Source organism: Macrotis lagotis, chromosome 4 (assembly GCF_037893015.1).
Source record: "Macrotis lagotis isolate mMagLag1 chromosome 4, bilby.v1.9.chrom.fasta, whole genome shotgun sequence".
Lineage (NCBI taxonomy): Eukaryota > Metazoa > Chordata > Mammalia > Peramelemorphia > Peramelidae > Macrotis > Macrotis lagotis.
The window spans coordinates 256,002,484-256,290,841 of NC_133661.1; the positions used below are offsets into that span (position 1 = coordinate 256,002,484).

At 37.4% G+C, this 288,358-nt stretch overlaps 1 protein-coding gene and 2 long non-coding RNA genes across 8 annotated transcripts; 2 read left to right on the forward strand and 1 right to left on the reverse strand.

Moving 5' to 3' along the window:
* Positions 1-15,997: 15,997 nt before the first annotated feature.
* Positions 15,998-235,295, reverse strand: SLC8A3 (solute carrier family 8 member A3). Of its 5 annotated transcripts, none has more exons than XM_074235838.1 (8): positions 235,171-235,295; positions 187,575-189,420; positions 41,417-41,523; positions 27,733-27,750; positions 21,698-21,822; positions 20,851-20,950; positions 18,380-18,652; positions 15,998-17,038 (listed from the first exon to the last, which is right to left on the reverse strand). In XM_074235838.1, exons 2-8 carry the CDS (start codon positions 189,356-189,358, stop codon positions 16,662-16,664), a joined length of 2,784 nt encoding a protein of 927 aa, XP_074091939.1. In that variant the 5' UTR covers positions 189,359-189,420; positions 235,171-235,295; the 3' UTR covers positions 15,998-16,661. The 5 variants fall into 5 exon arrangements, with proteins under 5 accessions (XP_074091939.1, XP_074091937.1, XP_074091940.1 ...); XM_074235836.1 differs by having other exon boundaries at positions 18,380-18,655; XM_074235839.1 differs by lacking the exon at positions 41,417-41,523 and adding an exon at positions 39,070-39,173 and having other exon boundaries at positions 235,171-235,294.
* LOC141522408 (uncharacterized) lies at positions 16,708-34,642 on the forward strand. 2 transcript variants are annotated; one of them, XR_012478209.1, is made up of 3 exons: positions 16,708-16,787; positions 19,882-19,947; positions 34,582-34,642. It is a non-coding gene; the product is annotated as an uncharacterized LOC141522408 (long non-coding RNA). The 2 variants fall into 2 exon arrangements; XR_012478208.1 differs by lacking the exons at positions 19,882-19,947; positions 34,582-34,642 and adding exons at positions 16,902-18,680; positions 19,111-19,684 and having other exon boundaries at positions 16,715-16,787.
* Positions 234,297-238,866, forward strand: LOC141522406 (uncharacterized). Its single transcript, XR_012478207.1, has 3 exons — positions 234,297-234,486; positions 237,108-237,244; positions 237,324-238,866. It is a non-coding gene; the product is annotated as an uncharacterized LOC141522406 (long non-coding RNA).
* Positions 238,867-288,358: the final 49,492 nt, after the last annotated feature.

Here is a 288,358-nt window from a genome sequence, read left to right on the forward strand (position 1 = left end):
GATGATTATAGAGCTGGCTAACTGTGGGGGTCTGAGTCACATAAGAACTGATAGACCCTAAGTAATCAAGTAAAATACCTGAGACTGTCCCCTACACAAGACAAGTAACACAGAAGTTCCAATTCAGTGAATAATCAGTAAAGAACTCAGCAAAGTTACCAGTAGATGTCACAATAGCAAAAAGAATAGTCCAACTGAGAAGGCCATCTGTAGAGGCAGTGGAGAAAGCAATTCATTCCTTGATGACTGTAGGAGAAGCAAGCTGCACCAATGGACCAGAGTGCAGTTCCAAGAAAGGTGCAGCCTGAAGGCATGAACTGCTCTAGCCCAGATGTTCTTCTACGAACCATGGGAGAACATATCTTTTGTTTAGGAGTGGTATATTGTCTACATAACTTATTTTCTATGTTGTTTAATGTCTTTGCTTTAAACAACATAGTCTGTCCTCTGGTTGGAGTGGTTAAATGAAACACTATGGGGGGGGGGGGCTTGTGAGGTTTTTGTTTTTGTTAGAGATGGATGCTTACCCAAAATTGATTTTGAACCTAGGCATAGATTTCAGGGTACTCATATGTGAGGGTCAGACACCCACACATGCACGCTTGCACACACACACACACACACACACACGTGCCAAATGGAAGTACACCATTCAACCTGAATTTATTCAAGCTCCCTAATGTATATTACCAAAACTTTATATCTCTCTTGGATTTTTGTCACCTCATCTGCAAGATGAGATTGTTGAATATCTATAACATGAGGAGATAATCATTAAGGTCCCTTTAGACTCTAAATTTCTATGACACTGTGCTCTGAGGAAAGAGATGGATGATTCAGTGACATCACCAATTGCCTACAGACATAGAAAGTTATAGTGAAATAGGAAATGGAATAATGACATGAAATGACTTAAAGGACCAATTTAGGAAACTGTAATGATGGTCTCCTGTTTAACCAGAGTGATAGATGCAAAGTGAGAACTGGTTTTAAATTCTGACCTTGCTATTTATTATATTTGTGTTTTTTTATTTAGTCAATTGAGCAGGTTGGTGGTACAGTGGATAGTATCTTAATTGCAGGCAGGATGATCCAAGTTCAAATCTAACACCCGCCACTTCCTACCTGTGTGACCCTGGGCAAGTCATTTAACTCTGCTTCTGTTTCCTCATCTGTAAAATGAATGGGAGAAGAAAATGGCAAACCACTCCAGTGTCTTTGCCAAGAAAACTCCAAATAGGGTCATGAAGAATCAAACACGACTGATAAATGACTAAACAACTAAGTCAAGTCAATTAATTTCTCTGCACCTCAGTGTCCTCTTCCATAAAATGAGGCAACTAGGCAAGATGACTTCTGATGTCCCTACCTACTCTTGATCCTGTGGTCCTATGAGAATATCTAGTCTAGCCCCTTCACTTTAAAAATGAGAATATTTTCAGTGAAAGAGTTTACACCTTGGAAATTAGCAAATGCTACAAACCAGGTCTTGATTTATTGTTCTGTTGATTGCCTAGATTTGAGAAAATAATGGATAAAATGCTAATAATGCTGATTAAACTTAAAGTGTATCTTAGATACATTTTGAAGAACTGGTTGCTAAACATTTATCAGCACACCAGATTCTAAAGAATGCTAGATTTAAATCAGAGGACCTTAGTTTGAATCACAGTTTTGCCACTAAAATAATTTGGGACCTTAGGCAGGTCATCCTTGGGTCATTGATTAAATGAGAGGGTTAAATTAGGTTACATCTACAATGATCTATGAACTGAATGGTATGTCCAGGTAACCAGTGTTAATGCTAGAATTGGGTCTTGAGGCCAAGTTTTTTGAATTCTAGTACAGAAAATGGTTAGGAACATTTACAGAAAAGTGCATCTGGAAAGAATGATGCTTGAAAATGGGATAATGAGACAAATGTGTAAGTGAACTGATATAGTAAGACATCTAGAGAAAATTATATCAACAGCTAGTCAGGAGAATCTACTGAGATATTAGGGATATTAAAATCCTATATAAATGATAGCTATTTGATATAACCAAAAAAAAAAGCTAGATGAGTAAAATATGTGTCTAGAATGTGGGAGGTGTATTCCTGCTGTATTCTACTTTAGTCAGACCACTTTTAGAATATTGGGTTTAGTTCTGGGTAGCATATTTTAAAAGGGAAATGGACATGTAGAATCCATGGGTGGGGGGGGCAACTAAAATAATGTGAGACAGCAAACCACTTCATACATACAAGGAAGAACTGAAGGAACTGAGAATATTTAATCCTAAAAAAAGAGAGAGCTTGGGGCAAACATAATAGTTCAAATATTTCAAGGACTGACATGTGGAAGGAAATTTAGTTTTTCTGGTGTGGTTGCCGAGAGCAGAACTGAGAGTCATGAATGAGGGAGAAAGAATTCATCTGAGGGAAAAGTATTTTAATTAGTTATCCCACAATGGGCCAGAATGTCTCTACAAGGAGTTCCCAGGTTGGGGACTGTATAAGCAGAAGCTGGATAACCCTCTATTAGGGATGCTCATATAAAACCCCAGGCTATGCTTCACATTCATCTACTTGTATATTTTTCCTTTTAACATCTTTCCACTATTTTTCTCAGCAATAGTAATCAAAACAAAGCTACCATTGCTTCTGGAAAAACTTTGACTTAATTACCCAATGGTTCCACTCAATATTCCTGTGATTCCCCAAACCAAATTCCTTTCTCTAAGCCATCACATTCCTATATATGTTATCTCTCTCTCTCCATTTGAATACAAGTTCCTTGAGAGCAGGAATTGTTTTATTTTTTTCTAGCCCTATGCCTAACTTATAGTAGGAACTTAATAAGTACTTTTCTATTTATTCATGATACAGGAGAAATTCTTGCATTGGTTTTGATTCATTTTGCACCACCCATCTCTCCTTTCCTAAACTCCCAAGTTGTTGATAGCCCTCCATATTAACTCTATATATCTTTTGTATTTCCTTTTGTGTCTATATTTTTTACACTCAATAGGATTTAAGAAGAGCATCAACTATTTTATATTTCATTTTTAACTTTGTATTCCAGTGGGTAGCCTAGAAGACAATAGGTTATTAGTAAATATTTTTATATACTAGTGCACTTTGGTGGAGCTGGGAATTAATCAAAACACTCTGGAAAGCAGGGAAACAATTTGGAAATAGACACCATTACTAACTAAATTCAGAGAAGTCAAAGAAAGAGAGAAAGGACCAATTTGGACAAAATTATTTACAGTAGCCCTTTGAGTTGTTGGTTGGTTGGTTCTTGTCCTTTGTTATCAAAGAAGACCAAAATGACATCATTATGTTTGAGACCAATTACAATGTGAATGGCCATGGCCATTGCAAAAGGAAGAGGTATCAATCAGTTTGAGATTGGCTGAACTAATTATGGTTGATATCATGTTGTACAATAGCACCATATGGAATACTGAAAAGAATGAATTCCGAGAAAGCTAAGATTTTTATAAACTGATACGAAGTTGAAGTGAGTGGAACCAGGAAAACAATTTTTATAAATACTGCAATAATGTAAAGGAAAATAATCTTAAAAGACTTAAGAATCAATATAATCAAAAGCTATTATCAATGCAATAACCAATCAATCAATTATGAATTCAGAACATTCATTATGAAGCATGCTTTCTGCCTCTTAAAGGTGATGGATCATAGGTATAGAATGATACATACATCTTCAGTCACAGACAATATACTTTTTTATACCTTTTTGTTAAAAGGGAGGTCATTTATTGCTCAGGGGCACGAATAGTGATGGAGGTAGGGAAGTTGATAGGTATGACTAGTGGTGTGTGTGTGTGGTGGGGTGGAGGTTGAGAGGGAGAGAAATGAGCAAACATCAATGGAAATGTCTAAAAATACATGAAGAGCCAAAGGAAATTCAGAAGGGGACACAGAGAAACAGGGCAATTTTGTTACTACTGTGTTAAATTTAATTTATATTTTAAAAATTTTATGCATAATAGATATTCAGTTTCAAATGCAATCTTTTTTCTTTACTTCTATATTGAATGTTCATGTTTAAAAAGAGAATTGTTAAAAGGGGGGAATTGCTTGCTAAATGAAAATATGAATAAATTGGAAAGGAATTTGGACTGAATGACCTATGATTCCCAGTGCATACTTTGGGGGGGGGATAATGGAGGGGCATAAGAAGTGCACCTGAAAGAAGAACAAAATTTAAAATGATATAATGTTTGGAGAAGAATGTGAAAGGGTATAATGAAAGGCATAAATGAAAGACACAATGGGGTATTCCAATATGTCAAGTAATGAAATATATTTATGGATTGTGAGTTTTAGTGGGATAAACATATTCAAAGAGTTTAATATGGAGCTGCCAAGATGACTGAACTACAAATTTAGATCTTGGCCATGCCTATGACTTGAGTGGGAATCTTGTTGGTGGTGGTTGTCTCATTTTAGAAGACAGCATAGTCCAGTTGGAAAAAAATTCCAAATTTAGAGTCAGATGGAGCCTCTCTCTGTCACATGGTAATTGGGTGCCCCTTCCCCTCTCTGGGCCTCAGTTTCTCGTGTAAAATAAAGAGGGTGAATTAGATGACTTGATAAATTTCCTTCGAACTCTTTATCTATGTTCCTACAATTCTATGATTCCTTCCAGCTAAGGGAGGGCTTTAGATGCCATCATGTTTCAAAGGGTGTTTATATAATAATGTAGAGAGATACTTGGATTATTTGAATTGAGAAAATAAAGGAGAGGAAAGATGTTAAAGCACTAATGACTGCCAATTTCTGGGCAATCCAACTTTAGCAGGCAGAAGAGGTCTAGGCTATTAGGGTCTTTCAGAAAACAAGATGCCAAAAGATTGAAGAATATCATGCATTCATTCATTCATTCATTTAGGGTTTTTTTTTCAAGGCAATGGGGTTAAGTGGCTTGCCCAAGGCCACACAGCTAGGTAATTATTAAGTGTCTGAGGCCATATTTGAACTCAGGTACACCTGACTCCAGGGCCGGTGCGCTATCCACTGTGACACCTAGTTGCCCTGAAGAATATTATTTATGAGATAAGACCAATGAATTAAAATAATCTGGTCAAAAGAATTGAAATCTTAAAGGTAAAAATTAAGGACAATAAGAAAGAGGATACAAGATAGTTTGAAAACAACTCTACCTGGGGAGGCTAGGTGGTACAGTGGATAGAGCACCGGCCCTGGAGTCAGGAGTACCTGAGTTCAAATCCGGTCTCAGACATTTAATAATTACCTAGCTGTGTGGCCTTGGGCAAGCCAATTAACCCCCTTTGCCTTGCAAAAAACAAAAAACAAAAAAATCCCCAACTCTACCTAAGGGGTTAAATGAATATCCACCTAAGACCCAATTAAATCTTAGGGCCTGAGCTCAGTTCTTCTTAAATTCAACTGCAACTCTGTCTCTACTTCACCACAATGACAGCCACAGATCTAGAATTGATTTTAAATAAAAGGAGATTTATGACAGATTGGGTGTTGGCAAGCTTTCCAAAGTGGCCATGTGTCTGACTCCCACAGCTCTATAATTGATTATAAATATAAGAAGGATATGAAAGAGTAGGCGTTGGCAGTCTTTCTCCAGTGACCATTTGTCTGTTTCCTCATATAGAGATTAGAATGGCAAGGTTGTGTGCTATCTTATTAAAAGACTGGGTTGGAAATATTCTGAGGATATTTGAGATATTTAAATGTCCTGAGCAACAATGTCCTCTCCTGATCCCAGAAATTCCACCATTACTAAGAGGAATTAGGAGGAGGAGGAATAATAAACTGCCATTTCCCACAATCTTCCAGCCTCCTATTGGTGATAACATGGGAACCCTGGTAACCAGGAACCTTTTGTACCCACCTAGCCAAGCTGCCATTAAAAGTCAGTAGCCAGGGCAGCTAGGTGGTGCAATGGATAGAGTACTAGCCCTGGTGTCAGGAGGACCTGAGTTCAAATCCAATCTCAGACACTTAATAATTATCTAGCTGTGTGACCTTAGGCAAGTCACTTAACCCTACTGCCTTGTAAAAATAAAGTCAGTAGCCTTGAGGTTTTGGGGAGTGTGGCACAGGGGAAGTGGGTAGGCATATTCCATTGAGAAAAAAATGAGAATAGATGAAAAGGATGGAAAGAGACACCTCTGAACTGATTTTTTTTTTGTCTCTATGGTTCTTTCCAGGGCAGACTAAGAAATCAGCTATTTTGTGGTCAGTTTAAACAACAGACTTGGTTCATTCATCTCACAGACACTTTCCAATAGAAGAGATTCCAGGTCCCCAGCAGAAAGCATGAGAGATGCCATGAGTTGAAGAGAAAGAAGCTATTTGAAGGAAAAGATTAGGAAAAAATACAAACAATTGAATGTTCAAACTTCAAAAAAAAAATGAATAATTGTTGAATGAGATATCAGAAGCAGCACCTTCCCCACAACTAAAAGAGAATCAACTATTATTCCAAAAGATCAAAATAAGTTCAGGAAGGGATGATAATGATAAGGGGAAGGGAAAGTATATGTTAATCTTAATTAAACATGTAGCAAAAAAAATAGTCTCTTCCTGAGGAAACTGAAAAAAGAACTTGAAGTTTAGTAGGAGCTAGAAAAAAGACTAGTTTTGTTTTTTTTTGTTTTTTACCCTGAGATCAAGCCTAAATGTGTTACTTTGCAGCTTCCACACATTAACCCTAATTCTGCCCAATGGAGCCATTAAAAAGTCTAATCCCTTCTACATTTTGCTGTTTTTCAAATACTTAAAGAGAGTTACTATGTCCCTCTTTAATTCTTTTCTTCTCCAGGCTAAAAATCTTCAGTTCATTCCATTAATTCTTATTCTCAACTGATTTTCCAAAACCCATGCTACCTTGGTTGTCTTCCTTGGGACATATATTTCATTGTGTCTTGTTCCTTAAAAAAACGTGGCAAAGAGAACTGAACACAAGGCTCCAATGGTCAGGAAAGTTTTTCCTTGATTTGGACTCTAATTTCTCTATTAATACAATCTAAAATCACATAGCTTTTGTGGCTCTCATGTAACCATCAGGTTGACTCCCATTATGTTTGCAGTAAGCTAAAGTCCCGCACTATCTTTCATACAAACCATTGTCTGGCGGACTATACCTCCCCCTTCTGTGCAAATTAATTTTCTTAAATACTAAGTATAAGACTCTACATTTATCTCTATTCAATTTCATCTTATACATGAATTGTCTATTATATGAGTTTTGAAATTATTTTTTTGACTCCTGACTTGGTCATCCAATATGTTATCTAGCTTTCCCAATTTAGTGCCCTATGCAAATATGATGAGCATACTATCTACATCTTCATCCAAGTCATTGATAAAAATATTGGAAAGCTTAGGACCAAGGTCATATCCCTGGGACACTTTCACCCCACTCAAGACTTTCCTCCAGATTGAGATCAATTTATTAATCAGGACTCAAGTTTGGTCATTATACTAGTTCTGAATGCAACTATCTGTACTTTAATCTAGCCCAACTGTACTTTAATCTGTCTTCTTCACAAATTTTTTTGCACATAACCAGTTAGACCAGGCTTTCCTAGTTCAAGCACCCTTGAGAAAACTCTTTTTGAAATTGCATGCTTCTGATGATCAGCTTGGGTCCTCAATTACAACCACTTCATTCCATTGAAAGCTCTCTTTTAGAAATGTACTTTTGGCTACTGGAATGACCTGCTCAGTCTGCTTCCTCTTCAAATTTGTCCCACAGAAAATAGACCTCAGTGAAAATGAAGAGAGGGATATATGGGGTGGCCTATTGATTTATTCTCTGCAGGCAAAGATAGCATAAAATAGAAAGCATCAAGATGGGTTGGCAACAATGGCTTAAAAAAGTCAAAGATGTAGGCTTCATTCTTGACCCTTTTGAATTTTCAGTGGGTCAATTAGTTTTGCTCTATTCCTGCTCTTGAATATGCCGCCAATCATTTAGAGAGCCATTGGTCTCTAAAATGCCTGTCCTTAGTCATAAATTCTATTTTATAGTCATTTCTTGATGCTCTAGTGTAGGACATTTTATCTCTGCCTCTTGGAAATTCCTAGCTCCAATGAAAGTTCAATTTAAGTACCAGCTTCTAAAAGAGGTCTTTCCTGACCACCCCCACACCACCCATTGCTAGTACTTCCTCATACATCCTCCACCCCTGAAATTCAGGTTGCATTTCCTATCTAAATAATTCCTTATGGCATAGAATTATTTCATTTTGATTATCATATCCTCAGCATCTTAGCATAATATTATTTGATTTTGGTCATTTGATCAAGGCATGAACTGAAGTGCTGGATGAAGTGGAACCAAGGTAAGAATTGGGAATGGATCACTGATATTTTGCCCAAAGCTTTTGCTCTGCAACATGACATCCTCTTTGCACAGGAAACTGGATAAATCTTGGCCCATAGAGGACAGGGGATTGGCTTCTATTGCAAACCACATTAACCTCAGCTGTCTGACTTTGGGTTAATCACAGCACCTCTTTGCCTCAGTTATCTCATCTTTTACATGTAACTCCATGCTCTTGTCTCTTTCACCAAAAGTCCATATTTAAATGATGTGAATTTATCAAATACTTTGATTTCCTCTTATCAAAAAATTAAACAATACAATCACAAATGAGCCCAATTAAGTCAACAAGCATTTATTTATTAAGCACCTTCTATATGCCAGGAACTGGGAATCCAATAAAAAGCAAAAACAAACTGCCCCTCCACTCCTCAGTCCCTGCTCTCAAAGAGCTCACAGTCTAATGGGAAGAAAAGTGTCTAAGAGCCTTCTGTATTTAACTCAGTTCTTATAAAAATGGAGATAGGATACATGAGCATGAGTACAAAAATACTTGTACAGTCACAGACCTCTAATAGTACCAGGAAAAATAAAGTACAGAATGACCTGAGACTCAGGAAAATAATATGGATGATAAAAGGAAACAAGAATAAGGCAAGGTTGCATCTACTTTTTTGGCAGGGTAAGGGATGGGATAGTGTTAATAGATTACAGAAAGAACCCAGCTCTACACAGCTCTTCATTTTGCTTCTATCTTCTCTAACAGAGTTAATCATTAACCTGGAAAGGATGGAACAGCACTGGTAAGAGAGAATTGAAAACCAAGATAGGCAGGTTTAGAAGAGAAAATTTAGAATCTTTCAATGATTTCAAAACTCTAGTGTCAGATAAATTGAATCTCAAAATATACAAAAATTTGCAGATGTGTTTTTGAGAAATCATGAATAAAGAAGTCCAAAAAGCTCAAGACAAGCAAATGATTTTCTGTTTTTTGAAAATAGAAAAAAGGTGGAGGGGAGGTGAAATAAGGGGAAGAAGTATAGAAGTTATGTTACTAAAAAATTTTAGAATATATTTTTAAAGGTTTGTGAGCAGTTAGATAAGGAAGTAATTATCTATGGAAGACAACATAGATTCGTTAAGAAACTATATCAAAGTAAGCTGATTTCCTTTTTTTGATAAGGTAACAAGACTTGTAAATCCCAGGGATTTGCGACAGTGTCAGGGATGTCCTGGAACCAACTCATACTGGCTTGAGAACCCATTGAATTTTCAGCATGAACCTTTATACCTTGAAAATTAACCAATGCTATAAATCAGGGCTTGATTTTTAGGCTGTCTAAATTTAAGAAAGGGCAGCTAAGTGACATAGTAGATAGACTGCCTGGCCTACTAGCTGTGAACCTGGGGGCAAGTCACTTAACCCTGTTTGCCTCAGTTTCCTTATTCCTATAAAATGAACTGGAGAAGGAAATGGTGAATCACTTTGCCAAGAAAAATTCAAAGGGGGTTATAGAGTCAGACACAAACTGAAAAATGACTGAACAGCAACTAGACTTTAAAAAGCCAAAGAGAAAATATGAATAATGCAGATTAAACTTTTTCAGAAAGCAGCTTATTAAACATCAATATGTATCTCTACATTGAATGCCTATATTTTAGTGATATGTTTGATAAAGACTCTTAATAACTCTCTTTACAAAATACAGAAATATAACTAGTTAAAAGAACTTATCCAAAGTATGCTGATAAATGACTCTGTTAAAGATAGCAGAGGTCCAAACTGATTATTGGCCATAAAGGGAGGTCTCTCTGCACCTTTCTCTCCACTATTCAATAATTTTGTCAGTGAAGACACAGACTATTTATTAAATTTGCAGATGACACAAAACCAAAAGAGATCACTGATATGATAGAAGCAAGATGCAAAAAAAGTTCTTTAAGATTATGAGTCCAACCCCAATAAGATGAAAGTTAACAGGGTAATGAAAAAGTCTGATACTTAGATTTTTTTTTTAAACTACTTAAGTACTAAATGAATGAAGTACGTAGTTAGTTGCTATTCTAGAACAGAAGTATACATTAAGCTTTGGTTAAAAACACAACCAAATCTAGAGAGACTAGAAAAATTGATTCTTTGCCACTAAGTCTATTGACAGAGCATGAATTTGGCTTGCCCAATTTGCACCCCTCTTTATCACCCAGTTTGTTCATGGAATTGCAGTCTTTAGAGAAACTAACAGTCTGCTTATAATTCCTGCTTATCTACTAAATTAAATTCTCAAGGCTACATTATTCCTAAAGGTTTGTGATTGGATAGACCCGGATTAACAGTAAATAAAACCTGGAGACTTTAGTGGTCTGCCAGCTCAGTATGAACCAACATTATGTGGCAGAAGAGCCAAAGAATCTAATGTGGCTTTAGGATCCATTAATAAAAATAAGAGTGTCCAGATCAAGTGAGTTAATATTCCCATTGTAATCTATACTGATCAGATCACATTGTGTTTGGCTCTGGGAAGCAAGTTTTAAGGAGAAAATTGACAAATTGCAAAATGTTTACAGGAGGATAACTGAATAGGGCAGTGAAGGGACTGAAAACCCTTTGAGTAATGGTTGACATATTGAGGATGCTTAGCCTAGAGAAAATATAATTTGGGAAGGGCAAAGTAACTGTCTTCAAATATATGAAGGACTGACCTATGGAATGGAGATGACATTTATTCTATGGCCTGTCAAAGCAAAGGGCCAATACCAATAGGTGGGAGAATAGATTTGTATCAGGCACAAGGAAGAATATTTTAACATTAGAATAAACTGCTTGACCCCTCAAAATTGTACTAAAACTATCTTTGTCTTTCCTGGCCCCCTCAGATGAACTTCCCCTCTCATTGCCTTCTCGCTGTCTATAGATTTAATATTTATACTTAGTACTTTACTCATCTTCTTCCATTAAAATGTTGTTCCTTGAAACACTGGAACTGGTTTTCTCTTTAGAGCTTATCAGTGTCTGGAACGGAGTAGGCGCTTAATAAATGCTTGTTGACTGACAGGAGATAATAGGAATAATAAACTTACATGGACATAAGGATTTTCTAATTTACAAAGATCTTTCACAAATACATTACCCCAGTTTATCCTCCCAGCAACCTTGCGCGATAAGCTGACCAGGTAAAAGCCTATTTTACAGAAGATGAAGGGGGTGGGGGGGATTCCTTGTCAGTCCGCTGCTTTACTTGGCTTTGACTCCGCGGGACACCTTGCCCTTCCTCAGGTTACACTATTCACCTGAAAGCTCCCAGCAGCGGATTGGCTGAGGCTGTGTTAAGCCACACCTCGACCCAGACTCAGGTGCCTCTCCCCTCTCACTGGGGCTGGTGGGCGGAGCACCAAGCGTCTCCCAGCCCCTTCCAGCAGGCTGCATCGTCCTTCGGCAACTCTGGGTGGCTTCGGCTTCCCTGGGCCGGGGCACTACCTGGAGCCCGCGGCCCTTTCCTCCTTCCCTCCCATCCCCTCCCCTTTCAGCTTCCTTTGGCATCTTGTCTTCCTCTGTACGACTGAAAGCTCTCTGAGAGCAGGAATCGTCTCAGTTTCTTATCTCCAGGGCTTCCCAGATTGCCCGACTTAGTAAGTGCTTAATAAATGGTTATTGACTTGAATTAGAGAAGTCCAAACCCTGAGGTAGTGATGGTCAGAGGATTTTAGGGCCCGGTGGAAAAGTGAGGTGCATCCTCGGAGAATCAAACTGTTAATGGACTATTGTGGGTCCTGGGGATTTTGTGAGCCCCGTGCCACAAAACCCAATTTAACCAAAACCAGATGAAAATGAAGTTCTTATCTGATTGTAATGCGTTAATGCATCGATTAAAAAAATGCCAACATGGAGGTGTCTACGTCAATATGCAGCCTTCAGGGATCCTTACTGCGATTAGGCAGCTTCTGTTTCTTCTTGCTTTAGCGGGTTTTCTGTATTTTAGGGAGGGTCCCTGTGAATGCTTTGCATTATGTGCATGTGGATATATATTGTCCTATACCCAATAAATGCATTTGTTATCCCAAGTATTAGGATAGGCCCTTTTTACCTATGTCTGTAAATACCTAGACATAAACTATTGTCTTGTGATTTCCAGGGGAAACTCTGGGGAGGGGCAATTTAAGATAAAGAGAGAATAATTCTGGGGGGAAAGTCCAGGAGATGCAATTCAATCCATATAAAGCCAGAGCTTGGAGTGCTGAGACATAGCTTACTTTGGTATCTCTATCTCTTTACAGTGTCTTGCACACAATTGGTGATTAATAAAAGCTTATTGCATTAAATCTAAGGGCCTTGGAGATCATTTAGTTCAATCACATCATTATGCAGATAAGAAAACTTGGACCCAGGGAAGGAAAATGACTCACCCAGAACCACAGAGTCAGAGAATGGTACAATCAGAACTAGAACTCTATTACTCTTTTTTTTTTCCAAAGTGATGAATGGGGTTAAGTGACTTGCCCAAGGTCACACAGCTAGGTAATTATAAGTGTCTGAGGCTGGATTTAAATTCCTCCAGGGTTGGTGCTCTATCCTAGCTACCCCTCAATTTACTCTTAATTAGTAAAGTGGCTTGTCCATTATATCATACTGCTTCTCTCTGAGATATAAAATGACTAACTTGGATAAAATCTAAACGGTTGCCCTTAGATTTATCCTTTGTATTAATGATTCTTCATCTAACAGTCATTTTACCCTTTGTCATCCTGGATTAGGAGAAGATAAGGATGGGAGACTGACAATACAAGTAGAACTGAGGCCAGATTTCTCAAATGGAAGGAGCAGGAATTCCCAGGCCTACCCTACTAACTGATTCTCCCTGTCCTTCCTTCCCTCTTGGACCCCACAGAAACTTAATTGTAAAGGCTTCTCTGATGAAATGCTTATTGATTGAATCCTGGTTTCATTCTCTCTCTCTTTTTTTTTTGCTTGCTGTTTTTTGTTTTTTGCAAGGCAATGAGATTAAGTGATTTGCCCAAGGTCATACAGCTAAGTAATTAAGTGTCTGAGGCTGGATTTGAACTCAGGGCCCCAGACTCCAGGGTTGGTGCTCTAACCACCAAGTAAGCAGCAGCCCTTTATGGTGTCATTCTCATCACAACTTTTTCCTTTTCCCAGAGGTCACTCCACTAGGGAACCTTTCGCATGTTTACCTCTCTGCTTACACATCCAGTATATAGAACTAGATGAAGCTTTACTAGATTATTCCCTCTAGGACACACTGTGTCTTAACATGTTTGTATTTTCATTAGCCTAAGAGTTGGCCTTCCTCTCTGAATTATCCCCCCACTACAATCTATATTTCATTCAGGTCTATGTTTTTCTTTCCCCCCATCCTCACTTCAATAAACTCCAATGACTCCTATATTATCTCCAGGAACAAATATAAAAATCTTCTAAAATCCTTTAAAGGCTTTCATAAATTGATCCCATCCTACATATCATCTTATAATTCTTTCCTTCCAGTTAGTCATCTCCAGTTTGTTTTGTGTATATATATATATATATGTGTGTATATATATATATATACATATATATATATATATAATACACACACTCATAATGCATATGATAAATTTGAACATAATTGTTTGTATATTGTCTCCTCCATTAGACTATAAGATACTTGAGGGCAACATCTTTGTTTATTTTGGATTTTTCGGGGGGGGTGCTTTCTTTGTATCCCCAGTGTTAGCACAGTATCTGGCACATGGTAGGCATTTAGTAAATACTTGTTGACTTTACTTTTTGACATTCCATGGTACTCTACACATAGGAAACACAAACAATATGCTGAGGTGAACATCCAAATAACCTGATAATTATCCAAACAAAGGATAGAGTTAATTCAGGTCCCATATGGATTTCATAATTCCTCTTTTTTGTTGTTCAGTGGGCTAAATAGTGTTACTGGTTTGCATCTTGCAAATGAAAATTAAGAAATATTTATGCCTACCATATTGATGTTTTTTCCCCCTACTGGCTTGATCCCATCTCCTTTTCAAATCCCAAATGTTTACCTAAATTCTGTCTTACTGAACAGTATACCAAGGTTATTTTTGTGATTTTTCTGATATTGATAATTAACAATCCCATCATAGGCATGGTCTATAAGACATACCAATTTGGAACTAAACAGAATATTTGAATTTTTGTTTGTGAAGGAGTGAGAATATGTGTCCTCGGGTAATGAAAAAGATTTACTTTCTTCCAATTGAGATTAGTCCTTACACCCTTCTACATTCCTTCCCATTATAAAAGACTCCTTGCTACCTTCCTTTTCTTTCTGCAACAATTGTAACTCCAAACCCTGCTATCCTTTGGTGTCTTCAGTTCTAGTCTGGCCCTTCTAGAGCTTCCTCTGCAGTGCTAGTCTGTCTTTTTTTTTTCTAAATCAAATCTGACATCATTGGAAGCATACTTCACCATAGATGACATTTTCATCTCAATTACATTGGCTGAGAAGAGGATCCAAAATGGCATTCTAACCTTTTTCAGGTTAAAAAAAAAAAAACAAGGATAAGTGGCATGTATTTTTTAAGAGATAGAATACAGCTTTAATTTTTTTAACCACCCCAAAATTTCCAAAGATAACTGTCAATAGACCTTAAAACATGAGCACTTTTTCCCCATTTTTCCTTAAAAATGGTTTTAAAATTAAATGGGTGCTTTTTGCTCCTTTAATTTTTTAATTTAAAAATAATGTACTTATGTCAACAAAGAATCCTGAAGAATTGTGGCCATTTTATGGTGATTGTGTATGTGTGTATGTGTGTGTGTGTGTATGTTTCTAAAGACAAGACCTCTCAAACCTTGTCAAGATCTTAATAACATAACAACTTGTCACTCCCCATACAAGAACCTCAGAAGATTGTGATCACACAAAGATAATTCAGGTACAGATGGAAAAATATCTACATGAAATTTTAAAACAGAGCCCATTAGGAGATACATGTCCAACATATCCCATACTGGTGATTTACAAGAACTATGCAGGACTCAGTGTAGAGGAGAGGAAGGAAGGGGTCTCTCTTACTCCCAACTTCTCACAAACTCATGTAACTTAAAGAAATTTGGGGAACTCTAGCACAATGACACTCAGAGTGTCAGGACCATGGAGAAGTTAACATTTCTCAAAAGCACCAAATGGTGAGAACACCAAATAACTACTAAGTTTTTGTTTTGCTTTAAAAAAAAATCTCGATATATGCACATGACTCATCCTACCTCAAAAAGCAAATCAGAGAAGATCAAGAAGTCACACATCACACCTTCCTCTGTCAGGTCTTATCCATCTTGTGCCTTACCTTCCTATTACTTTCCCCGAATAAATTCATATTTAGATAGTTCTTCAAAAAATACCATGGTCATGAAGGGAACTGACATATATACAAAAGACATGTCATATTCAAAATGCAGCAACAGGGGCAGGAAACAAAGATTTTTGTTTTGTCTTATGAGTTTTTCTCTTTTTTGAAGCTCTAATGTTCAGATTCCCCCCCCCCAAACAAATGTTAGTGTAGCTATATGTTTGTATGTTTGTGGACGCACACGCGCATGCGTCTTTTCACATTAAGTATATGTCCTATAAAAGACTCAGGGAAGGGGAGAAAAGGAAACAGGGATAGACTCATGATGGATATTTCTTAGGGAAAGTGAAATTGTTTATGGCTGAAAAAGTCATACTTTTCTTTTTCTCTACAAGAGCCCAGTGTTACTCCATTTCACCTTTGTCATGGATGTCAGGAGGAAAAGAGAATAAACAATGAGGTAAACCTGACACCAAATAACGACAACAACAATAATAACACAAATTAGAAAAAGAGGCCAAGTCAAATGGTTGAGATCTGATTTGCCTCCAAACCTGTCAACTGGATGTGAAAACATTGTGTGTGTATGTTTGATATCCAGTTGAGACCCCCAAGAAAAATCCCAATCTTGAGAACATGAAGCAACCAAATATAGTGGAGCTGAAATAGCAGTAATAGATGGGTGTGATCCTCTGATGTGAAGGCTGAGACTGAGGGGAGGAAGGAGGTGGAAGTTGATTTTGTTGCTATTGTTGGCTTGTATTTAATACTTAATACTTTGTGGCTTCTTTTGTCTTTCTGGTTGATTGGTTACAACTTTACCCTTCATGTTGTCCATTAGTCCCAGGGCTTAGACTGGGGGGAGATTCAAGAAGAAGATGGTGCTCCAGGGACATGGATGTCTGGTGCTTTGTCTCCTCAGCCAAACATCCTGGTGGTCACTGGAGGGCGGTAGTGAGGCCAAGAGCTTCCTTGGTTCTATCAGCTCTCAGCTGCTCAGAACCCTTTGATATAACAATAGGCTTCCAGTGTGGCAAAGAGAATGTACAGGAGCCACAAGGTCACGAAGAGCAAAGTTGTGGCCAGCCTGCAGCCCCGGGGGCCACCCAACTCCCCACCAAGGTGAGGCCGTCTCCGGTATAGGAGGACACTGATGCAGACAAAAGCAAAGATGGTGAAGAGGGTGACAGAGAAGGCCAGGGTGCCTGCTGAGACGTGGAATTCCTGTCCTTTCAGGGCCCAGTAGATGGCAGCCACTGACCAGGCCAGGCCAATGCCCAGGAAGACATTAACTGCATTGCTACCTGTGACATTGCCTATGGAGGCATCAGCATATACATCCTGGATGGCAGCTGCTTTGCTGGCAAAGGTGTCTGAAATAGGGAAAAGATGAGTTGGAATAAGTGGGATGGAAAACCTAGTCTTATTCATAGGAATGGTCTACCCCTAAGAGCTAAACTTCAACAGGTGATGTGTTATAGTGAAAATAACAGTGTGTTGGGAATTAGGAGGCTTGGGTTCAAGTCCAGGCTCATGGCCATTAGCAATGTGATTTTGGACAAGTCACTTAACATCTCTAGCCCTCAATTTTCTCACTGGAAAATTAGAGGGTTGGATTAAAAGACCTCTAAGGTCATTTATTTCTCCAAATCTGTGATACTATGACAGTGTTTGAAGTCTGGGGCCATTTTTAAAATTCATTTTTACATTTCAACATTTTAAGGTCTACTTTCGCCCCATTCTTGTTTTTGACACAAACCAGCTGCATGACCTTGGACAAGTCAGCTCACTTCCCTGGGACTCTGTTCATCTGTAAAATAGGGGTGAGGAACATTTCTCTTTGATTCTGTGACTGGCCAGGTGATCTAAACTTTGGATGTTTATCTAGCATAGGGTATTCTAGGCCTGCAGTGATTGGGCAAGATGATCTCTTAGGTCTTCTAGCTCTAAAATCCCATCCTGTTCTGGAAGTGCTCTATGGTGATCCTTGCACTCTGGTTGTCAGTGGGTTAGCAAATGTAGATGATTAGAGACAGAGTCTCAAAGTGCTCTAGGCTCCATGGGATGAACTAAGATAAGTCAAGGTAAGTTATTTAAGATCACTGAGAGACATAAAGGAGTCTAAGACCTTGACTGCATATGCTCTTTGAAAACAAGCATTATTGGCAGCTAGGAGGCTCTAGACTTGGAATCAAGAAGACCCAAGTTCAAAACTAACCTTTGAAACATCCTAGCTCTGTGATCCTGGACGACAAGTGTCTTATATTCCTTGTGCTTCTGTAATTGTAAAATTAGGATAATGGCATTATCTACATCCCAGAGTAGTTGTGAGGATCAAATGAGATATTTGTAAAGTGCTTGGCACCATATTTGTCATACTGTGGGTGCCTAATAAAATGCCAGTACCCTGTAATTAATTTTTATAATGCTCACTTATGTGACCTCAGTAAAGGAATGAAGCTGATGACAATATTGCATGCATTCTTTTGTTGGATCCTCACATAATTGCTGGGAATTCCCATTTCCTTACCATGAAGCATGTAAAATTGCTGACCAATAATACTAAGGGAAACTGTGGAGAAGTAATGGTCTGAGCCCTAAAATGACTGCTGTTTTTCTAAGGAACAGGGATAAATATAGCATGGTATATGAGTCACATAGCATTTTCTCCCCACCAACTCCACCTTCTCTGAGTCCCCTTACCGCACTCTCACCTGGGACGGAGGTACCAAAGGCCACAAAAACAACAGCTGTAACGGAGTCCTTGAGGCCAATGGTGCAGCCAAAGTGAGAAGCCAGGTCACCAATGATGGCGGTGAGCATACCAATGATGAGAATGGAAACCACAAAGCAGGCCCAGCCATGGCAGTACTCTGTGGGGGGCACACAGGCAAATAGCACCTTCCAGAAGACTGTGAGGAAGTGCATGACATAGTCGAAGCAGGAAGGAAGTCTTTCCTCACCTGATTCATCCTCATCTTCATCCCCTGCTGGAAGCAAGAAAAATTGGAACAGGTAAAGGATACAGAAGATCATATTTTCACTTATTATTCCTTTTAAATCTAACCAACTAGCAAAGACTATATTTCTGTGTGTGTGTGTGTGTGTGTTGGTATTTAGACCTTTTCCCGGAGGGAGCAGGAGAGAGTCCTGCAGACCTAAGAAAATGCCCCTTTAATTACTTCTGTACGACAACAGACTGAGATTGCTCTCTCGAGCAATCATAAACAGAATCTAGGTCAGAGGCCGAGATGAATTGGTGTGGGAGGGAACTGCATTTTCTTCTCTACCATGGTGAAACAAATGACACCACACTGATCATGAAACTCAGCAATTGGTCATTGTATGTATGAGATATTAACAGATACCCAGAAAGGACAGTTTTAGACATTTGGAAACTACATCTTATCAGTAATTCCTTCTCTCCTTTGTTTTCTTCTTTTAGGGGATATCACAGTAGTATCAATAAAACACAGAAATGATGGGGAGGCTTTGGCAGCTTTCATTGCACCAGAATGAATCCTCCAGGAGGGAGAAAGGAAGAAATAAGTTGATCATAGACTGTGATAAAGGGACAATCACTAAGCAGAAAAGCTACCAGCACTACTGACTTCAGAGAAAATAGAAGTATGAAGCTTCAAGGGAAGAAACAGTCATTGTTGTTTTAAAAGTCCATAGGATTGTAGATTTAGGGTAGGAAAGGATGTCATCTAGTTCAGTTGCCTCATTTTACTAATGGAATCATACTGGATTTGGAATAGGAGGTCTAGATTCTTCTACTGACTACATTTAACCTCTCTTGCCAAGGTATCCCCAAGAAATAAAGACAAGATAGGTTAATCCTATTTTGAACATGTCAAGATATTTGATTATGAAAAGATGCTCTCTACCTATATACATTTGGCACATTCTCCCAGTGATAACAAGGCATGGTTGGAGTAGTCTGGGCTTCATAATGGGCAATGTCTTATGGCAAAAAAAAAAAAAAAAAAAATGATCAAGCTCAGTGTCAGAAAGCATGGATTCTAATTTTTATGTACTCTCTGTTACTCTTAGCTTAGCCTGAATTTCCAAAGGATTGGAATAGTCTTTCAAGGTTCCTCTCAGGTCTAATAGTCCGTAATTCAATGCTGATTTTTTTCCCAAGAGTTCCTTTAAACATAAAGAAATGCATTACTCATCTATTTTCCTTCCTCTTTGGCCTCTTTTTATCAAGGGATCAAAATGGAGATCAGAGGGTAGCAGAAGGAGAGGATGGATCCTTATCCATTGATACTGGAAAGTAAGCAGTAAGTCTTCTCTCCAGGGTTATAACTTTACTCTGACACTGGGACCTGTGGGATATGACCTTGTGAGTTGCTATGGCAATGAAGAATTCTTAAGCAACCATGGCTAGTCAGCAACTCTCTATTTACCATTTGCTGAGAGGCAAACACTTTTGTGCTTTGCTGATATAGATAGGGAGAAGGAAATAGAGGGAGAGAGAGAGAGAAGGAGAGGTTTTCTACCTCAGGATAGTATTTATGAGTTGTTTTCTACAGTGGTGCCATGGGACATCATTAAAGGTAGTCCTTTGGACCCAGGCCAATAGAAAAAAAGTGAAGCATCCAGTTCCAGGTTTGACAGGAGAATGTCTTCTTAAGGAGCTAAAAGCATCTTATAACCAAACTTGACCTTAGAGAAGAGTTGAAGAAATACACAAGTAGAGAATTATAACCCTGTTGTATATGCTGTCAAAATTGGTTGCTATATTAGTTTGTTTTGCTGAATTGCTTTTCTTCTCTTTTATTATTTATTATAAGGGATGGCTTGCTGGGTAAGAGAGAGAAAAGGGATATAGTCAGATAAAAAGGTAATATGAAAACAAAAAAATGAAATTTTTTTTAAAAGTACTTCTACAATTTTATTCTCAAAGTTTAGAATCAAATAGGCAAAGAAATATTGCCTCCTCTTTTTACAGAAGGAGGAGACCAATGTACAAAGAGAAGTATGACCTCACCAAGTTTACCAATCACCTAGAGATCTGGGATTAGGATCATGAATCCTGGAATACAGATATCCTCAGAAATAGGAATTTCTATCTATCAATTAAGCCCTAGCCCAATGCTTCTTTCCTGCACCCCACCCCCCACCGCAGCTTCTCACTAGTACTGCCCAAACTCCTCAGGCTCCATAACTTTCTCACCTGCACTGACAGTGATGGCCTCCATGAACTGATCACGCCAGGAATGTGTCCCCACCACCAGGGCCAGGTTTGTCTTCTTGATTAATTTGTCCACTGTACTCTGTCAAAGAAACAGAAACCTGAAGCCATGAGGTCAGAACTCTCAGGGCCCACTGAGGAATTCCATGTTTTTTTGGAATGGGACTGGGTTGGGGGGGAGTAGAGTGGGGGTAGGAAGAACAAGATGAAAAAAATGCCTCATTGCTGAAAGCTGGGGAAATTACAAATGGATTTGCATAGGCCGAAGACTGAAAAGTGTCAAAGGAATATTTTCTCTTTTTTTCCCCCCTCTCCTCACATTTTTCTAGAAATAACAATAGTCACAATAATCATGTCTAATAAGCCTGTGATATACAAGGAATTTATACCATCTGAGCTTTAAAAATGAAATTAAAATAATTATGATGAAATAGAATTTAGAACTTAAAGGCACTTTAGAGATCATCTGGTCATAGGATTTTAGTATCACAGAATTTAGCTATGAAAGGGATACAAAGATCACCTTCATCAGGGTGAAGAAAAGTAAACTGAGGCCTTGGGAATTTAGGAAATTTGCCAGTAGATACAAATGTTAAATAAGAAACATTTTTTATAACTCCTTTCTTCCTACTTCTTTAATTTGTCCTCATAACTTCCCCTTGTGGCAGAGTTATATTCATTTTCCAGACCAGAAAATTGAGACATAGCATAATTTAAATTATTTTCACCTATAACACAGCCATTTAATATGCTGGAAATGGCCCTAAACCCTAAATATCTTGCCTTTCAGCCCAGTACTCTTTCAATTTGATCATACTGATGTTCTGACCTTGAATTCATAGGACTCTTCAATGATTACTTCTAATTTGGGGTGTTCACCCAACACTGGCTTTCCCATCTCTGCTATCCTCTTGGCTTCCTCCTCTTCCATGGATAGCTTCCGGTCAGTCACATCTGCAACAAAACAAAATAAGATCAAGCTTTAGGATACTTTCCCCTGAAGTCTACAATTTAGTGAGAGGAATGGTTAAAGAACATGAGAGAACATACATTTCTTATGCATATTAATAACTTTAATTACTTAGCACCTTTACCAAAAAGATCCAGTGATATCTCATAAATTTCGGAGTACTTTATGTATTTTGCATTTGGGAAATTCTTGAAGGAATTGAATCACATCCTCAAATCATTCAGAGAGTTACTGACAGAAGCAGATATAAATTCCAAATCCTTGTCCAACCTCTTCCCAAATCATTCTGGCTCCCATTTTTTAGATCTCTAGCCTCCCCTCCAATGACATATATATTCTATCATCTTTCATGTGGAAACATGCAACTGTTGAATGGCTGAATAATAACTTCATGACAGTGTCTTGAATGGAAAGTAAAAAACATCGGACCCAATAGAAATGCCTGCCATGTTGCATAAACAGCTGTTTAGAGCACTTCAGAATTGGGATGGTGCCAATAAAGAGAAGAAGTTTGCTTCCAGTAATATCAGCATTTAAAGAGCATGCCATTCTCACAATAAGGAATCTGGAAAATTTCCCCAAAACTTCATGGGTTTTCAACTAGTGATGTCTAAAACAAACTCCATGGAAGCTAGGCAAAATTTTCTAAAAACAATTCTTGATTGTTCAACTCCAATCAGTCCCTTTGCTTCCTTCCAGAGCTCCCTCTGGGAATTCTAGGATCCTGACTTTGTGGACAATAAAAGCTTTCATGGGTTGAAACAGTCAGAAACTCTTCCCAATTATGTTGGTAAGTCCTTTTTAAGGCAGCTTCAATATGCAGATGGATATATTTTCTGTCTTAAAGAATAAGAAGTGTTTGGCAGCTTATTCCTTCCAGAGCTTATTTTAACTTAGACATATCCAGTTCCACATGTGCTCATACAATTAATTCTTTCATTTGGCACCTTAATTACTTCCACACCATATTCTGAGCTTCCTTGGGGATTCCTGTGCTTTGGATAGTCTCAGGAGAGAGATGTCATAAGGCCTTTCCTTCCTCTGTAGCTTGATGAATTGGTGTGAGAGGGAAGAAAACTAACTTCAACTCATGTTGGTGTGGGGATCCATAAAAAAATAAAAAATTAATGATCCACTGAGGGATTTGCCCAACATCGGGAGTGGTAAATAGCCAATGGGAGATTTGAAGAATTGAATTTAAAAAAACTTCAATAGAGAAACTGGAAGATTAATACCAAGCAGTCTCAGAACTGTCCATGGTGCTATCTTTCCCTGCTAGGTTGAAAAAACAAAACAAAACATACTATCAGACTTAGATTATTTCTTTTTTTTTCATTTTTAACCATTTTTTATTGTTTTTTGAATTTTACAATTTTCCCCCCATCTTGCTTCCCTCCTCACTCCCCACAGAAGGCAATCTGATAGTCTTTATATTGTTTCCATGCTGTACATTGATCAAAATTGAATGTGTTGAGAAAGAAATCATATCCTTAAGGGAAAAAAAAAAAAAAAAAAAAAATATATATATATATATATATATATATATATATATATATATATGGGATAGTAAAATTACATAATAAGATACCTTTTTAAAAAAATTTAAATTAAAGGTAATAGTCTGGTCTTTGTTTAAACTCCACAACTCTTTCTTTGGATATAGATGGTATTCTCTATTGCAGATACCCTAAAATTGTTCCTGATCATTGCATTGACGAAATGAGCAAGTCATCCCCATGATCATCCCCCCCCCCCCATGTAACTGTTAGAGTGTACAATATTCTTCTGGTTCTGCTCATCTCGATCAGCATTAGTTCATGCAAATCCTTCCAGGCTTCTCTGAATTCCCATCCCTTCTGGTTTCTAATAGAACAATAGTGTTCCATAACATACATATACCACAATTGGTTCAGCCATTCCATGATTGATGGACATTCACTCAATTTCCAATTTTTTGCCACCACAAACAGGGCTGCTATGAATATTTTTGTACAAGTAATGTCTTTACCCTTTTTCATGCTCTCTTTAGGATATAGATCCAGTAGTGGTATTGCTGGATCAAAGGGTATGCACATTTTTATTGCCTTTTGAGTGTAATTCCAAATTGCTCTCCAGAAAGGTTGGATGAGTTCACAGCTCCACCAGCAATGCATTAATGTCCCAGATTTCCCATATCCCTTCCAACATTGATCATTGTCCTTTCTGGTCATATTGGCCAGTCTGAGAGGTGTGAGGTTGTACCCCAGAGATGCTTTAATATGAATTTCTCTAATCAGTAATGATTTACAGCAATTTTTCATATGATTTTGGATCACTTTGATTTCCTCATCTGTAATTTGTCTCTTCATATCCTTTGACCATTTGTCAATTGGGGAATGGATTTTTTTTTATAAATTTGACTCAGTTCTCTATTATTTTAGAAATGAGTACTTTGTCAGAAATACTAGTTATAAAAATTGTTTCCCAATTTACTATTTCTTTTGATCTTGGTTACAATGATTTTGCTTGTTCAAAAGCTTTTTAATTTAACATAATCAAAATTATCTAGTTTGTTTTTTGTTTTTTTCCTTTGTTTTGCAAGACAATGGGGTTAAGTGGCTTGCCCAAGGCCATACAGCTAAGTAATTATTAAGTGTCTGAGGCCCAATTTGAATGCAGATACTCCTGACTCCAGGGCCAGAGCTCTATTCACTGCACCACCTAGCAGCTCCTATCTAGTTTGTTTTTAATGATGTTCTCCATCTCTTCCTTGGTCATAAACTTCGATTATTTCAAAAAAGTGCAGGGACTCTCTTGTGGGACTCCCTTGTTGGGACTCCTTGAATTTCCAAATGAGTTGACAATATCCAAATACTTTTTCCCCAGCTCTGGTTTCTATTATCTGAGTGTCTCAATATCTAATTCCTTTAGACAATAAAAGTCTATACCTAGAGTGAAAATAAACCTGGAAAACAGTCATCTTACAATAGTAACCTACTTTCCCCTTAGGGAGTGCTTAAAGAGTCCCCTTTGGCTCTTAAGACCCTCCAACTGATTCTGCAAAAAATCTGAGCATCAGGGCATGAATTCTGTGTGTGTGTGTGTGTGTGTGTGTGTGTGTGTGTTAATATATGTCACAAAAGAAGGATTTTACTGTCTTTATGCTGTCTAGAGACTGTACTGTTTCCTGTTCATATCTGAACAAGGACCACATAGTTCCTTAGTCAACACAATGAGTCCCCTCATGACATATTATTGTACCTGTCTTTGTCTTTCTGCCAATCTAGTATTGAATCTATTAGGCAGAATATTGATTTGACTATTGACCTATCCTCTTCTCAAGTTTGTTATCCAGCTTTCTATATAAATTTTTGCTTCTGAATCTCTGTTTAGAAACTTATACTTTATATATACCACAGCACATAGAAATAAGCATTATAATATTAAATCCTCCATAAATATTTGCTGATGTACATATCTCCAAAGCATTATAGATGCTGAGTCCCAGTTTCATCTACAATATCTATTTTTTGTTCTTTCCATTGAATTCATACCCCAACTAGGATTTCTTAAGAGAAAGCTGAACCAGGAAATAATTATTCTGGTCACTATCATGCACTATTATGTGATCAGATTCCTCCATGATTCAAGAAAAAGTAAGGATTTCTTATGAACTGAACAATGTGCTTAGTATCTGAGCAATATTTATCAAATTTTGAAGACTAGGAAGGAGAATTTCAAATGAGGAAGAGAAGATAAAATGGAAGCTTGAAAAACATATGAAGAGAGAATAATTTGTCAAGCTTAAAGCAGATGTTATGGGTGATTATTCAAAAGCTCCTTCACATGGGAAAAGTAGACATAGAGATCTTAGAATGTATCCCTGGTCTTGATTAGATAGTATAGGCATGGAAAGGTTTAATTGGCAGAGGTTGCCCACTCTATTAAATACTTTAAAAAAAAAATGTTGAGGCTACCCAATGAACTTAAGTCATGCTCTCAAATGATAGATTCCCAAATTCAGAAGCCTATGAAAATGCATTCTTGCATCTAATTTGAGCTTATAGGCAGATCAAAGTTGAAATCCATAGAGGGTAGGGTGATAATAGAAGTTAATAAATTTTGGGAAAAAAGCCTTTAATCTGAAACTCTCATAAAAAAATTTAATTAGTGAAAATGGTCGAAGATTTTGGTAGGACTCCATGTGACAGAATTAAACCAGGAAAATTCTCAGAGAGAAGGGAAAAGTGGGACAAGTGAAGATAAAGGTTCTGGAACCAGATATATTTCCTCTCTTTTCTTGTCATCTTGCCTTTTCTCTTCTTTTCCTTTCCTACCTCTTTTTCTCCCTTTCTTTCTAAGAAATACAGATGGATTTATCCACACCATTAAAAAAGAAACTCACTAAAATAAATGTGTGATTTACATTGACAAGCCCGCATTAAGTCTGACGGATGGCTGCAGCTATTGAAAAATAATGTAGCATGTGGTAGGAAGAACACCTTTGTCCTCTACACAACTTAAAACAGTTCTTCACCAAAATGTCTAGAGAAATATATATATATATATATATATATATATATATATATGTATATATATATACATATATATATATATATATATATATGACTTTTTCTTAAGAGGCAATAAAACATCTTCTTATAAAAACCACATTTCCTCTTGCCTTTACCCTTTCTGCACTAAGCTATTAGCTGCAGCTCCTCTCTAATACCCAGAGGAAAGGCATTGCTAACTTTTTGCCTTGAATCTTACCGATACCTCATAGTTGGATACTACTCACAGAAGCATACCCCAGACTCAGAAATGAATTGTACATTCTAAACCTAAAATTTGTTTCAGAATCTCTTTGAAATTAATTTGACTCCTTTTATTACAGCATTCTAACACCTCTACTCCCAGCCAGAAGAAAAATTTCAAATATCTGTGTGTTCACTTACACATTTTTTGATATGTCTGGATATGAAGGTCAATGATATTTCCATATATTCTAGTAGCTTGGGTCTCAGCACCAAGCAAAGAGTCTTGTACTTAGTAAGTTCTTAAAAACTGTCAAATTGGATGAATTAATGAGATAGGTTCTTGCATCAATAAAGTTCCCAAATTATTTTATAACTGACTTTTGGAATTCAGGTTGACAATTTGAGAGTTCTCCCCTAGGTCCCTAGAATTTTTTAAAACAAAAAACTTCAAAATTCATCTTCAAGAGTTTGTTTTCAGGGGCTATATAGCTTAATCTCTCATTGCATAATTGAAATATCAGATGAATCAAGACTAGGGAGGAGTCTTGTTCATCTTTTTCATTTCCCATTCAAGAGTAGAAGGGACCAGCTACATAACAAGCCCAAGGAATTTTGCATATGGAAGGGATCTTAGAAGTCCACAAATCCAACCCTTTTATTCATGAATCCTTTCTACAACATCCTGGACAAAAATGGTTATCCAATACTTAAATACTTTCAATGAAGGGGAATCTTCTTCCCTCATTAGCAGATCATTTCACTTTTAGATATTTGTCAGTAAATTCTTGTGGTAAATCTGCCTCCTTCTAGCCTCCAACCACTGGTCCCACTTTTCTCATTTGAAAGCATACAGAATATAGCTTCCATCTTTCATATGAAAAGCCCTTCAGAAATTTAGAAGCAGTGGTGATTTTCCTGCCCCCCTTGCCTTAAATTCCATATAAAAATGGTGCTAAGGATACCACCTCTGATCCAAGACTGCAAAATTAGTGAAATGAGGCTCCAAGCCTTTGAAGAAATTGCCAGAGTTAAATATCCTTAACAGCCCCAAACTTTAGTCCCATTGATCCAATGAATGTCCCTTAAAAAGGGGCAAAAAGCTGAAGGGTTCTAAGAATTGAAAGGAAGAAAGATGAGGAAAAATAAGCCTCTTACCTGGAGACAACAGGAGTGCTGTTTGTAAATGGAAAAAGAGAAAATGGAAGAGAGTTAATGCCCCATATGGAAATACTTCCTAGAGGTTTTTTTTTTAAGTGCCAGAATAAGGAGAGCAGTGCTGTTAGTGAGAACCCTGCAGCCAAAAGCCAGCCTTTGTAGAAGCAGTAGGATGCAAATAGAGCCAGTAAGGGTTGTCCATTGGGGAGGCATAGAATTTTATTCCTATTACCAGGGCTGAATCAGGACTAAAGGAAGGCTTAGGCTAGTGGAAGAGAGGGTTGCTCATTTGAAACATAAGTACCTAAGTTCAACAGAACTAAAAAGAAGTAAGGACAAAGCCAGCATCAAAAACCAAAGGGAACAGTGCTGGGCTTACCATCAGTGGTAGATATGATCAGAGTCATGAACCCTATTGGTGACTATACATTCTAGCTTGGGAAATGAAATAATCATTGATTCTATGCTTAACCTCATGGGGCAAACTTCCTACTCCAAGACAGAATGGTCTCTCAAGCTTTCCAAAAGATCTAAACAGATACAAACAGCCTCCTAGTAGTTATGTCAAACAGACTTCTGTCCAGAGATGAGAAAGAGGGGGTGCCAGGTACTTCATATGCTACCTTTTATTCATATTTTTTTTTAGGTTTTTGCAAGGCAAATGGGGTTAAGTGGCTTGCCCAAGGCCACACAGCTAGGTAATTATTAAGTGTCTGAGACCAGATTTGAGCCCAGGTACTCCTGACTCCAAGGTGGGTGCTTTATCCACTATGCCACCTAGCCACCCCATTCGTATTTTTAATGTACATATGACAGTAGTCTCAGGCAACAGAATGCCAGGCTAGAGTCAGGAAGATTCATCTTTCTGAGTTCAAATTTTACCTCAGACACTCACTAGCTTAGTACATCACTTAACCCTGTTTGCCTCAGTTTCCTTATCTGTAAAATGAGCTGGAGAAGAAAATAGCAAACCACTCCAATATCTTTGCCAAGAAAATCCCAATGGTATCATGAAGAATCAGAACTGAAAAATAACAACTGAAACAATTAGCCCTATATTTAGACTCTAAATTCTTTTTGGACAAAGTCTTCTATGTGTTTCAAAATCCAGAACCAACCAATTTTTTTTTTTGGTGATAGAACACTTTGTAGTTTGATGTTTTACTTCTATAGCATTTCACTTTAAGGAATTCAAAGCACTTTCTAAAGGGCCTCTGGGATAGAAGTAATCTATACTATTTTGTTAATGTAAGTTTTTGGAAAACAGACTGGAAAAGAGATTTGAACTGTTAGAATGACAGTCCTTAGGAATGGAACTCAAGCCTTCTGACTCAAGTTTATTGGTCAATGCAGCCAAAGTCAGGTTAATTTTGTTTCTGGGGAAAAAATCTTATGAGGAGGAAAAATAGAAGCTGCCTCTTTCAGCTCAGTGATTGAGTCCAAACTCTCAGCTACATAATCCTTTAAGTATGGTCAGATTTGACAGGTATGGTCCTTCTAGAAAACACCCAGGGTCCCAGGGCCAGTGACCCAAACCTTTCATCTATAACATTACTCTTAGAAGGAGGAAGAACCCAAGAACAGTAATCAACATCAAGATCATTGCTGACTAGAATTTCATTCAGCTCTGACAGATGTTTCAATAAATCTTAGTCACCCTGTTCAGCAGCTGCTAAATAGGTCAAAGACATCCAGGTAGAACTGACCCTTAGCTGATGCTAGGGAACTCTGGGACATCTGTGAGGAACACCAAACCAACAAAATACATACATATATAAAAACTATACACTATATACTATATACATATATACATTCACATAATTATAAATATATATTTAATATGTATTTTGTGAATGCATGAAAATATATGATCCTGTTATGCACAAAGAAGAATCCTTTGCCTATTCTGAGAGTGCTCCAGGAAAAAAAGAGGAAAAACTGATTTCTTCTATAAACAATTAGGAACAACAGTTAACTGCCTCTACAGATCCCAAACTTGATGCCTCATCATGGAACAGAGGTGACTTTGTGTTGTCAAAGGCTATGCAAGCAAATTAAGTTCTGGCAGATTCTTCCCTACTGCAAAGACTTTTTGTATGGTTTTGACAACAGAATGGATCTGCTATCTGAAGACCAGAAACTAATCTGTTGGTCATGGAAAATCCATGAAATATGGTTCACAGTACTAAGCATCCCTCTTCTTACCTCTGCAGTGACAGTGGTAGGGGCAGTGGAAAAAGGAATAAGGCGTGCCAAGAATTATTCAGATTTTAGACTGCACTAAATGTTAGATCCTTGTCCAACAGTTGACAAGTAACATTCTACCCAATAAAGGAAATATTTTCAATCTTGTCATTCTTTTTCCAAGTGAAATAAGATAGAAGGAAGTTTCAGCAGAAAGTTAGGATACCTCACAGGTTCTCTTTGAAAAAACAAAGGCATTGGAGGAAATGATTTTATCAAGTGTCCAAATGTAAAAAGAAATAAAATTTCATAGGCTAGCTCATATTACAGTGCTCGTGGTAATTATTTGCAAAAAGGTCAATATGAAATAAATGTATAAGCATCAATGTTGTTGCACAAAATTAAGAAGTGGGGAAATTCTTGGAACAACTTGATTAGACCTGCCGAATTAAATGAAAATACACAGTTAAACTTTGTGACTTCAATTTATAAGTGAGAATAAGTAAAGGTAAGAAGGGGGAGAAGGGGGAAAGACTTTTAGATGACATAGTAACCTTATTTCTCTATATCATTCATACTTGGGAAAATATTAAGTGGGTGCCGGACATAATATAACCCATGCCAAAAAAAAAGATATTTTAATACACAGAAAATGACCCATTACTGAAGTGGGAATCATTCTTGATTCAACAGTTTGAATATAGTCAGACCACCAACTTATAAGGACAAAGATCAAAACTGGTTTAAAAATAAATAAAAATTAGAAAAATATGTGGTAATTGAAATATTTTAATCTTAAATTTTTCAAACATTGTAATATTAACTTATTCAAAGTTGTTTATAATGCAAAATGGATTAGGATGGAAGAAAGCATATAGATACAATCTATAAAAATTTCACAGTTGCCAAAATGAGATCAAAAGAATCTTTAAAACCTTATTCAAAGAGATAGCTAGGTGGTGCAGTGAATAGAGCATCAGCCCTGGAATCAGGAGGAGGTCCTGAGTTCAAATTTGATTTCAGACACTTAATACTCAGCTGTGTGACCTTGGGCAAGTCACTTAACCCCATTGCCTTGCAAAAAAGAAAAACAAAAAAAACCTTATTCAGAAAACACTCATTTCTAAGCAGTGAAATGTCAACCAAAGACAATATGGGTTTAGAATATAAGTAGAGAAGGCTAATAAAAGATTATAAGCAGTACTACATAAGATGATGGAAAATATCAGAGGGTAAAACAAGTTTAAAGAAAGCTTAGAGACCTAACTAAACAAAGTCATCCTAAAGGCATTCAAGGCTGTAATTGGAAGGACCATGAACAAGGAAAAAAATGGAGAAAATCTGCAAAGATTTTCTTTTTAACAAATTCTTCTCAACACTGAGGACAGGAGAACTATCATACTTGGACATTAACATCACAATCCCAGATGTACTTATAGAAGTAGAAATGGTATTAAAGAGAAGACAGGAAAATCAGCTGGATTAGAAAAGGTATCTAGAAACCTATGCTGGATCCAATGGGAGAGTTTTAAGCAATCAATTCACAAAGTTACTGAAGGCAAAAACAACTCCAAAGGCATAGAAAATATCTTAGATATTAATACAAAAAAATTTTAAGGTAACTGAGATACTATCAATATCTATTGACTTACATGTCTACTTTCCCATCCATATTATTTTATGAGATCATTTACAATTGCTTCAGGAGAATTGAGTTAATGAGGGTATTGGCAGGAAAGTCACTTTTTTACAAGCAAAATTCCATGGTAGACAATATATTTGCCATCATATAGTTTTTCAGAAGTAAAAATCCTCTCTCTCTCTCTCTCTCTCTCTCTCTCTCTCTCTCTCTCTCTCTCTCTCTCTCTCTCTCATCACTTATATGACCCTGGACACATCACTTAACTTCTCTATGCCTCAGTTTCTTTATCTTTGAAGAAAAGTTGAAGAGGCCCTCAGAAGTGTCTTTTAGCCTCAAAATCTGTGATTCTATGACCTCTGAATGTCTCTCAGAAGCAAAGGCCCATCTTTTAAAAACAAATATTCTAGTGGTGTGATTATAGGGAAGCAAGAAACAAAATATAAACTCGAAAGTATTAACTAGAGGGAAAGTTATGGTAGGGGCAGCTAGGTGGCACAGTGGATAGAGCACTGCACTGACCCTGGAGTCAGGAGTACTTGAGTTCAAATGTGACCTCAGACACTTAATAATTAGCTGTGTGACCTTGGGCAAGCCACTTAACCCCATTTGCCTTGCAAAAACTTTAAAAAAAAGTTATGGTGGATGTAAGCAGACTGCAACACTGAACAAATTAGGAACTTTAAAGAAAACTGACAGCAGGGAAACATGATAGATAGAAAATTGTGTTGTCCTCATAAAAATGATGGGAGGATAAAAGGTAAATAGTCCTAATGATCCAGGGTTATGCTTGTAGCATCAGGAGAAAGTGAGGAATCCTATCCCCTTGACAGGTTTCCAGGAAGCAGATTATGAAAGTACATGAATAAGAGTCACACAGGATGAGTGAGCATAGATAGGTCAAGATCTTCATTAGGGAAATCATTTAACTTTATGAGATCATGACTCCCATTTAAGTATTGAAATAACAAAGACATAGAGTGCTAGGATATATCAGACAGACAAATGGAGGATGCTTAGTTTCTGCTGACTTGGGGACATAATCAGGTGTAGTGGCACATACCTGTGGTCCCTGCTGCTGGGGAGGTTGAGGCTGGTAGATCACTTGAGTTCAGTAGTGACCAGAAACTAATCATTAGCTGGTCATGGAAAACCCATAAAACAATTCACAGTACTGGGACCTTTTCTTGTTTCCTGTAGTGACAGTAGTAGGGTAGTGGGAAAAGTAACAAGGGTTGCTAAGAATTATTTAGATTTTAGGTTGTCTATAATTAAAACTAGGCTGCTGATGCAACCAATGGGGCTAAAGTTGATGTTGTGCCTGTACTAAGTCTAGAACCAATATGGTGAACCCATTAGTAGAGGGTTATCAGATCGTCCAAGGAGAGACAAATTCATCCATATCAGAAAAATAGAGGAAATTAAAGCTTCTGTGCTGATCAGTATTGAGTCTGGGCCCATGAGGGGCCCTTATCTTTTCAGATTGGGTGAGATACAGAGATCCATGTTTTTAAAAAAGATGTACTCATTGAAATGAGGACCTTGGCTGAAGTTTCTGCAAGCATAGTTCTGCATCATAAACTTGGCCCCACCTCAACACTCAAGGAAAGCTCTAGAGGGAATTCCCAGTGAGGCTCAATCCAGGGCCTCAAGAATAAGGTATCTCTAGTTTCATGGCATCCTCAAATGCCATACAAAGATCCAAGGAGGTATCTTGTAAGAAACTATCTTGTCTAAAATGAATTTCTATATCCCTTCATCCTCTACAATAAATAGTTGCTAGTAAATAAAGTTGAAATTATCTTAATAATCTCATTAAGGTTCATTATAAGTACTACAAAATGACAAGATATTGCAACTAATGATGCTTCTTTTGTTTTTGTGACACACTTAAACCAGTTCCTTTATTTGCCTCTCTGAGAATTCATGAACCATCCTCCAGTCATTACATAATTGTCAAATTAATATCCCCGATATCCCCAAGTCACAGGACTAATCATGTTGCTTCCCTGATCAAGAACTTTCAACAGCTTCCTGGTCCCCCTTCACCAAAACAGAAACTCCTTGAACAAACATTTAAAACTTTCCACAATCTGTTGCCAATCTATATTTATTTCACTCTTCTTCCCTTTCATGCAGTCTTTTGTTTCAGCCAAAGTGGATCATTTGCTTTTGCACACACTTTATACCTCCCATCTTCCTTTGTTTGCATAAATCATCCCCTTCTCCCTGAAATGCACTCCCTCCTCATTTCCACATTTTACAATCCTTGTTTTCCTTCAAGACTCAGCTCAGGAGTTGCCATTTCCATGAAGCTTTTCCTTTTATGTATATCTCCCTAGAGTTTTTTAATACTCTGTTCTTAGCTCTCCCTAGAGCTTTTTGTCAGATTTCTGGCCCCCATTACCCTATATAATAGATATCTTTTGTCCCCTTCTGATAGAATGGAAGTCCTTTGAGGTCTGGGCTTTCTCACTTTGTCTTTTTATTTCCATTACAAAGCATAATATTTATCCGTAAGATCATAAATATTAGTCTGGAACAGGATAGGTATTCAAACAGTATTTGAATTAAAATTTAGAACACAGACATGAGAATGGAGATTGTTAGCATTGGGTCAGATATAGCTTAGAGAAAGATTCTGTAAGGCTCCTTCAATGGTCTCAACTCAAGTCACTTCCCAGTTTCATGTGGTGGGTCATGCCAAAAAAGTAAAACCTTTGCCCCTGTTACACCTAAGAACCTTTGTACAGAAGCTTCTGTTGTTCTAGGAGGTAATTTTCCAGTTTCCTGTTTAGGGTCATCTTGAGCATCTCTTCAGCTTCTTCTCTAGGGCTATCAGTCAGAGCTGAAGGTAAACATAGGAGGAGGGGAGACCAATGAATTTTTCTATTTATTTTTCATGGGAGGTATTCAGATGATACTCCCCACAAACTTGGGGGTCAGTATTTCAGCCACTATTGTCTCCTTCATTCCTTGTCCTTACTTGAAAGTCCTGCTAAGACATCTGAACCTTGGTTTTCCAGGAATAAGATGAGATTGAGGACAATGTGAAAAGTTGGGAAAGACTACCAGAAGTCCATGTGAGTAGTCCAAAAATAAAATCTCTGGATTTCTTATTCTTGTCTTTCTTGTAGCATATTTTCAACTCTCAAAAGAGAGTGTGAGAGAAGCTGACCCTCCTATTGCCTGGTACCTTTGGCCTGTCTCTTTCTAGAATCCTCATATTTGAAGTTCTTGGTATCTTTTTACCTGTGATATCAGAAATAGAAAAGCAGGAGTCTGAATGAGATGCCTTCCCTCTCTGTAAAAACTCTGGCTCTCATCTGTATCTTAGAGCAGCTCTATTGTATGGGACAAGACAGGTCTTTCCATATAGCCATATAAAAAAGAAGTGCAAAGACCCTGACAAAACCTGGGCACCAGGCCAGGAAGGCAGCTTCCTACCAGATCACTGATGTCCTTCCTCCATGAAGATACCTGGACTGAGACTCAAATACCACTTCTTTGAAGGCTGAAGCACAGACATGTTCTACTCCTCTCCAGTTAGCTGTATCTTCATCTCTGTGATAATGGTGCTTTATACCATCTGCCTTATGCCTCCAAGAAATAGTCTTAATAATACCTCTAATTTACGTAGCACTTGTAAAGTTTGAAAAATGCTTTGCATATGTTACCTGAGTTGATCTTAATAACAACCCCGAGATACAAACTGATAATATCTTCCATTTACAGATGAAGAACTGAGACTGAGCATCAAGTATCTTGTTCAGAATCACATAATCTAGTATCTGAGAAAAGATTCAAGTCTTCCCGACTAAGTCCAACACTATCTGCTATGTTCCACCTGGTCTTCCCTTTTGTGAATTAAAGGTCAAATAAAAGCTTAGTATTCTTAACATCATTGGTCAGTCTGCTTCTCCCTATGGAAATCTCTAAACCCTCATAAAAATGTGATGAAGTACACGGATAGCATAACTATCAGTGGTGTCCACTTCATGGAATATCTCAAGGATAAACAATAAGCACCTGTCCCCTGAAATACCACACTTTCACCACCATTGTTCTTTGAGTTTATATGAAAATAGATACTGGTGGCAACATAAAGAGACAAGTATGGTTTAGTAAAGGTCTATGCAAGACTCATTCTGTCAGTTCTCATCTCTCAAAGGATTCTAACAGGAATTGGTCCTTTAAAGATGACTTGGTCTACTCCCTTCATTTTGCAGTGAGATGTTCAGTGACTGACCCAAGGTCACACATTAATGAGTAAGAAAAACAAGATTTTTTTTAAACTCAAGTCCAAATCCAATGATCTTTCTACTGGGTTACATTATCTCCCTCCCTGAACACACACCTATCTTAAGTGCATCCCTATTTTCCCATCAATTCTAATGATGAATATTGGGCATATCTTGCAGAATTCAAACTCTTGTCTCTTAGGGATCCAATTGCTCCTGATAGTCCTTTCTTCCTTCAAGTCAGTTGTGTTCCTTGTGCCTTGTTCCTCCCTCATTCTAGCAACTCATCCAAAGATTTTAATCCTACTTTTGAAATCTACAGTTTTCTCTCAGCCTAGGGTCTTCTCTATCTAATCCAGTTTCTTCCCATAAATGTAACTGTAATTTTGATTACATGGGAAGAAAAAGGGGATGTCTAAGGCTCATTCAACTGCATCATTTTAAATACTTTATGATCTTCACTTCAAACACACATACCTAAGCTATTTAGATAATGAAAAAATAGCTCTTGTATTTTTGCCACAAACTTTTAAAATAGCAAAGAACTCTGGAGATTATTAGGATTTGCTAGTTAGTGTGCTATTGAGGCTTGAAAAGGGAGGCTTGTCTCCCTTTTTTTCTGATTTTATATACAAGTAGTAGAAGCAATCTAAGAAACAAGAAACCAGGTCCTCAGACAACAAAATAGAAAGTAAAGAAACTGCCTTGAACATTTATTTTCAGAAAAATGAGTTTTCCAAATTCCTCTGCCATTATTGTATTGTGGTCACTCCCCCACAAGATTCAGATCTATTCTTGCATCAAAATTCTGCTGACACTTTTCCATGCTCAATTCTCTAATCAAATTAGCCATGCCGCCAAGCCTTCTGAGATTAAAGTTCTTAACCAAGAGGAAAGGTGCTAACAAGAGATCTGTAATGCTTTCAATAACTGTTTACCTTCTTACTGGATGGTCTGATGGTAAATTTGACTCAGATTACTTACCCCCTTGCTGTTATTAAGAAGGAGAGGGAAGGTAGAAAAGAAGAAAAGTACTGCTGATCTGAGGAAGGGTAAGAATGGCAAAATACATCCTTGCTTCTTTCCACTTTAAGTTGTTGCCAAAACCCATCACCATCTTCCTGCCAACTGTCTGACAAGAATTATTGAGACATTTTCATTTTTACCTATGCAGTTTTTTGACTGTTAAAATAAAGGGAAGCAGCTTCCAAAGGCCTTAGGGCTGAAGATGTACCAAATCTTAACATAAACTTCCATTCTGGAGATTGGAGGAGGGGAATGGCGGTCCTTCTGACAACCATGGTGTTTTCATGACAATGCTGGGGAAAAGTGTCCAACAGAACAGCCAGCTAGGGCAGTATACTCAGACTATTGCTGAGAAATTTTTTCAGAAGAAAGCTAAGATGCTATACAATCTTGAATGGGAAGCAATGAAAATAAGAATTTCTCCATATTCCATACTCTCCATACTCTCCATACTCTCCATACTCTACACATTCTTCTTTCTGGTGGGATTGCTAGGTCAAGTTAAGAATTATAGCTCAAGTGACAGGAATAGGGAAGGGAAGAATTGAAAATGGATGTTGGCTAGAAAGGCTTACAAGTTATATAAAATCTACAGGTACAAAGTGAAGCTAAGGTCACCTTTGAAAAAGCAGCACATTAAGACCATGAAGTAAGGCAAGAGCACTGATAGTCCTAAGATAGGGGTTTGTAGGGGGATTTCTTGCATTCTTTCTGAGTCTCTTGGAAAGAGAAAGGTACCATTCAATATTGACTCACTCCTTTATTCCAGGGGAATAGAATCCTTCTACAATGACTCTTGATTACAAATATATTTTCTGTGGCTCCTCTGTTAAACGGGGCTCCTCAAACCTTATCATTCTTGAAGAGATGCCTGGACCCACCTGGACTATTCCAAAAATGAAACCATACCCACTGTCCTGGAGTTTGTACATTCTGTTATCACTTTAATTTCTCCCCAGACTTCCAAAACAGTGGCCTCCCATAGTCCCCCTGCCTTTTACAAAAGCCATCCTTCTTTCCATTCAGCATGTAGTTTCATTTTCTTGATGCCAGTGGGTCAGCAGTATACTCTACATTGTCTCACTGCTTATCAGCAAAAATCCTATTTCTAAGCTGACCAGACTTAGAAGAAGAAATCACTTTACCTGTGTTAGAAGGAGGAGTACAGAAACTATAAATGCCTGAAAGTGTCTTCATATGCCTGCTCCTCAGGCAAAGACAATTAAAAGTTATGATGCCCATATCTTCCTCTCCATCTAGAAAACTCACCCTCCGGAAAATAAGCCAATCCTAAAAGAAGCTAGGCCTTCCATTAGACTTTGCTAAGAGATCCAATAAATATGAAATTTTCATGCTTTGGTCACATCTGGATCTTGGAAAATGATGGGAGGATGGTGAGAAAGGAGGACAAAGCTTTATCACTAAGGGGACACTTTTATTACCAAAATAACCAATAAGTATTGATACCATCTGGTAGGTAGAAACATAGCTGGGGCTTCCAGATTCCTAGCTACCTCCTTTGCCTGGCATTCAGCAGGTAGCATCTCTATTCTTTGCCTTGTTTCACCATCTATGAAACATAGGCAAGCAGGCACACTTACCTCAATCCAAGGAAAAGGGAACATGTGGTTAGCCTGCTGAGCACTCATTTGAGGGGGTGGAATGCAGCAAAAAAAAAAAAAAACCCATCAAAGCATCCTCATAACAAACCCTGAGAGCTGGGCTACTCCTTCCCTCACCCACCCAAACCCCCAGCCCAGCCCAGACCTACTTCCAAAGAACTCATGAGCAGCATTCAATCCAGGCTAGTGGGTGAGGGTGGGGAGGGAGGGAGGACAGACATGCAGAGCATCCCTTTCTTTTCCTTCTCTTCCCCACCCACCAAGGAGTTTGCAAAAGAGATTGAGGAGTGGGGGAAGGGAAGGAAGAATGCAACATCAGAAACACAAAGGAAAGAAAACTAAAGGAGGAGGGGGATTAATCATAAATTGGGGCTGCTGCAGCTGCACAGAAGGTGGAAAAGGAGGACTGGAAATAAGCTAAGGCTAAAAAGGCAGAGATGATACCGAAACAGGGTGAGAGCGAGAATACAGGACAAGTAAAGAATAAAAAAAGTCCATTGGTCTAAAAGAGGAAGGAGAAGGGAGGAAAAAGGGGAGAAGAATAAAGCTATTTCATTTGCTTTTTTTTGTTTTTTAAGATTTTCATTTTTAAAAATTTCTTTCTTTCTTTTTATGAATCTCACACCTGATATTCCACGTTCCATCCATTTCGGTTCACCAAGGGCAATGAAGAAATTCTCTTGCCTTTCGTATTCCTCCTCATCTACTATTTTAACCCTTACGGTTTTCCTGTAGGGACAACAAGAGAGACAGTATATATAGTGGGTTGGTTGGCTGGTCTCCTCGAGTGCATTCTGCAATATAGTACCCATTGCTTTCATCACATGCAGCCCCATCCCGCCACGGCCATTGGCAGGATTATGGTGGTTTTTGTTGCTGTTGTTGGTTTTGGCTTTTTTTGTAGGTTTGGGGTTTTTTTAGTTGTCATTCTAAAAATAATCATCATAATAATTGGTCTCTGTTTTTCTTAGCATCTCAGTTGTAATTCTTACAGGTGAGTGGGGAAGGGAGTTGGAGGAGGCAGGAATGACAGGTAGGAGGGCAGAGGGAGGAAAGGGGTAGGAGAAGAACAGGAGAAGATTTAGTCCCTGCTGATGGTTAGTGGGAGGTATTTTCTGCCACACACATTCCATCTGGCATCACATGGTATTGATGGCACCCTGTCAGTTGACTGTCAGCCAAGATTGGGCAATATAGCCAAGGCAATAATTTACCTCCCATGAGCCTAATTCCCATCTTTCATAAAGATCTAAACATAAGGGAGATGGAGAAAGAGAGAGGGAAAGAGAGAAGCAAGTCTTCCTATACTGTCTCAGACTCTAAGATGACTGTATGCCATATCTTTTTTTCCTATTTCAGAACTCTGTGATAGAAAAGATATGTCCTTCAACATTTTGCCCTTTGACAATTGCAATGGGCATACCATTTAAAAGTTGCCTGTATAGCAGAATTATGTAAATTGAATCCTAAATACCTATTAAGTATATGATTATATATATAATATCTATTAAATAATTATATGAATATAAGTGGTGCTGTGTCCCAAAACTAACTCTACTATATTAGTCACCATGGAAAAAAAAAATAACCCCAGTGCCTACACAATACCTAACATATAACAAATGACTAATAACTGCTTGTTGACCTGATTTATCTTGATACAGGGGAGGATAGTTTTCTGTCTCTGGTGAGCTCTACAAAGTATAGTTTCTTTAAAAAAAAAAAGAAAGAAAAAAGAAAAGAAAAGCCAGAGGTAGGAATTTTCAGTGACAATAACTGCTGTAAACCTACTGGCACATAGCTAGGTGGCTTCCATTGCAGCATTGTTCCTTTAAAATACATGCACATAATACACACACACACACACATACACACACACACACAAACATATATACACACACAGAGTGACAGACACATGCACATATAGATACACATATATACACAAGCAGCCACATATCCTCATAGTTATTTTTAGCTGCTCACATTGAGGTTGAAATGGCCCAAGTGTTTGAGAGGACTTGAGCATTTCATAAATCTGAATCTTTAGGTAATATCTGCCGAACTGGTTTCCCACCTCTTTTCAGAAAAATTGTATAGGTTTGCTTTTTTGTTGCTGTTGTAAGGAGCACTTGACCCCGATGAATGTCAACAATCTAGACATCATCACCTAGATAGATGATTCTGTATATCTGTGCTCAACTATCTACGATGCTTGCTTGTTTATGAGTTTTTATTGCACGTATTCCTATGTATTTTCCCTATCTTGTCACCTTTTAGATCAAGGGTTTTTAACCTGGTGTCTATGACCTTGCTTATTTTTTTTAAATCTAATTTCTTTTTAAATCTAATTTTCTCTATTTTCTTCATTTAAAAACATTATTTCATGGGTGTCACTTGCTTCCAATGAACTCATGAGTAGCATTTATTGAGTTCAAGCTAGTGAGTAAGGGAGTGGAGGGGGGGAGTAAGGAAGGAGAGGGAGGAGGGAGGATAGTCCTGCATAGCATCCCTTTCTTTTCCTTTTCTTCCCCAACTATCAAGTATATTGTTTGAAAAAAAGGTTGAGGAATGGAAGAGGCATCATCAGATTGCCAAATGAGTCAACATCACACATACATACACATACACACAAAAAAGTAAGAAACATTCCTTTTAGATTGTGATATTGATCAGAATATTTCCTTTCCTCCTGTCTTCTCTGTCTCCTTTTCTCTCTCTTTTTACCCATTCCCTTGGTCCCACCCTAATTTCACAAAGAAAGCAAGCACCACTGAAAAGATTCCTTATGGGTTCCATGTGACAGGCTGACCTGTGTATGGCAGTGTTAAGGACTGAGCAGAGAAAGAAACAGATAGAATAGGAAGAGAGAATAGGGGAAAGTGGATAATAAGAGTGAGAAGAAAAGAGGAGGAAAAAAAAGAGGTGAAAGAAGAAAGAAGGTTAATGTTAGTGTGGAGGACAGGGTACTACACCTTTCTGTAAACTCATATCCACCATGCGGGGCCCCATCAGTTCAATGAAGTAATTCTTGTTTTTCTCATACTCCTCATCATCAATTACCTTGATGTGAACTGTTTTGCTGTGGATGGAAAAAAAGTATCATAAACAGGCAGTAGTGGGGCAGGCTAACCAGGGAAGGAGAGGTCAAGAGTGTTTTTTTAAAAGAAAGGAAAGAAAGAAAAATAAATGAGACCAGAAGGTCAAAGTTAACTCAACCACTGTATAATTCAAGTGGCAAAGAGGATATGCTGAGGGTTTTCCTACACCTGAATTTGAAAAGAAACCAGTTACAGTTTTTATAAATCTCAAAGGGATCTGCAAGGAATACACAGTCTTTAAGTCCAGAGAAACTATAAACAGCTCTTTAATTCCATGTAGATAACTAAAATAAAAACATGGTTGGTTAAAGCTCTATCTGAAATCTCTTTCTTAGGAAAGAAGGTAGGATGGGAGTAGAAGATCAAGAGTTTATAGGTCAGACTTGTTTTGGGACCATTTAATTTCTTCATTTGTCTTTTTAAAAAACCTAGAAAATTATTTAAAATACTAATAAAATATAAATTCCTTTCAGGCAAGAACTACTTGGGGGGGGGCGGGGGGGAGAGGTCTCTGTACCTCTCTCTACTGCTTACCATAATCCCTTGTACACAGTAGGTGTTTTATAAATATTTATTTGAATTGTGAACTATCTGAAAGAGATCCAGGACTCTCCTATAGCGGTAACAACGTTAGTTTGGTTGGGTGGGTTAATGTCCTCTCTTTGCAGAGGTTTGAGACAATAGCCATGAAGCACAAATTTAAGAGCTCTATTATGCCTCTTAGTGAAATGTGTTCTCCCAATCCTGATGTAATTCTATTCACCCATCATGGTACCAATGTCCTTTCTATTCTATTTCTCTGACATTTTTAACATCATTATATTTAATGACTGATGTGATTCAACAGTTATGTTCAACCAAGATGTTCCAAGTCAGTATAAGACCCTTAGTTGTCTATTTCCTGAACACTCATTGCTTATGATGTTTACCTTAAGTCAAATTCCCAAAAGGAAAAGTCAATGTTCACTTTTCAAAAAAACCAAACTCTAATCAACAAAGATTTACACATATTGACTAGTCAGTTTTTGAGCAACTTCAACCTGGGAAGAAGTCACAAAAGGAGGCTTATGAACCCTTAAAGACCATCATTTTGAGGATATGTGACCTTTGACCTTCCTTCCCACAGAGAAGAAAGTTGGTCTCTCAACCACTAATTGGGATTTGGTCATCCTAGAGAAAATTTCCCTATTTTTTAAGTCATGAAAGGTAAAGGATAGTAAATTTGTAAAGCTGAAGAGAATCAACCACTTCAGTAATAGGTATGTGATTCTGGTAGTAAATATTCTCTCCATAGATGCAGATTGCAGCCTCTTTACAGATATGTTGATAGATGAGCTTTAAACTCACTGTAATTGAAATGTTCACCAACTTATGGCCACTTACTTACCTCACCTAGTTCCAAGGCAGATAGCTAGTACATCCCTGACCTTTACTCAAAGTCTTTCAAGTTTGATAAGACCAATCAACCCTTGTTCTCCATTGACATAGTCTTCAAGGACTCAACTTTAGCTTCAAGGCTTAATGAGCCTTAAGCAAGACTTTAGAAAGAAGAAACTGAAATAGTTTCAAGACAGTCTTTTTTTTTTTAGATTTTTGCAAGGCAAATAGGGTTAAGTGGCTTGCCCAAGGCCACACAGCTAGGTAATTATTAAGTGTCTAAGAACAGATTGGAACCCAGGTACTCCTGACTCCAGGGCTGGTGCTTTATCCACTGCGTCACCTAGCGGCCCCTCAAGACAGTCTTAAGAGAAGTCCATAGGGACATCTAGGTGGCACAGTGGATAGAGAACCAGCAGAGAGAGAGAGAGAGAGAGAGAGAGAGAGAGAGAGAGAGAGAGAGAGAGATCCATAGAAGGAAAAAAAAAACCCAAGTCATTGAGAATTAGGAAAAGGCATTAATTGCTGAAGATGACAGGCAGTCATGATATTCTCCTAAAAATATCCCCCTACTGTTTTTTATAAGTCAAAATACTAGATTAAATAAAATCTGTGCCTAAAATGGTATGACCTTTATTGTACATTCTTCTGTTATGAGAAAAATTAGGAAATCTAGCTTCCATTGCTTTAGAAAACAGAGATGAGAGACTGGAGATTAAATTGCATTCAAAGATTTAAGTTAGACTTCAGATCTAACTTTCAGGGGAAAGGGGATAAGCATTTATGTAGTATCCACTATGTACCAGGCTAAATGCTTTTGTTTTACAATTATTTCATTTGATTCTCATAAAACTGCAAAGTAAATGCTCTTATCCCTATTTTATAGTTGAAGAAACTGAAGCAAATAGAGTTTAAGCAACTTGACCAGGGTCATACGGTTAGGAAATGTCTGAGACCAATTCGAACCCAATCTTCTTGACCACAGACCCAGTGCCACTCTGCTATCAGCTGCCTCAAACTACCTGGTAAGGTTGTAAAATACCCCTTCCCCACCTATAGATGGAGTAGATAGTCATGTTGCTCTATTAGTTGAGATACTATCTTTCTCAGAAGCTTGCTAAGTCACTGCCCCACTGAATTCTTTAACTAGCCCCCATTTCTGCTCAGAATCCCAAGTAAAGTCCTATAGTACAAGTGGAATTCAATAAGAAACATGTTCTAGCTTCTATGACTTTCCATGAGTTTTTAACCTACAATTAATTATAAATATCTTTGTATATAGCATACACTGTATCTATAATTTAGGCAAAAATAAATCTCAACCTGGACAGGAAATCTATCGACACAAATTAAACGTGATGGTTTCTTTGGTCTTAGACACCATCAGCTGAGGGACAAGTCAGTATTCCCTGCCAAATACTATATTTCTCAGAGAAGCAGTTACTATGTGGTCTTCTAAATCACATACACACATGAATATCATTGAATTCTTCATGTCATTTCTAACCTATAAACCCTCCTTTAATCTCAAAGTTGAACTGAAATAAGGAAGTTTGAAATTTGATCCTATTTTTAGGACCTTGATACCCAATTCAGCCACCATTGCCTCTTTCTCTTCCCATCTCTGGCTATTTACGCAATGTGCCTGGAGCCAAAGTATTCTAAGCAGTTGGTCCTAAATTTATTTCTGGCACCTTAAGAGCCAAGAGTGCTTTCAGAGGTTTCCAGTGCCTGCTCACACCTCCACTACAATCCTTTCTGTTGAAACTAGTGCCAGACTATGCAAGGTTTTGATCCCAAGATTTGGCTGTGGTCATGGGAAAAAGAGAAGCACCTATGACATAATGACATGAGTAGCCAAGATGGGATTAATTCAGTGCTTACCCATGTTTGCTAGATCATAACTCAGCAGATTCCCTTGTGCTGGGGACATACTACCTTTCAGATCAGACCATGTCTGTAAAAAGTACTCTCATCACTGGGAGGTCACAGCCTTCAGTGAGGAAAACATACTCCTGCTGAGGTTCTGAAATTTATTCTCAAAAGTGCATGAGTTAATTTCTACAGATAATTGTGAATGCTCACAGAACCACTTTATTCTGCAATTGTTCCAAAGAGCAAAAAAAGAACAGGGAAGTGGTTTTCAGCACATCATAAAAAAAAGAAAAATTAAGAAAACAATCTTAGAATTGGAAAGGATTTCCATTCTAATTTGTACCAGAAGACTTTTCTCTATGACAATGGGTATGACTCTTTCCTGAAAGATCTCCCTGTTTTTCGATATCAGTAATTGCTAAAATGTTTTTTCTTAAATCAAGTCAAAATCTCCTTTACAATTTCCACCAATAAGGGAAATGTTAGAAATACCTAAGTCTCATCTCTGGAATCAAGCAGAAAAAAATGATAGCTATCATGTCCCCTCCAATTCTTTTCTTCAAGCTGAAATCCCCTATTTCCCTCAAGTGGCATAGTTTTCAGTCCCTTCACTATCCCAGTCATAACCCAATTTGTCAAAAACTTTCCCAAAAATTGAGCCCAGAATTAAGCAGATGGGATTTAAACCAGAACCAAAGGACAATATAATAATATTCTCATATCTAGTTGAGGAATTCAGTTTCTTAGTTGGAATGTGATAAATTGTTGGAGTTGTAAACCATAATAATGGCAAAATCAAGACTCAGAACTGTTTTATTATTTAAGGTTAAAAAATTAATACATGTAAAGTGCTTTATAAACCTTAAAGTCTTATAGAAATGTCAGCTATTGTTACTAGTAGCAAGTCTTTATATTTTTGAGGTATTGAAATTGAGGTACAGTGGAGAGGGACAAGGTGGGAGCAGGCTGCAACACTGCAAATGGGGAATTATGAAAGAGAATCCAGGTAAAGAAAGCTATCAAAGGAATACATGAGCAATAATGAGGATGAACTGGTCCTGTTGTAAAATGGAAGGCTAGTAAGTAGATCATTAACTAGGACATCAGTTGCTAGAAGGCCTATTGTACTCCACTGGTATCCTTATCATTAAGAATGCTAAAAACCTGGGTGGATACTCTGTGACAAGAGTATAGAAGGGCATGGACAAGAGCCACACAAAATGCACAGCAACCACCTCCTGACAGAACTGTGATGGGCACAAGATACAGAATGAGCTACTAATTTCTGGACACGACTGATATGGAAATTTGTTTCGCTTTTCTGTTCAATGAAGAAGAGTAAATAGAGATAAGAAGGAGAAAGAAGGAAGAGTAGAATCCCTCCAAAAATGAGAAGAACAAAACGACTGCCAGAAGGAATCACAGACAAGCAGGACAGCTTTGAAAGTTACATGTTGAATTTGTTTTGTCTTTGAAAAGAAATTCTAATTCTACATTGTAAAGAATGACAGTTTCTCCCTCTTCCTATTCTACAGTATATATTGAAATTATATAGTGTTAAGTTCTAATTTTTATTTAATTTTTATTTTTTTAAGGTTTTTTTTTGAAAGGCAATGGGGTTAAGTGGTTTACCCAAGGCCACACAGCTAGATAATTATTAAGTGTCTGAGACGGATTTGAACTCAGGTACTCCTGACTCCAGGGCTGGTGCTCTATCCACTGTGCACCTAGCCACCCCACATTTTAAATTCTTAAAACAAGTTCTACTTTATCTTGGTATTACCACTGATCATGTAAAAACAACTTTCTCAAAACACATTGTTTTCAAATTACAACCTCAGGCTGATATTATTTCTTACTGTCTAAAAGCTAAGGTATCCAAAAATAGCATAAGCTATGTCATGAAATAGTGAGTTTTTCCATCACTGGAGGCAATCCCTTGTCAGAGATGATGTAGATGAAAAGTATGTTTCCCATGGAAATTGGACAAGATAAACTCTGAGATACTTTCCAACTCAGAATTTTTAATGTTAGGAATCTCTAGATATTGAATCTTGATAACCAAACCTCCACATCAAAAAAGGAACATACTAACCCCTATGACTCCTGTTTTTCAAACCTCCAAGGCCAAGCCTTAGGTCAAGCTTAATGACTTCTTCCCCTCTTCTAATTTCTACTGTATAACTTTTTTGTTTTGTTTTTTGTTTTAGGTTTTTGCAAGGCAAATGGGGTTAAGTGGCTTGCCCAAGGCCACACAGCTAGGTAATTGTTAAGTGTCTGAGACCGGATTTGAACCCAGGTACTCCTGACTCCAGGACCGGTGCTTTATCCACTGTGCCACCTAGCCACCCCATGTATAACTTTTTTATATTGACAAGAAGGGTTCACTAGTCCTAAAATTTTCATTCTTTTCAGGTCAGAGTTCATAAATCTTCTTTATTCTGCATTCAGTGATAAAGTATGGATAATGAATCCTTGAGCTTCCCCCCTGGTGCTTTCTGAAACCTCAAACCCTAATCTACTATTTCTTCTTCTAGACTTCACATTCTTGATGTTTAAGACCAACAACCCTCAAAAAACAAGGAAAGGGAGCTTTATTATACTCATGTCATATGTTGGTAAAGCAATCTGAATGGTTTCAGGTTCTTACACTGGGTCTACTTAGCTATGATTTGGGAATCTCTGAAACAGGCACCAATAGTTTTTTTCTCTTGAGAATAGAGACATAAGGACCCCTGGAATTCTCCCAGAGGTATTACTGACTTTATATTAATGTGAAACAGCTACTTTGTATTTACAATTTCATCACAATTAACTTTGTAGTATGTGAGACAGCTACTAAAAATGTTAATGCAAACTTAAATTGAATTAATAATAATAATTCTACATTTATATAGCACCAAGTATGGACCAGTACCATACATGATTTGCTATTATCTTGATCCTCCCAACAAGCCTAAGCAGTGGGGACTATTATTATTATCTCTGTCTTACAAATAAGGAAACGGATGTTAATTGACTTTCCTGGGATCACACAGCAAATAAATACCTGAGGTCAAATTTGAACTCAAAACTTCTTGAGGGACAGCTAGGTGGCATAGTGGATAAAGCACCGGCCCTGGAGTCAGGAGTACTTGGGTTCAAATCCGGTCTCAGACACTTAACAATTACCTAGCTGTGTGGCCTTGGGCAAGCCACTTAACCCCGTTTGCCTTGCAAAAAAAAAAAACAAAAAAAACAACTTCTTGACTCCAGGCCTAGTACTCAACAATGCATCTTAGCTTCCTAGACATAATAGCTATTAGGGATTTCCCATACCCCACTGTGCTCTGGATCTAGAGTATGAGTTCAATTCCATAAATATATTTTTTAAAACTTTAAAGAATTTAAAGCTTAAAATTTAACTAAATTAAAAATAAAATTTAAATTATAAAATAAATTAAATTTTCCATTTAAAAATTTCCCTTTGATTATTATAAACATGACAAAAATCCTTATTTCCTTATATAAAGAAGGAAAATAGCACTGCATATAGAACTATGACTCCACTATTTTGAGGTTTTTTTAATGTTTCAAATTTAACTGGGAAATTTAAATACTGTCTTGCTTATCTATGTACCATTCTAAATTTCTCTCATTTATAAATGATTAATGTTATTCTTTATTTTCTTCTTTTTGTAATATCATTATCACTCCCTCTATTACCTCTCTACCCCTGCTCCCTCAAAGTGTTTATATCCTTAACTAATCACTTGGGGAAATGTTCTTGTTCTTATGCATTTGTTCAATTTCTTTTTCTGATATTAGGTTATTTAAATAATATATGTTTATTATTATTCTGTGGGTAGTTTTTTAAATAAAAATCTATCTATTTCATTTTAGTTATAAACTGTCTTGGCATATAATTAAAAAAAAGTTTCTAATAACTTCCTTCATGTCTTCATTTGCTATATAGTCTCTAATTTTCATTTCTAATACTGGAAGTTTACTTTTTCTTCCTTTTATTTTTAACCAGATTAAGTAAATTTGTCTACTTTATTCATTTACTATCCCCAGAAAAGTTTCTAAATTCAATTTTTATCATTTTTAATTTTTCTCTGTTTTTTATTTTCAGAATATCTATTATTGTTTGGTTAGAAGCTTTTTTTGATGCTTTTCTAGTTTTTCTTTTTTGTGTTGCATGTTCAATTTATTAATTTCTTTCTTTCTTATTGCTGAAAGTGTTTAGAGATAAAAACATTCCCCGAAGGACTGCTTTGGCAGTATCCCAAAAATTTTGGTATGTGACTTCATTGTTGTCATTTTGTTTGCTGAAATTATCTATTGTTTCCATGGCTTGTTCTTTGACCCACCAGTTTTTAGGATTAAATTATTTCGTTTCCATTTAAGTTTGACTTTGCTTCCAAGTTCCTTTTTTTTTTTTGACGGAATGAGCAATCTTTATTTAGGGTGCCCACCGCCCCTTCTCTTGGGGCTGGGGGCCGCTCCCCTAGTCAGGCTCAGCCTCTAGAACAATTACGGTCCCAGGCACGCGGCGCAGGGTGGTCGGGGAGTCGCCCAGGTGTTTGAGCAGTTTCACCTCTTCGCCCAGGTGGTAGCTCTCCAGGAAGTCGCAGAGCCGCGGATCCCCTTGGCCGGAGCCCAGGGCGGCTTCCGTGGCATCCAGGCTGCGGCCCCACTCATCGCCGGGAGACTTCTGCACAACCTGCAGAGAGGACAGGGGAACTAGGAGACCCCGATCTGTTCCGTCCAAAGGCTGACAATAGTTTGTATTATGCGGTGGTCAGTAAATGATGTGTATTTTTTTTATTTCTCTGAATTTGTTTTTGATTTTTTTGTGACTGTCAAATGGTCGTTTTTTTTAGTAGAGATGGGCACCTCATTTCAAGAAGGAAATGGGTATATTGGAGGATATCCAAAAGGCAACCAGCATGGTGAGGAGCCTGAAAATCATAGCCTACTAGGGATGGAGCTTCTGAAAGAAGAATACGAAGACTGGGTTTGATTGTTATATTCAACTATTTTAAGCTGTTATGCAGAAAAAGGAGTGAATTTTTCTGGTTTTTTGAAGGTGGAATCAATAGATGGAAATTATAAGCTGTCAGATTTTAGCTTAATAAAGACTTTTCTAAGCTCTAGAGTTCTCTACCAAAAGTGGTAAGCTCCTAATATGCTAGCAGATTGTGGATGACCATCCATAATATCCAAATGGAAAGCATTCCTTCCTAAGATGGAAAGTAGAATAGATCGCTTCTAAGATTCTTCAGTTCAGTTTGGGAATTTTACTCTTAGCAAGAGTCATAAATTAACTTTCTCTTATGAAACACTAATGATTATGTAAATGAATAAATACTTCAGAGGATCATGGCTGTAGAGCCGGAAAGAACCTTAAAGATCATCCAATCCAACCCCTGTTCAAGATTACTCAGTTCATAAGTAGCAGCTGAAGCAGCAGTTGATCACATCTCCTCTGACTGAAGCTCCATCTAATTTTCCTATGTATCTTTTTCTCTAAAACATTAAAAAATGAAAATATAATGAAAATAAAGAAACATGCTATCCACCTCCAGAGAAATAATTGATAATGTCTGAATACAGACTGAAGCAATACTATTTTTCATTGTCCTTTTTTTAGTCTTATATAAAATGACTAATATGGAAATGTCTTACATGATTGCACATATAATAACATATCTGATTTTTACCATCTCAGGGTAGGAAGAGTGGAGGGAGGGAGAAGGATAGAATTTGGAGATCAAATTTTTTTTAGATGTTAAAAATTATTTTAACATATAATTAATAGAAAATAAAATATATGTTTGCTTGATTGAGCAGAAGTAATATACTGTTGAAGATACAACATTCTTTAGGTGGGATTGCTGTTTAATATAATCTGATCAAGAACCTATTGTTTCCATTGACAATTCAGTCAAAACTGTAGAATATGTTTAAAGGAAGCACACCTACAGAGATTTCATGTTTAGGTAACACTCTATTCATCCCCTTTCACACCAGAATATCCACAATTACTCACAGGCACTACTGTTCACTACTGCACATATTTAATGACTGGTAGTCCCAAGGGACTCAAGGACATAGCATCTTTAGGACCACATATTTAGAGATGGAATTTTCAGAAGCAGTCCATGAAGTCCAATCCCTGTATTTTACAAATGAGGAAACTGAGATGCAGAAAGTGTCTTGCCCAGGGTCACACAGCTAGTACAGGTCTGAGGTAGGATGTGAATGAAGTTCTTTATAAGTCCAATTCCAACATCCAATCCACTGAACCACCTAGTTATCATACCAGATCTTGCTTGAGTAGCTTTTTATCTCTATGACTTAAATCACAAGAGGAAAATTTGGAGAAGAATTTCTGATAAAAGTCTGTATTGTTCTGCTCTGGGATACAAAAGCTAGGTAACAAAGTCATGGACCATGAGAAGTATCAGAATAACTATTCTCAGAATTTGTATCTGCAGGAGTGGTCATTCTCTTGAGAGCAGTAATGATTAAGTGATGCAAGTCATGCCCCTGTTTGAAAATATTGAATGGATTGATTATGCAAAGATCATACAAGGATAGAGGGACTAGACTTGTAATCTCATTTGGTGCAGAAAGCCTCTCTCCTAACACAGGTGAGCACCTCCTCAACAACTTAGTTTTAGAGCTCCAAAATTCCTCAGGTGTTTCTAAATTCTGCATCCAACATTACCTCTTACTACTAAGTATATAAGTCAACTAGGTGGCACCATAGTGAATAGGGTTTCAGCCCTCGAGTAAGGAGGATCTGACTTCAAATGTCCCCAGACACTTAATATCTATTTTGATTCTTGATACATCATCCTATTTACCTCTGTTTCTTCAGCTGTGAAATGAGTTGGAAGAGGAAATGGCAAACCATTTCAGTATCTTTGCCACAAACATATATACACATGCCCACCAAAAAAACCAACTGGGGTCACCAAGAGCCAGTCACAACTAAACCACTAAACAACAATGTCTTTTATAAATTCTCCACTCTAGTCAGTCTAGTGACTAGTCTCCTCACTGTACTTCAAAGAAGTCATAGTCATTACTTGTTCTTTGCCTTTGGCCTTGATATTCCAAGTTTCTTCCATTTGCCCAAAACATATCCATCCTTTAGGGTCAAGTTCAGGAACTATTTCCAGCTTAATCCACAATAATGTCTCCTTTTTTTCTGAATTTTTAAGATAGTGATGTCTTTACTATTCATTTTTGCACATGGTATCTGTCCAATATATGTTTGTTGGATTGAATCAATCATATTCTGTACTGCCTTGCAGTATCACTTGATGTTCTAATAATTTGACCTCCCAAATTGATTCTAAATTCCTTAAGGCAAGGAGTTAATTCGTAAAGACACATTCTTCCCTTTAGCTTAATATTAATAATGGCTAACATTTATATAGTGCTTACTACTTGCCAGGGACTATGTGTAATGACTCTCCTGTGTAGAAGACATTCCATTTATTGCCCCCTTCCAGCTTGTAGGGACACTTGTACCACAAAGACTACTCTAGTCTCTAGGAAAGTTTCTGCAGACAAAAATCACTCTTGGGATTTATCCATCAAACACAATGAAACACAAAGCTATTCCTGGTTTTTGTTCTCCATCATTGTCATAATGTATTTTTTAATTGAGGGTCAGAGAAAAGGAAGGGGAGAGTTTTCCCATACTAACCAATGTGGCAAAAAAAAACCCTACTGAGAAAAATTGGGGACTATGGGAAATAAAGATCCTGGTTCTTGTGTTGCTGTGTGGTCAGAACTGCTCTCACTAAGGAAACCAGGGTTAAAATTAGTAGCTACACATTGAAACTAGTTTGAGAATGTTTCTAAGACAATCATGGAAGAACTTCACTGGGACTCTTGGCTACTTATTCTCAAAACAGTGATAGTTTGGGGTTTCCAGATCATCAGATGGAGAATGGATTCCCCAGTAGTTGGGGCATAATTTTCCTATTCTATATAATCTATTCATTTCCCAGTCTTTTCAGAGAAGGAGAATCCCAGCTTCCAATTCTATCTCTCTCAATTTGTACCTGAAACACTAGGCCAAGAAGAAAAAAAATTGGAGTCATTGGTCTGGGAAAAAATGATTCCCAAGTCCTAAAGTTGATAAATCTCCCTTATGAAAAGGCAGTGAGAATAATCTATAAAAATCATTTTATTTAACAATGTGTCTACTATCAGCCCAGCAGGGAACAACTGACTGGTTATCTGATTAATTGCTTTGACAATGTTAGATCTGTCTGTTTTACTTTTCTCTTTCTGCTAGGGGACACTTTTTTTTTTTTTAAAGTGATTTGAATCCCAGTAGAGAGGAGAAATCTGTATTGCTTTTCTGTTCAAATTGTCAGTTCTGAAGCTCTAACTCCATTGTGCCTGGAGTAAGGAGAGAAGAAGCCAGATCCTGATGACTTAAGTAACATACCATTGAGGGAAGGTCTTTGGGTTCTGCAGGTGATATTCCTACTATTTCAGACTCAGAAGTTTAAATAGGGAAAAGGATAATTTAGACTACCCCCCTCTCCACATTTTACAGTAAAGAAAACTGAGGATCAGGGCGGCTAGGTGGCACAGTGGATAAAGCACCGGCCCTGGAGTCAGGAGTACCTGGGTTCAAATTCGACCTCAGACACTTAATAATTACCTAGCTGTGTGGCCTTGGGCAAGCCACTTAACCCCATTTGCCTTGCAAAAACAAACAAACAAAAAAGAAAGAAAACTGAGGATCTAGGAAGTTATGTGACTTATCCAAGACTTCACAAATAGTAAATGACAGAATAAGGATTTAAACCTGAGTCCTTTTACAAACTGGGATCTCTTTCTATTGTACCAAACCAGTCTTCATGTCCAGATACATGGGAGGGAGTTGGCAAAATCCTGTAATATACTTTAAGTTCTATAATTCTTCAATTAGGGCCTTGGCTTTCCTCAGGTACACAGTGAATATTCAAATAGGAAGACTTTCCCCTTCACTTTTCCCAAGCTTCCAAAGTGATCACATTCTTCTTCATTCTGCAATCTTTACTAGAAGGCAGGCTAGATCTGGGAACCAGGGGAACTTGGATTCTAGTCCCAGTCAAGCCATAGATTGACTAAATAACCTCTGTTGTGTTATTTAACTTTAGTTTCTATTTTCTCTAGTCCAGACATAATTCTCACTACAATGTTATGAAGAGGTATTATATCTCAACTATATAAGTATATATGTAACATGTGTGTATATATTCAAAAATTATACATATATAAACATACGAACATACATATATATTTATGTGTAATTTCCCATAGAGAATATAAATTCAAAGCAAAAAAAAAATAAAACAATCTCTGTCTTTACAGCTTACCTTCAGTGATATGTTGGTAAATATTTAACAACCAGCTCTATGGGAAAATAAAGTAAGCAGAACACATTTAAATTTAATCTTCATTATTAATGGTTACTCCATCTTCTTAAGTCAAGACAATCAACAAAGTAATAAATCAAACCCTGATTTGTAGCACTTGCCAATTTCTAAAGTATGAGTGCTCATTGAAAATTTAACAATCAGAGCCATTAGACTGCAACTATCCCTCTACTTTGAAGTATTTAAGTTTCTCAAAGAAAGGGTTTTGAAAATAAAAGCTGTTAATCAAAAGCAAGTCTAAGTATCTTCCAGGGAAAGCTGTTGAAATTCCTCAGTGCAGAATAAATGAATTTGTGAATGAATGAATGAAAAAGCGTTTATTTTTAAACACCATATCCAATTCTGAGTATATAAATTCAAACAAACAAGATAGTCCCTGCCTGCGGGGAACTTACATTGGAACAAGGGAGTCGTGGTCAGTGAGGAGTGTCAATTGATTGAAGACTTGGTTTTCCAGGATGTTGCAATGTTGATATGAGCTAAAGTTGGAAAGGGAAGGAGAAGGGAGATATATAGCATAGCCTGGCATGGAATGCCTGAAAATGGCCAGATAATATAAGGTGAAATTGCATCTTCTCAGAGCCCAGGAGAGCTTTATGAGCCCTTACATCACATTGGTCTCTGGTGTACTTTGCTTCAGATATATAAACTTGCCTTTTGATTAGTCAGAACCTTTAGAAATTTTAGGACCAAGCTGTGAGTTTCTGCATCTTTTAAAAACTAATTTATGCTCCTCCATGCTCTCCTACCTTCCCCAATAAGTGTTAGATCCTCACCAGAAAGTACAGCAGATGTTTTCAATCCATTGATTTCCTCTCTGGTCATCCCCTATTGCCTCTTAGCAATCCCTATTCTGACACTTGGTTACATTGTCTTAGAGGTCTGATGCATCAAGGACAACAATCAACAAGCATCTATTAAGCATGAGTTTTAAGTTCAAGTATTCTAATAGGTACCAGGGAATTCAAGTCCATAGATGCTAGCTAGGTCTTAAGGAAGTTACATTCTAAGGGGATTCACATTAGGACAGATCACATGGGTTCTGAATTGGATTCTCATTTTGTATGTGTGATGGGAAGCAGAAGGAGCAGCTCCTTGGGAGTCATTTGACTTGGATAGTCCTCCAGACGAATGGGATGCCAAGTCACTGAATTCCTATGCAAGTTAATACTTACATCCCTTACATCCAATGCCAGACATCTCTGGTGGCCCAGATTTTTGCAGGGCTACTCATATGATCAGAGAAATAGCTTGGGTTCCTCTCACTAGGGATTACCAGCATCCTATGATCACCTTGTATGGTTTCTAACATACCTGAAGACCTGAATGCATTCTAGAAACTAAGCATCCTAGCCCTAGCTACCTTAACAGAGTCACTTAATAAATGCTTGTTGCCTTGACTCTCTGAAAATCTATCAATGTGCCTGACACTTGGTTCTATAAAACTGAACTATATGATCGACATTAGACCTACACACAGGCATATACATCCAAATATATAAATGTGTATATGGCTCTATCTATACACATACATACAAACACATATATAAGAATATCACACATAAATATATGTGTGTATGTATATTTATGTTAGGAATTGTGACCACTTTGGAATATACATATGGAGGGGGGTGCTGGGAATAGTGGAAGGAATATTGGACTTCAGAGGAGAACTGAGCTCAAGACAAGGATTATGTTTACTCTAAGTACTCTTATCTGAACTTCTAACCCTTTTGACTTTTCATAAGATAGGGTTTAGGTCCCCTCACCATAACAACTGACATTTATGTAGCACCTTAAAGTTTGCAAAGAACTTTTTATACATTATCTCATTTGAGCCTCAGCAATCATTTTTATTTTTACAGATGAGGAAACTGAGACTGAGAGAGATTAAGTGTCTTGTCCAAGGAGCATAGAGGTAGTAAATGTTTGAGACAATATTCCACCCAAAGTCTTCTTGGCTCAAAGCCTAGGATTCAATTCACTACACCACGCTGCCCATAATCCTAGTTATCCTTGTCAAGACACACTCCAGCTTGTCTTCACCTATCTGTGGTTCTAATTCCCTCGTAATTATATTGGTTCTTCCCTTCTCAGTCTGAAAATCACTCTCCTTGTCAGAGAAGATAAAAGCAAAATAGCAGATGAATAATTCTGCTTTCTCCCTGCCATCTGTTTAACATTATAACATCTGCCCTAGGCAGTGGACCTCTCTCTACCTTGTTCTTCTTGCCCCAAATATAGCTTTAAAAGTCTTTTTATTGTCTTTACTATTATTCACCAGTTTTAGCTCATTCTGTGATTTAACCTACCAGACACAATTCAGACAAGGAAGTCTTTTTCATGCTACCTTTGTTATATTTCTCTGCTTCTATTTGGGGGGGGGTCCTTAGAATCTAAGCTTATTAGAGTCAAGAAGTCATGTTTATTTCTTTAGATACCTCCCCCTTAGCTTTCTCATTAGGATCATTCTAATTATATCATCTGAATATTGTTAATAAGAACCTTTCATTCTTTTGGATCCATTTCTTTTAAACCTTCTCTTTTCTGTGAGTAGTCCAAGCATGGAATTGATGATATTACTGAAAAAGCCTTCTACCCAGCTTCCTTGTTTCCATTCTCTCCCCATTCCAAATTGCATCATTCTTGCTGTTGTTGTTCAGGGTTTTAATTGTGTCTGACTGTTCATGAACACATTTGGAATTTTCTTGGCAATGATGCTGGCCAGTTCTCTAAGACATTTTATAGTTGAGGAAACTGAGGCAAACACATTTAGCTACTAATATCTGAAGCCAAATTTGAACTAAGGAAAATGGATCTTCCTGACTCCAGGTCCAGTAATCTATCCATCAAAATTGCCCTAAAATCTCATTAAGCATCTTCTTTAAACATTAAATATTATCTTTCCCTTTTCAGAAACCTACAATATTTCCTTTCTTCTAAGTCCAATAAGGTGTCAGAGCTGCCCTTCCTGATTCCAGGCAACCATGTGGGAGCTTTTGGGTTAGCTTCCTGCTATATATGACTTCATTGATGAGGGGTTTACAAAAGGAGATGATAAAGAATAACTTGCTGCTGAACCAGAAAATCGATGATTCGGTGAATATAAAAAAGGGATAAGCCTGCCTCTCCACTGCTGTGAATCCTGAAAGACTAGTTTTGAATTCTATCCTAAGAGACAGGTGGTAGAGGGGAGGCTGGCCCATTCCCCAACCCTGACCTACAGACATCTGCTATGTGAATTTGAGAAAATATCTTTTGTATTTCCCCTCCTCAGGACATGATCAAGCAGCAACCTCAAGACAGATATGTACAGGAGGTATATAAGGCTTATAAGTCTGAAGGGAGTAGAAGTCTGTGAATGTGACCATGGTGGTATCTATGCTTTTCCTACATTCAACTGAGTCATCAGCTTTTCTACCTTAACAGCCAATTAGGGGATTTATTCATTATTCCATTGCAAGCACTTTGATGATGAGTTATACATGGTCACATGACAACTTCTAAGCACCCATATGGGTCAGCTAGGTAGTATGGTGGATAGAGTGTAAGATCTAGAGTCAGGAATATGCATCTTCCTGAGCTCAAATCTGGCCCAGCTATGTGTCTCTGGGAAAGTCACTTAACCCTGTTGGCCTCAGTTTCCTCATTTGTAAAATGAGCTGGAGAATCTGTGCCCATAAAACCCCAAATGACATCAGACATGACTGAAACAACTGAACAACAAATGAGAAGTACCCATATGGTTGACCAGAGTTAGGAAGAGCAGCTGTAAGGCTTTGTTACATTATTAAATCAAGTCTGATTCCCCTATCTGAATTCCAAAGTTCTCCATAATCTGGTTTCATGCTACCTGTCCAAACTGATTTCCCACTATGCCCCAGTATGGACCTTCTACTTTAGTTAAATCAGTTTGCTAACTGTCCTGCTCATATGTCACAGCTACTTAGACCTCCATGCCTGTGATGAAGGTGTTCTCTTCCTATGGAACACTTCCCTTTCTCTTCTATCCTATTCAAATCCTACCCTTTCTGGGGCAGGGATTATATCTTAAACTTTTTCTCTCCAGCACTTAGTAAGATAGGTACCTAGCCAAATGTCTGTCAATTATAATGATAAGGAAGTTCAAGTGATATTTTCTTTATGTAATTTCCTCCAGCTTTTCTAGTTCTCATTGACCTTATCCATCTCTGAGTTCCTGTAACACTTATTAGTCTGTGCCATCCACTTTAGCACTAAATGATATATAGTCTTCTCTATTGTTTTCTAATTGTTTCCTGTCTCTATGCCCTGTCTTTCCTTTAGGTGAACTCCTTGAAGGCCAATAAAATCTATTACTTCTGATGTCCTGCCTACATTACCCAGCATAGTGTTGGGCTTAAAATAAGCACCTCAAGAATACTGATAGGAAAAAAATAGGAGAAAAATTAGATTGATGGAATAGAGCTTGGCCATGCAATTCCAAAACTCAGAAGATTTGGCTGGCATCAACAACTTCCAGTATCATTGATGGATACTACTGAATGTAATCTGTCATAAAGAGCTGAACAAATGGAAGCTAGAGAAAAAATAGGGAAACAGTATTTAACATAGCTGAAGTCATTTCCAAGAACCATTGAATCTCAGAGGGAGGAGGAACTTCCAAGGTTTGAAAATGATCTTTGATAAATGGCTAGCTTCTACTTGAAGATAACTAGTGGATGGCAACCATTTACCCCTCCTTTTACTTTTGAATAGGTCTCACTATTCCAAAACTGTTTCCCCCCCCCCCTTATATTACACTGAAATCCAAATCTTTGCATCTTCCTACCATAATTGGAAGCCATTGTATGTTTGTTATCCTCTTCTTCTACTGTAATTCCTTTGTTTGTTAGCCTTCAGAATTTCTAATGAGCCAGATGCAAAGAGGGATTGGATGACAGCAAAACAATTTTAAAAGAAGAAAGGATATTTTGATGTATGGAACACTGCAATCAAGGTGAAAAGAAAGAAAAATACAGTTATCCCTTCCACATCATAGGAGTTATGGGTTTAGTGCTCCTGCAAGCTGGAAAATTCACCTAAATTTTTTTGGCCCTCCTTTTGTACCAGAGAAGAAGTCTTAATTTTTTCTTTTTCTCTTATGGAGGGGTTGTTGACAGTACCATATTGTAAAATTTGGATTATGTTTTTGGTCATACATAGGCTATGTTGTCTGTTGACCTTCAATCATCATCTTCAGCTGCTGTAAAACTCTCCCCAAATTCCAATTCAATTTCTTAGCTAAAATCTGCTATATGAAAATCACAATGGGGGAAGCCTTAAAGTGGAAGGGATAGGTGTATAATGATATGCAGGAGTGCCTCTTCTGTAGCAAGGTAGGCCTATTGATGAGCATATGAGTGGTAAAGTAGATAAAGCATGGGACCTAGAATCAGGACAATTTGAGTTCAATTCCAGTCTAGGGCATTTGCTAATTGTATGACACTGTTACTTCACCCTGTTTGCCTCAGCTCCTTCATCTGTAAAATAAGCTGAAGACGTAAATGGCAAACTAGTAACTTTGATAAGAAAATTATGAATGGGATTGCAAAGAGTTGGACACAGCTGAAACAACTCAACAATAATAAACACTGATTGCCCTGCAAATACAACCCTCAATAATTGGAGTTGGGCCACTTCTCAAGAAAAAGCATATTACCAGAAGACAGATTTGATTGCATATGTTCAATGCAACATGGAAAATACTAAAGGCTAGTACTTGACTTTTCATTGATGCATACAAAACAGAAATGTAAAAATTGGTATATTCACATGTAAAGGGTACTGATTGGTCATTTGATCCAAACACTTTCAAACACTTGAACAAACCATGTTTGATCCAATCACTTTTTCCTTTTTTTTAAATGATAATGATACTTTATTTATTTTTTTAGGGTTTTTTGCAAGGATAATGGGGTTAAGTGGCTTGCCCAAGGCCACACAGCTAGGTAATTATTAAGTGTCTGAGACTGGATTTGAACCCAGGTACTCCTGACTCCAGGGCCAGTGCTTTATCCACTGCGCCACCTAGCACCCCCAAACACCTTCTTTCAAACCTTTTTTTTTCCTGTCCAAATGAAGAACTTCATAGAGTTCTAGGGATGAATTCTTCCACTCTATTGATTCAAAAGTGGGTTTTACAATTAAAATATAGTGAAGCATGAGAAATTACATGACCCACCAAAGTTATTCTGACTACAGCTACCTTGATGACTTCAACTAAGACTCTTCTCAAAAAGGATCAGTTCAGATGAATAGAAAATAAATAAGTCAAATACTTGACTTAGAAAGACAAAACAAGTGTCAAATTCTATCACATTCTAGCTATGTGGTCTTAGACAACTCATTTAATTTCTCTGAACTTCAGTGTCCCCATCTGTAAAATGTGTATAATTTTAATTTCACTACCTGCCTCACTAGATCTGATGTAAGAAATCAAGCAAGATAAATGACAGGAAGTAACCTGCAAAAACTATGTAAAATGTGAACTAGTCTTTTTCTCCAGGGAGGGAAGTTCCATAGAGCTGTCAATCTCATTAGATTTTTATTTTAATTAAATTTCTTTATTCTGAATTTAACAAACAAAACAAAATAGGTATTTCCATGTATAAGGTTATACAGGAGATTGTATATGAAACTACTAATCTCTGATATGCATAGCTTGCTTTTCCTTTAAGAAATAATAAATAAATAGAATAATAAATAATTTATAATAGTTGATAATAAAATAATAAAGAAAAAAGAAGTAAAAGAAAATAACAAGAAATAAACAACTTTCAAAGCTTTCTTGTGTTTTCTTCTGGTCTTCTTTATGTTCACTTCTGCTCATTTAAAAAATGCCTCAATGACCCTCTCTCTTGCTTTTCTTTTTCTATTTTGACAAATCTTCTCTAAATTTTTCTTCCCCCCATACCTTCCCAATTGAAAAAAAAAAAAACCCTTAAAATAAATATGCATGTTTAAGGAAATGAATTGGATTAAAGTGAAGCAGCACAGCACAAGGGTATTAGCCTCCCTCCTAAAGTCATTGATCCTCTTTGAGGACCAGTATGGAACCCAGACAAGGCATTTTATGACTTGTAAAACATGGTTTAAGAACTACAGAATGAAGTACTGCAGAGAAAGTCATATTTCTTGATTTTTTTCCATTATAATTTCCTACTTTTCAGTAATTGGATCTATTATACCTTTAGGCTAAATTAGAACTTTTGTTCAAAGTGAGTAGGGTCTTTCCCCTGCACCTCTGATGGTGCTATAATATTCTCATTGATTTGAGTATTTTTCCATCTACATAGAATGTGACCTATTCTTGATTTTCCTATGCATCTCTCTTCCACACATTTCCATTAATATGCCAAAGGAGTCCATCCAACATGTCAATAGATTTCCTAGAGTTTTTATGAGTGAGGAAGGGTTGACATCTTAAAAAATTCCTGCATTAGCCTAGCTTGAAATTCAGTCCAGAGTATGGCAGCCCACCTACAGAAGAATTCCATTGCTTTTTGGTGTCTCCAATGCAAAGAAATCTTATTAAAATTATAGTTCAGAAATCCTGATTCTGCTTCATATCCTGTTTTCTTTAATTCATTTCCCTTCTCTTTCCTGTCTTGTTTCCCTAGATACTCTGACCACTTCTAATTGATGAGCTCTGGTTTTACCTAAGGTGCACCTCTTCCCAATTCCCTTCCCCACTTTTTCTTTCAGACTCCCTTACCTGCCCTTTCTCTGACCTATTCACTTTATTCAAAGCAGGAGATTCACCTCAGAGTATGTGGAGATAACCAAAAACATAGCCTTTAGTCCCAGATCCAACATTAATAGTATCGCCTAGGAAAGTTATTTCCTCTCTCTGAGATTCGGTTTCCTCATCTAGAAAATGAGAGAGGGGTCCCTTACTTCCAGATGTAAAATCTATGATACTGTGAAGGTAGTGACCAATCTTAGCTAATTCCTTTGGAATAGAAACATGCAGTAGTATGTTGTCTCCATTTTACAAATAAAGAAATTGGTCCAGAGAGTTTCAATCACTTACTCATGTTCACACAGCTAATGTGTTGTCTGACGACAAGTCTGGTGTTCTTAATCCTAGGATTCTATGACTCTGTATACTATGGTACTCTTATGATATAATTAATCCTTCTCTGCAGGATATTTGCATTCTGCTAGTAGGCTGAAATTTTATGTGCTTGTAAAAAATCTAGGGTGATTGTCAAATTCTTTGGCTCACTTAAAGGCAGGAGTTTTGGCTGTGGATAGCTTGGCTTCTTTCTGGCTTCCCAATGACACTCCAGGCTTGAAAACAAGACAGAGCCATTCACCAGAAATTCAAAGATGTGCCACTCAGAAGTAATGAAAGAGATCCTTATGGGAATTACAATACTGTAATGCATTTGGTTTAGATGCCTGAATGGTCTTTAATCAAGGATTTCAAAGCAGTTTACCTAGGCAATTCTCATTCATCCTTCTTTCCTCATCCCCATCCCCACCCCCAGTTTAGCGAAGTAGCTGTCTGGTAGTGTGGGTGTATAAACAAAATGCTGTGTCATTAGCATTGAATACTCACACCTAGTATTTAGATAATATTTTTCTGTGGAGTGCCAAAGGACTATATACACATTTACTAATCCATTTGTGCAGCATCCTCAAATCCACAACCTTGGAAAGAGCTTTGGACCCAAAGAAATTTTACAAGCCTACCAATTGCCCGTGTATGGGCACCTACTGATTCACACCTGTCCTGATGCACATATTTAAAATAAAACCAGATTGCAAACCAGACAAGGAATATACAAATATCTTTTCAAACAGCTGTCTGATTTCATTCTGGTTTAGGATGATATTTTTCAGACTTTAGGTATTTGGGATAACCTCTAGGGATGTCTGAAAGATGGAAATGGGGCATTGGAATCACCATCTCCATTTCATCAATGAGGAAATAAAGTACAAGGATGAACTCTGATATGGAACAGCCACACAATACAAATAATGATGCCCTGACAAAGGAATACACTTCAAGAAACTGATGCAGCCTTCTCAGCCACTCTGAATAGGGTATGAGATTTAGAATGACCAAATGACTTCCATTTGTAACATTACCAAAATTTTCTCTCCACAAAAATCATCTATGACAAATAGTTGGCAATTTTATTCTGTCCAGGGCTTTACTTCCTTTCATTGACTTAATTTTATATTCTGGGGACAAGGACCAGACTTTGTAATAAGATGCCTACTGCCCCACCATTGCCAGACAAAAAAATTTTTGTCATGTACTTCATGGGCTCCCTTAACCCGTAACCAGTCTAGGGTGCTTCAGTGGAAAGAAAAATGGATTTTGAGGTGGATAATCAGATTGGAATCCCAGTTCTGCTCTTTGTAGTCTGTATGACCTTGGGCAAATGGCCATCTCTCTGGACCTCAGTTTCCTCTTTTATAAAAGAGAAGATTAAACTATATGACCTTTAAAATCATTTTGAGCTCTAAATCTATGGTCTTTTGCCACTTCTTTCTAAGTCCAGGACCAGAACCATAGCCAGCTATAGTAGCAAAGTGAGAATTCAGCATTTCAATAAGGGAACACCAAGCTGGTTGCACCTGAGAGACACTGTACTGAAATTTGGGGGTATTCAAAGGCAAAATTCAATGGGAAGACTTAAAGAGCAGAAAGACTCTGTGAGCTAATAAACAGGCAGCTGCAGTGGAGCCCTATGACATATTTGTTTACTTATGGAGATCAACTTAGGGAGTATATGGGTTCAGGAAAATCATGACCATGTTTGGGAACCAAAAGAGTCTTCTACAGATGAATTTCCCAGGACGCCAGCTCTTAGGAAAGTGATCTGAGAGAAGTCACATTTCCTCTCCGTCTGCCTCCACCTCTAAGCATCTTATGTTCTGTGGGGGGAATGGGAACAAATTTATATTAACTATCTACTATGCACTAAGAACTGTGTTGAGTTCTCTTGCTTAAATTTCTCTTCCTTGATCCTCATAAAAAATCTGGGCAGTATATGCAATTATTTCCCCCATATTACAGTTGGAGAAACTGAAGTAAACAGAGGTTAAGTAACTTACCCAAGGTCACTCTGCTAAGGAGTGTCTGAGTCTGGATTTGAGCTCACAACTTCTGGATTCCAGTTCAGTGCTCTATTCATTTTGCTACCCAGTTGCCCTTAGTGGTTGTATTTAGTACTTACATGTTGGCTGGTGGGGATCAGCCTTTGTAGGTAAGCAAGTCTCTGTTGATAGTCCTTCCTGGGACTGTATTTCTGTTGTATTTCTAATTACTATTTGAGAATCTGCCCTGTCAATCATGGGGGGGGTGATTTAAAACACTGGGAACACCCAGATGGGAGGTTAAAAGAGATATTCCTAGTCTTAACCAAAGGCACAATCACAAGCACATTCCATTGCCACTATAGTACGACTATGTCCTTAGTTTATACATATATGGGTAAATGCATGTGTGCAAGTGACTCTATGGGTGTGTCTATGTATGTGTGTCTGTGTATATATGATGCTCAAGTATGAGCAAAGCTCTGAGTCCCATTGAGCATCAATCTCTGTCCCATCAGTCTGTTGACTTTTTTTTTTATCAACCTTACAAGATGGGGGAGGCATGTCTGACAAACTCAGCATGAGTCAATAGTGTGATATAGCAGCCCAAAATAGCTAACATAGTACTGGACTAGTTAAGTAGAGGCAGGATCCAGCATTACAGAGTTGAGAGGTTGGCTGCCCGCTGCCCTTATCCAACTACACCAGAAAAACTATGTTCAATTCTGGATACCACACTTTACAACAATTTATAAGCTGGTCAAAGAAAGTGTTCAGAGCAGGGCAATCACAATGGTTAAGGAATTCAAGTTCATGCTATATGAAGGTCAGTTGAAGGAACTGGCAAAGTTTAATTTAGAGAAGAGAAAACTTAGTGGTGACATGACAGCTGTCTTCAGGTATTTTAAGGGTTGTCATGTGAAAGATGGATTAATTGGTTCTCCTCAGCCCCAGAGAACAGAATGAGAAGCAATGGGCAGAAGTTGCAAAGGGGCAAATTTAGAACTGAAGTAAGAAGTCATTTCATTTCCTAACAATTAGAGTTATCTAAAGGTATAAAAGTCTGCTTTGGAGGTTACTCTTTATTGGGGATCTTCAAGCAAAGGGTAGATGATCATTTACTTGTCTGCTGAGTTAGAGAAGTTATTCTCATTAAGGGATGGATTTGGATTACATTCCCTTTCAATTCTGGGATTCTGGGTTTCTGAGATTCTGGGATTAATTCATCCTTGCCTCTCCTTGTTACTCATCCTCCTCTCTGGCTCTGAATATTTCTAGCTGCCACCCTCTGGGTTTTAGGCTCCACTGGAGGTGCTTGGGCTCAGAGGCTATATTTAGATGCCTTGGCTGGTTTTTTTTTTCTGGAAACACTATGTTACTATGGTGATGCCAGGTGGGGGAAAGGCAGCTTGGAAGGCGGGATGGAGCTAAACCATGAAGTTAAGTCTACTCTGGTTGCTGACATCAGACTATTCTAATATTGTTTCTCTTTGAGAATCCTTCTCTCAAGGTTTCATCAGGAGGGCCAGATGGAGTATGGAAAAATGTACCTGATGAGGAAAGGTCTCTAAAGATGCAAAGATGTGAAGTCTGACAGATGAAGAGCTTCCAGAGAAGCTGCTATATCATCAGCCCAAACATAACCTTTCTCTTGTGTGTTGGGTAAGCAAGATGGTGCAGTGTTCCCTAACTCCAAAGTGTTAGATCTGGAGTTGGGAAGAACCAAATTCAAATCCTGCCTCAGACACTTACTGTGTGACCCTGAGCAAGTCACCTCACTGCTCCCAGACTCAGTTTCCTCATCTGAAAAACAAGAAGAATAATAATAAATCCTAACTCTCAGGATTGTTTTGAGAACTAAATGTCTCATAAATGAGACAATATTTGTGAAGCATTTTGCAAGACTTAAAGTACTCTAAAGTACTCTATAAATGCTAGCTATTAGTATAATTATATTTCCTTCAAATAATTGATATTGAGTTAGTGAAGGAGCAGTTAGGTTAGGGAAAGGACACATGGATATTCATAAATGGAATATTAGAGATCATTGAGACTAATCATCTCATTTTACAGATGAGAGAACTTAGAGGTGAAGAGATTTGCCAAAGGTCACATAGCTGATTAGCTGAAGATTCAGAACTGGAACACTGGTACTTTGGGTCATTGGAGGAGTTCCAAACTTGATTCCTGGCTAGGATTTCTTCATGCTGAGCCTAAAGAAATGCCCAAGTCAATCAAAGCTAGGAAGCTAGGGCAATATGAGGCTATATCCATGGCAGCAGTGTCAAGGTCCAGAGCTCAATGTGACTGCCCATAGAGATATCTAATGATACATATGGGAATAGGGCTGGAGAGAGAAGGGGAAGGGAGGAAAGGGACTCTTCTTGTTAAAATGTTGAATCTATCTTTATTGAAGATTTGAAAATGGGTCACAGACTTGGAGCTGATAATCTTTTTTTTTTTAGGTGTTTTTTTTTTTGCAAGGCAAATGGGGTTAAGTGGCTTGCCCAAGGCCATACAACTAGGTAATTATTAAGTGTCTGAGACCAGATTTGAACCCAGGTACTCCTGACTCCAAGGCTGGTGCTTTATCCACTATGCCACCTAGCCTCCCCTTAGAGCTGATATTCAGTAGTAAATATTTAAGTGCTTTGTTTTTTCAGTTGTGTCTGACTCTTCATGACCTCAATTGGGGTTTTCTTGGTAAATATACTGGAATGGTTTGATAGTTCCTTCTCCAACTCATTTGAAAGATGAGAACTGAGGCAGACAAGGTTAAGTGTTTTTCGCAGGGTTACACAGCTAGTAAGTGTCTGAGGCTAGATTTGAAGTCTTCTTGACTCCAAGTCCCATGCTCTATTCACTGCAGCACAGTGAATAAAGCAGTGGTCTTGGAATCAGCAGGATGGGAATTTGAATCCCACCTCAGCACTTGACACTTATTGGCTAGTCACTTAACCTTGATTGCCTCACTTTTAGGATCATCTCCAGTCATCATGATTCATATCTGACCACTGGACCCGGATGACTCTGAAGAAAGTGAGGCTGGTGATATGGCACAGCATCCCCCCTCACTCAAATCCAATCCATGTACTTGTCATGGCATCACCTTGCAGTCTTCTTCAAGAATGAAGGACAAAACATATACATATAGTGCCCACATAAATGCATCACTGATGGTATGTATGGATGGATATAATTGGGAAGCATGGGGCATAGCCTAAAGATGACTAGAAATATGAAAGAAAGGGATAACTTTTATAGCATACGCAATTTGTTTTCTCTCTTCCCTCCAATTAGCATATATTGAATGTTTACTCTGTGCTAGGGACAGTGATAAATACTAAATATTGAGAATGCAAATACAAGCAAGGGAGTGAGTAGTGGCCAAGAAGGAAGGTCCACTGATTGATATATCTTTTTTTTCCAGAAATGCTGGAGATATTTTAAGTACTGTTTTCAGAACTGGAGTTGGAAAGTAAGATAGGAAGGATGTACGGGCAGCTAGATGGCATAGTAGTAGAGTGCTGTATTTGGAGTCAGGAAGACCTGACTTCAAATCTAGCCTCAGACATTTACTATGTGACCTGAGGCAAGTCACTTAACCTCAACTTGCTTCGGTTTATAGCACTTACTTCCTAGAGTTGTAGTGAAAATCAAATGAGGTAATAATTGTAAAGTACTTAACACAGGATTGGCACATAGTAATCTGTTACTGATGATGATGTTGACGTGGCATGCATGGAAATGAATAGGTGTGCATGAGCAAGGTAAAATGAAAGTTAACCAATCAGAGTCCACAGTCCCAGGAATGAGAGTCTGAATTCTGAGCAGAGGAGATTATTATCTGAGTTCAAACTAGACTGTGATTATGTTCCTGAGTAGTGTGACCATAGATGCCTGAGTTTTAGGTGTAATATTTAGGGCTATTAATTAATTATTAAGGACTATTAATTAATATTAGAAATATTAAGACATAGGATTATTATAAGTAAAATGCTTTACCAAAGTGCCACATAAATATGCATTTTTATCAAGTAACCATCAAAGCAGAGTCTCCAGCTTTCATGCTTAGGAATCTGCTCCAATATGGATTGTATTCCAAACTACTAACAAAAATTTTATGTCCTTCATTTTGAAGTTTCAGTCCCTGATCTGACCCTTCTTAGTTCTTAAAACCTCAAAATATCTGCAAGAACTTATCTCATTTCCTCCTATTAGTCATCATTCAGTCAAGCTACATATATTTCTGCCTTTTCATTTTTCTCTGTACTCTATCCATCCAGAGCTTTCAAAAAGAAAAAAAAGAAATCTCTTCATGGAAGAGATCACAGAGAATATTTATCATTTCTCTCATGCTTGTATACATTTTCATAGTACTTTTCCACCTGCAATTCAACTCTGTGGCCCTGAGATGAGTTGGTATTCCCATCTCTTTTTGAGAATGTGGACCAAAGAGAACTCCTTCAATAGTACCACATACCCAGTGAGAATTCAATGAATAATTATTGGGGAAGATGTCTTCTAAAACCATTTCCAATTTATGGGTTCTAAGAGTAGCAGCAAGAGTACAGAGGGTAAGATTAGAGATAGGCTGGGGAGGTAAAATGACAAAATGGGCTTGTGGCATAACTAAGGTCAGACAACAAATTGAAAAGCAGGACATGAAGAAGTCACACCTAGGGAGTCTAACATTTTAAAATATACTTTCTAACTAGGGCAATGGAATACTTGGACATGCTATGAAATTGTCTTTGGATTTTTCAATGCATCCTTTGTTTCCTCATAACTTTTGCCAATACTGGTGCAACATGGAGAAGAGTATGGCAGTGCTGGTGATCATGGTAGGTGGCCAGTTTATGTATGTGTATGTATAATAGTTTATATACAATATAGTATATGCATACATACATACATATATATATACTATATAGGGTTAACATATTTCCATATGTTCATATATATTTTTCAGAGATCTACTGGATGTCTAACAACTTTAGAGTTATATCAGGGCCTAAAAAAACTTCTGGAAAGTACTCCTCTGGAACTTCACCCACCTCCATCTTTAAACTCACACCTTAACAAGATCATTCCTTTAATTTATTGCATACAGGAGATTTCTTTTTCTTTAATTTTTATTTTTATTGAAATTTTTCCCCTAATCTCACTTCCCTCCCCCACTCCCCACAGAAGGCAGTCTGATAGTCTTTACATTGTTTCCATGCTATACATTGATCTAAATTGAATGTATTGAAAGAAAATTCATATCCTAAAAGAAAAAAATAAAATATAAGAGATAGCAAAATGACATAATAAGATAACTTTTTTAAAAATTAAAAATAAGGGGTGGCTAGGTGGCACAGTGGATAGAGTACCAGCCCTGGAGTCAGGAGTACCTGAGTTCAAATCCAGCCTCAGACAGTAATAATTACCTAGCTGTGTGGCCTTGGGTAAGCCACTTAACCCCATTGCCTTGCAAAACAAACCAAAAAAAGTAATTAATTAAAAATTAAAAATAATAGTCTTTGGTCTTTCATACAGGAGATTTCCAAGGGAATGCTGGTAAATGTTTGATGACCAGCTGTCTGGGGGGAAAATGTAAACACCACACACTTTAAAAGTTTAATCTGCATTATTAAAAGCTTCTTCATCACTTTTTAAAATCTAGTCAATCAACAAAATAATTGATTAAATCTTAATTTGTGACATTTGCCAATTAATGAGATGTAAATGCTCAGGTGGCTAGGTGGCTAGGTGGATAGAGTGTAAAGTCAAGAGTTAGGAACACTCAGATTCCTGAGTCGAAATCTGGCTCCAGATATTTACTGGTTGTGTGACTCTGAGCAAGTCCCTTCACCCTATTTGCCTCAGTTTTCTCATCTGTTAAATATGCTTGAAACAGAAATGGCTAACTTCTCCAGTGTCTTTGCCAAGAAAATAAGAGTCATGAAGAGTCAGACACTTAAACAACTGAAAAACAGCCCTGAAAAATTAACAATCATCTCTTGAGCCAATATGTGCTCTCTCTAACATAACACTGATTCCTGTGAGCCCCAAAATTGTTTTGTCTTCTCCTCTTTTCTGGGAAGGGTAATCTTTCTTCTACACTGGCTTTCTGTTAAATCTAGTAGCATTTTGCACAGATCCTTCCTTAGAACTCATCTTATTCTCCTCTGACTCATTATTTGCTTTTCCCTCCATTCAGTTGTAAGCATCTTTAGAGAGAGAGGACAAGTTTGTATGTATATTTGGATCTTTAATGTCTATCACAGTGCCTTGCATGGAATAGGTGCTAAATCTTCTGACTGATCCAGTGTTGTCTCCTGTCTGGCAACACTGTCATTCAGGGATGACATAAAGAGATACTAGCTCTACCCACCTCACAGGAATGTGAGCTATCATCCTCTTTATCCTCCTCCTCATGAAACAGTCAGTATTCTGGTGGTTCACCAAGGAAAATGACTAAATGATAGATCAGGATTGATAGAAACATAAGATCTTAATAGTTAAAGTCAGAAGGAGCCTTATACATCATTTAGTCCAATCCTGTCACTTTACATATGGGGAAACTAGGCCAAAAAAATAATGTCACAGGTCCAAAGTCAAAAAAGAAGCTTAGTAGCAAAACCAGAATCCACACCTAGGCTCTCTGATCCCCAATTCAGTAGTTTTTTGTACCATATTATGACATTTATCGGAGGAGATATATGGTTCCATGGAAAGAGGTCTGATGATGAAGTCAGAACTGGAGAACAAATATTGCCTTTCTCATCACTACCCATGTGAACTTGACCAAAGCTTCTTTTCCTTTCAAGACCTCAGTTTCTTCTTCTATAAAATGGTTTAGATGAACTAGATAGTTCCTTTCAGCTCTAAATCTATGATCCTAAGGCTCAAGAGACATTCCCTCTAAAAAAACCAAGAGGTTTAGTTGGAGTGAATGACTCTCGAGTACTAATACTGTCACCATTCAGGAGAAATACAAAACTGAAGTGCTTTTCGTGTTTGTGTGTGTGTGTGTGTGTGTGTGTGTGTGTGTGTGTGTGTATTTTCTGATGATTTATTTCAGGAGTATATAATGCTATAATAATGCCCATTCTGCTTCCAAAAATCATACCAAATTCCAGAATTACCGGCATAACTGATTTTAAAAAGTGAAAATGGGGACAAGATTGCATGTTAAACCAACATCCACATTAACACAGAAAAGCTGACAGCTCTAAAAAAACAGCCTTTCAGAAAGGAGCTCTTGGATCATTCTATAAACTACATCCAACTCCCGAATCTACTTGGAATACTGGTTATGGACTGTAGTTACCAACTGGAGACCCAGAAATCACAAAAACAGGCTTTAGACTGAACAGTCATCTGGCTCAGATCCTTAGCATCCAGTCTCATTCTTCCTCATGTGTTTTATTACCACATAAACATCAAGTAAAATAAAAGCTCTCTGAAGACAAGAACTCTTTTTTTTTTGTTTTTGTGTTCCCCAAAATATATCAAAGTAACTGTCACATAATAGACATGCATCAATAACTGATTGTTTAATGAAAATAGTGCATGCCCTATAAAAAATAAATGCTTCCTTCCTCTTAGTTCAATCACAGTGTCATCTCTGGATGCATAGAGGATTACTTGACCTACTACTTATAATGTAGATTCTAGGCAGATCAAAACATTCAAAACAATGGTAATGATTGCTGGAATAGCATGATAATAATAATAATTCACAGTCTTTATTTCTTTGTATTTATTTTTTCTATTTGGAATTTCAATTGGTTTTCTTTGACACCTCATTAGAGTGAGTATATGGCAGAGCAAACATTGAACTGGAAATTAGAAGACCTGGATCCAGGTGCTGGATCTGTCATTTGTTATGTATGTATTCATAGATAATTCTTTCAAGATTGATATTATATATATATATATATGTATATGCATGTATGTATGAAATGTATATATATAGTCATATATACATACAAATATACATCTATTTGATATTTGCTAGGCACCATATTACTGATCACTTATTTAGAAAAACTAGAAATTTGGAACTTGTTTGACAAAAGAAAAATGCAAGATATCTTTCAGTTCAATATCCAGTGATATAACCAGATATGTCCAGAAATAACCAGTGAACTTCTATGGGAAGAAAATATTGGCATATTATGATCTTTTGGGGTAAAAGTTTGAAGAAATATTTAATAAACACATCCTATCCTACATTCTACCACATTATCATCAATTATCATTCCTGGAAATAAAATTTAGAATATCTTAGAGTGGCAAAGGTATAGTAACTGGGCTAAAATAAAAACAACCCTTTGGGGTAAAGAGCATTAAAAATTAACATTACTTTAGTAGAAGAATGGATAAAGGGTAGAACAGGGAGAATTTGGTGATACATACTAATTTTGAGCAGGGATAGGAAGGGAAAAAGGGAGAATCACAAAAGTAAATGAGGTACTTAACATTGGATAAGGGAAGGGAAAGAAAGAAGGGAAAAGATCAGGTTCAGATAAATAATAAACAAAGCAAAACTTCAGAGCTAAAATGCTGACATTTTTAAAAGGCCAAGATAATAATTAAGCTTTTTTTTTTTTGAATCCTCCTTCATGGCAGAGAAGTGGCAGACTACCAGGAAAGAATGTCATATACATTATCAAACAAAGTCTCTGCAGAAATGTTTTTGCTGCATCTTTTTTCCTTCTCATAAGGGAGGACTCTGTACTGGGTAAGTAATGTTATAGCAACAAAAGGTATCAAAATTATATTTTTAAACATAAAACTAGGATCATGTCCATTCTATGATATGGAATGACCCCAGTCCCCTGACATTAGTGTAGGAATCTATCCTTATCATTCAAACTGGTTCTTCAAACCTTTAAAAAGCTAGGGCATTTGTTGTTTCCAAAACAATATAAGTTGTTTTTCTTAAATGTTTGATGAATTTTCCCTCAGTCACAATAATGTCTTTGACCAAGACATTTGTCAGCTATCCCTTAATTTTAAGTCATCTACTCGTCTATCAATAAGCAGTATACATTCACAAAACATTTCTGATTTTTATTGATCTCTCATTAAAAAAAACACAGAGGCATGGGCCTCTTTCATCTCTAATTTTGAGCTTTTATTATATCTTTCCCATGTAGAATTTTCCATGGAGAATGTGTATGCATTTCTTATATAGAAAACAAAATTCTTTCAGACTTCTCTCATTTACTACAAACTCCACTATCACAGAGAGAAAAATTAGCTTTTAAGACCATTTTTTCTCTTACTTTCTTTCATCTTAATAGTCTCTCTAATATATGCATAATCTACTCAATGTAATGTTTTTGATATCTGATATTTAATAAGTTGAAGTAAAGACTTCAGTTGTTAATCACAGTTCTAACTAGAAGTTGCTGAGGAATCAACTATACCAATCCCTTCATTTGACAAGAGGAGAATGGTAAGAAAATTATTTCCATGAATCTTTTCAACAGCTTAAAACACTTGAAATTTTAAGTAAAACAATAGTCACCTTCAGAATAACTATCAACATATAGCCTTTTATGTCATCATATTAATAACTAACATTCACAGAATGAAAAGCACTTTTAAAATATTGCCTCATTCTATTCTCACAAACATGGAAGAGAGCATTGAAGTAATAGTAAATGTTTACCAACCAACTTTCCAAAAAAAAAAAGAAAGAAAAGAAAATATGAGTAGGACAGATTTTTGAGTTTATTTTACAACATTAATTTTATCTTCAGCCCATTCTAAAGTCTAGAAATCAATAACACAATCAACCCCAAATTTGTGATGTTTGATGTTTTCTGAGGCATAAATGCTTATATTGAGAATTTAAAAATCAACATTCAGGAACCATTTTGAACTGGATGCAACACCATATCCCTGAAAATAACTCCTACTATTATATTGATTCATTTATGCTTACATATCTATATACCCACATGTATATACATAAACACCCACATATAGGATTATGTACAATATATATATATATATATGTGTGTGTGTGTAAAATGGACATAATCCTATATATATACACACATACAAACACCCATATATATGGAGGCAATTGGGATTAACTGACCTACCTAGATTCAAATAGGTAGTTATATCTGAGGCTGGACTTAAACTCAGATTCTCCTGCTTCCAGGACTGGTGCTCTATCTACTGTCCAACCTTATTGTCCCCAATTTTACATTTAAGGAAACTGAGGAAAAGGTTAAACTCCCTGAAAATAGTGACAGGAATTGAGGAAAGAGAAGAAAAGACTTCAACACAGACTTCGCTGAATCCACTTAGCAAACAAAAGGAAAGAGCAGAAGGGACATCTCTCCTCAATGAAGGTTCTCAAACCAGAGGCTCCTAAATTGAATCTAATATGCAGTGCCTGTGGATCCCAGGGACACATTAAGACAAACAAGATGTGTCCGAAGTATTGCTCATCCAAGGATGAAGTTCCCAGATTGCAAGTCATGACCCAGGGGGAAGAGGAGAGGGAATTGGCTAAACGACTCCCTCAGGAATCCCTTATCAAAATCCAAGAAACAAAGCTTTTCCTGAAGAGAAAACTATTTGACATCATGGAGGTCCAGAGGGAAACCCTGAAGGTGAGAGTTGAGAAACGGCGCCAGTTCAGTCCTCCTCAAAAGAGACCACATGAGCATGTGCACTCTGAAAATCTAAGCTGCTTACAGCATCCATGCCAACCTGTTATTCCTTGCCCTCCACCCAAGAGACACTCAAAACCTTTGGATTCAATGCTGATTCTTCAGGTTCCTTCAGAAAAGACTCAGAAGATTCTGCCACCTACAGTCCAGTTAGCTCAGAGTGAACCTGAAGCACCCTTGTATTCCAAACCTAAAGACTGGAGTCTCCAAAATTGGCTCCAGAAGAAAAATAGAAGTTTAACCCTGCCCTACAAGAAAGGATTAGATTTTATGACCAAGACTGAAAAACCAGTGATCCCTCCACCAAAGGCAGGCCCAAAATTGCATGATTCATCTGGCCTTTGGTACAAGAAACCCAGAAACTTTCTGTGCCAATCTGATCAGGAATCAACCCAGGAAACCTGGCGCTATTTCCAAACAAGTTCTGGACAGATCACTTCAGAGATCTCCATTAGTCAAAGAAACACAGCCAGTCCTCCCACAGAAATCAGTTGGAAAGGTACTCCAGGCTCCTTCTGAGGACAGTACTCCAAAGGACCTGACCCAGAAGCATCAATTTAATATTCTGTATGAGGATCTCCAAGTTTCTGACTCAGAAGAAGAAGAAGTGGAAGTGGAAATATAGAAAAATGAAAAAATATGAAAAGTATAAAGTTTTGCTACTTATGATATAGAGATGTAAGGATGTTGGCAGATGTAGGGGAGATTATATAATCTGGAAGAGACTTTGTATACCTAATGTTGTCCTTGAAAAAGCATTTTATTTGGGACCATAAGACTTGACTTTAAGATCTTAGACTTTTTATTAACTGGTCTACTCTTCAATTTCCCTGTCCATCTTTAAGAGAAGGGCATTGGGTAACATGAACTTTAAACATCTTCTAGTTCTCAACCAAAGGAATGGGGGAAGGGGGATGCAGACAAGTCAGAGTCAACCCTTGAGTCCTTCCTGTAGGAGGGATGACCTAGAATTATTTTCAGTCCTTATTGAATTTTCTCAGAGTAGTTTGAAGTCAATCATTCTTCCCCCTAATTATAATTTATTTCCCCTTATTATAAGTCAGCATTGTCATCAGAGAGACTGGGGACTGGGATACTGGGATGAAGATGACCAAGGTCAATACTACATCCCAGGAAGACCATGAAGAGAACTGCCTGCTTCCTTTGTGCTACCTAATCTCTAAAACCCATTCTCAGGGTTGTGGTTGTGGGTAGGGCTGAATAGGTCTTGTGAGCAGGAAAAGGAAAATGGGAAGAGATATGACTAGATGTAAAGCTAAGATTACAGATGGATTTTTCTGATTCTGTCACCCATTCTGGGAATGATTTTATTCTATTTCATTAAATTGTATACACATGCTCATTGAACTGTCACTCTGTCCTTGGGACTTAGGGGAAATGAAGGTAGAAGTGATTGTTCCAGGCAAGATGAACCTGCACCAGGAACAGTGCCTAGTCTTATATAGTCTCCTGGAAGAATCCATAGGACAGGGAGGGTGAATCACCTTGTTACATCATAGCTCTGATTATTTTTCCTTAAAATTCAGCAATTAATTCTTTTGTCTCATATAGTTCTCATTCATGATTTCTTGAAATTTAGCTCTGACAGACCAGACTTTAATAAAGTCCTTTGGGATTCAAAAAATAGTTATTTACTAATAATTCTATCTTTTATTCTTCTGATAAAAGTATATAAAGAGTACCCTCAAAACAGGGGTTGGTACAATTGATTCCTCTGTGACGTCTAGTGTTATTTCTAACTTTTCATTCTCTTTCTCTGTCACTGAGCAGAGAGCAAGTGAGTTGGCCTAAAGAAATGAATAAACTCATTGTTTAGTCTTCTTTCTACACTTTTCAAAAAATAAAGTAATGACTTGCCTTTAACTGTCCTCTTTGAAAAATAAGAAGTCTGTGTTGATTAATAAATCAAGATATTTTCAAGGAACTATATTTCTTTCCAGATAAAGCAAAGTTTGGTCAATATTTGTTGTGTGACCCCAGAAAGCAGAACTAAAATTAGAAGAGGTTAGAAAGGGTAGATTTAGGTTTGGAATAAAGACAAATATCCTTATGTTTAGAGCTATCTAAAAGTGGAATGGGTAGTCCAAGCAGATAGTGTTGACAATGTGCCTCTGCTTCATTTAAATCCAACTTACATGAAATTCAAGACATTATCCCATGATGTCATTGGTCCTCTTTGAAAAACAGATGAATAATAACAACAACAGCACCTAATAAAAGTCTTCAAAAACATCTTAGGAGGGATTCTTATTCAAGCAGAGGTTAGACTAGATGGCGTCTGGATTCCCTCTCAACCCTGAGATTCTATAATTTTCATGTAATGACATATTGACAACATGTGATCAAAGCCTAAGGATTTACTCAACCTACTAATTATCTTTTGGAGTTAAAATAGAAGCAGTATACCCAAGAATCTGATTATTATGCTTTCTTGCCATTTTAAACATACTCTCTACACAGAATTTCTAGTAAATTCAGTACTAATTCATGAAATAATCTGAATTCTTCACCATAAGGAATTTTTGTTATTTTTTGTTGGGGTGTGATACTGCAGTATATCTTCCTCAACCACTAATAATATCCATCTAAAAATAAAAAGAAGGAAAAAAGATGGGAATGAAATTTGGGGAGTTGCTGCTGGGGATATTGGGAAAAACCCCCAAACAAGAGAGAAATTTCTAAGAAGTTTAGAGCAGGGTCAATGTCCAAATGAAGATCCAAGAGTTGGAAAATGGTTTCAAATGGGATATGAAAAGCTTCAAGGAAATATGCAATGTAATATATACCACAATAGCAGGTGGGTGGCACAATGGATAGAACACTGGGTCTGAAAGCAGGAACACTCACCTTCTGGAGTTCAGATCCAATCTTAGACACTAACTAGCAAGTTATTTGCTGAGTAAGTCATTTAACTATTTGCTTTAGTTTCCTCATCTATAAAATGAGCTGGAGAAGGAAATGTCAAACCACTCCTTTACCTTTGCCAAGAAAGCCCCAAATTGGGTCACAAAGAATTGAACATGACTAAAACAACTGACAACAATGACATTATGCAATGATAAATGACCGTAAATGAAATACTAGAAAAGTTTGGAAATACAGATGTAGTTGGGGGCAGTAGAAGTAAGGAAAATTTATTTCCTTGAGGAGTTTAAGGTTGTTGTATCTACTGAGATAATATCTCTAAATCTTGTAGCCCATTCCCAAATCATGCATGACTAGAAGGCAGGAGGTCAATTCAAAGTTCAGGTAAATGCTATTAAGGAAAAGTAAATAGTTCACCATTAGCATATATAACATTGCTATTCTACCATAAATGTCTTTCAGCTAGCCTTCATCTTTTTCTGTATCAAACTTTATCAAGAGCTGCTGGGGACTTTTATTCCATGGGAATACAGTTCTGGATTTATAATGAAAATTAATGTAAAAATAGGATTCATTTGATAGAGAGTTGCTTCATAGTCTTTTTTATAGTCAACTGATAAATATTTATTCAGAGAATCATAGATTTAAAGATTGAAGAGGGGCAGCTATGTAGTGCAGTGGATAGAGCATTGGCCCTGGAGTCAGGAGTACCTGAGTTCAAACCCAGCCTCAGACACTTAATAATTACCTAGCTGTGTGGCCTTGGACAAGCCACTTAACCCCATTGCCTTGCAAAAACCCAAGAAAGAAAGAAAGAAAGAAAGAAAGAAAGAAAGAAAGAAAGAAAGAAAGAAAGAAAGAAAGAAAGAAAGAAAGAAAGAAAGAAAGAAAGAAAGAAAGAAAGAAAGAAAGAAAGAAAGAAAGAAAGAAAGAGAGAAAGAGAGAAAGAGAGAAAGAGAGAAAGAGAGAAAGAAAGAAAGAAAGAAAGTTAGTTTGAAGGACATATACTTTACATATGTGAAACTATGGTTCAAAGAAAGTGAAGGGACTAGTGAAAGATTATAGCGGTAGAAAGCATCAGAAGTAGAACTTGGCCCCAAGGTCATCTGACTCCAAAGGGTATACTCTGGAAAGAGCTGCTGGGCCTGGGGTCAGAAAGACCTGAATTAAAATCTCACCTCAGATATTTATTAGGAGTGTGACCTTGGGCAAGTCACCTGATTCTGTTTCCCAGACAATAAAATGTAGATCATAATAGCCCCTATCCCACAGAATTGTTGTGAGAATCAAATAAGATAATATTTGTAAAGTGCTTAGTAGAGCTTAGGACACATTTTAGGTGGTATATAAATTATTCCTTTCCCTATCTATCCTTGCCCCCCTTGCTAAGGGATCGGTACACAGTTGCTCTCTGTGTGCCCTTATGTCAAAGAAGATTGAATTCAAAAATCAGAAAAAGCCACATATTCTATAGGCTACAAGAGGAATTATAGAGAAATCATTTTTTTCTTTGTTCTTTCTTTTGGGGGTGATTCTTTGTTGAGACATAGCCCTGCCATTTCTCTCCTGGACTTGTAGCAAGGGGAAAAGGTGAATTCTCTATGCCCATACTTTGGCAAAAAAAGAAATGGCACATATATGGCAATGAGTTCGTGTATTGCTCTAGGTAAAAGGGAGTCTGAACCTCAAGTTCTTGGCTGCCACTTCAGTTTTTCATTTCCTAAGAACAGGCAACCAAACAGTGATCTTGAGATGGATATGTCTAGTTTTGGCAACTATCTTGTGACTTTAGGAAGTCAGAGGGTGCTGGTTACTCAGTAGGAGGTGATTTCTACAATAACTTCTCAGAAATCTAGAACAACCCTGGGAGACCTATTATGGTCAGCATCATCCACATCCAGAGGTGGGGAAAGCAAAACTACAGAATATGAATAAAAACTATGTTCACTTTTTAAAAGTTTTTCCTATCTCATGGTTTTTTTTCTTTCTCCTTAGTCCTAATTCATCGTACATAAAATGACTAATATGTAAACATGTTAAACACAAATGGTACATATACAATTTACCACTGAGGGGAGTGGGATGGGAAGGAAAAATGGTAGAAAAATGTGTAACTTAAAAAATGCAAGTGGATGAATGTTGAAAAACTTTTATAATATGTAATTGGAAAAATAAAATTTAATAAAATCTCAAAAAAATATTAACTTCTCAGAGAAAAAAGATTGCTACCACCCAAAGGATGTACATCTGAAAGGACCAAGGTATGCCATGGTTTGAGGGAAATATGAACTTGTGAGCTACAAATAGAGAAGAAGTTATAGATAAAAGTGAAATATCAGTGCATCATTTCTTTCAATGAGGTCTTTTCCTCCCTGGAAAGTGTAATAGAGGTTACAGATTATTGTTTAGCATCTTAAATATTTGTTAACACACATTTACAAGTCCTTTGTGCTTAAAGCATTTTTTTTTGTGGTGTCCTATGTTTGATATCTTCTTTTCAGATTAAGTATTTAAGTATTTTTTCAAGTATGGAACCTGTTAAATTCCTTTTAGGGAAAAATCTTTATATGATTCATATCTAAACTTTGTTGCAGAGATTTTCCCCAGAAATCCAGGGAAGGGTGGATACAATGAGCCATAAAATTCAAGGAAAAATTTGTGATTCCTCAGAACTGACTTACATCTAGAGTTAAATTCCCTTTGAGGACCCCCACCCCAACCACCACAAATTTTAGATTACAGGTAACAAGTATAAAAATCTATCATTGTTATTAAAGGTAGGTTTATTTTCCATGACTGTTGCTATTTTTGCTTTTCTTTTGTTTCTAATGGAACTTGAGTTTGTTCCACTTAGAATTCCTTAAGCAATATTCAATTATCTTACTCCTCTGCCTGATGGCCAATCCACTTTTGGAAGCAATCAACTTGCAAACATAAATCAGTTCCGATCTTCCAGCTGTCTGGCATTTAACTTATTCTATATTGCTTTGCACATTTCTGATTTCAAATCCTTTTACCATTTCTCTGTATCCTAATAGGTGGCACTGCTCTTTTGATCATCTGAGTCACCAATGATCTCAATCCTTAAATCCCCTTCCCCAGTTAAGTGACCTTTAATCATTCAAAGCTATTTTTAAAAAGAATAACTTGAAAATCCAGTCAATTTACTAGCCACTACTTACAGACTTTATGGAAAAGACATTTTTCCTGACCTTCTTATCAGGCACAAGACTTTGAAATTATTAGTGGAATCCTATAAGATGTTAATCTTTCTGAAGGAAGGATATGTTTTAACCCAACCTTCTTCATATAATCATGAGCTCCATCAAATGAGTTATTAAAAGTTCTGAAAGCTATAGAAGCGCTATTATAATAGTACTAGGTCTTCCTGACTCCAGGCTCTGTGCTCTGTTGTTCATTGTCATCTAGCTTCCCTTTATATTGACTTAGAAAAACACATATTAACATGTCTATGTTCTATTCTACTTTTAGTTACCTTGTTAAATATTTCCCATTTGTTCTTTATTCTGGTTTAGCTGGCACTCAGGAGTGTTGTCCAGCAGCTGCAGGTAGACTTCTCTAATCTAGTCCAAATCACTTGATTTTGCAGATGAGAGTCCTGAGGTACCTTGAAATAAAATCACTTGGGCGGCTAGGTGGTACAGTGGATAGAACACCGGCCTTGGAGTCAGGAGTACCTGGGTTCAAATCTGGTCTCAGACACTTACTAATTACCTAGCAGTGTGGCCTTGGGCAAGCCATTTAACCCCATTGCCTTGCAAAAACTAAAAAAAAAGAAAAAAAAAGAAATAAAATCACTTGCCCATCCTGCCACACTAAGACTGAACCTCAGATCTTTTGACTCTCCATTAAGGGTCCTTCTATCTACCACATTACCTATTTGAATAACTATCCCAGTTTCACAATTGTTTAGTTAATTCTCTGAAAACAGCAGTGATGTGGGTCAATCATGCAGGATAAAGTACTTTAAGATAACTAAATATGTTAGAGTCAACCTTTCAAAGAAGCCACTTAGCTTCTAGTTGACTTCCTTTTGCATTCTTTAAAAGTAAAATTCCCTAGAGGACAAAGTGTTGGACCTGGAGTCAGAAAAATCTATAATAAAATCTTGCATCTTATTTATAATAGCTATGTGACCCAAGTCACAGTATCTAACTTCTCAGCCTCAAGGTTCTCATCTGTAAAATGGGGATAATAATAGAGGTGTTTTGAGGAAATAATGGAATGATAGATGTAAAACATCTTGTAATCATCATAATATTATCATTCCCTTCAGCAGATTCAGAGGTCACAAAAGAATTGACACAGAAGTTTCTAAAAGCCGATGTTCAGAATTGACCTGACAATCAAACTGTTGTCTTGCTAGGCTCAAATTATACACACACACACACACACACACACACACACACACACACACACATATATATATATACATATACATATATTTAGTGACCCTATATCTTATATGCTACATATTATTTCTATCATGATATATATTGACCCCACATCCCATTTATTATGTAATATGATGCAGGATTTAGCAAGGCATCAACTTAACAGAAAGGAAACTCAGAGTTCTGAACATCTGCTTGGGAAACACATTTGTCAAAACATCTGTGTCATCTGTTGTGGCCTCTGCATTTGCTAAAGGATATGATGACATAATTATTTTTTTTATATTTACTATTGCTTTTGTGTGTGTAGATTGGGGAGGGGGGCAGGTAGATGGCACAGCAAACAGAGTGCTAGTCTAGAGTCAAGAAGTTTCAACTTCATGAATTCAAATCTAGTCTCAGACACTGACTAGCTGTGCAACCCTGAGCAAGCTACTTGATCACTCAATTCCTCATCTGTAAAATGAGCTGAAGAAGGAAAAGGCAAAACACTTCAGTATCTTTGCCAAGAAAACCCCATATGAGGTCACAAAGAGGCAGACTGGCTGAAAAGAACTGAACAACAACAAAATGTATGTATATATGTGCATATGTGTGTGTGTGTGTAGGGTATATGAATGCTAGTATACATTGTATATATATATATATATATATATATATATATATATATGCAATCTATATTGTATGTGCACATTATATGTGGATATACTATATATTATATATTTACATTATATGCCTGGGCATCATATAAATATATATATATACATATATATATGTATATATATATATATATATATAGTGTGTGATTACATTGTATATCTCATATACATATATAGTGTACATATTTATGAGTAAATATACATTGTTATATAATTCATCGTATATATAATCTATTTTATATTAATATAAAATTGACATATAATGGATATATAATGTATATTTATAAATCATGTTAAATTCATATATCTATATATGGTAGTGATATAGTTTATATTGACATATAATTGATATATTTATATATCAATTTATCTACCTATGTATATATCTATTCGTCCATCTATCTATCTAACTACTTATCCATCTATCCACTTACAATTTCTTTTCACTTCCTATGTCCTCCTGAGAAAAGATCATAGGATCTACAGATTTAGAACTGTAAAGGACATTGGAGACCATTTAATCCAATCCTCTTTTTTAATAGGTGAGGAAATTAAGGTCAAAGGAGATGAAATGACTTGCCCAATATCACCCAGGTGATTTCAGAAGAGGGTATCTAAATCCAGGTCATTTGATTGCAGAACAGTGATTTTTCCATTGAACCATACTACCCCACCACAAAATGGTTGATTTTCCTCTCTCTGTTGCTTAGGAAACCTTAGCCCTGGGCATATTATATATTTTATATATGTGTTTGTGTGTGTGTGTGTGTGTGTGTGTGTGTGTGTATTTAAATGTGTTTATGAAAATATCTACATTTATATATACATTGATAATGTGTATGTCTATATTCTTATTTTGGACCGTCCTGATCCTTGCCATATAAAAGCTACGCACTTCCCTAAATCCATTTAAGTTATTTAGAAAATTCTGCACTGAGTCAGTGAGTATGTTGGTTAAAACCTGCTGAACTATTACTGTGAAGGCTGTAGTTGATTTACCTCACAGTAAGTTTACTACAGCACCAGGAACTATTGTTGCAAACTATAGCATATTGGAGAAGAGAATGGCACAGATTAAAAGGTACTGAAAGAATTGTGAACCTAGGAATCAAGTTCAATCTGATCTCTGGTCTGGGTAGTTTCATGGTATTCTAGAATTTATAGACAGAAGGGACCAGAAACTCTTCATCTAACTAATCCCCTCATTTTACAGATGAAGAAAGTAAAGGATACATTAGTAGTAGAAAGCTGGAGCAGGGTTCTAAATCAGCCATTCAAATGTCAAATCTAAAGCTCTTTCCAAGCTGCTGCAATGGGGCCTTGGTTTCCCATCAGTTGTGAAATACTTGAACTGTGAAATAATTGAACATCCAGGAATGCCTGGATTACTCATTTCAGGATGAGCAAGATGGCACAACCTCCTTCAATTTAAAAACAAAACCAACGCCTTCATCTCCTCACATCTCTCAAGGAACATACACACCAACTTGAAATGATAAATAAATACATTTCAGAATGAAATTCTGGAAATCTTCTCCTCCTCTCTTCAACTTGCTGAGACCCAAATTTGGGGTTCTATGTTCCCTGGGCAACAAGCAATGGCACAGTCAGAGTTATATGCCTTCCACTGCCTGAGCGAGGGGGGGGTGTAATGGCTAAGAGAGTTCAGAGGTTCAGTTAAGCTTAATTTGAGAGACATATTGTCTGTGGAACACCCCCCCCCTTATTCACTGCTTCTCAGGAAGAGGGTACACTTAACTAAACAGTAAGGGTAAACAGACTGGAAAAATAGAGGTGTCTTCAGGTTGTTATAATAAAATGCTTCAAATCCTTAGGGGATGTTTAACCCTTTCACATTTTAACTCTGAAAAAAAAGAAAGAGGAAAGCAAAAACTGCCCACCTATATTTGCCAGGAAAAAGGATAGAAGTGGAAAGAACCAATGAAATCCTTAGGAAGCAATAGCTTCCCTAAATGCAGATCCAGTAACACAACCCAAGATCTGAGAGGTCTATACAAGTACATGAAATATGAGAAATAAATAAGGTAAACTAGCCTTTCAAACCAAAGGGGTCAAAGTTTACTATATAGTATCAGCTGAGAGTTGGGCTGTACCTCTTGAGTCTCCATCTTCCTTCTCTGTAAAAAGGTATAAGATCTAAAGTATCTGCCTCTGAAGTTCAAATATATATGAAATGTTTTACTAACATTTAAATACATGTAAATGTTATTTATTATTACAAATCAACATCTTATAACAATAGTTAAAATTTATATATTGCCTTAAGATTTGTGCATATATTAACATATTTGATCCTTAAAATTGTATGAGGTAGATGCTATTATTGTTTCCATTTTCAGATGAAGAAACTGAGCCTAAGAGAGTACAAGTGACTTGCAGGGTCAAACAACTGGTTTGTGTCAGAATTTGAGTCTTCCTGATACTGTGTCACTGGGTGGCATAATGGATTTGGGAGGATGGAAATTTGAATCCAGCCTCAGACACTTGCCACTTACTAGCTATGTGAACTTGGGCAAGTCAAATAACCCTGATTGCCTCACATCCAGGACCATCTCCAATTGTCCTGTTTCATATCTGACCACTGGATCCATATGGCTCTGGAGAAGAAAGTGAGGCTGGTAGCTTAGCATATAGCATGATTCATGTACTTGTCATGGCCTCATCTCCCTAATATCATGGTCTTCTTCTAGAGTGAAGGACAAATGTCAGCATCAGCCACCTAGCTGCTATATTATCATCATCATCATCACATCATCATTAACAATTAGAGCTATCCAAAGTATAATGCCTGCCTTGAGAGATGATGCTTTCTCTTTCACTGGAGGGTTTCAAGCTGAGGTTAGATGAACACAGTGCCTGGCTCACAGTTACATATTTAGTAAAGGTTAACTGATTGATTTATTAATTGGTTGGTGCTAGAGAGGGATTCATGCTACTGACACAAGTTGGATTAGGTGACTTTTGTGGTTCTCTGAGAGCTTTATGGTTCCTTAAATCAGGTTTTTTTCTCCTCATAGCATTACTGTTAAGTTGTGTATCATTATACTTATTGTCCCTTATAACCTAAAATTCCATAAGCCTTTGTTCCTAGGTATGTAAGATGAAAAATGATCATGGAGCTCTTATCACATGAATTATTGGGAGATCTGAACCTTGAACAGAAGCCTATTGCTCTTCTTGTTGTTCTACTCTCACTACATCATGATGTAACAACAATTCAATTTAATTCACAAACATTTATTAAATGCCTCCTATGAGGCGTTCAGTATAAAGATTAAAAGAAAAGGTCCCTGCTCACAAGGAGTTTACATTCTACTTGAGCCTTAATAGAGTTCAAAGGAATCTCTCCCCCTAATACAAAGGGACTAATAAAGAGAGGTCTGTAAGAAGTCATATGCTCCAAAGTCAATGCTTGCCAGGGCCCAGGACTCAAAGAAACAGAAAGAGGCAGAGAAACTCTGGGATGTGGTACATATTGGCTGTTCAACCATGAGATGTAGCTCATAGCAAATATGGTCTGACATCAAAGCTCTGCCAAAAGCTGAGGCTAGAGACATGGATTCCTGATTGATTGGTTCAATCTAAATCATGTTGCTCTTAAATCTATTCATCAGTTAAAATAGGACAGGGAATTATTTATGACCTGTCCATTCTACCTTCTGCCCCTAAACTCAGACTTTAGGGGAGACTTACAGGTTAAAATCAAAATGGCTATTCCATGTATGACAGAGAAGATAAGTTTTTAAATTTGTTAAAAATGCAGAGCCCCCCCAATGACTCTCAAGCTATCTTACCAATCTATGTGGGTGTGTGAGAAAGAGAGAGAGAGATAGAGACAGAGAGAGGCAGAGACAGAGAGACAAAGACAGAGAGAGAGAGAGAGAGAGAGACAGACAGATAGACAGAGACTTAGAGACATGGAGGGGAGGGGACAGAGACAGAAAGAACTAGTGCAGAGTGGGGAAGGGAGTATAGGCTGGTTAGGAAAGGAAAGAGAAGGGAAACAGATAGATTCTGCCTTCTGAATAGAGCCAGATTCTGGTGGTCAGGATTTTGCTATGATCCTCCCTGCCCTACTTCCATATAATCATGGGCACGATTGATGAAATCCTCTCAAGGAATAAAAATAAACTCTCTGAGGATAGCATGGGAAAAGATGACCAAAGTCCTGTTATGTGGGAAGAGGGCAATGACATCACAGAATCAGAGATCTCAAGGAGCTTTGAGTGTGATTCCTGAAACATGGGGTTGATAAGAAGGCACTTGATCACCAGCCTATTTGGATGTCAATAAAATTATACATCCTATCAGGTCAATAAGGGTCCTTCTGCCTCACTTATATTAGGGCATCTCTTAAAGCCCATGTTCTTCTTGGCAGATCTAAGCCACCCAAAGATCCCTAACAAGATATAAGGGTCTGTTTCCCTTTCTCTAAGGTTTTCTGGTCATTCTTTTCTGGTTACTCTAGGACCAAATGCCCTAGTCAGAGTGGCTTGGAAAGGGAATAGGTGCCAACTATACAAGGTGTTACTAGATACCTATAACCATGATAATATAATTTCAAGTTCAGGGGGTTTATAGGGTCACCTCTGTTTCCATCAAGAGTTTAGGGAGGGTCAAACCACCAAAGGGAAATGTTAGTTCGGTTACAAGAGAGAAAAGACCCTTTCTCTGGATCACAGCTGGATGACTAATCAGAGTGTGTGCACTATGGATGTGGATGTTATGAATTCTTGGGAGTTAATAATTATATAGGCCCTTTTAGTAACCTCTATATTAGATATTAAGGGTAAGGACAAATAGAAATCATTGGAGTTTCCTGAGTCATCCAGTGTAGTTAATACCAAATCCATTTGCTAAAGCTACTTTGAAAGATACTCACCCAATACTGAACCCTATTTGTTATTGAATGAATGATGCAACTTCACAGCATAACCTTTCTCCAGAGTGACCCATTATGAGATGGTTGATGCAAAATGTTCCTTCAAACAAAAATCACAGGGCACAAGAGGCCTTTCTCATTAAAAGCAAAATAATACATTCAAGATCTAGTTCACCAAGCTCTTCTGGCATTTCAGTCATTTACTAACAGTTTGCAAATCTAACAGAGCTACAGTTTCCATTCTAGGCCCAGACACTGCTGCCTCTGCTAGCTCAATGGCTATGACCACCTGGTTTGCCAACTGCTTCTAAAGCTAGAAGATAAACATGTGCAACTCAACTTTGGCAACTATTAATATGGTAACAGAGAATACCCTGGGGATGGAGATTCTAGGATATTCTCCTAATTGACTGAACTATGGGCTTCATGGTTATTATGTGAATGAACTTTGAGGAATGTTATGGATCTTCAACTATGTTGATTCCTGGGAAATGGCCATGGGTCTTGTCAATCAGTCTGAGATCTGGAGAATACAAGATTAGACAATCAAAGACTCATTCTTTTGGGGTCAGAAACAGTAAAGTAATTGTGTAATGTCTTCCCCCATGTATAGTTGTTGGTACGGTTGAGTCCATCAGAGACCTCATATGCTCTCTGCTGAGCTAAAGAATAGCCTTACAAGAATAGCAGAAGTTGGGTACTTAATTCATGGCCAATCTGTATATTGGGGAGAGGAGAATGGTTAAGATGCTAAATTGTATGAGGCCAAGACAATTACTTCTGTCCAGTGGTAAACCTATACCCATTAGAGTATCTACCTCTGAAAGACCAATATAGCATAATCATACATGATTGCCAATCTGGTTCCAACTGGAAAACTGGTTATTTTGTCTTCCTTTCCTCATCTCAGAGCAATAGATTAATCTTTTCTATAGTTGATACCTATTTGAGATATAGCACTGCTTCCCCAGTGCAAAGCAGCAACATGATTGGAGAGTTGAATTGGAAAGTTGGGGAGGAACTTGTAAGGGTTGGAAGGGAAGAGGTTGAGATGCCTTCAAAGACTGGACCCTCCAGCTGGATGACAGTCATTCTCACTTCCTCATATTATACCATGGCTGAACCATTCCTATGAAAAATCAGAGGTACACAAGAAGAACTATAATTGATGTGCTAAGATTTAAGAGATCTACATCACTATTGGTACTCATCAAATTAGGTACTAAAAATTGTTTGCCACTAATTCAAAAAGATTCCATCAATTTCATCACATATATTGCAAAGTTGAGTTCATCTTAAGGATTTGAATGTTTGTAAAACAAATGCTCTGAATCAAAAAGTAATGGTGAACAACTTCATTTAATCTATTGATCACCTTAGTCAAACACTGAGATACTGGTATGTTTTTTGGTGAATTCTGTTTTGTGAATAGGGTGATTTAAAAGCCATGAATTAGGTTATTTAGTAATTTGATCTTTCTGGTAATGTATCTGCACTCAGAGAAGTAATTTGGTGATACACTGAGCCTGGAGTCAGGAAGACCTGAGTTCAAATACAGACTCAGACATCTACTGTGTAACCTTCGGCAAGTCAATCTGTTTGCCTCAGATTCCCTAACTGTAAAACTGGGATGATAATAGCCTCTATCTCAGTATTGTTGCCAGTGTCAAATGAGATATTTGAAAATTGCTTAGTATAATATCTAATAAACAGTAGATATTATATAAATGTTTATTTTCCTGTGCTCCTTTATATATTAGGCTTTGAGAGATGGCCTAGTTTAAAGGTTTGAGTGCCAGATCAGAAAGACTTGGATCAAATCTCACCTCTGATATTCATTAGCTGTGTGACTCTGTGAGCTTCAGTTAACTCACCTGCAAAGTCAGGATATTAGCTGTAGTATCTATCACACAGGATTGTCCTGAGAGATAATATAGTCAGACTGTATTACAAACATTAATATGCCACATAAATGGGCAGCTAGGTGATGCAATGGATAAACTGCCAGGCCTAGAGTCAAATCTGGCCTTAGACATTTACTAGTTATATAATGCTGGGCAAATCACTTAACCCTATTTGCCTTAGTTTCCTTATCTGTAAAATGATCCAAAGAAGGATATGACAAACCACTACAACATCTTTGCCAAGATGGGGTCACCAAGAATCAGATATGACTGAAAACAACTGAACAACACTAACAAATAAGTATCAGACTGAATTATTTGCAGGGAGACCAGACTCACCAGCACAACTGGACTCAATCACAAATCATATAAAAGAAATTCTTCTGGGACCCCTCCTTTTTTTTCTTTTTCTCTTGTTCTTTGGTTGTTTTCTGCAGCTGGTGAGAAAAGAGGCAACCAAACTAGAAGAATTATGTGACCATTAGTGGTGGTTGGGTTCCATTCAAATAAGTCTCCATAGCACAGAGTTAGAGGCGGGAAGGGTTAGGTTTGGAAAATACAAGAATCTCTGAGTAACTTTATGCTCACACATCCCAAGGTCAGCCGACTGACCTATCCTTTCCCTTCACACTCTCTTCCTTTAGCCCTAGGAAAATCTGTGATCCTGCCTGCTTTCATCAGTAACACTCCCTAGCTTAGGTGACACCCAGCATTGGGGCCAGATGAGCTCATGGAAAAGGAGAGCATAGACTCCTCAGGGCATGTGACAGGAACAGCTGTCATTGCTGGAGAGCCACAGGTTTTCCTGTGGAAAACCCTTAGCTAAGGAGCATCCACAGAGGTTCAGGCCAAAGACACAGTTCCTCCCAGACTTTTATCTCTTGTCTATACTCTCTTCCTTCTCATTTCCCCCACCCTGTGTCCACAGTCTCCCCCCTTTCCCATCCCCTTCTCCATTGCCACAGGCTAAAAATAAACAAGCAACAATAATAAAGCCCAGACTGAGGAAGATGCAGATTTTAATGAGGCTTCCATGGTAACAGAAATCGTGTGTGTGTGTGTGTGTGTGTGTGTGTTTCTCTGTGTGTCTGTGTGTCATGGTAGGGAGGAAAGAGAGGGGATTGGGGCTATCGAAGAGGGAGGAGTTGTTTTTTGGGAGGAGAGATGGGAGACATCAAAAAAAAGCTCCTGGCCCAGACAACCATTGCAGGAAGCTGCTACAGCCCAAGCCGATGATTGAATTAACTATGAACATTCAGAGATTCTCCTTGGATGAAGCCAAGCAGCCTGGTTGTGTGGGCTCACCAAAGGAAAATCTTAGCCTTTTCCAAAATCAGGATAAATATTTACAATACACTTCCCTTAAATAGTCAAAAACATGGCAGGTGTAGGGTTGGGGGCTGGGTGGGAGAAGGGCTGCAGAGTCTCCGGCTTGCTGCAGTCTTTCTCATGCTCATCCTCTCCAGTGACAATGACACGCCTGGCACAGAAGGACCTTGGTCAGCACAGAAGCCCTGGACCTTAAAGCGTAGGGACACTTCTGTGAATCTTCCAAGCACAGGGAGATAAGGCTTCCACTGCCTGCGGGGGATGCACTCTCTCCAGGAAAATATTTCTTCTCTCTCTAAATCGCTATGTGATGCCAGGCACAAGGTGGTAGGATGAGTTGTACATCTGTATGTAGCCAAAGCTTCCATAAAGTGACGATTCCTCTCTTTTTTTTTTTTTTTGGAGTAGGCTAGATGGTGCAGTGGATAAAACCCAGGATCTCAAGGCAGAAAAATCTAGTTCAAATTTAGCTTCAGACTCTTCCTAGCTGATAACCCTGAGCAAGTCACTTAACTTCTGCCTGCTTCAGTTTCCTCATCTGTAAAATGGGGATAATAATAGCCCCTACCTCCCAGGGTTGTTGTGAGCATTGAATGAGATAATGTTTGTAAAATTCTTAGCACATAATAGCTGCTTAATAAATGTTTGCTCCTTTTTTTTTTTAAACCAAATCACAGTTACCTAATAGCCTCAATGATTCTAATAGCTTGTCACTCTCTAGGAAGATTACAATAAGAAAATTCAATCTACTTTTTCACTTTCTTTTGAGGCAGCTAGATGATACAGTGGATATAATACTGCACCTGGAGTCAGGAAATCCTGAATTCAAATCTAGCCTCAGATACTTATCAGTTGTGTGATATTGGGAAAGTCACTACCTCAGTTTCCTCATCTGTAGAATGGGGATAACAATTGCTTCTAATTCCCAATATTGTAGTGAGGATGAAATGAGATAATATTTAAGAAGAACTTTGAAAATCACAAAGTTCTACAAAAATGCTAGTTATTTTTATTTTGGGAAGAGCCACTGAGCTCTAAAGCCTCTCTTCACTGATGATTACAGATTCTGAGCCTCAAAAAAAAAAAAAAAAAAACCCTAATGTGGTGAACCAAGAGTTTGGCTGTCAAAACACACTTTCAAAACTCTAAAGAGGTAAGTAACTTTTTTATCTGCTGGCAACATAATGGTTTACTTGGAAAATACCAAGACACAATCAAAGAACTTAATTGAAACAATTAATAGTTTCATAGGCTCAGCTCAAAAAGCTAGGAGGGATCTCACAGGCTGTCTAGTCAAAGTCTTTCATTTTACAAATAAATAAACTGAGCCCCTTGTGCTAAAATATCATATGGTATTAACTATCAGAGACAGATTTTGAAATCATCTAGGTGGTAAGGAGTTTGGAAGACTCATCATCTTAAGTTCAAATCTAGTCTCAGATACTTTGTGTTATACTGGGCAAGTCTCTTAATCCTATTTGACTCAGTTTCCTCATCTATAAAATGAAATGGAAAAGGAAAAGTCAAACCACTCCACTAACTTTGCCAAGAAAACTTCAAATGGGATCATAAAGAGTCAGCCAGAACTGAACAAAGAAGTTCTGAGGCTAGAGTTAATGTCCTCCTTCCATTGTTTATCCTCTCTGCTGCTCAGCCTTAAGATACAAATTAAATCCACCAAAAATCAAGTCTTTCTATGTAGACATATCAAAATCATGGAGGAAATAATAGAAAGGGAAATTCTATACAATAAGACTTGAGTTTCCAAGGCTAGTCCTAGCATGTACTGCATTTTTCTTGGTCAAAATACATCATGCTTAAAATCCTCACAACCAGATTTACAGTAGTCTGATCTGCTTAGCTCAATAGTTGCTAATGAGGTCAGTCACAAACTCAAACCCCCTTGAGGTCAGTTTGCTAGAGGAAAAATCAGACTGTAATCTGAGCTCTCTTCTCTGGGAAATTTATGTGTTGGTCACAAAGGGGATGTAGATTAAAGATTGCAGATAGCTCTGCACAATCAATCCTCCTAGACATCAGTAGATAGACCATATTCATGAATTCTTTAACATTTCAAAGGCATTCTGAGAGATAATGGTAGAAGGCACTTACTGGGACACAAAGATAAGTAAGACAGTTCCTATCCTCAAGATACTTACAATCTAATAGGGGATGAGTGGGTTAGATAAGGATTCATACAAGATTTTGCTAGAGCTCCCTGAGTGTTAGAGTTGCCTAAAATTTTGAGTTTGAGCAATTACTTCTCATAAATCTGTAATCACTACAAAACAGTGATTGATTTATTGTTTTTGAGGATTATCTAGACATTTAAAAAGGGTTAATAATGCAAATCAACTCAAAAATTGTGTGTGCATACTTTCTTTTTAAATCAGGGAACGTTTTCCAGCATACCCCCATATTGTTCTATAACCACTGCTTGAATTCAGCTGAATTGTAATAAATGGAAAGAAGTCATCATCATACCACACTGGAGACCTGGAGACTTCAGGCTGATGATGATGATGATGATGATGATATTACATAGCACTTTAAGGTTTACCAAATACTTCACATCCATTATCTCATTTGAGTCTCATAACAATTCTTGGATTCACATGATCTTTTACATTGGAAGACAGTATCATTTTGGAATTGCAGATTTGTTTTGAGCACCTCTAATACTATCTAGAAAAAATGTAAATCATATTGAGATATATGAAATACATTTGTATCTATGATTTGCCACACATTGTACCAGAAACTAGTACATTGTGGGTTGAAGGTAAAGAGTGTTTCAAAGTACAAAAATGATCTGAAAGTATCTCTTTTCTGGGTGCTAGACTGTGAGGCAGAATATTGTACCCACTAGGATAATAGGTGACTTCAGAGTTCACACAGAGAAATAAACTAGTAAAATCACACAGATGTGTGAAAACATGAGAACCTAGATTATCTGATCTCTAGTCCCAGTCTCCTATGTGATACTGCCTCTCCTATAATAATAATCTTATTGAAATGCAAATTAAAATAACTATGAGGTGCTATTTCATACCTATCTGATCGGGGAAATGATCAATGTTGGAGAGGTTGTGTGAGGATTGGGACATTAATGCACTGATTAATCTAACCATTCTGGAGAACAATATGGAACTATGCCAAAGAGCTATAAAACTGATCATAGCCTTTGAACCACTAATATCATTACTAGGCCTATATCTAGAAGAAATCATAAAAATTGAGAAAAGTCCCACATGTTCCAAAATATCCATAGCAGCTCTTTTTGTAGTGGCAAAGAATTGGAAATTGAGGAGATGCCCATCAATTGGGGAATGGCTTAACAAGTTATGGTATATAAATATTATGGAGTACTATAAGAAACCATTAATTGGGTTCAGATCCTGGGCTCAGGAGTAACAGTTATATGGATCTACTACCCTTTTGATCTACCTATGTGCCCAGTAGTCCTCTAAACCAAAATATCCATCCCCTACCATCACTTCCCTACATATCACAGTTTTATAGCTGTGGAGCTAGAAGGAACTTTGGTAACCAATAAGTATAATTTCCTCATAAAATGAATAACACCATCTGATGCTGAGCAAAGGGGGCAGAACCAAGGGAACATCATACACATTACAACAACATTGTGAGTTGATCAACTATGATGGATACAACTCCTCTCAGCAGTTTAGAGAGCTAGGACAACACTGGGAGACCTGTTATAGACAATGCCAGCCACATCCAGATTTTAAAAAAACATACAAAATCTGAATGAATACTATGTTCACTTTTTAAAAAATTTCTCTTATTTTTTTTCCTTCCTATCTCATGGTTTTCTTTCTTTTCCCTTAATCAAAAAAATGACTACTCTGTAAACAAGTTAAACACAAATGTGTATGTACACTATTCACTATACTGTTCAACACTGAGGGCAAGGGGAAGGGAGGGTAGAAGAAAATTGGGTATCAAATATGCAAGTGGATGAATGTTGAATAACATTCATAACATGTAACTGGAAAAATAAAATATCAATAAAAAATAATAATCTCATTACATTTATATCTGGCATCATACTGTTTTTTCAAAATACTTTACCATTCATTATCTGGTTTGAAACATATGGCAACCCTATGAGGTAGGCAGATATGGCACTGTTATTTCCATTTTATAGATGAGAACATTGATGCTTTGAGTCATTTAATAAATCATCTGAGTTTTTAATAAATGACTTACTCAGGATCATACAGGTAATAAGCACTTGGGCCAGAATGAGAACTCAGGGATTTAGATTCTTAATTCAGAGCAGCCATTCTGTCACAGGGAAGATTGAGGGATTACTTAATCACATTAAAATACTGAAATGGGGTGGCTAGGTGGCATAGTGGATAAAGTACTGGCCCTGGAGTCAGGAGTACCTGGGTTCAAATCCGGTCTCAGACACTTAATAATTACCTAGCTGTGTGACCTTGGGCAAGCCACTTAACCCCGTTTGCCTTGCAAAAACCTAAAATAAAATCATTTAAAATACTGAAATGAAAGGACCAGAAAAGATGGAGAAGGAGAAAGCAGTGAGGCACAGCTCTCTATAACCTCTTCATTAAAGACCTAAGAAAAGCACTAGACTAAGTAGTGATTGTGAAATCTAAGAAGGGAAAAAAAGGATTATTTTTTTTTCCTAGCTCCAAATCACAAAGTCAGTCCACAGGCAAGTGACCAGGGCTAGAACTTTGGAACAGGGGTACTAACCCTAAGAATGTTTTAAAACCATTGAGAGACCTTGGGTTCAGATCCTGGGCTCAGGAGTAACAGTTATATGGATCTACTACCCTTTTGATCTACCTATGTGCCCAGTAGTCCTCTAAACCAAAATATCCATCCCCTACCATCACTTCCCTACATATCACAGTTTTATAGCTGTGGAGCTAGAAGGAACTTTGGTAACCAATAAGTATAATTTCCTCATGTTATGAATAAGAAACTGATGACATTGTCTCCATCTAGGGACAGTAGTTTTGTATTTGTGTCCCCAGTGCTTAGCAACCAATCAATAAACATTTATTAATGTGCCTGTTAAGTGCCAGATGCTTTGTTAAGCTCTAGGGATAGAAAAAGAGGGAAAAGCAGACCCTGCCCCCAAGGAGCTTACAATCATATGGGGGGGGGGGGGAGAACATAGAAACAAATATATAAAAGGTTAAATAGGAAATAATTAACAGAGGGAAGACATCAGAATTAAAAGGAGTTGGGAAAGTATTCTAGTAGGTGAAATTTTATTCAAGACTTAAAGGAAGTTAGGGAAGTAATAATCAAAGTAATGAGGGCCTGAACTAGAGAGGAGGGAGGGTCAAGAGAGAGAGAGAAGGGAACATGCTTGACCCATACCAAGAGCTCAATAAATGCTTCTTTTATTCGCTTCCTATAATATTGATTTACTAATGAGGAAAGAAGAATATCTCTTCTAAAGTATGAATTCACTTCTTCCAATCATTCATCTTATTTTGTTCATTATAACTTTCACTTATAGCCTTTAGCTCATTTGTGTCTTCTGTTCTCACAATATTTCTCAGCCTATCAGTTTTTAATTGGTTTTACAACACATATTTTCTTTATTGGTAAAGCAGAATTTTTTTTTAAGTTAATTGTTTTTTGTTTTTCATTGCATTCATTCTGAAAATGCGGAGGCAGGGAAGAACAATAGGAAGAACACTGAATTTAGCATTTGAGGATGTGAGGTTCTATGCCATCCCTTTCAGTTACAACCAGGTGTGGTAGCCTTAAGTATTGTTATTGTTCAGTCATTTTTCAGCCATGTCTGACTCTCTATGACCCCATTTGATGTTTTTTTGGTGGAAAGATTGGTGTGGGTTTGTCATTTCCTTCTCCAACTCATTTGACAGATAAGGAAACTGAGGTGAATAGGGTAAAGTGACTTGACCAGAGTCACACAGCTAATAGGTATTTGAGGTAGAATTTGAACTCAAATCTTCCTGACTCTAGGCCCAGTGCTCATCTACTGCGCTACCTAGCTTCACAACCTTAAGTAACCTTGGGCAAAACACTTAATTTCTCTGGGCCTCAGTCTCTTCATATACAAAATAAAAGAGCAGGACCTTCAAGGTCCCTTCCAGATCTAAATCTGTGATCCTATGATCCCATGAATTTATCAATATTACCCCAATGAGGCAGTCCTTTCATCAACATTAAAAAGAAAGAGAAAAAGTAATTTTGGCAAAACAAAGTGATACATCTGTTATTCTATGCAATAGTTCATACCATTATCCCTCTCTTATACAATAATAGCAATAATGATGATAAATAATCAGAGTATTTATATGGTAATTTAAGATTTGCAAAGTACTCCCTCCCTCTCATTTGATTCTCACAACAACCTTGGAAGAGAGGTGCTATTTTTATCATCCTTTTTAAATGATTTGCTTGCATTGGAGACAGGATTTTATTTTCTTTTTTCCCTTTTATTTATTTAAGGCAAAGGGGCTAAGAGTGACTTGCGCAAAGTCACAGAGCTAGGCAATTATTAAGTGTTTGAGGTCACATTTGAACTCAGGTCCTCCTGACTCCAGGGCCAGTGCTCTATCCATTGTACCACAGAGCTGCCCTGCGACAGGATTTTAAATCAAGTTTTGCAGATGAAGAGAAGGGAGAGCATTTGTGATTTTTTTTCAAAAAAGATGCATCAGACAACAAACAGAATATTTCTCCCACCCCACATTAACAGTCTTGTTTAACTTTAGATATAGACCAAAGATTTTGTTTCTTAGTTTTTTTCATCCTTCTCTGAAAGTCTTTAATGTTCTGCTATTTGGAGTCAGATTGTACATTGACCACTCTGGAAATTATGACTCAATTTTCTTTTTTGTTGAAAAGCACTTGCTCATTGAAGTGGTTTTTTAAAAAATTATTATAAAGTTCACAAACATTAATGTTTCTTATTAAGGGGCAGAAGAGGAATATTGTATATGGTACTACAAGTATCTATTACACATTGCTTAGTTGTGTTTTATATTTTTAAGTAAATGTTAAATTGATAGTTTATAATACCTTTAAGCAGGAGATTTTGACTCAGTTTCCTTTGCTGTAAAGCACTTGTCTTTTTTCTCAGAAGGTTTATTACATTCTCGAATTCATTCAGTTTTTATGTCTGCTACCTTTTTGAGGTTTCTTTGCTGGGAGTCCTATGGCTGACTTTTCAAGGGTTCAGAACACCTTCCAGTCACAGGCTCTTTCTTACTGCATCCTTTGCCTTCCGTGGTCCTGGTGCCATTGTGTCCTTCCCTTCCCCACCCCAGTCTTTGTTGCTTGTTTTCTCTTCTCTTGGATCATCATGGCCCTCAAGTTTGGTGAGTGACATATTGGAACACAGCTTCAGGAAGATTCCAAGAAGCCACCTCCTTTCCTGTTCTGGGATGGATTTATTTCAGTCTTAAAGTTGACTACAAGGGCAGTGAAGATTTTGGGAGACAGTCCCTTTGGATACTACTAGCAGGGAGTTTCCAAGAAGCCTATGCACCTGGGTTTCTCCTTTTTCTTCCCTTCCCTCCTTCTGTTAGCTACTTATTTCAACTTGTGCAATACTAAGTAATTGTAACTAGGTACTGGGGACCTCTCCCCATCCCAATTCAGTGCCAAAAGGCTTCAGTTGAAAAGTTAGTACCTATGAACATAGCAACCATCTGAGACCAAAGGATGTCTCAGATCAGTGGGAAATGACAAGAGAATGTCAGTTAAGAGCTGTTGAACTAACCTTCAGTCAATTCCTTTTTTCCTGTAAGAATTACTTTGTATTGAGCTTTTAATTTTTTTTCTTCCTGTCATTGGTAATTTTTTTGCATTTTATTACTTATTTGGTGTGTGAAGAAGGAAGAGGAGAATTCTGTTCTCAGTTACCTCTTAGCCTTTCAGTTTTCCAAGATTCTCTGGGGTTGTTTTGTGGCCATAAGTCATGAAACAATCCACTAATCAGAGGAGGGACTGTTATCTACCTTCATGGAAGCCTAGGTCTTTTAAAGCACTGATGCAAAATAATGACAAAGATTATCAATCTCAGATGAAACTCAAAATATTTTTTAAATATTTAAAAATGGTTTAACATATAATTGGAAATATATATAAATGTAATATATAAATAATAGAAAATAATAGAAATATAAAAATTATATAATAATAAACTATATAAATATAATATAAATATAAAATATATATTTTAAAAATAAATAAATTGCTAAAAGCTAAAAAAAAGAATAGGATCAGAGTTAATATGCCTTGGGAAAAGATAGAAAAATAGAAGTCCAAGCTGTTGAAATTTTCCTTTAAGCTATGGTAAAGGAAGCATGATCTAATGAAAAAAAGACAAGTTTCAGAATCCAAGGGATAGTCTTTCCTTCCTCCTTTCCTTTCCTCCTTTTTTCTCTCTTTACTATCTTCTTTCCATCCTTTGTTTCTTCCTTCCTTCCTTCTTTCCCTCCTTCATTCCCTCCCTGTTCTCCTCTTTTCCTCCCTCTCTCTTTGTCTCCCTCCCTCCTTTCTTCTCTCCCTTCCTCCTTTCTGTCCTTTCCTTCCTTCTTTGCTGTCTTCCTTCCTTTCTTCCCTCCTTCTTTCCTTCTTCCCTTCTTTCCTTCCCTCTCTCTCCTCTACACTTCAGCATCTTCTATAAAATGAAGGAACTGGATGAGATGACCTCTAAAGCTCTTTCTAGTTCAAAATCCCTATGGTATCCTAAGGCAATCAGTTTTGCTCCAACAGTCCTGATGAGGAAGCTGTTATTGTCTGCCTAAAATTCCTGGATTCTCTGTTCCCCAGACAAAAAGTGGCATAGAAATTGAAAATAGGATGACTATAAGTGTTAGTGTCAGTGGTCCCTCTAGCATCACCTATAGAAGATAAACATTATTAAAATTCTTGCATCAAATACCACCAAATTTATTATTCTGATTTTGTGTTAAATTTTGTGGCATTAAATCTCCCATGTGCTTGGAGACCTGCATTCCCATATCTGATATCATTGGCAAGGACATATAAGAAATTTTTGGCATCAATGCACAGACTTTTGGTTTGCTCAGTACATATAGCTTTAGGATCTGTCCAAAGAGAAGCTATCCCTTTGATTCGTGGATATTGTTACCCCAGGGTGATTCACACCAGTATTATTCAGTGGGGTCCTAATATAATCCCAGCCACTGGCAGGTCTATGGCACCCTTACAGAGTAAGCCACAGGAGAGCCAAGCTGTCTGTCTACAATAGAAATGAGAGAGACTCAGAGACAAGTGTCTCCTGGACTCTTCATTAGCTCAGACATTCCATGTCCTCATTCAGCTCAGTTCCAAATGACTCCAGGGATGAGCTCTCTGACCCTGTTTTTCTTAAGGGGAGATGGTTTCTACAGTCTAATTGATTTTTACCACCTGGAAGATTTTCTAAACCTTGTCCTCTATTTTTCTTTTCTGAAATTTCACACCATCTTCCAGGACCATGTCTGAAAATTTGGCAAGAGTTACAAATTTCCCTTTAGATTAACCTCTCTCAAAACTCTTCATAATCAATTTCTCTAATAGTAACTTCAAATAATAATGATAGTGTAGTGCTGGTTAGCATTTATTATACTGTTATGTAGTTATAAAGCTATTTATGTACAGGATCTCATTTGATGCTCAAAACAACACTGTGAACGTTTTGTTTTACAGATCACCATTTTACAGATGAGGAAGCTGAACGTGAATGGGCTGATGCCCTTGTCCAAGGACACACAGCTAATAAATAGCAAGACCAGGATTCAAACCTTTCCATGTTCAGTGTTTTTTCCCATTGTCCCACATCCTTCTACTCTCTACCTTGAACAAATTGAATTATTCCTGGGTTTTTCTTCAATCTCTCTCCAGTGAAAGCAGCAACTTTGTCCACCTTTGTCCTTCCATTTTCAAGAAGACAAAACAAATTTTTAAAAATCCTTAGGCCTTCAATTTCTTGATTCTCCTATTCATAGAAAGTAAAGGTTCTTCTAAATTGTGTTACTTAAAATTAGACTGATGGAATTGAACACAGTGCACCAGGTATGAACTAAGGCAGAGACTAATAAAACTGTTCCTTTTCACCAAGAACTTTCTCCTATATTGCTCTCTTTCATTCTTGTCTTATTTTCAAAATAATTTCTATAGTAAAGAGTGAATTATTTTTCAATTTCACTTTAGATCTCTTTAAAAAATAAAAGGACCATTTTACAGGGAAATTAAAAATAATTAATATTATAAAAATTACAATATTATAAGCATGGCTTACCATATCTATAGAAAGAACAAGGAAAACTTCAAATCACCCCCTGAAACCTATTTAAATCCTAAATTATTAAAACCCAATGCAATTATGTTCTTAACACCAGCTAGTTATCTCATCTATGTGCCAGATACTGTGATAAATGATGAAGATACAAAGAAAATCAAAATTGACCCCTGCCATCAAGAAGATCACAGTCTAATGGGCTTAAAATAACGTGCAACTTTTAATCTAGCTGAATTCAATAGATTGATTTGACCATGGGGAATATGGACCATAGGGATATCTGCTCTATTACCAGACAATATGAAAAGACTTTTCCATTGCTGAAAGAATTGAAATGAGCCTGGTCTTCTCCAATAAGGGCAGTAGCTGGAGTCAAACTTTTCTCAGCTGGCATCTCCATGCCAGCAAGGAATATTCTATCCTTGTTAACAGAGAAATGAAAACAATGCTAAAATCAGAGTCAGGTCACATCTGTGATTCTGACTCTAACCACCTTTGTGATCACAGGCATCTATTTCCTCATCTGCAAAGTGATGGAGTAGGTACTCACACCTCTCAGATTGGTCAATATGACCAGAAAGGAAAATGAACAATGTTGAAGGGCATGTGGTAAATCTGGAACATTAATGAATTGTTGTTGGAATTGCGAATGGATACAATATTTCTGGAGAGCAATTTGGAATTATACCCAAAGGGCAATAAAAATCTATGTATCCTTTGATCCAGCAATACCACTACTGGATCTATACCCTGAAGAGATCATGGAAAAGGGTAAAAATCTCATATGTACAAAAACACTCCCTAATTGTAAGTGGCAAAAAATTGGAAATTGAGGGGATGCCCATCAATTAGGGAATGATTGAACAAATTGGGTATATGTCTGTTATGGAACACTACTGTTCTATAAGAAATCATCAGGGATAGAATTTCAGAAAAGCCTGGAAAGACTTGCATGAATTGAAGCTGAGTGAGATGAACAGAACCAGAAAAATATTGTACACCTGAACAATAACATGGGGAGTGGTGATCAACCTTGAGAGGTTTGCTCATTCCATCAATGCAATAATTGGAGACAATTTTAGGGGATCCATGATGGAGAATACCACCTATATCCAGAGAAAGAACTGTGGGGTTTAAACAAAGACCAACAATTATTATCTTCAATTTTTAAAAAGTTGTCTTATGTATTACATAATTTTGCTATCTCTAATGTCTTCTTTCTTCCTTACGGATCTGTTTTTTTCTCTCAACACATTGAATTTCGATCTATACCTATCATAGAAACAAATGTAAAGACTATACCAGATTGTCTTCTGTTAGGGAGTGGGGAGAGGGAAGAGAGAAAGAGGGAAAAACTGTAAAATTCAAAACCTTGTAAAAAATGATTGGTAGAAACTACCATTGTATGTAATTGGAAAACAAAATATTTATGTAATTAAAAAAATAAAAACCATTTGCATGAAGATAAAAAAAAAGAAGAAAGTGCTGAGAAAAGGCAAAGACCTTGTAACTACTTCACAGAATTGTTTTGAGGAATGGGCATAGGTCTGATCTTATCACTCCCCTACTTAAAAAAAATCTTTCAGTAGCTCCCCATTACTACAAAATAAAATGAAATGATTTGGATGAGGACATAGACAGCATGCACATGAAATCTGTAGAAAGCACCAAGTTTGAAGAGGTAGTGATTTTTTTTAATAAAGCAAAAGTTTCCTCAACTACAAAATGAGAGGGCTGAACTCAATGATCCCTAAGGTCCTTCTATACCTACATCTATGACCTAAGTGATCCCTCTCTTTGGTTCTCTAAAGTTACTGCTCAACGTCTCTCATGCACTTAAAGATATCTCTCTCATGTTAAAACTATTTATGCATGTGTTTCATCATCTCCTGAACCATAAATCACTTTGAGAAAAGACAATGTACCATTTTTCATCATAGCTATGATCATTTTTTATCATCAACTATCATAGTTCCAAGAACACTTAGTAATTGTATTAATTAGATCACAATTAATAGTACCAACATAACAATTTACTTGATGATTATAGCAATATAAAAGAAAAACTTTATTCAACTGAATAATAAACTGAAATGTATTTATAAATGTAGAGTTTCATGGCTATTATTATTTCTTCCCACCAATTCCATCATGGAAGGGTCTCTCCTAACACCAGTTGGTGCTTACTATGTACCAGAAATTTTGATAAGCAAAATTTTTACAGATTTTACCAATATTACCTCATTTTGACTTTGCAAATAATTAAAATAGTATGCATTTGATTCTCTCAATAACAACCCTATGAAAAATAGGTGTTATTATTATACCCATAAAATAAGACAGATAGGGGTGGCTAGGTGGCACAGTGGATAAAGCACCAGCCCTGGAGGCAGGAGTACCTGGGTTCAAATCCGGTCTCAGACACTTAATGATTGCCTAGCTGTGTGGCCTTGGGCAAGCCACTTAACCCCATTTTCCTTGCAAAAACCTTAAAAAATGAGACAGATAGAAGCTTTATTGGGAGGCAGCTAGGTGGCACAATGAATACAGCACCCATGTAGGAGTCAGGAAGATCTGAGTTCAAATCCAACTTCAAAAACTTACTAGCTGTGTGACCCTGGGCAAGTCACTTAAGCCTGTTTGTCTCAACATCTTCATCTAACAAAGAGCTAGAGAAGGAAATGGCAAACCACTCCACAACTTTTCAAAGAAAACCCAAAATAAAATCACAGAGAATCAGATGACAGAAACAACTAAACAATAGCAACAACAAAGAAGTTATATGACTTGCCCAGGATCACACAGGTAACTAACTATCTGAGAACACATTTGAATTCAGGTCTTCCTCATTCTAGGTCTAGGGCTCTTTTTAGTGCATTATTTAGTTGCCTTTTTGATCCATAAATGCTTTGAGAATACTGGGTCCAGTAGGGACTTCAAACAGACTGGAACCATTTTTTAAAAAAATATATTTTATTTATTTGTTTTTCCAACCACAAGCAATGATAGTTTTTAACCAATATTTTTGCAAGGGTTTGAGTTTTATATTTTTCTCCTCCTCTACTCCCTGACAGAAAGCAATCTAATATAGGCTCTACATTTATTACCATGCTAAACATAGGTCCATATTGATCACGTTGCGAGAGAAGAATTGAATCCAAACAGAACAAAGGAAACATTGGGGCGGGGGGGAATAATATAACACATAAGACAACTTTTAAAAATTGAAGATAATAAGTTTTGTCTTCATTTACATCTATAGTTATATTTAAATGTTATTCTCCTAACCTCTTTTCCTCTCCTAATTCAAAATTGTAATAGAAAAATTGGCTCTGTAAGGACAGATGGACATCAAGGCCCTCGAAGTTCTTTTGCCTCTTTTCTGCCATCCTTCTCCATGAAGAATGTTCGGAACAAATCCATCTAGCCCAACCCACACATGACCAGGAATTTCCTCTTCAGTTTTACTGCTAAGTGGCCATCCAGACTCCTTATAACATTGTTCTTGACACCAGAAACAACTTGTTCCACTTTTGCTCAAAAGCCATGTGGTAGGAGCTAAGGGTCTCAGGTGTAATCCAAGTCCAAAGGGTCTGGAGAGCAGAATGGCTTTTAAAATGCATAAATATGCTCCTTTTCCCTAGTTACAGTGAGAGGATGGTGGGGGGCGGGGGATTGTTGTTTCAGTCGTCCCTGACTCTTTGTGAACCCATTTGGGGCTTTTTTGGCAAAAATACTGGAATGGTTTGCCATTTCCTTCTCCTTTTTTATTTACTAAATGAGGAAAACTGGGGGTTTTATCTGTAACTGCTAAAAATTTTGACATTTTCCATATTTCTCACTTTTGTTTCTGTTTCTTTCTTTACACACAATATAAATGCTGGTTCTTAGGTGGCATTGGGGATACTCCGAGATGGGCTTGGAGTCAGAAAGACTCATGTTTCTGAGTTCAAATCTGGCCTCAGACACTTACTAGCTGTGTGAGAAAGTTACTTAACCCTGTTTGTCTCAGTTTCCTTATTTGTAAAATGAGCTGGAGAAGGAAATGGCACTATGTCATCTAGCTGCCTGGTACCCCTCTTTGATTCTCACCCTCCTACATCCTTCCTTCATAGACAATGGTTAGAATGATCTCACTCCCTAACTAATTGCTGAGTTTTCCTTTCAAATGACAGCCTAATGGTTGGGGACTATGACTAGTTCTGCTACCAATTGTTTATCTTCATTAGGAAAAACAAGAAAGGCTCAGTGAGAGGAAACAGCTTGTCCAAGATCACATTACTACTTATTCCTATTTGTCTGTGGTTCTTGTGGTATCATCTTTAAAATACCTTTGGTTTTGGCTGCCTTAACCATCACCCCTTCCTAAAGAGATTCACTGGATAACCATAAACTTCACAGCCTTCTCTAACATTCTTAGATGCAGTTCCCGCTTAGGAACTTAAGCTTAGGCCTAAATTCTTTTATCTGGACAATAAGGGGAAGAATGTCTTAAGAATCACACTATTTGCACCCACTTTCTATTTTTACTGTCAATATTCTAGTGTAAGCTTGGTTCCTATTACTACCCCTTTGGATTAATGCAATAGCTTTGAACTTCCCTTTTCTCCTCCATTCAATTCATCCTTCATACTAATACTAGAAGAATGTTTCTTTACTCAAAGCCCTATTGCCTACTAAATCAATTTCAAACTCCTGTATCTGGTATTAATGTTCTTCCATACTCTAGCACCTAGCTCTTAACTTGGATTATTTCTTTCCACATACTCTATACTCCAGATAAACTGTCACTACTTGCTTTCTCTTTTTCTGCATCTCTTGCTTTGCTCAAAACTGTTTCCAATACTTCTAAGACCTTTATTAATTATTCCAGTCTTTAAAATTGTCACCCATTCTTTAAAGCTGGGGCAGGGAAACTTTTTTCCTGCCAAGGGTCATTTGGATATTTATAACATCATTCTCAGGATATATTTGGTCAAACATTTAATTAATTCACCCCTAAAAACTACTAAATTTATTAAATTTCAAGTACCTCCTGTGGTTGCCTTGCCAATGCCAGATTAATACTATCTGGGGACCAGAGGTTCTTCCACTTTGAAATCTATTTCTTCCAACAAGTCTCTCCTTATTGATAAAGTCCTCTTCCCACTCCCCCAATACCACACGGATTATTGTTTACACCTCTCTTATGTAGTTATTACTATTGTTTACTTATTATTACTATACACACATAAATATTCAAAGAATATATAATTTGTTCAATGTGAAACTCTTATCTATGCAGACTGACTGACTAACAACACATCTGTGACGGTCTTACTCCCAAGGGTGAAATGTACAGGAATAACCCTTGGCATAGTGAGAGAAGAAAGGAATTAAATGAAATTTTCTTATTCTAAATGAAATAGTAGACTAAGGTCAGAGGTTGGCAGGCAATAAATTCAAAAGGCAGAACTTTTCTAGCTAGCTTTCCAGATAAATATAAATGGTTGAAATCATCAACACAAAAAAAAAAAAAAGCTGAAATAGTCCCTGGAGCTAGGATCTTAAAGGGCTGATGAAGCTTCTTCTCTGGACAAGGAGGCACATACCACCAGAAGACCAGGAGATGGCAAATGACATTAGAAGTAGCTTAGCTCCCAGGGGAGAGCATCAGAGAGTGGAGTATCTAAGAGAACAGATCCTTGGTGGTTCCCAGTATATTGGAGCAACCAGACCAACCAATGATATTAGCAAAGGACATCTGCAACTCTTCATAAGTTTCCTGGTCAGAAATGTTACCTGTGTGTACTCCTCTACCATTTATGATATGGTAACTTGCTATATAATAAGCTCCTACATAGGGGGAAAAATCTTTCCTTTCACTTGACAAGTATTATTCAGTTTAATTAAATATGTTTTACTTTGATCTAGTATTACCAACTATGAATGGATGTTGAGTCCAACATGACTTGGACATAGGGAAGCTTTTAGGGAATCTATATGTGGAGTAGAGGGACCCTGAACACTAAACATCAGGTGCCTACTGTCTGCAAATCATTTTGCCAGGCGCCCTGAATGGGAATTCAAAGGCAAAACTATGAAGTCCTTAAGGAGTTTTAACTAATCTTAGGGGATAGATGTACATTAGTAAATAAATACAAGGTAAGTTGAGGGGAGAGAGAGAGAGAGAGAGAGAGAGAGAGAGAGAGAGAGAGAAGAAGAAGAAGAAGGAGGAGGAGGAGGAGGAGGAGGAGGAAGAGGAGGAGGAGGAGGAGGAGGAGGAGGAGGAGGAGGAGGAGGAGGAGGAGGAGGAGGAGGAGGAGGAGGAGGAGGAGGAGACGAAGAACTACCTATATAACCTATATCAGATAGTTTGCTGCTATGGCAAGGGGGGAAGGAGGGTAGTAGAAAAATATGAAACTCAAAAGTTTACAAAAGGACGAATGTTGACAACTATCTTTACATGTAATTGACAAATAAATGTTTCAACAAAAAAGAAGAAGAAAAAAGAAGAGGTAGAAGAAGAAAAGCAGAAGAAAAAGAAGAGGAAGAGGAAAAGGAGAACAAGAGCAAGAAGAAAAAAAAGAACAAGAACAAGAGGGGAAGGGAAAAGGGAAAAAGGAGAAAGGGAATAGTTATTGGGAAGGAGATGGTAAGAAAATCTTCACAGAGGAGGTAACACCAAGGTGAAGGAAGATTTTGGAAGTAAGAACTAAAGAGATTGTATGTTCCAGGCATGGAGAACAATCTTCATAAATTAACTGAATGGAGAGAAACAGCTAGGTGATATGATGGGTAGAGTGCTAGATCAGGAGTCAGGAAATACTGAGTTCAAATCCAACCTCAGATATTTCCTAATATGCAACCCTGTGATATAGGTAAACATCACTTCACCCATATCTACCCTTCTTTTCCTCATCTATAAAAATGGAGGTAATGATAACATTGACCTCCTGCAGTTGTTGTGAAGATAATAATAGCTAATATTCATGTAGCAGTGTAAGGTGTGCAAAGTACTTGAAAATTATTACCTCATTTTATCCTCAAATCACTTCTAGGATTCCAAGTAGGATAAGCTCCATTTTACAGATGAGGAAAACCAAGTAGATATAGGTTAAATGACTTGCTTAGGCTACACATCAGAAAGTACCTTGGTTAAGATTTGAACATAGGTCTTCCTAGCTCCAGGCCCAGAGCTATACCACCTAGCTGCCAAAGATAAGATAATGTTCATATATACCACCTTGCAAAACTAAATATAATAATAATAGCTAATATTTGTTTAGTACTTACCGTGTGTTAGGTACTTTCTTAAGCACTTTACAATTATAATCTTATTTGATCCTCACAATAACCTTGGGAGGTAGGTGCTATCATAATCATCATTATTGTTGTTGTTATTTTATTATTCCTTTTACAGATAAGGAAACTGAGACAACAGAGTTAAATGACTTGCCCATGGTCACACAGTAAGTTTCTGAGGCCAAATTTGAACTCAGGATGCTCCAGAGGAGAAAGTGAGGCTAGTGGCTTTACACAGCAACCCCCTAAGTTAAATCCAACTCACTTGCATGTCATGGCATCACCTTCCTAACGTCATGGTCTTCCTCAGGAACAAAAGGACAAACGACACCAACAATAACCTGACTCTAGGTACATCACCTAGCTGCCTAGGACAGGATAATCATCACATAGAAATTTGCAAAGCAAAAGGCATTATATAAATAAATAACTAGTTTTCTTACAAAGTCAGCATACAGAATTCAATGAATAGCTTGTATTCCGAGTAATAATAATGTGAAAGAAATCTAGAAAGATATGTTAGGATCAGATTATGGAAGACTTTGAATGTCAGGCTAAGGAATATGAATTTTGGTTTACATGCAATGGGAACCACTAGGTTTTTGAGATGGGTAGTGATTATGATTTATCTTTACATTAGGAAAATAATTTGGGCAGCTGTGCAAAGGAACAAATAGTGAGGGGAAAGATTGGAAGCAGGAAGACTAATAAGATGGTGCTTACAATGTAACCCTGCCCACCACCTCAGGGCTACAACAGTAGTACAGCCAATTCTGCATGTCATCTAAATTTGGCATCTTCCCACCATGTTCTAAACACTCTTGATACTTAATCAGTGTTTGTTCAATTACTAAGGCTCTATCCCTGGCCAAAGCATTGAGAATCCTAAGCAATATCTTCCCCCAGGGAAGTAAATAACTTTTAGTAGAGAATAGGAGAATTGGAAGATAATTGAATGCTCCTACCCTTTTGTCTTACAGTTGAGGCAGTGACTGAACCAAGGTCACATAGGTAATCACTGTCAAATTAGGACCAGAATCCATGTCTAAGGATTCATACTCTTTCTATTTTATCTTAATAGCACAAAAAAGAACAAAAAAAGGATATGAGAGGTTGAACCCAGCACTTCATACATACTAGATGGCATCATGAGATTAATATATAGTCACTGATTTTTTCCTCTGGGAATTTCTGTTCAGAACTAGGATGGCTAAATTTAATGGAAATTTTAGAATTTAAGGGAAAAAATATACCTAAAAAAACTTTCTTCTTCTCCCCCACCCTCTTTTCTTCATACCCACCATCCTTTGGCAATTCCAGTAAAAATAGTTTTGACTGGGAATTGGCCTGAGGATCTACTTTAAAATTATATAATCTTCCAACTGAATGCATTATCATACTAAGCAAAAACTCAAATGGTTAGTTGGAGGCTGGGCTTCTACCTGACAACCAACCCAGAGTCCAACTTATAATTTGCCTATGATTTTCATTTGAATCTCAAACTACCCTGACCTAGGGAACAGGATTTCAGATAGAGGGGCTCCATACAGGCCAAACTTCCAGGGTTTTTTTGGGGAAGGGACTTGGTGCTAGGCTTGGGAAGATCCATTGAGAAGTGGCACATGGGAAACTCTGGACAGAACTGGTGAATAGATCCTTGATTTATAGAAGTTCTTTCAGATAAATGTCTTATAGGTAGAGCTGACCTGAAAGATGCAATATCTTACATTATCTTTAATATGATAGTTAATAATCAATCAATAAGTATTTATTAAGGGTCTCTTATGTGTATGGCAATGTGCTAAGTGCTGGGAGGAAACAAAAAGAGTCAAAAGACAGTCTCTACCCTCGAGGGCATTGTCTAATGGGGAGACTTTTTATATATACACAAAACAATTTTTCTTTTACAACCAAATACATACAGAGCAAGCTCTATACAGGATAAACAGGAAATAAATAATAGAAGGAAGGCACCAAAATCAGGGTACCTAATAGTAAATTAGTGTACCTGTAGAAGGTGACACTTTAGATGGGACTTAAAGGAGGTTATTATAGAAGGGGGTGGGGAGAGACAACAGAATATTAGAATAGTTAAGGAGACTTAATAGGCAGAATATAGAATAGTCCAAGGGCAGAATGCAGTAATTAAGACTGGACATGTTGACTTAGCTGACCTGGACAAAGGTAATCAAACAAGATTAGCTTTTAGATTTCCTTTTACTTATATATCTATGGTTCCTTGCTCCTTACAGAATCATAGAAGGTTAGAACAGGAAGAGAGAACTTTCAGGTTCCCTCATTAAAGTGATTTAAAAAAAAAAAAACCCTCACTCCATGTGCAATCAACTAGTCACTGAAATTAAGCTTGAAGGAATTTTAGAAATTATCTGGCCTACCATACCATCCTCATATTACAGAAGAGAAAATGGGGCCTTTTTACTCTAAAATCAATTTATTGTGCATTTAAATTTTACTTTTCTTTGTTAATTCAAATTCAGTATAGTTCAACATTATTTATGAAGCATCCACTATGTGTAAGGCAGGATCTGAGGTAAACAGACTTAAGAGACTTGCCCAAGGTCACACAGCCAGGTGTATTTGTAAATATCTGAGACTGGATTTAAATGATTTTCTATTCATTGGGCTTGCTAGCTGCCTTTCTCCTTGTCTCTTTCTCTTCCCCGCCCACCAACTCCAGTACCTTACATTCTGCCTTACTGAGCAGGAGAAGGAAATGGTAAACCACCTCCAGTATCTGTCAAGAAAATCCCAAATGGGGGAGATAACATATCTATAAGATGTCCCAAAGATCATAGTGCAAGCAGAGGTCCTAGAGTCAGGAGGACCTAAATTCAAATCCTGTCTCAGACTCTTAATAATTAACTAGCTGTGTGACCTTAGGCAAGTCACTTAACCCCATTGCCTTGCAAAATTTTTTTTAAAAAAAACCACAGAAACAAAAAATAATCCCAAATGGAGTCACAGAGTCGGATACAACTGAAATAATTGAACAATGAGAGAGAGAGAGAGAGAGAGAGAGAGAGAGAGGAGAGAACTTTAAAATCATGCTTTCACGTTCCCCCTATTAAAGTGATTTGAAAAAAATTCCTCACTCCATCTTAAGCTTACCCAACTAAATATATCACTTGCAGGGACTATCACCCCCAATTATAGTATGAAATTTTTTACCTTATTTTCTAGTACCTACTTAGAACTCCTTCAGTGCCTTTTCCTTGGTGTCTCTAGGCTGAGAAACCTAAGTCTGTTAGCATGACCCATGTGGTAAAAGCTGAGTCTGCAAATAATTCATTGATATTTCCCAAGCATGGTTCTCAAAAACGACTTAAATATTCATGACTTCTAATTGTCCCCACTCATTTCAACTTTTCCTCTCAAATGAGCTGAATATAGATTTTTAAATTTCCACCAATCTCTCTCTCGGAGATGACACACTGTCTCCATCTCACTATCTCTCTCTCCATACCATTTCTCTCTCCCTTCTTTTCTGTTTTAATCTGTCTCTATCTTCTTCCCTTTCCTTCCCCATCTCTCCCTTTCTCTATCACTCTACTTGTACTCATACCCTCCCTCCTTCCCACAGTTATATGTTCTGTGTTGAGCTATCTTTCAATTTTCTGCCAAGTTTCAATTTTCTGGACAAGTTTTGCAAAGCAAGCTAGCTAATTTTTAAGATGCCAGACAGCTTCAGGAAGAATTTTCTCTTGGGGGTCCTTTTGTACTATTGAATTTCCCTGGCTTGGTATTGGCTTTACAGTCAGAAGACCAGAAATTATGTCCTGACTTTGATCCCAGTCATAAAATCTTGAGTAACTTAACCTCCCTGAGCCTCCACTTCTTTGTCTGTAAAATGGAGTTAATAATATTTGTGCTCACTACTTATTACAATGAACTGTTGGGAAGAATATGCTCTATAACATTTTAGAAAATATAGAAATGTGAATTATTATTTGGGTTAAATATCTTGCTTCCAGAAAACACTAAATTCAGACTACACAGCTGTGAATAATTTCACCTTTGTTGTATAGGGGGGAAAGGAATTGATAGGATTTAAAGTTGAAAGAGAACTTAGAGATAATCTATTTCTAACTGAAGGTCAGAAAGGGAGTGCTAATTTATGCAAGTTCATGAGGGTAATAAATAACAGAGCTGAGATTTGAACCCAAGACTTTGGGCTCAAAATATGGATAATAAGGGGCGGCTAGGTGGCGTGGCGCAGTGTATAGAGCACCAGCACTGGAGTCAGGAGTACCTGAGTTCAAATCCGGACTTAGACACTTAATAATAACCTAGCTGTGTGGCCTTGGGCAAGCCACTTAACCCCATTGCCTAGCAAAAAACTAAAAAAAAAGGATAATAATAATAATAATAATAATGTGTTTTATATATATATGTGTGTGTGTGTGTATAGCTTTTTAAGGTATTGTAAAGCACCAGGGGTAGCTAAGAGGTACAATGGATACAGCATTGGATCTGGAGTCAGGAAGATTATGTTCATGAGTTTAAATCCAGCCTTAGATACTTATTAGCTGTGTGAACCTGAGTATGTCACTTAACCTCTCTTGGACCTTAATCCACTGGAAAAGAAAATGGAAAACCACTCCAGCATCTTTGCCAAGAAAAACCCCAATGGAGTCATGGAAATTGATTGAAATGACTCAACAACAACAGCAACAAAGCACTTAAAAACATTATCATATTTTATCCTCACAACCCTTGGGAAGTCAGAGCTATTATTACCTCCATTTTATAAGTAAAGAAACTAAGATGGGTGGAGTTTAAATGACTTATTCAAGGTTACACAGCTAGAAAGTGTCTATGGTCAGGCAACACTCTTTTCTTTTGCATTACTATCAATATAGTACTATTAACAAAGAGGGATTATGGTAAACAATCAATATTTAATAAGTGCAGGGACCATGTTAGCCCTAGGAATACAAAAAAAGAGGCAAAAGGCAGTCCCTGTCGTCAAGGAGCTTCATGCTCCAAGAAGGCTATGCCAACAGGAAGATGATGTCATGATAACCACATGAATTAGATTTGAATGAGGGGGTTCATGCTAAGTCACCAGCCTCACTTTCTCCTCCTGAATCATTTGGGTCCAATGGCCAGATAGGAGTCAGGATGACTGGAAGAGGGCCTGGATGTAAGGCAATCAAGGTTAAGTGACTTGTCCAAGGTCACAGAGCTAGTAAATGTCAAGGGTCTGAGACAAGATTCAAACTCATGTCCTGACTCAAGTAGCTTACAGCCTAATGGGCGAGACAATATGCAAACAAATATATACAAAGTAAACTAGATAAAGGACAAATCAGAGCTAATGGAAAGGGAGCACTAAAAGGAATTAGGGAGGGCTTCCTAGAGAAGATGGAAGTTCAGCTGAGACTTAAAGGAAGTCAGGGAGGGAAGTAGTTGGAGTGAAGAAATGAGAGCGTTCCAGACCTGGAGGACAGCTCTGAGTTTGTCTCATTGACTTCCTCCTGTTTTTTTCATACCATCTCCCTTTCTAGTCCTGTAATATTCTCTCCTTATCCTTGCTCCCAGAGAATAGACACAGGTTCCTAATCCTTCCTCTGTGACTTGATCTATGAAATGACACAGCACTTCTTCAGGATTGTTTGGGGTTTCTTTGTTTTGTTTTTAGGATCTTTGTATCTAAACATGGTGTGCTACATACAAGGATTTATTCTACTTTAAAGGACATGATAGTTTAAAGATTCTCCTTTCATTTCTCATCCGGACCCCTTGAGTGGCATAAGAGTTTTAACCTGCTCCATTAACAATTTGAGCTGGTTAAGGGTTTAAAATAACAAAAGAAAAAAAATGAAAAATTATAGTAGTTTTAAAAACCTAACACTGATCTTCCCTAGCCATATAGGATATCTCAAAAGTCTTAGTGTCATTTTAAGCTAATAAAGGTTAAAAACTGGCACTCAGAACTTTGGAATAGCCTGTTATAGGGAAAACTAGAAAAGAAATCAGATTATAATTCAATATGTTATAGGAACTGAAAGTGTTTCACACAAAGAAGAGAAGATTGGGGAGGATGTGGGAACTGTCTTTCAATATTTAGAAGGTTGTCATATAAAAGAGATATTAGACTTGTTCCATTTGTTCTCAGAGAACAGAAATGAGGAGCCATAGATAGAAGCTGCAGAAAAGCTATTTAAGATCTGATGTAAAACAATTAACTACAAACAAAAACTTCCTAACAATTAACATTAGAATGGACTACCTTGGGAAATAGAAGGCCATTAACACTCATCTAAGCCCCATCCCAGTTCTTCACAAAGAGATTGACTAAACTACTGGTCCTGTCCAAGGATGCTGACTACTAAATGGTCATACCAAGAAACTTTCAAGTCATGAGATTTTTTTCATTCTATTTTTGGTGGGTGGGAATAGAAGGAAAGGAATGGGTAGAGGAGGGATTGGACCTGTAATTTCATTGACACAAAGAAATTCTCTCTCCCAAAGCAGATCCACACCTGCTCTACGATCCATGATTGTGACAGTGAACTGGGAAGTGACTTGCCAAGGACAAGACTTGACTCCAGGTCAACTTCACCCCAAGACTCAGATCTCTATTCCCTCTCTGGTAATTCTATTTAGGGTCTGGAGAATCTAATCATGTCCCTTGCTAGGCAGCCAAGTAGGCCCCACAACTACCAACTCCCTACCCCCTAACCCAGGAGCTCATTACATTTATACTGAACTTAATTCAGATACCCAGTCATCTTGGCCTACTGCCCTTAAGAACTCTTGAGTTCAAACAATACATCACCCTTAGCCTTCTGGATATAGGTATTAGCCATCACAGCCAGGGGAGTCAGAAAATAATAAAAGATTGACCAGAGGAAGGCCTTTATCATATTAGGGAGTTACTCTTTAGGGACAGCGATAGCACTGTGGATAGAGGATTGGACCTGGAATCAGGAAGACTCATTTTCCCAAGTTCAAATCCAGCCTCGAAAACTTACTGATTGTGTAATCCTGGACAAATTACTTAACCCTGTTTGCCTCAGTTCCTCTTATGTAAAATGAGCTAGAGAAGGAAATAAACCACTTCAGTAGCTATGCCAAGTATATCTGATGAAAAATAACCAAAAAACAAACATTCCTAACATTTAGCCAAGAAAACCCTAAATGGGGTCTTGAAGAGTCAACCATGATTGAAACAACTGAATAATAACAATAAAAAGATACTCCTTGGGGAATTTATGGAAAAACACAAATAAGAATCACTCAGGATGAGAAGATGAGGATAAGATTTGTGAATAAGTATTCACATCAGCAAGTTCAAGGATTTACATAAGGATCAAAGTTACCTCCTAGATCATCCTCTTTATTGCTGGGATAATTGACCAACCTGGGTTCTATTCCCTTTTTCCTGATGGGGAAAACCTGAAATTTTCCTAGGGTCACACATCTAGTACATGTCATAGGTGGGACTTGAATTAGGTCTTCCTGGCTTTTAGGTGAGCTCTCTACTCATTCTACCAAACTATGGAAATCTATGGATCTTTAAACATGTATACCTCTAAAACAAACAAAAACAAATAAATCAAAAAAATCCTAAGACTACAAGAATATAAAGAACACATTCTATCCCTGATGAAATTATACCTTAAAAGACATGATTGTTTAAGGATTCTCCTTTCATTTCCCATCTGCTGTCACAGCTCTGAGCTCACTGACCTGTCATCAATACCTTTGATTTAAGGCTTCAGGGAAAAGAAAATTCAGGGCATTTCACAAAAGCTACAGACATTAAAACCACACGTTGCTGTGGCATCCAGGGGTACAAGTGAAAAACTAATTAAAATTTAACAGGTATTGAGCCAGAGAGAGAATCTCTAATTTCATAGTAATTTATTTATTGTTGGGAGGCTATTTCATTGTAACTTTTTCTCTCAGTGCTCCTGTATTTTGGACTTTGAAGCAACTGGCATCCTAGAAATAGGAATAATGGACAAAAGGGTCCATCTCAGATCCATTCCTGACTCTCCACATGGTCATGGAAGAAAAAAAGATCACCTCCAAGACTAAAGGTACCCATCCAGTAGGAATAATAAAAGCTATTCCCCATCCTGCCCTCTTCTGCACTATGAGAGAACTTTGAGCTGGAAGTAAAAATCTGGATTTTACTCTTATCTTTTTCATTAAAGTTTGTAATCCTAGGTAAGCCAGTCTTTGAGACTTGGTTCCCTCTTCTGTTCAATAGTTAATAGTACTTGCTTTATGGGATGTTTTAAGTTCCAAACTGTTTTAAAATAAATTGACTCTTTTGACTTGACTGGCAAAGACTTGAGAGTCCCTTGGACAGTAAGGAGGTCAATCAGTCAATACCTAAAGAAATTAATTCAGACTATTCACTGGAAGGTCAATACTGAAGCTGAAGTTTAAATACTTTGACAACATAATGAAAAGACAGTACTCATTGGAAAAGACCCTGATGTTGGGAAAGATTGAAGGCAAAGGAAAATGAGATGACAAAAGATGAGATGGATAGATAGTGTCATGGGAAATACAACATGAACTTGGACAGACTTCAAGAGATAGTGGAGTATAGAAAGGCCTGGTATGTTATGGTCCATAGGGTCACAAGAAGTCAACACATGATTGAACTATAAATTATTACAACTAATAACAGAAATAAAGGACAGGTAATGGAGAGAGAGCTGACCTCAAAGATAAGAAAGCTGACCTCAAAGATACGGAAGCCTAGGTTCAAGTCTCACCTCTGACAAATATTGACTGTAGAACCCTGGGCAAGTCATTTAATATTCAGTGCCTCAGCTCTCTAAAACCAGAAATTAAAGAGTCAATGCCAGTCCAAATTGGTAGAGGGCATTTCCTCACTAGGAGGATTCCAATGAAATCACAGTTCTGGTCCAAAATAGAAATAAAGTATCAGTGTAATATCTGTATTCATATTCTTGGTGTACCATATACCATCTGATCAGCTACCATCTTTTCCCCTTATCCTTCAGTCACAAGGATTCTGAATGGGGCTAACACTCAGACCTAGCAAATAACCCAGATTTTAAGCTTGGACATTTGTATAATACTTTCCTCATTGGGAGAGAGGATTACACAGGGCATTAAGATGTAAGCATTCTTCACCAATCAGGAGAGTCTTATTTAAATACTCAAGGTTGACATTTGAAGGATAAATATTAAATAAATATTCTTATGCCTGATACAGATTTCCAAAACTGCAAGTTTCTTATAAAGTTCTCAACTAGGAGAAGCAGGTAAGTGGCTCAGTAGATAAGAGTCTTGAACCTAGAGTTAAGAAGACCTGAGTCCAAATAGACCTCAGGTTGTATGACCCCCTAGGCAAGTCACCTAACCTCTATTTATCTAATTCACTGAAAAAGGAAATAGAAAACTGCTCTAGTATCTTTGCCAAGAAAACCCCATGGACAGCATTGAAAGGCTAAGGTTCATGGGGTCACAGAGTCAGACGCGAATGAACAATAGGAGAAACAAACCAATAGGAATCAGAGCTGGGATACTAGAAATGTCCCTTCCTAGGCCCTTCTGCCTACTCCCAGGACTTCTGCCCTACTTCTCAGATATATCCACAGAGTTACTTCTCTGACTCTTTAGCCTACATCTGTTTGCCAGCAATTAACCAAGAGCACAGTCAGACTCCAGACTGGTCTTGCTCTCCAGAGAGGCTAACAAAGGCAGTACTGCTAAATGGCATGAGGGGACTGAATAATTCAGGTCTGAACAGAATATGCAGTTAATGACTGTAAAAGAGAAAGACTAAATTATTAAAATCCATTCCATAAAAGAGACAGAATGTAACAGTCTGGACTAAGAATCAAGAGATATGGGTTCTTACTTTTAATTCTACCTCATAACTATCATATTGGAAAATCACTCAGCCTTTTGAGTCTTAGTTCTCCTACCTATAAAATGAGAGGGATGGACTAAAAACATTTTAAAAATTCTAAGAATTTGCCTAACACTGAGCACAGTATAATGGGGGAATAGATAAGAGATTAAAAAAAAAAACCTAAGGAAATTCATGACTGACCATTTTGTAGTGATGGCAAAGAATTATCTATTCTTTGCAAAGTGGAATGATAGTGCAAGAGACACAAGGAAATAGTTTTGTTTTGTTTTGTTGACATTCTATTTAGGGAGAAAGAGATTCTTAATACAAGAATAGCTGTGATGTCCAGGAACACACTGGTAGATTCTCCAACTCAGACCTCTCAGGATGCCCTTCAGAAAGACCCTAGGAAACCATGGCTTACCAGATCGATGAGTGAAATAGGTCAAGCACAAAGGAGAGATTACTCCTTAAAGCCTTCACTCTTGACTTTTGGTTTCATAAGAATCTGTAACCCTTGTATCTAAGAAATAAAAGTCAAAGTGTTTCAGAGTTCCTAAAGTGTCCTATTCCAGAGTGGTCCAGACATTCCCTGCTCTGTCAGTCACTTGCTGTGAAGTCTTTGACCAAGCTGTCCCTTTGCTTTTGAACCTTGTTCCTCCACCTATGACTTATAACTTCCACTGACAGAAATTGTACTTCTTTTACCAAATACAAGAATTCCATAGAGCTTTCTTGAAGGTAAACAAGGGAGGAAAGTCAACCACTATTATCTAGCTGAAAAGATTAAAACTTTAAAGAGAAAAAATAATCAGTTCCCATGGGAATACATCTAAGATGTTGTTATAGGCACTCTGCAGGAGATCACTTTGGAGTGAAGCCCAGGAGAGGACTTTATTCCTCATTAGGAGGGAGGTTATTTCTAAGAAAGCTGCCCCTGTTATCTTCAAATTCTGAGGAAGGTTCTCCCACTCTCTCTGATTCTAGTCTGATCCGACCCTTATGGAGTAAGCTTCTTCTAAATTAAGATTTACTCCAGGCCCAGGACTTAATCCAAAGACTAGCTTCAGAACTATATAGTAAGATGATGGAAACTAATCCCTCCATTCTATGACCTACACATTCAAAGTTAATGTACTCTATCACCTTGGTTCCTTCAGAATTAAAGAGTCAGCTCAGTTCAGTTCAACAATCATAGATAAATAGTGAACATACTATATTCAGAACACTATACTAGGTACTAAAAAAGAGTTTTTAAAAAAATATATAAAATGTGATCCCTAAACTCATGGAGATTATAGCAGGGGAATAAGCATTTATATAGTACCTACTAAGCACTCTACAAATATTATCTCAAATCAATGCCCAGAAATTATTTTTTGAAAATTATACTTATTCAAAGAGTTTAAATCTGCGCTCAAATACTTCCAAGCTGTGACTCTAAGAAAGTCATTTAACCTCTGCCTGCTTCTATTTTTTATCTGTAAATTGGGATGATGATGATGATGATGATTATGATGATGACAATAATAACTCTTACTTTCAGGGTTCTTATGATGAGATGATGAGAAAATTTATGTAAAGTACTTTCCAAACCTAAAAACACTATCTCTCTATCTGTCTGTCTGTCTTTAAGTTATGATGATGATATTTCTATGAGTTATTTCAAGATTTTGTTCTATACTCTTTGACCTCTATTCATTCACATAAGCCAACATACTATTATGAAGATGCCAAGATTTTGTCATTCCCTTTTTCTCTCTTATGCATATTCTTATGAGTCTAGGACAAGAATGTGCTGGTGAATGTTTAACAACCAGCTGGCCCCAATCTGGTCAGAGCCTTATGGAGTAAGCTTCTTCTAAAGGACACACTTTTAAGTTTAATCTGCCTTAATAATTTTCTCATCACTTTCTTAAGTCTAGACAATCAACAAAAACAATAAAATAAGTCTTGCTTTGTAGGCTTGCTGATTTTCAAGATGTAAAGGTTCAACCTGAATATTTAGCAATTGGTTAAGAGCTAGTACAAACCAGCTACAGCATACCACTAGTCTTTGAAATACAGCTTTATATACAGAGCTATATTCAGTGAAAAGTCTGAAAATGACTGTTTTCTCCTGACCCATTTTTTTCTTTTCCCACTTCACAAAGGACTCATTTCTCCAGCCCACACCCAGCTGTCTCTGACTAAGACAGCCACCCATGATGGCCAAGTTTTGCTCCCATTCTTTGTGACACCTCCTAATCTCAGGCAACAGATGGACTTTGAGGCTTAGGGTCAGTTAGGGCTAGCTTGAAATCAGTGGAATCATTTTTAGGGAAGAGAGATTACAAGACACTGATATGCAATATTCTTGTCCTTGATTCCCAGAGAACCAATTCTTTGTCCACCATGTTCTGTCACTTGCTAAAAAGGGTCTGAAATAACATCATCAAAACAGAAGAGGTTGAGCACCTAGGGGAATAGCATTTAAGAGCACTAGTAAAATTTTTGTTTCTCCAGTCAACTTTGAAGAGTTACTTTTAATTTACCTGAATATCTATAGAAGAGCTGTATGTAATGATACTGAATGTAAAATAACTAAGCAGAAGAATAGAAAATCTGCTGCCTACAATCTCAAGGGAATCCCATCTATAAATAGTAGATAAGACATTAGACTTGAAACCAGAAAGGCCTGAGTTCCAGATATTTTCTAGTTGTGTGATCTTGGACAAGTCACTTAATCATTATGTGCCTAAGTTTCCTCATCTTTCATATAGGAATAATAATTCTTACCTCCCAGATTAAAATATGATAATTTTTATATATAATTTTTATAAAGTGCTTTGCAAACCTTAAAGCACTATATAAACACTGTTAATTATTATTAACCAGTTTCAGAGAGGGGTTTTGAAAAGAAGAGGCAAGACCTCTATAAGGTAATACATTGTTTGAGGACCCCTGTCCTTCCATAAGCACTAGAACGTATCCAACTTGAAAAATCTTGCCTTACTAACAATCAAAACAATAGAAGTAATGAGATTAGAGTAAAGGAACTTGACTCTTAGAGCAAACTCCCTTTAACAAAGGTCAGCACCTTCTCTGCATAGATATATCTAGATCCCTTAGGATAACATAACCAGTGTCCTTCAGAGGCAGTAGGTAACATAAATAATCCTAGCTTCAGGACCATTTACTGCATCTGTGATTGGAGAGGATAGTGGGTGAAAAATGGAGGGCTCCTCCCAGATCTTCCATTTAAGGAAGGTGCACAGAACAACCACCTTTTCATTTTCCACCAGATTTTATACCTCTGGATTTTCATCATATTACTAGCTTCCTCCCTTCCCTTTCCACTCCCTCATTTTTTTTCAATTTTCTTATTACCTTCCCACTTTAGAATGTAAGCTCCTTGGGAGCAGGGATTATCTCTTAGTTTTCTTTCCATTCTTTTTACCTGGTACGTGTCAGCCACAAAATAAGGGCTTAATAAATTTTTGCTGACACTCACTCCACCATGCTACTACTATGAGGCTAGGGAATCATTCTAATACAAGAATTGACACTCAAGGTCCATGGGCCATCTAGTTCAGTGCTCCAGTTCTGACAGAATTCTATTATTAAAGCCTTTACCCTCCAGTTCCACTATCCTTTGTATCTTACCCAAATTCAGCCCTGGAAATCCCAACCCACCGAGTTCTTCCACTCCTCTTCATTCAATGTTGAACTCTACTAGTGAAAAATAACAAAATTGTGCCAATTAGGTAGACTATGCCACTGTTTCCAATAATTAAAGCATTCTATAACGTAGTATAATATAGTATAACATAGTATAATAAAAAAGATGTTGTACATGAAACTGCAACTCTATTATGTACAACTTGATATTTCTTTAAAATATGTTATCACGTAAATGTTTTTCCTTTTTTTCTTCCCTTACCCCCCCAATCTTCCCTAGAGATGGTTACCATTAAACATAAATAGGTATACACACACATAAATTATTCTATACATACTTGAATAATCAGTTCTTTCCCAGGATAAAATTAGCATTTTTCTTCATATGTCCTCTATTTTTAATTTGTGTATTTATGATGGTCAAAATTATTTAAACTCTCTTTTCTCAAACCCCCTACACCACCTCCTCTGTAGTATCTTTCAGCAAAAAACTTTACTTCCGACTTACTGAAAAAATCAAGGCCATCTGTCATGAGCTCCCTTGTAGCCCCTACTCAAAACCCCTTTAAATCATCCTGGTTCTTCTTTGCTCTAATCTCTAAGGAAGAGGTAGTTTTTCTCCTTGTTAAGCACAATCTGTCTTCATGTGACCTTGCTCCCATTCTTGCTCATTTTGAACTTTCCCTGTCTCTCTTATCTTCAACCCCCCCCCCCACTTTTTACTGCTTCTTTCCTTGCTTGCAAACATTTTCAAGACTCCCAAATACTTTAAAAACCTTTACTGGATCCTGCTATCCCCTCAAACTATCACCCCAATTCTCTTTCTCATTTCCTAATTAAATTTTAAAATGTTATCTATATTCATTAGTTCTGTTTCCTTACATCTCACTCATTTCTCAACTCTAGGCAATCTGGCTTCCAGTGTTAATGTTAATTCTGCTGTCCTATCTGACCTCGATGAAGTTTCTGAACCAATTGTCTAACCCCTACTCTTAGTAACCATTATAAGAAAAGTTCTTTGTTTGGTCTTTTGTAAATTAATGAATGAGTCAAAACTCAGAAAAATAAAATTAAAAGGAGTTTATTTAAAAAAAATGTCCAAGTAGCAACACATTAACAGACTGATCACTAGAGATCAGCAAGAAATTCAAGATGGAACTAGTTTTTATTGTCTGTTTTATTTTGTCTTAGCTTCTCCCCAATTGCAATATCCTAAGGAAAAGAGATTATGGATAAGGGAAATGGGTTTCCAGTTTGTCTTCGCTACAACCTACCCTCCACATAGCTGCCATATAAATACAAAATAACCAGAGCATTACTGTACTCAAAAATCTTCAGTGGATGCTCACTGCTAGTAAGATAAAGTATAAATTTGCAGCTTGGTATTCCAATCCTTACATCTAATTCCCATTTGCCTTTCTAAGCTTTTATTGCACATTGTTCTCCATCATGTAATCTGTGTTCCAAATAAACCGGTTTACTAGCCTTTCTTAATCCCTTACACAGGTTTGCCTACATGCATATAAGTAAATCCTTCCTCATTTCCATCTCTTGAATATCCCTTCCTTTAAGATACAGTTCACTTGGTACCTATTACTGAAGTCTTTCCTAATTACTTCCTTTCCCTAACCAGTCAGTATTCTCTGCCTCCTGAAATTATCCTGCATTTACTTACCTATTCCTCTATTATATACTAACAATGAAATTCCTTGAAGAGAGGTACTATTCAATTTTGTCTTTCAGGACAAATATCATATCACAATAAGCATAAGCACTTATACAATGCTTTACAGTTTTCAAAATGCTTTATAAATCATGTTTTATTTGAAGGAGGTTCTGTCAGTCTCATTGTACAAATGAGGAAATTGAGGCAGAGAATAGTTGAATGATTTGTTCAAGGTCACTCAGCTAGGAAATGTCCCTCTAGCTAACAAATCAATCAATTTCTTTATTTATTAATTAAATAAATTATTTTGTGATAGACATAACATAATAATTTTATTTTATTAGTTAATGTTTATTGAATTGAAATTAATTGAACTTTATTTTTTCCCTTCCTCACCCCTCATCAATGGGACCATCTCACTTTCATTATCAATTAACATACAAAGATTTATTGATTGACCTATTAGATACAGAATAGAGTTCTTGAAGTCAAATAAATTGGTCCTGAACCCAAGTCATTTACTAGCTGTGAGATCTTGGACAAGCCACTTAACCTTTCCAGACCTCAGCTCCCTCATCTGTAAAATTAGGAGGCTGAATTAAACTATTTCTGATCTCCTTCCCAGCTCTAAATCTATATAATCCTCTGATCCTTCTTGTTTTAAATCTGGAAGCCTGTAGATCAGGACTGTGCTCCATGCTGATACAGATAGAGTAAAAGAATAAGTTGGCAATTCCTGCCCTAGGGAGCTTACAATCTAGGTGGAAAGTGAACACTAACACACAGGAAGTAATTAAAGGACAATTAAATGTTAAGCCAAGTGGTGAAGACTATAAATAGAGTAGAAGTTCAGAGAAGGGAGAGATCACTATCCTCTCAACACCCTGTTTCCAAATAGGGAGTCTCTTAGAATTTTATGGCTACCCCATATCTTTTAGAAACTCTAATGGCCTGCCCCCAATTCATGTTCAGGATGAGCTTGCAAGCTATGGGAAAGGCTCCCAGGGTGCCTCCTAATTACTGAGCACAGCAGGAAGCAGCCAGGAACACATACCACCCACCCCATCATCTCTGCCTTCTGGATCCCAATAATGGCTCCTCAAAGTATTCTTGAATCATTTACATGCAAATGAGGATAGAAGAAGGCAGAAATGATTGGGGTTGGGGATGAGGTGTAGTGGAGGGAATTGTTTCCACTAGATACCTCCGGTTGGGGTCTAAACATTCTGCTCCATGCAAATGGAATCTGATGGCCCAGAAAGTTGGGTCCAGGAAAGGAAGGGCAAACAAGTACCAAATCCTCTGGGGCCCATGTTGAGGTTAGGGGCTTTTTCAAACTGAGTAGGAATCTGGGTGACTGAACCTTAAGGAAAGTTATGTCCCTTACTAGCTGTGTGACAATTCCCTCTGATCCTTTTTCATTTGTCAAATGAGGATGCTGACTCTAAGGACCCTTAAGAGTCTTAGAAAGGTAAAGTGATTTCATGGAAAGGACATTGGTTTTAGAATCAGAGGACATGGGCTCAGTTTTACCACCCCACCTGCCTATGCCCTTGAGCAAATTCACTTCAACCCTTTGGGGTCTTTCTCTCATCTGTAAATGGAAGAAGCTAGATGAGACAACCTTATAAATCCACTAGCTTTAAATTATGCAATCAACCTGCATTTATTAAGCACATTGGTAGATCCCAGGAATACAAAAATGAAAGAATACCTGTCCACAAGAAGTTTACATTCTATCAGGGAAGATATCATGTTTACATATAGAAGGAAAAATAAGATATACTTTTTAAAAACACAAAGTAATTAGTGCAGTGGTTAGAATGCCAAGCCTAGAATCAGAAAGGCTTGTCTTCTGAATTCAAATCTGGTTTCAGACACTTACTAGTTGTGTGACCCTAGGCAAGTCACTTAAGTCTATCTCAGTTTCCTCATCTGTAAATGAGCTAAAAAAGGAAATAACAAACCACTCTAGGATCTTTGTCAAGAAAACCCCAAATGGAACATGAAGAGTCAGACACAACTGAAGAACAACTGAACTAAACAACAATATGAAAAAATAAGACCCTACAGATATATATACATGTATATGTATATGTATATGTATATGTATATAAGGTAGGAATGTTTTAATATGCAAATAATACCTTAGGTTTTTTAAGAGAATTCTTTTGACCTCACAGATTTACACAAAGGGGTCTGAAAGGTGATTATCATGGGGTCTACAGATAACATTTTGAAGTTGAGAAGACAGGGGTTCTTAACCTGGCTGATCTGTGACTTTACAGATATCACAGTGGCTCAATGGTTTTGTCTTGGAGTCAAGAAGAACCAAGTTCAAATTCTACCTCAGAAACTTACTTAGCTATATGATTTTGGATGAGTGGAAGTTTCCTGCTTCAGTTTCCTCATCCATAAAATGGGGATAAGAATAACACCTACCCCATATGGTTGCCTTTGTAATCCTATGCATTTTATTTCATACTTTTATAAGCATTATTCTGCCAAGAGATTCATAAGCTTCTCTTGAAGCTTATATGTAAAAGTTCTTTGAAAATTGTAAATAAAAAATTTTGTAATTACAAAGTATTAGGGGGAATAAAAGCAGCATTGCCATGATCTGATATATCTAGAATTCTTGCAATTATCACTAGTCATGTCCATTAATGACAAAGTTCAACAACATTTTTATTCATAGGCTAAAAAATGGGAACCAGGTCAACTAAATGACATTCCAGAAGTCATCCAACAGAACTATGATTAGAATGCTTAGTCCAAGACTTTCGAGTCAATTTTTTGAGACTCTATTAAAGGGATTAGTTGCTTCCTGAAACAAAACAAGGGCTGAACTGAGTTTAGAAATATGAATAAAAATGGTTCACAGACTAGAAAGTAGAAGTCAGTCATGCAGTCAATAAACATTTATTAGGCACTTACTATGTCCCAAACACTGAGCTAAGTCCTCAGAATACAAAGAAAAGTCAAAGACAGTCTAGAAGCTCACAATCTAATGGAGTGATAACAAGTAAACTAGATACAAACAAGCTCTAAAAGGATATATAGGAAATAATCAACAGAAGGAAGGCATTGGAATTAATAGCAAATATGAAAGGTTTCTGTAAAAAGGTGTAACTTTAACTGAAAAGAAACCTGGAGACAGAGATGCAGAGAGAGAGAGAGCATTCTAGGCTTGGGGGACAGGCAGAAAGAAGAGGAGAACCAGGAGACCTAGTTTCTATTTCAGACTCTAAAGAAGTCTGTATGATCTGGGACAACTCACGTTATTTCTCTGTGTCTCATTTTCCTTACTTACAAAATGGGACTATTGGATTAGATGATCTCTAAATTATCTTTTAAATTGAATGAGCTATGACTCTATAGGTGAGCCCACTATAATTCATTTCCTCCCATGAGAGGATGTGTCTAGTTAAGATGAGGCTCCCTGAGGTTAGGCCCAAAAGATTTTGGTCCCAAGAAATGTCTTTCCCTTCTCTTTCCTTGTGAAGAGTTTTGGAAGGTTCTCTCCAGTGACAGGTACTGGAATCATTTAGGGAAGAAAAGTGAGACTATTACTTGGAGAAAGCCCAAAGACACTTTGGCAGGGAAGTTTTTCATTTTTAACTCACTCAACAAAGTCATAAGTTCATAGAATCATAGATTTAAAGTTTGAAGACATCTCAACTGTCATCTACTCCAATTTCTGTTTTACAGAAGAGGAAACTGAGTCCTAAAAAGACAAAGTAACTATGCCCAAGGTCAAACAGGTAAAAGTTGAAGAGTTGGAATCCCAGCCCAGGTCTTTGACTCCAAAAGAACTCTTACTATTTTCTAAAGATTCAAGATTTGAGTGAATGGAACACATGAAGATATGTGATCCACTTTGAGATACTTTCAGGTAGTCAGAATAGTTTTTAACTCTCCTTCAATTTGGTTATCCTTGGGACCAGTACCATATTGTGGTAGACCAATAGTCGAACTAGGCTAAATAGCGAAATAACAAAATGGCACATTTAACTTGAGCCCATGGGGAGATGTCCTAATGTAGATAACCTGAGATGAAGAAGTAGAGTCTTTGATAGATGGACATGTGGAAAGGTGGGCTTCTCTGAGGAGGACATAAGAACTGCCCTCCATGATACTTAGGAACTCATCAAATGAGCACTCTTGCAGGTCATTTTTATCTTGGATTATAGAAAAGGTCACAGACAGAGCTACACTTAATCTATATTTTGGAACTCAGTAAAGGAGTTCAGGAAAGGAGCCCCAATCCTGGGACTTTTGCTATTATATTTGCACCAGATTATAATGAACTTCTAGACCACATGTATTTGCAAGATGGGTGGGCAGATGATTCTAGTAGAATTAAAGCTACCTGGCCCACAGTTATGATTGAGCCATGATTTTCTAGTTGGCACACCACATACACTAAGCATTTCAGCAAATCTAGACCTCTGCTCTTAACAAAACAAAAACTTTGTGTGATCTTAATTAAAGATTTTGTGGGGAGAAAGAGACCCTGTTTTGTTTGGGGATAGAGAATTCAAGGGAAAAGGGAAAAGAATAAAATTGAAGGAGGTTTTGAGAGCTAGAAGTTATATCCTAGCTTGGACAGGATACAATTGTAGTTTTTTTTTTCACTCTCTCTAACATTTGAAGTTTCCTCTGTTCCTTGACTTGTACCAAATCCAAGATTTTTTTCTTTGCAACAAGTTCCAGATTTGTGTGGCGAGGTTGCCTCATTCTGGAAAGGATGTCGTGATGGATTTATTTCTTCTAAAATATATATCAATGCAGTAGCATTCTATAATGTAATTTAAAAGGACAAATATAAGGGATATAAAGCAATGTAGAAAGACTTCTATGAAATTATTATTTGAAGTGAAGAAAGCAAAATCAGAAGATCAGTATGCACAATGATGACTATTACATGAAAAGAAAATGAAATAACAAATAAAGGTATAAATGGTCAGGATAATAGAAGGAAAGGGACATAGAAGAACATGTAATGAATGAGCTGTTATAGATCACTGAATGATAAAAGTAATTTTTTTAAGTAAAAGTGCTGTAAATGTAAGGTTATTTGACTTTGTTACTGCTTGAAACTAAAATCTTAAAAGGACTTATTTTTCATATAAAGTAATATTTAAAAGATAATTTAGAAATAGCTAAATATTAAAAATTCTAGAATAAATTTTACTTCTTGAGAAGACTGAGATTGATGTGAATTAGGAAGGAGGAAAATATTCATGAGTGAGTGCAGACAAGTAGAAAGTCAGTATCAAATGCTAATATCTCAAATGCTGCAAAGTTCCTCTTCTATCTTATGGACAAATGACAGATGGAAAATTCTAGAGTCCAGTCAGATTATGGGTATTTAACAATCCAAGTTTATACAATTTTTGACTTTTCAAAGGTTTCTCAAATGCCCCAAAAAACAATTCCCATTTTGGAAATATGGCCCCTGGGCTAAGGGATTAGGGGTTAAAAGAAGGGATATAATAAAAGTTAGCATTTATATTTTTTAAAAGTGAATATTTATATATATTCTCTATAATTTGATTCATATAACCACACTGTGAGATGGATGTTATTATTATACCAATTATACAGATTAGGAAACTGAAACACAAGCAGGTAATGTGACTTGCTAGCCACACCTTATAAGGGCTCTCTTAGCATTACTAGGGAGTTGATTTGACTCTGTAAATAACTTTAGTAGGCCTTTTACCAATTGCTTAGCCTTTCTCATGCTAGGAGATTAAGATAGCAGAAGCCAGAGAGCATGCTCACTCAAGAATAACATGTAGATCTTGGAGTCCCTGTTTCTCCCCTCCCCATCTTATTCCCCAGAGCTGCTCAGACTACTAGTCACAGAAAACTCGGAAGAAAAGAAAAAAGTGCCATAAGGAGCACCAGGCAGGAGAAGCAAAGCACTAGATTCTGGGATTGAAGTTGAATGAATCAATGAATGGATCAAGATGGATGCTATGCTGACAAAATCTATGACTTCTGAAATGTTCCTTTCCCCTTTTCCTTCCCTCCCTCTTCAGAAGGTATGTGTCTGTGTCCTAAAACACATCTTTCTTTCTTAAGGTGTGTTTGTCTTTCTATTTAATTTTTTTCTTAAATGACAAATGTGATCAATTGTTGCATTGCTGATTGATGTGTGTCTATTCAAATATAATTGAAGGGTGGGGGAGGGGAATGAGGGAATATCCTATGGAGGACAGGAATATATTTTACAACTCTGGGATATTTCTGTCAGAGCTATTTTCTGGCTGGGGGCTTAAAAGGATAGAAAGAGAATTATTTATTCATTTTTTATAACTGCCCAGAGCAGAGAGAAAAGACATACTGGGAATTTTCTCTCTAGGCAATGAGTCAGCAGTTGGATTTATTCAAGGCTAGTTCAACATTAGGAAAAGAATGAACACAATTAATCACCTTAAAAACAAAAACAACCAGTACCACATGATTCTGTCAAAAGATACAGAAAAAAGTCTTGGCTAGGGAAGGCTATGACTAACCAGCTGGCATTGGGAGGTGGGGCCACTGCCATTTTTTTTCCTTTGTTTCCTGTGGCCCTATTTAAAAGGAAAACCACTGCTCCAGCAAGGAGGAGTCAATAGAGTGACTAAAAAGGAAGAGTTTGTCCCAAACAAGGGAGAAGAGTAAGAGTTACAGTCTTGAAAATTATGTTTATCAACAAATATACCAGTACAACATAGATATCACCATATCTCTGCTAGCAACACCAACCTAGTAATTCTAAGAAACAGGATACAAACTTAGGTTCTCCTAATTCTTTCAAACCTTCTTTCCTCTTCAGGGAAAGTGAGAGATAAGCAAGAAAATGTGTTTAGAAATATGAACTAATGGCTATTCAATAGATGTTTAATCTTCTGAGAAGGCTTCCAAAATTTAGAACTTTCCAATTTTGATGGGCAGATTCTTAGCATCACAGAATTTTAGAGCTGTAAGGGACCTTACAGATCATCTAATCTAATTCACCCATTTAATTGATGAGGGAAATTAAATTTAGAGGGGTTAAGTGATTTGTCCTAGATTTCTCAGGAGCAGTCACAATTACAAACTGTTAGAGCTAGAAAAAGTGTTAGAAGTCATCTAGTCCAACTGTGTCTTTTTCACAGATGAGAAAATCGAGACCCAGAAAGCTAAAGTTAGTACGTTAGCAGCAAAGGTGAAACTAGAATCCAGTTCATCAGACTTCTAGCCCCATGTTTTTAACATCCTTACTACATTGCTTTTCCTGTTGAATTAAATTGAAAATGAAATTGATGGTTTACTCTATTCTTGTCAGGTAGAAAATGAACAGTTTCCATTTTAAAAATGTTTCTTTTGATAGCAACAGAGATTCTGAAAGAAAAAGTGACAGATATGGAACACAAAAATACAAAAGTAGAAGATAACTTGACTGAAGAAAAACAAAAGGCAGTATCTTTAAAAGAGCACAGAAAGTCTAAACTAACCAAAGTAATTAAACTTAAAGATGGTATGATCAGAGATTCATAAGACTCTAAAAAGAATATGATAATTTTTTTAAAATGTGAATATAATTGTAAATTGTGAGAAAACTACTGAGAACTTTTGAAATTATACAACAGAGTACATTATAAATTGCATTTATTTAAAAAATGAATCCAGAGATTACTACCAGAGACAGAGTGGAAGAGGGGATCACATATCTGAAACTGATTAAATTGTCCAATTTCATTATAAGATAACATTTTTTTATGACCAATCAGGAGAAATATTTTTAACTATGAAGGAAAGCAATTCAGATGCAAATTTAAATACTTTTAAGATGAGAACAGGATTATTCTATCATTATAGGAAATTGAAGAAAAGAAGGGAAAATGACACTCAGAGAAGCAAAGATCCTCAAGCTTAAGACAAAATAACATTCTAAAAAACAGCTTAGCCATCAACAAAAAAGTTGAACTTTCCTCAAAAGAGGTTCATTTGAAGCATTCTTTTTTAAAAAAAAAAATTATTTAAGGCAATGGGGTTAAGTGACTTACCCAAGGTCACACAGCTAGGTAATTATTAAGACTGGATTTGAACTCAAGTCCTCCTGACTCCAAGGCCAGTGCTCTATCCACTATGCCACCTAGCTGCCCCTTAAAGTATTCTTGAAACACACACACACACACACACACACAAAATACACATACATCCTAAAGGGGATCAGACCCCTTGACTTGCAGCCACTTTAAACATAAAAAATGCAATTTATGACTTCAATCCTCATGTTCACTGTCTCTATTTTTTTTAAGAAATTAAGAGGCACAGGGCGGCTAGGTGGCATAGTGGATAAAGCACTGGTCCTGGAGTCAGGAGTACCTGGATTCAAATCCCGTCTCAGATACTTAATAATTACCTAGCTGTGTGGCCTTGGGCAAGCCACTTAACCCCATTTGCCTTGCAAAAGCCTAAAAAAAAAATTGAGAGGCACAAAAAAAGAATAAAAAGGGATCTTTAAAGAACAAAATGACCAAAGGAAATAAAATTTTAAGGGGAACTTAAAGTCAAGAAAAATAAGGGCAAAAAACTAAATGAAAATTCAGTGAATTAAAACCTAGATTTCCCTTTTAATTTATTCAATGGTGAAATAGGGTAGGAAAAAGTATATATGCTTTCAATTGTGGTTATGTGTAGATTGGTTTTACGAAACTGGTTTTTTATTGTTTTTAATTTTGCTACCAAAGAAAGTTTATTGGGTAGGGGAAGAAGAAGAAGGATATGCTGAAAAATGAAGGTGATGTAAAAACAAAAGATTTCAAAACAAAGGAAGAACAAAAGGAGGAGGAGAAGCAATGTATTGATCATAGAACAGCTGCAAACTGGAAAACTTGCACATGAATCATCAGAGGCACTGAAGTATGTAGCATAATATTTGGAGATCTAATATCTCACATGTGTCATATACATGGTACATTGGAAGAATATTGGATTGAGAATCAATGCAATATAACAAACATTTATTAACTATTTATTGACAAAACAACAAGTGCTAGGAGAGATATAAAATTAAGAAATGTATCACTTAATTTCCCTAAGTCTCAGTTTACTAATCTATAAAAGGGAGATGCTCAAATCAAATGATTTCATGATTGTTAAGCACTTTGCATACCTTTAAACCCTATATAAATGTAACTTAAATACACAATACAGTGGGTGAGTCATGCATTGGAAAGTTACAAATAATGTTCTAAGACTGTGAAAGTAGCTCAATATAAATCACAAATATCATGGAAACCTTCATGGAGAGGTAGTGTTTAAGATATGTTTTAAATGACTTGTGGAGATGACAACTGGTAAAGAACTAAGAGAGAATATAAGAAAAGCTTGAGCAAACTCACAGAGTGAATTTTCAGAGGTTCTAATTAGCCAGATTCCCATTCCAGCTCTATACTAACTCTCTGGATGAACTCTGAAGACCCTTAACCTCTCTGGACATCAGTATCTTTCTGGATATTGATAAATAGGCTAGTCATAGGAGGCAGCCTGGTAAAGCAGAGAGAAAGAACATCAGACTTTAAGCCAGAAAACCTGAGCTCTAGTTCTGGATTGTCCATTTTTAGCTCCATCTCCTTGGACAAGCAGCAAATTCTCTTGAGTCTTAATTTTTGCATCCGTAAAATAAAATCTGCAAAGAAAGTTTATTGGGTAGGGGAAGAAGGATATGCTGAAAAATGAAGGTGATGTAAAAACAAAAGATTTCAAAAAAAAGAACAAAAGGAGGGGGAGAAGCAATGTATTGATCATAGAACAGCTGCAAACTGGAAAACTTGTACATGAGTCATCAGAGGCACTGAGGTATGTAGCATAATATTTGGAGATCTAATATCTCACATGTGTCATGTACATGGTACATTGGAAGACTATTGGATTGAGAATCAATGCAATATAACAAACATTTATTAAGTACTTATTGACAAAAGAACAAGTGCTAAGACACCCCACAGAGTGTGGTGAAAATTAAATAGCACCATGTATATAAAACACTTTGTATCTACAAAATGCTCTACAAATGTTTGTCTCAATGGAAAAAGAGTTGGCTTGTTCTTGTTAACCTACCATCTTGCATAAAATAAAAACAATAAGTCCTTCTGGGATTGCCTTGAAGCAGTTAGATGCCACAGTAGATAGGACATTGGTCCTGGGGTTTGACAAGCCCTCTTTGCCTCAGTTTTCTCATCTGTCAAATGAGCTGGAGAAGGAAATGTCAAATCACTACAGTATCTTGGTCAAGAAAACCAAATAGGGCAACAGAGTCAGGATTGAAAACAGCTAAATAGCAACAAATGGCCTATCTATCTATTCTAACCCTAGGAAAACAAATAAACATGAGTTTACCTTTCCCCTCCATTCCAACCAACTCACCACAATCCCTACCTAACTTTAACAGTGACTGCCTGATCTGAAGAGCAGGAAGACTGAAGATACTTTCCATGGAGACATTTAAGGGGATGATTGTCTGTCAAAGTGGTGGATTCCTTAGTTGATATAGGCTGTCCCAAAAGTCTTAGCACAGCCTTTAAGGTTCAATCATTATTATCCTCAGTCTATCTCTTTAATAGTGGTTAAAGCTTAAAACTGCACTAAGACTTTTGGGACACTAGGTATAATTAGTGTGGAGAAGTATAAAAATATTCATACAATGACACTTCAAGACAGGAAGAAGAAAAGGCATTTCCAGCAAAATTGTTGGTATGGCCCTCATCAGTTTAGTTAGAGCTAAGAAGAGTCAGAAATGATTTCATCTAGCATCTTCATTTTTTTTCTTCGATTCATCATTCGATTTCATTTTAAAATAAAATCAATTTTATCATTTCTGATTAATAAGCACTTATTTTCTAAGAATAGTAATAAGTCTTGTTGTTTAATTGTTTCAGTCATGTCTGACTTTTTTGTGACCCATCTATGGTTTTCTGAGTAAAGATACTAGAGTGGGTTGATATTTCCTTCTCCAGTTAATTGTACAGATGAGGGAACTGAGACAAATGGTGATTTACCTTAAGATCAACCAGCTAAGATTAGATGACAAAACCAGTAATCATACCAGTTCTTTTTGTTCCAGACCCAGTGTTTTTCACCCTATTGTATGCCATATGCAGGTGTCATATAGGAGCAGCATTGGCCCCCTTGTTCTTTGCACATCACATTCCATCTCCTAACTTCTCCATTGGCTAGCTCCCATGATTGAAATACTGTCTCTTAGCTCCACCTTCTGCTTCTCTGACCTCTTCCAAGACTCAGTTCAAATTCCACTTTGAGTGAATGGCCTTTCCTGGACCCTCCTCTGCTATTACTGTCTTCCTTCTGGAATCACTTCCCTTTACACTGTTTAACACTAGATGTACATAGGATTATTTTAAATAGATATTTTATTTTATTTTTCCAATTATATGTTAAGAAAGTTTTGCAACATTTATCCACATGCATATGCAAATTTAGGTTACATAAGTTCTTTCTATCCTCCTTCCCACCCACCCCCCTTCAGTGGCAAAAAGTCTGGTGAATGTTGTATATACACATTTGTGTTTAACATGTATACATTAGTCATTTTCTGTATGAGGAATCAGGATTAAGAGAAAAGAAATAAAACCATGAAATAGGAAAGAAAAATGTAAGAGAAATTTTTAAAAAGTGAATATAGTGCTCAGATTCTGAAGGGGTTTTTTTTTTTTGGTTTGGTTTGGTTTTTCTTCCTTTGGATATGAATAGCATTGTCCATAGCAGGGCTCCTAGGGTTGTTCTAGTTCTTTGAATTGCTGAGAAGAGCTGCATCCATCAAGGTTGATCAACTACCAATGCTGCTGTTAATGTTGTACATAGAATTCTTTGCATGCTTCTTCTTCCATTAGAACTTGAGCTCTTGGAGGGAGAGGATCATGTTTTTGTATTTCTTTGTATGCCCAGCACTTAGTATAATAACATACAAAATAAGTACTTAAAAATGATTCATTGATTGAATGATTGATTGTCCCTCTCTAAAGGGATGCCACATTTGATCAATTTTGTGTCTTGCAAGAAAAAAAAAGCAAGTTGAAAATATCATATTTTCTGTTGCCTTCTTTGTCCTCATGGCTCAGTCAATGTTTCAAATCCCTAATTGCTATCACTGATTATTTCTACCATAAAATTATGTTTAGTATTTTGTGTTCAGGACACTTAGGGAATAAGCTTAAAAAGACAGTTCCCTTTTTGCAAGAGACTTCCCTTCACTGTCTCTGGGCTGCATCTCTTTTCCTAAAACTGATTAACCAACCACTAGCTTGTCATTGCCAGGTAGTCAGTCTCTGATTTAAGGAATAACGGGGATCGAAACCTTTTGATGAAGGACTGGGAGAAAGATCTAATACTGTCATCCATTCATTTCCAATTGCTGAGCAAAGCACATTATCCAGGCTATGATCGGAGTTACTGGAAAGCAAAAAGGAGAATCTTTTCCTTCCAGATTTATCCAACTATTTTTGTTATTTGATCTGTTATTTGGTATTGTGTGTGTGTGCGAGAGAGAGAGAGAGAGAGAGAGAGAGAGAGATAGAAAAAAGAAGAAAGGGAGAAAGAAAGAGAGGAAGAACAGAGGGTGTGTGTACATTCACCCTCAAGCATAAAGAAAGGCAATCATGAGCCACCATCAATTCTCTACCACAACAGAATGAGACCTTCAAGGCCCTCTCTAAAGCTAACAAGTAATTCACCTCTCTCTATAGATGTAACCTAGAGCAATATCCTCAGCCCTTACCACTTGCTCATTACAAGTAATAAGGTCTTAAAGGGAAGGAGAAAGAAAATAAAACAGAATGATCATTTAGCTCAAAATTCACTGGTTTATCATTCAATTTCTTTTTGATTTAAATTTTATTATTTTTCTGATGAACAAGTATTTCTTTTCTAAAATAATAATTTTTATTTGGTCATGTCAGTCCTGTCCAACTCTTCATGACCCCATTTGGGATTCTCTTGGCAAAGACACTGGAGCAATTTGTCATTTTCCTTCTCCAGCTCATTTTTAGATTTGAGGAAACTGAAGGAAACAGGGTTAAATGACTTACCCAGGGTCCAGGACCAGATATGAACTCAGGAAGATAAGTCTTCCTGACTCCAGGTCCAGGGCTCTACCCACTACACTGCCTAATAGCTTACATTTATTTAGTGCCTACTAGGCACTTTGCTAAGCACTTTACAAATAATTGTCTTATTTGATCCTCACAACAATTCTGAGAGATGGGTGCTATTGTTATTCCCACTTTAAAGATGAGGAAACTGAGGCAAATAGAAGTTTAGGAACATGCCCAAGGTCACACAGCTAGGAAGTATCTAAGGCCATAAATGAGCAAAGGTTTTCCTGATTCTAAGTCCATTATTCTAAATACTACCCACTCACTCCCTTCCCTTCCCATAAACTCCTCTACTAAACAATAAAAGGAAAAAAGAAAGCCTTACTGATATTCAAGGTCAAGCAAACCAAATATGTCTCATTCTGTGATGGGCAGCCTATTTCATCTATGGAACTCTGGACACATGGTTTGTCATTGTATTGATCAGAGTTCTAAAGTCTTTCAATTTTTCTCTTAAATATTATTGTCATTGTATAGATTATTTTAGTTCTGCTCACTTTGTTTTATATCAGTTCACTGATGATTGAAATTGTTCATTTCATCATTTCCTACTGCACAATAATATTGTATTACATTCATATACCACAATTCACTTAGTCATTCTTCAATAGGTGGGAACCTACTTAGTTACAAATTTTTTCTTACAATGAAAAAAGTTCCTATAAATATTTGTATATGTGGATCCTCATAAACCCTTGGGAAGTACCAAAGTTTAGATAAGATTAACAGTAGGCTCCACAAAGCATACTGGAAAATAGTTAAGATGTTGGGCTAGGAAATGGTTATTAAGGTAACCAGGCCACTGTTACCCATCATTGCCCCCAGTCAGGAAAACCACTGAAGGGCACATTACCCACACAGATGATCAGACAAAAACCCTGTTACCCTCTGGGATTATTTAGACTTGTCACTGAATCAAGATGCATTGGGAATTCTGGCTTTTGAGAAATAGGGAGTTAGCATAAATTACTATATGAAGCTGGCTTCCCCCAATTTTGCCTATAGCTTAATCAGTGGTTCAAATTCTGGTCTTCTCAACCCCCATCCTGGCCTATTTCTACTACAAAGTTATAATTGAGAATCATCAAAGCATCATCATCATCATTAAAATAATTTGTTGTTCAGTCATTCAGTCATTTCCAACTCTTCATGATCCATTTGGAGTTTTCTTGGCAGAGATCCTAGAGTGATTTGCCATTCCCTTCCCAAGTTTATTTTCCAGATGAAGCAACTGAGGCAAACAGGATTAAGTGACTTACCCAGAGTCATACAGCTAGTAAATATCTGAAGCTGGATTTGAACTTGTCTTCTTGACTCCTTTCCCAGTATTCTATCCACTGTACCACATAACTGTCCATAAAAATAATTAGAATTTACATAATACTCAAAGGTTCACAAACTGCTTTACAAATTTTATTTCCATTTTATTCTCATACCAACTCTGGGAGGTGGATGCTGTTATTATTATCCTCATTTTACAGATGAGGAAACTGAGGCAGACCAAAGTTGAGCCACTTGACCAAGGTGACAAGTCTAAGTGACTGAGGCAGGAATGTTTTCCTCAGATCTTTCTGACTCCAGGCTCAGCACATTATCTGTGGCACTATCTAACATGTGTTCAGTAAAAAGTGTTACCAAAAACTTTGCACAATATTTTACACCAATCACATCATGTTATACTCATGTCCACTTAGGTAGGCAGTTGTTGTTATTGTTTGTTCTTTGTTTTTGAAGAAGACCAATGACATTTGGGTTGCTGCCTTGAATTGTACTTGATTTGGATTTAAGTGAGGCAGAGCTGCTCAAAGTCTTCAGTCTCACACTCTTTTCCAGAGTCATCAAAGTCCAGGGGCAGGACAAAAGTCAAAGTGATTGGTAGTGGCCCAGGAAGCAGGAGATGAGCTTGACATCTTTGAAGTGTGATCAAACTCCACAGATCCTGCTTCAGCTGCCTTCATGACCACTTTGAACAAATGGCTCTCATTTGCCCATTCCACTGGGAAATATCTTCATATGCTTGGGTAAACATCTCCCTAACTCATTTGGTTTAGTCCATAGGCAGAGATTTTACCAGCATGTGGCTGCTGCACATGCTATAATATCTTGGAGCTACCAGTGAGAGTTGGGTGACAGATGGATACCAAAGGTGGATGAGCAGCCCCGAAAAAGGACTGGGCAAGCCCTCCCACCAGAGGTGGAATGGTCGTCTCCACATTCAGAGAAGAAGAAATTATGAGATTGACTTCCTGAGACTGACTTGCCCTTGGTGCTAGAGTTAGAATTTTAAGTTTGGTGTGTTCCTTCCACACATCCCATGCATAGAGTAGTATAAAATCACTGGAGGAGTAGTCCTTCTCTGAAGAGATGAAACACCTCCACAGTCAAGTCAACTCAATCATGGAGGGGCAATTTATCTTTAGTATCCTGGGAGGTGGGTATCATCTTAGACTGACAGAGTTCCTCCTTCCTAGTCTTCCCTTCTATCTGTCCTGCCTCAGGAATCAAAGACTGGATGCAGAACCAGGAGGCAGAAAGAACATCACCATTCCATTCACCAGACCAATTTGAAGCAATAATCAAGATAATTTGGGGGCAATATGAGGAATTGTTCCTCCCATATTCATGCAAATAATTGTTTCAGTTGCCTGCTTCTTAATACATCTGTGGCCTTGGGTAAGTCACTTTATTTCTCTACCCCTCAATTTCTTCATCTATAAAATAAGGGGGTTGGACTGGATGACATCTCAGGTCCTGCCCAGCTCAAGCATTCTGGGATTCTACAGGATGACTCACCTATTAATTAACTCTGTGATCTCTGAGCTTCTCCTTCATCTATAAAAGGAAGAGGTTATACTAGATTACATCTCTGGGCTCCTTCTGGTACCAAACAGTCTATGCCTATGACCTTAGTCATCCTTCTCCTTGACTAACTAGTCCCCTACTTGGGTCTCTATGGCACAATAATGTGCTATGAGGCTATTCAAGTACCAAGGCATTTTACTAACAAGCATGAGAGGACACACTGTATTTTTTTTATCCGTGCCTCTCAGTAAGACTGTAAATTTCTTCAAAGCAAGAATAGAATCTTAGGTATCTTTATAGATAATATAAGCAGTGTGTTTCTGAAAGAAAAGAAGGAAGGCAGGAAGCAGGGAGGGAGGGAGGAAGGAAGGAAGGAAGGAAGGAAGGAAGGAAGGAAGGAAGGAAGGAAGGAAGGAAGGAAGGAAGAAAGGAAGGGCATTCCTTACCTTCTTGATCACTAAGGAACCAAAAATATTTCCTGATGATCTGACCCTCTCTTCTAGATTGAAGATGATCTCTCCAAAGCTATTCAGACCTCAGTGGGCCTAATGCTTCACTCCTGGTCTCCCAGTTATGGAAATATAACCAAAGCAATCTCTATCTTTCTGGGTTATGCAGTTTTTGGTTAGTTCCTGTGTACTGCTTTTCCTTTTTTCTACTTTCCAGCTTTGAAACCTTTCCTAATGACCATATGGTAAAGCCACTGATACAGTTGGGTATTCCAGTTTTTCTAAAACGGGGCTTATATGTCTACTTTACTCCAGTTTTGCCAAACAGCTTCATCAGCATTTAACCCAAGAGTAACACAGATTGTCCTCCAAAGATACTGGTTCTATACCATTCCTCATCCAGGCCTCATTCAATCCAGCTTTACTCATTACAAATATTTGCATTCCCAAGCCAAATGTATACTATGAATCTTGCTGCCTGTTTCAGATCTGGGTACTCATCACCTCTTCCTCTTTCTCTTCTCCCCTCCAGGAAGCTGTTATTTACCCTGACTCTACCCTATCCATCACACCTTTCATCCCTTCCATATGCCTCTCTTGTCACTCTCCAGCCAAGGGAAGAAGATGTCAGCTGTTCCCCCAATATCATGTTTTCTGGCAAGGACAGGATACAGAGCAGGGGGCGACCTTGCCTGTGCTGCCAGAGAACAGCAGGCATCTGACTTCTGGGGGGAAGGGGTTGGCATCATTTCTCCATGGCCTATTTGGCCAAGTGAGCTAGAGGCCCTGAGGGCTGAAAGGAAGCAGAATTTGCCTTTTTTTTAAGGGCAGAAGCAGCTAAGAAAATGACTCTGCTAAACATAGTTGCATCTGCTTCCACTGTGTCCTTCCCATCAGGAACTCAAACAAGTGAGCTACTCTCCTCCAAATCTACAATGATTTCTCCTTCTGTTTGCACCTACAGCACTCACTGCTGGTACAACTCACTCACTCACCTAGAATTTAAAGAATGACTCACCCCCGGGGTATATGGAGGCTGGGGATATAGAAGTGCCAATGACTGGGTTGACTTGTGATGGTTTCCATGTCACAGGAAATGAGGATAGAGCTGGAGTCAGGAAAACCTGAGCTCAGATCTGATCTTCTGTATCTCCTAGCTTCATGGTCCTGGGCCACTGTCTCAGTTTACTCATCTGCAAATGAGAATAATAATAGCACCTACCTACCTCTCAGGTTGTCATAAGGATAAAATGAGATAATATTTATAAAGTGCTTTGCAAACTATAAACACAATAAATACTCTATCTTAATCACCATTATTATTATCATTATTAAATAACCAAGTATGTACTATGTCTCAACTATGTGTTAGGTGTCTAGGATACAAAAAAATGAAAACAGTTCTCATTGTTTCTGGGTGCTTCTCTGTCATGCTATGTTCCATCATGCATCCACATGTGATATATATGTTTGTATGCAGTTCTAATGTGGATAGTATATAATGTGTAGCTATAAAACAAATTACATGATTATAACATATGCATATGTGTTCTGCACCAGAGAGAATTTGCCTATGATTCTTCACTCTTCGTTCCTCCTTGTCTTTCCCTTCCCAACTCATTCCATATTTCAACAACAGAACTTAACATCACAAGATCTACAAGTTATAAGCGGAAAGAACCGCAAGAGTCATCCAGTCAACCCCTGGCTTTTAAGGCTCCAAAAGACACAGTAATTTGCCTGAGTATGTTAGTATAGTGACGGTCCTCCTCCCTAAATGTCTTCAGTCAAAGGTTGAATGATAATTTGTTTAATATTAGGTAGAATTGTCTTATTAAGCAAAGAATTGTGGTACTACTTGTGACAGGGACCTCTGATCCAGTTGTCTCATTTTTGTAAGATAAGTATAGATGTGTCCATTTTGTGCCTATATATCCATATGGGCATATGATTATTCACACATGTCTCTGTTTTTACCTACATATACACATACATCTATATATACATTTATAGCATATCTTTACCCACACATATGAATATACCTCTCTATCTTATATATGTGTATGTTTATTCACACATATACCTATCTATACCTATACATGCACCTATGTATGTACATATAATCACATGATACAATTCTACCTCTCCATAAATATACATAAATGTGTATATATGTTTATTCACATCCATACATCTCTATCTCTACATGCATGTATATTCACACATACATGCATATGTATGTGTATTTCACACTCATCTTTATGCATAAAGGTGTGTATATATATATCTCCATACATAAGTACATAACTCTAGTGATATATATTTATAGTATATTACAGATAATATATCCACATGATCAGTATTATTGCAAAGATACCATGAAATAGTGACTAGAGACTTGACTTCAGAGTCAAGCCCTCTCTAATATTAACTATAGTTTACATTTATATAGCACTTTGCTTATAATAGTCTAGGAGCTCCTTGAGAATAGAGCTGTTTTTAGCTTTTCTTGTATACTCAGTGCTTATATTGTCTCATTTGATTCTCACAATCATAAGAGAAGGACAGAACAGTTAATAATACCTCTATTTCACTAAGGCTCAGAGGTCACATAAACTGGTGAAAGGCAAATCTAAAACTTAAAATCAAGTCTCTGACACCAAGCCCCATTGTATTTTTTTAAAATTTTTACTATGTTTATAGCATCTACCCTTAACAGCCATCTCAGCTTGCCTATTGTTGAGTCATTTCAATCATGTCTGATTCTTTGTGACTTCATTTTGGTTTTCTTGGTAAAGACACTGGAATTGTTTGCCTTTTCTTCTTCCAATTCATTTTACAAATGCAGAAACTGAGGCAAGAGGGGAAATGACTTGCCTAGGGTCACACATGCAGACAGATTGGAAAGTAAGTCCTCCTGACTCCAGTGATGGTGTTCTATCTACTGTGTCAACCCAGGTGTCCCAGTTTGCCAGAGATATTTTTTAAAAACCAACAATAACCAGATCCTGTGATTTCATTGGTCTAGGAAACTCCCTCTACCAATACAAATTAGTGCCTTCTCTGCAATGTTTTAATCTCGGAGAGTTGTCTAGGAATATGCAGAGATTAAATTACTAGGTCTAGGGTCACACAACTTATAACCAAGTCTTCTTGCCTCTGAGGCCAAGCCTTTAACAATTTAATCATGCTGCCTCTGCAACAACAATGAAAAAATATCTAAACAAAACAAAAAACTCTCTAGGACTCAATGCACTATTAGGGGAGACAAGACATTCACATACACACACAAACACAGTGAAATACAAACAAGTCTATATGATTTATCAAGCATATTTCTCATAGTAACCCTATGAAGGAAATGGTAGAAGTATAATTATCCCCACTTAACAGATGGAAACTGGAAGTTCAAAAGGTAAAGTAATTTGCCTAAGACTACATGGCTTTAGGTCACAAGGATCAAGTGGCAGAGATCTCAAATCCAGATCTGTTGACTCTTGGTCTAGTGTTCTCTCCCCAAAACCCTAAAACTTTTCTCAAGATAAGTATTCATTAAATATGAACTGAGTGAAGAAATCAGAGATGCCAGATCTCACCATCTAGACCTTGAGCCTGGGCAGGAAATGCAAGCAAGACTACAGTTTCAGGATTGCAAATCCCACAGAAGAAATGGTAGGTCAAAAGGAGACAAGTTTACCCAAGCTGAGATGTCAACTTTTTCTGTTCTTTACAACATGGTTCCATGTTCCCTTTCCAGGCTTCTTGCACTTTATTCTCTTCCCATATAATTATTTGTGGTTTCTTCCAAGACATTCCAACTGCAGATTGAGGGACCTGTATACTGGCTGCCCCTCCTTCCTCTTTGTCTTATAGCCTGACTTTTTTCAGGTCTCGCTATCTTTTATGGGATTCTATTCTTTTAACTCCCTTTAATACTAGTGCCTTCCTAGGGCAATGAGGTAGCATAGTTGGTGGAGTAAACCCTAGAGTCAGGAGGACCTCAAATTTGTCCTCCAACACTAGTTGTATGAAGCTGGGCAAGTCACTTAACCCCAATTGCCTCCCAAAAAAATTCTAGCACCTTCCTGCTATTGATTAACTCTAACTTATTCTGTCTAATGATTATTCATCATGGTTTTCATGTTCCCTCTCCCATCAAATGGAGAGTTCCTTGAGAGCAGGGACAATTTTTGCCTTTCTTTGCATTCCCATCACTTTTCACAGTGTCTTCACATGCTGTGAGTTAATAAATGCTTAGTGATATAATATTCACCCATTTTAAGGGTCAACTTAAGTTGTGCATCCTACATAAGGAAGAAACTTTCCTCAGGTTCATCATGTCAAATGACCCCAATGCCTTCTGAGCACCTAAGATCTGGACCACTAATATAGGAACTGGACTTTGCTGTTTGTATTCAGTTGTATCAGCTATGTCAGATGCTGCATGACCCCATTAGGGTTTTGTTGGCTTTGTCATCCCCTTCTCCAGTTCATTTCACAGATCTTTTCTGATAAACAGGTTTAACTGACTTGCCTAGGGTCACACAATTGTAAGTGTCTGAGGCTGGATTTGAACTTAAGTCTTCCTATGTCCACTTAGCCACCTCCCTGGAGCTTGCTGCCCTGTATCATAGGACTTCAAACACGTCATCTAGTCTTAGGCCTTGTCTCCCTACTAGATTGTTACCTCCTTAGGGAAAGGAAGTATGTCTTATGCTTCTTGAATCATTTACAATGCTTAACAGAAAACGGTGTATAAAGTATGATAAATCTTGTTATGTGAATGTGGCTAAATGAAATATAGGTCTTTAGTAGATGAGAACACCAAGGACTTTGGGGACTTAGAGACTTGTCCCACCTCACGTGCTATCAGAGCAATCTGGAAATAGTGTCTGGCTTTCATGTTCTGCCAAATCAGTGCTTTCTAAGATTTTTCAGTCTATATTTTTGATACTGTTCTGTTGTTACAGTCATATCTGAATCTTTTTTATCTCATTTGGTTTTCTTGGCAGAGAAACTCGAGTGGTTTGTCATTTCCTTCTCCAGATCATTTTATAGATGAAGAAACTGAGGCAAAGTAAGTGACTTGCCCAGGGTCATACATCTAGTTAATGATCTCTCTTCCATCCTTTCCATCTCCATCCATCAGGAAGAGGAGTCATCCTGACTCTAGGCCTATCTACTTTGCCATCTAGTTAACGCAATGGGCTTCTTATAGTCAAAAGCTCCCATAGCAGAAAGGGGATGGGGATGAGAAGATCAGATGCCATTTTAATAACTTCATTTCAATAGATTTTCTTTCTTTGTATTTCAATATCTTTTACTTATTGCATGTAAAAGCATTTTTCTGAAAGGGGGTCTCATAGGTTTTACTAGATGGCCAAAAGGATCCAGAGCACATGCTATGTTAGGAAAATTCCTCCTCAGAAAATGTAGGAAGAATGATACAGTGTCAACTGAGATATGACAGGGCTATAGTGAAAAGTGAAATGAAATTTGAGTTAGGGGACCTAGATTCAAATTTCAACTTTACTTCCTGCTGGCTATATGATCTTAGACAAATCATTTCATCTCATCTCTGCCTCATCTGAGAGACACTTAAAAGGATTGGACCTGAAAGGAAAGGACAAGTTCCTCCTACCTCCAAATCTATGATTTTATGATTTCTGACTTCCCCACCCCTACCATCACCCCAACTTTGAAGCCTACAAATAAGAGAATAGTGTCTCCTATATAGTAGGTATTTAATTAATAATGATTGCTTGATTGATTGATGTCTAATTTTTCTTAAATACTTCAGAGATCTATGATTTTCTCCACCAACAGAGATCATAAGAACTTCACAGCTTGTTAGACAACTATTACGAGTTTTGAGAGTTACAAAAAATAATTCTGGTGACCAAACATCTAGTAACCTGTATATTCAAGCTAGATTGGTCCTTGGACAAAATAAAACCCATTAGGTCTGTCATCAGGCCTAGGCTTGAAGCTTTTTTCAGTTAGAAAGGACCTGCTAGGGCTTATGCTTTGTGAGCAAGAGTACAGGGTCACCTCCTTGCCACAATGAGGCATTCGGTAAGACTTCATTGGAGGTTTTTATTAAATAAAATAAATCAGTTAACATCAGAAGGAAAAGTATCAACTGAAGGCAAGAGAAGGCATTTGTGTGCCTCAGGCAAAGATTGAAAATGGTGCCCCCTGTGCCTCACAGTCCCTAGGGCTGTTTTGAGTCTATGCTATAATAGATCCAACTTGATTTATCACAAAATAAATATATACATGCCATAGAGCGCAGAATTCTCTGCCATTAAAAATCTGTGCAATTACAAAAAGGCATATTTTAAAGTGTCTCTTATTGGCTACCCGCCTTCCCTTTCCTCTGCCTCCTTCATCTTCCCTAGGCAACTGCCTGGCTTACCAGCCTCTACTTCCAACATCATTATATCATTAAGTAATTAATTAATCCTCCAAGTGAGTGGTCCTAGAGCACTTAAAAGGTCCTTTCTGATCTCTCAGTAGCCCATGGACCTAACCAGAACACTGATATCCAAAAAATGGATATGGCTGATCTGAGGAAGTTTTTTAAACCATGTCTTGACTCTCTCCCCTTACTAAAATATTATTGATAATGATAATAATAATAGCTAGCATTTATGCCACCTTTTACTATGCATAAAACATTGTACATGTGATCTAAGTCCTCAAAATAGCTCTCTGAGTCAGGTGCTATCATTATCCCCCCCTTTTATAGATGAAGAAATTAAGTCAAAGAGAGGGGACTCCCCAGAACCACACAGCCAATAAGTGTTTGAGATGGAATCTTGCAGATTCAGTCTTCTATACACTATCTAGAAAGTATTAGACTGGGAATCAAAAAATCTTCTATCTACCTTTATCTGTGAAATGAAAGAGTCAGGTTTGATGATTTCTGAGATTCCTGCCAGATTTAAAAAGTTCAGCTTCTGAGACTGACTTTCTCAGCATGTTATAAAGAGGGTGGCAATGGACAACCTGAAGGTCCTGCTGGCCTTTCTTCAAGTCCAAGGAATTGATGTCCATTCTGATGACCAAGAGAAGACCATGCATAGGCCAGCCCAACAATCTCATGACCAAATCACAACCAGGAGAAGTAAATATAATTGTCAGTAACCTAAGAAGTCTTAGTCAGAGCTGACACAAGGAAGCAGGCCTGGCGTGGAAGCAGATGCCATTTCAGCAGTCTCTCTCTCCTGCCAATAATCAGATAGGCCTCCAATCAGTCCCAGACAAATGACTGTGGATGTTGACAGGCTGAATTGCTCCCTGTGCTGGCTGAATTCAGTCCTGGTAAACCTTACTTTAAGCAAACAAGATATATGAAAATTCAAATTGATGCTAGGATTATACCATCCTTAGACAGGAAGGGAATTTAGAAGTTCTCTAATCTGAACTCCTTCCCTCTACATGAGGGCTAAATTATTTATACAAGAGAGAAATGAAGGAATGAATATTAAGTTACTGAAGGCATTCATGAAAGGCTTTGTATAAAAGCCAGTACCCCACGTGCATTTAGAATGATTTCATTCACCAAAAAAAGTCAAAATCAAGTATGCTTTTATTCATTAACAAATTAATTATGTAAAATAAGGCATACCTCTGTTGTTTTAATTTTGTTTTATTCTGGGGGATTTTTGCTGTACTGATCCCAGAGTAGAAAGATTGGCATGACCAGACCCTGACCAGGAGATTGATGGACAGAGCTGCCCTTTAAACCACTGGAACATTGACTCCTCAGGAAAGAAAACACTGGCTTCTCAGTTTTCTCTAGCTGAAAACTCAGGAGACATTTTTGTCCTTGTCACTTCCAGACAAATTCCAAGAATGACGTTTAGCCTCCTTTTGAGAAACACGAACCCAACTTTATCTTCTGGATGATGGGTTAGAAGAGAACTTTTTCATTTGGTTAGCTAAATGACAGACTTGCCCCTCCCTTGAACAAATTCTTCACTTGCTACAGTTTTCCCCTGATAGAACTCATTCATTTAGTTCTTTTAAAAAAAAAATTTATCGGGGGCAGCTAGGTAGCACAGTAGATAAAGCACCAGCCCTGAAGTCAGGAGTATCTGAGTTCAAATCCAGCCTCAGACACTTAATAATTATCTAGCTGTGTGGCCTTGGGCAAGCCACTTAACCCCATTGCCTTGCAAAAACCTAAAAAAAAATTTTATTTATTAAAGGCAATGGAGTTAAGTGACTTGTCCAAGGTCACACAGCTAGACAATTATTAAGTGTCTGAAGTTGGATTTGAATTCAGGTCCTCCTAACTCCAGGGCCAGTGCTCTATCCACTGCATCACCTAACTGCCCCTCATTTAGTTCTAAAGGACAAAATGCTGACCTCTTCACTGACCCAGATTGACTATAAGTCCAGAACAATAGAACTCTAGAGTTAAAAGAATTTCAGAGGTTGTTATAAAGAAGGGTGATCTTTATTTAATAATAATAAAAAAAAAGATGCAGAATTCACTTGAAAACTTTCTTTAGAACAGGGGTTAACTTTTGGGGGTTTTCTTGGTTACCCCTTCAGCAGTCTGGTAAAGCCTATGGCCCCCTTCTCAGGATAAGGTTCTTAAATGCATGAAATAAAATTCATAGGATAATAAAGAAAACCAAATATATTGAAATACACTTATCAAAATATACAATCAAATTAAATTTTACAGATTCAGATTAAGAATCCCTGACTTATATTACCTAGAAACCTATCTTCTGGAGGTTTGTACTCATTTTTCGACCAAGGATTTATTGACAAAAAGATGGTAAGATGTGGTAGAAAGAGAAGTTATTTTACTGACAGGTTCAGATTCTGAACTCACCACTTACATGCTACGCAACTTCAGACAAATCATAAAATTATTTTAGAAATGAGAAAACTGAGGTCCTATGTCTAAAATCATACAGATGACAAATTTCAGAGCCTCATGGAAAGTCAGCTTCCTCATCTATAAAAGAAGATCAAAGGTCAATATTTTGCCCTGTTACCTAAGAAAGGCATATGATGATTGAATAAAATAATGCAGTGGTTCTCAAACTTTTTGAACTCAGGACCTCTTTACACTCTTAAAAATTATTAAAGATACAAAGTCCTATAGGTTATAGTCCTATAAGTAGAAATAGATAGATATTTATTATATTCAAAATTTTTAAAAAACATTTTGATAATATTATAAAAATAGTTTTGATCTCATGGACTTCTGAAAGGGTTCCAGTGACCCACAAGAGTCCCTGTACCACCAGAAAATCTCTATAATATATGTAAGAACTCTGAACAAAGAATAACCTTAGATGAATGTTAGGTATTTTTCTTATTATTCAGAATTTTGCAGAAGATGCTATCTGCATCCAGAGAAAAAAACTGGTAAATAGAAGTTATGTATAGAATAATTTTACATTTATATGTGTATATTCTTATCTACATACACACACATATCTATTTGAGTCTATTGGTAGACATCTCTGGATGGGAAGAAGAAAAAATTTACATGATAATTTTGTTGTATTTTTGAAAGAATAATAAATTGTGCATAGAAGATTTTCAGTTTCAAGTGCAATGATCTTTTTCATTGTGCTTTATTATGGAAATGCTTATTTTATTCCATAAATTAAAAAGAAAATTTTAAAAAGAAAACTTTAATATTTGTTAAACTTTGTACTACTCTTAGCTACTCATAGGTATCTAGCCAAGAGGTCACCTCTTCTCTATGCATTTCTTACCTACTTCCCATGAGAGTCCTTCTGCAGGCAGGTTTTAATTTCCTAGCTCTACTTACAGACGTTTTAGATTTTTTTAATCTCCAGAATGTCCTAGATGTTTCACCTTATCAACTCTCAGAATGAAATGAACACATGCTCTTGATACTCCTGAAATCAGTCCAGCAACCATGGGCCAATTAGCCCCATAGGAGATATAACATGATTTGGCAATGACCTGAGTGAGTCTGGGTCAGTGTACACACTCTGGGAAACACTAGTCACCTCTATCAATAGAGACACAGAAAGGATTTGGGATGATAATCTGCATTAGTCATATTGGAGAGCCTCAGTTTCTACACCCAAGAGTCTGCCTTTCTAGTCAGTTATATTTGTTTGCTGGTCAGACAGTTGTGATTTAACACTCTCAGATTCCCTTCGGCACACCCCTTCTTTCCCACAGAGACAACGTTTATAGTATCCTCACATCCATGGAAAACTAAAAAATAGAGTTATACCATTATATTATAGTCATATTATGCACAAATACATTTTTGTGCATATATGTATATAATATGTATAAAAGTTCTTTAAAAAATTCTCACTTGATTAGTAATCACTGGCTAAATCCAACATTTAGAATTAGAGAAGACTTCAGTGGTCATTTAGTTCAGCCTCTTCTTGATTCATGAATCCTTTCTACAATATCCCTCCTTGCCAAGGAACCATCTAGACTCCAAGTAAATATCTCCTGGGACAATGAATTCATTAACTGTTGAATTTCCATTCTGTTCTACTTATGGTTACCTCTGATTGTTAGGAAATTCTTAATATGAAGATGAAAATCTGCCTCTCTGTAGTGTCCAGGGCATTATCACTCTGGGGCCAAGCAGAATAAATCTAATCCTGCTTCCACATGACAGATCTTCAAATATCTGAAGAGACCAATTTGTAGTAAAATTCTTCCCAATTCTACAACCTGGTCTTGCCTCCTCTTCATTTCCATCTGAGACAATGAAATCAAACATAAAGCTCTTAAAGAGAGCAAAAAAGAAAATGGTCTGTCTCTCCTTCAATTGTTGTTCAGTTGTTTCAGTCATATCCAATTTTCAAAATCCCATTTGGAATATTCTAGGCAAAGATACTGAAGTGGTTTATCATTTCCTTCTACAGCTCACTTTACAGTTGAGGAAACCAAAGTAAACAGGGTTAGGTGACTTACCTAGGGTCACACAGCTAGCAATGTCTGAGATCCAATTTGAAGTCAGGAAGATAAGTCTTCCTAACTCCAAGCCTGGCACTCTACCTATATTCCCTGTGCCACCTACCTGTCCGCTATGCGTCAAACTGAGGCTCAAATCCCACCTGTGTGAAAGCCTCTTATCTCACACTGACCTCTCAGTCCTCTGAATTGATGGAGGAGTTACATCATTTGGCAATTAATAATGTACTATAGAATTAATAATGCAACACCAATTTGACTTGTCTAAAATGTCATTTAAACCTTTTTTTCCTGCTTACATGTTCATGCCTTGAATAACTCTAAGTAGGTTGAAAGTTCTCTGAAGGTAGAAATTATGCCTTATTCTTCTTGGTGTCTCCTTTCCTATTCCCCAATTTGGGGAGTCTGACAGAGTTCCTTGTGTATGGCAGCTACTCAATAAATATGCATTCTTTTTAATTTTGCGATTAAAATCTGTACTATCAGAAGAGTTTATGTAGTTTTTGGAGATCTATGTTTAGCTACTTCTACCCAAGTTAGATTTCATATGAAAAATGCTTTGGAGAGCAGCAAAGTGAACTAGCGTGAACTCAGAATCTAGAAGTTTCTGACACATCTTAGCTCTGTGACCCTAGCAAAGACACTTAATTTCTTAATACCTCAGGCAACTCTCTTAAGATTGCCAAAATCTCTAAAATTAAGATCAGGGTTTTTAACCTTGGATCCATAAATATGGTCTTTTTTCCTATTTAGATAACTATTTCATATAACTGGTTTCCTTTTTAATCCTATGTATTTTATTTTATACATTTTTAAAAAGCCATCATTCTGAGAAAGGGTCCATGGACTTCATCAAATTGTCAATGGGTCCATGACACAAAAGAAGAAAAGAAACCTGCTTCAAATTGAAGACTGTTAAAGATCTGCAAGATTCCCTACAGGAATTCCCTACATGGAAGAACAACTCAAGACCTAAAGTTGGCAAACTTTAAAATGCTATAGAAATATTAGCTGTTGTTGTCACTTTTATTCCAGTTTTGATGTCTAACTCAAGAAACATGAGAAAAGAAGTAAGGGGGTGGAGAAGGGAATAGCCAATATATATCATCCCAATTTTAGAAGAAGCTCTTTCATCAAAGTCACTCTGCATTTCATATGCCTCCTTTATTAAAAATCAATGTCACTGTAAATGAAAGGCACTGGGTCATTGCTAGGTTCAGTGACTTCACTGGCATCTCAAAATCTGTCTAAATATAGGCTTAAGGCTGTTATTTTATTTTTAAATAAAGGAAGAAGAAATTCAGACCCCTCTGACTGATGATACTACTGTGTAGCACAAGATATATAAATCCAATTTACTGCTAGTCTTTGCTGATCAGGAAGGATCCCCCTAGACAGGGACCTTGGGAACCACAGATTGATGTTTCCAACAAAACAAAAAAGAATTCAGTATTTTATGTTTTCTTGGTACATGAAAAGTAAGGCACAGAGAAAAGAAATTTCCTCACTGTGTCCACATTCCTCTCCCTCCAATCTTCATTTACCAATTTATTATTCTTGCTGCCTTGATATTTGAACAGGTCATAAATGAATGCCAAGGATTTCTGATACCTGAATAAAAATTCTCAAAGGTTATGACTAAGGAAAAGTGGAATTTTAGGGCATAAGAGTAGGAAGGAAAGATTTAAAATATCATAAAAATAAAGAATGTGAATTTCTAAAATATATATTTTATTGAAATAGAAAAAAATAACAAAGTTCATTTGGAAGACAAAAGTCAGTAATGTCAAGAAAGTAGATTCAGAAGTAGCAGACCTTAAACTAGTATAAAGTGGTTACTTTTGATTAATTTAAATTAAAATTTTCTTGTATAAATAAAACCAATGTAGTCAAATATAGAAGGAATGCAGGAAATTGAGAAGAGGTTTTTGGATAATCTCTCAGATACGGTATGATTAGGTTGGAGTATTGCTATGCCAGAGGAAATGATGAGTTGGTTGATTTAGAAAATCATAGAGAGGTAGCTAGGTGGTACAGTGGATAGAGCACTGGCCCTGAAGTCTGAGGACCTGAGTTCAAATGCAGCCTCAGACAATTAATAATTACCTAGCTGTGTGAACTTGGGTAAGTCACTTAACCCCCCCCATTACCTTGAAAAAAATTTTAAAAATTTAAAAAAGAAAAAAAAAGAAAAACATGAAAGACAAACTTATGAAAGAAGATGCTATCCATCTTCAGAGAAACAGATGATAGGAGGAAATAAGCATAGTACAGTCATAAAAATATATACATGTGTGTTTGTGTATATGTATATGTCTATGAATATAAATATGTGTATATGACTATATATGTATATTTTATAGCTATGTATATATATATATATGTACATATATATATATATATATATCCACATAATCATAGCCTTCTTGGGGGTCATGAGAAGGGGGGCACTGAAAAAAACAAAGTAAAAAGTGCATAGCTGAGATGAAAAGAAAATCAACAAGGAAGAAAAGAAAATGGGCTAACTTTGAAAGCAATTTGTAGCACTTATATAATTTTTCTTTAAATGGAAATTTATTGTTTTATATTGATTCCTCTTGTATATCTTGCTGTATAATTGACAATGTTTTTTCTTTTCTCATTTTGTATTTAAGTTTAAAGTAAAAATTCAAAAAAGAATGTGAGTATTAACTAGAACCCGAGAGGATTGAATCCAAGAGTTAACCAATATTTTGTCATAGACTTCTTCAGCAGTCTGGTGAAGTCTATTACCCTTTCTCAGAATAGTACTTTTAAATGAAAAAAAAAATGATTACCTGTGTACATTACATTTAAATGACTATAAGATTACAAAGAAAGCTAACGAGATTGAAATATAACTATCAAAAAAAAATTTTAAACAAGGTCATGGACCCTACTCTAGCCCAATTCTCTCATTTCAAAAATGAGGAAAACAATACACAGGGAAGTGACTTCCAACAGTCACAAAATTCAATGACACAAAACCAGGATTAGAACTCAGATCTTCCCTTGGAGTTATGGAGATAACATGTCCCAAAAGTATGAAGACAGGCATCCTTATATGATATCTCCTTAGGAATATCCAGTTTGTTTTCAAAGTAGCAGCCAATTATGGTTAATTGCAATATTACCCACTAGGAAAAGGAGAGGAAAAACACCAGATCTTATTCATTATAAGAGCATTTAAAAATAAATGACTAAAAAACAACATCTTAAGTTTTCGACCTTATTTCCTCTCAGTTGATCCTCTCAACAGCTCTATGAAGTAGGGATTATTGCCATACTCATTTGACATATAAGAAAACTGAGGCTTTGAGAAATTAAGTGACTTTCTCAGGGTCACATAGCCAGTAAGTGTCTGAGACAAGATTGAAAACCCAAATGTTACTTATAGAAAATTCAGCATGAAATTTTCAATGCCACCTACCTGCCTCTCCCTCATTATTATCCCCAACTTTGTTATTAACTATAATGGCTGCTTTAGATTGCCATAGGCAAAAATGAGGAATATATTCCAGGCATAAAAGGATGATATGCTGTAAATTCAATGAGGTGGAAGAAGGCAGAATGAGATCAGAAAACAGGTAATCTAGTTTGGCTGGAAAGAAGCATGCATGAAGAGAAATAGAGTAAAATTGGGCAGGAAAGGTAGGTTGGAACCTGGTAATGGCAGGCCTTCATTAGAGGAGACTATACTTTATTCTGTATGGTGAACCATTGAAGTTTTTCAAATTGGAAAGTTAATGTGCTCATCATAGTAGTTTATTTAGGAAGATCACCTTGGTAACTGTTGTAAAAGACAAATTAGAGAGGGGAGAACTTGGAACCAGGAGACCAGTTAGTAGGAGATTATAATTGTCATTCAGAAGGTGATAGAGGGTCTAAACAAGGATGATAGCAGCCTGAGTGTGAAGAGGGGATAGATTGAAGAGATATTCAGTAGAACTGACAAAACATGCCAACTGAAGAGATGTGGCAGGAGTAGTGGAGGGTGGGAAAGAAGGAAGGAAAGAAAAGTTACCAAAAAAAAAGAGACAAAGATGATCCCAAGATAATTAGTCTCAGTGAGTAGAAGAATGATGATGTTATTAAAAGAAATAGGAAATTTGGAAGGAAGGGCCAGGATCAGTGTCAAAGTTACAGAAAGGTCAAGGAAACTGAATACTGAGAAAAGGAATCTTATTTTGGCATTTAAGGAGATGGATGCCATTGGAATAGAAGCCACTGAAATACCATGGATGACATTAAAGAGTACAGTTGCAATAGAACAGTAGGAGATAGAAGTCACATTACCAGGAACTGTGAAGTAATGGAGACAGTATATGTAGAATTTAACTTCCAGAAATTTAGCAAAGAAAGTTAAATGGATCACTGATTATAGGCTTAGAGATGGAAGGGACCTAAAGAATGCTTCCAGTTCATGAAACTATGACCCAGAGAAGCTAATTGACTCACTGAGGGCCACACAGTAAGCAGCAGACCTAAGATTGACTCCAATTCCACTGATTTTCTTAAGAAAAGGGAAATGGGTATATCTGTAGGCAGAATTGGTAGAGAAGAAAAGACAGTGGATAAGGAAAAGTGGTCGGCAATATTATTGCTATGATGCAGAATTCCAGAGGAGCTTGGAAGAGCTGGGACCAAAGACAGACAATGAGGGGATATCCCTCACATTCCAAATCTCTCATGAAGGTAAGGGAAGGATCATCCTCATGTTATCTGCAAGCACAAATGATGACTTAGGAGAGCCTGAGTCTGTATCTTAGGTCTCTGGCTGCCTCTGCCATTTTGTATTTTTCTCATTTGATCCTCAGAACAACCCTGAGAAGTAGATGTTATTATTTTCCCCATTTTATGTTGAGGAAAATGAGACAAGCAGGCTAACTGACTTTCCCACAGTCACATAGCTAGCAGGTATCTGACATTGGATTTGAACTCTGGTCTTCCTGACTCCCCAGAATTCTACTACACCATGTGGTCATTCATGATCAACAACAGGCTCTGACTAGGGATTTCAGGTTGATGGAACACTACAGGACCTGATAATTGGAACAGGCTAAGATCCTTCAATACTGTCTACATTTTGCTCAGAGACGTGTCAAATTCCTCACTGGAACCTCTAACTGTAATTACTGTCGATGTTCAAGCCCCAAAGCCCCGCTGGTAAGTGATTCCACATGTAATTATCCTTGAGAGGAGAAAAAATTTTACCTATCTCCTCCCAACCCTTTTCCCTCCCCCCCCCCCTTTCTTCAATTTTCTCTCTGCCTCATCTCCCTCTACTTCTTTTCCCTCTATCTCTCAGGCAAGTTCAATAAAACAGTCCACTTTGGGTTGCAGAGTTTTGCCCAAGGTCACCCTCTCCCTTGCCCAGGGCTGGGTCTCTCCTTGGGGATCATCTCATCACTCTCTCTGACATTCTCACAGAATGATTTCAGAGGCAGAATAATGACATTTTTCTCTGTCAAAGACCCTTCTCCTTGCCCTCTGATTCCTCCCCAACTTCATGCAGTTAAAACTCCTTGATTTCTAACTTTAGATTCAATCTTCATCTCTGAAGCTCGTTCTGTGCTCAGGGAAAGCATGTGATTACTGAGCATGAGGTTATTTTAAATGATTCTGAAGCTCAAATAAGTATTCAAATATAAATCAACATTTATTAAATACCTCTGATGTACCAAGCATTATGCTAGGCTATGAGGATAGAAAGAGAAAAGTGAAACAGTATTTGCTCTCAGTGAACTTACTTTCTGAAAGGGGGAGTTGACATATCTATAAGATGTCCCAAAAATCTTAGTGCAGTTTTTGCTTAATATATATGGGGGGGGGGTACAGCTAGGTGGTACAATGAATAGAGCAGTGGCCCTGGAGTCAGGAGGACCTGAGTTCACATCTGACCTCAGATATTTAATTATCTAGTTGTGTGACCATGGTCAAGTCACTTAACCCCATTGCTTTAAATAAATAAAATTTAAATATATATGTATGTGTATATGTATGTATGCATGTGTGTATGTATACATGCATATCCATATATGGTATATATATATTTGTGTATAGGGTATAATGTGAATATATTTGTGTGTATGTGTAAATACATATATATATATATATTTATATTTATATTTATATATAGCATGTCCAACTCTTCATGACTCCATTTTGGGTTTTCTTGGAAGAGATACTAGCGTGGTTTGTCATTTCCCTCTCCAGCTTATTTTACAGATGAGGAAACTGAGGCAAACAGAATGACATGACTTGCCCAGAAGTCACATAGCCAGTAAGTGTTTGAGGTCACATTTGTACTCTGGTCCCCCTGACTTCAAGGCCAGTGCTCTGACACCTAACTGTCCTTCATATAGATATAGATATATGCACACACACAAATATATATATATATATAAGATTTGATATTATACTCACACAGAAAGGAAAAAAGAGGGAGAAAAGTATATATGTTATGTGTATGTATATATGTATGAATACAAAATGAACACACGATTATTTGAGGGAGGAGGACATTAGTAGCTATATAAATTAAGAAAGGCTTCATGCAGAAAATGTTTCTTGAGTTGAATCTTGAAGAAAAGTTGGAAATGAGGAGGGAGTACATTCTACATGTCAAGGACTTTGCTAGTGAAAAGACATGGAGATTAGAAATTGAGCAACAGTAAGAAGGTGAGTTTGACCAGACAGTAGAGTCAGGAAAGGTAGATTATATATGATAATGGCTCACAGTTTTGTTGTACTTTACAAAACATTCTCACAACATGGTAAGTCATATGAGAATACGAATATAAACTAGACCTGTGATGTTATTGGTGTAGGGATCTCCCAAGTGAGGACATTTGCTTTACCACTGCAGCTAGGTACCCTTGCTGTAGCATATCCACAGACAGTATTTGTCTTTTAGAGATGTGACTTGAACCCAGGTCTTTGTGCCTTTGAGGTCAACTTTCTAATCTCTATTCCCCCATACTGGAAAAAGTCACCAGTGCTTGTCTGTAGAGAAAATATTCTGAAAGAAGAAAGGTGTTTCCCCCCCCCCATAATCACACTGCCAACGGTGAAACCTTTGCTACTTGCTTCTCAGAGTCCATAATTTCTATTCTCTTCCCAGATTTATTATTCCATGACTATGGTATACCAGCTACACCACAGTCTGCATAGTATGATCATTAAGCAATGAGAATTTTCACCTGTGAATTCATATCCATCTCATTACATTATATAGTCTTACCTTATCTCCTCTCTGTCTGCGCCCTGGCAAAGGAGTCATTGAAAATATAGAGTGAAGAATTTTATTTGCTTGATTTTTTTTTGGTCTTTTTACAAGGCAGTGGGGTTAAGTGACTTGCCCAAGGTCACATAGCTAGGTGATTATTAAGTGTCTGAGGTCAAATTTGAACTCAGGTCCTGATTCCAGGGCCAATGTTCTATCCATTGCACCACCTAGCTGCCCCTAGAACAAAGAATTTTAGAAATAGATTCCACACACCTATTTTTGTTTCAAATAGATGTCATTGACAATTACTTTTTTCATATTTTTAAGTTTTTGGTTTGTTGAGGTCTTTTATTTTTATATCATATCCATTTCTAAATAAAACTCTTTTCTTAAGTTTTTTTTTTCTTTTGCAAGGCAGTGGGGTTAAGTGGCTTGTGCAAGGCCACACAGCTAGGAATTATTAAGTGTCTGGGGCTGGATTTGAACTCAAGTACTCCTGACTCCAGGGTCAGTGCTCTATCCACTGCACCACCTAGCTGCCCCTAAATAAAACTCTTTTAACAAAGAGTTTAGAAGAATAAGATTTTTAAAAATTCAGTTAAAACATTAACCATATCTGTGAGTATATATACCACATACAGTCAATAGTCCCCCACCTCTCCAGTGAAAAGAGTTGTGTTTTCTCAATTCTTCCCTAGAGAAAAGTCTGATCAGTATATTTACATAAAGTTCAGTTCCATTTTATTATACTTTCCACTTACAGTGCAACCTAAGTGTCATCTTCCATTCTTCACATTCTGTAACACCCCACAAATCCATTCTGTCATCATGTCCTGTCAATTCTACTGTTGAAATATCTCTCAATGTGCCCTTCTCTCTTCTGACACTACTACAGTCCAAGTACAGGCTCTCATCACCTCACATCTAGACAATTGTAATAACTCAGTGGTTGGGCTCTCTGTCTCAAGTTTCTTCCCATTTCAATCCATCTTCCACTCAGCTGGCAACATGATCTAATTTATAGGTCTGACCATGTCACCTCACTCTCCATTCATTAAATTCCAGTGGCCCCCATTATTTCAAGGATCAAATACAAAATCCTGTTTGTCTTTAAAGCCTTTGAACTGATCTTCTAACACCTTACTCACCTCCACATATTGCATAATCCAGTGACACTGGACTTCTTGTTGCTTCTCACAGAAAATGGACCATCTCCTGACTATGAACATTTTCACTGTCTCCCATGCCTAGAATTTGTTCCCTCCCTGTCTCTGACTCCTGGATTCTCTGATTTTCTATCTCTTCACTAAAATCCCATCTCTACAAGAAGCTTCTCTGAATCTTAATTAATCTTAGTTCATTGCCTCTAAGAATAGTTCCAAATTATATTGTATGTATTTTGTTGTATACCAGTGGCATGTTGTCTCCTCTATTGGTTTATAAGTTCCTGGATATCAGTGACTATTTTTGTCTTTGTACTTATGCTTAGCATGTTGGACAGATAGTAGGTGCTTAATAATTACTTGTTCACTTGACATTTCTCAAATTATAAAAAAATTTAATATCCTCCATTTTAAAATTTCAGTCCTTGTTGGGACCCTTTTTGGTCTTGACAATCTCAAAATATTCACAAGACCTTATCTCATTTCCTATTAGTCATCATTCAGCCAAGCTTACATGTATTTCTATCCTTTCATTTTTATCTATACTCTATTCATAAAGAGGAGAGAGAAGGGGTGGGGGGGGGAGGAGAGGAGAAAAAAAAGAGGAAAGGAAAGAAAAGCTCTGCATGGAAGAGATCACAGAGAAGATTGTGACTAAGGTCACACACTGAATTGATATGAGGATAAAAAGAAGTTATGTCTATCAAACTGAAATCCTTAAAATATAATTTCCCAATAAGGATGTTGAATACTTGGACATGCCATGAAATTGTCTTTGGTGTATCAACATGTATTTCATTCCCCGGACCAATACTGGAGAGCCATATGGGGGGGGGAGTGTAGATGCAATAGTATCTCTGCCAGAGAAAAGCAAAGGTGGCTGATGGATATTTATGTGTGTATGTAGAGATAGACAGACAAACATAGATATATAGCTTTTTAGACATGTATATTTTATGTGTTAATATACACACAGGCAGATGTATGTGTGTCTGTGTGTATGTATGGTATATGAGGAAAAGTCACTGTCCAAACATCCAAAAGTCAAGGTGGAGAAAAGATTCTCTTCCCAAAAGAAAAAATCTTGGGACCAAAGCTAAATAGTCTAATGAATTCAAGTAATGTCTCTGATCAGACATGAGTTTAAGAGGGGGGGGGGGTGTTAGGGAATAGAGAGGAGGGGGGGACAAATGTGGAGTTAAGTTCCAGAGTGGTATTTCCCAGCTTTTGTCAGTCTTTGAAATAACTCTGAGGTTGCTGGACATTCAGCAAATCCTTGAAGGAAAAAATAGATATATTATATATGTATGTATTATGTATATGTGGGTGTGTGTGTACCTTTCTCTGTGGGTAGTTTTTGGTCATTTATTTCAAGAGTTTAGAGAGTCTTCATCCTCATTCCAGATGACCTGGCCAAATTCCAGGTTGGGGGAATTAATAGGATAAATGATGTAAAAATGAAAAAGGAGGGCAGGTTGCATGTTACACCAGCATCAATATTAATTCAGAGAAGCTGACAGTTCCAAGAAGCAGCTTTCAGAAGAGAGCTCTCAAATCACTCTTCAATTTACATCCATCTCCCCAAACTCCCTAGAATTCTGGTTACTAATTTAGTCTTGTTATTTAATCTTTTTCAAACATGTCCAACTCTTTATGAGCACTTTTGGGGGGCTTTCTTATCAAAGATACAAGAATGATTTTCCGTTTCTTTCTTCAGATCATTCTACAGATAAGAAAACTGAAGCAGAGTTAAGCAGCTTGCCCATGGTAGCATAGCTAGGAGGTATCTTAGGTCAAATTTAAACCCAGGTCTGGCACTCTATCCACTGTGCCCCTAGCTAGAATATTAACAAGTGTAAATAGGGGTTACCAACTGGAGGCACAAAACACAATTAGTTAAGAGTTGATGATTCAATTGATTCAAACACTTCCCACTCAGTCTCATTCTCCCTTATATGCTTTATAGTGAGAATATAAGTACCTTGAGGTCTAGTTCTTAATTTTTTTTAAATTTTGTATCCCTAGAATCTAGAAAAGTATCTGGCAAATAGAAGGCACTCATTAATAAGTAAATGTCCAATTAAATTTTACATGTCCTATGAAAAAAAACCTCTTCTTGTTAAAAAAAAAATGTGTTTCCATTCCTTGGATTTAGAGAATCATTTGACCTACCACTTAAAATGGCACCTTCTAGATAAATCAAAGCAAATTCAAAATGATGGTTACAAATGCTAAAAGAAAATTATGATGGTAATAATTTAGGGTTATTATTTCTGTGTCTTTGTTTTCCTAGACAGGGCTTTCAGTTGGCATTTTATTTGTAAATCATTTGGGAATACAGTACAAGACTGACCTTGAAATTAGAAGACCTTCATTTAAATCTTCACTATGCCATTTATTCATTGTGTGTCCTTGGACATGTCATTGCTAGGCTGACCCATCTCTTTTTCAGTGTTAGTGACACACAGATTGTTTGGGGAGACAAAAAATAATAGAAATATTTCTAAGCATGTTTTTCAAACTGCCCTCTCCATTTCATGAGTTTCTTTCAAAAAGTTATAATAGACAATCACAACTTCTCTGCACAGGTGACTACACTGGGCAGACCACCTCAGTTTGTTAGATGCTGTTCTAAGTACCTTCCAGATACTCTTAACAGAGGACCAATAGAAGAGCTACCCAACCAGAGAGTTAAAACAAACATCCATATTTTTGTTGTTCATTCATGTCTAACTCTTCATGACACCATCAGGGATGTTCTTGGCAAAAGATACTAGAGTAATTTGCCATTTTCTTCTCCAACTTATTTCACAAATGAGGAAACTGAGACAAACAGGGTGAAGTGACTTTCCCAGGGTCACACAGTTACTAAGTGACTGAGGCTGAATTTGATTTCAGGAAGATGAGTCTTCATGATGCCAGGTCTGACACTCTGTGCTCTATGGTACCAGCTGCCCTCACTCAATCCAAATAATTTCTAGCAAAACAGGGGTTTCCTCTCCATTCCTTGAATGATCCAGGTGGTCAAGCCAGACATAAGGTTTAGTAAAGACCCAATTTTCACCTGGAGCCCTTGTGCTCCCTAGGTCTTGACTGAGTACAATGTGGGTGTCTATTTGCAAACCTCAGTCTTCCCAAGCCACCTAACTCTGGATGATGCCAGAGTTAAGCAAAATGTTATTCCTAAACTTGAAACTTCTGAAGTTTTCAGGAAACAAGGAATGGGGCGAGGTGACCTCAGGGCAAAATACAATCTGGGCAGCCCCTAGGGTACAGTGAAGAGAGTCCCTTGGTTGCAAAGCTTTGCCCACTAGCAGGGATTCATTCCCAGAGGCATCTGGTTAAGTGGTGCACAGAGACCAATCTTGACTAAGAGGATTAGTTCCCTCCCAGTGAAAGGTTTTGGGCAGCCAAGCAGGACAGCTCCCCATGTGATCTGAGGGGCTGTCATTACAAGACCCAGATAGGGCATAATTACATGCTCCCTAGAGGACCCTTCTAATTGAATCACAAGTTGTCTCCCAAACATTGTGGGTGGTGGCTGGAGATAGTGGAGCCAGACTGGAACTGACTCTATAAGCAATCTTTGGGGTGGTGTAGAGTAGAACACAGGGACACCATCTTACCAAGGATGCTCAGGGAAGGTTGGTCATTGGTAAGGAGGCAGTGAGGAGACCTTTGTAAGTGGTCCATTCACTACAATTTGGCTATTTTCTTATCAAAGCATACATGTAATATGGAGTAGAGGATAGGTTAAATTTAGAATCAAGAAGACCTGTATTTTAATACCACCCTAGACATATACTAGCTATGTGACCCTGAGCAGGTCATATAACTTCTGTGTGCCTCAGTTTCCCCATCTGAAAAATGAGAAGATTGGACTTGGAGTCTTTTAGAGCTAGAAGAAACCTCAGATATGATATGAATTAAACCCCTTATAATGTGGAAACTAATGTTGTGAATGAATGAAGTATTTATTAAGTGTTTATTATATACAAGGTATTGTGGGTTTGGTCAAGGTCACAAGTAAATTGCACAGGGGTAGGTAAGTAGGAAACTGAATAGACAGAGCACTGGCCCTGGAGTAGCAGTACCTAAGTTCAAGTCCCACCTCAGACATTCTGTGTGACCCTGGGCAAGACACTTAGTCCCAATTGCCTCCAAAAACAAACAAAAGCACTACGTAATAAATAGCAGAGCCAAGATTTTAACTCAAATCTCCTGAATACAAGTTTAGCAACCTTTCCATTACACACCAAAATCCCCAAAGATCCTGAGAGTGATCAGAAATAGGACCTATTCCCATCTGCCTGACTTCCTGGCTACCCTCCTAGTTGAATGTTCTGAAAATGGTGCCCAATACAGCAGAATCTCTAAACTTTTACACAAGCAGAAACCTGGATTAGAGCAAGTTGGACTCCCACATTCAAATCCATTTAACCATCTTTCTATACGGGTGTTTCTCAACCTTTGAGTCAAGATTATTTTTGTTGTTGTTTTTAAACAATTACACATGGATTGAAAGAGGTCATCTTTCAACCTTTTCAAATTTAATTCAGATTCATGGCAAGAGACAATTGGAAGAGTGACTGCACAACTAGAAACTAGATTATGATTCTTTTTTTTCTTAGGTTTTTGCAAGGCAAACAGGGTTAACTTATGATTCTTCCCTGAAGCTGATAGTTAAATATCCAGATAGTTAAAATCCCAGCTTGAAAAGCTACAAATTGGGGCTTGATTTATTGTTTTATTGAGCTTCTAAATTTAAGAGAGTAATGTAGAAAATGTTAAAAATGCAAATTAAAGTTAAAAGTATATCATGGGCACTTTTTTTCCCCCCAGAGAGGTTGGTTATTAAACCTTTGCTAACACAGCCCTGCTACTTCCTTAATTACTGGCTACTCTTAGGGACACAGAACAGGTCCCCACAATTCTAACAAGTGCTACTGGGTCAACCTTGACCTCTAACCTGGGTCACAAACCAAAGCATCGTCTATACTATATCATGGCAATTCTGAGTTAGCAATTCAAGGGCAGCATGTGACAAGAAAAAGAGCATTGGTTTAGGGGTCAGAAGATTTGGATTTGAATCTGAGCTCCTAACAGTCAGACTGTCAGTAAGATACTATCATTCTGTGGGTCGCAGTTCCCTTATGAGTAAAATTACCATCTTTAAAGTTACTTCCAGACCTAAAGACCTACAGACTCTTTGGGTGTCAAATCCAGATTTCAGATTTGGACATGAGGAAGTTTAGGTAACCCTTGACAAAATCCCACAAAAGCTGATAAGCCCAGTTGCCAATGAACTGAAGGAAAAGGCTCTCTGTCCTTCAAGGCCTAGATCAAATATCACTGCTTCTTAGAAGTCAACAGAAAGTGTGGTCCTACTACTGAGTCCTATAATATTTTGTTCAGATCTCTCCTTTACTTTAGTCACATTCTAGTTTGTATTATAATCATTTGGGGACATGATTTACCAGTCCATTCTGCTCCTACCTATCCATGCCCCTCAAAAAAATTCTCATAACAGACATTGGTATAATGGAAAATGTAAAGAATTTCCCCATTGGACTTAGAATTGAGAAACCATAGGGGTGGCTAGGTGGCGTAGTGGATAAAGCACCGGCCCTGGAGTCAGGAGTACCTGGGTTCAAATCTGGTCTCAGACACTTAATAATTACCTAGCTGTGTGGCCTTGGGCAAGCTACTTAACCCCGTTTGCCTTGCAAAAAATCTAAAACAACAAAAAAAAAGAATTGAGAAACCTTGAGTTTGAATCCTTGAACTACCATTTATTATCTGTGTGACCTTAGACAGGGTATTTAACCTATATTGGCCACAGTTTCATGTTCTGTAAAATGAGTGAGTTGAACTAGATCAGGACTCTTTCATATTAATATATATGTATGTGTGTATATGTGTGTGTGTGTGTATATATATATATATTTCAGAAAATGGGTTTGTATCCTACAGCTCCAGGAAAGATTTGCCACCTTAAAGAGAATGGAGTTAGAAATAGGTCAGAAAGCATAAATATCTCTAGCAAATGTGATCTTGAAGGGGACATGCTGACAAAATAACAATAATTAGGATAATAATAGCTAGTATTTATATAGCATTGGGGGTTTATAAAGCACTTCACTTCTACGATCTCACAACTCTCTGAAGTAGGTGTTCTGATGATCCCCATTTTACAGATGAGTAAATAGGGCTGAGATGAGTGAAATGAGGTCACACTGCTTGTAAATACCTGAGACATAGTCTAACAGGGTTAATTTTCTTATTGGGGATAGAAACTGGGAACATGAGTCAGATATCTTGGAGAAGTCCCTTATCAAAGGCAAAACTCTACAGTCACTTCACTCTTTCATTCATTATGTTTATTGAACATTTACCCCAGTACAAAATGTTGTACTAGACCTTTAGAAAAGAAAAAGATTCCTGTCCTCCTGGGGCTCACAGACTAGTAGAGAAATGACACATACATCAATAACTATAGGTTGAAAACAGAATCTGAAAGCACAGTAAAGAAAGCCACATTGTGCTATGGAAATTCAGAAGAGGGTATAAGTATTTACCTTCTTCTGAAGGTCAGGAGAAGAGCAAAAGTTTCACGGAACTGAACCGAAATAATAAATGGGAATTCTGTAGGAAAAATTGAAGAAGTGGGAGAGAGGAGAGAGATATATCCAGTCTAAGATGGCAACATGATTAAAAGGTGCAGGTGTCTTAGGAGTCATTGGACATATCATTAGAGACAGAGACTGGGGTTAAATTATGTAAAATACTTATTGCCAGGCTAAACAGGATAGATTCTATTTCATAGAAAATAGGCAATCATTGAAAGTTTTTCAAAAAGAGAATGGCATGGGGACAGAGCCAAGATGGTGGTGTATAGGCAGGAATTCCTGGAAACTCATTCCCCAAAAAACTCCAAAAGTTGTCAAATTATGACTCTAGCCAAAATTTAGAGGATCAGAAGCCACAGAAAGACTTAGACCGAGGCCAATTCAAGTTAGAAGTTCTGCAGGAAAAGTCTATTTCACCAAGACCTGGGGTTGGAAAAAACCCCTGCAAGAACAGCAACAACCACTGCCACAGTGCAGCACAGCCAGGCTGGGTACCTAGCTCCCTGGGGGCATCTGGGTCCATGGCAGAGGGGGGCGGTTTCCAGACCTCCTGGACCAGGGATCACTGGGAATAGCTTGAAGGGGTGGTGAGAGAACTCTGCTACAAACAGAGTGAGTGTGGAGCAAGAACTTGCATTGGAAATTGGGGAACCCAGCCTGCCCCTCCAAAGCTCAGTCCACAGACAATAGGAGGGCCAGGGAAGACTGCAGAGGTCCCTCTGCTCTCATTGGGGCAGGACTCAGCTGTTTTCCCACATTCAGATCCAGGTTGCAGTTTGGGCTCCCATACCACCATAGCTGAGCAGGTACTCTCCTCACAGCTCCAGGACAGAGGGGAGGACCTTTGGTCATTCACATACCAAACCACAGGCAAGAGAGCAGTCAGAGCCTCTCATAAGACCTTGTAGGAATTAAGGTCCCTGTGGATTATCCCCAAAGATCCCCCCCAAAGCCTTGGAAGTGCAATATATCAGTCATAAGCTGAGGAAATGAGCAAACAAAAGAAAAAGAAGAATCTGACCATAGAAAATGTCTTTGGTCCCATGGAAGATTCAGAAGATGACAAAATCAAAGCTTCTGTATCCAAAACCTCCAAGGGAAATAGAAAATGGGCTCTGGCTATGGATGAGATCAAAAAAGATTTTTGAAAAGCAATTAAGGGAGGTAGAAGAAAAATTGGGAGGAGAAATGAGAGTGATGCAGATAAATCATGAAAACCAAATAAACAGCTTGGTGAAAGAAATACAAAAAAAAATACTGAATAAAAAAAAGTTAAAAACCAGTTTAGACCAAAGTGGAAAAAGCAATACAAAAATGCAAATGAGGAGAAGAATGCCCTAAAAAGAAGAATTGACCAGCTAGAAAAGGAAATAAAAAAGTTCTCTGAAGAAAATAACTCCTTCAAATGCAGAATGGAACTAAAGGAAGCCAATGACTTTGCAAGAAATCAGGAAAAAGTAAAACTACACCCCAAAAAACAAAAATTAGAAGAAAATATGAAATATTTCATTGTAGAAATAAAAAGTCAAGAATTTCCAGGAGATTAATGAAAAAAAGTGCAAAAGAAGGTGGCTTAGCCCTACCTGATCTAAAATTATATTATAAAGCATCAGTCATCAAAACTGTTTGGTATTGGCTAAGAAATAGAGTGGTGGACCAGTGAAATAGACTAGGTGTAAAAGCAGGAGATGATTATAGTAATGTGCTGTTTGATAAACCCAAAGAGTCTGGGCATTGGGATAAAAACTCCCTCTTTGATAAAAATTGCTGGGAAAATTGGAAGTTTGTATGGAAGAAACTTAGATTAGACCAACACCTCACACCCTTTACCAAGATAAGATCCAAATGGTTACAGGACATAGACATAAAAAACAATACTATAAGCAAATTAGAAGATCAAGGACTAGTCTACCTGTCAGATCTATGGAAAGGGGAACAGTTTATGACTAAGGAAGAGTTGGAGAACAATCACCAAAAACCAATTAGATGATTTCGATTACTTTAAATTAAAAAGCTTTTGCACAGATAAAACCCAATGTAACCAAGATCAAAAGAAATGTAGTAAACTGGGAAATGATCTTTACAACTAATGATTCTGACAAAGGACTCATTTCTAAAATATACAGAGAACTGAGTCATATTTTTAAAACAAAAAGCCATTCCCCAATTGACAAATGGTCAAAGGATATGCAAAGGCAATTTACAGATGAGGAGATCAAAGTAATCCATAGCCAAATGAAAAAATGCTCTAAATCATTAATTATTAGAGAAATGCAAATTAAAGCTTCCCTGAGGTACCACCTCACACCTCTCAGATTGGCCAGTATGACCAGGAAGGATAATGATCATTGTTGGAAGGGATGTGGGAAATCTGGGACACTATTACACTGTTGGTGGAGCTGTGAACTCATCCAACCCTTCTGGAGAGCTATTTGGAACTATGCCCAAAGGGCAACAAAAATTGTACATACCCTTTGACCCAGCAATACCACTACTGGGTCTACACCCTGAAGAGATGAAGAAAAAAGGGTAAAAACATTACTTGTACAAAAAATATTTATAGCAGCCCTGTATGTGGTGGCAAAGAATTGGAAATCCAGTAAATGTCCTTCAATTGGGGAATGGCTTAGCAAACTGTGGTATATGTATGTCATGGAACACTATTGTTCTATTAGAAACCAGGAGGGGCGGGATTTCAGAGAAACCTGGAGGGATTTGTATGAACTGATGCTGAGTGAGATGAACAGAACCAGAAAAACACTGTACACCCTAACAGCAACATGGGAGTGATGTTTAAGCTTGAAGGACTTGCTCATTCCATCAGTGCAACAATCGGGAACAATTTTGGGCTGTCTGCAAAGGAGAGTACCATCCATATCCAGATAAGGAGCTGTGGAGTTTGAACAAAGTACAAGGACTATTCCCTTTAATTTAGAAAAAAAACAGATAGCTTATTGTCTGATCTTGTTACCTCTTAGATTTCTCTTTAAGGATATGATTTCTCTTTCATCACACCCAATTTGGATCAAGGTACAACATGGAAACAAAGTAAAGACTGACAGAGTGCATTCTGTGGGGGGTAGGGGGGAGGGAAGCAAGATTGGGGGAAAAATGTAAAACTCAAATAATATCTTTAATAAAAACAAATAAAAATAAAAAAAATAAAGAGCCGTGGAGTTTGAACAAAGTTCAAGGACTATTCTCTTTAATTTAGGAAAAAACCCAGATATCTTATTGTCTGATCTTGTTACCTCTTAGACTTCCTGTCTCTTCCTTAAGGATATGATTTCTCTCTCATCACACTCAGTTTGGATCAATATACAACATGGAAACAAAGTAAAGACTGACAGATTGCTTTCCATGGCAGGGGAGGGAAGTAAGATAGGGGGGAAAATTGTAAAACTCAAATAATATCTTTAATAAAAAAAATTTAAAAAAATTAAAAAAAGAAATATTTCATTGTAAAAATAACTGACCTTGTAAACAGATCCAAGAGAGATAATTAAAAAATTATTGGGCTACCTGAAAGTCACAACCAGGAAAAGAACCTAGACTTCATTTTTCAAGAAATAATACAGAAAAAATTTCCCAGAAATTCTACAAGCAGAGGGTAAAGTAGAAATTGAGGGAATTTACCGGTCACCCCCTGAAAGAGATCCCCCCCAAAAATTCTAGGAATATTATAGCCAAATTCCCAAACTCCAAAATCAAAGAGAAAATACTAAAAGCTACCAGAAATAAACAAGTCAACTACCGTGGCTCTATAGTCAGGCTTACACAGGATCTGGCAGCATCTACATTAAGGGCTCATAGGGCATGGAATATGATATTCCAGAAGGCCAAAGATCTTGGTTTACAACCGAGAATCAACAACCCAGCAAAATTGAACATCCTCTTTCAGGGGAAAAGATGAACTTTCAATGAAACAGGAGACTTTCAAACTTTTCTATTGAAACAATCAGAGCTGAACAGAAAGTTTGATCTCCAAGTACAGGACTCAGGTGGACCATAGAGGGGGTGGACAAGAAGAATTAACTATAAGGAACTTAATGATGGTGAACTTGTATTCTTGCATGGGAAAAAGATAACGAAAACTCATATGAACTTTCTCATTTATAAGAGCAGTTAGAAGGAGCATATATAGACAAGGCACAGGACGGAGCTGAATATAATGGTATAATATAGTAAAAAGATGGAATCAATGGGTGATAAAGGAAAGTGCTGGGAGGGAAAGAAAGGAGAGGAAGAAGGGCTAAGAAATTTCACATAAGAGTCAAGAAAAAGCATTTTCAATGGAGTGGAATGGGGGAAATCAAGGGGGAATGAGTGAGCCTTCATTCTCATTAGAAATGGCTCAGAGAGGAAATAACATTCACACTTAATAGGGTATAGAAATCTATCTTACTAGGGGCAGCTAGATGGCACAGTGGATAAAGCACCTGCCCTGGAGTCAGGAGTATCTGGGTTCAAATCCAGTCTCAGACACTTAATAATTACCTAGCTGTGTGGCCTTGGGCAAGCCACTTAACCCTATTTGCCTTACAAAAACCTAAAAAAAAATCTATCTTACCCTAGAGAAAAGTGAGAGGAAAGGGATGGGATAACTGGGAATGGGGGGGGGGGAGAAATGGGGAATAAGTGATAGAATAGAAGGAAGGAAGGAAGGAAGGAAGGAAGGAAGGAAGATCATAGGAGAGGGTACTCAGATACAACACAATTTTGAACAGGGACAGGGTGAAAGGAGAGAAAGAATAGAATAAATGAGAGTGGTAAAGAATAGAGTGGAGGGAAATACAGCTAGTAATAGCAACTGTGGGAAGCAACTTCTTTGGTGGATTTATGATAAAGAAGGCAACTCATCCCGAGACAGAGCCATTGGAATCTGAACACAGACTGAAGTACATTTTTTCTCTCACTATTCTTGAGATTTCTCATCTTTTTGGGTGGGAGGGGGGTTTATATTTACTCTCACACAAGATTATTTTCATAATATAAAATATAAATCCAAAAAAATAATTTAAACAGAGAATGGTATGATAAGAGTTATACTTTAAGAAAAATAACCAGGTAATAGAGAATTAGATGAGGAGGAGGAGAAGAGAGTGAAGTCCATGAGACCCATTTCCAATTGACATTATAATAATTTAGGTGAAAGGTAGTAAAGGAGAGCCCTTTTACCTTTTTCAGACTCATTTTCCTCATCTGTAAAATGAAGATTGAATGAAATAATATAGGTAAAGTGCTTTGTAAACCTCAAATACTATATAAATGTTAACTATTATTATTCTTACTGCTGGTATAATATCAGCAAATCCATTCCAAGATTACATCTACTAGTAAAAGCCCAAGGTAAAAATAATAATAGCTTTTAAAAATATATTTACATTTTATTTTATAGCTACAAAGAATTTCATATAAATAATTTTATTTGATCTTTATAGCAACTGTTAGTAGAAGCAGTAAAAATATCATTATACTCATCTATACAGATGAGGAAATGAGGATTCAGAGAGGCTGAATTAATTAACCAAGGCCAGACAGTTAAAAAGTCGAAGGGCTAGATCTCAAATCTAGGTTTTCAGACTCCAAATTCAGTGTATTTTTTCACTAAACTTACTTCCTACTATACCTACAGTGGACATGGAGACAAATGAATGGATGAGAGAGATCTTGCAGAGGCAGAAATGACAGGACTTAATGACTGATTGGATAATGAGAGTGGGGAGAAGGAGGATCATAGAATTTTGTCATCTCCAAGTGGGATCAAAAACTACAGTCACATAGTTCAAATTTCACGGGAATTTCTTCTTGGACACTCCCAAGAAAGAGTTATTCAGCCTCTGCTGAAAAGCCTTCAGTGATAATAGTGAATGATAAAAATGATCATTTATATTAATATAATGCATGAAGGTATACAAAGCATTTTACAAAAAAAAAATCTTATTTAATCCCTACAAAAGCTTCAAGAGGGAGATGCTGTTAGTGACTCCATTTTACAGATGAGGAAACTGAAGTTCTGTTAGGTAACTTGTTAGGTAACAACTTGAAAATGTCTGAGATTAGATTAGAACCCAGGTCTTCCTGACAAGATCAGGGATTTACCCATTAAACCATGTTGCCTTTCGCAGTGAAGGGAAATTTTATGTCTTTATGTAAATTTATGAATGTAAATTTTATGTCAACACTTTCACCACACTTTGATCATTCTAATTTTGTGGAGGTTTTTCTCCATGTTTTTGCTTTTGTTCAGTTATGTCAGACTCTTTGTGATCCCATTTAGTTTTATTTTATTTTTCCAAAGAGGCTGGTGTAGTTTTCCATGTCCTTCTCCACCTCATTTTACAAATGAGGAAACTGAAGGAAACAAGGTAAACCAACTTTCCCAGGATCACACAGCTGGTAAGCATCTGAGGCTGGATTTGAATTCAGGTCTTCATGACTCCATCGCCAATGCTCTATCTACTGTGCCATCTAGATTGCCTGCAACTTTTCCCTTCTTTTCTAGTTCTGCCTGTGGGACCAAGCAGAAAATGTTGTATCCTTCCCCAAAATGATAGCACTTCTATTTTGAAGACAGCCATCATGTCCTATCCTTCTTTCCCAGGTCTTCTCTTATCTAGGTCATCCAGTCATCCTCCTCTGGACATGTTCCAGTTTGTCAAGGTCCTTCCTAAAATGTACTATCAGGAATTGAACACAAGTATTTTAAGTGTGGTCTGGTCAAGGCAGAGCATAGCAGGATTAGAACTTCCTCCATTCTGGACACAATGTTTTCATTCATTCACTCTAAGATAGTTTGAGATTTTTAATTAGATAGATTTTTTTTTTAAAACCATGTCATATGGATGGTTGAATTTCAGCAGAACTAAAGTCAAGCTCTCCCAGTCTGGAATTTAAAGGATAATAGGACTGCTAGAAGCAGTCTAGGAGACATCTTTTCTAACCACAGCATCCCATCCTGATTATCCAGAAAAATGAATTACATTGGGAAACCTTATCATCCTGCAAGAATGAATCAGCCTTGGCACGCATGCGTCATCAATCACTATCCTCTGCCCTCTGATGGAGGGCAGAGCCATGAATACCAAAGCTTCCATTTAAGGAAGGGCTTCAGGACAGACATTTCTTAATTTCTTCCCTGACCTCATTACTTTGAGACTTTTCTGACTTCTCTATCATGACCCCACAGTGGGTAACTTTTTCCCTATCCCCCACCTCACCCCAAGCCTTTCAACTTCCTTTTCCATTTTATCTTCCCCCATTAGATCAGATTGTAAACTTTTTGAGGGCAGGGACAGTCTTTATTTTTTCCTATTTGTATTGCTAGCATTTAGCAGTGCTCTTTGCACCAAAATAAAAAATAAAAATAAAAACGAACAAGTTGACTTTCCTTTTTAAGAAATCAGAACAACATATGTCCATCTCTAACCTAAGAATCTTAGAATTTCAGAGTCGGAAGGGGCCATAGAGATCACTTTATTCATCCAAATTTTACCCAAAAAGAAATTGCTTTTGACAACAACCCAGAAAAGTGGTCATCTAGCCCTGATTGAAGATCTTCAAAAGAAAGAGAACCTGTTATCTTGCAAAAAAGTCCATTCCACTTTGAGACACCTCTAACCACTGAAAAGTTTAACACAGTCAATACACTATCCTCCCTTTGGTGTAATTCAGCTCTCTTATGTCTGAGAAATGGCTCTGGGCAACTCATTCATCTTTCTTTTCTCCCGTTGCTTGTACCTGAACATTTTCCTTAATAATTCACATTCCAGCCATACATATTTTCTATTTCCCAAAAAAAGAAACTTCTATTATTCCACTAAACTTTGCAATCAAGACATATAGCCTCAGCAACTATTTGAGGACTTTCATCACTAGGCTGGTACCAGAATGTGCTCTGTACTTGTGATACGGTGATCTGGCTTACAAGAGAAAATTATGACTTTGAGTTGCTAGGATTTTTCAAAGCTTCTTATTGAATTCACTGTTCCCTCCGGTCTTTTTGATATGAACCATTGTCTGGTCACATCTTCCCAATCCTGTACTTCTATACTGATTTTTTTTTAGCCCAAGTGTAGGACTTAAAATTGAACACTATGAAATTTTATATTATTAGACTCAGTCCATAATTCTAGCTTAAGATGTTTTGGATTTTGATACTAATGTCCAACATACTAGCTGCCTCTCCCAGATTTATGTCATCTATAAATTTGATAAGCATGGCACAGGGAATAGAATTCTGACTTTGAGTTCAAATTCTGCTACTGGCATTTATTAGTCACACAACTAAGGGCGAGTTGCTTAACTTCCTCTAAACCTTGATTTCTCTATTTTTTAAATGGGGATAATAGTATCATAGATTCAACTGAAAAGGAAAGCTTATCTAAACCACCTTCTTCATTATAGAGATGAGGGAACTGAGGCCCAGAGAAGTTAAGTGATTTGTCCAAAGTCATACAGATAGTAAATGGCAGAGTCAGGATTTGACTCCATATTCTTTGACACAAAATTCAATATCCTTTCCCCTTAACCATACTATGATATCTATAGTACCCACATCACATAACTAATGTGAGACTCAGATAAGATCACGTTTCTAAAGTCGTTTGTAAACTTTAAAGCACTACGTAAATGTATTTGTTGCTATTTATGACTTATATCTAAGTCACTTTTTAAAAGTTGAACAGAAAAGGATCAGGGAAGGAGCCCTATAGCACTTTAGCATAGCCATTCATCTAAACCAGTGGTGTGAAACTCAAATAGAAATGGCACTGCTAATCCATACACAAGGATCACATAGACCACAAATTTTAAAATGTTATGTCCAGTTACATTTTTATGTTTTTTTGTTAAAAATGTCCCAATTACATTTTAATCTGGTTGGGGCTGCTCTCAGGACTATTACAGGCAACCAGAGGCCACATGGTTTATATCTCTGAACTAAAAGAATCACAGGCTTAGCCTCGACTGCCAATTAATTTATTATTCCTTCTTGGGTCTACATAATAAATGTTTGTTGAATTGATCATTCTGCTAGTTCTGAATCTATCACATTATCCAATCTATATCATGATCTCTTTTCCATAAGAACTTTACCATATATGCTTTAGATACTAGACTTCCATTCTAATCAAACTATACTGTCAGAAAAGCAAACGAGTTTGACTTTGTACAATATTTTCTTCATGAATTCAAGTAGACTCCTAGTGATTCCTTTTCAAGTGTTCACAAACTTTCCTTTTGTAAATTTTTATAGACCTCAAAGTCAAGTTCAATAGCTCACAGTTTGGAGAATCTACCTTGTCACCTTTTTTTTTTTCAGTTTCCTCACCTGTGAAGAAAGAGGATATTGTATTCAATGACCTTGAATATTCCTTCGAGCTCTAAATTTATGTTCCTATAGTTCATTTGAAAGACTAGAAGTTGGATCACTTCCAGTACAGTGGTAACTCTCCCATCCACTATAATTTTTCAAAGATGATTGTTGATGACATGGCAAATATATTGGCCAATTCTTTCACACCATTGCAAGGCAGCTGGGTGGCATGGTGAATAGACAACTGGACCTTGAACCAAGAAGATCTGAGCTCAAATTCAGTCTTATATTTTTAACTAACCGCATGACTCTAAGCAAGCTACTTAACCTCTATCTTTCTCTATTTCCTCACATGTAAAACAGGGATAATAAAAAGACCTACATTCCAGGTTGTTGTGATAATCAAATGAGGTAATATTTGTAAAAGTGTTTAACACAGTTTCTGATACATAAAATAAATTTTTGCTGGGATATACTTCATCTAGCTAAGGTAACTTGATTTAATTGAGTACTGGTAGGTATCCTCTTGACATTTACTCATTTATCTTAGTTTTTAATCCTTTGTTAATTTTTTTCTATTTCCCATTCCTTGGTAGAGAAAACAGAAGCAAGTGGAATAACTGCATTTTCTGCACCATACATTCTCTTTTGTCCAATGAGTCCTCTTGACTTGAATAGTGGTCTTAGCTCTTTTTTAATCTTCCTCTTATATGGTTCCCAATTAAAAAGACAACAACAATTTCATTGTTTCTATGATCTAATGTATGCCTCAGATAGCTCTGCTCTTTAACTTACCTAAAATATTTTCTTTTGGTTTTTGCAAGGCAATGGAGTTAAGTGACTTGCTCAAGATCACATAACTAAGTAATTATTAAGTGCCTGAGGTTGGATTTGAACTCAGGCTCTACTGACTCCACAGTCAATGTTCAATCCATTGCACCACCTAGCTGCCCCATCTGACCATATTCTTAAAGGGTAGGACTACACTTTTATATTCAACCTCAGTTATCCATCCTCACTTTCCATCTAAATCATTAGTCATTGAGTTCCACTATTGTGGCCATATTGGTTTCTCTAGATAATCCTCTTCTTTCTTCCTCATCAAATCCATCTCATTCATGTGATTAGAATTTTACTCTCCTTATCACTTCCTCAAAGACTAAAATCATCATCAAACCAAGGTAAGAATTTACAAGCTGTTTAGCTTTCAATTGGGAGAGATTATCCAATAGATATTTTCCATCACTACTATTCTGTTTGAGATTTATTTCTGTAACTCATCATTCAGTTCCAACTTTTAGACAGACAATTATGTAACATATTATCGCAATAACATCAATTATTTTCCTCCTTCCAATGAACTTAACCTAAATTATGCCACAATTTACCTAATTCCTCTTGAGAGTTAGGTTTTTTATTTTGTTTTGCATTTGTGTCTATATGTTGATACTTCACCACTCTGTTAACTAATCTGTTCCTCTTGGGTAATTTATACCTTGTCATTGCCATATTCTAGTCATGAGTCACCTTCCGCCATGTTTCAGTCATACCTAATTTTATCTAAGATCTCTGGTTTACTTTATTTAGGAACCATGCTTTATGGTTCATAGATAGGCATCTAAGAATGTATTATTGCTGATACTCTTCTTAGACACTTTCTCCCATGAATTAGGTCTCTAATTGTCTTCTTCCAATATCATGCCTGGATAGTTCAGTAACACAGTGGAGAGTGTGTCAGACCTGGAATCAAGAAGATTCATCTTCATGAATTCAAATCTAGCTTCAGACTCTTACTAGCTGTGTGACCCTTGCTAAGTCACTTAACCTGTTTGTCTCAGTTTCCTCACCTATAAAATGAGCTGGAGAAGGAAATGGCAAACCACTACAGTATCTTTGCCAAGAAAACCCCAAATGGGATCTTAAAGAATTGGACATGACTGAAAAATGACATATCAAGCCTACAACTCTTAGAGATATCTGACTTAGATGTGTGCCTTCATTTTCCCCCTTCCTCTTCCATTCCATTCTATTCTATTTTTAAAAATAAAGATCTTTGCAAGTCTCTAGGAAAATATATTCACTTCAGCCCTCATTAGATGGACTCTATCCCTGTCTAAAACCCCACTATTTTTGTTTCTTAAAACCAGACTGAGAAATTCAAATCCCAAGCACTGTCACTGTCTTCTTTAACAAGCTAATCATTTTCCATATATAACTTTCTCTGCTAAATCCCCTTCCTTCTATCAGCAGCAGTGAAGGAAAACATTGCTTATGTTCTTATGGTCTTCAGTTTCTTGTCCATTTCTAAGAGATGCTTTCTAGCTTCCTTCTGGTGATATCATTTGTCCCCATATGAATCACTACAAGTGGACATTAGTCTTCAGATTTAAATAGTCTCTGGAGATGCTTCATTATCAATCTGATATATTCCCTAAGAAGATAGTATATTGTCAAACTTTTCATGTCATATCAACATCTGCACACCTCAGAGCCCCTCACTGAGGAAATGCTGATCCCTGGACTTTTTGCTTGAGGTAGAGAGAGTATGCTGAATGCCTTTTTTCTTAATAATCTATACATACTTATTTCACCAATCTCATCAGGAAATTATGTAACCCCCAGAAATTATGTAGCTCAAGTCTTACATAATTCCAGTTGCTCTCCCTACTGGAAAGAAAGCTACCTCAGTTTCCTTAACTGTAAAATGAATGCCTGGCATATAGTTGGTGCTATATATCTTCTTATTTCTTCCTTCTGCTCCACCCCATCCCTAGAATGAAGTTCCACAAAAGAATGGAAAAGCCCAAGGGGATAGAGAAAGGAAAAAATAAGCTAAAGAGAAACAGAGGAATATCCAAATATCTATTTCAAGAGGGTAAAAGAATATAAGTGAGAGAAGGAAGCAGAAAATGAAAAATACTAAAAAATTTTGGAGATTTGCAACAGATCCTGCCTTCTCCCCCCCCCCCAACTTCTATCTATTCATCCTTCAAGGGTCAGTTCAAAGGGGTATAGTACAGTAAAAAATGTATTTGACTGGCTGATAGATGAGAACTAGGTTCAAATTCTGTCCCTGTTGATTACTTGCTATGTGGTTATATCTCTAAATATCAGTCATAGAAAGCACATATGGGATCTAAAAATCAGAGAACTCATACTGCATTTGGAATCTTAGAAAGTCCTTTAACCTCTTTGAGACTCAATTTTCTCCTCTGTAAAATGTAAAAGTTGAGGCACCCAGGTGTGAGAGTGAAAAAATGTTATATCTGAGTATCTGAGCTTAAATCCTAGGTCTATGACATACTACGTGTGTGACCTTGGCCATGGCATTTTAACTCTGCACCTCTATTTCTTCTGTAAAATGCAGAGTTGGACAAGATGATTTCTAAGAGCCCTCTAATTCTAAATCTCTTAACCCTATATCCAGTAAATCAACTATTCAGTAGGAGGCCTAAAAAGATTTAAATGCCATCTCTTCCATCAAATCTACTCTGATTCTTCTCCCCAATGTTGGAAGCCATTTCTTCTTCATATATTCCCACAGCCTTTAAGAATTTCCTATGTACTTTTAATATTCCAATTTATCCTTTATTTATCTGTATGTGTGTCATTGGAGTTCAAATCCACAAGCATTTATTAATCATTCAATGTATGCAAAGCATTTACAAAGGTGAAATGGGATATTTATAGTATAGTATGAAAATACACAAAAACTATGATACAGTAATCTATATAAGGTGATATGTATGAAAGGTATTAATGTTTGAAAGCTTTGAGAAAGAAATGATTACTAACCAGACACACATCTGTAAGCACACTCCTATAATCTTGCTCATGGGGAAGGCAAAGGCTGATGGATCACCTTAGCTTTGTGGTTCCTAGCAACAGTATGACTAAAGACAATTGTCTAGGGTACATCTGGTGATAATATGATGATCACCTATAATTCAAAGGCTACCACATGGTCAAAGGAAGATCAAACTGGGCTAGGTCATAAAAATGGAATAGGTTCAAGCTTCCATTCTGACCAGTATTGAGATCCAGCTATGAATGTACCTTAGGGAAAGGTAGGGAAAAAGATCACAGAAGATTGCATGGAAGAAACTGCACCTGAGATGAGCCTTGAAAGACAGGTTGTTGTTGTTTGTCCTTCATTCTCAAATCAGGAAGGTCATGCCTTAACAAGCACATGAATTGGATTTGAATGAGGGGGTGTATGCTAAGTCACCAGCCTCATTTTCTCCTTTGCAGCCATCTGGGTCCAGTCTTCAGATATGAATCAGTATGCCTGGAGATGGACCTAGATGCAAAGAAATGTAAGGGTAAACCATTCTAGTACTGTGGGTGGAGGGTGGAAATATACAAATGGGGGTCCAAAGGAAAGGATGAGATCAGAAAATGAATAGCATCTTGACTTGGCCATAATATAGGAGTGTGTGAAGGGAAAACACACTTCTTAAGTACAAGAACTATGTCATATTTCCTTGTACCTCCCCAAGTACCCAACACTACACATTACACATAACAGCATTTAATAAATTTCTGAATGAATGCTAATAGTCCTGGCCCATAGCCATAAAGACATAAGAACTTCCTACATATTCTCAAGACAACTTCCCTAATAGAGATGATGTGACAACTAGCTTGATAGTGAGCATGTTATTAATGTTAAATCATCAGGTTCAGATGGACCCCAGAAGGTATTATAGAGGGTTTGAAATGATTCACTCTAAATAACAATAATGATAAAAGCCAACATCTAGATGATCCTTTATATCAATTCTCTCATTTGCTCTTCACAAAAAACTCTGCAAGACAGGTATATTAAGTTTTATTATCCCTAATTTATATGGATACTAATTCATTTGTATCATGCTTTACAATTTACAAAGCAGTTTATATGCATTCTTTCACTAGATCCTCAAATCAGCTCCATGGGCTAAATGATGCTAATATTCTCATCCCCATTCCTTACAATCAGAAAGGAAAGCTCAGAGATCATGACTTGCCAAAGATCACACATTACTTAGCAATGAATCCAAGACTCAAATCCAAGTTCTTTACTCTAAATTTTTCTCTATTCCATATCAATTTCCCTGGGGAAAAAAGCTCATAAGTGGCAAAAACAGGACATAAACTAAGTCTTCTAATAGTACAGCTTATTTGTTCAAAGTTTTTTACATGTTGTGTCCTCCATTTTGAATGGTCTTCTTGAAGTCCAGGACTGGGGTTTTTTTTGCTTATTTTTTTTGCCTTTTTTCATATCCCCAGCCTTTAACACTATGATTAACTGTGATTAATTAACAACTAAGGTGAATGTTTTTCTAACTATACTATGTTTTCTCACCAAAGTCCCAGGAAACTCCATGTCATTATGGAATGTGAATGCAGGAGGTATGAGAGAATTATGCACAATAGATTCCAAAAGAAAGTCCAATTCAAAGAGAATTAGCCCATCCATGTAAACATGGGAGAGACTGACAATAGTTTACTGAAATGGTTGGTTTCTAGCTCTCTACTGTCTAGGTAATTGCTCCTCCTTCCCCCAATTCCAGCAAAACCCTGTGACTCCCCACCTACCCTCACCCCCAAAGATATCCATGGGACAAAGTCAAATAAAATGCAACTTCGTGGTTGAGACAGTCTATCCCAGCTTCCTGGGAGTTCCTGGAAAGTCATCAAATTACAGCTCTTGGGGGAAGAGAGGGTGCCTGCCTGGCCGCAATTAAACCAAGGCCAACAGCTGTCCTGCTGGGGAGGTCAGAAGAAAGGGAGAGGAGGAGACACAGGGAGGACTCTCACATTGTTGTGCTGTTGGCATGACCAGCAGGAAAAAGCTTTCTACTGGTATTTGGAACTGAGAGGTCGCTCTGGGAACCCAGCCCAGGCAGAGGCTCTTAAAATGATATAGGGAAGTGTTAGAGTACCTGAGAACAGAGGCAGCCCTCCTCTGACACCAGGCTGCTGAAGGAGGGTGGCCAAAGGGATAGCAAGCAGCCTTGGGCTCTGTGCTGTTGGACAGCACCGACAGGGAATATTTTCTGCTGATCCATGCAGAGGCCAGCTTAATTCCAACCCCTGCTTTGTGCTGAGCTGGATGCCTTTTACCAGGCCCAGGGACTAGGATGGCAATTTCTTTCCCTTCAGCCCATCCCCCACGTCTAGTCCAGGGTACAGCAAAATCAGCAAGTGCCACACACTTTGACCTAGTAGGACTAGAAGTTTCTATACATGGATAGTGTATGATATTTGCAGGGATCACAGTCCCTCCTTAAGAGTATGGGAATATACCCATAGAATATTGTAAATCCCTATACGCTGCCTAGAGGAGTATATAGTAAGGCACTGCAAACCCTTGCTTGCCTAGAAGGACACCTCAAATCTCCATACATTGCAAGGATTGCCCATGAAGAAGCTGAAAATCCTGCACACCATCAATCCCATATACTGACCAGCAGGATGCAACAAATCCAATATACTGTCAATCCTATCCAAGAGCATAAGAATCCACTCAGCAGTACACTACAAAATCTGCATCTGACATTGTTCTCAACAATCCATTTTTATGTAGAAAGTGACCACCAGGATGCTGAAAACTCCAGATGGTACCCACCAAAAGACAAATTCCATATACTTCAAATTCTTTTTACATCCCAGTAGAGTTCATAATGGCAGCTGACATGCTTTTCAGTGTTTTAAGTAAGACAAAACACCTGCTCGGATACTGTAATACCTCTCTCCCAAGAAAAGCACTCTAGACCCCCCAAAGCTGCGATTCCTATGTTGTCACTAGCCTGCTGTTAACTGAAATACCTGGAACACTGCAAACTCTACTTAGGACACCTGTTCAGTATATAAACCACCCTACAGTACATACTAGAAACTCTCTAGAGCAATTCATAGAGATGTACTACAAAGAATCCTGCCCCTATTTCTTAACTGGTACTCAGTGGGACAATGTGCACAGGGCTATAGAAGCACAAGAGAAATTGTGAAACCAACAGACCCACTCCTAAGTTCTTTAATAAAAGAACAACCTCAAAAGTGTGGGGGACACAAGGATTGCACCATGTATCTATCCATTGTGATGAGTAAAGAGTGACTAGGTATATTTCCTCTAGAAATGCAAACTATTCTATAACTGGTTACAACTTATTTCAACTGTATCACATATATCCCAATGTGATCCCTTTGAGATAACTGGAGGCAGGAGTGGGAATATGGGTGGGGGTGAGTGGCTAAGAAAAATATAACATAAGTCCTCTTTAAATGACCATCAACACCACCTTTAAATATATTTATCATTACACTCTTCTAGAGAAGTCACTGCATGAGTGTTGAACAAATTTTTGGAAGTCCTGTTTGAGTTTCCTAACACATTTAGACTCCTTGTATAAACTAGGTCTGTAACTTCTGTTGGGTATTCTTTTTTTTATTACTACAATATTCTATCCTTCCAAATACTTGGGATTCCAGGTTCTTCTGACTTCCAAACTTCTCATTAAGGGTCAGGACTTGATTTGGGAAACATAAACTCATTTTTTCAATTAAAAAAAATTAGTACAGTGACCTTTGCTCCTTTGCCTCATGGCTTGTCAAGATCAAGCTTCTTCTGAGAACATTGCACTAACCCAAATTGTAGGACAAAAGACAAGACAGTAAAAATCACTGCAAGATTCCTCTGTCTGATAAAGCTTTATTTGTCCCTCTCTGTCCTTATAAGTGATTGAGCAACTTTGACCTTAGGAACCATATAAAAGAACATTAGAGATTAAAAAAAAGAAAAAAGAAAAGAAAAGAACAAGGCCCATGGCAGGATCTCTCTTTTTTCAAATGTTTGGCATTATCCAGAACCCCCAGTTAGTACGAGAATCAAGAGAGGAAAGTCCTCATAGATCTTGAGACAGCTTGGGTTTGTTGAGAGTTCTTCCCTGATGGCCACTTTTATCCAAGTGTGTTTTTCCTCAATAGAACACATTAAAGAAGGGGCTCTGATGCCCCATCCTTGAAGTCTCCAAATCTATCCTGGCTGGAATTTCCCAAAAGCTGGTAGGAGAAAAGTCCTGGACACTGAAAAGCTAGGTATGTATAGTGTTATATAGACATATCTAGTGCTTGGTATCTTTTCTGGTACTTTCAGAGATATTATGTTTATTACATGCTAAAATAAACTATTCAAGAAGTCTCTGGATACCATCAAAAAGTGTATTCTATTTGTACTCAAGTATACTCTATTTGTCATCTTGCTTGAAGACAAGCATCTAGAATAAACAATGCCTTAATGTTACTCAGAATTTTTTGAATTGCCATATTTTATAATGATCTAGGGTACTCTATGGGACATAGTTTCTACAAGGTTGTATTTTGTGGGCTCTATCCCCATCAGACTAGAAAGGAAACTTAGGTTGAGCAAGTCTGCATGAAATGAAATTTAGACAACTCAGTACCAAAAAGGTACTTTCTAACATCTGCTAAGGTTTTAAACTATTCCCTTATATCTCCCTCCTCTCTTTTGGGGTAAATCTGGGCAAATATATTGCTCTGCTATGGTCAGACTTATGGTGGCAAATTATAGAAGTGAAAGATCTGCTAGGACATCTGTCCACTGTCCACCTGCAAATCATAACACTGGAAAGGAGATGTGACCCAGAGCATGGAGACACAGCAGTAGAAATTTTGGTATTTTGGAATAACAGGCCTCAGGCAAGAGGAAAAATAACTTTACCTTTATCATCATAATTTCTTTTTTCCTTCTCCCATCTGTCTTACTCTCTGAGTCTTGCTTGTACCTAATACCTAAAAAGAAAGATTACTAGAGAATAACACCTGACCTCCAGTAGCCAGGAAATTATCAACTTTGCTCCTTGCTGGGTCATAGTAGAAGGCAGAATTCACCATGGTTTGACCAGACAAATAATTCCAGGCTGCAATCCATTCTGATAGAAATATCCTTAGGTACAATCTCCATGGACAGAGAAGGTCAAGTGGAGAATGGATGGATGGATCTACTTCTGGCTTGCTCACCCTAGGAGATTCCTTAAGTCAAAAGTCTATTCTCAAGAAAGACTAGGACAGAGATAAGAAGGAAGGGAAAAGAATTTATCAATCACCAACTCTGTACTAGTTACTATACTAAGTGTTTTTCAAATATCATCTCATTTGATCTTCCCATCAATCCTCAGAAGTAGGTGATCTTATTTTCCCCATTTTACAATAGAGAAAATGGAGACAGACAGAAGTTAAGTGTCTTGCCCCAAGGTCACACAGATTACAAGTGTCTGAGGTCATTTTTGAACTCAGGTTTTCCTGACTCCCCATCCAGTGCTTTATCTATGGTGTAATCTAATTGCCCCTGGAGATTTTAGCTTGAACAAGTTCTAGGTGAATTCTGAGGCCAAAGTTTGCAGGTGACACAATAATATCCTCAGAAAAGTAGAAGTAATAGATCATTTCTAGAGCAAATTTCACCCAAGAATCACTGCATCATGACTTATCTAACATGATGCAACAGAACTTTATTGAAGGGTCACATAAATCCCTGAGAAGTTTAAAAATTTGTCTCTCATTACTTGCAAATGTCATTCACCCATGCTTCCTAAAGCTCAAGTCTGTGTTAGAGAAATGAAGCTGGTGTCAAATTTGAGTATTTAGGACATAATAAACTACCCCCGTGATCTAGGTTGTCTTAAAACCTTTTTGGGGTGGGTGATATTAATGAATTATTTTTAGTACAATAGTGAACAAATCTGAAGAAATGACTTCAAGATCCCCAAAGATATTAGTTTAACAGAGACTAGATTTGACTCAGATTAGTTATCCTAAGGCAGGGAAGGTGGAAGGTCCAAAGTTTACTGTGCTATTAGATTTTGTGGGAAAGCAATGTCTCTAAAGAGGCTGAAGGATCACAAACAGGAGTAAAGTGAGAGAAAGGTCTTCCCTAGATAAAGCAAAATTGAAGTTGTCTTCTCTCTTCTTCCCATGGCTCCACTGAATTATGCCATAGAGGGAAGCTATGGGGTAGAAGGAAGTGTGAAGAAATGGAAGAAGTGTGGAGAAATGTTGACTTAGGTCAACAGCTAAATTGATAGAGAAATATAAATATATAATCTCAAAACAATTAATTTAGCTCATGGTAAGATCAAGGACCCATAGTCCTTGTATGTCCAGTGTTTTTCAGCATATTTGAATACCTATTGCATATTCCAAACTTGGAAATATGACCTTGAGGAAAGAATACTAGAGTGGGAGTCAGGAGACCTGGCTTTCAGTTGGGGTTCAACCAATTGATTTTCATTTATTCCTTCATTCAACAAGCATTTATTAAATACTATTTGTAAGGCAAAGTGCCTTATATACTATGGGTATAAAAACACAAAAGTAAACAGTTCCTTCTCTCAAGGAACTCAGATTCTACTGATAAATCTTTGTTGAATGACTGAGATATTTTGGACCAGTCAGTTGATTTCTCTGTTCTTCTTTGTCCTCATCTTTAAAAATAATAGGGTTCAATTAGATGAACTTTGAGGTCCTTTCCATTTCTTAAATTCTTATATTTTAGATTGACTCCTTATAAGAATAAGGGATCTAAGAAAGTAGAATCATGTATACATCTCTATTATCAACTAAAATAATCTAATTATCTAAACAGAAGTATCCTCAGCTTATTTATTACTATTAATAGTAACATTATAATTTAAATGACAAAGGGATTAGGAGAAGTTCATATTGATATTTGAGCACAAATGAAAAGATTCAGGGAAAGATATAGTCTTAGAAGTTTTAAAGAGAAGCCCGAAAGATCCTGAACACATATAGATATATATTAACTTGTTCAGCAAACCATGGAATACTGAAACTAGTCATCTCTGATAACATTGATAGTAGGAACTATAAGCAGTTAGATACTCCATTTTTGTTATACAAGTTAATGTTTTGTGACTTGCTATGTATACAACAAGGAATTAACAAAAGGATCAGCAGAGAAAAATTCCTGGTTCCCTCTTTCCTCTACTGTTTCCTTCCTAGGGAAAAATCTGTCCTAATATTATTCTAATAAGATATAGTCTCAAGAATCATCAGTATACACTATTGGAACAGTTTGGCTAATGGTATTTTGTTTTGATTGAACTAAACTGAGTAAGTCTCTTTACTTTCTTCCAACCTGCTCCTATGTAAAATGGGCAGAATGTAAATGAACTGTGTAAAATGGGTAATGTTCTTCTATGAAAAAGGCCATACAAAGAATTAATTTTCTTTATGATAAGACATAATAGGATGTTATTCAAATGAAAACTATTATTGAAAAGGATGAACACACAGGTTTCAGGGGAAACATCCTTTCATTTCCTAGGGGCTTTCTAATCCTTTATCTGGTACTCAACCTGGGGGATGGACCCTGGCTTCTTCCAGGTACCTCTAGTACAAGAGTAAATGAGCCATTTTAGTCAGATTGGACATGTCAGGAATCAATAGGATAGTTTGTCTGCATGTCAAAAAGACCACTTTGGCTTCTAAATTTTGAACTAACCAGTCATGTCTGGAGAGAATAAGAGTACAATTGAGATCCAAAATAATTCCAGTAAGAGTTCATTATCAGCTAAAAGTAAAATTGGCCAGATGTTCCTGTCAGTGGCTTGAAATGGCCAAAAGTTTAGTCTCTAAAGTCTCAGAAACCCGAAAGCATGAGGCCAGAAAATGTCTCTTGCTTCATAACAATTCCCCAAAATCTTGCATCATAACTGCTTTTATTCCCTCTTTTAACTACTATAGCTTTAAATAGATCCTGCCATAGGATTCCCTGTCCAGGAAATAAAAAGAATTAAGGTAGGAATTTAGGAGAGCTTAGAAGGGGAGAACAGCTCAGAAGTGTCTGATGACCTTGTACACCTGTGATGGAGCCAAAGAAAGAAGTTAACACATTCATGAAAAACATTTGTAAAGAGTATTCCTGAATGAAGGAGGAAATGGAGAGGGTCTGTGGGGGGAAGAAAGATAGAAAGAAATTACTTACACAGTTTCATCATTCTTGAATTCCAACTCCCCATAGGTGTCTTCAAAGTCCTCACCACCACCCTTGGCTGTCCCTTCCACTGTCCTAAAGGGGATGATAACTGTGCCCCTGGCACCTGATGTCCGGAGGACCTTGACCTCCATGACACCAATGCTCTCACTGACATGAATGACATCACACTCAAAAGTGAAGATGCCTGCATGATCATCATCCAGAATGGTGACTGTAGCCACAGAGGGAGAGGACAGCACAGCTCTCGGCAAAGGAAGGTTGTTGATTGTGCCAGGGGGTAGTCCTTCATCTGGTTGCTCTTCCACTATGCGAACATTGCTGAGCCTTACAAAGAAATGTTCATCCTCCTCAAAGATGTCATCATCAATAATGCCAACAGAAAATTCCTTTTGGGTTTCTCCTGGCTTCAGGACCACTGTGCCTTCTGTGAACTCATAATCAGCCCCAGCATTGGCAGAACCATCTTCTGTCTTGTAGTCTACATACATGGTCTTAGAGGTATCACCCCCTTTCCGTACCACAGTCAAGAGGACAGCTCCACAATTCTCCAGGCACTGGTAGGAGCATGGGTCAAAAAAAACTTTGGACACAAAATCCTCAGGCTCATCAGTATGCACCTCACCCATACTGGAGGATTTCTTGGCTTGTTCTGCTGCATGTTTCTTCAGGATGTTGCCTGCTCCAGTCATCATACGAGTGGCTTGAATCCGGTAGAAGGCTCGGCTCTTCTGTTGATGGGAAAGGGCATAGTAGTTGGCCATTTCCACCAGTTGGTCCAGATCCTTTTCTGGGTGCTTTTGTTTCAGGTCCTTGAGGATCCGAATCATTTCTCTGCGAGATTCATCCACTTCTTTCCCTTCCATTGTTACCAGATTCCCATCTAGGAAGTGAGAATTCATCATCTTTCCATCCATCTCAATGCCTTTGGGATGGTCACCCTCTGTCTCTATGATGATACCTCGGTGCTTGTCTGTACGGTATTTTTTGTGCATGTATTTGTAGAAGAGTAGTCGTCTGTCTGCCATCCAGGCCAGGAGGACACATATGGGAAAGAAGAAGAGCGTGAGCAGGCCCTCCCACACCTGAACCACACCTGGTGAAAACACTGCCAGAATCATGTATAGCCAGATGTAGGCAAAGATGCTCCATGCAGCAGTAATAAAAAAGACCCGAAGGTGTTTGATCTTCCGGGTCTCCCCATCAGGGATCACATAGACACAAATGCCTATGATGATGAACATATTGAAGGCTGCACTGCCTACGATGGTAGAAGGCCCTAGGTCTCCAGCAATGAACCCATGACCACAGACCTCAATCAGAGACAGGAGAATCTCTGGGGCAGAAGAACCCAGAGCCATCAAGGTCAGATTGGAGACAGTTTCATTCCAGACCCGAATAGTAGTTGTACTGGTCTCTCCATTAGGCTTCTTGATGGTCACCTCTCTCTCCTGAGAAGTGATGACCTCAATTGATGCCATGAAGCGGTCAGCAATGATGGATACCCCAAGAAACATGTAGATTAGGGCCACAAAATAAACGATGACCCTGGCAATCTTATCCCCCAGGGATGGGTTCTCTGGGTACCAGATAGGCAAAATGACACCCTCCTTACAGTCCGATGACCCTGAGCAGGATTCATTGTTCTGCCCCGTATTCTCCACATCCCCTGCTGTGCTAGCCTCTGCCCGAAGACCATTGAGGAAGAGTGCAAAAGTAACCAACCCAAAGTGAAGGAAGGCAGAGGTGAGGGGCCGTAACTTTGACCACGCCATACACAAGATTTAGCTGCTGGCTTTTACCACAGCAGCAGGGGTCCTCCTGTTGAGCCAGGAACCTGAAATGGAATAGAACAAAAATGGCATTAAAGGGCATGAGATAAGGGGGACAGCAAGAGGCAAGTTTTCACCAAGCTGCTTTGAAGGTTCACCCTCAAGAGCCAGATTGGGCTAACATATGGAATAATCTCTCACTTGGAAAAATAGATGTGTCACCAGTCAATCTGTAACAAAATAGCTACTCTGCCCTCAGGACTATCTAGATGAGGTTTAATTGAAGAATAATAAAAAGAAATGAAAATCCTGGAAAATAAGGGATGCCCCTAGCCCTTTATCTCTCTCCCAGCCTTCAATCAGAAGCAATGTGCTATTGTGGAAAGAATAATGGTCTTGGAGTCAAAAGATACTTGGGTTTGAAAAAGCTATAAAATGTACTAGCTTGAATGATTAGCAATTCACAGAACCATAGAATTTAGAAATGAAAGTTATATTAACAATCATCTAGCAATTAGGGGTTCGTAACTTGAAGTTCATGAATTTGGTAGAAAGATTTTTGAACATCCTGATAACTATTTCTATAGAACTCTTTTCCATTGTAATTCTATGAATTTTATTTTTTGTATATAAAAGCATTAGGCTATGAAAGGGTACATAATTTTCTCCAGATGCCCTCAACAACTCTCTCAATTTGCAGATGGGTAAAATGAGACCCAGAGATGTTAAATGATCGGTCCATGATTATACAGGAAGTCAGCAATAAAGCCAAGATTGAAGTCAGATCTTTGAAATTTGAGGATAGTTCTTATTCTACTACCTCAGATTACTTTTCCTCTCTGACTCTCAGTTCCTACTATGTAAAATAATATTTCTGATTCCTAACTCATAAAGCTATTGTGGGAAACCTCTCCATAAACTTTAAAATGTTAACTCATTATAAGTAATGTTATTTCTTCCTCTATAAAATGGGGATAGTTGCTACATACCCAAAGTTGTTCATAAGGTACTATGGAAACTGCAATATTAATTATTATTTCAAATAAATTTTATACAATATGACATTATATTAATCATAATCACAGGTGGCAAAAAAGTCATCATGAAATTAAACCATTTTAGCAATATTGCCCAGCCTCAGAATTTCCAGCATAATACTGTTCATTTGTTTTCTTATTTGGCCAAAATGATAATAATAACTAGCATTTACACAATGCTTTAAGATTTGCAAAGGACTTTACAAAATACCATTTCATTTGATCCTACAGATAAGAAAACTAAGTTAGAAACTAAAGGACTTGCAATGGTTGCCCGGTTAAGATGTCTACAATAAGAGGCCAGATTTGATCTCAAATCTTCCTTAACTCTGGTCCAACATTCTACACAATACATCACCCAGCTTCCTTATTAGTATCATTTCACTACATTCATTTCTTCCCCTCCTCAATTTTTCTGATATAAGTTATTTGTGTTCATGTCTCATCCTTAGCTCTACCTCTTCTATCAAAAGTAAGGGCCCTGAGGGTAGAATTTGTTTCTTTGAATCTTCAAATACCGACCCAGTTCTTTCTTTCTTTCTCTTTCTTTCTTTCTTTCTTTCTTTCTCTTTCTTTCTTTCTTTATCTTGGGGTTTTGGGGTTTTTTTTGGCAAGGCAATGGGGTTAAGTGACCTGCCCAAGGTCACAAAGCTAGGTAAATAATAAGTATCTGAAGTCACATTTGAACACAGGTCCTCCTGACTCCAGGGCCAGTGCTTTATCCACTGTGCCACCTAGCTGCCCCAAAAGTGACTTTCTGACCCAGTCCTTTAAACAGAGTAGCAAATATTTGTTAAATGGACATAAACATAAACTAGTAGCAAATCTAAATCCAAGAAAGGAGCAACTGATAATATTCCATCTCCTGATATTAGTAAAATAGGACACACACACACCCCCCCCCAGCTAATAAAATAGGACAGTTTTGAATGGTGCCTCCAACCTTATCTCAGAAACCCTGGTTGTTTGGTGTCTTGTTTCCCTTTATGATAAAAATTAGAGTATTTTCAACCTGGATCATAGAGATAAAATACTGCTTAAATGTACACGTGTATCTGAATTGGGCAAAGACTTGTATCAGATCACTTCTGGGCTCTTCCAAAGCATATGTAAGAATTCCCAGTTCAGTTAACATTACTGATAGGCAGCTAAGTGGCACAGTGAATAGAATGCCAGGCCAAGAGTCAGGAAGTCTCATCTTCCTGAGTTCAAATTTGGCCTCAGACACTTAGCTGTGTGACCCTGGGCAAATCACTGAAACCTATCTGCTTCAGTTTCCTCATCTGGTGGATGAGCTGCAGACAGAAATGCCAAACCACTCCAATAGCTTTGCCAAGAAAACCACAAAATGAATCAGAAAGAGTTGAATGAGACTGAAATGACTGAAAAATAAAACAACATTACTGATTACAATAAGGAACAGTCATCTTTTTATTCTTCTGGTTATCTTTTGCTGTTATATCACCTTTAATTCCCAGACTATCCCTTCCTATACCTAGAGGTATGTTCCTTATATTCCTCATAATTATATTCCTTAAAATAAGAATGAAACAAAAGAGGGGAAAGAAAAAAATTAAGCTAAGTCCAACTAACCAACATATTAATTAAATCCAAGTGTACGTAATGTCCACATCTATAGCTCTCTATCTTTTCAAAGAAAGGAGAGAAAGTTCAATTATTCTTACCAACTCTGACAAATACAGAATTAAGGGGAGCTGGGTTTGATTTCTAGCTTATTCCTCCACTGTGACTAAAGGGAAACATTTCACCTCTCTAAGATTTCTCCCCATCTTTGCAACATGAACCACAAGCTGCCCTCCCTCTCAGATATCAATAAAAATTCTTACAAAATCTATATGTTGTCCTGAGCTCATGTGAATGAAGAAAAAAATCTCATGGAAAGAATATTGGCCTAAGAGTGAAGAAGCCTAGATTTCACTTCTGATTCTGTAGTAACTAGAGTGAATTTTGGGTAGATGCCTTTATCTCTATCATTCCCAGTTATCTATAAAATGAAAAGAGTGCACTAAGGTCATTTCCAAAGTCCAAAATTTTGTGATTCAATGATTTTAGTGATAGATTTGTGAAGGAGAAAGGGGCCAAAGAAGGGACTTTCAGCAGAGATTGTATGGCAGATATATTCTAACACCAATCCCCTCCTATTGGCATATAGACAATGGTATTAGAGTCTCCTCTGGGAAAACTGCTTCATCCCTACTACTTAGCTGAACTGTGCCACTGTTTTAAAAAAGTAACCAAAATCTTGACTCTAAAAATAAAGTATTTAAAAATAAAAGGGCTAGTTTACATAATGTTTGTTTATAACCTGCATATTCTTTTTTTCCATGCCTATACAGAGATAGTGAGATAGAGTGAACAGAAAACCAGTCTCAAAACCAAAAAGAGCTGGGTATGAGCTGGCTTTATGACCCTGGGCAAGGGCATCTCCTATTCTGCTTTTTTTTAGACTACCATCTAAGGATTTAAGTTGCCAAGAAGGTGCTGACCTATACTGGTAATAGGAACTTCCTGATATACCAATGAAATCAAAGGTAGATCTATCTCTTCATCTCCTATCCATATAATTAACATATTGTTTATCTTAGTCAAAATACTCAGAAATTCCTTCAACTCCTGCTCATTTTTGCATTCAAGAAGTTATTCTGAGTTTATTGTGTGACTGATTGATGATATTAATGACGATATTAATGATGATAATAATGATGATGTCCCAAGTTTTAAGATAGGCCCTTAGCAAATAAAGAAAAACAATATTATACCTTCCTTCAAAAAGCTTCCAGGAGAAAGTAACATATAGGTAGACAAGCAAAGGCAGAATGTATATCAAGCAAATCCAAAGTATAAATCTGGCATCTCTCTCTGTCAAGGGAAAATGCATTCTGAGGATGAAGTTCTGCCAGCTAGGATAAAAATTCTTCAGTTGTCATGAAGTATGTTTTAAAGAGTAATTGTGACTTAAAGAAATAGGTTGACCTTCCTTTGCTCTAAAGTAAAAGTTCTTAATAATATTTTACTGGGCCTAAGAACTTGAAGGGGGAAAAATACATCTTTATCAAGTGAAATATTTCTTTCAATTATTGATGTAGGTAACAAAACGTTATTCTGAGGTGTCCATAGCCTTCACCAGACTGCCAAAGAGGACAATGACACAAAAATGATTAAGAATCTCTACTCCCCACCCCCAAAAAAAGAATCTCTCTACTCTAGGCAGATTTCAGAAAAATCTGGAAAGATTTACAGAACTGATGCTGAGTGAAATGAGCAAAACCAGGAGAACACTGTATACAGTAGCAGCCACATTGTGTGATAATTAGCTTTTCCCAGTAATATAATAATCCAAAACAATTCCAAAAGACTCATGGTGGAAAACATCATCCACATCAAAACAAAGAACTATAGAGTCTGAATACAGACCAAAGAATAATAGTCTTACTTTTTTTGGTTTTTTTCTTTCTTATGGTTTTTCCCTTTTGTTTTGATTCTTCTTTTACAACATGACTAATGTGGAAATACATTTAACATAATTGTACATTTATAACCTATATCATATTGCTTGCTGTCTTGGGGGGGGGGAGGGAAAAAATTTGGAATTAAAAAAAGTGTTGAAAACTTTCTTTACGTGTAATTAGAAAAAATAAAATGCTATTAGGTGCAACCAAAAAAAGAACCTCTGCTCAAAGGATGTTTTCAGAAAGACTTATATGAACTGATACAAAGAGAAGTGAGCAGAACCAGAACACTAAACAGAGTAATAACAACATTCTGCATTCTCAGCAATACAGTGGTCCAAGACAATTCCAAAGGACTCATGATGAAAAAAGTTATCCACATAAGGAGAAAGAATTTCTGGGAGTTCAAATACAGATTGAAGTATTTTTTTTTATTTTTATTTTTTTACTTTTCTGGGGTGGGTTTTTTTTGGTCTGTACTTTTTTCACAACATGGCTAATATGGAAATATACTCTGCATGACTCCACATACAATTTGCTTGCCTTCTCAATGAGTGGGGAGGGGAAGGAGGAAGAAAGAGAATTTGGAATTCAAAAATTTTTAAATGAATGTTAAAAAACCATTTTTACACTGAACTGGAAAAAATAAAATATTAAAGACATTCAAAGAAAAAGGAACCCTGGGTATAGAGAGAGAACTTGTGAATAAAAGTTGCAAAAGAGAGGACAATGACTGACACAATATACAGAGTAGAAGGAAATGGAAGAAAATAAACTCTCTGTCCAATTGGTTGGAATTTTTGTCCTGCCTTGGAGATCTGGAGTTGTGATAGAGAGTATATTGATTTTTTATTTTTAAATAAAGCATAATTTTCCAAAGTAGGGCAAGCTCATGAATTCAGTCATTTTTTCCTAGGTAAAGTGGGTTCAATAACTTCTGCCATCCAGTGGATGAGGGAAAAGAAACCACTTTGATATTATGGTTCTTTCTCCCATTGTTCTCGCCTATATATGCCACAGAGACTTGTTCCCTCATCAGGATGGACCCAAGAACTGTGATTGGAGAGTAGAGCATACCCAGTGGGATCAGGGAACAAAAGGAAAGCAGCTAATGATGACCACATTCTAAGAACTCAGGCCTGAAGAATGGGAGCAAAAATTTTACCACTTCTCTCCTACAATAATAGCCCAACAGACAAGATTTTTGCCTAACAATTCCTTATATATAGCTAAAAAAAAGTACTGGGGATGAGGGGGGATCATTATCAGAATAATCCTCTTACAGGAGATAGCAAATGTCCCTGTTCTTTTCATTACACCACAGTTCTCTAAGATATAGACATGGTTTGTGGGTGGCACTCCCTAACTCCTTGAAAAGCATCTATCCTTCGAAATCAGTCTTTGGTATCTACACAGCTATTATTCCCCTCCACCTCCACCCCATACCTCCACTTAAAGAGACAGCTTTATAGACTGGTGTTCATGGAGAAATAGAAGGCATAAAAATAGATACTAGTTTGGGGTTTGTGTCCCAAAGTTCATCCCCAATCCCTGCTGGCAGAGAGACTCCCAAATGTTTCTCAGGTTGTAGAAAGAAGCTTGAGCAGAAAAATCTCATGAGACTTTAATTCTCCCAGACAGGAATTTAAGACATAATGTAGTTGGGACATAGATTTTTGATTCAATATAAAGGACTTTCTAACAATGAGAGTTGTTAAAAAAAAATGTAACAAGTGGTATTATAAGATAGAAAGTTCCTTGTCAGGAGGAATTCATGCAGTTACTAGATAACTATTTGTCAGATCTGCTATAGAGAAAATTCTTGTTCAAATACAGATTGGATTAGATTGACAGTTCTTACATGTGGTCTAGGGACCTTGAGAGGTTTTGGGACCTTTACAAAGGTCTACAGGTCAAGCCTATTTTCATAACATCTTAACATTTTCATTTTCAATATATATAGTCCACACTACATATATATATATATATATATATGGTATATATGTTTCATATATATATATATATATATATATATATATATATATATATATACAGAGAGAGAGAGAGTTCACAAAAGGAAGGGAGGGAGGGAAGGAGGGAGGGAGGAGGGAAGGCGGAAAGGAAGAATTTATTCAAGACCTACTCTGTGTTTCTAGATCTATGCTAAGTGCTCTGGAGAAGAAAGTAAGGCTGTCCTCCCTCACTTAAATCCAATTTACTTGCATGTCATGGTATCATGGTCCTCTTCAAGAACAAAGGTCAAAGTAGTTATGTGTTTCACAAATAGTAGCTTATTTGATTCTCAGAACAATCCTGGCAAGGTAAGCCCTATTATTATCCTTATTTTATAGTTGGGAAAACTGAGGCAGAGATTAAGCAACATCCTCAGGGTCACACAGATAATATCTGAAGTTGTATTTGAACTTTAGTCTTCCTGATTCTAGCCCAGCACTCTATATACTGCACTACCCAGCTATCTCATGACTGATGGTTGAGAACAGACCTACAATTGAGATTTCTTCCTTTCATACATAACTTCTGAGAGAAGACACATAGGAAGAGCCAGACACTCTGTATACACTCTCTACTTTAACTAAATATCTCTAAGGTCCCACTGTGATCAGCATCCCTGCTCTGACCAGCAAATTAGTATCCAAGACCCATGGTCTCCATAGGGAGCTAAATGGTCTAAATCTTCAATTCATTTCTAAGGTAACATTCCCCAATCAAAAAATTAAGTTCTCCTCCTTTGCCAGAGATATCCCTCTGTATATCACCATCCTGCCCCTCCACAGTCCCCCTTCACTGACTGGCATCTTGCCAAGCATTCTGGGATTGCCTAGGAAAACCAAGGAGCTGAGTTATGCAACCAACCCGGGCTGCACTGCAGCTAAACTGAGAGGCAGAGTTGTATCCTGGCTCAGCTCAGAATGGGGTCCAAACACACACTGCCAGCAGAGCATGCCCATGAGACAGCTTATAGAGCAAGCTGCAGGCAGATAAAAGTCTCCCAAACATTCTGTTTCCTTTCTGGCAACTTCAGAACAGATGCTACTAAATAGACCCCAAATCTGGAATTGAAAAAAGCAAGAGGGGAGGGGGGATAAAATCTATTTTTTAATTCATAAAAACATTTACAGAAGTACCTTCTCAAACGTCTTTTATTTAAATGTAGATATGATTTAGGGGCAAAGTGTAACCTTCACCTGCTGGGAAGCTCAATCCAATAGTACAGAATGAGTTCATAAGAATGGAGAGCAAATCTTGTGAAGATCAGAAAGTACAGTACAATACACCCATCACTTCTCACTGTCCTATTTTGGCAAAATGAAAAGTGAATAATCATGGCAAAGGTTGAAATGGTAATTCAACCATTACTTTCCCCCAGATTTTATCATCTCAGGTATATTTTTAGTAACATGGAGACTTTTTTTTAAAGCACTGCTTTTCAAAGTGATATAATACTGGATATTGAGAATAAACGACTATTGAGTCAGTTAGTGGGTGGATCTGAGAAATATCACTTGTTGACTGTTTACCATAAGTAGAAGGGAATATATCTGAATAGTCCATATAATTTCATTATAAGAGGCTTTCCAGTTTATTGGAAATAACATTGGACTTGGAGATAGTAGAGCTTGGAGTTGATATTTGAATGTCTACTTTATTGAGGAGCTATGAGACCTTGAATAGCTTATTTAATTGTCTCAGTTTCCCCATCAGTAAAATACTTGCCCTGCTGACCTGACAAGGTTGTTTTGTGGACAAATAAAGCACTATGCAAAAATTAGAGACTATTATTCTCAAGATCAAACAAGAAGAAAAGTTACCAAGCCAGCCAACCACTCAATATCATGGCTAAGGAAGGGCAAGATGTGCTATATCTTTACTTGTGCAAAGAGGGGATTCCTGTTTTGAATGGGAAGTAAATGTATATTTTAAATGTGTTATGTGTGCTAGAGGAAAAAAAGTAAGCAGACTAGCCAGATGGGTCAGGCCATTGGCAGTGCCTTTTATGCAGGTCTCCCAAGAACCAATCCAAAAGCACATCAGTAGAGACTTCAAGTTTATTACTATCTCATGGTTGGTTAGTAGCTTCAGGACCATTAGGATCATTAGAAATTGGCCTGTTTGTCATTCCTATCATAAGCGAGCTCAGCAAATGGATTGGTCACAGGGGCCTGGACAGTTCTTCCAGGGAAACACAATTGAAATGAGATTTTTGTCTTTTAAGATCCCACCCATCAAGTGACTGATGGAGCACAAAGCAACAGGAATTTAGGGAGCCAATTGAGTGGAAGAGAGTGAACCCAGGATCTAGGACTACTGTACTTTTTATTGTGCTTTATTGGCTGATTCACAGCACAATGGCAAGTGGACTACTGGAACTGGGTAGGCCTTGGTTTCCCCATCTATGTCTGAGAATGACAATGATACCACTCACAGGATCACTGTAAAGACCTTACTTTAAGTTTCTCTTCTACTCTTTTCCAGCTTTCTTTCCTAATCCCCAGTATCCCAGTACTCCAGTTTACCTTAAGTATCTAATTCAATTCAATTTATAAAACACTTATTGTTCCTGTTCAGTTATTTTAGTCATGGTTGACTCTACATGACCCCATTTGGGGTTTTCTTGGCAAAGATATTGCAATGGTTTGCCATTTCCTTTGCCAGCTCATTTAAGAGATAAAGTCATTTAAGAGATGAGGAAACTGAGGCAAATAGGGTTAAGGGACTTGTCCAGGATCACATAGCTATTTAGGTGCCTGAGGTTGGATTTGAAGTGAGTTTAAGCCCTGTACTCTCTCCACTGTGCCTCCTAGCTTCCCCAAAATTTATCAAACACCTACCATGTGGCAGATCCTGTACAAAACATGGTGGCTACAAAGACAAGAATAAAATAAACAATCCCTGTCTATAAGGAGTTTGCATTCTTTCAGAGGGAAATGACAAGTAAACAGATGAATAAATACAAATTATTTAAAACATAATAGTGGGTGGCACTAGCAGTTGAGAGTAAAGGCCTCTTATAGGAGATAGAAGGGAATTAGGGATTCCAAAAAGAATAAAGAGGGAAAGTGTTCCAGGAATTCAAATCAGCCTATGCAAAAACATGGAGGTGGGAATACCCTTGAGGGGAAGGGAGGAAAAGTAAGTGGGTTCAATGTGATGGAGGGGGGGGGAGTCACATATAATCAGCCTAGAGAGATAGGTCAGAAGCAGAAAGATAATTTGGCTTTAAGCACCAAGTAACCTAGAAGTAATAGGGAAATCCAAAGCTTCTCAGGTTGGGAAATGGCAAAATCAAATCTGTGCTTTGTTGTTGTTTTTCAGTTGCATCTGACATTTTGTAACCTCACTTGGAGGTTTTCTTTTCAGTGATATCAGCACTTTATCATTTCCATCTCCAAATTATTTTACAGATGAGGGAAACAGGATTAAATGACTTCCCCAGGATCACACAGCTAGTAAACTTCTAAGGTCAGTCTTGAACTCAGAATGATGAATCTCCAGATCTCATATTCTGTCCACTGCAAGACCCAGCTGCTCAATCTATGGTTTAGGAATATCAATTTGACTATTATATAGATAAAAGAATGGAGAGGAGAAAGGCTGGAAGCAAGGAGAGAAGGCTGTTACAATAGTTGAGATGTTGGGGGCGGCTAGGTGGTGTAGTTAAAGCACCGGCCTTGGAGTCAGGAGTCCCTGGGTTCAAATCCCATCTCAGACACTTAATAATTACCTAGCTGTGTGGCCTTGGGCAAGTCACTTGACCCCATTTGCCTTGCAAAAACCTACAATAGTTGAGGTGAAAGAGATGATGAGCCCTTCATTTAGAAGTATTGTGGTGTGAAAGGAGAGAAAAGGATGGATGCAAAAAATGCCATGAAAATCAGATTGAATAAGGAAAGGGAGAAAGGCCGACAAATTGAGGGTTACTCCAAGGTTGCAAAGCAGGTGATATTCCCTGACAGAAATAGGGAAATGAGGCAAAGGAGTGTTTAGAGGGAAAGATAATGAGGCTGATTAGGTATGCCGAGTCTGAGATACTACTAGGACATCAGATGAAGGTATCCCAGCAAACTACTAACTGTGTGACCCTGGACAAGACAATACACCCTGTTTGCCTCAGTTTCTTTATCTGCCAATGAACTGAAGAAGGAAATGGCAAACTACTCCAGTATCTTTGCCAAGAAAACCCCAAATGGAATCACATAGAGTTGGATATGATTAAAACAAATGAACAGCAACAAAAAAAAAAATGTTTTGTGAAAAGAACACTAGTGGGGCAGCTAGGTGGTGCAGTGGATAGAGCACCAGCCCTGGCGTCAGGAGTACCTGAGTTCAAATCTGGCCTCAGACACTTAATAATTACCTAGCTGTGTGGCCTTGGGCAAGTCACTTAACCCCATTTGCCTTGCAAAATCGAAAGAAAGAAAGAAAGAAAGAAAGAAAGAAAGAAAGAAAGAAAGAAAGAAAGAAAGAAAGAAAGAATGAACGAACACTAGCTCCAGAGTTCAAATCTAACCTCTAACATTTACTACCAACATGACTTTGGGCAACTAATTTAATCTTCCTTGGTTTACTCATCTGTAAAGCAAGGCACTTGGACCAGAACAGCCTCTGAGGTTCCTTCTAACTCTACAGGGACAATCCTAATTAGAGATGCAGGTCAGGAGAGGAAATGAATTCCAATGTGTAGTTTTAGAATTACCTGCTTAGAAATGATAACTGAACCTAGAAGAACTAATGAAATCACAAAAATAGTCTAGAGACAAGAAGGCCAAAGACAGAGCCCTGATGCATACCCATATCTGGGGTCAGGATATGGGTTAGGTTTGCAAAGGAGACTAAAAAGAATAAGTCAAATGGGTCAGAGGAGAACCAAGCAGTTTCACAAAATTGAGGGAGGACTGACAACTCCAAAAGCTGCAGAAAAGGCAAGAAGGATGAGGACTGAGAAAAGAAGAATCTGGATTTCTAACACTTAAGTATGAGTGGATTTAATATATTAATTTCTCCCAACGGTATGATTAACACAAAAGAATGAATCTCTAATGCTGAAGTTTCAAGATATCAGTATACTTGGTTATTATACCTAAGCATAAAAAGCTAGTTCTAAAAGTGACTAATTAAAATGATGGACTTTTTCGGGTGAAAGAAAATTAAATCACGTTCAAGGCTGAGTAGTAGGCAAGGCCAGGATTAGAATGCTTGGCCCTAAATTTTATTTATTTTATTTTTAATATATGAGATAAAAAAGTATTTCTATAACACAATATAACATGATATAATTTTTTTAAATGATTACAGATGAGGGGCAGCCAGGTGGCACAGTGGAAAGAGCACTGGCCCTGAAGTCAGGAGTACCTGAGTTCAAATCTGACCTCAGACACTTAATAATTACCTAGCTGTGTGGCCTTGGGCAAGCCACTTAACTCCATTTGCCTTGGGAAAAAAACCCTAAAAAAAAAAGATTACAGATGAAACTGCAAATCTATTATGTACAATTTGCTATTCCATTTAAATAAATAATAAATATGTCATGTAAATTTATTTTTAATCTATTACTCAGTCCTTTTTCATATATATGTGTATATATATATATATATATATATATATATATATATATTATATATCTTTGCCTTTCCTTTTCCCTCCCCTCAAATAATGTTTTTCTCTTATTGCTTTCTTTGCTTCTTATTGCTTTTCTCTGCTGAGGTCACAAATCTGGTGTCAGCCTCAGGATTATCTCAAACCCCTCCTCTTTGATCTCAGTCAAAGCAAATCATACTAAAAAGAAGATTCTTCCTATCTAATTTCAGCAATGGCAAAGGCTAGGAGGGAAAGAGAGAAGGGAGATGAAATTCAAGTATTGAAACCATTAGAAAAAGACCAATCTAGGCCATTAACAAAAAGTAAGGCTTTGTAGAGATCAAAATAGGTAAAGCAACATTGTTTGCAATAACAAAGAACTGGAAGAATATGGAATGTTTATGATGGGTGACTAACTAAAGAAATTGTAGTACATGGTTATAATGGAATATTACTGTGCCATAAAGAAATGATGATATGATGAATTCAGAGAAATATAAAAAGATTTATATGAACTGAAGCACTGTGAAGTAAGGGAAAACAAGATACCAATGACAAAACAAGAAATGGAAAGAATAACAAAAGAACCAAAATGAAATGTTGCAAAACCTTACAGTCAAAGCTTAGCCCCAAAGAAAATACATGAGGGGGGCAGTAAAGTGGTACAGTGGATAGAGCACTGGGTCTGAAATTAAGAGTTCAAATCCAGCCTCAGACACACCTAGCTATGTGACCTTGGGTAAATCACTTAATCCCTTGCTCTTTTGCAAAGTCAGGGTCCACAGCTAAGGAACATTATCTATTACATCAGACATATTCAGGCATTCATTAATTTTTCTGTATTTTTCCTCCTCTTCAATTTATTTTTTTTGTCCTAGCTTATATGATGAATGGCATTTTAAATGAGAGGAGGAAGGGAAAATACAAGGGAAAATGTAGGTGATATAAAAATATTATCAATAAAACTTATTAAAGAAAAAGATTAATAGAAATTCTTTAGCTAAAATTTATGACCTGGCTTGTATAGGTACTATTTATTTATGAATTAAAAAATGCTTCTTCCTTTCCTGGTCCCACACCAGCTCCCCCCAACCCCTTTCTGATGATCCTTGGTGTTTTCCTAACCCCTGCACAGCCCTAAAACATTGCTGCTCCAAAATTATTAGCAAAGCCTTGTAATTTCCCAAGGATCACTGTTAATGTTAGCTCCCTGTTTTCCATAGATAGAAGAGTTCAGACTCAGAGACCACATTTTGATGAAAAGTTACTTATGGAAACTGTGGTCACAATTATCCCTTGGGGGGGGGGGTGCAGCTAGGTGGTGCAGTGAATAAAATGCAAGACCTGCTCTCAGACATTGCTAGTTGTATGACCCTGGGCAAGTCACTTAATCCTCTTTGCCTCAATTTCCTCATCTGTAAAATGAGCTGGAAAAAGAAATGACAAACCACTCCAGTATCCTTGCCAAGAAAATCCCAAATGGGGTCACAAAGAGTCGGAGCTAACAAACAACTAGACAAATTATTCTTCTTTAGTAGTGACATCCAGTAGAAGCTTTACAAAGGGCTGAGCTGGAGCATGCCAGTTGATTAAAATTAATTGCTAAAGATCTGATGAATTCTGGGTAAGTAAAGATCCAGGGTCCTTTATGCTCTTATCTAACTAAATAAAGGATGAAAAGACAAGATAAACCACATAGACAACAAAGCATAGATCATTGTTGTTTTGTCCTTCATTCTCAAAGAGGACATGACATAAGGGAGGTGATACCATGACATACAAGTAAATTGGATTTAAGTGAGTCACCAACATTAGTTTTACTTCCAAAGCCAAACAGAACCAGTGGTCATTTATGGATCAACAAGGCATAGAAGGAGGGTGGTGAATAGCCAGTCAAGTGTAAATAATCTTAAACTTGAGAGTTGAGAAGAGCTCTTGAGAAGTAGGAACCTATAACAGGAAGATTGGCAGTGGGATGGGAGACGAGGTGATATTCTGTCTGAACTGCGAAGTGGAAATTAAAAGAAACCAATAGAAGTCATTTTTGCTGAGGGGTCTGGAAAATCTAGACAAAATGAACATTTTGAGCATGAAACATTATATAAAACAGGGAGGCAGAAAAGAAGAAAAATCTGAGTCAAGAGTGAGCTGAATTTAAGTGATTCTATAGAGAAGACTTCTTAACCAAAGGAATTTTGAGGTACTCAAGGTACTTAAAACAGAAGCCCACGTCAGTTCTACGTGGGAGCTCTGTAGGGGAAGAGAGAAACAAACAATCTAACAGAGACAAAGATAAAGAAACAGAGAGGCAGAAAGACAGAAAGAAAGAGAGAGACAGACAGAGAATTCCAGTTCTATTCACTGAACTACCTAGCTGCCCCATGTGTAAGTATGCACTTATAATATACATATAATATACATGAGTATATGTGGAGTATGCTGTCTCCCCAAATAGAATATGAACTCTTTGAGGGTAGAAAATGGTTTTGTCTTTTTTTATATTACCCAGGCTTTTGCTCAGAGTCTGTTAAATAGTAAGCTTATTGGAATTTAATTGACTTGTCAATGCTTTGCACTTAAGTGTGCTCAAAAATTTTTTTGCTAAATTGAATTTTAAATCTGCATACCAACTTAGCATATGTGTCAGACTTCCTTTCCTCTTTCCCCCCAAAATTTCTACTTTTAATAACTAACTTCTCCTTATTGCTGAGAATAAAGTCTAGTTACTCTTTACCACTTTTTGACAGGTGAAATTATCATTAATTTCACAAAATTATTACTAATTTCAAATGAGCCAAAAATTTATCAACCACTCTGCTTTGAGAAAAGAAGAGCCCCAGATGATAGACAGATGACTGCAGTACCTCTTGTTTCTTCATTCCTCTCACTCAGATTTGTTCTCTGTTTTCCATATACTACATTGATTTCCCCTTTCTGCTCAGGTGGAGTGTAGAATATTCTAATGACAATACTACTCCTATTTTTGACTCCACTGATTGAAATATAGTGGGAAAAAGACCTTTTCTTGGTAATTCTAGTAGATGAGTTCAACTCTCAGATCTACTATTTGCTACCTATGCGACCTTGGACTTAATCTTCCAAGATTGGGTTTCTTCATCTTTAAACAATTTTAAACTCTAAAGTCTCTTCCTCTAAAGCTATGATTCTATAATGCTAGACCATTTTCACCCACTTTCATTTCTTCACATTCCACACATTAGATTTCCTCACATAAGTATGTTGATTTCTTCAGCTGTAAAATGGAAATAATTGTAGTACTATAACTCAGTATTAGTTGTGAAGATCAAACTAGAGAATATTTGTAAAAAGCCCCAAAGGCTGCTAGGTGGCACAGTGGCTAGAGCACTAGACCTGGAGTCAGGAAGACCTGAATTCAAATTTGACTTCAGACACCTACTTAGCTCTAAGATCCTAGGAAAGTCCCTTAATCCTGATTGCATCCCCCACCCCGCCCCCCAAAAACAACTGAGATAGAGGAAAAACCTCTCTATTATCTTTGAAAATGAGATAGAGAAAAACCACTCTATTATCTTTGACAAGAAAACTCCCTGGACATGAAGTCATGCAGAGAGAGACATGGCTAAACAAAACAAACAAAAAAAAATCACTTAACAAAGTCCCAGGTACTTCTTGTAATCACTTCTTCCTTTTTTCCCTTCTATACCCATTTAAATTGAATTGGCATAAGGGGGTTTGTAGTCTTCAGGCTTGAATAAGTCTTTCAAACTCTCTGTCATGTCCTAGATATATGCAATGGGAAGGCAACTCTCAATTCTTTTATCATTAATGAGCCATTAATGGGTCATGGTCAACTTGAAAGAACTCTAATGGAAGGCCACAGGAATCTGCCTTTTTCCCCCAGAGAAGTAAATAAAGGTATAGATGGCATCATTATTATATTTGTAGATGCCACAAAGCTTAGTTAGCATGTTGAATTGACAGAGACAACAGGCTAAAGTGTTAGACTAAAATATAATACCCAGGGGAAGTGGAAAAGACAGGGAGAAAGCATCTTCAAATCTTTCTGTTTTGTCCCTACTATCCTGTCCTGCTCAATTCAGTTTCCTTCAAGTCTTCCTCACTCTTTTGCCCATTGTACCATTCCCAAAGTACCCTTCCTTCTTTCTCCCTTTCTCTCCTTTTTTAAGATAAAAAAGTAATTCCAAATTCAACTATTTGTAAAAAAAAAAAATAAAAGAAGACATTCCCTATATGCCTTATAGGTACAAAGAGTTCAAATCTGGCCTCAGACACTTAATAATTACCTAGCTGTGTGGCCTTGGGCAAGCCACTTAACCCCATTTGCCTTGCAAAAGCCTAAAAAAATGACTGGATAAAGAAAAATTTTGAGTTTAAATTTTAAAAAGAAATACAATTAGAATAAATGTTAAGGTTTTCACTTGAATCTTTAAAAAAGAAACCTTTCATAATATGGAAGGTATGATTCAAAGGAAGGAAGAAGAAAGGAAAGAAGGGAGGGAAAAGGGAAGGAGGGAGGGAATAAGGGGAGGAGGAAGGAAGGGAGGGAGGGAGGAAGGAAAACCCATTTAGAGGTTTTCATGAACAATATGAGCAAAAGTGTAATATAGTATAAAAGCAAATATGTGAGGCACAGTGTCCAAGGAGGGAGGTGGTGGTTCCCTGGTCAGACCACACCTGGAGTACCATGGATTGAGTTCCAGTTCTGGCTGCCACATTTTCAGAAGGACATTGGTAAGCTGGAGGACATCCAGAAAAGAGCAACCAAGTTAGTGAAGGGCATCAAAATCATGTCATATGCTTACCCTGGAGAAGAAATGATTCAGGATTAGCTGTCTTCAAGTATTTGAAGCTGTCATGTAAAAAAGGGATTTGATTTGTTCTCCCTGACCTCAGAGCTCAGAGAAATGAGTGGAAGTTATGAAGTATTCAATTTAGGATCCATGTAAGAAAAAACTTCATTTCACACTGCGGGATACGGACATAAACTTAAAAAAAAATCTTATACATAGCAAGTACATGGTTTCATGAACAATCTGCTTTTTTTCCCATTTATTGTATATTAAATGTTTGTATTTCTTGATGATTAAGTTCATAATGAGAATTTGTTTTAGAAAAACATAATTAGAGTCGTACAAAAGTCAAATGGAAATAGTAGGTCTCCCCCTTATGAGAGGTCCCTAAGTGAAGGATAAATGACCACTTATTAGTGATAGCCTAGAAAGAGAGCTACTGACCTGGCATCTACAGACCTTCTCCATTCCAGGGGGCTCATGATCTTAGTTGGGGGGGGCAGGGAATTACATTTTCTTTGATAATCTCTACTCAAAATTTAGCTTTTCCTTCAATCATTTAAAAATAGGTTTTTGTTGAATTCATTAGAATATCAAAGAAGTCCATAATACATACACACAAACAAATAAAGGGAACCTTGATCTAAGGGGAATTCTCAGTCTGAAATGGATTGGATTTTGAGGTCACTTTCAAATCTGAGATTCTGATTATTTCTTTTTTTGTACTCTGATCAGTCTTCATTGATATTGTGAAGCCACTATTATGAGCTAAAACAACTGACCTGCAAGTTTATTGCTGAGGCCAGGTATAGACAGAGAAACCCAAGGAGGCAGCCCTTCATTCCCAAGAAACACTTCAAGGCTTTAGGTAGTGAAGAAATTATGAAAGCAATCAGCTTGAGAGAACAATCCCTTCTTTATATCCCCAAGTCCAGTAACTCCTTTGTGGCCATAAGACAAAGGGTCTCTAGACATCAATCTACTTAAAGGTCATTCTGTCACTCAAAGGAGAACCATTTAATTAAAGGGGGATTGGAGAGAGGAGAATGATAGCAGAAGCAAAGATTCATCTTAGATATTGGAAGATGAAACAGAATTCCTTTAAACTCTCTAGTTTCTGCTTAAGGAGAAATTTCCTCCTTGACCCAGTTATTGTAACTACAAACGTCTCTCTCCTCCCACCCCATAAATCCTATGGATTAACTCAGTTTTGTGTTTCTAGAACAGTACTCAACAGCCATATTCTCCTTTAGTCCAGAAGCTAGACATAATCCATCTGGATTGTGGACTACTGGACCCTGAAGAAAGGAGTTTATATAAATGGAGACTCGTGTAGAGAGATGAGCAAGAGATAGTACGACCCCAGCAAGCCCAGTTCCTCCTCTCCACCACAAAAAGAATAGTGAGATAGAAACCGCCTGGTTCTATAGTGAACATTACATTGTGATCTCGAAAGGCCAAATAAACAAGATACACATCCTCAACTCAGGGAAGAGTGAGAACAGGGCTCAATATTCTTCCATTGGAAGACCAGCATCTCTTAAAAATCTAGAGGTCTGTGAGGTTTGAACACACCATGCTGAGGGTGTTGTCTAGTTGTCTAGTCAAAGACCATCAACATAATAAGCCCGCGGGAGCAATCATGAAGGCTCACAGACTCCTGAGGAACAGGGCATTCCTAGAGCATGCCTCAGTGGTCCTCACCAATAAGTAACAGAGAGAACAGAGGAGATAAAACAGGTTAATTTAAGTCAAAAGTTCAGGTTTGCAATGAAAAGTTTTATTTTCCTGCAATGATCTAATTCATTTCTCTCTCTCTCTCTCTCTCTCTCTCTCTCTCTCTCTCTCTCTCTCTCTCTCTCTCTCTCTCTCTATCTATCTATCTCTGGAGCTCTGGAGCTCTGGAGCTTTGGAGCTTGGAGGTTATATAGTATCATCCCTACATTTTGCAAGGAAATAGACCCAGGTAGAAGAGTGGCAAAGGAGGCTTTTTTAGGAACCTTTAGGAAGAATGTGTCTGATCTAAAAAACTGAGATGCTTCAGAATGACTCCATTACCAGGGAATTGAACAAAAAGGAAATTAGAGAAATGAAAAGGAAAGATAGGATAAGGAAGTTATTGCCAGATTAAATCATACCTTGAATATCTTTACAGAGTTGTGGGACATAAGAATCTTCAAATACCCCCTTTCTTAGTCTCATCATAATGGAGAAGGGTGTTTGACTCCAAGATGATGGGGGGTGAGGGCAAATAGCAAGGGCAAGAACTTCTGTTCTATCCCCTACCCAGGAGTGAAGGCCAGTCCTACAAAGTGGTTCCTAGTAGACTTTCAGCTGGGTCCAGAGACAACCTTCTGTTTGTTTCTCCTCACATTTAGAGAAAAGATTTGAGAAATGGCTGAGTGGTGGGGTCCTGCCCATGCTAATAATTTGACTCAATCTTGGGACTTTTGGAACTATCCCAGAGTGAAATCAAATCCCTAAAGAGGGATAAGAACAGAAACAGCTCCAGGGCAGCCAGGAGCAGTACCAGAACAAATAACTATTTGTTTCACTTTGATGCCAGACTTCCATGCTCTACACAATACTCCTGAGATTCAGTCTAATTCATTCTCAGGAGCAATGAGAATAATCTCTTCCCCATCAAAGAAATTTTACTTGTAATTAAGATTGTTTGGTGTTCAGTCATTTCTCAGAAATGATGTTGGATGTCCCTTAGCTGGCCCTTTCTCACATCTGGTATATCTACCTTCCAATTCCGAACATGGTCATGCTTTTCTCCCTAATAAACTTATCCCAGCCTTTTCCTAGACTCCCTATCATCATCACTTTTCCATACAATCACAGAGCCCAAGGGCTGAAAGGGACCTCAGAAGTCATCAAATTCTATTTATTCCTGAAGTAAGATTCCCCTCTACAAAATCCCTAGCAAATGGTCCTCATGGTTAAACTTTCAGGTTCCGTCTTCAGATCAACAAAAATAGGGAACTCACTAAGTTTAGTTCATTTTTGAACAATTCAAATTGCAAAAAATTTTCATCTATAGGGAGCCAGAATCAGCCTTTGTGGAAGTTTTAACCATCTAACATCACAATTAATTTTGCTCTCTTAGGTGTTAGCCTCTTTTGCAAAACCATGTTCAAATGGTTGAAAACAGATATCATATCCCATTGTAAATTCTCTTCTTGTCCAAGCTAAATATTCCCAAATCTTACCATAAATGCTTGCATGGCAATGTTTAGAATCTTTTTCAACACATATCTTAAAGGTTCCAGTTTAATCTATGCAATGTATTGAGTTCAGAAAAAGACTGGGGAAAAGAACTAGAAAGAAAAAAACAGGAACAGGTGGAATTCTAAAACTATTTCCAAATATTTCAAGGATTAGAATATGGAAGTGAGATTAGGGTAGTTCTGTTAGCACTTAAAGAGAGGAAGATTTCAGCTTAATAAAATGAAAAACCTGCAAACAATTTGAGCTCTCCTAAAGTGGAATGGTCTATTTCTACAAGAGAATTCTGCATTGTTGTAGGTCTGCAACCAGAGGTTAGATGGTCTCTTGCATGGAAGTTGTAGAAGTGGTCTTTACCAGAGCATGGAATGGACTAGAAGAACTTTGAGGTTCTTTCCAGGTCTGAAATTTTACAATGTGTTATTTAAACATATACTGACAAGCTGGGCCCTCCCATCCTAAGGAATCTGGGACAGCAGAAAACTATATCAGAGGAGAGCTTCTGAGAATCATGAGAGCAAGCCAACTCCACGTCAAGTGCCACAGCAACCCAGAATAAAGTCTGGATCTGTGGGAACTATAGGCAGAGGCAGATGCCATGAGATAAATGTGCTGGGACCCCAGGACCAAGGCTGTGTAATCAAGTCATGCAAGAGAGATAAGGGATTGGCCTTGCCTCTCCAGAGAGAGCAGAGCCTATTTGAAGAAGGCTTAACTCCATTTTTAAAAGTTTACTTACCTTCCTGTATACTTGTTTTGTTAAGACTGTTTGTGTTGCTGACCTATGCATTTCATCACTCAAGTAAGAGCCATAAAGGAACATCTTAAGAGAAAGGGACAATTTTTAATTTTGCATTATTTTGCCAGAAAGAGAGAGAAATAGAAACAGAGACGGAAAGACAGAAAAAGTGAGAGAGAGAGAGAGAGAGAGAGAGAGAGAGAATTACTGATACAATTTTTTTATTTAACAAGACAAAGGGAATCTACTTTCCTTCTCATTGTTTCCCCTTGACTCGTTTAAAAGAAAGTCATTCCGGCTGGTTAGGTGGCACAGTGGATAAAGCACAGGGCTTGGAATCAGGAGTACCTGGGTTCAAATCCCATCTCAGACACTTAATAATTACCTAGCTGTATGGCCTTGGGCAAGCCACTTAACCACATTTGCCTTGCAAAAAAAAAAAAAAGAAAAGAAAAGAAAATCATTCCTCCAGAGGACAGTCTGGGAGGGTATGTAGAGAAAGTCATACTCAAGTAAAGGGCTAGAAGAAGGAGTTTAGATTACAGGAGAGTGGAAATGTTTTTTTTTAAATGAATAATTCTGCTCACCAGAATAGTATAGCACAAGCATCACTTCACCACTGCTAGAATACTAAATGGATTTGAATAAAAAATTCTAGTTTCCAACACTCAGGGTAATAAACAAGGAAACTAAAACCTTTTTGGTCTGTACTCATGTACATTGGAATGCTTTGTTAATGCATTCTAAGACCACATTGGTTTTGTTTGGTTGATTGGGGTTGTTATTGGAATTTTGTTTTGTTTTGGCTGTCACAAAAAGCTATGGCTTATATTGAACTTGTTGTCTAAAACTAAACCTCCATGTTCAGTCATACCTCTTCCAATCTGTATTCCTCTAGAAGATCTAGGATTTTGAGATTTTACATTGTCATGATTAATTGTCATTTTTTTTTTTACATTTGGCAGTGTTGTAGCCTTTCTAGAGTTATTAGGTTACTAATTTTGTCATCCAACATATCACCTCTTCCTTCCAGCTTAGCATCAACCATAAATTGGATACGCAAGCTATAAATGCCTTCATCCAAATTACTAATTTTTTTTGTTGTTAAAAATGACCTGATTAGGACAGAGCCCTTTGCTACTCCACCAAGGACAATTCTCTACAAGCTTATATGAATCAAGCACTAGTCTTTGGGTCAGACCATTCAACCAGTACTGAATCAGCCTAACTACATTTCCTTCAGCAATATGTAAGCTCCTTGAGAGCAGGGACTGTCTCATATTTATCTTGGTATTCTAAATCCATTTTAAACTTTTTCTTAAAATTTTTTGGGAGAAGAAACAGGGAGCAGTGAAAGAAAGAGATAATAACTTGTTGTAAAAATAATAGTAGGTGCTTAATAAATGCTTATTAGCAGATTCATAATGTCAAGGGTCTTATCATAGACTCTATCAATTAACATATCTTCACTCACATTAGTCTGGCATGTCTTAATGACCATGCTACTCAATACTAATCAATTGCTGAATGCTAACAAAAAAATCTCATGGAAAACATATTCTAGAATTTTATCAGGAATTGTTTCAAGATCTTGTGTATTAGAGAATCTATCTTCTGCTTTTTGAACACTGAGCCTTTTGCTCATCTCTATTCCTGTGCATAATGTCTTGTCAGGGAATTTTGTAAAGTCCCATAGAACAACTCGTTTTTCTTGTTGTTCAGTTGTTTCTGTCATGTCTGACTCTTCATGACCCCTTGTGGGCTTTTCTTGGCAAAGATACTGGAGTGGTTTGCCATTTCCTTCTTCAGTTCATTTTACAGATGAGCAACTGAGACAAAAAGGGCTAGCTAAGTGACTTACCCAGGGTCACAGAGCTAGTAAGTATCTGATGAGTCTTTCTGACTTCAGACTGAGTACTCTATCCACAGCACTACTAATTGCTCTGAGGAAAAAAAAAATCTTTATTTTCACTAACCTCTAACAAAAATTTTATATTTCTTTAATTATGAATAAAGGCAATATATTCATAGAAGTGATCCATAGACCTCACCAGAATGCCAAAGGAGTACATAACACATTAAAAAAAACCATACTTTGGGGCAGCTAGGTGACGCAGTGGATAGAACACTAGCCCTGGAGTCAGGAGTCCCTGAGTTCAAATCTCGCCTCAGACACTTAATAATTATCTATCTGTGTGGCCTTGGGCAAGCCACTTAACCCTATTGCCTAGCAAAAAAAAAAATCTAAAAAAAAAATACTTTGTTTTCTTCTTCATTGGAATCACTTTTGTTTATAAATTTCATTCTTGAGAACATCCTGTCTCTCTTGAATCAGTTTCTCTATGGGATCTTATGTATATTTTCCCTGAATTTTTTCTTTGGTGAAAAATTCATTCTCCCCAAATCTAGGGTACATATCAATTTATGCCAATATTCCTCTCCTTAAAATGCAGACAAATTAGCTTTAAAAATTACATGTAGAATTTATTACATACTTAAAAGTAAAAGCAATCTCTATGTAATAGAGATTTTGTCATTTTAGGTACAATTCTCCTGTTTGACTTTGTATGTGGAGATGTTGATTTTATTTGGTGCTTGTTAATAAGAAAATACAAATATTCCCCTCCTTATCTAATATGAATTCAAGGATAAAATGGTCACTTCCTCCCAAAGCCCTAGTCATTTCTACTTGTCTACTTCAACAACTAGTTGTCTTCTGTAAGTAGGGGTTTAGAGGGAAACTGTTCCTCTTGTTCTTAATCTCCCTGGCCCCATTCACATGACTTCTGTGTCTTCAGTGAAGGTGCTAACACCTAGTTAATTAAGTTCATTATTGCGGGCTCTCTCTCTCTCTTTTAAAGTCACTAATAGACCTGGTCTTCAAGCCAACTCCAAAACAAAGACACACACACACACACACACACGCATGCACGCATGCACGCACACACGCACGCAGCATATTTCCTGCCACCTGTCATAAACCTATGCATCATTTGCCTTCTTTTCTTCTAAATCTGAGTGATGATGTTGTATAGCAGCCAATCTGCATTCACTTTTTAGACTGAGATACTATTTCAAAGGTGTCACATGAGTCTATACTAGTAATATCAGCTGTCCTTTGTCTACTGAATCTGAAGAATAGTCTAGACTGTTCTCCCAAACCCAAACATACAACTACAATACAGGTAAAATGATCACTTTGCTTAGAAATAACATCTCTTGTCAAGATACTATAGAGTAGCATCTACCCCAGACTTGGGAAGCTCTTGACTTAAGAGCCAGCCCCAGGAGTGTTCCAACTCCATTAATGCAGGGGGCCCACAAGAAGGTACAATAAAGGTATTCCTGGAGCAGAGGTCTTGAAAAAAAAAACACTTATTGGTTAACTTGACCTTGCACCCTAGAATTTTAGCTCTGAAAACTAGTCAATTTTAGCCATTGGATAAGCTAATGGGGATTGAATTAGATCCTAGTTATAGATCCCCTAGCAAAAAAGAAATCTGTTTCCACTATTACCTCCATTCAAATCTCTTCATGCTTTTCTTTGTTCTGGAATTCCCATGCCTCTCTGTGTCTTTGCACATGAGTTTTATCTTTTTTATTACATACCAAAAAAATGTGAGAATCCCAGTTTGAAAGAGCCTCAAAGGATACAGATATTGACCCATTTTCTAATGCATGAATTCCTTCAATAACATCCCTGACAAGTGAGACTTAGAGATGGGATCCAGGTGCCCAGAGAGAAGAGAAAAGTTAAGATAACGTTGATAGTATGAGTTCAGAGGACTAAAGATGAAACATTACACCCACCTCCTGCCAGAAAGGATATGAACTTACAATGCAGAATGAAACATACATTTTTGGCCATAATCAATATGGAAATTTGTTTTGCTAGCCTATGCAGTTTGCTCATGAGGATTTTTTCCTTTTGTTTAAAATTTCAACTCAAAGAGCTGTGGCAGGGAAGGATGATAAATATTTATTTAAAAATAATTTTTTACAAAGATAAAATGGTAGGAGATTGAATAAGAAAGGGGACTTATGATTAAATTCACTTGTGTTCTCATCTTCTTACTCTGAACTAACAGGAAATCTATCCCACCTACCCCCAACTGGGAGATGGCTGCACTTCAGGGTTACTCAATCTCTTCAGATAATAATAGCCACATTCATATAGCACTTTTAGAAGTTAACAAAGGACTTCCCTCATAATAACCCCAGGAAAGGACTAATGCAAGCATTGTCCCATTTTACATATAAGGAAACATTAGGATCATAGATCTAGAGCTGGACAAGACCTCAGAGATCATGTGGTCCAGCTTCCTCATTTTATAGAAGAGGAGATGGAGGAACTTGTCTAAGCTCACACAAGCAGGAAGGGTCATAGATGGGATTCAAACTCATGTCTTCTGATACTAACACCAGAGCTCTTTCCACACTCTCTACAGAGCTCAGAGGGAGATTGCTCATTTAATGGATCATCTTTTATTATTGCCTCTCTGACTTCATATGGGCATCATGCCCTGTCTTCTCCTCTTCCTCCCCCAATAACTCCCACCCCATTTACAGTCACTAAAATTCTTGGCACCATCCTACCTAGCAGCTGCAAGGAGTTACCATGGGTCTCTGCTAGATTTCTTCAAGGCACTTCCTCAATGAAGAGCAAAAGACCCCCTAAAGGGCCAGCAGCACCAACAGTACTCCAATCTTATGGCAAAGACTTCAAAGACTCAGAGAAGGGAGACCAGGATAGCTAGCTGGAACCCCTGGAGCAGGATCTATATTTATTTATACCTAAGACTGACACAGATACAGTGTATTATCCAAAGTCACATAAATAATCTGATGTAGAGCTAGAATTTGAACCTAAGTCATTCAGTATGCTTTCTATTCCCTCATAAGGTTCTGCTTTTATCTCTGTATGTCCTCGGTCATGAAGTATTATTAGTGCCTGTCTTGAACTTTAGGCTCCCAAAGGGCAAGGAATTATTAATATGTTGAATTTTAAAAGCTAAGTGGAACTGTTCTTTAAGGGATATATTAAAGACTATTGTTAGTGCTATAGGAGTGGATGAAATCACCAAAGACAAAAATATGGTGAGAGAAAGGAAATGGTCCAAAGATTAAGCCTTAGGGAAACTTCACAAAAGAGTGGAGAAGGAAAGAAAGTCAGAAAAGAGGACAAAATGGTCAGAGAGGCAAGACAAGAACAGCAAAAGTATAATATCAAAAAAGTTAAGGGAAAAGAAAATAGAATGTGGTCAATAGTGTCAAATGTGGTAAAGAGGTAAAGGAAGATGAAGACAGAAAAAAGGTATTAGATTTATTTACTAGGAATTGATTGGCTATTTTTGAAAGCAGTTTTAGTCTAGTAACAGAAGCTAGATTGCAAAAGCCTAAGGAATGAACTATGGTAAAGAAGTAAAGAAATAAATGTAAATGATTCTTTTGGAAAATGTATGGCAAAAGAAAAGAGCAAGATGGTATTTGGATCATGGTAGGATGAGGGATTTTTTTTTCTTTTTAGAATAAGAGACCTGGGCATGATTATAGACAGCTAAAAAATGGTGGAGACCGAGGATGCAAGGAAGAGATCATCAATGAATCAAGGTCTTAGAGAAAGTAGGAAGGGTTCATGGATCATCAGTTTTGATCTGGAAGAGACCTTAGAGTTCATCTAGTCTAACCTCCTCATTTAACCTATAACCCAGAGCTTCTTAAGTTTGATCTAGAAAAATAAATCCCTATACTAAGAAGCCAAAGGTACAGGAGAAATAAGATTGTAAGTAGTGCTGATTTCTCCTACTTTTCTTGCTCAGGATGCAGGGAACTAGGACAGTGGGTATTATCTTTACAACTGAAAAAAAGGAAAGACAAGAGAACTGAAACTTCAAGGTATAGCAGGGAAAAGGGAGAGAGGGAGGGAGGGAGGGAGAGAGAGAGAGAGAGAGAGAGAGAGAGAGAGAGAGAGAGAGAGAGAGAGAGAGAGAGAGAGAGAGAGAGTTGAATGAATAGACCAAAAGACTGGAGTTGGGACAACTATGAGAATCTAATCCATACCTCTTCTCTTCCCTCTGCTTTCCTACATGAGACAAAGAAAACAGAGAAGCACAGATAGAGACACCAGTTCCTCTTAACTCCAGCTCCATTTCACTTCCACTTTCCCTTTTAAACAATGAGGGAAGAAGAAAAGGGAAGGCCCCAGATTTTATCTGGTATAGCCTGAAAATGGAAATCTATTCTTTTGAATTCTTTTAAAAGAGAAATTCATTAGGATCAATTCATCTGCTTTTGTTTTTAATATATTGATAATTATATATCAATATAATTAGTTCCCTTTGTAATCCCATGTACTTTATTATATGCATTCAAAAATATTATTCTTGGAATAGATCAATAAGTTTCACTGGACTGCCCAAGGCATGACACAAAAAAGGTTATGAACCCCTGATTGACATTTCTATTTGAGTGCCTATGATATTTTAAATTGATAATAAAATATGCACATTTACAATGAGTTGTTTCCAAGGCTTCAAGTACGCAGATTGGTATTAAGAGGGGAAAGTTAACTCAGAGAAGAAATTCTCAACACAGGCAGAAATTGGAGCCAATTAGAGGGACAATGTCAACAATGTTAAGTAATCTATTATTTCCATCCACTACACTGATTTAAGCCCTGAAAGAAACCAAATAAGGAACTGAGCCAGTAACAGTGATAGGTAGAAGTTGATTTGTTTGTTCAAGTAATATTTACACAGATAAGAAAATCAGAGAAGTTAGGTGATTTGCTAAATGTCCCACAGAAAAGTAGCAGATCACAGATCTGAACCTGTTTTTTGACCCCATATTCAAAATTTACTCCATTGTACCATATAGAATGGAATCAAGGGCACAGAGGGAGAGAAAAGCCTTGAAAAAGGAAAGAGGATGGTTGAAATTACACAGAAGTTTTGAAATGGTTGGATGGAGAAGGTTCGGGAAGTTTATTACAAATAATTCTTATTTTCTAAGTAAAATAAGAGCTAAGACCTTTTATTGACAATTATGAGACAAAGAAAGGTTCAAGATTAGACAATCCCAGATTTTCAGAGTTGTAAGGGATCTCAGAAGTCATCGTGTTTAACCTACACCTGAGCAAAAATTTCCACACATACATGAACCAATTTGGCACCTTGAGAACAGGGAATCTTTCATGTTTATCTTTGCACTCCTGGTGCCCAATACAGTAGCTGGCATTCAGCATGGTATTTAACAAAGGTTTAATGCTTGGTTGATTGGCACAAACTCTGCCTGGGAATAATGACTGGGATAAATGATAAGATTTCCAAAAGAATTTTTTTGCCAGAAGCGAGGACCCAACTGAGATTAGGTAACAAATTTGTAATAGACAAAATTAGTACAATTTAAGGACTTTTTTCCAATCATATCCAATAGATGGTAGAGATTGGCCATGACTAAAGATTAGCAAAGCAATTTTCAAAAGTTCAAAGGGATGATGAGTATATGGTAAGAGTGATAATGTTATTGTCATATCATCTGTGGGATTTAAAACTGGGTAGGGAAATAAAGCCAGAACAGGAACAATGATCTTTGAAGACAGGGTAGCTCCTTTGGTTCCATCAGAGTAGAAAGCAGCTGACTGAAAAGACAAACATCTGGATGGACAAGAAAATAACAATCACCAGAATAAGTTCTGCCAGACCTGGCAAATTAGGAGCTCTATTACTGACTAAATCACTTTCATTTGATAAGTGTAGCAGTGATGCCATAGTGTTCTTACTTTTTCTGGATGAATAGAGCTGTCATTCCTTCTTTCTTGTCCCCCTACCCTTCTAGGGGTGGAACTACTCCTCCTCAGTGGCTTTAGCCATTCCCTTCTGGTGTTATTTTTCTCTCCTGTCACCTCTTCTATTCCTCCTCTCTGAGAAGGTGTTTTCTTTTCAAAATGGAATTTAGAGTTGCAAAAAACCCAACTCTTCTTCCAGCTACCAGTTACCACCCACTCCCAGATAAACTAATTCTTCATTGCCTAGAGATAAAGTCAGTGTCTGTCTGTCTGTCTCTCTCTCTCTCTCTCTCTCTCTCTCTCTCTCTCATTTTCTCCCCCTTCCTCCTCCCTCTAGGAAATCACAAAAATATTAGACTCAATAATTTTCTTTCTATATCTCTGAGCCCCCAGCCAGAGAACTGCTCTGGAAAAAAATATATACCACAGTTGTAAAATATATTTCTCTCCCCTCCCAAGTGCTCCCTCTTTTCTGTGTTGCTAATAAGACAGTGATTAACCATGTTTATTATACTCAAAAAATAAAAATAAACAAAAAGGTAAGTTCTAGGGGGAAAGGCCCATACTCTCCCAGGAGATAGAACAAGGGAAAAGGGAAGGAGAATGGAAAGGAGAAAGGGGAACTAAAGGGAATAAACATTCATATGGTGCCCACTTTGTGAAAAGCACAACGTTAAACACTTGACAATTATTATCTCATTTGATATTCTCAAGAATCCTCTAAGGTAGATGCTGCTGTTATTGTCCTCAATTTATAGTTGAGGAAACTGAAGCTAACAGATAATAAGTGGCGGAGGGGAGAGCAGGGAGAAGGGGAGGGAAGGGGAGGGAGAAGGGAAAGGAAAAAAGAAAGAGAAGGGAAACAAAAAAAAAAGATAAAAGAAAATGGATAAATAACTCCTTGTGGATCTTAATCTCTGGTTTTAAGATCATGATTACAGACCTAAAACTAGACATGGAGGATCCCATACTAGTACTGAGCTCTCTCTGAATCCAATTCTCTCAGTCCCCATCACTGGTTGATGCCCCAGGGTGTTTCTTTTGCATATTTCCTACAGTATTGCTCTGAGATACACTTCTGGGGCTGTTTAGCTTCCCCCAAATCCTTTAAGAAGATGGATAGGTAGATTATCAATCAAAATCCAGAGTTAGAAGGTCTGAGAAACTCCCAGGATGGTTGAAGGCAGAAGCATTGGCATTGTTTTTCCTTACCAGTAGGCATCTATCCCCAGCATCCTTGTCTCTCCTGGCAATAACAAAGGGTACTATGTGCCATTAATATCAAACTTATGATGGTAGTCCCTCATATAAGCCGTAAGTGGAGAAATTAGGGAAGATCAGATCTGACCCGAGATAAAAAAATGGAGTATTTTTTAGCGAAGAAAGTCAGAGCAATGAGAAGAGGGACTAGTTACCATATAGCAAGGTATGGTGATGTTTTCCACTAGATATTGAAAATCATAGTCAAAAATGAAGAGATCACTATTCCCCTTGATAATGGATTTCAGAAAGAAGGTAGGACCTTCTGAGGAATGGAAGAGAGTTATGGGATATTGAGGAAGTTGAAGAAAAGACTCCAGTTTAACATGAGTATATGAAAGGGAAGAGAAAATAGGGAAGTTATCTGTAAGAAGAATGTAAAATAAACCATATTTTAAAGCATTAATGGAGTTAGCTATTTAATGGTGAATTCTCTTTATAAATTAATTCTGGGGCAGTTAGGTGGGACAGTGGATACATTAACAGCCATGAAGTCAGGAGGACCTGAGTTCAAATTTGACCTCAGACACTTAATAATTACCTTATTGTCTGACATTTGTCAAGTCACTTAACTCCATTGCCTTGCAAAAAAACAAAAAATTAATTAATTATCCTTGCCCATCATTTGGGGAATGGCTGAACAAATTATGATGTATGAATGCGATGGAATACTATTGTTCTGTAAGAAATCATAAGGGCCAGACTTCAGAAAAGCCTGGAAAGATTTGTATGAACTGATGTTGAAAGAAGTGAATAGAACCAGGGCAACATTGTACACGTTAACAGCAATATTGTGTGATGATCAACTATGATGAACACAACTCTCAGCAGTTCAGTGATCAAGAATAATTCTAAAAGATTTCTGATGGAAAATCCATCATCCAGGGGGAAAAAATGGAATCTGAATGTAGACCAAAGCATACAATTTTCACTTTTTAAAACTTGTTTCATTTTTGTTTTTCTTTCTTGTGGTTTTTCTTCCCTTTAGTTCTGATTCTTCTTTCACAACACGACTAATATAGAAATACATTAAATATGTTTGAACATGTATAATCTATATCAGATTTATTTCTGTCATGGGGAGGGGAGATGGGAGGGAGGGTGATAGAAAATTGTGAAATTCAAAAAGTTATAAAAAGATGAATGTTGAAAACTATCTTTGCATGAAATTGGAAAAAATAAAATAACATTCAAAAAATTTTAGAAAGAAAAATAAATTATCCCCTTATACCTAATTTATGTAACATAAAACTGAATTTTCACATGATATTCTGTTTAATGTGGAACGTACTGATAAAATATTCTTTCTCAAATAGGTATACCATAAGATATTGAGATTGACCAACTGGTCCTGGGCTCACAACTCACCTGGCAGAAGCAGATTCCCACAACCATGATTGTGGTGTCAAGAGAAGTATCAAGGCACTTGAGTGAGGAACCTTTTTTAAAATGCTGCATTATTGGAATCAACAGAGAAATGACCCTCGGGGAAATGAACAAAAACTAATTAAAGGTGATAAAGAAAGCAATCTTATCCAGAGATGAAGGGCAGAGGAGAAAGCATCCTTGAGATAGATCAGTTTGAATTATATGCCTGCTATCTGCTCACTAAGAATCATTTCAGTCTGGACATTTTCTTATGGGGCGAGGTTTCTGACAAGCCAATTTTGAAAAAAAAAAAAAGGAAGAAGCATAAAGAAGTTGGAAGGAGCCAGTTTCTGTCCCATTTTTTTTTTAAGATTTTTGCAAGGCAAATGGGGTTGAGTAGTTTGCCCAAGGCCAAACAGCTAGGTAATTATTAAGTGTCTGAGACCGGATTTGAACCCAGGTACTCCTGACTCCAGGGTCAGTGCTTTATCCACTGCGCCACCTAGCCGCCCCCCATCCCATTTTTAATGGTGATCGTTACAAAAAGAGGTTAGAGGTTAGAAGCTATGACTTTAAGAGAGGAGTCTTTCCTCCCTTTATTTACCACAGTCTTTACACCAATCTTTGTAGTGATAATGATGGAACCTCCAGAAAAGATCTGAGGGTACCCTCTGCTAGCATTGTTTCTCTAGGCTGATGGTGTGTTATGGCTTAGTGGAAAGAATGTCATGTGATTATGAACAAATCATATAACCAATTTGTATGTCTCAGTTTCCTCATTTGTAAAACGAGAGTGAAAATATTTGTAGTACCTAACAAATTCATTTCAAGGTTCAAATAAGGTAGTGGGTGAATAAAATGCTTTGCAAACTTCAAAGTGCTCCAATTACTGTTTCCAGAATTAGGGTTCAGTAGCCTAAAAGTCACAGACAAACTGCTAAGTGCTAGGATAGTTTCACAAAGCCACTTCATCTGTTTATATGTAATTACATAAAGTCAACCCATACCTCTTCATATTTTAACCCTAACTGTATTCAGCATTATTTTGACCCAGTAGTTTAATCTGCTCAGACTCAAAAAACTGTTTCCCTGGGACAGGTTGTTAAAAAAAAAAAAAATAGGTCTTTCTGTCCCAACCAAATAGAAACCTAGTCAAGGTCACCTTAGCATTTCTAATTCTTTCTACCTTAAACTTCCCATCTGTTATTTGAAGAAGTCATTTGAGACTTCTTTTGAGAAGGAAATCAAAACAGACTATATCTGAGAAGACCCCAGGGTGAAAAAAATACTATGTGTATACTAACCAAAAGACATAATTTTAGTGACTTTCTAGTAGTGGGGCTAATAAAAGGTGGTCTGAGCTTCAGAAGATTCCTTGTATTTATCATCCTGCATCCACTTAAGATTTTTACTTCTTTATAGATGTTAAGCTATAATATCTACCACCTACTCCTAAAGCAATCTTTAGGTTCTACCATTGATGCATGTTATATGAAACTGACATAATGAATCAAACACTGGCACCCTGCTGGAATTTTTTCTATTAATGATAATGACTTATTCAAATCATCCACTTTTTTTAATCTTCTAATACTTAGCATAGTGTCTGGCTTTTTTGATTTGACTCATTGTAAAACCTCAAGGTGTTATAGTAGAAAGGGTGGTGGATTTGGAATCAGGGGACCAGAGTTTGGATTTTGGTTCTGTCTCTTTCTACCTAGGTGACCTTGAGAAAATTAATTACCTCTTCCTCATCATTAAGCTAAGCTATTGAGGCTCATCAGAGCCTCCAAGTTTTGAGCTTTTCCTGCTCAAATTGTATGATCATATGAAAAACTTTGACAAACTAGATATTTGTGATGAAAGAAAATATATGTGACCATGGTTTTTCTTATGGGAAATTAATAGGATATTTGGGAATAAAAAGTAGGGGCTTTCTCTCATTAGTATCATATTCTAACTAGCTGAACTATTCTGATGAGATCTTACATCCCAGAGATAGTTGAAAGGGTATTGGAGTTGAGATCCTACATTAGTCATTTTTCAGTTGTGTCTGACTCTTCATGACCCCATTTGGTGTTTTCTTGGCAAAGACATTGAAGTGGTTTGTCATTTCATTTTTCAGTTCATTTTACAAATGGGGAAACTGAGGCAACAGGATTAAGTGATTTGTTTAGGGTTGCATAGCTGGTAAGTGTCTGAGGTCAGATTTGGATTCAGAAAGATGAGTCCTCATGACTACAAACCCAACTCCCTATTCACTTCATCACCTGGCTGCTCTGAGATCCAAAGAACCTGAGTTCAAACCCAATCTAAACTACTTGATACTTCTGTGACAATTTCCTCATCTATGCAAGAAGTCAGGTTAGATATATGACCTATAAAGTACCTTACAGCTTTAAATCTTTGTTTCAGCAACTGCTATATCTATTCTATAATAACATTCCATATTTTCATTGAATAATAATTAACTTGCACTTTTAAAAAATCATCATTTCTTATAGCACAATCATATTCTATTACATTTATATTCTGCAACTTGTTCAGCCATTACCAAATGATGGATAGCCCCTAAATTTCCAAAGCTGCCAGTCCAAAAACCTGGGTCCTTTTCCCTTTTTAATGATCTTTTTGAGATATAGACCTAGTAGCAGTATTACTTAAACTTGGAAAAACTAATGTGAATTGGTGCTGAGTAAAGCGAGAAAAACCAGGAGAACATTGTACAAAGTAACAGTAACGTTGTATGATAATCAGCTATGATAGACTTAGCTCTTCTCAGCAATGCAATGATCCAAGATAATTCCAAAAGACTCATGATGGAAAATGCTCTTCACAGAGGAAGAACTAAGAAGTCTGAATACAGATTAAAGCACACTATTTTCACCTTTTTTGCTGTTTTTTGTTTTTTTTCTCTCATGGTTTTTCCCTTTTGCTATTTTTTTCCTCACAACATGACTAATGTGGAAATATGTTTAACAAGATTGTATATGTATAAGATTGTATATGTATAACTTCTATCAGACTGCTTGCTGTCTTTGGGAGGGGGGAGGGAAAAAATTTGGAAATCCAAATCTTATAAAGGTGAATGTTGAAAACTAATTTGTTGAAAACTATCAAATGGGGAAAAACTTTGTTAAATGAAGGTCTTCTCTAGGAGCTCTTTGTACCAATGAAATAATAGAGCTGGTTTTAAAATAAAATTCATGTAGTACTTTAATATTTAATTCATTTTTTAAAATTTATAGATATAGATATAGTTGTCATAGTGTTGAGAGGGCCTCAGGAGGCTATCAGTTAACTAAAGTGTGATTTTTCTCCCAGTCATTTCCAAGTCATTCTCCTTATCTTCCTTGGACTCTGTCTCTGAGACCCTGGACTCTGATCAACAAGCTTTCCACTCAGCAATCTCCGTACAAGGGGATCCACTTCCTGGATATTTCCAAACCTTACCATCCTACATAAAACCCCTTTCCTTTCCAGCTCCCTTTTGATTCTGATGCCTTCCTCCATCCAAATAGGAGCTCCTTGAGGTAGGGCCTACCATACTCCTACCATCCCACCACTATCCTGAAACTGAATACATTCTGACTAGCACAGTGCCTGGTATACAGTAAGAGATTAATAAATGCTTTTTCATTCATTCATTCATTCGTCTCCTTTTCACAGATGAGGAAACTAAGGTTTGGGAGAGTTATAACTTGCACAAGATCATTTAGCTAATTAGTAACAGAGTCAAGATTAGAAAAAGAATTGGTTCTGAATTCAGAGGATTTGGGATAAAACCTTGCCTCTCATATATTCTATCTGTGGGAGTTTGGGCAAATGATGAGAAAAAAGGAAAAGTCTCCTCAGGATGTTCAGGAATTATATAACCTAGGAAAGATTGTATTGGAAGACCTTTCCAGGAAAGCAATGTTCTGGGACTCAGTTTCTTGATCTGTAAAATGAGGTTGAGTCAGGTGTCCAGCATGGCAACCCTTCAAGCTCTAGCTCTATAATCTTTGATAAGGAAGTACTCCTATCTCCCAAAGCATCCCTGTTCTTTCCACTGTGGTTTTCTGCCTAATATTCTTTCCAATTCATTGCAACTTTTCTTCAAAATACTTTAATGATCTTGTCTTATAAGACAGTAGAAGTTGGTTTAAAAGTTCAGCATCTCCATTTTATACACAGGGAAGCTGAGGTACTAACAATAAAATGCTTTAGCGAAACTTGTCCAATTTGTTCAGTGGAGACAGGGGGGATTCCATTTTACCAAAAATCATTCAATATTACCATCATGTCTACTTTCTGAAGTGGAACAGATGAAGCAGTAAACAGGTGACAGGCATACTTGTTCCTCTCCCACTGATATCTTTCATACAGAGCATAAACTCTAGACCTTTCTGCCCCTTCCTGGGGGCTCTCGTGGTGCAGGCATAAGCCTAGCAGAGAGGGCACTGAGCTTAGCAATGACTTTCACCTTAACAGCTAGTAAACAAAAAAAAAGGCAGGGATTTTCAGCTTTATACTTTATACTATCTGGCAGCATTTCTTTTCACCCTTTTCTTCCTTTACTTATCCTAAAATGATAAAGGAGAGAAGACTGACTCTTGAAATCCTATTTAAGCATAGTTAGCTGTGATGAAACCATCTAGGAGCTTTCTGTCTGACCCATTCTCTGCTTCTCTCTTCACCAGAATCCACCCCTTTGCTACATGACCCATTTCAGCAGAGAAGAATGTTTGAAAGGAAGGAAACCTGGGAGAACAATGATGAGGAAAAGGAAGAGTCTCCTCTTGTTCAGGCATCATATAGCTTGTAGGAAAGATGTTATTAGAAGACCTTTCCAGGAAAGCACAGAATAGAAATAGCAATGGTCCAACCCTTGGTTTTCAAATTCCCAACCTATGACCCCCAAAGGATTCAGACAACAAAATATGGATCCTTTTGGACAAAATATCAAACTGAATGTGCCCAAATGAGTTTGGTAAGCCTGTATCTTGACCTAATTCTTCACAACTAACTATTCATTCTACAAATATTTCTTTAGTTCCTGTTATGCTAAAATGTATATCAAAGAAGAAGAGTTAAGAGAGAACAGCAAATATAAATGGAAATAGCTTGATGATTTCATATTTTCCCAGGGATTCAATAATTGACTCTGTGCTGATGACTTCCGGATATAAATCTATAATGCCACATATAAAAATATATTCATATACACTATATCTCCCATCTTAGTTTCTCTCTTAAGTTTGTCATTCAGCACCAATTGATGATTGAATATTTTCAACTGGGAACTCTGTAAAGTTCTCAATCATCTCCAAACATTTACAATCTACTATACTCAAGCACTGTACTAAATGCTCTTAAATTCAACATTTCTAAGATGGAACTCATTGCTTTCTCCTCTAAACCCACCTTCCTCCAAATTTCGTCCTCCTTCCAGTCACCAAAATGTATAATCTTGGGTTCACCCTTGATTTTTCAGTCTTTCACACCACTTTTATTGAACTAATTGCCAGGTTTGTGATTTTTATGTCCAGAACAATACCATCATATCTATTCCTTAACTCAACTCCATGGTCTTGTTTCAAGCCTCTCAGCACCTTTCCCCTGGATTCTTGTAACTGCCTCCTAATTAGTCCCTTGTTTCCAGTTTTTCTGAATTGTAGAAGATCTTAAAGTTAAAAATCATCTTTCTAAAGTATTTAAAACTATATGCATTTTGACTTCAGTCTTACTTTCCAGCTTCATTATACATTACTGTACTTTATATATTCCTCATTCTAGCCAAACTGACCTACTTGCAACTCCTAAAACTCCTTATTTTGTCTCCTGCCTAATGCCCCAAGTCTGAAAAAGACTCCCTCTTCATTTTTCCCTTCTCAACTCCCTAACATCATTCATATCTCAACTTATATACCATTTCTTATTCAAGTTTTTCCTGAAACAGTAGTCATCATTTCTTTCTCCCTCACTCACAAATAAGCATGTGTATATTTAATCAGCTTACATGTTGTAAACTATGATGTGGTTGACAGGGCATTGAACTTGAAATCAGGAAGACCTGGCTTCAAATTTTGCCTCAGAAACTTACTTTTTGTATGACATTGGGCAAGAAATTTAACTTCTCTGAGGCTCAATTTTCTCATTTAGCTGATGATCAGAACTATCTCACAGAATTGCTATGAGGGACAAATAAAATGAAATGTAGAAAAGTTAGCAAGCCTCAAAATGCTATATATATAAATTTGTTGTTGTTACTATTATTATTATCAATATCCCTTTGCAGAATATGGGTTCCTTAGGGCAATTTTGTCTTTTGATTTCTAGCACCTAGTAAGAAAATAAATGTTGGATTAGAATGAAAGAAACTCCATGAATTTTTCTAAAACTTGGAGAAAACATAAGACAATTTTGTCAGAAATCAGTATTGGGATTACTGTTTACTGGATTGAAGAGTGGGGAGAGAAGAGAAGGAGGGAGAAAATTTTGAATTAAATTTTTATAGAAAATGAATGTTAAAAAATTGCCTTTTCAGAGAGGCTAGGTGGAGCAGTGGATAGAGCACTGGTACAGTTCAAATCTGACCTCAGACACTTAATAATTACCTAGCTGTGTGGCCTTGGGCAAGGCACTTAACCCCATTGCCTTGCAAAAAATAAAAATAAAAAAAATTGCCTTTTCACGTAATTAAAAGAAGATACTATTAAAAAACTCTTTTTAAAGAAAAAAGAAGAAACTAGTTTTGAGGTGAAGGTAAAGAAATGAAATTCAGGAGAGAAATAAAAAAAATGATTCATATCTGTTTTCTCCTTCTTTTAAAAAAAAAAAAGTACTTGGGATGTACTTGAAGTCCTCCCCATAGCAGAGTCCTCCCCTGAGCCTGTCCTTCAGTTGCTGCCTGAGAATAGATGCCTGCATTTATATAACTCCCTCAAGACTTTTCTGAAGGAAAATGATATAATATCATTTAATTTCCATTAATGGTTTAAATGTTAAAATATGGAAATATATCACATTATTGTTTAATTGCTTTCTAGATTCCATTTGTTCTTCAATCAAAGTCATCACTTAGAGCCATGTGGGAGGGAAATAAATCTACAGCCCAACCAACCTTGGGAAGACCTTGGTTTCTTATTTCCCAAGACTAATCTGGGGAACTGGCACTGGTTAGATCAACACAATATGGTGTTAGTATTGTTATTGTTGTCTTTCCCTTTTTTTTTTTACTTCGGGTCTGAATTCATTCTGGTAAGACTCCTCTCTAACTGAAAAAGATGGACACAAGTTTGTCCTCCCCACTAAACAGAGGGGCTCTTCTGATGTTATGAAACAGAATGACTACTTACATAATCCAGGTGAAGGGAAGTCCTAGGTTTTGTTGAAGGATGGGCAAATAAAAAAGAAGAGAAAGGAAAATGAGTTTGGTCAAAGTTCTCAGAGGAGTAATCATGGCTATTCCTTGGATAATTGAGGCTATTGCTTGACTCTTCAAAGATAATGAAGGAAAGAAATGTATACTTTGAGTATGTTCCAATCATTATCAAAATAACAGGTCAATTCATCTAGAAAAGTAGTCAAACAAATTTAAATAGGATAATCAGATGGTTTATTATCTTCATTTTTGGCTAATTTAACTAATTGTTTTGATCTTCTGTGTGACTGTTATTCAGTCTTGGGGGTTCCTAGGAAAAAGGATCTGTTTAAATTGAGCAAGTAGTCACCTCACAGTCTCAGTTTCTTCAATCATAAAATGAAAAATTTAGACTAGATGATTTCTAAAGTCATTTCCAATTTTCAATCATTCCATGCTCATGTGTGATCAATTCTAGGGATGGAGAGCCAAGTAAGTTTCCTGTTTTCTATTCATTTTTCTTAGTTTTGTTTGATTTGGTATTTAAATCCATAAGAAATTTCCTCCTTTGCTCATGCCTTTTTAATAATTTCAGAATGGTTCACATCACTTTCTGTTTAGAAACAAAGAATTAGAGACCACTAGGCTTATATTCCAGATAGATCAAAGAAAGATTTCTCTCATATGTTCAAAAAATATTTATAGCAGCTTCTTTTTGTAGTAGCCAAAAAGGAGTTAAAATTAAGAGAGTGCCCATTAATTAGGGGTTGATTAAAGTGGTGATAGATGAATTAATAAAATATTATCTCATAAGAAATGATGAAATGGACATCAGAGGGAACTAGTAAGACCTCTATGATCTAAGCAAAGTGAAGTTAGTTGAAGCAAAAATATAATTTATACAATGACTCCATTATAGAAAAATTCAGCTTTGAAATGCTAAGACAAAAATATTTGGACATGGCTTCATAGGAATTTGTTTTATTGGTCTGTTGCTTTTGCTTTATCTTTGTTGTGAAAGTTTGGGGGTCTTTTGTTGTTATTCAATAGGAGGTTGGGAACAGTGAAAAGGACAGATAATCATAAAAATTAATAATTTTTTTGAATTATTAATCATCATTTTTAAAAGTTGGAAACAAAGTAGATGCCTAACAGCTGGAGAATGGCTAAACAAAATGCATCTATGAATTTTAAAACTATAAACATCACTATGCCATAAGAAATTGTGATCATGAGGAATACAAAGACTTATATGAAATAAGTGAAATATCCAGAATCAGAAAAACAATATACATAATGACTACAACACTAAAAGGGGGGATTCTTAAACATCACACAATTTTAATGAGAAAATTTGACCCTAAAGAAGAAATGAGAAAGTTTATTTCCCACTTTTCTTTGCAAAGGCAAAAGACCAAAGACCAAGTATATTTCATAAACTATCAGGCTTGGTTGATACAGATTAATTTTCCTTAATTGATTTTTTCCTTCTTTTTTTAATTCTTTGTTATAAGAAATAGCTCTTTGGGTAGGAGAGTTTGTGGTATGTATGTATTTATAGAAAAAAGATGCTTTTAAAGGATATTTTTAAATGCTATGTTTTTAAAAGATGAAACTGACCTTTAAAGCATAGATATTTGGGAATATATTGGAGAAAAGCACGCTGAACTTGGAAGTCAGAGGAGTTGGCTTTAAATCTCATCTGCCACTTAAAACCTGTGTGACCTTGGGCAAGACACTGTTCTTAGCCTCAGCTTCCTCATCCATAAAATGATAAGTCAAAATAGATGGCCTCTAAGGCCTCTTTTAGCTCTAAATCTATAATCCTATGAGTGTTGATTTTTTTCCCACTATTTCTTCTGAAGAAATGTCTGAAAGAGCTTCAAAAGCACTTCATCTTGAATCTCCCTTCAGCATAATCATCAACAAAGGTGGCATTCATGATCTGGATGCCATCCTCCTTTCCAAGAGGAGCTACTAACCCTACACTACAACCCAACCATTCCACTTGCCAGTTTGCCTTCTTTTGATTAGTTCATTTTGTTTTCTATACTTTTGAAATTCATTATTCACAGAGAATTAGATAATGTCGATAAATTGGATATTAACCCAAAAAAGGCAGAAGTACCCAGAAGGGAAAGAGCTTGACCTCCTGAGAAACTTTAGTCTTTGATTCAAAGAATTATAGAGTTAAACTCAGAGAAATCCTGATGCCATTTAAAATCCAATCCCCTCATTTATAGATACATCCCAAGAAGGAGTAGCAGGCCCAAGGTCACACTAATAGTGAATGACAAGGGCAACATTTGAAACTAGATAGTCTAACTCCAAATCCATATTCTTTCCATTATATTATGTTGCCTCACCCAGAGTCAGAAAAGCCTCCACCTGACCCTAACATGTGGTACAAAGCCAAGAAAGACATCCTATCTGTCATTCCAGATGTCAGTGATCAGAATGCCACTTGTCTCTTTCCAAATCACCACTTGCATAACTGGGATATTTGCTGTACAGGATAATCTGGAGCCAAGAACTACCTGATATATGAGGGTGAAGGAGTGTGTGTGTTTGTGTGTTGTTGTATGTAGGGGATATGTGTTATGTACATGAATGGCTATGTGTAGCTGTTTGCAAATAAGCAGCATGTGCAAATGAGGAACACAAGTGTATGAGTGCCTTTAGGTGGAAATATATGTGTACAGGAAGAGTACATGTATGCTGAGGTAGGTGTGTGGTGAGGTAAGAGCATGGGGAATGTGATGTGAAGATGTCCACATGGTAGAGATGTATAAGTGAATGTACATGGAGAGCATAGGCATGTATCTATGAACCTGCAGTCAAATTTGGTCACACCTCAGAAAAATTCTCAAATTATGTCCCCTACCTGGAATGGCCCAACCATTTCTTCCCTGCCTCTCCAAATTTGTTGTTGAGTCAAATCCACCTGTTTAGACAAGACCCCCATTTGGGATTTCCTTGACAAAGTACTAGAGTGGTTTGTCATTTCCTTCTCCAGCTCATTTGACAGATGAGGACACTGAGGCAAACAGGGTTAAGTGACTTGCCCTGGGTCTCACAGAGTTAATAAGTAAGTGAGGTCAGATTTAAACTCATAAAGATGTCTTTCTGATTACAAGTCCAGAGCTCTATCCATTGTGCCTTTCAAATCCTAGCTATCCATTGAAAACAAAACCACCTCTATAAGGTGGTCCCACCAGCTCCCCTTAAAACCTAATAGAGACAACTCAGGACTCGGAACCCAGTACTTTAATAATAGCAATGCTTGGGGCAACTAGATGGTGCAGTGGATATAGCACCGGCCCTGGAGTCAGGAGTACCTGAGTTCAATTCCAGCTTCAGACACTTAATAATTGCCTAGCTGTGTGACCTTAGGCAAGTCACTTGACCCCATTGCCTTAAATAAATTTAAAAAAATCTTTTAAAAAGAATAGCAATGCTTTCAGTACAATGTCCTAGGAAACCATTCCTCTGAAGCTGTAGCCTGACCACTGTTCTTACAAGAGCTACATCTATAGCTATGAAAATCTAGAAAATAAAGTTCTTGCCATCAAAGCATTATCAAATGGTGCAGTATGAAAAACTGACATTATTTTATCACTGGAAATTACATTAAAGAAGAGAAATGAACTTCTGCTTTGCTATTATATCCTAAGATCCATGGGACTTCTCTATGTGAATTGTAGTTGAAACCTTCTATAAATTGTCTCCCCCATAAAAATGTGAGTACCTTAGGAACAAAGACTGTCCTAAAATCTAGTTTTAATCAATACTTTATTCATTCATTCATTTATTCATTCAGACTCAGATGAAGTTTACCCTGGTCCAGGCAGCTTTCTCCTATTATTCTCATCCCTGCTGATCTCCTCTAATGTGTTGAACTCATAGTCTATACCCACAATCTGTTGTGGCTGGTTGTATCCAACTCTTTGTGATCCCATTTGGGGTTTGGGGGGTATTACTGGAATAGTTTGCCATTTCCTTCTCCAGCTCACTTTTCAGATGAGGAAACTGAGGCAAACAGGTTAAGATTTGCCAATGATCACACAGTGTTTTGAGGTCAGATTTGAACTATGAAGAGGAGTCTTCCTGACTCCAAGCCTAGGATAGACTTCAGTCCATCCACTTAACCATCTATCTGCCCCACCAAACAATTTATGTCATCTTAAATACTTCTCTCAACCGTAAGTCAAGGAATATGACCCTTACTTCTCTTGTCTCCTGCCCCATCTCAACAGAGAAGAGCCATTCAATGAGGATTTGGTTAAAGTCTTAGCTTGACAGAGGGAAAAACACATAAACAATCCAATTGGTACTGCAGGAGATAGTTAGGGATAGACTTAAGAGTAGAGCTTTCCTTCCTGAGGTCCTCTCTCATAGAAATTCACCAAAGGCTTGAGCCATTGAGACCCCTCTTACCCCAATTAACCCCTTCTTCTTACCCAATATTAAGTACCTAAGGATCACCAAGATATAAGAAAAGTAGAACTGGGTTAGTAACAGAGTGACAACATTTGCTTCCATGTATATAAGGTTTGCAGTCTTTCACAAATGTTATTTCACTTGATCCCTGGTCCATAACCATTCAAACTATCAATGTCCATAAACCATTCCTATAATTGCACATGGAAACAGCACAGGGACATCAGAAACAGATGTGCAACACCCAAGGAAGGATGCAAAAGGATAATTGATAAAGACAGGGACATTTCTTCACAGATGGCTATTTTACCATTGCACAAAATGTGCAACTATGACTCTCAGTTTGTCCTTATTCTGTCCTGGAGGAATAAAATGAAAAGAATTTCACAAGAGAGGGGGAAAGATCTATTTCCTTCTTCCCAGAGCCAATCTGATAGCCTCACAGTACCTTCTCCAAAGCAAAGAAAATTGGAGAACAAGACAGATGATGTCAAAGCAGGAGGCAAAAAGGAGATATGGCAGGATCTTTAGTGAATAGGATTCCAATCCTGGTTCTGTCATTTCCAAGCCTTAATTGTGGCCAATTCATTTTGCCCCTATAATCCTCATTTTTCTTATATGTAAAATGGGAACAATATTTGCACTCTCTTCCTCCAGAGAGAAAGAGCATGGTATAGCTGGCCTTGTATATCAAGAAGACCTGCATTCAAATCTGTGTCTAGTGCATACTGGCTATGTGGTCCCAAGAAAGACACAAACTCTTAGTGCATTTAGAAAACTCTCTAAGATTATAAACTGATATAGGGTATTACCTGTGTAGATATTCCCTCTACCAATGTAGAATGCCGGTTCTTCTGCAATTTACAGTCTGAGAGGTTAAGTTACTTGTCTAGGATCATAGAGTTGGTTTGTATCAAAGGATCCTTTGAAAATGAGTCTTCTTGAATAGTCCTCAAAACAGGGTCAAGGGACAGTGAGTGAGGTTCCCAAGGGGTCTCTAAACTCAAGAGACCAGGATTCTGTTTGGAATGAACCATATTCACTATCAGAACTGGGTACTAGATCAATTAGAACATTTTGGCACAACATCATTTTACCTGCCATATAGAAAAATGGAGAAGGTAGGTGTTGAGTAAAAGGGGGTGGGGTGGGAAACAAGAACCAAAAAGTGGTATCTATCCATATCTATGCCACATTTAGATTTTGGCAGAAAGAAAAGGAGGGAGCATGTATGTTTGCCTTTCTGGCCAGCAACCATCCGTTAGAAGAGGCTCAAGTCAGCTCATCACCAATCCTCCTTTGCCCACAAGCCAGAAGCCGGACTGCCTCTCACTACAAAGTGAACTGCTCTTGCCCTATTTCGGGAATAGCATGGCGCAGAAGCTATATTTGAAAACCGAGGTAAACAAGATCTCAGCACAAGTGGATGGAGCACAACAGCTGCCTAAGATTAATCGCACACACAGAGAGTCATCCGGACACCAGTGGCTCACAGGCTTTCCCTTTCATCTTCAAGGGTAGCCCCTGGATTTTCAGTTATTTCTTGACCACCTACGAGGAATCCCTCTCCCGGAGCAGAGCTGCTGCCTGGGGTCCGATAAATTGCACTAGAACTATTTTAATTTCCCTCTGTCCCCTTTCTCCTCCCATCAGTGAATTGCACGATTCTTCCCCGGCTCTCTACACATCCATCACCCTGGTACACCTTCACGTGTTTGTTTTTTAATCATTAGAAGCGTGTGTATTGGGTGAAGGGAGGGAGGAAGGGAGGGGAGAAATTTATAGCACTGCATTAAAGACATTTGTTCTCTTTAACGTGCCCGCCCCCTTCACCCCTCCCCCCGGGTACACACACACACACACACACACACACTCACTCATACACATACATAATGGGAAGAGGAAAAACTGTCTTTTCCCGGGCGCAGTCGCTTTTTGCACAGCTCTCAGGTGCTGGGAACCTGGGGTTCCGGTAGGACAGCCCAAAGTGGTCAGCCTGGGTCCAGAATGGGGGACCTGGTACTCGCGCTGCTTTCGGCAAAGAACCCGGGCGGGGCAGGAAGAGGGTACGTACCATTGGGCTTTATTCCTGCATTTCCCCGCTTCGTCTGCCCCACTTCTCTCTTCCTCACCTCCCCCTCCTCTCGCCCCCTCCCCGCACGCTCCCTGACCACCTTCGGAGTGGTAACCAAAAGCGGCCCGAGGCCCCACCAGATCTTCCCAGTCTAAGTGCTCCCCAAATCTGCACACATTCCTTCTATTCCACCAAGCTATACCCCCCACCAGCTATCCACCGCTGAACTGGGGACCAGGGGGCTGCAGGGGCCACAGGCTAAGCCTGTGTGTGTGTGTGTGTGTGTGTGTGTGTGTGTGTGTCGCGCGCCCGCACGGGCACACAATAACACAACACTCTCAGACTCTAACCAGAGCACACACTCGTACAGACACACCACCCATGACACGCTCCTAGACAACACAATACACGTATGTCACACTCCCAGACTCACACACACCCTTCCCAAACCCACAAACACGGAATATACATAAAACATAATCTCTGAGGCATACCATACCTCTATACACACACACACACACACACACACACACACACACACACACACGAACAACTTAATCCCATTTCACTTCATAAAGATAATCTAGCCTAGGACCAAGATTGGCTGCCCACAGCCCTGAGTTCCCTATTTCTAATGCTGGGGGGGGGGGGGGGGGGGCGGGGGTATTCTACTCACCTTTTGCGATGGCCTCTGTGCCTCGGTCCTAGCCGGGGGAATTGGGGAAGGGGTCCGGGAAGGGGCGGTGGTGGGGGGCTTGGTGAGGAAGGTGCGTGCTCCCCCCACCACAGGGCCTCCAGGTTCACAGGCAGCACATCGCTCCCGCTGGCCGGCCGCAGGCGGGGAGCCGAGTCCTGGGCATCTCAGTCCCGCGAGCCGCGCGCCCACTGTGGCCCCGCAGCCGTCAGGACGCCGGGGGGCAGCGCATCTGGAGAGGGAGTCTGGGGCGGGAGGGGGCCGGGGTCTGGATCGGGGAGGCTCGGGGCTCGTCTCACCACTCTGACTTTTTGTTTAAAATGCAACAATAAGACCAGGCAGCACCCCCCCCCCCCCCAACCCGAAGCCCCGACTCTGCACAGCGGCTCCGGGAGAGCCTGAGCTGGGGAAGGAGGGAGGAACGGCGCAGGCGGGGATCACGCCGCGAGGGAAGCGAAGGGGAGGGTGACGGATGGGGAGCCCCCAGAAGCTCGGAGGGCCCCTCAGACCGCAGTCGCGTCGGCCGGGCTTCCCCCGGTCTGTGGCTCGCTAGCTCGCTCCCTCTCTCACACCATCACCGCGGGAGACTTCCCAGCATCTGGGCGCGAGAGGCAGACGGCGTGAGCTGCTCGGCTGGGTTCTGGGCGAGAGAGAGAGGCTTGCCCATTAAGCTGCAGCAAGAAGCCAAATCCAAAAGCCAATCTCCAAGCCTCCAAACCGCACGTCACCCTATCAGCTGGGAGCGAGAACTGCAACAGTATGACAAGCCTTGCATATTTATTCCGGAGCCGAGGGGGCATTTTCAGATTGCTTGGGCTCCAGGGGCAGGAAAGCCAGGGACAGAATCTCTGGTCCAGAAAACACAAATGCATCCAATTTAAATTTGCCACCCCCCCATCCCCTACACACACACACACACACACACACGCACGCACGCGCACACACACACACAAACACACACACACATACACACACCTTTAAAACACACAGCAGCGAGGCACCAAAAACTAGTGTGGCCCACCAGAGTTCTTCTAGCAGGAGGGGAAATAGTCAAGTAGCCTGACCTGAATTTCGCCTTGGGCTCTTCTCAAGTGTGAGCCAGGAGGGAGGGGCTCAGAGGGGCGGGTGGCAGGGGAGGGGAGGGGAAAGCGGCCGAGAATACAGAAGAGGTTTCCCCTCTGTCATTGAAGTAGCCTCCTGCAATTTTGAAATTAAGGTCTGTGCCAAACACATCTGTGGGGTTTAAATATAACAGGGAACCCTTGCTCTGTCAAGGACCGCCCTGGTCCTTCATTGGGGAAAACTGGTACTCTTCTCTTTTTGCCCTCTCCCTTCTTCCTTCTCTTCCAAGCTTAACAGAATCCAGCTTCTCATCTTCTTAACCAAAACCAAATAACAACTTGGGAGGGGAGCTGTGGTGAGTAATGGTACATATATATTTTTTAATGTTGAAAGCCAAAAATAAAAGGAGGTTGCCTCCCAACTTGCCTTTTAGTTTGGGGTCTGAAGACAGAAAGGAGATGGCCCTTTGGCGCCTGCTGGGGTTTGAGGCTTGGCTCTGGAAACAAGCTGTACACATGTAGTCTTGGATTTGATACCTACAATTTCTTCTATATTTGTCCATAGGGCTGAGGGGTGGAATGTGTCTCCACCGGGGGATAGGCAATATCTGCTTTCTAGTTCTATCAAATTATTGCTTTCCTCAGTAGTCTGTTCCAGATGCATAGATACAAATAATGAGATTATACATTGGATTTAGAGCCAAACGGGAGTTTAGGGGTCATTTTATCCACTTTCTCATTTTGAAAATAAAACTGACACTTGGAGAGGTTAAGTGATTTAACCAACTTCATCTAGGTTATAAAAGTGTTCGCTCTGGTCCTGTGAATACAGACCTAAGTTGTATTCCTCCTCCTCAGGCTGCCTAGGATCTGAACAGAATGCAGTCCAAGACTCCATTCTCAGAAGCCAGGTCACAGAAAGGGAAAGACTGAATATGAAATCTCCCGGTCTCTAGAGGGAATAAATAGGTAAAGGTGCTGTCACATAATACCAGGTAATAACCAAAGCCTTGGGCTAGATAATGTGAAGTTTTTTTCCCTAGTCCCACTTATATTCCCCATTCTCTTTTTCAGCATTACTTTGAGCAATGGACTGGAAATCTGAAGACCTGAATTCAGATCCCATCTCTGCCACTACTTAGCTAAATGACCTTGAGGGGCATCCAGATGGTGCAGTGGCTAGAGCATCAACCCTGGAGTCAGGATAACCTGGATTCAAATCTGGTCTCAGACACTAGCTATGTCCTTAGGCAAGTCAGTTAATCCTGATTACCTTGAAACCAGGACCTGTTGTCTCCAGTTGTCCTGATTTATATCTGACCACTGGCACCAGAAAACTGTTGAGGAGAAAGTGAAACTAGTGACTTAGGACAGCACTCCATCACTCAAATGCAATTCATGCACATGCCTGTCATGGCATCACCTTCCTGATGACATGATCTTCTTTGAGAACAAAGGACAAACAACAAATGACCTTGAATAAATACCTTGCTCCTTCTAGACTTCAACCCTCTCCAAACCTACTACTTAACCCAGCTTCTTGAAGGCAGGAACTACTTGGCTTGGGGGAGAGTGTGTGTATATATACTTTAGAAATATCAGGGATTCCCCCTACCCCCATAAAATGTATATTGAAATTATGGAGGGGACAAGATTAGCCATAGGCATTAGGTTCTAGTTTCCAGAAATTGTTGTTTTGACAGCAGTGCTCCAGGACCCAATTAATTTCTATTGGGAGTGAGGGTCATGCCATTTAATCATAGTAGCAGCTGCACCCAGTGGCCAATCCTAAAACCCCATCAGCTGTTTCTAGTAGGCAGGGGGATGGGTTTTAGCTTGTAACTAAAAACAGCTCTGAAAAAAAAAAACTTAGGGGCAGATGGCAGCCCATTGTTTCCAATAGCCTTGGAGGATTAGACTAAATGACACCAAAGTTCCTTTCCAGGTCTGAGAAACTATAATTTTATGAAATCAGAGACAGTTTCTCCTTTGGGACTATTTTCCAGCACCTACTATTTCTAGGATCCCTGGGAAGCAGAGGGCTTGGTGGTTAATGGGAGAGGTGATTTCTTTCCAATCCTAGAGACAATAATGGTTTATAGCATGAACATAGTAACTGTGTAGGAAACATGGGCACATGTTATTTGGAGCATCTGAGACTGGAACTTAAGTCCCTTGGTGCTTTCTGCTTCCTAATCCCTTCCCTGAACTGAGATCAGCAATTCGTGATCTCAAGAAATGGACATTTACCAACTTGGTGGTAACCTTGTGGGTCAAAGAATTTCTGAGTCCCTGATTTGAACATCAGCCAAGAAGAGGGTGATTTCTACAAATGCACACTTCTCAGAGGAGATGACTAACAACAACAAGATTATCCCATAGATGGAGGACTAAGGAAAGCTATGACTGGCCAGGTCTGGATTTTTGAGTTCCTTGAACATTACAGATCTAAGGTGAAGGTAAAATATCTGTTCAACAGTCCTAAAAATAATCTTTATTTTCTTGGGGATCGGGAGGTGGGGGGAATGACTTATTATTATAGATCATTTGAGGTTTTTTTATGTTTTATGTTTTTCTGGGTGAACTTTTGAGGCCTTTGTCCCTTAGGAACTTTTTTAGTGAGAGATAGAGGCAGGAGGAGGAGGGCTAATGAGGAATGATGGTGGGGGGTGGGGAGGGAGGGAGGTTGCTTGGTTAAAAATTGTAGAGCAGAAAGATATAGTAAAGAGAGACTTGGAGTTACGAAGGCTGGGTTTCAGTCCAAACGCTACCAATAACTAGTTGTGAGACCTTGAATAAGTCACTTCATTCTTTGGGTCTTTATTTCCTCATTCATAAAATGAAAGTATTGCACTAAGGTCCTTTTTAGCTCAAAAATTTGACTACAAAAAAAATAGAAGAAAAGGATGAGCTCAGGAATGAACACTAGAAAGCCTGGATTTTTATTTAGTGGGTGGCAAATTTAAATAATCTTATTATCTGACATGATCAGGGAGAGGGGTCATGGTTAATTATGGTTAATTTCAGGAACCAAAAAGATAATTCTATCAACAAAGAGAATTTAAATACATACATATCACATCTCATATATTGCCTTCTGTGTACTCTACACTTCAGTGTAGATACTCTTGCTTGCCCACTCTCACTTCTGAAACATGACTTATGCTCTTCCACCTGTACTTTTGCTCAAGTCTGACTCAAATTTGACCTCCTCTATGAGGTTTCCCTTTCCTTGATCGCCACCCTCCAAGCTAGTAATGACTTTCCTCTTCATAACTCCCACAGCACTGTTGTTTCACAGTTGTCTGATATGTTTGTCATGCTACAGTTGGTACCTTATTCCCCTATTAGACTATATGCTCCAAGAGGACAGGAATCACATGTTGTCTCAACTTTGTCTCTCTCCCAGCAGTGTTCTGCATCCTACAAGCAATTAATAAATATTTGATGATTTTTTTAAAAATCAGAAAATCATAAAAGGTAGATTTCATAGGAATGAATTTCAGAATATCAGATAAGATAATTATGATAGACAAACAAATACCAACTAAATATTATTAAATGTACCAAGGAGTCTGGGGGATAAATTCTGATGATGGTCTTACTCCTGGTGATGGTCTTACTGGGGCTTTAGATCCCAAAAAAAGGCTGATAAAGTAGAAAAGTAGGTAGATCCTATGCCTGTGAAGGCCACAGTCTGCTGATTCAAGGAGTAAATAAAAATGCCCCCCCCCATTGGTGAAACAGTAAGTAGAAAAAAATACTGCCTAATTTTGAACTTCCTCTGCTATTGTCTGACTCCCCTTTGGTTGGTTGCTAGCTTGTTCATACTTAAGGGTTGACTACCTAATTAATATTGATATTAAATAATTATATAGCTAACAGGTGGATAATTAGGCACAGTAATTTCTCTATTAACAAATACTACTGAGATGAAAGTAGTGTGAAAGAATCTATCAGAAAAAAATCTAGACTTAACCCTGTTTTATGACTAGGCAAGAGCTAGGTAGTGGCAACTCCAAAGGATCTATATGGCCAAGAAAATATGAACTGACTTGAGAGATGGTACTGAGCCAGGGAATCACAATACTTTGTTTCAAAGCTGTTCTGTCTTCTTCTGGTTAGCCACTTAGAGTTGCTTTTGTTCTTTATCTGTTACATTCTATTTAAATCTCATTTTCATAGGGAAATAAAACCCTTTTGGCAATACAGAAATGATATACATATACTACAAATGTATACATATTACAAACAAGGAAAATAAAGGAGGGGGTGTTCCCTAGTCTACAGAAACAAAAATTTTGAAAGGTTTGATCAGTGAGAACTATTAGAACAGAGTAGAAAAACATTACTAACCTGTAAAAGCTTGTCATATGAATTTGGGATTTAACTACTCCTAGAAATAAACTATGTGCCAATGAGAACAGCAGATTGGGAAGGAATAGCAGGTAAATTCACTTTCATTTTTAAAATACTACCTGCCATTCTTGGAATGCTGAAGAAGGAGGGATGAAAGAAAATGAAACTCATACAGTAAAAGGAGATTTTACCCCCCTCCATTGGTACATTGGTAGCTTAGTCTGCCTTGCTTACTAGCACCACCTGCTGCCTACAGTCACTTTCCCCTTACCCCTGTCCCCAAATGCTCTCCATAACTTAAATATCTTTATACGATATATGTACAAAAGTTGAAATGGCACTTGAGGAAATACAATCAAAACAAAACAAATATATGTACGTGTAGAATAATTCTATTCTAGAAGTCATTGTTCTGAAAGCATAGAGGGCCCCAAGTAATAAATAGTCGAAGAATATAAACAGGTAATTTTCAAAGGGAGAAAAATACAAGCTATCAATAACCAGAGGGAGAAAAAGGGCTTCAGATCACTAATAATAGAAATGTGAATTAAAGCAACTCTGAAGTTTCATATTGCGCCCAAAAGATTGATAAAGATGGTAAAAAAAAGGGAAAATGATATGTTGGAGGGAATGCAGGAAAATAGGCACATTATCTGCTGTTAGTAAAGCTATGAATTGGTATAACCATTTTGGGAATCAATATAAAACTATACCCCCAAAACTACTGAATTATACATATTCTTTCACCCAGCTATATCACTATTAGGGTTGGTCTCCAAAAAAGTCAATAATGAGGAATAGAATCTTTGTGTATAAAAATATATATTTGTAATAGCTCATAGTAGCTAAGAACTGGAAATGAAGGGAATGTCCACCAATTAAGGAATAGCTGAATAAATTCTGATATGTGATTGTAATGGAATGCTATTGTGCCATAAGAAATAATAAAAGGGATAGTTTCAAATAAACCAAAGAAGACATTTATGAACTGATGAGAATAAAATAAACAGAACCAATATATAAGTAACAACAATAGTGTATATAACACCAAAAAATTTCAAAAGTCATAAGAACTCTAATTAACACAATGATAACCATTATTCCAAAGGTCTGATGATGAAGCAGGCAACCCACCTCAGGTGATAGACTCAAAATGCAGAATGAGACACATTTTGAATAAGGAACAATTTGGTAATTTGTTCTCCTTGACTTTGCATATTTGTTAGAAAGGAGATTTTTCTTTTGTTTTTCCTCAGTGGGAAGGTGGAACTATGGGAGGGAGAGCAAAATAAGTTCTTGTTAATTGTAAAAATAAAAAAATAAAGTATTGAGGAATCAATTCTTTCAATATATGAATATTCAAAAGAGAAGATGCCAAATAATTGGAAAAAAATCAGAGCTGGTATTACTCTCCAAAAAAGGTCACAAAGAAGATATAAGCACCTACATACTTATTATTCTCTAAACATCCTTATAAAAAAATGATAAAAATACATATTGAGAGTACGATTGATGAAAATATAAGAAGATAAAAAGTGAGGTCAGGAGCTAGAGTTGTAGAAAAGCAGAAAGAAATGTAGAAAGCTCCCTCCACTCTATCCACCCCCCTCCCCAAGACTCCTTTCCAAACAGATCCAGTAAATTTAATTCTGATCTGAAAAATCCAAGAAAAAAAGTCATAGTAAGTCACTTTTCCAGACCAAGTTGCCAAAGGCAGAAATGTCCATGGACAATGGAGATGGAATCTCGCTAAAAGCTGACTTCCCAGAAACACTCCAGAATAGGGAGGGGCTGGCCATCAGGACAAGACAAATTTCCATTGCATATTATGAGAAGAAACATATAGCACTGGAGTGGAGTAAGTGACCTTTCTGAAATGATAATCAGGTCAAGAATTGAAACTCAGAAATGATTCTTCAGTAAAATAAATGCCTGCCATTCTTGGAGAGCTGAAGAAGGTGCTATGATTGACCTTTCCAAAAGTGGCTCCAGAATGTAGTTCATTCTAACTTTTTGGTTTATCCTGGTCCATTCTCTAGAAGATCCTAAGTACCAAAAGATTTAGATTGTAGACCTTAACCCACCACTTACAGGTTGTAAGATATTTTTTTTTTTGCAAGGTAATATGGTTAAGTGGCTTGCCCAAGGCCACACAGCTAGGTAATTACTAAGTCTCTGAGGTCGGATTTGAACTGAGGTACTCCTGACTCCAGGGCCTGTGCTCTATCCACTGCGCCACCTAGCTACTCCTGGTTGTAAGATTTTTTTAAAAAGGCAATCTATTTCCCTGATACTATGAGGTTTTTTTCCCATCTCCAAAATGAGGGAGTTGAATTAGATAATAAGCTTTTTAACCTGGGGTCTGTGAATTTAAAATATAAGTATATTTTGGCAACTTTATTTCAGTATAATTGGTTTCCTTTGTAACCTTATGTATTTTCCTTTATACACTTAAAAACATAATTTTGAAAATGGTTCCATAAATTTCACTACATTGCTTAAAGGGTTCATGACTCAAAAAAGGAAATTAGATGAGAATTAAGTGATCTCCAAGGTTCCTTATGACTCTAGAATTCTTTCTATGATTCTAGAAGACCAGAAAAAAAATCAATGTCATTCCAGACTCAAAAATACAAACTTCAATCAATAAATCAACTGAAAATTCTATGCTATATACTGTGGAGTTTATACCTACTATATCCATACATTGTGCTAGAAGATGGAGATAAAAAGAAAGGATACAATATCATTCCTGTCCTCAAAGAAACCTTAATATGATAGAGTAAATGAGATATATACACAAGGTAGAGTGTAATAAGAGCAAATTACATTATTTGTTAAGAGCTAATTGTGTGCAGGGGACTTGTGTGAGGTACAGGGGGAAGAGAAAAGCAATATGATGAAGCAGAAAGAATACTGGATTTAGAATCAAAGGACATGGATTCAAATCCTGGATTTTCTATTTGCTACTTATGTGAATTTGAGCAAATTACTTAACTTCTCTGGGCCTCAGTAGTCTCACACAGAAAGCTAGGAAGATATCTAATGTCTCTTCCTATTCTCAATACTATGACTATCATGGTACGATGAATGGAAATAGGGAAAATAGAAGAATGAATAGGTTTATTGGGAACAAAATGATGAATTCAGACTAAAAATACATGTTACTATCCCCAAGGAACTTATAGTTCACCTCAGAAACAAATCTAACACATTTAAAACTTTTTGAAAGTAATAAAACATTAATATATGTGTTGAAATGCCATAGGATTTCAGAAAAGGGAGAGAAAACACTCTGGGCTAAGCTTCATAGAATAGGAAGGATATAAATTTGGCTTGGAGTGATAGATATGATTTGGATAGAAAGTAGGAAGGCATGGGGCAGGGGAGGAATGAAGAAAGGAAACATGGGAAGCCAGATGAGGTAAGAGTCAATGGAGTGGTGAACAATGAGGAGACTAATTCCAATAGAAGAAATCATAGGTAGCTATTGGGAAACAGAAGGAAATTAGACTGGATTAGCTAAGGCACTGCCAAATCATAGGAGGCCTCAAAGAGGACAAAGGAAATGATAAAGAGCCATTTTAGGTTCGTGAAGAAAGTAATATGACCAAAGTGACTTTCTAGGAAGATGAGGCATTTTCCTCTAGTACTGAAAACAATATGATTTAATAAGGCACTTTGTTGGGAGAAATTCCATTACCAGAAATTGAAATAATATGAGAAGTAAGGGTAAGTTCTTGGACATCAGAAAAGGATTTATTAAAATCATAAGTAAAAGGAAGGGGAGAAAAAAGAAGGGAGTGCAGAAGTAGGACAGTTCAAATCTTTTCCTTAAATCTCACTTGGACTGTCAGTTATCTTAAGTGATATCTTGCCATCGGACTTTGATGACCCTTGAGGAAAGAGTAAGGTTGACAACTTTGCACAGCTCACTTGAATTCACTTTAAATTCACTTAAATTCATATTATATCCAATCATATGCCAGCCAAGACATCACCCTAGTGATACAATCGGTCCTCTGAGAGAATTAAGGACAAACAACAATAGCTCTTAAAAACAGTGCAAATTCTGAAAGACCTCATGAAACAATGAAAGTGTTGAATACAAGCAAGGTGACCAGCCTGGCTAAATTCAGAGGACCTAATCACTAGTTTGGCACCACAACTTTCAAAGATAATTTTTATCAAAGAGAGAATTCTCATTAATAAAAAACATCAAATAGTTCTACTATCTTTCTATATCTATTTATGTATCTGTGAATTTTTATGGATATGCATGATATAAATAAATTATGGAATAGTTTATGTGCATGAATGTATATATAAACAAGATTCAAACAGCAAGAGGATTATATAAGAACAATGAACTTGTGTCACAGTCAAATAAAATGAATGTGTATATATTCACAAGCATGTACAAGCTAATTATGTGGCAAATATTGGCATATGTAATTTCTATAAATTAGTATATAAATGTATTTAATATACAATGAAAATATTTCATATTTGTATATGTAGATAACAAATACTCTAGATAATTAATATATTCATTATAAATTATTTTATATAAATTTATTTAAAGTATATGTTGTGGTTATTAAATATTAACTATAAATTATATAATTTATATATCTACATATATATTTCAATTGTATATAACAGTTCACAGTTCCTTATACAGTCCTCTTTCTAGTTCTTTGTATCTTGAAATGTTTGTTGATGATTGTGAACTTTACAATAAAAAAGAATTTTATAATAAAAAAGTAAAATCTCACACTTTTCAAATGTTGAAATTTGCTAACAAAAATACTGTCTGATGTGCCAGAAAACATTGATTTTGAATATAGATCTTGAATGAAACTCTAAATGGAATTCTAATGTTTACTCTAATTCTCTTATGTAGAAAGGGAGAAAGGAAAAAAAAGAGAAAGTTTTTTTTTATCCTTGTTGAAGTTTGGACTGAGGGTTAGAGGTGGAAGATAGAGCATGTATAGAGATGAAAACAGATGCAGAAAATCCAAAGTTGATTTCTTAATACTCTAAATTTATGGAGAATCATGGCTTCAGAGTTGAAAGAGATTATCAAGTCCAAGACACTCATTTTTTCAGATGAGAAAAACTTTGAGAGTTCTGATTACTTACCCAGGGTCAAAAATCATAACTCATGGGCTCATACATTATAGAATCAGAAGGAAACATAGATGTCTTCTAGTCCAACCTCTTAATTTTATAGGTGGGAAAATTGAAGTCCAGAAAAATGAAGTGACTTACCCAAGGATATTCAGGCAGTAAAAAATAGAACCAGGATTCAAACTAAAGGCCTCAATACTCTTTCTACTACACTACTTTCCATTGACATAATTTTTAGCAAGTTCCCCCTAGATTTAAGTCCATTGTCATTTCTATAGATGAGTCTTAGTTTTGCCAAGTGGAGCTAGCAGTATACATTTCTTTTAGATTTCTTTTTTTTTGGGGGGGGCACAATTAGGGTTAAGTTACTTGCCCAGAGTCATACAGCTAGTGTCTGAGGCTGAATCTGAACTCAGGTTCTCCTGATTCCAGGGCCAGTACTCTATCCACTGTACCACCTAGCTTCCCCAGTAGTATACATTTCATCTCTCTTCCATGTAACAGCCCCAAGAGAACTGGATTTTGAGTCAGAGGCAATGAATTTCCACTCTGTTTCTGTTCCTTACTACTAGTAAGTAGTAAGTATGGATATTCCATATTTCCATCTCATCTATCTACAGTGATATATCTATATCACTCTACCTATCTGGGTCTCAGTTTAACCACAAACAAAATTAGGCAAGTGAACAAAATTTCCTTACTATGCTAAAACCTATGAACTTTGAAATAATCTAATCTGATTAATGGAAAAGTCTGAAGTCTACCCTTTGTTCCTCTACTTTTGGTTTCCATGCTCTTATTTAACACTACCCACTTCAGTATAAGCAAGGAAGGAGGCAGACCAATGAAATGTCATGAAATAAAAATAGTATTCCATTAATTTAAGATTATGATCACTGGGACAGAAACTGTAATGAAGTTTAATTAGGTTTTGTAACAAGATTGTAGGGGGAATTTAAATTTTCTTAAGGGAAAAACTATCTTTAAGTCACCCTGAGACTTTTGGATATCTCTGTTTAAATACAAATATTTCAATAATTTCTCATCTTTTTCATCTACTTATAAAATTTATTCATATATACTAACCTCTTCAAGAAAATACTAATATAAAATAATATCATTTATTAGACTTTCACATTACTCTATTTACTTAAAATAGGTGTGGGAAGGGTTAAAATTATTGCATTCCCCAGAATGTCTGTTCTCTGATAGTTGATCACTCATAGGATGACAAGAACATCAGTTCCCATTAGTTATTCATTCCCAAAATCAAGGTTGATTATATCAGAGAGATTAAAAGAGAGCAAAACTACAGGGGAAAAAAATGAAACTTGCAGATACATTTCATAAAGTGTGTAGAGCAAGAGAGGCTTCTAATAATAATCAGAAACAGCAGCATGTTTAATAAATAAACATTTTATTAAGCATCTACTATGTCAGGCCCTGTGTTAAGAGCTACAAAAAGAGAAGATACAAAAAGAGCCCTCAAGAAGCTCATAATCTAATGTGGGAGACAACCTGCAAACAAATAAATACAAGAAAAATAAGAAATAATTAAGAAAGGAAAAGCACTAGAATTCAGAAGGATTAGGAAAACCTTCTTTTGGAAAGTAGGATTTTAGTTAGAATTTGAAGGGAGGCAAAGAAGTCAGTAGTTGGGGAAGGGAAGAGGGAGGGCATTCCAGCATGGGAGACAGAGAAAATGCTCAGAACCAAGAGATGAAATCTCTTGTTCATGGAACAACCAGGAGGCCAGTGTCACTGAATCAAAGCATATATGCTGGGAAATAATATGTAAAGAGACTGATACCTCTTCTAGGTCTGTATCCCAAAGAGATCACAAAAAAGGTAAAAAAAACTCACAGGTACAAAAATATTTATAGCAACTCTTTTCATAGTGGCAAAAAATGGAAATTGAGGGGATGCCCATCAATTCGGGAATGGCTGAACAATTTGTGGTATATGAATGTGCTGGAAGGCTTTTGTTCTATAAGAAACCATGAGGGACAGGATGTCAGAAAAGCCTAGAAAGACTTGCATGAAATGACACTGAGTGAAGTAAGCAAAACCAGAACATTCAACATACCAACAGCAACATTGTGTGATGATCAACTATGATGGACTTGTTCATTTCAATAGTACAATAATCAAACACACTTCTAAAAGATTTATGGTGGAATATACCATCCATATCCAGAGAAGATGTGGAGTTTAAATGCAGACTAAAGCTTACTATTTTTAATTTTTGAAAGTTGTTTTATGTATTATGTTTTTCCCCTTTTTTTGATTCTTCATTCATAACATAATTAATAGGATATGTGTTTAATACATATGTAATCTATATTAGATTGCTTTCTATCAGGGAGAGGGGGAAAAGTAAGAGAGGGAGTGAGAAAAATATGATACTCAAAGCCTTACAAAAATAATTGTTTAAAACTATCTTTGCATGTAGTTGGAAAAAATAAATTAAAAATTTTTTTTAAAAGTAAAAATTATATAGGAAGCCTGGAAAGTTAGGATGAGACTAGTTTATGAAGAGCTTTGAATGCCAGAGCATTTTCTACTTGTTCATGAAGGAAACAGAAAGCTACTGGAGTTTGAGTAGGAAGTTCCAAGGAGGACATGATCAGAAAATCACTTTAGTGGTTGATTGGAAGACGGATTGGAGCAGAGAAAGACTTGAGGCAGGCAGACTCACCAGCAGGCTGGTGCAGTAATCAGGGGATGAGGGCTTGCATTAGAGCAATGGAAGGAGGAAATGTTAGAAGCATATGGGAGAGATATGACAAAAGACAGACTCAACAGGACTTGGATATGAGATACAAGAGGTGAGGGAGATGATACCTAAGTTTAGAACCTGGGTAACTAGGATGGTGGTGCCCTCAGTAGTATTAGAGAAGTTAAGAAGAAGGGAGGTTGGGAAGGAAAAGACAATGAGTTCAGTTTTTGGACATGTTGAGCTTGTTCCCAGACACCCAGAATTCCATGGTATTACTCCAACAGCAGCAACAATAAAAGAAAAAACTGAAATGACATTCTCAATAGCAAAGAATATCCACTAACACCCCCTCCAAACATCATGTCCTACAAAGCTGAGCTTAACACCTAACAAAGTAATTAGAATTAAGTAAAAGAGAAGAATTTAAATGCAAACTGACCAAATAGAAAAAAGTTAATTTCATTGTCATAACAATGTGACAAGAGAGAAAGCCGTGAAGGCAGGGAAGGGAAGTCTTTTTGTTGTTTGATTTGTTTAACTTATTTAAAATGAGGGACATTTATACATGAGGGGCAAAAGATGAGATTATAATGATTGAGAAGAGAATAGGTGTTTAATATTTCAGGGAAAATTTTATTCCTGCATTAGTAAATCAATTTTATGCATGGGGGATAATACAAACACTCTTCAGATTAAGGAGAGGAAAAGGTGGAACAAGCTAAAAATGGGACTTCAAAGGCTGAGAGGCTTTCAGCTCCCCTGTATTTGGGAGATCATAGAAGGAATGGAATCAAGTACAGCAACAGAAAGGGAACAATCTGGCAATAGTTAAAAATGGCTTCACAGAGGTAAAAGGAAGTGAGATAAGCATCTTGCAACAAATTCTGCTATTGGAAGTTTGGACACTTCAGAAGATCAGCTTCTAAAAGACAAGATTGTGTGTCTCAATACTAACCAGAAGAGAGAAAATAGATGAGACCCTAGGGAGGCACAGTGCAGAGAAGCTTGGACAAAAGTTCATAAATTTAAAGGAATACAGATGACATCAAAAGGGTTAAGCTATCAGGAAAAGGGCAAAAGATAAAATCAAGTCTTCCAGATTAGAATCACAGAATGCCTCCCACTGCTACATTCAGAACTCTCACTTGCCTGGAAATAAATCCTATAGTATCCCAAAAGGGAAAAAGAAGCAATAGAAAAATTGTGGAGAGGGAGTAGAAATTTAAAAAAAAACACTCTGGAAAGGGACATTACAAAGTAATATATAAAAAATAAAAGAATGACTTGGTAAAGGACAAAGGAAAAAGTAGCATTGTTTCTATATTTATTTTTATTTGTACTGGAAAAGAGCATGTGTGTTCTATGTATGTCTATGGAAATATGTGTATTATATAACTATTTCTTGCAATAAGATGCAAATTCAACAATTATAACTGTATGTCTGGATAACCATGTGTATCATATAACTATTTCTTGGGATAAGATACAAATTCAACAATAATAGCCTTAAATGTGAATGAATAAATTTCCCAATAAACAGAAAGGAAATTGAGATGTGGATTAAAAAAAACAAAACCTAGCCATTGTGGTACACAAGAAACACATTTAAACATAGAAACTCAATGAAATGGAAAGGATGGAACAAAATATCATGTGCTTCAGGCTGTTGTAAAAAATCAAGAGCTTCAATTATGATCTCAGTCACACTATACAGCCAGGTGCCTGTGAAGGTTATTTGTATAAGGCAGAAAAATCTACCTGTTGAATTATTTTGTAAACGAAGGAGTATCTTTCCTTCATCGTAAGTAAGCCTTGATGAAATAAGCACATCACCAGCCCTATCCAGTCACTCTCCTTCTCTTCCTTCCAAGCATGACCTACTTTCTAATCACCATTCTTAGCTTCACTCTCTACAGAAGGATTTCTCAGTGCTTTGGAAGGAAATAACAGAGAGGGCAGATTGACCACAGCAACACCTACCCCCCCCCACCACAGAGACACATACTCATCACCACCACCACCAGACAGCTATTTTTAGCATCCCGGAGGGAAGACCCAGATCCATGCTCACCCTACTTTGGGAGGTTTATAAAAATAGGAAATCAATAATATTCCTTCCTTTATAGATTCTGAGCTTCCAACTAGATGACTCTGGTAAAATTCAGTGTTTCATGCTGCCTAACTCCCTCAGTTGCTCCCATATAATGTGTCTCACTATCTTTCTTTTTACAATTTCTTATTCACAACCAATAATGACATACACAGATCAGGAGCAACAATCTATATGTGATAAGCTATAGCTTATCTATACATCTGTCAATTGCAGTATCACTAGAGACAGAAAATTCAAATTAACTAAGCAGAAAATATTAATATAACTTTAAAGAATAGAGATAAACTATAGAATGGAAACAATGTTCTTACAAAGAAAGAAGAGAAATTTTGATAGTCTCATCTCAATGCTGGGCAGAATCCACACCAAGGATAGTGACATCTTAGCTCCTTGCAACCTGAACTCAAACTGTTCCAGCTGCAAGTGCTCATTTCAAAACCTCTGTGGAGCTGATGGTTTTACTTTCAACCCTCTGTACCTGCATCTTCTCCTTTGAGGAGAAAATGAAACATTGTGCATTTAGGTCTATGGATCTGTTAAACTCAATAGGTTGAAGTCTGCATACTGACTTAGAAAACTACAAATTAATATTATCTATGTTGTATTGTATTTTTATTTACTATGCTAAACCTTTCCCAATTCCTTGGGGGGGGGGGGATTTTTGCAAATCAGTGAGGTTAAGTGACTTGCCCAAGGTCACACAGCAAGGTAATTATTAAGTCACATTTGAACTCAGGTCCTCCTGACTCCAGGGCTGTAATGACTCCCATTACATTTTAATCAGCTTCAAGCCATACTACAGAGTTTTGCAGGTCGAGTTGGACACTTCTGACCTCTTTGTTGTAGGGACAATATTTCCTAAGACCCTACTACATCCATTGGACTAGCTTTTCCCTGAGGCCCCACCTCTTGAAGGGTAGGCTATTTTTTTCTTTAAAAGACTAAAATTAACTCCAAGACTTAATTGACTCCAAAGACCAAAGGTTCCTGGTGCCCAATTACAAAAACCAACTCATAAAGAATCAAGCATTTCTCTCTCAGGCTGTTGACTATTAAACCAATATGGCCAACACAATTTGTATACTTACTGAATATTCTTTCTATGCCATGGCTAAGTAAAATTCCTTTTGTTATCTACTACAGGACCTCCAAATGTCTCATTTCATCCTAATTTTAAAATTAAACCACTTGGGCTAGCCTAATTCAGACCTGGCCTATAATAGTCCAATTTGTCTCTGTTGTTTCAGTCATGTCTGGCTTTGTGACTCCATGGATCATGCTGTCCATGGGGTTGTCTTGACAAGCATATTAGAATGACTTGTCATTTCCTTCTTCAGTGGATTAAGGCAAACAAAAGTTAAATGACTTACCCAAGGAGGTACTTTTCAAAACTATGGCTGGATTTAAAAAAAATTTACTTTTAACCTCTAAAAAATTTTGAATTCCAAATTCTCTCGCTCCTTTAAAGCCCCTCCCCCACTCCCTGAGGAAGCAAGCAATTTGTTAATGTTAAAATTCCATATTAACCATGTAATTAAAATGGCAGGAAAAATAAAGTGAGAAAACTATACTTTAATTTGCATTCAAAGTTTATCAGATCTTTCTTTGGAGATAGTATTTTTCATCATCAGTCATATGGAATTGTCTTAAATCATTGTATTGGTCAGACTGACTAAATCTTTCAAAAGTTGATCATCGAGTACCTGGGTTCAAATCCAGCCTCAGACACTTAATAATTACTTAGCCCATTGCCTTGAAAAATCTAAAAAAAAAGTTGATCATCACTATAATATTGTTGTTACTATATACAATGATGTCCTAGTTCTACTCACTTCTCTTTACATCATTTCATATAGTTCTTCCCAGGTTTTTCTGAAACTATCCTGCTTGTCATTCCTTATAGTCCATTAGTGTTCCATCACAATCATATATCACAATTTGTTCAGCCATTCCCCAATTGAGTGGCATCCCCTCAATTTCCAGTTCTTTGGAACACAAACAAAGGAAGTACTATAAATATTTTTGTACATATAAGTCAGTTTCCTTTTTCTTTGCTCTCTCTTTGAACTACATTGTTCTCAGAATGGTTGGACCAGATCATTAACACCCTGTTGATGGAGCTGTGAATCGATCATAACAAAGATGATGAAGCATTCTTGGCAGAGAAATGATAGATTAGAGTTGCAAAAATGAGGCATACATTTTTTTTTGCTAGACAGTGGGGTCAAGTGGCTTGCCCAAGGCCATAAGACATACATTTTTAAACATGACCAATATGTGACTTTATTTTGATTTACTACTATTTATTTGTTATTAGGAAGGACTTTTATTTGGAGGATGGGAGAACTAAAATTGAATGAGGGAGAAAGTGGTAATCATAATGTTTCATTTAAAAAGATTATCAGTCTAATCCTACAGCCAAAATGCAATAAAACTGATTATAGCCTTTGACCCAGCAATACCAATATTAGGCCTATATCCAAAAGAAATTATAAAAAAAACCAGGAAAAATATTGCATGCTCAAAAATATTTATAGCAGCCCTTTTTTGTAGTGGCAAAGAACTGGAAATTGAGGGGATGTTCATCAATGGGGGAATGACTGAACAAGTTATGGTATATGAATGTTATAGAGCACTATTGTTCTATAAGCAATCATGAGTGTTTAGACTTTAGAGAAGCATGAAAAGAATTACATGAACTGATGCTGAGTGAAGAGAGCAGAACCAAGAAAACATTGTACATTAACAACAACATTGTGAAATGATCAGCGTTGATAGATGCAGCTCCTCTTAGCAGTTCAGAGATCAAGGACAACTCTGAAAGACCTGCTATTGACAATGCCATCCACATCCAGAGGGGAAAAAAAATCCCGAAAACTGAAGGCATATTTTATCCAATTTTTTAAAACTTCTTCTGTTTTTTTCCTTCCTATCTCATGGTTTTCTTTCTTTCCCCATAATTGTAATTCCTCTTACACAAAAATGACTAATATGTAAATGTGCTAAATCCAAGTGTACATTATAGCTTTTACCAAACAGTTTATTGCTGTGGGAAGAGGGATGGGGAGGGAGGGTGTATAACTTGTAAATTTGCAAATGAATGTATGTTGAAAAAACTACCATAAAATGTAATTGGGAAAATAAAATAAAATTTCAATAAAAAAATAAAAAGGATTATCAATGAGATATGTTAAAAGTAAACAGAAAAGAATGGAAAAGTTTAGAAGAGAACCAAGTAAATAAAGCAGTGTTGGTGCTACAATATTAAATTTAATATATTTTTTAAGTTCAATATAATTCATAGTTTCATTTGTATTCTTTTCCTGTTATTTGTATATAGAAATGTCCATGTTTGTTGTGTTTATCATTTTAAAAAGATCATTTTAATATATTGCCCACAAGAACAGTTCATGAAATATATATATATATATATATATATATATATATATATATATTATTTAGTTAGTTATGTTTATGTATGTGTATTCCAGATCTCAGCAGATGTGGAGGACTACAGAGGCATAATATTATACATGTTATCAGTCACAGTCCCTGTTCACAAAATATTGAATCACCTGCATCTAGAGATAGGAAGAATATTGAAGGTCTCATCCTTCCTTATATGAACTGATGCAGAATAAAGTGAATAGAAGAAGGAAAACAATTTTTATAATACTTATATTAATGTAAGGAGTTTCAAAAGAGATAAGACATCTTATCAATGCGACCTACTATATCTCCAAAAAACGGAGGAAAGAAACAAGAAATTTCAACCAAAATAACTGCAAAATTCTGTTGGTGTAATTGTGAACTGATCCAACCATTCTGGGGAGCAATTTGGAACTATGCCCAAAGGGCAATAAAATTGGGCATGCCCTTGATCCAGCAAATTCCACTGCTAGATTTGTACCCAAAGAGATTATTAAAATGAGGGGAAAGACCCACACATGCAAAAATATTTATAGCAGTTCTTTTTCTAATGGCAAAATTTAGAAATTGAGGAAATGCCCCTCAATTGGCTGAACAAGTTATGCTATATGAATGTTATGGAGTACTATTGTTCTGTTAGAAATCATGAGCAGTCAGATTTTAGAAAAGCATGGAAAGACTTTTATGAACTAATATTGAGTAAAGGAGAAGGAGAAAATTGTATACATTATATATATATATATATATATATATATATATATATATTATGTATACATATTAACAACAACATAGTGAGATAATCAACTATGCTGGACACAACTCTTTTCAGCAGTTCAGTGATCAAGGACAAACCTGACAGACCTGTTAAGGAAAATATCATCCATACCCAGAGGAAAAATTATGGAGTCTAAATGCAGAGCCAAAAAAAGCATACTATATTCACTTTTAAAAATTTCTTTGTTTTTCTTTCTCTGTCATGATTTTTTTGCCCCTTCTGATTTTTCTTTCATGACATGAATAATATGGAAATATGTTAAACATGGTTGTACATGTACAATCCAAAAGGATGAATGTTGAAAACTATTTTTCATGTAATTGGAAAAAATAAAATAAAAGCTTGTTAAAAAAAATTAAACTACTAACACCTCAAAAAAACCCTGCAAAATTAATATAATATATTGTGGCTGACTGTCCAAGATGAGTGTCACATAACATGGAATAGTTACAAACACTCTTTAAAGAAATAAAAGAATATGTAAATTATTAGACTGGTACTCACTGTTCATGACCAGCCTTTGTCAAAATAATTAAAATGACAATACTCCCAAAATAAACACTTTACCAAACAAATCTTGATCTGATATTATGTCACAAAATAACAAAATTCATTTGGATGAACAAAAGAGCTAAAATCTTAAGAAAAATACCAATCAAAGAGGCATATCATGTTTTTGTTATTCAGTTGTCCAGTCATATCAGACTCTTATGACCCCATTTGAGGTTTTCTTGGCAAAGATATTGGAGTGGTTTGCCATTTCCTTCCCTAGGTCATTTTACCTATTAGGAATTAAGACCAACAGGGTTAGATAATTTGGCCACAGTCACACAGCTAGCAAGTGTCTAAGGTATATCAGACTCAAACTATATATTACTATATAAATCAACAATCATCAAAGCTACTTGAAACTGTTAAAAAAGAAAGTTAAGGGGTGGCTAGGTGGTACAGTGGATAGAGCACCAACCCTGGAGTTAGGAGTATCTGAGTTCAAATCTGGACTCAGACACTTAATAACTACCTAGCTGTGTGGCCTTGAGCAAGCCACTTAACCCCATTGCCTTGCAAAAAACCTTTAAAAAAAAAAGTCAAATTCATCAAAAAGATTAGATAAGCAATCAAAAGCAGAAATCTCCCATTTAATTAACAGTATGAATTTAAATTATTGGATATATCTTTTTTAGAAGAACTTAGAGCACCATCCCTGGAATCAGGAGGACCTGAGTTCAAATTCAACCTCAGACACTTAATAATTACCTAGATGTGTGTCCTGGGCAAATCACTTAACCCCATTGCCTTGTAAAAAAAAAAGAAAGAAAGAACTGGGAAACTCTAAAATACTATAATTGACAGGTATAGATTAGAGTTAGATGTCTTTGTCAATAATGCATCAAATGAAGCATTATTTGAATTCTCATGACATATTTCCGTTGGAATGGAACCAATTGCCATATTTTACAAAATTATAACTTCAAATAGTGTGAATTTAAATATATGGAACCACTTCACAAAATTAATTATTCATATTTACTAGGACCTATCTTGTATTTTATATTATAATGAACTCAAAAGGTACATTCAGCCAGACTATAAAAAGAAAATTGATAAGGAAAAAATATTTATATCAAATATCACCAATAAAAGACTATTCTCTAAGACATAGAGAATTGACATAAAGAATAAAGCATCAAGAATTATTCCCCAATAAATAAATGATTAAAGGTTATTAATAACTTTGCAAATATATTCAACTTCACTGAAAATTAGAGAAAAAATTAAAATATGATTTTTTTTTAAAAATGCAACAGTAATTAGCATGGAAGAAACTTAGATTAGACCAACACCTCATACCCTATACCAAGATAAGATCCAAATGGATACAGGATTTAGACATAAAAAACAGTGCTATAAGCAAACTAGAAGATCAAGGAGTAGTTTACCTGTCAGATCTATGGAAAGGGAAATAGTTTATGACCAAGGAAGAGATAGAGAACATCATTCAAAACAAACTAGGTAATTTTGACTACATTAAATTAAAAAGCTTTTGCACAGACAAAATCACAGTAATCAAGCTCAAAAGAAATGTAGTAAATTGGGAAACAATTTTTGCAAATAATATTTCTGACAAAGGACTCATTTCTAAAATATACAGAGAACTGAGTTAAATTTTCAAAAACAGCAAGCCATTCCCCAATTGACAAATGGTCAGAGGATATGCAAAGGCAATTTACAGCTGAGGAAATCAAAGCAATCCATAGTCATATGAAAAATTGCCCCAAATCATTACTATTAGAGGAATGCACATTAAAGCATCTCTGAGATACCACCTCACACCTCTCAGACTGGCCAATATAATCAGAAAGGACAATGATCAATGTTGGAAGGGATGTGGGAAATCTGGGACACTAATACATTGTTGGTGGAGCTGTGAACTCATCCAACCTTTCTGGAGAGCAAGTTGGGATTATGCCCAAAATACAACAACATATGCATACCCTTTGATCCAGCAATACCACTACTGGGTCTGTACCCTGAAGAGATCATGAAGAAGGGTAAAAACATCACTTGTACAATATATATATATATATATATATATATATATATATATCAGCCCTGTTTGTGGTGACAAAGAATGGGAAATCAAGTGAATGTCCTTCAATTGAGAAATGGCTTAACAAACTGTGGTATATGTATGTCATGGAACACTATTGTTCTATTAGAAACCAGGAGGGATAGGAATTCAGGGAAGCCTGGAAAGATTTGCATGACCTGATGCTGAGTGAGATGAGCAGAGCCAGAAAAACACTGTACACCCTAACAACATGGGGGTGATGATCAACTTTGATGGACTTGCTCATCCATTCAGTGCAACAACCAGGGACAATTTTGGGCTAGCCGCAATGGAGAATACCATCTGTATCCAGAGAAAGAAATATGGACTTTGAACAAAGACCAAAGACTATTACTGTCAAATTAGAAAAAAAAAGTTATATTATTATGTAATTTTACTATCTAAAACCTTATTTTTCTTCCTTAAAGATATGATTTCTCTGTCATCACATTCAACTGAAATCAATGTATAACATGGAACCAATGTAAAGACTAACAGAATGCTTTCTGTGGGGGGGGGGGGTGGAGGGAGGGAAGCAAGAATGGGGGAAAATTTGTAAAACGCAAAATAAATAAAATCTTCCTTTAAAAAATAGTTTGAGGGGCAGCTAGGTGGTGCAGTGGATAAAGCACTGGCCCTGGAGTCAGGAGTACCTGGGTTCAAATCCGGTCTCAGACACTTAATAATTACCTAGCTGTGTGGCCTTGGGCAAGCCACTTAACCCCATTGCCTTGCAAAAAAAAAAAAAAAAAAACTAAAACAAATAGTTTGAACATCACTAGAAGGTAATACAAATTACTGAATATTAAAAAAAGGCAATAGTAATTGAGAGGCTATAGGGAGTCAGAATTGAACCTGGGATGTCTCATGCTGAAATTGAGAATCATTCCATTAGTGGAGCCATAGACCTGCCCAACCAGTTGGAATTTCAATTTGGACTTAATGAGATATAGGTTGTGGTCACTTATCAAATTACTTGCATAATTTTTAATCAATCAATAAACCTTTATTAATCACCTATCATGTGCCAGATGCTATGGAAAGCTCTGGATTGTTTGTCTTTGTCAAAAGGGAGAGGGTAGGAAGGGTTGGAAAGGTGAATTGTTTATTGTTTATTTTTCCCCTCCCACAAAAAGATGAAAGATTGAGAAAAATGAAGATTAAAATATTTAAATTTTAAAATATTTTAAAATTAATTTCTCCCCCTCATGTCTGGCAGCAATTGGTGAGAATACAACCTGAAATTTTACAATTGGAAAGAGGAGGTTTTAGTCTCTACAAGGCAGGAAAGAATAAGGTAGGAGTCCAGTCCTAAAAGACAGGATCATAGAACTAGAGCCAGAAGGAACCTTTAAAGGCTATCTAGTTTCATCCCATTATTTTGTAGTTGAGGAAATGATGTCCCAGAACAGTTGAATGATTTGACCAAAATCACATAGCAGAGGCAGAATTAGAACTCAGGCCTTCTGACTCCAAAGCCAGCTCTCTTTCCACTCTACTGCTCTTGAATGATGAAATACCTTCATGAAATGCATAATCTACCCTTCCACATCTCATTAATCATTCTTATTCTTAAAAGACCCAGCTCAGGTGCATTTCTTCCATTAATCCTGCTTTGATTATCAACAGTCAGAAGTGAACTTATTCTTGAGTCTACCACTTTTTATTTGGGTGATCAAAGGTCCAGTCATGTAACTTCTCCAGACTTCAATTTACCAATATATTTAACAATTTTTCCAGGAAAAAAATATATGCATGACAAGCTTTTAAATTTAATGTTCATTATTAATATTTTCCACATCACTTTCTTAAGTCTAAGTAATTAGCAAAAAAAATGAATTGGACCCTGACTTGTACTATTTGCTGATTTCCAAGATAATAAATGTTGATGGTGAAAATTTAATAATTGCCAGGTTCCAACACACCCTTGACTCTCTTCCATCTTAAATCTCTCCAAGCACTTTATGGTTTCCTTTCCTATATATTTATTACATTTCAATGTTTTACATTAATTATTACATTTAATGTTAGTTATATGTAGAGGCACTTCTAATCTCAGGTACCAACTCACAGAGTAGGTCTCCCAGATAAATCTTTACAGGTTCAAGTTATTCCTTGGGTTCAAATCAACTAGAAATCATAGCTCACAAGTTCCTATTAAAGTGTTTACCTTTGCTAGTCATCAAGAAGGCATAAATAATCCTAATTAAAGTCATTTAATCAAATACCATATTAAGTAAAGTAGCAATAAAACATTCCCCTACTCAAACCTAGATCACACTCTCCCACAGTTACACACACCAGCAGTGGGAGAAGAATATGCATGTAGGGGATTATGTCATCAGTGCAGTAGCTGACCTTAAGGCCATGTTCATCTTTATTGAAGGCATTTGATAACATGGCTGAAAACATCATTCTAAAAAAGTATGGGAGCAAGGACATACCCTTGTTTTTTACTCCATTGGTGACTGGGAGATCTCGAGAGCATCATGCACTATCCAGAACCTGAGCATGCATGCCGCCATGGAATTGACATACAATACCGATGAACTTCTCTGGGCAGCCTAATTTTGACATAATTTTCCATAAACCCTCATGACTATCAAAGGCCTTGGTCAGATCTACAAATGTTGTATACAGACCTCTCTTCTGTTGCTGGCATTTTGTCGGGCCACCATCTCGACTCTACCTTTTCTATCAGGGAATTGACCAACTTCCAGGTGAAGGGTCAGCCTATTGAGAAGGACTCTGTCAAGACTGTTATCAGCAATGTCTAAAAGAGAACTACCCCAGTGATTATCACAGGACAATCTATTGCCCTTACCTTTATAGAGATGGATGATGGAGGCATCTTTGAATTCTTGGAGGATAACCTCCTCATGCCATATAACCAGAAAAATTTCATACAGTTTTTGGATGAGCAATGGACCCCTTGTAGATCTCAGCTATAACAGAATCAGCACCAGGTGCTTTGCCACTTGAAAGGAGCCTAATGGCATTCAAAGCCTCTTCTTCAGTTGCAACTTCAGGTAGGAACTGATTAACTTCAATCTGAAGTAAACAATCAATGGCTTCTGCATTGATTGATGATGAACACTGTGGAAGTATTCAGCCCATCTCTCTAGGATCATGTCCCTATCATTAATCAATGTGAATCCATCAGCACTGAGTAATTGAGATAGACCAAATGTCTTTGGCCCATAAATAGCCTTCAGGGCATCATAAAAGCATTTTAGTTTGTTACTTTCTGCACGTGTTGGTGCATGATCTGTTTGCAGATGAATGTGCCTCAATGCAGCTTCTGAAGCTGAGATGCAACAAAGTCTGGATCAATTCTCTGCTGCTTGTGCTCATTTTGGTCTAACAATTACCACCAAGAAAATCCAGGTGCTCCATTAGCTAGCACCACACCATCATATGTGGAACCATTGATTACAGCAAATGGAGAAGTTTTGAGCACTGAGGACAAGTTCACTTACTTTGGCAGTGTCCTTTCCAGGGAGATCCACATTGATGATGAGGGTGACAATCACATTACCAGAGCTAGCTCAGTGTTTGGGAGGCTCCAAAAAGAAAGTGTGGGAGAGAAGAGATATTAGACTACCTACCAAATTGAAGGTCTAAAAGCTATAGTGTTGTGTGAAACACGTTCATTTAAATTGTCTTGGAAGATTCTGAAGATCACCTGGCAGGAGAAGATACCAGACACTGAGGGCCTTTCTCAAGCTAAACTGCCTAGCATTCCAATATTACTACAGAGAATACAACTACGATGGGCTGGACATGTGGTTAGAATGCCAGATGCACGCTTGCCAAAAAAAAATTTTATGGAGAATTCACATGAGGCAAGCACTCACAAGGGGGTCAGAAGAATCAATACCAAGACACCCTGAAGGTCTCAGTGAAGAACATTAGAATTGATTGTGCAGCATGGGAGACACTGGCACAGGACCACCCAGCATGGTGTGCCCTCATCAGTGAGGGTGCTGCGTCTATGAAGAAAGCAGAACTGAAGCAGCTCAAAGAAAACATGACATACAGAAGCTTAGAAAACCCACCCCAGGTGTTCATGTAGACTATTTGTGCCCAACCTATGGTAGAGCATTCCAAGCCCATATTGGTCTGATCAGCCACAGTAGGACACACTGTAATTTGTTTCAAATATAGTGATGTCATTTTGGTCTTCTTTGATAACGAAGGACAAGAACCAAGCACAGGGGACCCATGAAGCCAAGGTACAAAGATGAAAAGAATACTGCATGCTTCCAATGCCATAGAGCTGCCATCATCTTCTAGTGATGCTTTCATGATCTTTGCTGCTCCTGCCTATTTCTATTGGTCTCATTAGCCCAGAGTAGCTACCCCAGAACACAGTCCTTTCTAATTATATAGATTCCACTAGGCATTTCTCTCTGCTGGTGGGTGACTGATACTTACTATTTATTCTACAGGTCTTGTAATCACTACAGGCTGCTGCCAGGAAGGGATTCACTAGGCATATTATTGGGAAGCCTCTTTCTCCTTCCAGCTTCTGGTTTTATTCAGAGTTGTAAGCTATTGTTTAGTCATTTCAATAGTGGTTTACTCTCTTCGTGACCCCATTAGGAATTTTCTTGGCAGAGATACTGAAGTGGTTTGCCATTTCTTTCTTCAGCTCATTTTACAGATGAGGAAACTGAGGCAAACAAGATTAAGTGACTTGCTCAGGGTCACACAGCTAGTGTCTGAGATGAGATTTCAATTCAGATATTTCTGACTCCAGGACTCAGATTCTATTAAATGTGCCACCTATCTCTTACTCATAGGAGGTTGAATAAATAGAATATAAGATAACTGAATACAGAGATTGGAGCACACTGGCTAACACATTGTAGTTACTTAATGGATGCTTGGTGTTTTTTTGTGGTGGCAAAGAATTAGAAAATGGAGGGGATGCCTATTGGTTGGGGAATTGCTGAATAAGTTGTAGTATATGAATATAATGGGAGACTTTGATCTATAAAAAATGATGAGCAAGAACATTTCAAAAAAAATGCTTTCTGTTGATTAACTGATGAGTGAGATTCACCATATCTTTTCTTTTATTATTGTTTAAAATATTGAAGTCCATTGTCCATTGTCTATCTATTGCCTAACCATATTCCTGGCCTTCCAAAATGTGTTTGTGTGCATATGTATATGTTTGGGAATGTACCACATGCATACATACATACATACATACAAATACATATTGCTGATGTATGGATACGTGCCATATGTATACATATATACATATAAAAACATAGCTACATGTTATTGATCTAATATATGTGTAGTATATAGATTTATATGTGTATATATGCATCTATATAGACAAAGAGATATCTAGATATAGATATTTCCCTAGATATAGATTATATTAAAAAAGTTGTTTCAGCTTTTGAACCTACTTAATATATATTTAGATCTTTTTTTGTCAATTAAAATATAAGCTCTTTGTGAACAGTCCCTGATAAGGCAATTAAAGAACATTCTGGATCACCAGCATAAGGCAGCATGCAATTTAAAATACGCTGTAGAGAAAGAACAAAATGGAGCCCATTGTCTTTTAAAATTAACTTCCCTTGGTTTAGGTCCTTCTCAACTTTTTCACCATTCAGTGATATTAATTTCCTAAAATGTGGAAACTTCTAAAGATTTGTAAGTAAAAGACTGTTGGATTTAAAAATCTAGAGAACCCAAATTCAAATTCTGGATCTACTACTTTTTACTTGTATGACCACAGGTCAGTCATGTATCTTCTCCAGACCTCAGTTTTCTCATCTGTAAATGATCAACAGTGTTTCCAAAGGAAAAAGAATGCTACTTACCTTCTACTTGAGAGGAGATAGATTAAATATGCAAAATGAGGTATACATTTTTGGACATGACCTCTATAGGAATTTGTTTTGCTTGACTGTGCTTATTTGTTAAAAGGTCTTATTTTTATTTTTTCTTTTCCCCCAGGGAGAGGTGAGAGAGAGAAATTAATACTTGTTAAATGAAAAAAATAAAATTTAACTTTTTTTAAATGAGTGAGATGGCCTAAAAGACCTCTTAAATGTCTTTTGTTCTAGATCTCTGATCTTATATAGAAGATAGTCCTTTCCAAGACTCTCTTTCATCTTGGGATGACTCTTCTTATAAATAATAATAATAATGCCTTATATCTGTTTAAGCCATTTAGCTTTTCAAAACAATTTTACATCTCTGATCTCATGTGCACCAATCTAATCCATATAGTAACCAACTTCCCCAAACATTAACATATTTCTTGATATGAGAATTACATGTACAAGAGAAACATTACATGTTTCTTTAGCCCAGTTAGTCAGTCAATAAGCATTTATTAAATGTATACTATATACCAGACTCTAAGCAAAACCAAGAGTATAAAGAAAAGGTCACTCTAGACCACTGGGGTGTTGCTGACAGATGAGAACTGCTATATTGGAAATAAAAAAGACTTTAAATTCCCTCAGATGCAGGAAACAACTAGCAGGGCAAGAGAGGAGGCCCCATAGCTCCCTAAGCAATTCTTCTCTTGGGAAATCAATAGAAAAACTTCAGGCTCTGATGCTGTAGATCCCACCCCCTTCATCAGTGGGAAATTCCTTTACAAGTTTCTTCTGCAAAGAGAGAAGGGAACATCAACCCCTTCAAGGCCCAATTGTCTTCCAGATGCTGCCAAAGTCAATCATCATCAAAGTGATCCCTGTTCATTCAAATATTAGGTGAAGGATAAAAATGAGTCTTTCTCAGAAGAATAACCAGGCTCCATTAAGCCACACTAAAGGGATTAAGCTTAGTAAAATGTTCTCCCCTAACCTTCTTTTCCCATCCAAGTTTAGACACAATGAGCCAATTCATATACATTTGGGGTAGGGGGTGGTCAACCTTCATTCTAAATTGGTATTTTCAAGCCAATGCAGTAAGTATTTCTGAAGTGGACATTGTGGAGAGGTGTAAAAGGTGGGATGGGGGTGGGGAGAAGAGAAACTTTTTTGAATATTCCTAATATCCTGAAGATACAAATGGATCATGAAGACTGAAACAAAGGAAAACACAAAATGAACTTAAGTTCCAAACTGTCTGGATATTGAGTGGGTGGCAGAGGTGCTACTAATTTTTAGATGATCTGTAAATATTAGTTTAGGGGTTGGTATCTAAAATGCAAGCTTCTTGACCAATTCTCTCAGTAGAGACATACTACTAGAAATTCTGAATCCCATCCATAATGACATAAATGAAACCAGAAAACAAAAATAACATGCAGCTCATGGAAGAACAATTCAAGGTTTTCTTGGAGATTTTTTTAGGTATCCAAAAGCAATATGAAGCATAATTTCATAGGACACTGAGTCTTTTCATAATATTTGCAAAATTGAGATAATATATTTGCACTGCCAATAAAAGGCAACATGATGGTCGATTGTTTCAATCATGTCCAACTCTTTGTGAGCTCATTTGGGGTTTTCTTGGAAAGATACTAGAATGATTTGCCATTTCCTCCCTCATTTTAAAGATGACTTGCCTAGGGTGACAGTTAGTAAGTGTCTGGGGACAGTTTCGAACCCACAAAGATGAGTCTTCCTGACTCCAAGCCCAGCATTCTATACACTGAGTCACTGACTGCCTGAGAGACAATACAGCAAAGTGGATGGAGGTTTGGTCTTGAATCAGGAAGACCTTGGTCCAAGTCTTGCCTCTAACACATAGAAACTACATGACCACAGTCATGTTAGTTGACCCCTCAGTCCTCTAGGTAACTCTTCAGGTTTCTAAGTCACAGACAAGCTAGCCATTTGCAAATAGTAGAGGGAGTTCACATACAGAGAATGTCTGCCACACCAGTGAAACCACAGATTTGGACAGAAATAAAAACAAAAACCCTCTTACCTTACATGACTGTATTATAAGGACCCACATACATGTCAGCTATTACTGTTCTCATTTAAGTGGCCCTCACTTCTTTTCTAGGCTATTTTCTCCTTCAGGATCCCTCCTATTTTAGGCCTTATTCCTTTCTTCTTCAGAGGAGAGCAGTTCATTCATGGTGGTCTTAGGAAATCCTGAAAAGTACTACATAAAAGGTTAGATTTTTTTATCTGAAGATCACAGTACTTGGGTTTCCATCTCTAGGACAAATATTGTTCTTGGCTTCTTATTTCCAATGTTCTTGTTATCACCCAGATAAGATATCAATCTATAATAATGTTTTCCTAAAATGTCATCCAGAAACAATGCATAAATGATGGAATGCCTCTCAGTACTATTTCACATGGTTGGAGGGGTAGGGAGACATGGAGGTGGGACCAATTCTAATCATAAGGAAGGGGAAAGTTCTTCCTGAGTCCAAGTAAAGAGAACCCAACAATTGCTACTCCTTCCACCTAAAAAAGTAAAAGGCGACCCACATACCACTAGGCAAATGCAAAAAAAAAAGTGAATACTTAGGGAATTCAAAAGATTAATTATATGCCCCATTTGAAAGCTAATGAAAGAACCCTCACAAATGGAGAAGCTAAATGTTTAGTTACAAAGAACACTAGTGGAGATCTAGGTTCCCATTTGAGTTCTATCATTAACTGTATGCCCTTGATTGTCTTGTGCCTCAGTTTCCTCAGCTGTCAAATTAAGGGAAGTTGGACTTTAATATTCTTTGGTACTATTTCTAGTTTTAGAATCTATAGCCCCCTAAATTCTGCAATTAAAAAGTGTTTTCCTTTTCATTGAAAGGGCACCAAGTCTGAATTCAACACCTTGATTCAAATCCCAGTTCTGTCATTTAACATGTGATAAGTCACAACCTGTCTGCTTATTCATCAAATAGGGGTTTTCCTTGGAGGTTGGTTCTTTGAAGAGATGGGGTACCATGAGTGTGGAATATTATACATACTATCGGACTTAGTATTGGTTAGCTTTTTGGAATAGTTTTATTTTTCCTATTTCCTTTTTATCCTTTTTTTAAAAAAAACAAGGTGTTTGGAGAGAGAGAGAAAAGGAAAGGAATATATATGGAAATGAAGGAAATATGAATACAAAAGATAAAAATGAAGACTAACTTTTTTAAATAAGGGAATTGGACTAGACAATATCTAAGCGCCTTTCCAATTCCAATTTTATGACTATGCTTTTCTATGAGTCTTGCAAATAGTCATGGTTTTCTTGATAAAATAGAAATTACAACATCAACAATAATAAACACTTTAAGATTTGTAAAGCACTTGACATAAACTCTCATTTTATCTTCACAACAACACAATGACGTCAATGCCATTATTAATATCCCCTTTTTATATATAAGGAAAACTGAGGTTGAGAGTGGATAAATGATGTTCAAAACCATACAGCTGTTAAGATATGAGGCAGAATTCAAACTCAGGTGTTCCTGATCTCAAGTCCAATTCTCAGATGGTCTGAGGCACCAAACTCCCTAGAAGTGGACCTCATCTCTTCTAATTCAATCCTCCTCATTTTCTAGATGAGAAAATTGAAGTCCATGGAGATTAAATGACTTACCCAAGGTCACAGAAATATTAAACATGAGGAACAGGATTTGAACTCAGGTTCTCTGACCCCAGAGTCAGTGATTTTTTTTTTATTTCTATTGAATCATGATGACCCCCTTCCTTTACCACAAAAGGATATTCTTCTCTATTCAATTCTGCAGGGAATTATTGTGAGTAACTTCTTATTTGCTAGGACTATTCATGATTTCTTTATGAGCAGGGAAGGACTCTGAACCCTAACTGTGTGAACTCTAGGCATGGTGATGGCTGATAAACAATGTTTTCTTCTCCTACCCACCACCCAGCCTCCAGAGAGATTATCTAGGAGTATAGACACAGGTATGGACACAGAGGATTGGTAGATGTGATAGAGTTCAGTCAGGGCTCAGATTTGGAGAAGAGAAAAAGCAACAGGAGGAGTAGGGATTGAAAAACAGTTACAGGGAGAGACAGCCAGGGACACAGATTGGCAGAGACTCAAAGATATAGACAGATATAAATGGAAAGTGGAAGGGGGAAGGAGAGAAAGAAATGGAGAGAAAGACAGACAAAGACAAGAAGATGGAAAGAAACAGAGATGGAGAAAAAGACAAAGAGAGGAAGGAAGAAGGAAATAAAGAAGTGAGGAGACAGAATGTGAAAAAAGAGAGGTGGAGGGAGGTGGGAAAGAAAGAGAGAAGCAAGTTCCTGTAAATGTTTTGTGGTAATTCGAATTCAGAGATTAGAGTCTAAGTGTTGCAAACTTGGCTCCAATGTTCCTAGACTCCACTCTCTCATTAAAAAAAAAAAAAGAGGAAGGGAAGGTCTGGTGAATGGAGCTAGAAAAGACTGAATCATCTCCATGTGATCTCTCCTTTGAGATCAGTGAAAGGACAAGGTTTATAACTCCTTTCCTTCCCTTTTCCAATACCAGACATTTCTATACAATTATTCTATTTCTTTGAACTATCTCTAATTTCTAATTTATTTCATATAATACTATGATTGTGATTTTTTTTGTATATAGGTTATTTGTATTCATTGACCTTAAAAATGGTAGAGGAAGCCAGTTAACAGTTTGCAACACATAAATAGGAAGTTCTTACCTCAGTTCAAAACTATGGCTTTTTTTTATTTCTTAGGTGGGGGTTGAACTGCATGAGAGAGAATCTTATGGTTTTGATTTTATTAAATTCTTATAAGCTTCTAAATAGGAAAGATAGATGAACCATATAACTCAAGACAATTTATCCCTAGGCTATGGAGTAATGAGCAAGCAAGGTTCAGGTGGCTAAGAGTGGCAGGTGTTTTATTGAAGCTTCTGGTCTCTAGGGTTAGGATCAGAATAGAGGCATGAACCAAACATCCTCTGAGATGCCCAGGGGGAAAAGAAAAGTATTGCCTGAAAAGATTGATGTTTCACAAGGGTAACATTTTCCTCAATCCTCCCCACCCCCTTCATTCAAAAGGACGGGACTAATCCTTCATTTTTACAACCAACCTTACCAGATGCTGCCACCTGGTGATTACATAGACATATAAACATTGGGGAGGAGGAGTAGGGGCAAATAAAATAGTGTATAGCAAGGTATCAAATCCAAATGCAAATAGGGGCCACTAAATCATATAAAGATCCTTGTAAACACATAGTGACTTAGAAAAAGCATATTATTAATATTATCTGTGTTTTATTGTATTTTAATTTTTTTTGTTCAATATTTCCCAATTATATTTTTAACTGGTTCCTACTAAACTTGAAAGCATTGCAGAATATATGAGCCATGTGCCTGACACCTCTGGTGGGCTTGGAGTCAGTAGGGCATGGATTTAAAAATTGACTCAGATCAAAAGTATGACCCTAGACACATCCCTCCTGTTTCCTATTGATACATGAGGATAGCAATAGCACCAACTTTATGGGGTTATGAACATCTTCTCAGTGAATCTAAGCAAAGTTCTTTGAAAATCTAAAAACTCTATATTAATATCAGTTAATATTAGTATTAAGACACTGTTAGTTCTCTCCCACTGGAAAAATTACCAGGGTAGGGGCATCTAGGTGGCACAGTGGATAGAGTACCAGCCCTGGAGTCAGAAGAAACTGAGTTCAAATCTGGCCTCAGACAATAATTGCCTAGCTGTATGACCTTGGGCAAGTCACTTAACCCCATTGCCTTAAATAAATAAACAAATAAATAAATGAAATTTTTTAAAAACCACCAGGGTCTAGAAAAACAATATAGTCCTGGGATCTCCATCCCAAGGTAGAAAATCAAGTCTGTTTTTAAGACAATCCAAACTCTTCTTCCCTTTCTTGTTCTGTAAACAGGACCTCCTTCCTCCTTCACTGACTCTCCAGGTTCCATAAGCTTCTTATCTATATGGTTCTGAGCCTAAAGTCCTATGTTCCGCCCAAGTGGGTAAATAAGGCCAAAAGTCATTTCCTTCAGTATTTCATTCTAAGTTGGCAAGAAAAAGGCAGCATGGCACCTTTCTTTCTTTGGCACCCTGGTTTCTTCCTTGTTTTCTTACTCTCACCTTTCTCCAAGGCCCTGTTTTAATATGATGGATGTCTTGATAGTGACAGACAACAGCTCTGAAGTGAACACACTGAATCACAAAGAACAGGAAATTGGATTCAGGGTTATGGACAGGGGCCCAAGAGACTGGGGAGTGACCAGAAAGAGATGTTTTGTCCTCTTGGCAGCAAAGGCCCGAGCTCAATTTCCTGCGGCTTCTGTTCTTCCTTCTATGAGAACTGGGCAGGAATCTGAAATGGGCTGATCTAGAGATTTCTGTGCGGCTCATGTGTGTGAGGGACAGGAGACCAGGGAGGGAGAGACTGAACCCAGAGTGGACAATGAAGAGATCGAAAGCCTGAATAATCCAAATAACTCTTTCAGATGACTAGGAAAGATATTAGTGCAAATCAATTCAAAATGGTGGAGAGACAATGAATACTGTTTGACTCTGGTCCCATCTCCTCCTTAATAAGCTCCATTTCCTTCCATATTAGCTCCCAGACACCCTGCTTCCCTACCCCCATCCTGACCACATCCCATTGGCTTTCAATGAGAACTACAAAGAAAACAAGTCACAAATAGCCCCTTTATCCAATTCTGCTTTATTCTGGTTGCATTTTTCAAACTACCTCCTCATGATCTAAACCAGATGAAGAAGGATAGGATCCACAATTGCCCTCCAAACTCTCTAAAATGCCTGTAGAGGAGGCAATTCAAGGTTTAAGAAGACTTGGGGTACCCAAGGCAAAGTAATATTTTTCTCCAGAACTCTTCTTGGTCCTCTGAATTCAAAATAATATAATAAAAAAATAATCTTTATTTCATTTTACCCTTTCTCTTTCCCTTTTAAAAACCAAATAATTAATCCAAGAGGCATAGAATGAAAAGAGCCAATCTTCTCTTTAATTTCAAAATAGGAAAAGTTTGTCTTGTTTACCTATCAGAGTTCTAAGAAGGCTCCCAAAATGTTAAAACTAAACACAACTTCAGAGATCATCCAAGTCAGTGCTGTCAAACTCAGATAAAAATGGGAGTCCACTAAACCCTACATAAAGATCCCTGCAGGTGCATATTCATTTTTTAAAACCACATATTAATATTATCTCTGTTTTATTATATTCCTCTTTATTTTCATAAATATTTTCCAATTATACTTTACTCTATTTCAGGCCACACTGGCAGCCATAATAGTTAGTCTCACACAGTGTGAGCTTGCTCACTTCTGGTTTAAGCTGCTCCTTCACCTTATATATAATGAAACAGGTTCAGAGGGAAGTGATAAACATCCCAGGGATATTATTAGGAATATTTTAATCATAACAATATTGTAGCCTGGGGTCAAAGTTGTTGAATGGGAAGAAAGAATTAAAGGTTTGGGTGGGACTGGTGGTGTTGCTGAGGATATTTCAAACCTGGATATAAGCACACCAGGACAGAGGTGTTTGGAGGGAAAGTGGGACTTCATTCTAGGATGCTGGTTTTGGGAAAGGTGGTGGGGAAGGGAAGGTGACCTGGGAGCAGTTGTACTGCATAGCTGATGGAAAATAATGAAATGATGGAAAACTAATGGAAGATGAAAAGAGGGAATGATATCACTCCATTTATCTTCTCCAGGATGCTCATGTCCTAGGGCAAAGCCATTCTTATCCCATGTCAATTAAGGTTCTAATACTATAACCTAGAGGGGTTAGAATACTTAATTTTTTGAATCTCTAATTCCAATGAATGCTTCCAATGAAGCAACTAAATTTCAATTCTAAAGTCATAACTCAATGGCAATTTATTTCAACTACCTACTGTGTGCAAAGCTAGAATAGATAGATACTAAGAGTTAGAAGAGATAGTCTAGATAAGACATGTACTCTATCTTATGGAGGTTATTATGTTAATTATATTATGATGTTAGTACAACTGCATATTATCATATAATATTATACTTATATCAATATCATATTCCTTAAAGAATTATTAGCATTATGTTAATTGATGCAGTATAATAAATATAATATAGTTATCATTAATATAACATTTCATTATTCTATTCAAATTTCACAAATCCTCCATGCCAGGAGGAACCATTTCCCCCCCACACCCTCATGTTTTCGGTGGAGTTCTTTGAAATTTCTAATTCAAGGTGAATGCAAAGAAACAGGGGTATAAAACAGGGTGAACAGATCACAAAGCAGCCACAGACACTGAGAAGTCTAAAGAGGAATGGGCCACTTAGGAATTTTCACATCTCTGCTTTAGCCAGACCTACACAGAGAACAACCCCAAAGAGCAGATCAAATTAAATTAATTGCTAAGTGTGAAATGTCTTTAGCTCCACCAGGGATGGCTTCTGGACCTCCCCTTAATTAACTATGTGCCATACCTATCTGTAATAGACACAAAGAAGTAATTTTACATTTGCTCATGGCAGCAAGATGTCTGTTCCTCTCAATAGGAGGAAAATTCTCTGACATTTATCACTTGACAGTCCCAAATGTGGAATGCCCTAGGAAGGGAAATAGCTTATAAAGAGAAGAAAGCCTTCTTTAAAAAAAAAAAATATTTAAATATGAACCACTGTTCTTTCACAAAGTCAATAGAAAACCTCTCCATTTCTATCTTCATAGTCACCATCCTGGTTTAAGCTCTTATTAACTCAGATATGGATAGATAAAGTAGCCTTCAAACTGATCTCCTTACCTCCAGACCCTGGTCAGAGTAGTGTATCCCAAAATTGCTTTTATCATGTCCACCTATTCTGAGCCAAGCCTCCTTCAAGTCAGTCTGGCTATCCAATAGTCAGCATTTGGTATATATAGGGCACCTGAAGGTTTTACAAAGTATAAATGTTATCCCATTTGATCCTCACAATCACCCTCTGGGGTAGGTGTTATTTTCCTTGTTTGACAGATAAGGAAACCTAGACTGGAGGAAGTTAAGTGACTTGCCTAGGATCACCCTACTAGTAAATTCAGACATTTAGGAAAAAAACTAGCCTAAATGGCAGGGACCTTCTAATCTGGTTACCAAAGGTCCCAATCCATATGCTCTCACATACTAGCCCTTGGTGGCAAATTCCTAAAGGTTTTTCAGAGAGACTTTTGACCACTCATATGGCCTTAGGGCTAGTCATCTTCAGTATTCTTGACTTCAGTATCTAAAGTCATTCATTTGGGATTCCACTAGAAAGTCCAAACTCAACCAAACATTTAAAACTTAAATTCCAATGATTCCCTAAGGCTACTAGAATCAAATATAAACTCCTCTGGTCTACATTTAAAACTCTTCCCATACAAGTTTCTTCCTGCTCTTTCCTCTCCTTCATGAACCCTGCCTTCCAACCATATTTGCCCATTCAGTGTTACTCATGTATTTTCTCATTTCCCATCTCCTTGCCTTTATCTAGGTTGACCCCTCCGCTTGGATTGTACTCCCTCCTGACCTCCATTTATCAGAATTCTGTCTTTCTTCATAATTCAGTTCAAAAAAAAAAATGAGCTGCCTTCTTCTTGATGTCTTCCCTGGTTTCCCCAGCTGCTACAACACTCCATTTCAAAACTACTTTGTATTCACTTTGCTTATGTTTTGATATGCCTTATATATAGTACACATATACATAATATATCTCCATCTATCTATAACTCATGCCTTCTGCTCTTTAGAATTTGAATTTATTAATCTAAGGAATATCTGACTAACACCAAAGCTGTGACAGTAGTAAAGAAAATAGAGGTTTAGGTTAGAAGAATAAGGGTGAAAACGACATGGGAGAAGTGTACTGACTTTTTAAACATTTAGTTGCTTTCAAATAGACCTCTATTAGTAAGGGTATGGTTTAGGGTTCTCAAGGAATTTCCCCCCCCCCAGGTTAACTTTTTAAAAATTCTGAAATTATCAAATTATCAAAGGGAAGGGAAGGGGGAAGAGAAGGAAGAAGAGAAGGGAGAAGAGAAGGAGGAAGGGAAGGGAAGGGGAGGTACCATACAAATGCTTCCTTGTTAATTTATTCACTTGACTTTTTTGTCCCATTTTTATCCCGTTTTTTTTATCCATTGACTTAGCACAGTACCTCTAGCATATGCCTCAGTTTCCTCATCTGTAAAATCAGATTACTAATAATAGCCTCTATGTCCCAGGTTGTTGTGATGATCAAATGAGATAATAACTGTTAAGTGTTTTGCTCAGTACCTAGAACATAAGAAGGTGCCATATAAATGTAAGCTATTATGATAGTGATTATGGTGGTGATGGTGGTGGTGTTGGTGTTTGTGTTGGTGGTGGTGGTGAAGGTGGTGGGTAATGTGACTTGGTTGTGGTAAGTGACAGCAGATTTTAAAATCAGGTCTTTCAGTTCCAAGTCAAGCACTCGTTCCAATGCACCACAGTGCCTTCCACAAAAAAGATCCCTTCGAGAATAAATTAAGGCTTTGGTGGTTATGTGAAAAATATTGAATTGAAGGATGATTTCTCCTTCTTGTTCCCTGAGTTATTTCCCGAACCTAGAGTCATATACCTTTATTTAGAGAATCAACAATTCCCTTTAAACATCCCTCAACATAGGGATGGTCAATGGGCCTATGTATTTGGCCACACCTGTTATTAAAATTCTTTAGGATCATGAAATTGCATATTTAAAGCTGGAAAGGACTTTGGAGACTATTCCAACTCTCTCATGTTGCAAATGGGAAAACTAAGGCCCAGGAGAAGAGAATTAACTGGTTCCAGGCCACCTTGAACCTAATAGCTGGAATTTGTCTAAATTTAAATCTAGTGAATTTTCCACAGTACCTTGCTCTTGTAAATTAAAGTTTGGGGGATTGAAGAAAAGTCAGAAAATGTACCTGAGTAGGATTGTGTCTTTTAAAAAAATGAAAATATATCAGACATCTGAACCACGAATTTCCCAACTAGTAACTATTATCTTTTGAAAACATTAAAGAGATCTATATACATAATCCATGCCTTTTGCTCTTTAGAATTTTAATTTATTAATCTGGGGAATGTCTGACCAAAACCAAAGCTATGACAGTGGTAAAGAAAACAGAGGCCTATTTGAAAGCAACTAAAAGTTTAAAAAGTTCACTTCTTCCATGTTTCACCCTTATTCTTCCAACCTAAAATTCTAAATAATTTTGAACCATTGCTTATTATACTACAAAAATGTATCATTTTCTGGGGTGCCCGGTGTGAGATTTTCACATGTAGTGCAAAAAAATATTTTTTCTTCTATTCTTTTCTACTTACATCTGAAGGCAGTTGTTCCATTTCCACCATATGGTTAGAGAAAAACAACTTAATTGACTTCCCTAAATGTGTATGCAACTCTTCTGTGCCTAGCACTTTGTTCAAGGAATGGGGGTGAGACACAAAAGAGATATAAAAACAGTATATTACAAGACACAAATTAAGGAGAGATCAAAGCAAAAGACACAGTCCTAGAACTGTGCAAGACAGATGACCTATTGTATAAAAGAGTGTACAAAGATCAAGGAGACATATCAGTGTAGGCTGGATCACTTAAAAAAGAATAGTCTTCAAAAAATACTGAGTGTTTGGATGGTGGAGGAAGAAAAGTATTTTGTTGGGAAGTGGAGCACAGATCTTAGAGAATTTCCTTCATTCAAGAAGTAGTGTAGAGAACACTCTGAAATTTGCACACCACTTACATGTATTAGTAAGGGTTAGATATCCATCCTTAGCACAAAGGTTGGATATCTATCCATCCATCCATTTTTACAGATATGGAAACTGAGGTCAAAAGTGGTTAGAATGACTGCCCATGATCATAAAACTAGTAAGTATTAGAGATGGGAGTTTGAGGCAATGCTTCTTATAGGGGCCTAGTGGTGGAAAATGGAAGGTCAATCTTGAATCCCTTGTGGATTATAAGAAATATAGTAAGCACTTAATAAATTCTTTTTAAAAATTTATTATTAGAGATTTTTTTAACATGGAAGTAACAATTAATCAAGTAAAAATTTATTAAGCATTTATTGTGTTCTATATGTGTGATTTCAAACAGCTATAATATGCATGGTAGCCACACTCTAAATATCTAGTCAGATGGTCTAAACAGGATTGAGAGTAACCAATTAGCTTCAAACCCTTCAGGGACTTAGGGGGATCTCTACCCTAAGCATGTGATTATTTTTTCATTTTCCATTCCCCAAAAAGGACTAATGATATCAGGAGTAGGATGTCTTGACTTAAAAGTGAATTGAATTAAAGTAAGGCAGAGCTGTGAAAAGTCATCATGGAGTCCAGTGATAAGACATATATCAAAATAACTGGTGGGACAACTAGGTGGCACAGTGGATAGAACACTAGTCTTGGAGTCAAGAGGACCTGAGTTGAAATTTGACCTCAGATGTTTAATAATTCCCTAGTTGTGTGACCTTAGGCAGGTCATTTAACCCCATTGCCTTGCAAAAACCAAAAAAAAAAAAAATGAGGAGGGAGATCTTGGCATTTTTAAGCTAAGGTCTTTCTCAGGTCTCAGTTTGTCTAAGACAACACTAATTCAATAGTGGAAGGCTAGGTTTTAAGAATTGGGGTACAAGATGGCCTAATTTACCTTCAAAAAAAAGATAACAATAACAAGTAAAAATTTCCCCTGATGGATCGGGTGAATAAGAGCAATTTGTTCCATGAAGGAAACTGAAGGAGGTGCTGTGAAGTGCTTAAAGCTTGGTCAGACATCAAAAAATCCAAGGTCATCCTTTCCATGCCAGTCATCTTGATTTTAGTCTTGCCACTGGACTTCAATGGCTCTGGAAAAGAGAGGGAAATTAGAAGAAATTATAGCCAAAACAGGATAGCATTGAAAGTTGCATATTGAATTTATTATGTGCTTTTAAAGGACAGCAAGTTCTATATAAGAGACCTATTCCTTATACAATTCCAATTCATAACATGTATGGGAAAGTCCATGTTATATGATGTTTGATAATTTCAGAATTTTTAAAAAGTTAACCTGGGGGTGGGGGGGGGAGAAATTCCTTGAGAACCCTAAACCATACCCTTACTAACCATTGTACTATAGCAAGAATTGGACATGACCCCTTAAGTGAATTCTCATTTATTCTCAGAGTAATGTTTACAAATAATTAAAGGAAATGCTAGATTTATATTAAAGGTTGTTGGAAATAAAAATGTAATTTTTTTCCCCTAGTCAAGTCCAAAAGTTCCCTAAAATCTAGCTAATCACAGGGTCCTTGAGAATCTAAGGATCTAAAGAGTCTTATTTTAGGGATTTGTCAGGTTACCTCACAATCTTCCAAAGTCTGTATGCTCTCTGATCCCTTCCACTCCCCTCTCAATAGTAATGGAATGAGCCATTACTTCAGAAATGGATCAGCCACCAACTCACCTGGAATTGTTCTGTCTTTACATCACCCTTCTCCTGTTACATACTTGAGTATATTCCAAACCATTTCTCGATATGCCAAAAGTTTTGTGCCAGGCTTGATTCAGTTGACTCTAATCATTCATGCTTGTGATTGAAATAAAATGAAACACTTGTAGGCCACATAACCTTTAACAAAAGGGAGTTTTTTCAGCAATAGTACAGGAATAGAATTCTGAAAAAAATACCTTATTGGTACAATTGGGTGCAGCTCCCCTCAATTTTACATTTACTATAATGGACTGCTTGTTTTGATGGGTGTCTTGTTTCAGATGAGTAGTGGGCAATCTACCAAGTCTGAGGAATACCAACTCCTGATGAATTGAATATTAATACCTTAGGCAACCAGGAATCAATGAACCTAAGTCCCTGAACCAACTCATTCTCAAGAATGGATTTCATTTCCCTTTTAGGGAAAAACTAATTTTGGTGGTCAAGACCTTCCAATATTACTGGTAAGAGTCTCTATAAGATATTGCTTCTACCGTGCTACTTCCAGAAACCTTCAATGGTTCCTCATTACCTTCAAAGTTCAAGACCCTCCACAATTTGGCTTCCTCCTAACTTTTTGGACTTTTCTCCACTCTAAGAATTTTCCATATAGAGTGAAGTGAACAGAACCAAAACAATTTATATAATAGGACAGCAGCAATATTGTAAAGAAAAACAACTTTAGAAGAGGTGATTCTGATCAATGTATGACCAACACTGACTCTAGAAGACCCATAATGAAGTAAGTTACATCCTAACCCAGAGATGATGGATATTAGATGCAGAGACATATGTTTTTGATTGCTGTGAGTCTGGATTCTATAGGACTGTATCCTTTTGTTACAATTCACCATATCTGTTACAAGAATCTTTTGTCATTTCATAGAATGAATGTTAAAAAGTTGGTTACACATAATTGGGGGGAAGTTAAATATTAAGAATGTAAACATAAAAGTAAAAATAAAGAGTTCCCCCTGACTTTCTATCAGATTTTGATGGGGTGAAAAGAATGACAGAAGAAAAGATATTAGAAGTAGTAATATCAAAAAAAATGGCCATTGTAACAATCTTTTTTTTTGGTACAGAAAAGAACAAAATGTAATTCAGAAGGAAGCTCAGGTTAGCAGGACAGTTTTGAAAGTAACAGAATTTGTTATATATATATTTTTTAAAAAGAAAGCAGTATGAAATGGAGATTCATACCCATGAACTGACAAAGGACTAAACAAGCGGAGGCATTAACATAACTACTATTATATTCTCCTAGGTGATTGAGACTAAAGCTTCAGAACACTAATCATTGAATAGATATTTTGCATTTCACCTTAGCTCTGCTCTGTCCTAACAGTTCCCTCCAGTTTCAAGTCCTTGGTAAGTGTAGAATCCCTCTTCTGGACTCCGTTATCTTTTCCAGGTGAGCAGTGGAAGAGTGGGAGACAAGGATGACAAAGTAGACAAGTATTCAATCAAGATCTCCAAGTGCTCCATTTATTCACCAAAACACCAGTGAATAGATACATTTCCAGTCTCTATTCCACTCCCACTCCCCTGGCACTTAGTAAAATAAGATTCTGTGTTCCAGGACACCAGGTGAAGATAATTCACAATACTCCCATATATAGTGGTTCTCAACATATCCCCCTTCTTGTTTTTGAAACAAAATTATTACATAATGAATGCCACATAAGTTGTAAACAAAAGTTCAAAAACAGTATACCCAAATGTCATTTTAAGAAAACCAATATTCCTAAATTCCTTGAAATACATTTTATCCCCAATTTACAAAAAAAAAAAACAGACAAAGATTACAAAGTTTTCTTTTGCCAACAAAAAACCTTTCAGAGCAATCAAATTCAAAAACCAAACTAAAAGGAGTAACTTTTAACTCAGGTAACATTTAACTATTTCAGATCTGAATTAACACAAACACAGAAACAAATCTCTTGTACCATATTTATCAAGCTGAGTCTGATACCCTGGCCAGTACCAGATCTCAGAATATAGAAATATTTTCCCACCTCTCCAGGCCAGTAGAGAGATGTAAAATGCCCTATAGATGTTCAAATACACACCTACACACATAACCAATCAAGAGCAATCAACAGAAATATGTCATAGGCATAGACTTCATAAGACAAAATCCAAATTTCCCAATCCCAGAAAAAAATTTTCCCCTTTTTTCTTAATTAAGTGAGCCATAAAGCTTCCCAATCAATAACCTATTAAAAAACATAGTCATTGCCCAACCCCCCCCCTCCCCAAACCAGGAAGAAAGCATGGGGGTTCCTTGATTTCTAAAATAAGTTTTTGGAGGGGTCTTGTCCTTGTAGCAAAGCCTGCATTCCATTTGAGACATAAGCTTGAGTTTTGAGGTTCCAAAAAAGATTTCCCTTCTCCCTCCCAGCTCCCTCTGCAGAGGATAGGAATGGCAGAGAATGAGAGAAAGCATTTGAAACTGCTTAAGATGTTGACAGTAGGAGTGGTGGAGCCAAGATGGAGATAAGAGAGAATCTTCTCTTAGGCTCTCTCTCATAAAACTTATAAACTAAGGACTCTAACTAAATTTTTGAGAGACAGAACCCACAGAGGGACCCAGTGATGCAGTTCTCCTACTCAAGGTAACCTGAAAAAGAGCAGAAAGGCTCTGCTCCCCGGGGTCGGAGGGATGGCCCATCAGAGGGGTGGCCGGCCAGAGCGAAAGAACTTCAGCCTCCCAGAGGTAGCCCCAGGGTGGCTCACAGCAGTGGGGGGGGGGGGGAGTTTCATGATCTAAACCCCAGGGAGCATCAAGCACAACTTGGGGGAACAGCGAGGAATGAGCACGTGAAGCCCAGCCCTCAGGGCATACAGTGAGCAGTAGCCCAAATCCAGGAACCAGAAGCAGGTGGAGTCCATAAGCAATAGCCCCCAGGGCATGAGCTGAGCCTACGGAGAGAGCACAGAAAGACTGCCCAGCTCTGTCCTTGGAACAGGATGCTGGGGTTCTGACCACATTCAGATCCTGATCACAGTCTAGGCCCCCCCCCATAGAACAGCAGCCCCCCCCACCTCAGTCCCATGGCAGAGGGGGACGCTTATGGTCATTCACAGACCAGGCGGGAGGACACAGCCTCACACACTGAGATCCTTGTGGGAGTGTCCAAAAAGCTCAGAAAGCACCCCCAAACCAGGCTCAGGCTGGGAAAATGAGCAAGCAGAGAAAAAAGAGAAACACCATTGAGAAATACTTTGCCTGTGAGATCAAGAAGGATCAAAACACTCAGTCTGAAGATGAGGAAGCATAAGCTCCTGTATCTAAAGACTCCAAGAAAAATAGAAATTGGGCTCAGACTATGACAGAGCTCAAAAAAAGAATTTGAAAATCAAATGAGGGAGATAGAAGGAAAAACTGGGAAAAGAAATGAAAGAAATGTAGGAAAAACATGAAAATAAAGTCAGTAGCTTAGTCAAGGAAATGCAAAAAAAATGCTGAAGAAAATAGCATGCTAAAAACCAGCTTAGGTCAAATGGATAAAACAGTTTAAAAAGTTATTGAGGAGAAGAAGGCTTTATAAAGCAAAATTGGCCAGATGGAAAAGGAGATAAGAAAGCTCTCCAAGGAAAACAAATCCTTTGGACAAAGAACAGAACTCAGGGAGATTGATGAATTTACCAGAAATCAGGACACAATACTTCAACACCAAAAGAATGAAAAATGAGAAGAAAATGTAAAACATCTCATTGAAAAAACAACTGATATGGAAAACAGATTTAGAAAAGATAATTTAAAAATTATTGGAATACCTGAAAGTCATGATCAGGAAAAGAGCCTTGACATCATTTTCAAAGAATTACTACAGGAAAATTGCCCTGATATCCTAGAAGCAGAGGGCAAAATAGAAATGGAGAGAATCCACCAATCTCCCCGAGAAAAAGATCCAAAAATAACACCCCCCCAGGAATATTATAGCCAAGTTCCAGAATTCCCAAGTCAAAGAGAAAATATTACAAGCAGCCAGAAGGACACAATTCAAATACCATGGAGCTGCAGTCAGGATCACACAGGACTTAGCAGCAACTACATTGGAAGCTCATAGGGCTTGGAATACAATATACTGGAAGGCAAAACAGCTTAGAATGCAACTGAGAATCAACTACCCAACAAAACTGAATGTCCTCTTCCGGGGAAAAAGATAAGACTTTCAATGAACCAGGGGAATTTCAAATGTTCCTTTTGGAATGGCCAGAGCTGAACAGAAGGTTTGATCTTCAAATACAGGACTCAGGTGAAGCATAGAGATTGGAGGAGAAGGGGAAAATATGAGGGACTTAATGATGATGAACTGTATATATTCCTGTATAGAAAAATGACAATAATACTTATATGAACCTTATCAATTAACAGAGCAGGTAGAGAGAGCTTTTATAGTTGAAGCACAGGAGAAAGCCAAATTTGAAGATAAATGGAGTCAATAGAAAAAAGGGAAATATAATGGGAGAAAGAAAAAGGAGAGGGGGAATAGGCCAAGAGATTTCATATAGTAAGATTTTTCTTTATTACAATGAGCTATTGCAATGATATGGAAGGAGGGAAGGTGAGAGGGAATGAGGGAATCTTTGCTCTCATCAGAGGTGGCTAGGAGAGGAAACAGCATTTATACTCAATGGGGTATAGGTATCTGGAGTCAGAAGGAAAGAAGGGGGACAGGGGGAAAGAATGGTCAGATATAACACATTTTCTTTTTTACTTCTTGCAAGGGGCTGGGATTAGATGGCCTGTCCAGGACCACAGAGCCAGGTAGATGCTGGGCCTAAGGGGTGGTAAGGGGGCTCAGGGCCTCTTGGCCCCAGGACCAGGGATCTGTCTGCTGTACCACTTAGCTACCCTACAGCAGAGTCAGAGTGAAAGGAGAGAGAAAATATAGTACATGATAGTGGAGAAATAGGAAAGGAGGGAGTTGTGATCAGCAATGGAAACAGTGGAAAAATATGGAAGTAACTTTTGTGATGGACTTATCATAAAAAATGTGATCCACCTGTGACAGAGTTGGTGGTATTGGAACACAGACTGAAGCACATTTATTATTATTATTATTATTATTATTATTATTATTATTATTATTATTATTATTATTATTATGGGGGGGTGCAGGGCAGGGCAAATGGGGCTGGGTGGTCTGCCTGGAGCCACATAGCAGAGTGATCATTGGGTGTCTGAGGCCAGATTTAGACCAGGGTGCTCCTGGCTCAAGGGCCAGTGCTCTGTCTGCCACCCATCCACCCCTACTATTATTACTATTTTATTTTATTTTGGGTCTTTTTTTTTCTTTTTTTTTTGGTTTTTGCAGGGCAGTGGGGATGGGGTGGCTTGCATGTCACACAGCTGGGTGATAGTTGGGTGTACGGGCTAGATTTTGGTTTGGGTGCTCCTGGCTCTAGGGCTGGTGCTCCATCCACTGCACCCACCTACAATTATTACTATTTTTTTAATTTTAATTTTAATTTTAATTTTTTCTCTTGCCTTTACTTTATCACTCAAGTGAGTCTATATTTTGGGGGAGGGGGTATTTTGTTTAATCTTTGACAAGAATATTCTATTAATGTATAAAAAATCATTATTTGTACAAAATGAGAATGAATAAATATTAAATTAAAAACATTTTAAAAAAAGATGTTGACAGTACAATCTGAAGTTGTTGCATTTTGTAAACAGCAGTCAATACCATTACAAACTGTCCAATAGCACATGACACCTTCACTCTCCACACAGGAAGCACAGCTAGTGTTCCATTCACAGTCCTCTGCTGCCCAACCAACAACCCTTTTGCTTCAAGCTGTAAGCCGAAAAGTGAAATTCGCTGTAATCGTCATAAGTGTCATGGTCTGTCACAGTTCTAGTGGCAGGTCCAGGGACCCAGGTCACACCCAGAGCCCACAGCTCAGGCAGGCAGCCATGGAGAAAAAGAACAGCAAGCAGGTTCTCTGCATCCCTTCAGGAAGCTGGTACCAACTGCTGCTGATTAAGAAGCTTCATCCCTTGGGGCACTGCCTCGGAGACTCTTCCCAATGACTTCTATTTTTGTTTTGGTTTTTGGTTTTTTTTTTGTTTTTGCAAGGCAATGGGGCTAAGTGGCTTTGCCCAAGGCCACACAGCTAGATAATTATTAAGTGACTGACTGGATTTGAACTCAGGTACTCCTGACTCCTAGCCGCCCTTCCCCAATGATTACTTAAAGTTAACTACTTAATCGTTTTCTCACTTTTGCTGGTTCTTCTTTGTTTAAAATCAGCCCCCTAAGTAACAAAACAACTTGTTACTTTCTCCAGAGTCCTCCACTCCGGGATGTTGCCTGGTTCTCTTGCTAGTATCTGCTATGTCCTTCTTCCAGACTTTACTCAGATAACACACCTTTGTGCCATATGTTTAGTCCCTGTTGGACGCCATTTGTAGAGTCCCACTTCTAGACTCTCTTATTTTTGCCAGGCAAGTATTAGAGGGGCAGGAGACAAGGATGACAAAGGAGACAAGTACCCCATCAAGATCTCCAAGTGCTACATTTATTAACCAAAACACCAGGAAGTAAATACCTTTCCAGTTTCTAATCCACTCCTACTCCCATGGCACTTAGTAAAATAAGATTCTGGTGTTCAAGGACACCAGGTGAAGATAATTCACAATACTCCCATACACAATGGTTCCCAACAGGTAAGTAGAACTTTCTTAGTGTGGTCATCCTTTCCAGTGCAGAAGCCTTCTTCTGATGCCTGTCAAATCTAAGTGAGAGTTCCAGATCTGCTGAACTCACAAGATAGCTTCCAAGCCTAGTAATATTCATCTCATGATTGTTATTCAGTTGCCTATGCTCAAGGTAAAACCATTAAAAAAAAAAAAAAACAGAAGAGGCAGCAAAGGTCCCAGAGCTCAGACTCTCCTGAGGCAACACATATGCTTCAACTACCATATGCTCTCAAATTTCATTTTCTTCAGAATGGGAGAAATGTCACATCCCAGAGAGACAGAGCTTTTTGCCACAGATTGAAACAAAGAAAGAAAGCATGTTGCTGCTCCCTTTTTAACATCTAGGGAGTCAGTGACTTGCTCAATGACCAATAAGTGGATTACATTACTTTATCATTCCAAAGTACAAATCCTTCAATAACAATTCACACATGTTTTTAGAAATTGCTAGAGGAACTTAACAAACACCCAGTGGGATGGCCCTTGTAGATCTATTTCTGTTGGGTGTAGTTCCTGCTATCATGGTTCTGTGCTATAAAATTCATTCACAAAATTCATCTCCCTCAAAGACTAAAAGAAAAGTCCCAGATACAAACATAGTAGCACTCTTTGTGGTAATAAAGAACTAGAAACAAAGTAGATGAATGTCTGTTGGGAATGGTTAAATAAATCATGTTACATAGATATATGAAATAGCACCATACCGGAAGAAATTATGAATGTGAAGAATTCAGAGAAGAATAGAGAAGAAATATTCAAACCAATGCAAAGAGAAATAAGTAATACCAGAAAAAACAGCATATTCCCTAACTACAACAATGTAGATTGAAGGAGCAAAAAACAAACCCTGTAACTAAACAATATGTAATTATAATGACCAAGCTTATACTTGAAGGGATTAGATACAGAGATGCAGCTCCCTTCTTTTTCAGAGGTGAGGGACTATAGGTATAGCTAAAGATAGTCTTGGTTAATATCTGGATTAGTTTTGCCAAGCTTTGGGGGAATTTTTTTCTTTCATTTTTTTGTTCCTTGTTATTAGGGATACTTTGCTTGGAGACATACATTCAGAAACAAAGGGCTAAAAACAAAATGTATCAATAAAATGTTTTCATTTAAATTAAATTTCTACCATCTCATCTGATCCTCACCATGACAACAGTAACTCCCCTGTAAGGTAGGCATTATTATAACTAATTTATAGACTCAGCTAGGTTATAAGACTTGCCCAAGGACATATATTTGGTAAAAAAAAAAAAAAAAGCTGATCTAGAACATAAACAGTTGGGTAATCTTTCTGCCACTCTGCCTCTAATAAATAAGAAGAGCTGCATAATATAGAGTACTCCTGTGGAAGGCACATCATTGTGACTAGGGGCCCCAGATATGAATGTCTGAGAAGAAAGAAAATGATAGAGGCACTGAAAGGCAAGGCAGGGGGAGCCAAAAACAAACTTGGCCATTTTTACTTAGTGCAAGACAGTTCAATCTAGCCATCCAGAAGGTGTGCTGCTGGCATATTCCAAACACTACCCTCCCTTCAAGAAGGGGGAACCAAAATACCAAGGAACAGTGGTTGTAACAGCCAACCACAATATGAAAGAAAGAGAAGGACAGATGGATGCCTGCCCAGTCATACCCTTCAAGACCTGCCAAGTATCAGGCTCTTGGCTCTGACACAGTACACACAGCACTGCTCAGTTATTCTGGGATGAGTCTTTTTTGCCTTTTTCTGGTGTCTCATGAAATCAGTAATGTGCTTCCCTATGGGTGTGTGTTCTGAGTCCATTTGTCCCTAAATTTTTAATAGACAATTGTTAAATTTTCAGTGTGAGCATTTACATTTCAGAAAAGGAAATTTGTTATGAACAATGGTTGGATTTATATTTTGTTGATTGTTTAGACTTAGATGTTAATAATTCAGATTATACAGAGCAAATCATTTAACCTTGTTTGCCTCAGTTTACAATCTGCAAAGTGATGGAGAATGAAATGGCAAACTACTCCAGGATCTTTGCCAAGAAAACCTCAGTGGGGTGTCAGAGTCAAATACAACTGAAAAGACTAAGAGAACAAGGTAGATTAAATTCCAAAGTAGGTATGTTAATTCCTTTTGCAACCTCCCCCAAACCTCATAGCTGATGTTTGTCCTTTGTTCTTGAAAAAGACCATGATATCAGGGAGGTGATGCCATGACAAGTACATGAATTGGATTTGAGCAAGGGGGTGCTATGCTAAGTCACCAGCCTCACTTGCTCCTCCAAAACCATCTTACTCCAGTGGCCAGATATGAATCAGGATGATTGGCGATGGTACTGGATGGAAGATAATCAAGGTTAAGTGACTTGCTCAAGATAACACAACTAGTAATTGTCAAATGTCTGAGAACAGATTTGAATTCAGGTGCTCTTGACAATCACTGCACCTTTTAGCTACCTTCACCACCATTATTAAACATTTACCATCACACCCTTATATTGCTCTATAAACAGAAAAAGGCTCAGAGAATAAAGGTTGCCAGATGACTATAAGCTCATCATCACCCTCATCACTGGTGTTTATTTAGTGCTTTAACCTTTGCAAAGTGCTTTATATATACTATCTCATTTGAGATTCACAATAGCCTATAGATACCTGTAAGCCATTATTGGCTTACAACTTACTTATCAATTATCAATAATTAGCAAAGGTAGGAGATAGGATCCCCTCCTGAATCACTGCCTTCCCTTACAGAGAGACTTGTGTAGCTCAATAAAACTATGAAGATGCTATACACAGTTATCCAAGATAAATCAAAGTAAAGAGCTCTGACAAAAGGTGATCTACTGGAGAAGGAAATGACAAACCACTTCAGTATCTTTATCAAGAAAACTCCATGGACAGTATTAAAATGCTAAAAGATATGACATCAGAAGATGAACCCCTCTGATCAGAAAGTCCACCAGATCACAAAGGGTCAGATATGACTGAACAACAACAAGGATACAGGAAAGAGGAGAAGAAAAAGCTAGTGAGGAGGTGGGAGTTGCCAAATTTGGAACTCCTCCATGTTGCCTAGGCACATCTAACTACTTATTCAGGAGCCTAATGTGACTGGCAAAACAATAAAGTCTAACCTACTTGAGGAAACCTATGACTAAGGGAAAGTGGAGTTAATATATTCATTGGGACTCTGTAAACTGTAAAGGAACTTAGTGTGGAGATTTTCAAAATAGTCCAATCTACAAGAAAACCCAGAGGCAGAGGTCTGAGTCAATGGCACTGTATTGAAATGTTCATGGCCTCCTCCAATGAAGGGGACATCAGATCTTCCCCATAATCAGAGATGCCTCCTTCCTATAAACAATATAGGTGAAACAGACCAAAAATACAGAATCTTGTTGGTTGACAGATTAGTGAGCAGACCTTAAAGCACCTATCTTGACATTTCAGGAGATCCTACCAAGCCAATGAGCATATCTATGAGCTGGGTGAATAAATAAATGTCAAAACATCTACATGGGCCAATGGGTCAGTAGAAAGGCAGACCACACTCACTGGCCCATGCTCTTGGTCATCTCTCCATGTTGGGCAATAGAAAAAAGACAAAGGATGGAGGGGCAATAAAAATGGCTGGGAGGCTTTCCCTGTAATTGAGTCACTTCCATCACAATAGGCTTGGTTATCATATAATAAGGAACAAGGATGGTGGTTCTCAGGTTATCATCCTATGATTAAACAAGTGAACTTAACAATTTACAGTTGACAGCTCTGAGGCCTACTATCAGAACCAATTAGTACTGTTTGGAATAAAATAGGGACCCAATAAATTATCCATCTTTTAGAGATCATATAATCTAAATCTCTAATTCTTAAAAAATAAAAGTGTGCTTTAGTGAGGATTTGTTTTGCAAATTATTGTCATCCTCTCTTATGACAAAGAAATTAAGAAAAACACTGTTTAGAGTCAAGATCTGACAATGTCTGTGATGTATCCTTTCCATATTTCTGATATGAAGATTAAACTTCTCATTTAATAGAGAAAAAAATTAAGGATCAGAGAAGAGGAGTTTAATCAGTCATGCAAAAAGTTAGGAATCCAAATTGGACAGGAAGCAGCAGAGCCATAGTGAGCAACATATAACATACACCCTTAAGCCAACTTTGTAATTCATATTTTGAAAACCATAGAAGTAATTAAGAAAATTTGGTCTAGCAGGAAAGGAAAATAAAGCAGCTTCCTTAGTTAGGATGGGCTGCCTTGGGAAGTTCTTTGCATTGAAGATATTCAAGGAAGGACTGGATTAACACTTTTCTGAAAGACTGTGGCAAAGATCTTTTTTGGATGATAAACTGACATAAACTGGACAAATTAGTTGGCAAAGTAGCTTTCAACCCTCAAATTCCCTGTTTCTACAAGACTGAAAAAGAACATGATTACCTTTTCATATCCTTTAAATTTCAGCACCCAGAGATAAAGTCCTAATCACCTAGACTAGCCTGCAGTTCTAGGAGGGTGAATGCCTAAGTAGAAAAAAAAATAACTGGACTGAGAGTAAGTAGCTTCTTTTGATGCTGCTGCTGCTGCTGCTGATATTTATCCTTTGTTCTCAAAGAAAACCCTGATACCAGGGAGGTGATACCATGACATGTATGTGAATTGGATTTGAGTGAAGGGATGCTGTGCCTCACTTTCCCATCTGTAGTTATCTAGGTCCAGTGGCCAGAAATGAATCAGAACAACTGGAGATGACCCTGAATATGAAGCAATCAGTGATAAGTGACTTTCCTAAGATCACACAGCTAGTAAGCATCAAATACCTGAGGCTGAATTTGAACTCAGGTCTGCCTGACT

Excerpts from the sequence above, each read along its gene's own strand:
- SLC8A3 (XM_074235836.1), bottom strand. The coding sequence starts at position 189,358 with ATGGCGTGGTCAAAGTTACGGCCCCTCACCTCTGCCTTCCTTCACTTT. Across the intron at positions 41,524-187,574 it reads TTCAAGAATGATGAAACTGT|CAAAACAGTTCACATCAAGG; the intron begins GTAAGTAATTTC and ends TTCCATCCACAG. Across the intron at positions 20,951-21,697 it reads AAGAGTCCTATGAATTCAAG|AGTACAGTGGACAAATTAAT; the intron begins GTCAGAACATCA and ends TTTCTTTGACAG.